At 57.4% G+C, this 216,053-nt stretch overlaps 6 protein-coding genes across 8 annotated transcripts; 4 read left to right on the plus strand and 2 right to left on the minus strand.

Annotated features, from left to right (window-relative positions):
- Nucleotides 1-983: 983 nt before the first annotated feature.
- On the minus strand, nt 984-11,770 carry EIF4A3 (eukaryotic translation initiation factor 4A3). The gene is made up of 12 exons (XM_080826556.1): nt 11,511-11,770; nt 9,300-9,372; nt 8,650-8,716; nt 7,978-8,040; nt 7,225-7,357; nt 6,924-7,004; nt 5,463-5,604; nt 4,915-5,053; nt 4,034-4,149; nt 1,596-1,703; nt 1,375-1,502; nt 984-1,224 (listed from the first exon to the last, which is right to left on the minus strand). Exons 1-12 carry the CDS (start codon nt 11,677-11,679, stop codon nt 1,208-1,210), a joined length of 1,236 nt encoding a protein of 411 aa, XP_080682682.1. The 5' UTR covers nt 11,680-11,770; the 3' UTR covers nt 984-1,207.
- A 9,382-nt stretch (nt 11,771-21,152) lies between these two features.
- On the plus strand, nt 21,153-45,122 carry CARD14 (caspase recruitment domain family member 14; the record flags this gene model as incomplete). The annotated part of the gene is made up of 21 exons (XM_080825742.1): nt 21,153-21,388; nt 23,460-23,689; nt 24,880-25,017; nt 26,370-26,695; nt 28,486-28,653; nt 29,538-29,657; nt 30,194-30,319; nt 30,500-30,646; nt 31,956-32,072; nt 32,515-32,657; nt 32,793-32,887; nt 34,420-34,480; nt 34,716-34,908; nt 38,634-38,760; nt 39,019-39,256; nt 40,096-40,159; nt 40,885-40,999; nt 41,537-41,710; nt 43,491-43,612; nt 44,290-44,405; nt 44,915-45,122. The coding sequence occupies exons 2-21, from the start codon at nt 23,479-23,481 to the stop codon at nt 45,120-45,122; spliced, it is 3,009 nt and encodes a 1,002-aa protein (XP_080681868.1). The 5' UTR covers nt 21,153-21,388; nt 23,460-23,478.
- An 842-nt stretch (nt 45,123-45,964) lies between these two features.
- On the minus strand, nt 45,965-53,652 carry SGSH (N-sulfoglucosamine sulfohydrolase). Its single transcript, XM_080825743.1, has 8 exons — nt 53,529-53,652; nt 52,469-52,629; nt 50,956-51,061; nt 50,549-50,699; nt 50,066-50,222; nt 49,614-49,695; nt 48,211-48,414; nt 45,965-47,431 (listed from the first exon to the last, which is right to left on the minus strand). The coding sequence occupies exons 1-8, from the start codon at nt 53,623-53,625 to the stop codon at nt 46,872-46,874; spliced, it is 1,518 nt and encodes a 505-aa protein (XP_080681869.1). The 5' UTR covers nt 53,626-53,652; the 3' UTR covers nt 45,965-46,871.
- Nucleotides 53,653-53,755: 103 nt separating this feature from the next.
- Nucleotides 53,756-71,038, plus strand: SLC26A11 (solute carrier family 26 member 11). The gene is made up of 17 exons (XM_080825745.1): nt 53,756-53,822; nt 55,234-55,469; nt 55,983-56,175; nt 56,523-56,608; nt 58,830-58,909; nt 59,960-60,102; nt 61,220-61,395; nt 61,830-61,902; nt 63,590-63,640; nt 65,454-65,514; nt 66,364-66,419; nt 66,495-66,635; nt 67,912-68,039; nt 68,264-68,363; nt 68,781-68,914; nt 69,384-69,456; nt 70,211-71,038. The coding sequence occupies exons 2-17, from the start codon at nt 55,236-55,238 to the stop codon at nt 70,300-70,302; spliced, it is 1,821 nt and encodes a 606-aa protein (XP_080681871.1). The 5' UTR covers nt 53,756-53,822; nt 55,234-55,235; the 3' UTR covers nt 70,303-71,038.
- Nucleotides 71,039-78,183: 7,145 nt separating this feature from the next.
- RNF213 (ring finger protein 213) lies at nt 78,184-185,421 on the plus strand. 3 transcript variants are annotated; one of them, XM_080825748.1, is made up of 68 exons: nt 78,184-78,377; nt 79,600-79,741; nt 88,172-88,413; nt 94,273-94,788; nt 95,013-95,135; nt 95,733-95,908; nt 96,481-96,639; nt 96,979-97,175; nt 100,080-100,363; nt 101,041-101,297; nt 103,014-103,211; nt 106,548-106,770; nt 107,368-107,423; nt 108,550-108,703; nt 111,430-111,600; nt 115,603-115,692; nt 116,389-116,511; nt 117,370-117,556; nt 127,607-127,780; nt 128,151-128,300; nt 130,789-131,378; nt 132,249-132,414; nt 133,385-133,602; nt 134,661-134,801; nt 134,920-135,084; nt 135,785-136,940; nt 138,339-138,532; nt 138,745-138,900; nt 139,462-143,070; nt 144,625-144,761; nt 145,152-145,247; nt 146,499-146,617; nt 147,402-147,521; nt 148,023-148,153; nt 148,351-148,492; nt 148,583-148,721; nt 150,866-151,057; nt 152,045-152,190; nt 153,555-153,709; nt 155,860-156,078; nt 156,397-156,578; nt 157,214-157,334; nt 162,191-162,291; nt 162,405-162,587; nt 163,348-163,517; nt 163,617-163,716; nt 164,699-164,810; nt 165,361-165,571; nt 165,809-165,999; nt 166,886-167,008; nt 167,762-167,872; nt 168,474-168,716; nt 168,971-169,052; nt 170,114-170,148; nt 171,373-171,467; nt 172,593-172,752; nt 173,965-174,145; nt 174,899-174,990; nt 175,598-175,849; nt 176,874-177,006; nt 177,326-177,409; nt 177,724-177,904; nt 178,028-178,229; nt 179,333-179,410; nt 179,943-180,137; nt 180,538-180,627; nt 180,712-180,890; nt 183,377-185,421. In XM_080825748.1, the coding sequence occupies exons 2-68, from the start codon at nt 79,645-79,647 to the stop codon at nt 183,528-183,530; spliced, it is 15,609 nt and encodes a 5,202-aa protein (XP_080681874.1). In that variant the 5' UTR covers nt 78,184-78,377; nt 79,600-79,644; the 3' UTR covers nt 183,531-185,421. The 3 variants fall into 3 exon arrangements, with proteins under 3 accessions (XP_080681874.1, XP_080681873.1, XP_080681872.1); XM_080825747.1 differs by lacking the exon at nt 78,184-78,377 and having other exon boundaries at nt 79,127-79,741; nt 173,965-174,139; XM_080825746.1 differs by lacking the exon at nt 78,184-78,377 and having other exon boundaries at nt 79,127-79,741; nt 111,433-111,600.
- A 2,560-nt stretch (nt 185,422-187,981) lies between these two features.
- On the plus strand, nt 187,982-201,328 carry ENDOV (endonuclease V). The gene is made up of 9 exons (XM_080826087.1): nt 187,982-188,060; nt 188,574-188,745; nt 193,605-193,739; nt 194,001-194,040; nt 194,917-195,029; nt 196,149-196,217; nt 196,474-196,602; nt 198,221-198,294; nt 199,044-201,328. Exons 1-9 carry the CDS (start codon nt 188,005-188,007, stop codon nt 199,132-199,134), a joined length of 879 nt encoding a protein of 292 aa, XP_080682213.1. The 5' UTR covers nt 187,982-188,004; the 3' UTR covers nt 199,135-201,328.
- Nucleotides 201,329-216,053: the final 14,725 nt, after the last annotated feature.

The raw sequence follows: 216,053 nt of genomic DNA on the forward strand, positions 1-216,053 counted from the left end.
AATTGCTCCCACTGCTCAGAGCCAGACTGCTTTCCAGAAAACCTGTACCTATCGACACCACCAACATAAAGAGTTTCCACACCCCTGCAACACTCAGGGTGGTTATGAAACCTTTGATAGCCACGGATCACATCCCAGTCACCTGCAAGGGTGAACGGCTTTCGTGCTTTTTCTAACTGCTCTCTTTCCTGGACAGCATTTGAGTTCAGCTCCCCAAGCGTCTTACCTTGCGGCTGGGTTGGCTTCCTGCCGTCTCCTCCCCGTGGGCACCCGTTCCTCCTCCACCCTAACATGCGGTGCTTCTGAAGCCAGAACAGCTCAAGGCCGGTGACCAGTCCTTCTAGGGATTCACCCAGGGTTCCCATCTTGTCTCTCGGCACGTGCCGCACAAACCCAAGGCCAAGCTGGGGACAAGTATTGGCGGCCTCCGCTCTTCCACCTCCAAATTCCCTCCCTCCCATCCATAGGAAACGGGGGCCGGCACCGGGGCTGGCTGCCGCGTCCTGGCTGGAGACAGTGCGGGTGCACGCGGCCGGGGCTGTGGCGTTACAGTCTCTGCTGCCAGTGCGGAGGTGCCCGCACTGCCTCTGGGCCCCTGTGCCGCCTCTCCGGGACGGGAGTTCACACAGGACGTCCCCTTCACAAACTGGACCGGCGCAAACACCTTCAGTCAGAATCACCGGTGAACGGTGCGCGGCACTACCATCCTGACCAGTGTGGGCCGTCCGCAGAGGCAGGCAGATCTACCACTTCCGTTTACTGCTCGAGACCAGAGAACGGGGTGAAGGGCCTGACCGGGTGCCTGGATCACACTGCACGTTACCAAAAAAGCCAAGGGCACCTTAAGAAACCTAAATTACAGGGGCGCCTGACTGGCTCAGTCAGTGGAGCAGGCGGCTCTTGATCTCAGGGTCGCGAGTTCAAGACCCACGCTGGGTAGAAATTACTCAAGTAAATGTTTAAAAAAAGAAAAGAAACATAAATTAGAGTTTATAGTAAAAGTTTCAAACATTTAATGAAAAAAACCTCAGAGCAATGCATTATTTACATGTAGGTAAGAAAGAACACCAGCGCTCCTCCTGGGGGCTGTCGGAGAGTTCACACAAACCCCATCACCTGGAACCCGCCCCCAAGCGCTTCCCCACTGGAGCACGGGGCGGGCAGGTGGGCAGGCGGCCACCGGCTCCTCGTCGGCATGGGGGGCTCCTCAGATCAGGTCAGCCACTAAGAGACAGAAAGGAATGTTAATGAATAATATGAAGAAAACACACAGCTCTACCTGGAGGCTCACAACAGACTTCCCCCCAAAACAGCCAGAACGAGAACAGGAAAAGGACCCCAGGACCGCCACAGCGGGGCCCGGCAGCCGCTCACCGTTCATGGGCATCTCGTCGATCTGGGTGGAGTAGTACTGCTCGATGTCCCTCAGGATGCGGATGTCATCGTTCTTCACAAAGTTGATGGCCACCCCCTTGCGTCCGTAGCGGCCCGACCGCCCGATTCTTCAAGAGCAGAACAAACCGTTTCAGAGGACGCGGCAGGGAAGGCGCCAGTAAGCCCCCCGGCCGGCAGACCCCCGAGAAGCCCGCCCATACCTGTGGATGTACAGTTCTCTGTTGTTGGGCAGGTCGTAGTTAATGATGAGGGACACCTGAGGGACGTCCAGCCCCCGGGCCCACACGTCCGTGGAGATGAGCACCCGGCTGCAAAAAGAGAAGGAATATGAGGCGGTCACCTCAGTCGCACAAGTTTCAGGCTGCCGGGGCGCCGTCCTTGACTTCGGCTCAGCTCGCTATCTCAGGGTCCTGGGATGGGGGCGCCACATTGGGCTCCCTGCTCAGCGCACCGTCTGCTTGTCCTCCTCTCTCTGCCCCCCCACCCCACGATAAGTAAAATGTTAAAAAGAAAGGTTCTGGGCTGGCTATAAGTTGAAAACACGCCGGGTCACCGTCACCCGGCTCCCTGCAGTCGTGAGGGGTCGCGGACAGCAGCGACCCGTGCAGAGGGCACTCTGCGTCCCCAGCTGCGCTGGCCTCCTGCGCGCTCAAACTGACAGAGACCGGGACCTCTCCCTGCACTGCGCTCAACGTGTGGAAAGCCGGTCCCGTCAATCACTGGGAAACACGTCCTACTCCTGCCTCGCAAGGAGCGGGGGACGGCAGCGTCACTGACTTCGATGCAGGCTCCACCGTTGTGTTCCAACTTGAACTGCGACTCGCACCATCCTGCCCTTCAGCCAGGACAGGATCCGACAAAGCCCCGGCCTGCGCCGTCTAACACGGAGGCCGCCCGCGCGCCCGCCTGCCGAGCACCCACCGGCCGAGCACCCCCCATGTGCCCAGCCTGGAATGGGGGCTGTGGACGTGTCACACACACACCTGGTTCTTTTTATCTGTGTTACTGTGGCTGCCGGGAAATCCCAGGTTACAACTATGGCTCCAATCGTAGCTTAGGGGACGTGACTGTGGGGACGCGCTCAGAATGCGAGGGCACAGCGGCGCGGGAGAACAGAGTTCAGGACGGAACAGGAAGGCATCCCAGCCACATCATCACCCACGTGCGCAGCCCCAAGGGGAGGAGAGAACAGGACCCCGGGCACGCAGGGAGGGGAGGCCAGGCTCGGCAGGTCACACGCCCGCCAGACACGAGCAAAGACGAGAGCCACACCGAGACCCGTCAGAAGAAACGGGGAGACGCAAACACACGAGCGGGGCAGCAGGACTTCCCAACGGCAACAACTGTAACCCCAGGGTTCTCTCAGCAAACCCCTCCCTCAAGACGTCGGAAGGGGGCGTTCCACAGTGAAGCAAACACTGCCCAACAAACTAAAACCCGCACCCTGTCCCCGGTAGCCCCAAAGTAAACCCATAAAGACACTCCTCAGGGAGGAGGAAACCCAACCCAGACAGGTCAGAGACAAAGGAAAAGAGAAGCGAACGGCGACCACGAGTCTCGATGTAAACACATTCTGTCACACGAAGATGCCGTGTGGTTTCCACGGAAGGGCAGGGCCACTGAAGTCCTGCTTTCAGCCTCTGCGGGGAGCGACGATGGCCCCAGTGCGCATCACGACAGGTGCCGATATGCTAAGGAGGCTGCTCAACTCACGAAGGGAGAAACGCTTTCCAAAACCAGAACTGGGGAGAAAGAATCACACTGAGAAAAAAACCCAAAAGAAAGAAACAAAGGAGAAGAAACGTGAGAAGTAAAGTGCACCTATGACGCGCGCGGTCAGTTTAAACCACACACGCCAGTGTCAGCACGAACGGAACCGGACCGGCGGCTCCATAAAGACAGGATCACCATCAGACTACAGGAAAACCACCCGAGACACACCGCGAGCCGCGTGCACCAGGGACACCACAGCCTGTGGCCGCGAACAGGAGACAGAGAGTGTGCGGGGGCCTGGAGGGGACAGCCACCCGGAAAGGACAGCCACCGGATGCAGCCACCGTGGCGGCTTCACAGCAGGACCGGGGACACAGGTGCTTCGGTGACGAAAGCCGCTCCTCCGGAAACAGAGGGAGCCCGAAGGTGCAGACCCGGCCTTAGGACACACCCGCGGGAGCACAGCAAGCCTCCCAGAACGGCGCCCGCGGCGCTCTCAATGCCGACGGGACGGTTCGGGAAACAAAGGCCAGGACGCAGGGCACCCGCACCTCCAGGCCCGCCCAGGACGCGATGCGCGGCCACCCCACAGCGCTCTGCCTGCGCACGCACACACACGTGCACCAGCATCTGAAGGGCGAACGAACACTGGGCCACCGAGCGCATCTCAGTACGAGTCAACAGGGCGTGTTCTCTGACCACAGGGGGATTTAAAGACCCACCACGGAAAGATGAACAGAAAATCTCCTTATCCGGCAACGAAGAAACACACTTCCAGTAAGGCGACCGGCCTACCCAGCGAAGGCGCCCTCACGGTGGCCCCCACCACAGCCGGGAGCACGAGGGGAACCCGGCACAGCCCGCGGACAGAGAGCCCAGGGAACACCACCGGCAGGACCGGGTGCGGAGAGAGGAGCTCGCCCACCTGGCACCGGACCGGAACTCCTTCATGATGGACTCGCGCTCCTTCTGCGGCATGTCCCCGTGCATGGACGACACCGTGAAGTTGGCTTCCCTCATCTTCTCCGTCAGCCAGTCGACCTGCACGTCAAACCAACAGACGCGCTGTGAGCTCGGAAACCAAACCAGACAGTACGTTCTAGATTTACCACAACAGCCTATGGCACAACCGATGCGTGTGCACAGCCCAAGCGCTATTAAAACTCAGACCAGTCGGGGCGTCCAGGGGGCCCCGTCATTAAGTCTCTGCCTTCGACACAGGTCCTGATCCCGAGATCGGGATCAAGCCCCGAGTCAGGCTCCCTGCTCGGCGGGAGGCCTGCTTCTCCCTCTCCCATCCCCCGGCTTGTGCTCTCTCTCTCACAGTCTGTCAAGTGAATAAATAAAATCTTAATAAGAACTCAGACCAATCTCCACTGGATATGCAGGAACTGCACTTTCCCCAGCAGGTATCAGGGCAAAACTCCTCTTGTTTGTTCCACGTAAATTTCTCAAGAGGAAAAAAAAAAGACCGTATCTCACTGTTCTTGTTTGAAATCCAAGTTCGCATCTTTTTTGGACGGCGGCCCAACTCCTTTCCCTGTTTCCAGGGAGCCGCCAGGGGCTCTCCACTGAGACAGCCCAATCACTTGGGGGCCTACAAGACGCAGGCCCAGGTCCCACCTAAAACCAGCGACTCCCGAGCCTTCTCCGGCAGGACCAGCACCGACACGTCTGCACAGTCCACGGGACACGCCCGCCTATTCGCTTCGGAGCCGTTTCAGAGAAGGGCTGACCGGCGTTCCTCAGAGAACCAACCTTCCGTTCGGGCCAGAAGGACACCGAATGGCTCGGGTGACTGCGTACCTTCCTTTTGGTGTTACAGAAGATGACCGCCTGAGTGATGGTCAGCGTGTCGTACAGGTCACACAGAGTGTCAAATTTCCACTCCTCCCTCTCCACCGCCACAAAAAACTGCTTGATGCCTTCTAGAGTCAACTCATCACTAGAAGACAAAGACAAGTCCTGGGAACACATTCTTCCGCCAAGATCTGCGGGCGGACACAAGCCAAGCTCTGTTCCCGGCGCCTGCCTGCCCCCACGGCGGCGCCCGCCCCTCCCGCAGCCCTCCCCGCAGTCAGCACTTCCAGCGCACGGGCCACATGCCGGCCGGTCTCAGCCCTCAGCAGCCGCTAACCCTCGTATCGTGTACTTTACTGCCACGACACTGATGGACAAACGCCATCAGCTAACTGATGAATTTGGAAATTACTGGGCCAGAGGGGAACGCACACACAAGAGCTGGCTTTTCAAAACAGAAAATAAAATGAAGTTAAAAATTCTTCCCATTTTAAGCCCCAGATACAAGCTATGTGGCTGTGCTCTCGCACCACCCGGAAGCAGGGCGTTCCTACCGCTTCACCAAGATGCGGATGGGGTCGGTCATGAACTTGTTGGTCATCTCCAGGATCTCGTGAGGCAGCGTGGCGCTGATGAGCACCACCTGAGTGGCCGGGGGCAAGTACCTGTACACGTCGTAAATCTGCTCTTTGAAACCTGTGACAAACGGTGATGCGGGCTGAGTTCTGAAGGCTGCGCGCTCCGACCCAGAGCTGGCGACCGTGGGGTCTGAGGCTATACGAGGAATCTCCCCCGCGGAGCCAGGAAATCGACACACCCTGCTCCCCGCATCCCCCTGGTGGGCTCTGGGGGTCTCAGCCCCACAGTTAAGAGCAGCAGAGACCCAGCCCTGGGCTGCCCACAACCTCAGTCCTAGCCGCAGCCGCCCCGTGCCACCACCCGCCCAGCCCCGCAACACAGCGTCAGCAGGCGAGCGTGACAATGCTCAGCCTCCCAGGGCCCCGACAGACTGCGAGGCTGTGACCACACGAACGACAGAGCCCAAGATCCTCCTTTCCAACCAATTCCCAGAGAACGCGCTGCTGCTGGTCTGGAGGCCTCACCCTGAGAAGCGCTGCCCACGGGACCAGAGCACACGGAGCCGCCGGCAGCTTCGTCAGACACGGAGGAAGCCCCAAGTGCCCCAGCGCCACTGTGCGTCCCACTCGGCTCAAGAGTAGCCCCTCAGGACAGCATCAGCCCCCAGGGACCTGGCCGCCAGGGGAACCCCAAGAACCCCACCTGCACTGCTGGACACGGCCTGCTCCACCCACGTGACCCCGACATCTGGGCAACATCCCATAAACCCCGCGGTACGAGGTGGAGACTGAGGCAGGGGGTGTGTGCAGGCAGCGCAAGCGGGAAGACAATGGAGCGAGGCCCTGGCTCAAGCTGACATTTTCATGACCTGCCTCCACATCGTGCACTAAGGCCACAGCTGTCATCACTGAGGACCAGCACGTATCTGTCATCAGATGTGTTTTGGTAGAAACACGTGAAAAGCCAAAAATTACACAAGTCTAGAAATTCATCTTATTAACTGGTAAGAAAAAAATCAGCCTAGACAACCCGTAAGACAACCAGTTAAATAAATGACAGAATACCGTTGCCACAAAACCAGCTTCCCTGACACACCGCTATGCCCCGCAATCCGCGGCAAGCACGTCTACACGCCCCATCTCAAGCACACGCCTCCCCGTCTGTGCCAACCCCCAGACGCACGGGGCAACGCCATGACAGGCTGGGCAGAGGTGCCGCAGTCCTGGCTGCCACCGGCCTCACGCCCACCCTCTAGGCCCCCCACCTGTCCCCAGTAAGAGCAAGGTGCAGGTTCACTTCCGCGGCCGCCCCCGGGGCACGAGGCTTTCCGCAGACACCAGGAACGCTTGCGCTTGCGTTCGCTCCATGTTTCACCTCTGACGTGAGAGCGCGCTAACAGTAAGGTCAGGAGGAAATCCGGCTTCTGTGACTCGTACCTTTATTCAGCATCTCATCCGCCTCGTCCAACACCAACATCTTGATGGCACGCGTCCTCAAACTCCTGCGCCGAATCATGTCTGCACGGCCAGTTTGAAATCGTCAGATCCCAGGCTTCGGGGAAGCAGCCAGCCTTTCCACGGGGTTCCAGAGCATTTCGGGAACCTTCCGTCCACATCTTACGCATCACCCCCACACACACTCCAGCACGCAGCCCGGCAAACGGAGAACAATGCTGGGTTGTCGGAGCGTGTCTTCCAAACGCTCCCCACCCCACGACTTTTAGAGAAAGGCGCTTACCAAAGACACGCCCGGGTGTGCCGGCCACCACGTGCTGCCCATAGTCCAGCTTCCTGATGTCCTCCCCCACGTTGGTGCCCCCGATGCAGGCGTGGCACTGCACGTTCATGTAGTCCCCCAGAGCGAGCAGGCCCTGGATGGAAACCGGGCTCGAGTCTGGGGCCCGCCCTCAGGTCCACGCTGAAGCCAGAGACCTCGGCGTTTCCGCAAAGGGAAGGGAACCTCTACTCCAATATAAGATGACCCCCAAGTATCACTGATTCCATGATTTATATCATAAAACAACAAAAAGACCCACCCTCCTCCTCTAGGCTTTTCTGTGCCAAGACGAAGTTCGTTTTACTGGCTTCTTACTACAGAAACAGTACATTTTAATTACAAAAAACCCGGACCTACAAAAAATGTGTAATCCCAGCCCCCCAGAGACAATATTAACGTTTTAATATACATTATGTCTTTATGCTGTTAAGTACAAAATAACAATTATTTTATTAAAACCGATTTTCTACTGAAAAAAGTTACACTTCTGAGACTGCAAAAAGCTCCTGGAATCACACCAGCTACACTGAAAGTAACTGAGTATAAACCAGCAACTCCTGCAGATGATTTATGACAAAATGTCAGGAATCAGGAAACGAAATTTGAGGGAGCCGGAAAACAGGATTAGATTAAGTCAACCCACTGGCCCACGGGCCTTTTCCAACTGAATTAGAAAGCAGGTGCAAAGAGCCCCCCCCCCCCCCAGTGGCTCACCTTCTGGATCTGCACAGCTAACTCTCTCGTTGGGGCCAAGATCAAAGCCTGGGTTTCTCGAACCTGGCGAAATAACGTGTCAGGAAACAGACAAGCCTCAGTATCTTCAAGGCAGACTGCGCTAATTCAGGTGAAATTTATCCTGAACATTGCTGTGGGGTAGCCACACATCTTATTTCTTTCCTTTTCTTTTTAGATTTATTTATTTGACAGACAGAGATCTGAAGTAGGGGGAGAGGCAGGCACAGAGAGAGAGAGGAGGAAGCAGGCTCCCCGTTGAGCAGAGAGCCCGATGCAGGGCTTGATCCCAGGACCCCGGGATCATGACCTGAGCCGAAGGCAGAGGCTTTAACCCACTGAGTCACCCAGGAGCCCCAGACATCTCATTTCTAATGGAGGTAAACGAACCCAGACAGAAGTTCGAGTCTGAACCAGCAGGATTCTGGCTTTCAGACAAGAATGTCCACTAAAATCTCTCCACATTTAAACAAGGAATTTATGACAGAGTTAGTTAGCTCTCATAATGGTGTAGTTAAAAGTATCTTAAAAAATCTGAGTTATGATGACTGAACAGACATTTTCAAAAACTGTCCTTTCAGAACACCACAGTTACAGGAAAAAAGAAGTATTTCTTAGGGTCAAAGGAAGGTTCACTTGAAGAGTGTAAGTTACCTGGATATCCAAACACTGGAGGACAGAAATGCTGAAGGTGGCGGTTTTGCCTGTGCCAGACTGCGATCTGTTAAAGGAAACACAGACACAGGGGTGAAGAAGGACGGGCTGCCTGGTCCCACTCACAGCCCCCTCCCACAGCAACACTCCGAGGGGCAGGCTGCAGAGGCCCAAGAGGACCCACCCCTTCAGGGCAAGGGGCAAGACTCTGTGGGGTCACGGGAGGTGAGATCAGCAGGTGCACCAGGGGTACTCAGCGTCGCATCTATAACCCTGACATGCATTACAAATGGCAAAAAAAGAGATTCCCTTTTCTACCAATGTAATTCTTCTCTACAATTTGGGACTAAAACCATCCTCCATAAAAAATTTTCCTTTATAAACAAGTTCTTTAAAATTAAGGCAAATCAGGAATAAAGCCCTTGAGAGAGCATTATAAACCGTGCCACGTGCCAACTGGTAAGTAAAACTGCCTAAAAATATGACAGCTTTCTAGAGTAAAGGACACAAAAACCAAAAAAACGAGACACCCTGTGGCTGAAGTCAAGAGACAGGCTGATGGCGAGCCTGTGCAGAAGGAGAAAAGCGGTCCTTCCAACGCACACAGCTGACTGACTAGCGCCTAACCCCGATCGGCGCCAGGGACGTACTGAGCAATGACGTCTCTCCCTTTAATTATCTGCTTGATGGCTCGCTGCTGGATGGCTGACGGTTTCTCAAAACCTGTGAAAAGCAACAGAGAAAGTTGGAAAGTTAGTTCTAACCACGAGGACGCTGGAAGCTCCTTGAGGCGCAGAAGGTATCTTTTTTTAAGCCCCACCTCACCCCTCCTAACCCAAAGTCCAACACACCCAAGTGCTCAAGAAACAGCTGCTGAATGAATTGGGCTGAACTGTATTTTTATACTAACATGCATCTTATCCGTACAGACCAAATCTATAAAACGAACATCGTCACACAGAGACCCCAGTTAGATTACCAAAGAAACCCCAACGTGTTAATGGTGGTACTCCCGAGAGTGGGTGGAGAGGCCCGCCGTTTACTGTAATTCCTCCTGTACCGACGTTACAACAGCCTGTACTGTTCCGCCACTTTTTAAACTACGAGAGTGGAAAATGAACCCAGCAGCACTGTCGCCACCCCTTTCTCTCTGGATCAGCGTGCATGAGGTTCATGCCGTCTCTACTGGCTCCAACTCCACGGCTCGGGGGTTCTGCCGGGGCCCACGCTGTGCTCCCCCCACGACTGATGCAGCCTCCTGAACTACGACACCACACCCTCCAACACAAAGCCACTACCGAAGAATAAGGCCGCTCTGAGGAACGAAATGCTATCTTCCAAGTAAACAAAACCTTATGTACAAAAGATGTATTTTACTTACTTCTGCGTAGTCTTTAAAACGTAGGACGGATTTCCCGTCTAACAATAAAACCGTTAACAGATGATTTAAAACCCTTGTGATGACCAAGCACACGGACGGGAAACTAAATACAGCATTTGGGGAAGGGGTGTCCTGGATGCCAAGAGGTGGCAGGACTGTCAGCCTCACTACCAGCCTCGGCTGCAGTGGCCCTTCTCACCTTCCATCCCCTTGCCCTGTCTAAACTACGGTACTATCAAGGGCTGTTGGGTAAAACGCGGCCTAGCCCCACGGGTTAGGCAAAGATGCTGATGGCTCCCATCCGCATCCCAACCCCACCTCTTCCCAGGCTCCCGACATCTCCAGCGAGACGGCTCACAGGCCCCTCAGACTCACCTGCCTCCCTCAAGTGCTCCCCACCTATGCAAATGGCAGTACCCCCCACCAGCTGCTCACAACACCCAGGAATCCTCTTCCCTCTGCTGCTTACATTAAACCCATCTCCACCTCAACACCATCAACACTCCTTAACCCAGGCCCCTCACTCCTCCCCTGCCTCACCTCTCACCTCCCTTCATGTCCACACACTCCCAGAAAAACCCCCAAAAGTGCAAATCTGACCCCGTCATTCCCCTGCTTAAAACCCTCCAATGGCTGGGGTGCCCGGGTGGCTCAGTCGTTGGGAGTCTGCTTTCAGCTCGGGTCATGACCCCGAGGTCCCGGGATAGAGCCCCGCATCGGGTTCCCTGCTTGGTGGGAAGCCTGCTTCCCCCTCTCCCGCTCCCCCTGCTTGTGTTCCCTCTCTCACTGTCTCTCTGTCAATTAAATAAATAAACCCTTAAAAAAAGAAAAAATTATCTTTGAGAAAAAAAAAAAAAAACAACCTTCCAATGGCATCCCACTGCACTGAAAAAGAAAACTCAACCTCTTCACCACCTCAGAGGATGCTCTGCAAGATCTGGCCCTGCCGGCCCGTCCCAAGTCCTCCCTGGGCTCCCACCACGGAGGGCACCCGACTCCGAGCTGTAGGGTCCTGGCACCAGCTGCTCCCTAATCCAGACCTCAGTTCAAACGTCAGCCCGTCCTGGGAGCCCTTATCGACCAGCCCCGCTGGACTAAGGACTCCCCTCACCCTGCCCCTTCGTAGCCATCGCCACTGCCCGAAGCAAGCTCGGCTCCAGGCTGCGCTTCTCCCCGAAGCCACTCAAGCTCCCTTAGGGCACGAGCCTGCCGGGGTCAGTGGTAAACCCTCAGGGCCCAGACAGCGCGGGTCCTGCCAGCTACAAGCCCGTTCCCGCGGCAGGAGTGACCCCCCCCCGGCGCCCGAAGACTTCAGAGCCCTCGCCGGGCCCGGCGCCGAGCTGTGCACCCAGAACGCCGCGCCGAACGACAGCGACGCGGGGAGGGCGCTGCGTGCCGGCGGGGGTCGCCCGTCGTTGGCCCCGCGACTCCCTCCTGGCCGCGCCCCCGCCCTCCTCGCCCGCGCCCCACGGCCCCGGACCGTAGGCGTAGATGCCGCGCAGAAGGTCCTCCCGCAGGCCCATGGTGTCGAACGTGGGCGTCACGTCCACCTCCTCGCTGGTCTCGAATTCCACTTTGGTCATGTCTTCCTCTTTGAGCAGCCGCTTCCGCGCCGACCCCGAGGTCGCCATCGTGGCCGTGGCCGCCATGATGCCGAGTCGGCTGAGAGCGGAGCGCGCGCCGCAGCGGAAGGCGGAAGCAGGGCCGCGCGCCGCCGGCGCCAGGAACTGACGCCACCGCGCGTGCGTACGAGTGTGCGTCGGGGCCGCGAGCTTCCCTCCCCGTGAAAGGGGAAACGGGGCTGGCTTCAGGGAGAGGGGCGGTGCTGCTACCGCTCTCGCGCGATTTAAGCTCCCGCGGGATCGCACCAGGGGCGGGGCCCCGCCCAGACCCTATAAGTACAGCGGAGCCAGGCGGGAGCCGGAGTTGAGGGGGTTGCTCCGTCGCGGAGTGTGTGTGTCTGAGTCCCTGGGCTGGCGGGCCCGGAGCGCGCTGCCGACGGCCGCCGCCGCGTGAGACGCCCCGTCCGCACCCTCACCCCGCCGAGGTTAGGGTTAGGGTAACGCAGCGCTGGCTCCGGTGCAAAACCTCACGCCAGCGTCCGCCTTTGGAAAGCCTCGTGCAGGCTCTGACCCGTTGGCCAGGCGCGCAGCCCCCGTGCGGGCGAGGGGGGGTGGCGCCCCAGGCCGGGGGTGCGGGCGGGGGGCGCAGACACGCCGGCCCCGGAGGGCTTGGCTTTCCCCCGGGCACGGGAGCCGCTCCCGCGTCTGGCCCCAGACGTCCCTGAGTGCGCCTGGCGGCGGGCTGCCCCGCTCGCCCCGCGCCGGTCTGGGTTGGGGATGGAGAGTGGCGCTTGTCACCTCGCTTCGTCCCCGATGGCTGGGCCCGCGCGCCCGGGCGTGTCTTTGCTCCGCGGCCTCTCGGGGTGTTGGCGCGCTCCCCGGCTGCGAAGGTTAGTGTCGCGCAGGGGGGCGGCCGTCTCCGCCGGGAAGCCGCACCCAGCCGGGGGGCAGCGTCGGCCGCGAGCGAGCGGACGGGGCGACTCCTCCCGACGCTCCGGCCCGAAGGCGGGGTCTGTCCGAGCGGCACGCGACGGCTGACCCGGGAAACGCGCCCAGGTCGCTGGTGTTGGGGAGATAGTCCGCGTTCCTGAGGCCGACCTCCTCTCTTGGACTTGAACGTGTGGGTTGTGATACCGAGGGCTCCCCGGGCCTCTGCGAGGGCGTCCGGCCGCGTGGCCAAGCGCACGCGGGTTCCCAAGACGCGAGCGTCTCGTGCGTAACCTTCCACGGACCGTGCGTTGCAATGACCGCATTTTGGGTACGCCGAGTTACATGACACTCGGGCTGTTTCCCTACCACACCGCTCCTGGTCCCGCTGTACGGCAGAGTCCCACGGGGCAGTGCTGCGCTAGGCCCCCAGCGCGCAGGAACCTGCCCGGAGCCGGGGCGCGCCGAGGGAAGATGACTGACGTGGCGTCGTGGGTCAACGAGGAGAGAGAAGATCCTTGCGTTCCCACTAAGTGCGGCGTGGGCGGCTGCCTCGGCACTGTGGAGGGGTTTCCCGTCGTAGTCACATCCCCCCGGGCTCGGCTTTGGCCTCCCGCTTTCGTGCCGTTTTCCTGCCCAGGTCCGTGCCCCGTGTTGGAAACACACATCCAAAAAGCTTCTTCCTTTTGTTTGGGGCCAGTGACTTTTTGACAATGCAGGGCCAGAGCCCATGCAAGGACAAGAGCTTTGGGGATAGGGGCGTGGTCATCCATGCAAGTGTCTCCTGAACAGGGCTCACCGGCAACAGCGGGGAGCAAGGCTGGCCTGGTCTTTGTCCCTGAGGTCACTGTAATCCGGTGGGATGACACCCTCCCCCCAAAATACAGTGTGTGAAGTGTGGGGCGGGACACGCGGGGGCTGCACCCAAACCTAGTGGGCAAGTCCCCTTTGGTGACCGCGAGGCCTCTGGGAGGATAAAGAGGGGACATCCACCCTAGGGAGCTTGGGGCTGGATGTGGGTTCAGTCGATGGGGATGGGTGGCCCCTGGCGATGGCAGCCGGGAGAGTCCCTCTAAGGAGAGGTGTCCCCCTGCCCCGGTCCTGCACCAGTTTCCACAAAGCCTGTGCAACGCACTGCAGGGTCCGTAGCTCGGGAGCAGGTTTTGCTTTACCACCGGAGAGAAGTATAATCTGGTCAATTGTATATTGAGAACAGACTTTTGTTTCCTGCTTTTTAAAGTACTTGCGCCCATGGCTGTGTGGTGGTGGTGGGCATGAGCATCTGCCTGCAACGCGGGAATTGAGGCCGTAACCAGCCCACTGCTCCAGCGTCCCCAGTAATGTCTCCATTAACCTCCATAATGTCTCCGGAAACCTCAATTCCAATTCCAGCTAGAAGGTGCAGACTAGAAACGGCCCCACTCTGAGAACCCTAACCTAAAAGATGGATTTGGAGGGCTCGTCACCCCTGGGCTCCCCATCCCGAGGCTTTCAGTCTCTGCAGGGGACCCCCCATTTCTGTTGGTGCCTGTGCCTCCTGCACTCCCTTCCCACTCCATTTATGTTTGGGGGAAGGTGGTTGCCTTATTACCTGATTAGACTAATCTCAGAGAGGGCAGGGCCCCGACTGCTTTTTCCCCCATGGCCATCCAGCACATAGTAGGTGTGCCTGGATGTGTGGAGCAGGAGGGCAGGAGGAACGCGGGATGCGTCCTGCTGTCTGAGAGCTCCCCAAGTTCACCCCCGAGTAATGGGGAAGAGAGGAACAGAACTGTGGGCCGCGCCATGGGAGGCCGCCTCCTTTTCCCCGTGTCTGGGTTGGACTCGGGGTGGAGACAAAGTGGCTGGTCTTGTCCAGGGCGGGAGGTTTGGGTGCAAGGCTGCTGGGCTGGGCTCCCGTGAATCATCACCACAGGAGCTGATGCCCTGAATCTGAGGGGCTGTCCCCAGAGATGGACTTCCTGCCGGAGGTCCCTGCCCATCACCAGGTATTAGAGGGTAAACACTGTCCCTTTGTAGGCATGGACCTCTCTAGCCCCACCTAGTCAGGGCAGCAGCTTGCTAAGCTCCCGAACCCACTGGCTGGGCCCGAGACTACACACTGCCGGCATCCGGCATTTGGGCGGCAGAAGTACACCCATCTCTCAGGTGCAGGCAGTGTTCCAGGTGCTGGAAGGGGCGGTGGACAGGACAGATGGCGCTGCCTCGCACAGCTTGTGTTCCGCAGGAGGGCACAAGCCCTACAAAACTTGCAGACCAATAAGATAATTGCAGGTTTTATAACTGCATGATGCAAAACGGAAAAAAAGCAAAGTGGAAGAGAGTTCGTGGGTTTGCTGATTTACAGGGTGACTGGAGGACGGTGCCCTGCAAGTTATTAAAGGAGGTGGCCAGGGCAGCACCCCAGGGAGGAGTCTTCCAGGAAGAAGGGACCATGAGTGTGACGACTCCCGGACAGGCAGGGGATTGGTGCAGTCGATAGACAGCCGAGGTGGTTGTGGCATCGTGAACGTGGGCAAGTGTGGGGGTGGGAGAAGTGGTGAGCCAGGCCAGATCATAAAAGGTCTCACGGGCTGTGAGCGGCGTTTAAATGCATTTGGGTGGGGGCACCTGGGTGGCTCAGTGGGTTAAAGCCTCTGCCTTCGGCTCAGGTCCTGATCCCAGGGTCCTGGGATCGAGCCCCACATCGGGCTCTCTGCTCGGTGGGGAGCCTGCTTCCTCCTCTCTCTCTTTCTGCCTCTCTGCCTACTTGTGATTTCTGTCTGTCAAATAAATAAATAAAATCTTTAAAAAAATAAATAAATAAATGCATTTGGGTGGTCATGGGAGCCGCTTCAGGGTGGTCTTTCTTTGAGAAGAGAGGATCGTGCTCATAAAAGCAGTTTAGAGAGTTGACCTGGCTGAGGCGAGGTCATGGGGCCGGCCCGAGGTGGACGTACGGATAGTCGGGCTGTCAAGGCTTGACGGGACGAAGGTGGACTCCTGGGCGTCCGGTGCAAGCATGTGAGTGGCCGCAGGGTGAGACGGGGAGGCCATAGGACAGCAGTGTGGGGTAGCTCGGGGGCAAAGCTGATAGATGAGTAGCCCCCAGGAGTGCAGGTGCACAGTCAAAGCAGCACGACTCGTGATCGCCGGGAGGCGGGGACGGCCCCGTGTCCGTGGAGGGATAAGTGGGTAAAGACAGTGTGGTCTGTCCGCACAACGGGGGGAATCATTCGGCCACTATGCTGAGCGAAAGAAGCCGGACACAGGTCACACATGTACGATTCTACGAGATGTCCAGAAGAGGCAGATCCATAGACAAGAAGGAGATGAGTGGTTCCAGGGAACGGGGGAAGAGCTGCTCAATGGGCCTGTATAGGGCTTCTTGTTGGAGTGGCAAAAATGTGCTGATTAGAGGTGATGTTTGCACAGCACTGTGAAGGGTTCATGTTCAAAAGGTTAATTTTAGGGGCACCTGGCTGGCTTGGTAGAGCATGTGGCTCTTGAGCTCAGGGTTGTGAGTTCAGGCCCCACACGGGGCATGAAGCCTACTCAAAAACATAAATAAATAGAGAAGAAAGTGACTGATGTTGTGCTGTGTGAATTTTGCCCCATTTAGCCGGGTTAGATCTGAGACGCCTAGACGGGCAAGTGGGGTTGCAGGCAGGTGTTTGCGTGTCTGGATATGGAAAGTAACAGAGAGCGACTGGTCTGACCTGCTCCTGTGGGAATGGCTGCTTCCTGCCTCCTCAGCCCACTCTGCGTTGGCGCGGGCCACAGATGGGGGTGGGGGCCACACTGACCAGTCTGTGCCCCAGAAGCCAAGCTCACAGCCACACCCAGCCCCGCCCCAGGGACGCGCACTCCGTCTTCTCCACCGTCTTCTCCACCGTGGGGTTGAGAACCTGCCTAGAAATTCTGGAATCCTCCCCCAGCATTCGTCGGAAGAGCGAAGGCGTAGTCCTCATTCACGGCGTGTCAGCCTCTACCTGAAAGCTGCCCTTGCAGGGCAGTGGGGCCCGTCGCCGCCGCCTCCACCTGCACTCCACGTCTCTGGCCCTTTGTGTGCCTAGCCCCGCCTCTCCACCTGCTGACCTGATCGCAAGGCAGGCCCAAAGGCCCCCCACGCCAGCTCCCTACGTTTTATGGAGAATGGAGAAGGCCTCACCCTCAGGTGCTCTGTGGCTGGCCCCAGGCAGCTCACGGGGTCTACCGATCACTGCTATGGGATGTGGTCACCAGGTGGTGCTGTCCCCATGCCGCCTGGACCCCCCACCCCAGCCCCACTCCTCCGAGTACCCCCAGAAGATACTCTTTCAACCAAGCCACGGTTACCAGAAACACCGCTTTCTCGACCTTGGATATATGCAGACATGGTCAGTTGGGGTCCCCCTGATGATGCCGTGGGGGACGATGCCTGTGCTCACGGCCCTTCGGGAACTGGAGGCTTCCTCAACTCTGTTCTGCAGCTCTCGGTACTGCTGTTCCTTACAGCAGAGCCACCGGCCTCCTCTCTGACTTAGAATGATGCCATTTCTTTGAGTTTTTTAGAGCTATCTAGAACTTTCCACGCACCAGGCGCAGTGAGAAATGCTTTCCCACCCCGATGATACAGGCGCCCCATGAACCCCACCGCCGAGGAAAGAAAGCCAAGGCCTAGGAGTTTAAATGTCCTACCTTAGAGGAGAACAGGGCCGCGACTCTGGGCTGAGAGCCTGCGTCTGTGTCTGACCTCCGATCTGTGCTCTGGCCGCTTCCCCCCGAACCCCCGCTCAGCCCCGGGCAGCCTCAGCCTCCTCCTCCTCCTCACCAGGCAGGTGGTTTGAGTTCTGGTTGCTGTTCTGCCATCGACTGGCTGTGTGACCCTGGGGACCGGCCCTTGTCTGTTGGGATGAAAATCCTTAAGTCCTTCCTGCTCAGTCCATGAACTTCTTCCTTGACTAGTCTCTGCCTCGGTGGGAACCAGGCACCCACCCCATGTGTATGGGGCATCGCTGCTCTGGGGTGCGGATGCAGCAGAGAACGGGAGAAACAAGAATCCTCATCGTCTGGAGGCTACGGGCTCATGGTGGGGAGGCAGGCAAGAAACCAGCAAGTAACCGGAACGTATCACGTATTAAGAAGCAATGGGGTGTGCCTGGGTGGCTCAGTGGCTTAAAGCCTCTGCCTTCAGCTCAGGTCATGATCTCAGGGTCCTGGGATCGAGCCCCGCATCGGGCTCTCTGCTCGGCGGGGAGCCTGCTTCCTCCTCTCTCTCTCTGCCTGCCTCTCTACTTGTGATCTCTCTGTCAAATAAATAAATACAATCTTAAAAAAAAAAACAATGAGTCCGACAGATACAAACGAAACAGGGTAAAGGGGAGGGTGAGCCAGGGTGGGGAGTCCATGATTTTAAGTAGAATGGCCTGGAAAGGCCTCTCTGAGAAGATGGCTCTTGCTTGGACTTCAGAAGGAGGCAAAGGAAAGAGGGTTTTAGGCAGAACGAACCACAAGTGCAAAGGCCCTGGGGCTGGAGTGTGCCTGGAGCTTTCAAGCATCCCTTGTGTGCGGGGCAGGTAAGTGGTATGAGAGCAGCAAGTACGAGGTAAGCAGGGCCCTCTGGGTCACAGTGAGGACGGAGGGAATGACATACCCTGGCTCATCCTTGGATGGTATCCCTCTGTCTGCAGCACCAAGAATTGGCTTTGGGGGGTGTGGCAGAGGTCAGGGGACACCGGCGCCAGTGCTGAGCAGTGACCAGATTCTGGATCTATCCTAACACAGAACGGCCAAGACTTTCGCCTCCCCGCAAACAGTGACTATCGAATGTTAACTTTGGGCGGGTTCATTGAAGTAGCTTAGATACTGGCACAGAGGGTCGTGAGAACCAAATAAAAGCTCCAGCTGAATCCTGATCTTTCCGGATTTTTCCGAGGGGTTCACGCTAAGCCGGGCTGACTGCTCCCAGAGGAGAGAAGATTCCCTGCGCCCCAAGATTCTCCATCATCCTCTGGGTCACCGCCACCCGAGGTTTCCTAGGGTTCTCACAAAAGCAAAACAGACTTTTGCACGTGTCCTCCACGCGGCGAGAACGGATTGGCTCCCGAGGGACACGCGGAGACCCAGCGTAAGGCGCAGGCTGTGGGCCGGGCCGGGAAGGACGGACCTGCCAGACCTGCTCATCTGCCTGCCGTTCAGTCTCGGGTCAGCCGTCGCTTCTCCGCGACAAGGACGGCCAGGGCATGGAGTCTTTCCCCGGGAGAACAGGTCAGCCTACCAGGGGAGGGCGGGAGGGAGGCTGGGATGGGGTCCCAGAGCCGTCCTCGGGGGGAATGAGGGGTTTCTGCCTCATTACGGGTGGAGGTGCCTGTTTTGTGGGTGAGAGGAGGAAGCAGTTTGTCCCCGTTGGCTTGGTCAAAGGACTCGAACGTTCTCTGGCTGGTGAGTGCCGCCTACCTTGGCAGCACGGGTGGTGATGGATGAAAGACGGCTCTGATGTGGGCTCTTATCTCTACCTTGTTCTCCGGTGAAAGGAGGGAAGGAGGGTTCTTCCAAGCGCAGCTGCCTCTACCGGTGGGGTCGGGACACAGCCAGACATTTCCAGTGGAGCGCTGGGCTGGGCTCTTCGCTGAGCGGTTGCTTAGCTGATGCCTGGTGGCCGTGCGTCTCACCCGTCATGTTTCTGGGTTTATACCGATTTTTCTAAGCTCTCCCGTACTCACTCCCTCCCATTCTGGAGCCCTGCGTGTGCACATGTGCGTGCACATGTGCTTTCTCCTTCCCTCTGCTGCAGGCGAGGGAAGACTGAGCCCTGAGCTATGAGGAGGCACGGGCAGGTCCAGCAGGAGGACGCCCGACTCAGATGCTCAGGGCTCCTATGACCTTGGGTTCCCTCTGGAATGGCTGCAGGGTTAGAGAAGATTTTAGAGTTCAAACTGTGCTGAGAGATCTCTGGGGTAAGTTTCCTTCACTGGTAGGACTAGCCCCTGTTTAAATCAGGACTGAGTTGCAAACCCCCAAAAAACATTTGGGGGAGCTCCTGGGTGGCTCAGTGGGTTGGGCCTCTGCCTTCGGCTCAGGTCATGATCTCAGGATCCTGGGATCGAGTTCCACATCGGGCTCTCTGCTCAGCAGGGAGCCTGCTTCTCCCTCTCTCTGCCTGCCTCTCTGCCTGCTTGTGATCTCTGTCTGTCAAATAAATAAATAAAATCTTAAACAACAACAACAACAAAAACCATTTGGGGTTTTGCCGGAAGCCGCTTCGGTGCACAAAGAACAGCCTGGAGCGGCTGCTGCTCGGTTTCGCCACTGACGCCCGACCCCAGCGTGGCCAGGGGTCCCGGGAGCCGGCCCAGTTGGTTGGGGTGTAGAAAGCCCCCAAGAGACCCCTGTCTTCGGCTGCCCCGGTGAGACAGCGGGTAGCAGGGGCTGACCTGACTGTCTGCGTTCACCGCGATGGGGCGGGAGTCTATGAAAAGTCAGGTGTTCTCGGACCTGCTGCGGGAGTCCTGCGGAGATGGGGGCCAGATCGGAAATGCAGCGGACCCAGGGCTCACCACGCAGTGAGGAGTGCAGCCTGGGCATCTGCTTTTTCCCACCCCAGCGTGGTCCCCCCCTCCTCTGCTGAGCTTTCTCTAGTGCAAGTCCTCGGGAGTTCTGGGTGCTTTCTTCAGCTCTGCGGACGTCCGAGGTTTCTCTCTCTCGAGATGAGCAACTAGTGGGGCAAGTCCTCGAGACCCTCCCCCTGGTTCTGTGATGGGGGCTGGGGAGTCGCTGGGTCCTGCGCCCCCTGTACCAGCCCATCGGCCTCAGGGTTCATTTACTATTTTTCAGAGTGTTTGGCAGAAAGTGTTTACTTTTCCACCTTTCCTCATTTTGTGGCTGTTTATTATTTATGTGTTTGTTTACAATCTGTACTTCGGGAGGGGCGGGGGCAGAGATTCTGCTCCATTGGGTACCTTTACCATCTGGACTGATTTTATATGTGGAATTGGACCCAGAGTCTGAGCCGGACGCGGTGGGAGGCAGCTGTCCCCGTGCCAAATGTCACCAGTTCATCAAAGACACCTTCACGCATGTGGAGGAGTGCTCCTGGGGCGCAGGGCCGCGGAGGGGTACACGGATGCCGGAATGAGCGAGAGCAGGGGATGGAAAGGCAGAGGCCAGGAGGCAAGGTCGGGGGCGAGGGCGGAGCTTGGCTGGAGGCCCCAGATGGCCAGGACACCTGCAGGCCCAGCTCAGACTACCAGAAAGCAGGCCAGCTCCCCAGGAGACTCCACACCACCCACCCTCCTCTGCATCCTAGCTGGGAGGGGGCCAGAGGGAAGCAGGGTGTGGTTACCAGCAGCTTTGGGAACTTTTCGTTAAAAAAAAAAAAACCAAAATAATATTAAACGTAATTCGTGTACCACACAATTCACTGATTTAAGGGGTGCGGTTTATGGCTTTTAGTAGATTCGAGGGTATGAGCAACCATCGCAGTCCGGTGGGCCCACGACGTGGTGGGTAGCTATGCCACGGTTCACCACCCGGTTCCTTCTAGGAACCTGCTTCTAAGCCCTGAGGAAGTGTCTGTAGTTACTGAGCAAACCAGAGGTCAAAGATCTGTCAAGTGATTTCCTGGATCGGAACTTGCCTTATTATTTTTTTTTTTTTCCTCCTCATTGCATTAGTCTTTAGGGCCTGAACTTTGAATTCTGGAGCAGCTCGGGGCTGGAGAGGGCAGGAAGCCCACCTTGGCGCTGGTTTGGCTGGCTATTCCCGCCCGGCCCGACCCTGCCCTGCAGCCTACAGGGAAAGGAACGGGAGGCGGCAGCAGAGCCACAGCTGGCCACAGAGGGGCACCACAGCTGGCCACGGAAGGGGCTCCAGATCCCAACCCACCGTGAGGAGCTGCTGGAACACAAGAGTGAGCATTTCTCAGTGAGCACTTTCTGTAGCCTGGGTTCCTCGGACGGATTGGGGGGGTGGGTGCGTTCGTGGAGATGAGATCTTCCCACCACCGTTTCCCATTTTCCTGAATTTACACCGGTTGGTTTGCTCTGGCTTTCCAGCATTTTTAGTGGACAGACCTCTTCCGGAGGCATTTGACTCCAGCCACTCCAGCTTGTTATTCCAAAGGAAAAGAACCAAATGCCAGGAATTCAGGGGTCTGAGAGAAATGTCCCCATCTGTGCCCAAAGACCTCACCACAGCACCGAGGGGGTTGGAGGAAAAGTATGCTAATGCTGGCCACGGGGGCATCAGCAGAAGTCAACTGTGGCTTGTTCGTATCATTGAATCAAGCACGAGTTAAAAAAGGGAGGAGAGTTTGTAAGCGGCTAAACCTCGGGGGGACACGTGGAGTGTAGAGCAGTGCCCAGCATGACACTGTTATAGAAAGTTGGAGTCAACAGGAAAAACACCATTTATGTTCACCTGCTCTTTGCACAAGGAATCATGTAAAAGTGGGTGTCTGTTTGCAGACACACCCACACGTGGGACATGGCCCGGCAGCTCCCTCTGGGCACAGGGCGAGGGCCAGGCTGCAGCTAGCAGGACTGAGCCCACTCTAACGATGCATTCCCTTAATGAGGAACCTTCTGCTGAGTCTGAATGATGGGCACACAGATATGTTGCCTGTTTGTGGGACTTTTTAAATAGCTTGAACTAGGGGCGTCTGTGTGGCTCGGTGGGTTAAGCCTCCCGCTCTTGATTTCAGCTCAGGTCGTGATCTCAGGATTGCGAGATCGAGCCCGGAGTCAGGCTCCGCGCTGGGCTCTCTCTTGATGCCTTAAAATAAACAAAACCAAAACAGAAACAAGAAAAATATGCTCAAACCAGCCCAGGATTTAAAAGCATTTTAGAACTGTTCAGATGGAAAATGTTCTAATGACCCTGTGCCAGGGCCGGGAGGGAAGAGAGAGACTTAGCGAGGGGCTCGTTGCAAAGCTGGAGGCACCGGGGTGAGCTCTGTGGGCGGCAGGCTGGGTGGTGCCCTCCCAGGTCCTCCCGACAGAAGGTCTTGGATTTTAGGTCAGTTGCATCAACACCCCCTGCCCCAGAGCGGCTGGTCAGGTACTTGGAGGGTGAGCTGCTCCGTGATCTCTACCCAGACAGACCAAGAGCCTGTGGCCCCAGCCAGAGAGTCCGCCCAGGCCCACTGCAGCCGAGCCCCTCCGGAGACCTGCCAGCCGAGAGGTGGCGGCCCGTATTACTTACTCGGAGTCCTTGGTTTTTGTTCTAAATTGTTTTCTAGTACACTCTTGCCAAGTGTCACTCCCTAGCACGTGCCCTGAGCGTCTCAGGACGGGTGTCCTGGAATCACGTCAAATAAAAGCAGTGGACTTTCCGTGCACACACGCCTCCCCCCAGCCCGCTTCCCTCCTGTCCCCCCCACTCCCTCACCGTGGCCTGTGGGCGCCTCCTCTGGTTGCCGGGGGGCTGGATGAGCCATCCAAACCCCCACGTTTGTTCCAGGCAGTGGCCCTGAAGCTTCTGCTGTCCTCAGCCCTAAGGAGCCGTTGTAGACGTTTCCTCCCTCGCCGTGCTCCCGTGAGCTCGTCATATCACAGGTGTGCTGAATGTGTTCTTGCACAGCTGAGCTTTGTACGTGTAAGGGTAAGAGTTTCGGGGGGCTCTATCACCCCAGTTGAGAATGGTTGTTCTGGACCAAGCTTGTAAATCAGCTCCCCAAGGCCAAGGGCAGTTTCCCAGGCTTCAAAGGCAAATTCAGTGTCCCAACGCCCAGAGAAACAAGTTCTTGTTCTTCTCCGGAGAAAGGAATTGATGTGAAATCAGCAAGAGGGAGGGCTAATCAGCGCCCCGGCTCAGGTCACAGGGCACCAGGGCCAGGAAGGCATCACCGTCCTCTCCAGACCGGTCACTACCCTCCCCGCCCGCCGGTGACCTGGGGCGAGGGGGTTGGATTGGAAAGGCCCCCGGGGGCCTGGAGGCCGTGGCGCCGGGTCCAGCCGTCCACAGCCGCCCTCTCCTTCCAGCGTTCCTGGCCTTGGGGCCATGGCGGTGCTGCGCCGGACGGAGTCCACGCTGACCGCGCTGGACGAGGACGCGCTGTGGGAGCTACTGGAGAGCCACCGCCACAAGATCGTGCGCAGCATCTGCCCCAGCCGCCTCACCCCCTACCTGCGCCAGGCCAAGGTGCTGGACCAGCTGGACGAGGAGGAGGTGCTCCACGGCCCCAGGTTCACCAACACCGTCATGAGAGTCGGTGAGGACCCCCGGGCTCACACCGCCCCCTCGGCCCCTCCCCGCCACGCCAGCTCCACACGGGCTGTGCCACGAAGCCTGGGGCCCGGCAGGGAGTGCAGGACTTTAAGGACCCACGTTCCAGGCATGGGGACCCTGTAGGGCCTTCCCAGAGCTGCCGTAACAGGCGACCAGCCCGGGGTGGCTTAGACCAGCGGAGACGTATTGGCTCATAGTTTGGGATCCAGGTGTGGGCTCTAGGGGCATGTCCCTGCCTGTGCCTTCCTGGTGGCCCGAGCTGGCCCTCGGCTTGTGGTCATGTCCCTCGAGGGTCTGCCTCTGTCCTCACATGGTCTTCTCTGTGTCTCCTCTTCTGTCTCATGGGTGCACTTGCTATTGGATTCAGTGGATTCAGGACCCCCCCACCCCGATAATCCAGGATGATCTCATCCGCAAAGACCCTTTTCCAGATTAGCTGCCATTGGCAGGTTCCAGGTGGAGGTTCCTTTGTGGTGGGGGGGGGGGGCACAACTCAACCCACTCCAGATGTCTTCGGAGCCCGTTCTGAGAGTCTGACTAGCTATGTTCATTCATTGAAAACCAAGGAAGCTGATAGCCTCACCCTGTCGGAATCGTAGGAGACTGGATGCGACAGTTGATACGTTGATAAGACGCTCACCTCCAAGCCGCGGCCGTAGGAAGCAGGCAGTGAAGTGGTCGCTATGAACATGATTCTGTTTCTGCCTGATGTGTAGGAATCTCAGATCCAGGAGAAAGGAATCCAAGCCGCCAAGCTGGGCTGAGAGCCCTGGGATCCGGGAGGTGGGCTCGCTGGGCCTCGGCCCCTGGGGCACTGTCCTTTGCCTCTTTCGTCCCATGGGATTTGTACACAGTGTTCGCGCATGTCCACCAACGCGGCTGGGAGGTCTTCAGAGCAAAGATCACCTTTTTCCTTCTTTTATGGCCAGCTCTTGGCACTTGGGTTATAGTAGCTTCTCAAGGACTCCGAGCCTGGCCCTTCTGGAGACCGGCTGCGACACGTCCGTTAAAGGACCCAGAAGAGCGATGAGGGCACCCGCCCTCGGGGATCCCGGAAAACTGCTGTCACCTCCTGATCCCTGGATGTGCGAGGATTTCCTCCCCCACCGCATCCTGCATCCCAAGGGAAACCCACCCAGAGCCTCATGACCTGACACCATTCTCTCACCCAAGGGCACTTGCTGGATTTGCTGAAGACGCGAGGGAAGAACGGAGCCATTGCCTTCCTGGAGAGCCTGAAGTTCCACAACCCGGACATCTACACCCTGGTCACCGGGCTGCAGCCCAAGGTGGACTTCAGCAACTTCAGTGGTGAGGGCTGGGTCGTGGGGGTGGGGGTCCTGGGCACAGGCTTCTTTGGAGCCTCTGGGTCCTAGTGCCCGCATGCTCTTGCTTCTCCTGCTAACCCCCCAGCCCTCCGGGGGTGAGGACACCCCCAATAACCATGTGTGGGTGGCAGGAGAAGGAACCCGTGGCCTCTGGATCTAAAAGAAAAGCTCTTGGGGTGCCTGGGTGGCTCAATTGCTTAAGCATCTGCTTTCGGCTCAAGTCATGGTCTTAGGGTCCTGGGGTCGAGCCCTGCATCAGGATCCCATTCAGTGAGGAGTCTGCTTCTCCCTCTCCCCACTGCGCACTCGCTCTCTCTCTCTCATAAAATAAATAAAATCTTGAAAAGGAAAGATCTGTCCCTACTTATGCAGTAGCAACAGGAACTCCGCTTGGGGCAGAGAGTCTGTCCCCAGGAGATGCAGGGAGAGGGCAAGGACGGCCTTTCCCTAGAAACGCTCCTGAGAGGGCCTTCGCCTCGGCTGTGTGCTTATGTGGAGGGGACAGCCAGGTCCTGGGGTGGCTTCTGCTGGGAGAGGCCCCTGCCGAAGGGGAGAGGAGTGGAGAACGCAGCCCTCCGCACCTTTGATCAGCTGGAGGAGCGAAGATCGAGCCGACCTGAAGGGAAACGAGGCCATTTCTGTTCACTGAGTGATTTCAGGCTTCCGTGCAGGAGTTATAGAAAGACTTTGGTGTGCAAAGGGCAGGACCAGCATCACTCAAAACTGGAGGAGAAAACCTTTCTGCCTGTTTGGTACCGTAGACCATGGTGACGTTAGTTAGAGTTCTGTTGTATGGATTTTTATCCCTTGTTATGTCTCTCGTAGTGTGACACAGAGAACATCTGGCAGGAGCACACCTTAGCTGACGGGGAGCTGGGTCTACACAGCAGGGTCCCCTGGGGAGGCTCAAGGGGGTAATCCTGGTTCCACAGTCCCCAGTCATGCTATTTATATAACCAAAATTGAGCCCAGTTGAGCCCGGAAGTTTCTTTTCTTTTTTTTTTTTTTTAAGATTTTATTTATTTATTTGACAGACAGAGATCACAAGTAGGCAGAGAGGCAGGCAGAGAGAGAGGAGGAAGAAGGCTCCCTGCTGAGCAGATGTGGGTGATGTGCCTGATGCGGGGCTCGATCCCAGGACCCTGGGATCATGACCTGAGCCGAAGGCAGAGGCTTTAACCCACTGAGCCACCCAGGCGCCCTGAGCCCAGAAGTTCCTAAGGAGACCCACAGATTAGGGTCGGGGGGCTCCTGCTTGAGGGTCTGGGCAGAGGTAGCAAAGCCCCTGGTGGCCGAGGAGGGAGGCTCGATGGCCCACCCGCCCCTTGTCCGCAGGGCTCATGGAGACGTCCAAGCTGACCGAGTGCCTGGCCGGGGCCATCAGCAGCCTGCAGGAGGAGCTGAGCCAGGAGAAGGGGCAGAAGGAGGCCCTGCTGCGGCGTTGCCAGCAGCTCCAGGAGCACCTGGGCCAGGCCGAGGCCCGCGTCCAGAGCCTGGGCCAGATGGAGGCCGACCACGACCGCATGAAGCGCGAGGTCAGCGCCCACTTCCACGAGGTGCTAAAGCTCAAGGACGAGATGCTCGGTCTGTCCCTGCACTACAGCAACGCGCTGCGGGAGAAGGAGCTGGCCGCCACGCGCTGCCGAAGCCTGCAGGAGGAGGTGCGGGCGCGGCCCCTCTCCCCGCCCCCCTGCGGCCCCCACCCCTGCTGGGGGGAGGAGCCTTTAATCTGCCCCCCTCCTCCGCTCGTGTGTCTGTCGTGGCACGGGCACGTGGAATCCCATTTCCAGTAGTCTGTAACACTACTGTCCCGAAGGGGTTTCCTCAGATGGTCCCAGATTTGGCCAGGGGGAGTCCCTTGAATGTCCTCTGTGTCCTGTGGCACGGCCCCTCGTTTTCTGAGCGCAGACTCCCTTGCGGTATGGCGAGAGTTCCCAGGATCGTCTTGTCCCCACCCTGCCCCAGTGCTGGGCTCAGCCGTTTCCCTGAAGGGCCCTGGATTCTTGCAGAGACCAAGATCGGGGCCCTGGGGGTGCTCACTGCTCCTGGGGTGTCTTTGCTCCTTGGCCCTTTCAGCAGACGGAGCTAGGAAACGTGCACGTAAACACGCCCGTGCACAGACACGCACAGATATGCATACAGACTTACGCGTGCAAGGATGCGTGTCCACAGACACACGTGTATCTTAGAAACCGTGCGGTCACACCCACCTCTAATTCCGGCCCGTCCCCAGGGTGTGTCCCTGCCTCCCCCATTCCATCCTTGGGAGCCTTCCACAGTGAGAATCCCCCCACCCACACGAGCGCTCACCTGCTCCATCCACGGAAAACACGTCCGGCATCAAACAGAGCTTCGGAGAGGAGCCGAGGGTTTGTCGTTCAGGACCTGCTATGGCTGGAGGCTCTCCGTCCCTCTGCCTCCCTCTCCCTCCCATCGCTGTGGCCCCAGTGTTTGAAATAAGGTTCATTTGCTCGGTTTATTTTCAGTTTTAGCCCCGCACCCAGCCCCGCGCCGGTCCCAATGAGTTAGTTAGTATATGGAGTCTAACTCGCTCTGACGCAGACGGCCCCCAGCAGCAGCTGTGCAGTTGCTTATGGAAAATTTGCTACGGCGATGTCGGGAGGGAAAAAGCCCAAGTGGAAAGGTTCTTCCTTCTCCTCTTGACCCCAGAGCGAGCGCTGCCTCCACCCTGACACCCAGACTTTCTGGGTTTGTCTCTTGGGGAAAGTCCCCTCCCCCCCAGGGGCACCACACCCTCCTGGGGGCGCGAGAGGCCAGGCCCTGGGTTCCAGGTCTGAGTTTCTCTTGGGGCGCTATCCTGCAGGGTGGCAGGGTGGAGGCCCTCAGGCCCTGGCCACGTAGCTTCCAGGGGACCCCAGCCCTGGACACACCGCCCGCGGGGCTGGGGGTGGCCCACATTTGCTCGGGATTGCAAGTGCGTCTGCATAGACCAGGCATCTCTGCTCCGTCTGACTCGATTTCCTCTTTCTTCTCACGTCCTGCTTTCCACGAATCCCGAGTCCCTTCATGCCACGTACTCAGCAGAATGTGGGAAGGCGGGGAAGCCAGGGAACGTGCTGGAAGAGGCTCGCTCACTGGTCACTCACCACCCACCGGCTGCTGGGACTCGAAGTTTCGAGAGAGGGATTTCCCGGGCTGATTTCCAGAGAGCTGATTTCCGGGGCTCCTTCCTCTGTCCCCGGGGCCCCACCCCTGTGATTAAATGGCTTGCCTCATCTAAAAAATAAAGCTAGAAATGCCTTTCTCCCCCGCAGGAGCTGGAACTATTCACCAGGTAGAACTCCTTCATGGAGTTTGAAATCCGGGGGAGGGGCCCCCTGAGGGATGAAAAGCGTCCTCCCGGGGGAGAAAGGCTGAGAGACGCACAGGCCCCCCGGGCGGGTGGAGAACCAGCCTTGACGCTGCCCTCCCTCCGGCCTCCTCCCGGCAGCTCTACCTGACCAAGCAGGAGCTGCAGCGCGAGAAGATGTCTTCCTGCCACGCGCGGGAATTGCACGAGCGGTCCCTGCAGATGGCGGGGGACCCGGAGCCCGGGGACAAGGAGCTGAGCCGCCTGAAGGAGGAGAATGAGAAACTCCGGTCGCTGACGTTCAGTCTGGTGGGTCTCACGCCTTTCCCTGGCCACTGGCGGGGGCTCCCGCAGGCTGGGACGGGGGGGGCGGGTGGTTCTCACAGGTGGTCCCTGGAGGGGTGGCTGAGGCCGGGAGGCCGTCCTGGGACACCGTACATGTCCCTTCCTGTGCCTGCCCGGCCCCGAGCGTGGGCAGGGTGAACAGCCATGGGGCTGCCTAGCAATGCCCCCCTCGGCCCAGCTGCTGGAGGGAATTAGGCTGATTGTAAATGGCGGGATCTGGGGGTGGGGGGGCACCGTTCTGCCTGCAGAATAGTCTGTCCCGTGCCGTCCCGCCCACGCACGCTGGGGAAGGAAGTGGCGGAACTGGGTGACACCAACTTCTGGAATTACGCAAACTCCCGCCTCCCCTCGCGGATTCCCTTCGATCAAGACAACGTCTATAGAGCTGTTCCGTCCAGTGAACAGACATTCCCTGGGTGCGGGGTGGGCCTCGGCAGCTGGTCACGGAGCCTGGACGGTGCCACCGTTCCTAAGCCCTTTCCTGAGAAGCGGGCAAGAGAGGGAATGGCCTGTCCCCTGGTGGGTCCTCCGTGGGAGACCGTGCTGGTGGCTTTGTGGACAGAGCACCCTGACGCGGCCCAGCGGGGGGGCCCCCCGCCGACAGACTTCCAGTTCACTTTCTGTCCCCAGCCCAGAGAAACAGAAGCAAAACACACATTTCCCATTTCGATTGTCGACCCTGCGTCTTGTCCTGCCTCGTGTGCGTGTGCGGGGATGAGCCTGAATCCATTCGTGCGCCCACCCCGAAATTTCCTGCTGCCTATTCTCAGGGCAGAATGAAGGGGCGCTTCCCAGGGGCGGGGCCTTCAGGAGGCCGGGGCCCCTGGGCCGACCTCCCTTTGTCGCAGGTGGAGAAGGACATCCTGGAGCAGGACCTGGATGCGGCCCTGGAGAGCAGGCAGGAGCTGGTGGACCGCATCCACTCTCTGAGGGAGCGGGCCGTGGCCGCCGAGAGGCAGCGCAAGCAGGTGACGCCGGCAGGTGGCCGCGACAGGGCAGGGCAGGGGCGGGGAGGTCAGGCTCTCGCGAACGCTCATCCCTCGTGAGAGCTTTGTGGAGCGCGGACTCACGGCCCCAGGCTAGCGGTCCCATCTGGTTTGTGGGTGCTTAGGAAAGGATCAGACCCACGAGCAACAAAACTCAGGGTGCTTTCCAGTGGGGCGGGTGTTACTTCATGGCTACGACAGGCCAGGGGAGGATCGGGAGGAAGGAGACGGTGGGAGAGAGTGAGGCAGCAATGAGACGTGATTCACGCCTTTTGGGACATGGGATGGACAACACGTGGTTCTACCTGCCGCGTCCACGTGCGTTCTGATAACTGAGTCCAGGTGTAACCAGCATGGCAAGCCCGCAGAGGCACCCTGAGATTTAGCACTTAAGGAACGAGCAGGAAGTCACCCATATCAGCTCCCGAACCACCCCCTCTGCCCCGACCACCCCCACCCCCCTGCACCCCCCCCTCCCCCACCGCTGGCCTGCATGGGCTGTGTTTGTCCCCGGCCAGTACTGGGAAGAGAAGGAGCAGACCCTGCTTCAGTTCCAGAGGACGAAGGTGGACTGTGACATCTACAAGGAGAAGGTGAACGCCCTGCAGGGCCAGCTCCAGCAGCTGCAGAAGGAGAGAGACCAGGTGCCTGGCTGGGGGAGGGCCCTGGGGCACTGCCGGGCGGGGACAGGATGTGCCACCCGGCCCAGGCTCCTCGAGGAGCTGGCTGGGGTCATGGGGCGCCCCGCACCCACCCATGGCAGCCGGTTCCAGATTCCCAGCTCCCTCGGTGCCATCCTCCCTCCTTTCCTGTCGGGCTCGCAGGCCTACTCCGCCCGGGACGCCGCCCAGATGGAGATTTCTCAGAACCTGACGGAGAAGGACGCCCTCCGCAGGGAAGTGTTTGAGCTGACGGACCAGGTCTGTGAACTGCGCCAGCAGCTCCGCAGGCCTGCCGAGTCCCCACAGGGGGTGAGTGCTTCCCTCCCACCCCACGGGGAGACCGGGCTGGGTGGGAGACGGGTCCCCGGCCACGTGCGCCCCGGCTGGGACATCGGGCACGCTGGCTCTCATGGGCGAACCTCGTTACCAAATCACTGAAGACACAACTGGGTGAGTTGAGCCTGTGTCTGCCTCCGGTGGTGGTCTACACACGCCATGGGACCGGTAGCTGGTGGAAGATTCTGGAACCTGTAACATATGGTGTTCCACGAAGAAAGAGAGCATATGAAACTGGGCCAGGCGGCAGCCACTCGCTTTTGTAGCTGATGCTTTCCCGAGATGTTTGCAAGTCCGATGGCCATTGCAAGTCCAATGGTTAAGAGCTGACACCAGGCACGAAGGGAGCTATGTTCCCCAAGAGCTAAAACGATTACAAAACCTCCAGTTACGGTCTGTCAGCAGCTCCAGCTCCAGGCACCGGGGTGGGGGGGGTGTGTGTGTGAGAGACCCTGCAGGGGGTTGGGACCTCCCTGAGGCGGAGCCACACCCCCCTCTTCCTGGGTGGGGAACCCCCACCCGATGCTTTTACCTCCAGAAATTAGTTTCCAAGGATTTGCATGCTACTTCTAAGAAGACCATGTATTTCACATTGTAATACATGTGGTCATACGGGGTTCTTCAAAGTTGCAAAATCTTATATTTATACAAGCTGTAGGACTTCATCTTCCCCTGCCCATGAGCAGTAGGTACTTTAAATTTTCTTCCTCCACCCTCCTCACATCTACCGTGTCCCCCAAAATATATATGGATGGATGGATGTATTACATCCATCCATCCATATATATATAATCCATATACATGTACGAAATAGAAACACGTATGTATTATATATAAGTATAAAAATGTGTATGTATCATATATATAAATTATATATATTTATGTACGTGTTAAAACAAGGTCGACAGCAAGGTGCCAACTGCCCCGTCTTTGGGTGCGGAGGACGGGAGAGTTTTCCTTCCCTCTCGGCTCAGTTCTGTTTGCCCCCAGTGTTCCGTGTGGTTAAGTCTGTGATACGCGTCCTGGCCATTACTTGTATAATCTGTAAGAAGCAACATATAATCTGCAACAGAGACCAAAGAGCATTCACCAGGCTGGTGGCTGTCCTCGGGGCTTGGCTCCTGCAGGGCTGGGGGTCCCGTGCTCCGAGGAGGGGACATGAGCAGGGGAGGCTGCCTGGAGCGGGGAGGGGGGAGGTGGAGGCAAGAGGGAGGTAGCTTTGCTGGAAACCCCTGAGAGGAAACTTGCCTGAACTGAGCAGCCGGGGCCCGGTCTCGGGCAGCCTAAGCAGGAAGCCGGCGCCAGGGAGCCAGGTCCGAAGGCGAAGCAGCCGCTTGTGCGCATGTTCGCCATCTGCCCGCGGGACGACAGTGACGACAGCGGTCCCAGCTCCACTGAGGTAGGGCGGGTGCCTCCTCCTCTCCTGGGTCAAGCCAGCTGCGCCCTCCCCTAGCGGGATAGACGGAGGCCTGGCACACAGCAGGGGCTGAAGGCGTCCTTGTGACGTGGCCGCAGGCCTGTGTTCAGATGTGCGCTGCGCACCCGACTCGCTCCACACGTGGCCCTCGCCAGCCGGGGACTGGGCCTCTCTGGGCCTCGGTGGCTTTGCACGTGGAGTGGGACCATGCTACCCACCGCATAGATTTGTGCATCCGCACTGAGCAAAATGCAGGAGGGGTCCAGCTAGTGTGACCCAGCTCCGTGCTACGTCCTTCTCACATCCTCTGCCCTGACAGGGACCATGGTTTATTAAGGTTTTGCCCCTCACCCAGTGGAGCAGCAGGGAGGGGGTGAGCAGGGTCCCCCGGGAGCCCCGTGCTGACCTCTGCCCTGTCCTCCAGTCTCAGCTCTGCTCTGACCTGAACGCCACGTGCACCCGTGAGCTGGTGGACAGCTTCCGCTCCAGCAGCCCCCTGCCTCCCAGTGCGCAGTCCCTGTACAAGCGGGTGGCAGAGGACTTCCGGGAAGACCCCTGGTCTCTCAGGTAATGGATTGGCCACGGGGTTCAGACGGCACGGGCCCCGGCGGCTCCCCGGGATATGGGCTGAGGGCAGGTCAGGGGCGTCTGAGCCGGGAGCCAGCGGCACCGCCTGAGCTGTCGTTTTCCCGTGCTTTCCAGTGGTTTCCTGGAAATCCGGCAGGTGGACCGGGGACCCTCCCGGGGGGTGAAGGCAGGGGATGCCGACCTGGATTATGAGATTGTAGACGGAGCAGGTGAGTGCACCCCACCCGGGCCTCCGCAGCCATACCCTCGCCCCCGGGCTGGGCCGGCTGAGCAGGAGGAGGAGTGAGAACAGGGGTCTCCAGGGAGGCCAGTGAGACAAGCCAGTGCCTCTCCAGAGGCTGGGCTGAGGAAACGAGCTTCCCTGCTGCCCTGCCCTGGGCCTCTGGGAAATCCCGAGTACCTGGTCATTCAAGCCCATGCCCGGTTTTACCGGACGTCCTTTCTCTCTCTCACCTGGAAGCCAAGGGAGCTGTGCTCATCTTCCCATCCCGCTCAGCAATAAAGGCTCAGACAGCCCCGGACACACGTTCCTTCTTTCGGTCCCTCTATCTCTCGGTCCCTCTCTGCTCTGGTCTGGGGACACTCGGGTTTCCCAGGGACATCAGAAGGCAGCGGGATTTCATACCCCCACCCCCACCCCGGAAGAGGCACCTGTTGGGAGCATCTCTCTTCCCAGCGGTGGCACCTGAGACCCCCCCCCCACTTCTCCCGCGGCTCATTTCTCGTATTTGTGACTTGACCGATCTCCTCTCCTTCTCTACCATGGGCCCCACTCGGACAGCCTCTCCCCTTTTCCACCCTGCACACTTGCCCCCCGCCGTCGGCCTGGGGCACCGCAGGCGCTTAGCACCCGGTCCTAATTCCCTGCGATGGCCACCAAGGGGCGCACAGGCGTCCTGCGGTTCCGAGCGGCCGCTCCTCGGGGCAGGCGGGGTCCGGGGCTCCCCGCGGGTCACGTGGCCAGAATCCCCGCCCAAGCGGCATGGTTGGGGTCTGTGGAACCGCGGGCAGCGGGCGGCACCCCCCGGGCGTCTGCGTCCTGGATGCGCCGCTCCTTGCGTCCCTCTGCCGCAGCTCCGGGTAGCGTCCCGGTTTCCCCCGTGCAGTGGCGTCCGCCCCGCGGGAGGGTCCGTTTTCCGGGGACTCGGGGTGGGACTCGGTGTGACCGGAGCGGTCCCGCCGTGCGCTCGGTCCCGCCGGTGCGCTCGGTCCCGCCGGTGCGCTCCGTCCCGCCGGTGCGCTCGGTCCCGCCGGTGCGCTCGGTCCCGGCGTGCGCTCGGTCCCGCCGTACGCGGGGCGCAAGGAGCCGGCAGAAACGCGCCCCGTTATGCCGGGTTTGATCCTTTCACGTTTTGTTCTAAGCACCCAGCGCTCGTCACAAGCCACCCTCAGTCCCCGTCCCCTGTGTCCCACACCCCCGCACCCAGAGCGGAGTCTTAATGGAGCCAGAAAGCCAGACCCGAGGTGCCCTACCCTGTAAACGCGGGGGAGTCACTCCGCTGTCGCGTGAGGACACACTAGGCCACACCCCACTCCTGTCCGAGGGGAAGATGACATCAGGGTTCCCAGCAGTGAGGAAGGGGAGAGGCGGGGCGGTCCGGCCTCAGCAGGAGACGGGCCCGCGGGGTGCCGCCCAGGGCCGGGGTGCGGGACCAGGTTGCCCCAGTAAGCAAAGCTCCGTCGGGAGGGGTGAGCCCGGGGGCGGGCCTGGCCTGTGTCTGAGCCCGGCCCTTCCGTACAGACCTTCCTGAGTGTGAGAGCAGCCTGCAGCCCAGCGCCGGGGCTCTCCCCGCCTCATCCAGGTGAGCGGTGGGAGGGGCCGGGCCGGCGGGTGGGAGGGGCCCGGGCTGGCAGGTGGCGGAGCAGAGTGAGGGCTGTGTCCTACCACCACTGGGAGGTGACAGCCCCTCCGAGGATGAGGTCATGGCTGTGGGTGTGTGTATGTGAGAATTCAGAAGGCTGGGGCCAGCGGCGTTGGGGCCTGGCCCGACCGACCCCTCCGGTGACTGGTGGGCCCTGTCACCTCCCGTCCTGCAGCAGCGTCCCGGTGCGGAGGAGGCCTGCCCGCAAGATCCTGAGCCAGGTCACCGTGCTGGCCTTCCAGGGGGACGCGTTGCTGGAGCAGATAAGCGTCATTGGTGGCAACCACAAGGGCATCTTCATTCACCGGGTCACCCCTGGCTCTCCAGCAGATGAGATGGCCTTGCGCCCGGGCACCCAGATCATGATGGTGAGTGTGTCCCTCCACCCCCCGCGAACCCCCCCCTCGCCCCCTCTGGGGGGGGGCGGGTCAGAAGCTGCAGCTCTGCCTTGACAAGGACACGTTGTCTGCGGGCTGAGGTCACACTCACTCAGAAGCTAGCTCCAGCTGACTCCCACCGCATCCCTGCCCCGTCTGGATCCCCAACGTTCTCAAACTGGGGTGGGTGAGCCCGAGAGCTGCTGTGGGGCTGGGCCAGCGGCCATCAGAGAAGGTTTCTGGCTGCCGCAGCACTGACCAGGGATCTTTTGATACAGCTACAGCCCTGTTCTTTCTTTCTGGGCCGACCATGCCGTGTGTATGTCGTAAAACACACAGCCATCATGCACACTTCATCTCGTTGGGGGCATTTAAAAAAAATTCTTTATTGCGAAATATTCACTAAACTGCAAAACCCAAAAATGTACTGTTTGACTAATGATTATCAAGTGAATGTGTGAGCAGGGAGGTGACTTCGATGTGGCCCAAAAGCAGAGAACAGTGTTCCTGAGGCTGGCTCCCCCCGGAGGAGCCTGGGCTGCAGCAGGGACGGCATGGGGTGGAGACGAGCACTGAGAAGGGCGGGCGGCAGGCACCTTTGCTCTTGGGCCCTGGGCCCCCGGCTTCTCCCTCACCGCTAACAGGCTACGTTGTGGCTAAAGCAGCCTTTAGGATGTCTGGCGAGACAGTCTTGATACCTTAATATATTTTATTATTATTTACTTTAAAGTTTTTAATTCCAGTTAGTGAACATATAGAGTTATATTGGTCTCCAGTGTACAACAGAGCAGCTCAACACTTCCCGTAATCACCCGCTGCGCTTCCCAAGTCCCGAATCCCCATCACCTGTTTCATCCAACCCCCACCACCTCCCCTCTGTAACGATCAGTGGGTTCTCTAGAGTTAAGGGTTGGTTTCACTCTCTCTCTCCTTTTTTCCCTTTGCTGCTCTGTTTTGTTTCTTAAAGTCCACATATGAGTGAGATCATATAATTGTCTTTCTCTGAGTGACTTATCTCACTCAGCATAATACCCTCTAGTTCCAGCCACGTTGTTGCAAATGGCAAGATTTCATTCTTTTTGATGTCTGCGTAGTATTCCATCGTGTGTGTGTGTGTGTGTATGTGTGTGTGTGTGTGTGTGTGTAAACTGTATCTTCTTTATCCACTCATCTGTCCATGGACATCTCAGCTCTTTCTGTAGTTCGGCTGTTGCAGACATTGCTGCTATGAACATTCGGGTGCACGTGCCCCTTCGGATCACTACGTTTATATCTTTAGGGTAAATACCCAGTAGTGTGATTGCTGGGTTGTAGGGCAGCTCTATTTTCAGCTTTCCGAGGACCCTCCATGCTGCTTTCCAGAGTGGCTGCCCCAGCTTGCATTCCCACCAGCAGTGGAGGAGGGTTCCCCTTTCTCCGCATCCTCGCCAGCATCTGTCGTTTCCTGACTTGTTAATTTTAGCCGTTCTGACTGGCGTGAGGTGGTATCTCATTGTGGTTTTGATTTGTATTTCCCTGATGCCGAGTGATGCTGAGCACTTTCTCATGTGTCTGTTGGCCATCTGGATGTCTTCATTGGAGGGATGTCTGTTCATGTCTTCTGCCCATTTCTTTCCTTCTGTCCATTTTTAACTTGATTATTTGTTTTTTGGGTGTCGGGTTCTGTAACTTCTTTATGTATTTTGGACAATGACCCTTATCAGCCATGTCATTCGCGAGTATCTTCTCCCACTCCAAAGGCTGCCTTTTAGTTTTGTTGACTGTTTCTTTCACTGTGCAGAAGCTTTTTGTTTTGATGAAGTCCCTTGTCTCTGGCTACGTGTCCAGTAGGTTGCTGGAGCCAAGGTCAAAGAAATTACGGCCTGTGTTCTCCTCTGGGATTTTTATGGTCTCAGGTCTCACATTTAGGTCTTTCATCCATTTTGAGTTTGCTTTTCTGTATGGTGTAAGAAACTGGTCTAGTTTCAGTCTTTTGCACATAATAATATCTCTCCAGTTTTCCCAACACCATTTGTTGAAGAGGCTGTCTTTTTTCCATCGGACATTCTTTCCTGCTTTGTCGAAGATTAGTTGAGCATAGAGTTGAGGGTCGATTTCTGGGCTCTCTGTTCTGTTCCATTGATCTATGTTTTTGTGCTGGTGCCATGCTGTCTTGACAATGACAGCTTTGTAACAGAGCTTGACGTCTGGAATTGTGATGCCGCCAACTTTGGTCTTCTTTTTCAACATTCCTCTGGCTATCGGGGTCTTCTGTGGTTCCATACAACCTTAGGACTGTTTGTTCCAGCTCTGTGAAAAATGCTGGTGTTATTTTGATAGGGATTGCATTAAATGTGTAGATTGCTCTGGGAAGTAGAGACATTTTAACAATATTTGTTCTATTAATCCGTGTACTTAACATGTCTTTCCATATTTCTGTGTCGTCTTCAGTATCTTTCATCAGTGTTTTTCTTTTGTTGTTGTTGTTGTTTTTTAAGATTTTATTTATTCATTCAACAGAGAGAGAGAGACTGAGCATAAACAGGGAAAGCAGCAGGCAGAGAGGGAGGGGGAAGCAGACTCCCCGCTGAGCAGAGAGCCCGATGCAGGGCTCGATCCCAGGACCCTGGGATCATGACCTGAGCCAAAGGCAGACGCTTCACCCACTGAGCCACCCAGGTGCCCCTCATGTTTTGTAGTTTTCAGAGGACAGATCTCTTTACTTCTTTGGTTAGGTTTATTCTTAGGTATCTTGTGGTTTTTGGTGTAGTTGTAAATGGGATTGTTTCCTTGATTTCTCGCTTTACTGCTTCATTATTGGTGTATCGAAGTGCAGCAGATACCTGTACGTTGATCTTGGGTCCTGCAACATTACTGAATCCGTAGATCAGTTCTAGCAGGTTTTTGGTGGCGTCTTTTGGGTTTTCTGTATAGAGTATCACGTCATCTGCAAATAATGAAAGTTTTATTGCTTTCTTAACAATCTGGATGCCGTTTACTTCTTTTTGCTGTCTGATTGCGGTAGCTGAAGTATTTTTTTTCATTATAAAAGTATATACTCTTCTTTTTTTTTTAAGGTTTTTTAAAAAATTTATTTATTTGACAGAGGTCACAAGTAGGCAGAGAGGCAGGCAGGGCAGGGCGGGTGGGGGGGGAAGCAGGCTCCCTGCTGAGCAGAGAGCCCGATGCAGGGCTCAATCCCAGGACCCTGGGATCGTGACCTGAGCTGAAGGCAGACGCTTTAACCCACTGAGCCACCCATGCGCCCTGAAAAATATATACTCTTCTAAACTTGAAACAACCCAGGGTTGGGAGAACGAGTGGGGTGGACAGCAAGAACCCTATGCCCGTGGGCTTTCACCACTAGGGCAGTGGGGGTAGGGCGGGGGGAGGGATGTTGCTCACCGTCCTGCAGGGCCCAGGGCCAACCCCACAGCACAGAACAGTGACCTCACATGTCAATAGTCCCAAGCTGAGAGCCCCTGACCTGAAATGCTCTAGGCTTGACTCTGTCTTGAGAAGCGGAAACTCAGCCCTCGTGGTTGTCTGTTGATGGAAGGGGCTGGTGCTTGACTCTCGGGACGGGAATGAGTGTCGCTGGAGGAGTCCGAGGTCTTGAAGCAGGGCCTGTGGCAAGGGCTCTGGTGGGTGCCAGCGGCTGGCCGGGAAGGGTGAGCGGGTCCTACTGCAGAGTACAGAATCTGGGTCGAAAGAGGCCGACACTGGTTTGCTCTCAGGTGGATTACGAAGCAACAGAGCCCTCGTTCAAGGCCACCTTGGAGGACACCACTCTGGAGCAGGCTGTCGGACTCCTGCAGAGGGTCAACGGCTTCTGCTGCCTGTCTGTGAAGGTCAACATGGAGGGTACACACTCCCCCCCGCGCCCAGCCCGCGAGGCCACCACCTGAGACCCGAGCCCCCGGCAGCGTGCACCCCAGAACTAGACTGTGCCCCAAGTGTGCAGAGGGCTGCGGGGCAGCTGGGGGTCCCCTTCCTGCCCACTGGCTGCTGCACCGGGGATGGCTCCCAAGACTCTGGGGGAGGCTCCTTCCTTCTCTCCTGCTTTCAGATTCCAGAACTTTCCCCAAGGGGGATCATGGCCCTGGGGTTATCTCTGACCAGGTTATAGGAGGTTGGTCCAGGACCTGGAGGCCAACGTGGTGACCTCGGGGGACTCGTTCTACATCCGGGTGAACCTGGCCATGGAGGCGCGTGCGGAGGGGGAGCTACAGGTGCGATGCAGCGACGTCCTGCACGTCAGCGACACCCTGTTCCAGGGCCGCGGCTGCTGGCACGCCCACCGCGTGGGGCCCTACAGCACGAAGGGTGTGGAGCACGGCACCATCCCCAACTACGCCCGGTGAGCCGCGGTGGCGCGCCCCAACACCTCCCCCTCCCCAGGTAGTGCCAGGGGTGCGGCCACTGGCTCCCTGTGGGTGACCCCTCCTGCCCAAGAGGAGAGGGTGGGCACGACCAGACACCCTGAAGAGGGATCCCCGGTGGGTCACCCCCAATATCACCGTGTAGGTGGGATTTCTTTGTGCAAAGGGATGCCCCTTGGTCCTAGACCGTTCTAGAGCATCGGGGACCAGCATGACATCTGGGGCTGGCTCGCTCGGACACGGGGGCCCATCTGGGCACAGCAGGACGTTGAGCTGCATCAACCTGCTAAACAAGCAGCCCCTCTGCCCCCTAGACAATTCAAAACGTCTCCAGACGTTGCACAGCATCCCGTAAGGGTTGGGTGACCACCATCCTGCTGTGTCCGGGACTATTTTGGTTACAGCCGGGAAAGTCCCATGTCCTGGGAGCCTCTGTGTCCAGAGCCAGCCGGGACAGTGGGCCGCCCTCCCTGGGAGCAGCAGCAGCCCTGTGGAGAACTGTGCTCCCGATCCCCCCCAGCGCACAGAGCAGGGCAGGGCGCCCTGCCCAGCTCCCCGAAGCCACGTCCCTCTCGGTGGCGGCAGGCTGGCTGCTTCGAGGTTCCAAAGCGTGGCCCACACCCACGCTCCCACGGAGTCAGCTGGGTCCTAACCAGAGCAATTCCATTGGCAGCTGGAGTTTTCTAAACGCCCCAGGGGATCCTAGTGGGCTCCCCGCCCCCAGGGTGCAGACAGGGGCCGGGGCCGCAGGGGTGTGTTTGGGGGTGCTGGGCGGGGCCCTCCTTGCCCTGGGTCAGGGCTGGCCTCCTCTGCGCAGGGCTCAGCAGCTGCTCATCGCCCTCATCCAGGACATGGCTCAGCAAAGCAGCGCCGGCCGCAAGGTGCGCTGGGAGACCCGGCAGCCTGGATCCCGGACACAGGGCCGCGCCACGGGGGGGCTGCCTCTCTATCCTGGCCTCCTTCCTCCTGGCTCACATCATCTGGGGGGCGGGGGGGCTCCTGCCTGGTGGGTCCTGACCCTGTCTGGGGTCAGCTGGAAGAGGGGCAAGTGATGGCCTGGGGGCCCAGGGCCAGGGCCTATAAGCTGCTGACCCCACGGGTGCGACCTGGTGTGTCTGTCCCCGGTGGTCCCTCCAGGCTTTCACTGGGGCCACACACCACACCCGGCCTGCAGGCTCCTCTGTGGGCACAGATCCGTCCTCTGGGCTGTCTGTGTCCCACTCCCAGGTCGCCCCGTTTACCCGTCCATCTGCACCCCATCCCAGTCCCTCTGAAGTCCCGACACGGAACATTCAGCCGTCCCCGAGCAGGACGCTAGGGCAGCTTCCCTGGATGGGGGCAGGGCTAGGCCGGGGGGGCCCCTGGTGTTCCCTCCCGCTTTATGCAGCCTGCCCTCTTTGGATGCCGTGCTCAGGGGGTGCCCTGCTCGGGGGCTCTGCCTGAGGACCCCATCCTGCCTCCCTTTAGCTCCCACCCTCCGGCATGGGGCTGAGCCTCCTGGCTGTTCAGTGAGCACAGCCTGGTGGTCCAGGGACCAGCCTGGATTTGGCAGTGGGCCAGGATGCGGATGGCTTGGACGCCTGCTTGTCTCTCTTCCCTCCTCCAGCAGTCTTCCGGGGGACCCCAGAAGCTGGTCCGCATCGTCAGCGTGGACAGAACCAAGGCCAGCCCTCTGCGCTCATCCTTCGATGGGGCCCTGTGGGAGCCCAGCAAGCTGGAAGGTGAGGCCAGTGGTGCAGGCCAAGGGGGCCCTGGATGGCCTCGGTGTGATGGGTGTGGGTATGAGGTCACGACAGGGGTCAGCATGGCATGCACCCCATCGGGTCAAACCCCACAGTGAAGGCAGCGGGAGTGGACCGAGAGTAAGGTGAATTATTTTGAGTTAATTTTCCTCTTTTTGGCAAGTGTTTTGGGTGCATATGACTGATGAAAAGAGAAGTAAACCCTAGAAGAGCAGCCAGCCAGAGTGAGGGAAGGCCTGGGCCTGCAGGGCCGGTGAGGGCGGGGGCCCCGCGGCCGGGGTCTCGCGGCGTGCTGGGAAGGCGGAGAACTGCTTCTCTCTCTCCCCACTGTGGGCCCAGGGAGCTGAGCCTGGAGAGACCTCCACAGTCAGCCACGGGGTGTGGGACGTGCATGTCCCTGGGGGGAGCTGAGCCTCTGTTACTGCCCCAAACACACACAGTCCGGCCTGCGGCCTGCGGGGCTGGCAGACAGCATGGTCTGGCACCCGGCCCACTCATGCCTCCTCTCCCCCACAGAGCCCTCCACTGCGTGCTTCTGGGCCGAGAGCTGCTTCACCCTGGTGCCCTACACCCTGGTGCACCCCCACAGGCCCAGCCAGCCCCGGCCCGTGATCTTGGTGCCCAGGGTGGTCGGGAAGATCCTCAGCGAGAAGCTGTGCCTCCTCCAAGGGTTTAAGAAATGCCCAGCAGGTACGGTGTCACCTGGGAGCCCTGCCCGCCCATCGGGTGGCCGGGTAAGGCCTTGGCACAATGCTTGCTTTCTCGGGAGAACAGTGTGGAGGTTCCTGTGCAAGTGTCCTGGGGCTGCCACAGCAAAGAACAGCGGCCTGGGCCACTTGGAACAGCAGAAATCTAGTCCCGAGTGGTGACAGAGCCCAGAAGGCTAAGATCCGGGCATGTCTGTGCTGCCCTCCAGCCCCTCCGCCCCGAGGCTCTCCGGGGGAGTCGCTCCTTTCCTCTTCTGGCTTCCGGTGGTGCCGACAGTCTGGGGGTCCTTGGCTTGTATCCGCATCACTTCTGTCTCGGCCTCCATGTCGCCTGGCCTCCTCCCGTGTCTCTGTGTCTTCACACCGTCTTCTTATAGGGAACCCGTCACGGAATCAGGGTCCGTCTTACTCCCGATGACCTCATCTTCACTCACCACATTCGCAATGACCCTATTTCCAAATACGTCACACTCCAAGGTTCTGGATGGTCATGTGTCTTGGGGGGATGCTATTCAATCCGGGGCAGATCCTGCCGGCAGATGGGGCTTGCATTCAGCTGGGGTAGGACCCCCCAAAGGGCTCCTCACCCGCTCTGCCCCAGAGCTGCTTGTGGAGAGTCACAGAGAGGAACTGGCCATCTGGACTCCTGGATGCCAGGGGACAGGGTCTGAGTGTCTGCACGCAGGAGAGGCGGTTCCGGGGTTGGCGAGCGGGAGCCACTTTGTGGGAGTTTTTGTTCATCAGCTCACACTGGCCAGCCAATGGCGATGGGAGGCCTTGGGTTACCAGCGGAGGGGGAGTGGGGCTCTGTCCAGACCCCACTGGGGTTCACAGAGGGCACAGGGCTGAGTGAGTCCGGCTTGTCTACCATGTGCCAGGTTCCCTGCGGGGAGCTGAAGAGAGGCAGCCGCCTGGAGACGAGACAGGCTGCTGGTTGTTGGCTCCACAAGTGGCCCGCGGAGGGAGACAGGTGCTTTGGAGAAGGCGGGGCAGAGCTCGGCTCTGATGGGCAGGCAGGAGCGGGTGAGGCCGCAGACCAGGCAGCAGTGCGGTGGGCTGCGGCCCCCGGGCCTGGGCTGCTGTGGGTACAGCACAACGGGAGGAAAGGCCTCGGAGAGGAGCTGTCGTGGGCTGGAGTCCCCATGACGGTGGGCGCGGGTCTGACCTAGGAGAACGCGTGCTCAGAACAGAGGCTATCCAGGAAGAAAGGCAAAAGCAGGGTGTGTTTTGACTGTTTTTCTCAGCCTTGGCCCTGACAGTCGCGTGGGGCTGCCTTCCCCTCTGTGGGGGGCCGTCCCGGGCGTTGCAGGACACAGGGCGGCACACTTGGCCTCCACCTAGTAGATACAGCAGCATGCCCCCCAAGTGGTGACAGCCACAAATGTCCCCAGACGTTGTCAAGCGTCCCCTGGGGACATAGCTGCCCGCAGCTGGGAAGCACTGATGTGCGGGCTCATTGCTAGGTGTGAGAAGCTGGATGCGAGCACACCCCGGGAGTGTGCGGGGCTGGGGGTGACAGGGAGGGCTTTTTATCTGTGTCGCTGCTCCCCTCCTTCCTCCCCCGTCCCCCCACGCCCTGGCGTCGACCGAGCTCCTGCTGTGTCTGCTGGTGTGGGGGGCGTGCAGGGCACAGACCCCTCTGAGGGTGAAGGTCCGTCCTGGGAGGCGCGTCGCCTGGAGCTGGCAGGGCCCGTGGGGGTGGGCGCGTTCAGCTTGGGGTTCCCTCACCTCACCTCAGTGTCCCCGTCCACTGTCCCCTTCAGAGTACTTGAGCCAGGAGGAATACAATGCTTCCAGCGAGAGAGGGGACATCATCCAGGAGAGGGGGGCGTCTGGTGGCCGCTACTGGGTGACCCGCCAGGCTGTCGAGTCCCTCATGGAAAAGGTAAGGGGCGGGGCGGGGGCTGCTCTGGGGGTGTGGGACCTCCATCCCCAGAGGACCGTACTGGGATAGGGCAGGAAGGACTGGCCTTGAGATCTGGGGGACGCTGGTCACCAACCTGCTGGCCAGGGACACCCGGTGCTGGTGCTCAGCTCGTCTCTGGCTCGGTGTTCAGAGGGAGGGGTGCAGAAGGGTCCAGCCCCGACCCTGCCCTCTCAGATCCGGGGGACTTGGGGCCAGCCTCTTAATGTCCCCAGGCCTGGCTCCTCGATACAGGAAATGCTGAATAGTATTTGTCAGGTAACGAGTAAGATGAGGGAACAGTCCGTGATTCGAGGCCCACACGAACATGAAAGCTCACTGTGAACCATGCAGCTTTCTGGGACCTAAGAGGGCCAGGCCCAGCTGGGCACCAGAGGCAGACGCCCCCTTCCCAGCCCCCGCCCCAGCAGAGGCTGACAGAGCCTTCTGACCCTGCGGGTTCCGGCCCCTCTCAGTCTCCGTCCACCCCAATGGCTCACAGATGACAAACCAAAGGCACAGACTCTTGGTAGAGCAAGCGCCCTTGGACCCCACAGAGCATCCCTGGGTTATCTCCCCACCGCCCCTCCCGGGTGTGGGCTCCCTTCAAGACCACCGAGACCGAGGACCTTGGCCCATTTCCCCACCGTCCCCCCCAGAACACCCACGCCCTCTTGGACGTCCGGCTGGACAGCATCTGTGCCCTGCACAGGATGGAGATCTTCCCCATCATCATCCACATCCCCATCAACGAGAGAGCAGCAAAGAAACTCAAGTAGGTGTGGCCCCGGGGACTGGCCTGGGGTCTGCACCCGGCGCCACGTGGGGGTGGGGGACTCCAGGAACTCCTGGAGGCATGACAGGGCGGTTCCCCCACATCTTCTGGGACAAAGGACCTACTGCTCTCCCCTCCGGGGACAGCTTGGGGGACGGTGAGGCAAGACGTGGAACCTGCCTTGACTCAGGGCACGTGTCCAGTGGGCTACACGCAGCTGACAGCCCGGCCGCGTGAGGCGAGGACAGGGGCTGGAAACCAGTACTCGGTTTACGACGTCCTGTCGCCCCCTTAAGATTTGTCGATTTGTCGCCTGAGCATGTAAACTAGACCCCGCCCCCCATCACTGCAAGTCACCTGGGGCCGGACTCGTGTCTCCTCTGTGGGGCACTCGGCCCCCAGGAAGGAGGGGTCTGCACGCCGGTCCCCTGGAATTCCGAGCTGGGTCCGCTCCGGGCAGCCAGTGCGCGGCTCTCCCTGAGCGTGTCCCCCGTGTCCGGCCTGTGCAGGAAGGCCCTGCAGCGGCTCGGCACGTCGGAGGAGCAGCTCCTGGAGGCGGGCAGGCAGGAGGAGGCCGCGCTGGACAGAGCGCCCTGTCTGTACCGCAGCCTGGCCCCCGACGGCTGGAGTGACCTGGAGACGCTGCTCGGTTGCGTCCGCTTCGCCATCGGGGACGAGCAGAAGAAGGTCGTGTGGACGGAGCAGAGCCCCCGCTGACGGGGCCGAAGCCCCTTCCAGGGACCGCGGGGACCTCTGAGTCCCTGTGATTTGAGCTCAGCCTCACGGACACAGCCTCGGGCGAGTCTGGGCATCTGGTCCCCTCTCTCGCTGGGGCCCAACCTTGAACCCCACTCTGTGCAGGTCACAGGCATTCGAACCGTCTTCCCACTTTTCTGCCGTCTCCTCCTCCAAGGCTCGGTTGCCGCGTCCGAACCCGAGGCCCCGAGAACACGTCTCCTGCAGACGTGTCCAGAAAACCACCTGTCCGACCCCGATCTCCCCTCTTGCATTTCAGGGCGCCGAAGGGCTCGTTCCCAAGCCACTGAGGCAGGAGGCTGGTAGCCCTGGTGCCCCCGAAGTCACTGGCACCCCTGCCCAGAGCGGAGGCACAGACCCCTGGGGAGGTAATCCCGCTGACTGCCTCAGCGGCCAGAGACCTGCTTCGGGGGCTCAAGTTTGGAGAGTCGTGTCTACCAACTGGGAGATACGGTTTCCCAGTCACGGAAACAGTGTTTTCAGTGGGTTTCTGCCTGGTGGCCACCAGACCCGGTGCGCCCACGGGGGCGTCCCGGAGAAGCCTCCCACAGACACGCTCGCACATGGGCCGGGCTGCCCCGAGCCCCACATCTGCCCCCCTCTACGGGGCAGTAAAGAGCCTTTACTCTACCTCCAGAGCTCAGGAGACACGTGGGCCTGGCTGGGCCAAGCACTCCTGGGCCCCCCGCCACCTGGCCTTGCCCCCCCACTGTAGCAGACTGACCGCCATTTCGGCAGCGGCGCCCCTGAACCCGAGTGCCCCAGAAGCTGCTCTGGGATTGAGGCAGGCATGACCGTAAACAAGCCAGAAAACGACCTTGTGTGTGTTTTACTGAAATACAAAGCTTTACAGCGCCGGGCACTGTGGCTCTCCGTCCGTGTCCCCAGGGTGGATTTGTGGGGGAGGGGAGGGCGGGAGCGCACCCACTCGAGGGAAAAAGCCCCCGTGCTCTAGGCTCTCCAGGGAGAGCTTCTGCGTCCGGGGACAGCAGGGGGACGCCGGGCAGGGCTGGAGCATCTATGGGCAACATCCGTGCCACAGCCCCACGTCCAACCAGACAGAGCCGGCCCGAGCCAGAGGACGGGCTCTTCCTCCTCGGACATCCAAAAAAAAGGATGAGCTCGCCCCTACAGACCACAGACTGAAACCGGGCGTGCAGGGAGCCCGCCAGGAATCAGGCCTCACGGAAACCCACCCAGGGTCAGGAACTTGACCGAGGGGCAAAGCGAAACAAGCCCCAGGCTTGGTCACAGATTTTTTCAAAACCAGAGATTGATAAAAGGCAGATACTGTGTCCCTACACGGAGTGTAGTCTGAACCCTCCTGCCACCCACGCGGTACCCAGATGCCCCATCTCCTCTCAGGCGAAGGATACGGAACATCTGGGGGCTCCGAGGAGGGAAGAGGACCTCAAGCCCCAGGTCCCAGCCCCTTCCCTCTGCCGGTTCCCAACCCGATCACGACCATCCTCACCTGTCACAGACTGGGGGCCCCGCCCTGTTCCCGGATCCCCTGGAATTCCCATGCTGAGACCCGGCTCAGACACAAGGACAGCAGTGTCCCCTATCACAGGGGGACGAACGGCCAGGGCACACAGCTTCTCTCCTCCAGGCAGTGGCTGAATGACACCGGCCTCAGGGAGAGCCCTCCTCACATGGCCCGCGTGGGGACCCGGTCTGGGACAGCCACCCATGTGCCCCCAGGGACGCTCATAGCTCGTTGTGGAGTGGCCGGCACTCGGGGGAGAGCCTCTCCTCCAGGACCCCGTCAGGTGCGCACACCCAGGGGTCATGGGTCTCCCACTGCCACTTGGCCAGCTGGGTCCGCAGCCGTTCAAGGACCTGCGTGTAGCGGGGATCGGCAGCCAGGTTCCGGGTCTCGTGGGGGTCCTGGCTCCTGTCATACAGCTCCCAGCGCTCCCGGTAGTAGTAACGGTGGAGATCCTTATACCAGCCCGTGGGGCGGCCGGCCACAGTGCGATTCAGGAGGTCCTGAAACGTGGGCGACACGTAGAAGTCCTGGTCGATGGGAAAGGGCATCTTGAAGTGGAGGTTGTGAACGAGGCGGAAGGTCTGGTGGTGCACGGAGCGCATGGGGTAGGCCATGGTGACCTCGTGGTGGCTCTGGCTGCCGAAAACGGTGTTCCAGAGCGGCTCTGCGTCCAGCGCCGGCAGGAGGGACCGGCCAGTGAGCCGGACAGGCTTTGATCCAAAGATGGCATAGCTCGGGTAAGGGATGGAGAACCAGTCCAAGACGGTGGGCGTGAGATCTGGAGAGAAGATTGTGTCTCAGCGCGGTGGTCCTCCAGCCACCAGGCCGCTCTGACTCCAAGCCATTCTGTAATGCCGGGGGGCCGCCTCGCACACGGGATCACCAACGGGGAGGAGCTGCAGTGGGTCCCACACCTGGCACAGTCATCTTGGCCCTCTAGGACACAGTGCCTTTAACAAGAGGCCCCCGCTTGGCCATATTCAGGATCCTACCAGAATTCTCCAGATCAGTAAGGAAGCCCCCACAGAGGGTGCTCACAGATTCCTGCCCTGTGCTGTGGCCATAGTGCTCCCCGACTTGTACTTTGGAGACAAAGGGAGATGTGGGCCTCAAGCCGCAGGGGCCCTGTTGCCCTGACCCCTCAAAGCGGGGGTGGCCCGGGGCCTGCAGCATCAGTACCACCTGGAACTCGTCAGAAATGTGAATTCTCAGGCCTCACCCTAGATCTACGGTGTCCACGGTGTCAGACACTCTGGGGGCGGGGCCTGCCGTGTGGGGAGTGTGATGCCTGTGGGCCAGTGGGAGGAGCAACAGCCTCAAAGACCGAGACCCAAGCTAGAATCCTAGCTCGGTGCTCACAAGCTGTGTGACCGTGGGCAACTGCCCTGCCCTCTCTGATCCTCCGCACTGCATCTGTAGAATGGGGTGGCCGTCCCTTCCTTGCCCAGGTGGTGTGGGAACATGTAAGGCAGTGGTGTGAGCACTGTCCCGACTAGGTGGTGCCCCTGAATTTTCACCTCCACCTCCGCTGCCCCTGCGTGAGCTACAGAGCCGTACCTAAGAGGCTCACGTAGGCCTCGCTGACCTGGCCCCAGCGTTTCGTGTGCTCTGGGGATGACACCAGCAAGGGTTCAGCTGTGCCCGGCCAGTACAGGTTGGTCCTGCCGCTGGGGAAGGGGATCCCGTTGTCGGACGTGAAGATCACAAGGGTGTCATTCAGGACACCTGCCGTGCGCAGCTCCTGGAGCACGAGTCCAACCCCTGGGGGTGCAGAGGGGACAGCAGAGCTCAGCCGCAGCCGGGCATGCGGGGGCAGGCATGTGCGTGCGCTCACACATTTCCTCCTCCAGCTGCTGGGCCCTGCACCCTTGCTGTCCCACCCAGCACCGTGTCCTGCACCAGGTCAGGGACGCCGGCCATCCGTCAGCACGTCCACGCGACCCCGTGCAGCCACTCCCAGCCAGACACTGGCTTTGTTTTGTTTTCTGGTATTTCATGCCTGTCCCATGGGGATAACAGGGGCAGTATTGGTGGTGGCTGGAAGACAGGACTCCCTCAACACCTGCCCCCTCTCCAGGTCACCATCCACTCATGGCACTAACAGGGACGCTACAAAGGTTCCAACCTCTTGTGGGGGCGGAATGGTGGTTCCCGCAAAGATAAACCCTCAGGAATCTGTGAACATGACCCCGTTTGAAGAAGGGATCTTTGCAGATGCAGTGATCAGAGATCTCAAGGAGACTGTCTTGACATGGCCAGGAGGGCCCTAGATCCCATGACAAGTGTCTTTATAGAAGAAGCACTGAGATCGGGGCGCCTGGGTGGCTCAGTGGGTTGAAGCCTCTGCCTTCGGCTCAGGTCATGATCCCAGAGTCCTGGGATCGAGCCCCACATCGGGCTCTCTGCTCTGCAGGGAGCCTGCTTCTCCCTCTCTCTCTGCCTGTCTCTCTGCCTACTTGTGATCTCTGTCAAATAAATAAATAAAATTTTTTTTTTTAAGATTTTCATTTTATTTATTTGACAGAGAGAGATCACAAGTAGGCAGAGAGGCAGGAAGAGAGAGAGAGAGACAGAAGCAGGCTCCCCGCTGAACAAAGAGCCCAACGCAGGGCTTGATTCCAGGACCCTGAGATCATGACCTGAGCCGAAGGCAGCAGCTTAACCCACTGAGCCACCCAGGTACCCCAAAAAATAAAATCTTAAAAAAAAAAAAAAATAAAGCAGCAGCACTGAGAGACGCGCGAGAGGCTCTGTGAAGACGGGCAGAGATGGGAGGGGTGCAGCAAGGAGCCAAGGAATGCCTGGGGCCACCTGACGCTGGAAAGAGGCAGGAAGGACTGTCCTGTCCCCTAGGGCCTGCGGGGGGACACGGTCCTGTTGACACCGTGACTTCAGAGCTCTGGTCTGGGACGGGGGCCCACGCTGCGGCATACCCCACTGCCCGGGCTCCTTGAACCCACCTTGGTCCATGCGGCCGATTGTGGTGTACTGAGCAGCCAGGTCGACTCGAGCTGCAGGAGTGTCCGGGACGAAGTAAGGCACCTGCAGAGGTGTGTGGGTGCGAGGTCAGGGCTAGAAACAGGCAGACGGGCTGGGGGGAGGGGTGGCCAGTCCTTGAACTGGGGCAGGACACCAGGGAGCCAGCCTTCCTCCCAGGGCCTGGGACCACCCTCCACCAATGCACGCTTGAGCCCAGGACCTCCCTGCTCCTGGACACGTCACTTCACATCCCAATGCCTCTCTCTCCCGGCCCTGCACACGGGAACCCGGATCCAGGGAGTCACGGAGTCTCCTCTTAAACGTGCTCAAAATCACACACACGGGGCCCGGGCTGCCAAGCCCTTCGGTTCATGAGACGGAGAAGGAAGGGCACACGAGCATCTTAGAAATATTGCAAAGGGCTCTCTCCTACCATCACCTCCTGTGGGTCATAGGTCCGCGGGGTCCAGTCTGGGATCCGCCCCATGCCGCGCTCCCCGTTGCCAAACTTCTCACAGAAGGCCCCGTACTGGGGCTGGGAGTGCCCACAGCGGTGGGGGTCATGGAAGGCGACGTAGAGGAAGAAGGGCCTGCCCAGAGAGGGGTGCTTGAGTCCCGAGGTCAGCCAATAGACATGCCACCTGGCTTTCTACTCTGGAGAGCCCCGACCTTTAGGAGACAACACCCCACAGCACCGCTCACTCCTCTGGAACTTTTGAAAGTCTCCCTGGGATCATCCGCCTCAGGTTCCCTGTGCCTCCTTTCCTTTTAACTTGAGTTTCTGGAACCTTCTCCCCCTCCCTCGCTCCTCTACCTGGGGCCTCGAAGGATCCCAACTAAAGACTCCGGGATGTGCATCACAGGTTAACTGCCCAAGGTCTGGCCGTGCGAGGGAGGGGACGGGGCCTCCTCACACCTGTCATCCCGAGTCTGCAGGAACTTCCGGACCAGCAGCTTAATTCTGGTGATGTTCCGTCCCACCTGGAGAACGGAGCCATTCTCCTCCGTGTACGCAAACTCGAAAGGGTACACCGTCTCGGGCCCTACATGCTTCTTCCCAATGATGCCTGCAGGTGGGGACACAGGCCTGCCAGAGTCCCCGAGGTATCCCACTGCCCTCCTCTCCCTTCTCCGCCCCCCAAACCCCGTGCCCTGGAATGGCCTCTATGAGGTCAGCCCAGGCCCTTGTTCGCACAGACCCAGGGCCCAGGGAGAAGGCCCCGGCCGTGGGGTGCTCTGAGCACGTGACACGGGGCGGAGGGTGGCTCAGGACCAGGTCTCGCCCACCGGGGCCCATTCCCACTGTGGCATGAGGCCGCTCACCCGTGCGAATGCCGGCTCGGCCGAGCAGCTGCGGCAGGCTCTGCACCTCGTCGAAGGAGTTGAAGTGGTGGGCGTCCTGGTGCAGGCCGTACATCCCGTTCTGATGCTGCGGGGGGGACGCCCGTGAGGCTGGGCCCGCCCCGCCCGCTCCCGCGCTCTCAGACCACCCCTTCCCAGGCCCCCTTGGAGCCCCAGCAGCCGGCACCCCCAGACAGTCCATCGCCTCCCCCGGCCCCACCCCCTTCACGGGACAGCAGCAGGAAACACAGACCAGGAAAGCGCACCCATGATAACGGGGGGGGGGGGGGCTTTAATTTCGTGCCGTCCACCTGTACTTGGCCAACTCTTTTGTCATGAACGCGCACCACAGCGGGAAGAAAAAGCACCAGACCTCGATTAACTGGATTTTTTACAGCGCCAAAAAAATAGCCAACACATCACAAAGTCAGACTAGGTAAAGAGTTAAGGTGAGATGGGGCAGCCCTGTCCTCACTCCTGTGGCCCACGGAGGCCTGAGGAGCCTTCAGGGGGCTGGGGGGTGCTGGGCACTGGTCACAGCTTGCCTCTCCATGTGGGCGTCGGACTCGGATGGGGACATACAGGACACAGCAGCTTGCCATGAGATGATGTCATGAGACAACGTGACCGGAGGAAGTGCCTGTGTTCCCCACGCCCCCCCCCCCCCGGTCACAGCAACACTATTCATCATCGTCACGGGCAGGAACAACCTAAGTGTCCAGGGACAGATGGACAGGTGCACGACACGGGCTATACCCATACGACAGTATGCAGTCAGCCCTTTTAGCTGCGAGAAGGCAGGCTGTTCTGTGTTACAGTGGGGGGACCTGGAGGGCACCACGCTCAGGGCGGTAAGGCCATCACAAAAGGACACATACTGCAGGACTTCCCTTACATGAGATACTGGAGTGACCAAGTTCAGAGACACGGACAGGGGAGGAGCGGCCGCCAGGGCTGGGGGAGGGGGTGGGGAGCAGTGTTGACGGGCACAGCGCTTTCGTTTGGGAAGATGGAGAAGTTCTGGAGATGGACGGATGGACCACGGCTACACGACAGCGTGAAGGGACACACCACAGAGGGAGACGCTCACGGATGAATAAAAGGGTGAGTTCTGCACTGTGCGTGTCTTAGCACAACACACATGGGGGAAGTGCAGCTCTTCCCGGCACTCGGGCTCCTGAGCGGTATCGTAACACGAGTTAATGCTGGGCGAGAGCGTGTCGGACACCTTCCTGCCTTCCTGGGCACTTTATGTATGAAGTAGGAGCTTGACCCACCCGTAACGATCCCACGAACAAGGTATTATCATGACCCCACCTAACAGGTGAGACCATCGAGGTGTACAAATAGTGCTCTGCTCACAGTCATACGGAACAGGAGAGCCAGGGCTCAGGTGGGCAGGGGGCGGGGAAGAGAACGTGGGCACGTCCCAGCAGAGGTCAGGGAGGGGTGCTCCCTCTCCCATGCTGTCCTCCTGCATCCCTGCGGCCCTCACCTGGGGCAGGCCGGTGAGCAGACTGGCGCGGCTGGGGGAGCAGCTGCTGACGGAGGTGAAGGCATTGCGGAAGGTCAGGCTGCGGCGGGCCAAGGCGTCCAGGTGCGGGGTGCTGATGGCACTGTTGTTGTAGGCGCCACTCTCGAAGCCTCCGTCGTCCGCTGAGGAAGGCAGAGACACTGAGGCTGTGCCGGCCTGGGCCAGTGAAGCCCATGCAAGTGGCATACCCAGGTGGGCATGACCCAAGGCGGCATGACAGCTGCTCGGGATGGATGCCCCGGGGGGGACGTGGCACGCAGAGGACACGTACTCAGGCAGCCCTCTTAGGAAGTGGGCAGGACCGGGTGGTCCCGGCTCGGCAGCGGCCACAGGAGGACGGGTTTCTGCACCAGCGTCCCCAGCAAGGAGGAGCCGATGGGAGCTGGGGAGAACCGTTTTATGCTACAATCAGCGGAAAGGCCTGCTTGGAGACCACAAAGTTAATCAGAAAGAGTGAGTCTGGCAGAACGCCCGACCTCAAAAGAGGAAAGAACAGGGCCGTCTTGTGACAGCCGGACCCTGGGCACCAAGTCTCGTGAACAGCAGGGCACCGGAGGAACTTGTGATTTGGGGCAAGGGCTGCGGTTAGGGGAGCGGGGGAGGGGGCCGCGCTTTTCGGCCAGAAGATCGGAGCCACAGCGCTCCCGGGTCTGGAAACAAACCTGCAGGGCTCCCCCGGCGGCAGGGGAGGGGAGCGGGGCGCCCCGCACGCAGCCGTCCCCGCGGACTTGGGCACCCGCCCCTCGCCGGCAGCCCCTCTAGGGATGGACCCCGCTGAGCTCCGGAGAGCCGCCCATGCTCCCGCGCCGGAGGCCCCGCTGAGCTGGGCAGCGTGGGGTGGGGGTCAGGGCGGCGGCCGGACCGGGGTGCTGGAGGCTGGCCGGACCCGCGGTGGCGGAGGCCGCCCCTGCCTCCCTCCCCAAGCCGGCCGCGAACGGGCTGGGTCAGCGAGGGGCGCCGGCGCAGACGCAGGCGCGAAGGGGCGCAGGGCTCGCCGGACGGGCGGCGGCGGCGCACTCACCGAGGAGCAGCAGCACGTTCCGGGGACGCGCCGGGTGCGAGCAGCAGAGGACCAGGGTCAGCACCAGCAGCCCGCAGGCCGGCCCTCGGCGGCGCATGGCGGCGGCTCCGGCCCCGCCCCGCCCGCGGTCACGTGCGCGCTCGCCACGCCCCCCGGTGGTCACGCTCGCGCCAGGTCCCTCCCCGGGTGGTCACGTGTGCTCCAGGCTCCGCCCCCCTCCTCCCTCCCCCTCCCTCTGCGGTTCCTGCGGACCCCGCTGCGGCGGCGCCCGGAGACCCCGAGCCACGGCGCCGGGTGAGACCGCGGCGGGCGGGGAGCGGCGCCCGGGCCCCGGGGCGGAGAGGGCGAGCTTCGGGGGACGGGCCGGGGTCGCCGGGGCGGCGCGGGGCCCGAGGGGGCGGGCTCCTCCTGCGGGACCCTTCCCGCCGCGTCCCCGCCGCGTCCCCGCCGCGTCCCCGCCGTCCTCGGCCTTGCCGGAGCGGTCAGGCGGCGCGGGGTCCCCACCGAAGACCGCGGGTCCGGGGCAAGCGTCTTCGTGGGTGGGAGGGGGGTGCGTCCAGCGCCGGGGCGGGGTGCGGGGCGGTCTGGGGCCGGCTCCGCGCGCGGCTGTGGGCCGGGACCCCAGAGGCTGTGGCGCGTCCTGAATTCCCGGCCTCGGACGCTGTCCCCGCGCCCGCTCAGTCCCGGGACGCTCCTGCGGGCACGAGAAAGCCACAGGTGGGGGGTGGGGTGGGGCGCGGCCTCGGGCTGGGAGACCCGCACCCCCGCGCCGCGGCCCGCCGTGGAGCGTGGAGCCGGCCCTGCTGCGGGGGAAAGCCTGGGGGGGGGGCGCCCGAGGCCGCGGCAGCCCCCACCCCGCCGGGCGAGGGAGCCCCCGTGGACCTGCCGCCCCTCGCACTGCTCCCCCTTAAATTCCGTGGGGAGGAGAAAAAGATAAATTATCTCGGGGGGGGGGGCGCCTGGGTGGTTCAGTGGGTTAAAGCTTCTGCCTCCAGCTCAGGTCATGATCTCAGGGTCCTGGGATCGAGCCCCGTATCGGGCTCTCTGCTCAGCGGGGAGCCTGCTTTCCCCTCTCCCTCTGCCTGCTTCTTTGCCTACTTGTGATCTCTGTCTGTCCAATAAATAAATAAAATCTTTAAAAAAAGAAAATTATCTCGGGGGGAGGAACGGTGTCTAATTAGCGATTGCGTTTCCCACTGAGAAATCCCATATCGCCTTTTTCTGGCCAAGGTCCGTGGACAGCTGCCAGCCGGGGCTGGGGCAGGTGGGATTCAGGGGGAGCAGTGAGCAGGCGCCAGCGTGGGGGACCACACCTATTCTTTTTTTTTTTTTTAAGATTTTACTTATTTACCTGACAGGCAGATCACAAGCAGGCAGAGAGGCAGGCAGTGGGGGGGGGAGCAGGCTCCCCACTGAGCAGAGAGCCCAGGGCGGGGCTCGATCCCAGGACCCTGGGATCATGACCTGAGCCGAAGGCAGAGGCTTAATTAACCCACTGGGCCACCCGGGCGCCCCGGACGACACCTATTCTTGAGGTCCCTTCGTGCCCAGGTGTGGGTGCCTTTCAGAGCAGCAAAAGGGCGTGTTTATCCCTGTGGCTCAGACCCCTGGGGAGACCCCTGCGCCTCTCCCAGGGTCCCCGACCCCCCTCTGTTGCTGCGTCCTCCCAAGCCCAGACCCTGACCGCTGGTCCTGTTGCCCCCAGGCATGCCCTCCTCTGTGAAGGCATTGGGTCAGGCCCGGCCGTCAGGTGCCAGCATGGCCCCCCAGGCCCGCTGCTGCTCCCCGGCCGCCGTGCAGAGGCGGCTGCCCATCCTGGCCTGGCTGCCCAACTACTCGCTGCAGTGGCTGAAGATGGACTTGGTCGCGGGCCTCTCGGTCGGGCTCACAGTCGTTCCCCAGGCGCTGGCCTACGCCGAGGTGGCTGGACTCCCGCCCCAGGTGAGACCTCTGCCCCCGCCCCACCCCCACTGCAGCCGCTGCCCGGAAGCAGGGTGGGAATGCATCCTCTCCGCTGCAGACAAGCAGACAAGCAGGCCACCAGGACGCCAGCCCCGTGGGGCCCCAGAACAATCTATAGCACGTGATGGCCTTTGGGCATGTGCACGCCCCCGTCACTGCTCTTATCATATTTGTCACCGAGCTAGTTCTGGGGTGTCCATCGGGGCCGGCAGGACGACTCACTGTGGTCTCAAGAACGCTTTCTTAGGCTCACAGACTGACAAGCACCCCAGCCCTTGTGTCCCTGCTGACACCCAGCTGGGGTGCGGGTGGAAAAGAGGCCCCAGTCGCTGCGGGTCCACACCATGCTCACGGAGAGCGAGCGCTTTGCCCTGTGTGCGTTGCTGTGCCCGCCGTCAGGACAGACACAGACCCTGTGCTCAGACATCTCCCCCCGGGACACTGGGGGCCCCCTGTGCGCCACCTCGATGCTTAGTGCTGTCTCCCCACCAGTACGGCCTCTACTCTGCCTTCATGGGATGCTTCGTGTATTTCTTCTTGGGCACCTCCCGGGATGTGACACTGGGCCCCACGGCCATCATGTCCCTTCTGGTCTCCTTCTACACTTTCCACGAGCCCGCCTATGCTGTGTTGCTCGCCTTCCTGTCTGGCTGCATCCAGTTAGCCATGGGTTTCCTGCACTTGGGTAAGACTCTCAGGCCTTCCTGCCAGGGGCTACCCAGGCACCTGCCTCCTGGGGAGGCCCTGGCTCTTGGCCTTCCCTTCTTTGCCTGTCCTGCACATGTGTGAAGGGAGGGGTCCCCTCAGCCCTCCGCTACTCTGCTTGGAGGCCAGGACACTTGGAGAAGTGCCCAGGGCCTCAGACCCTAGCGTCCCTTCCCCACCGTCGAGACCAGTCCAAACAGGGTGTGTGGCCCACCTGTCCTCTACCGCACTCCCACCAAACCACCTCTCCCAGCCCACACCCACCCACGTCCACTGGGACTGGGCGGAGCTGGGGCCACCAGCTCAGTATCCCCTCTCGGCCGCCAGGCTTCCTGCTGGACTTCATCTCCTACCCCGTCATCAAAGGTTTCACCTCCGCTGCCACTGTCACCATCGGCTTCGGGCAGATCAAGGTAGGCACGCTGGTTGGCAGCCAGGCCCCTCCTGGGTCGCGGGACGGAGGCTGGCTTCCCTCTGTGCAGGCCAGTTGACATCTTGCTCTTCCAAACCTCAGACCACAAGGTGTTCCCGTGGGTCTCCACGGATCCCGGCAGCCCTCGGGGGAGATGCTGCGTGTGGTGGGACAGTATGACGGGTTATTGGGGTGACCGGCAGCGACAGCCTCGCCCCTGTTGGGGTTTTGGGGCCAGTGTGCTTGGTTTGCCTCACGGGGCGATTCCGTTCTGCTGCCTTCCCTACCCACCCGCCAGCACGGCCTCAGGCCGTCCACATACTGCCGACACGTTGATGATCAAGTTGATCCTCCCATGCTCGTGCTCGGTAGCTAGATTTCAGTTTAATGTTTTTTCTCTAATTCTCTTTGATATTTTTCCTTTAAGATTTTATTTATTTGAGAGAGCGAGCAAGCACAAGCAGAGGGAGAGAGAGAAGCAGACTCCCCAGTGGGCGTGGAGCTTGATGTGGGACTTGATCCCAAGACCCTGAGACCACGACCTGAGCAGAAGGCAGATGCTTGACAACTGAGCCAGCCAGGTGCCCTCTTTCAGGTGGTGTTAGAAACAGAAACGTAAAGAGACGTGGCATCCGAGAAATACCGAACGGGGGCGCCTGGGTGGCTCAGTCGGTGAAGCGTGCGACTCCTGATTTCAGCTCAGCTTGTGATCTCAGGGTCCTGGGATCGAGCCGCGTCGGGCTCCGTGCTAAGCAGAGTCTGCCTGGGGTTCTCTCTCCATCTCCCTTTGCCTCTCCCCCAACTTGCTCTTTTTCTCTCTGTCTCTCTCTTTCTCTGAATAAATAAGTAAAATCCTTAAAGAGAATTTGTAAGAAATCTCGGAACCAGTTATCACCGGCGACTGTCCCCTTTTCACCGGGGGTTAAGGTCCCAAAGCGCAGGGATGGTTTTGCTTTGTGGCGGCGGCTGGCCAGCCCCGTGCTTTGTGCAGAAGTAGGTGAGTGCTCAGTGGGGTGTATAGAACGGAGAGGAGCCAGATTGTGCAGGCGAAGGCCCGCCCCATCTCAGGACCTGCTGTCAGCACCCCTCCTCACTGAGGCATGCCTCGTGTGGTCAGGGCTGGCCCTGCACAGCCTCCCTGGCGAGCCAGAGGAAAGGAGCGGACCTTCTCTGTGTTCCTATGATGCTGGATGCTGGGTTAGACCTTCCCTTGCCTTGGGTTGTCCGGACACCCCTGGGAGGCAGGCTCATCATTACCTGCACGGAGAAAGGAGGGAAGCACTTAGGTGCGGCAGACGGTGTATGTGTGGTCTGCACACGTGTGTTAGGGTAAGCTTGGCAGGTGCTGTTTAATGGGATGATCTTTCATTCTGAAACAGTCTTTCCTTTTTGGTATCAGGAACGTTCTTTCATGCAGTTAGAACACGTAGAAGGTAGCTTTATGTACAGGTGCTCGGCAACGTTAGGTCCCTTAAGTCTTTAACACCTTGACTAAGTCACGACAGCCATCTGAGAGCCCTGGGCCAGGGTGGGGGTCAGAAGTCAGGGGTTCTCCTGACCTGCCCTGGCAGGAGCTCCCTGGGTCCCAGAATCTAGTGTTTCCACCCTGGAGTCTGTCCCCATTCAGGCTGTGTGAATGGGTTTTGGGATCTTGGAATCTGACACTCTGGGGGTCTGGGCCTCAACCACCCTGCTAACACTCTATACCCGTTGTCAAGTGGGATAAAGAATTAAAACACGGGGGAGAGCCCCTTCTCCCCTCCAAGGACCCTCTCCACCATTGTCCCCTTCCCTGGAGGCCCTATGAGCCCCTGGTGGTTCTGCCCAAAGAGTCACCTGATTTTCTCTCTGGGGGAGCAGTACCCGGCGGGTGGGCCTCAGACTAGTGGCAGTGGAGTACAGGGTGTATCAAGGGCAGTGGGGCCCATGGGGCAGGCAGCAGTGACCTGGACCCTGGACCAGGGCAGGTGTGTACTGGTCTCTCCCTTTGAGATCACTTGGACTGATTTTTCTCACAAGGGAGAATTATTCACCAAGAAGTGTCATTGACCCTGAATGTGAAATGCCTCCTCCTTGGAGGATAATTCTGATCTTCCGTCCCTGGGGGCTTTGGGGATGGGCAGATGGTTCCTGGGGAACCTTGGGATGTGCCCCGGAAGGGGGCTGAGATGTGCTGAGATGCTGCAGGGGAAGGTTGTCTAAGTCAGTCTCTGTTTGGACAGAATCTCCTGGGACTGCAGGATATCCCGAGGCAGTTTTTCCTGCAAGTGTATCAGACGTTCCGCAAGGTCGGAGAGATCAGGTACCTGCCGGCGGTGCGGTCCCATGCTTCCCTCCGGAGCCCCTTCCCAGGCCCCACCCCATTCCCCCACCAGCTGCCATGCATTCCAGTCCCCTGGGGCCTGGCCGCCCAGACTGGGTCCCAGAGCAGCACCAGCAGGCGTCCGAGGAGCCGGTTAGAAACACAGAGTTTCAGCCCCGTGCACCCCTGCTGCATCAGTCAGAGGCCGACAGAGCCCCAGGGAGTGGGGGCGCACACCCGAGGTTCAGAAGCTCCGACGGGGCCCGAGAGCCAGTCCGCGGGGCCCCTGCGCACAGCCGCTGTGGGCAGTAGGAGGGGGAGGGCCCCGTGCAGAGGAAGAGCCGGGGTGTCTCTGAAAGTTTGTAGTACAGTGAGGAGAGCACACGGCACGGGGGAGGCAGGTGCAGACAGAACGTGCAGGGAGAGAGGATAAGAGCCGGACCGCCGCTCGTGGGCCTTCTCAGATGAAGGACAGACAGGAGATGCTCCCAGAGGGGCCCAGCCGGAAGCCAGGACACCTCCCTGGCCGGAGAAGCAAGAGGTCGCAGTGGTCCGGGGGGAGCTGCTGGGAGGGAGCGGGGACACCTGTGACCGACTGTCCTCTCCTCCACTTCTGATCAGCTGTGAGGCTTCCCGGGGCCGAATCCAGCTGAACCCGGGGGCTCCCTGGCCCAGGACATGCCGACGAGGTCCTCCTCATCAGGGGGTTGGGGGGTGGGGCAGGGGAATCGGAATCGGAGACTGACGGGCCAGAGAGCCTCCCGGGCTGTGAGACGTGAACCTTCCGGAACAGACGTGGCGCCTGTGGCCACAGGGTTGCGTGGCTGTTAACATGAGCCTCTAGTCCTACCACCGTTGCGCTCGGGGCCTCGACTCCCAGGCCTGCATGTCACTGAGCGTTGAGTAAAGCTGTGAAGTAGAACAGGGACGCGCGTGGCTTAGGAAAGAGCGAGGAGAGCCGTCGGGAGAGGCCTTCTGGCAGAAGGGGCGATGGGAGGACGGAGGTGTGTGCCCGGGGCCGGCCAGGGTGTGACCTGTGTCCGTCCGCAGGGCGGGCGATGCGGTGCTGGGGCTGGTGTGCGTGCTGCTGCTGCTGGTGCTGAAGCTGATGCGGGACCACGTGCCCCCCGTGCACCCCGAGATGCCCCCGGGCGTGCGGCTCAGCCACGGGCTGGTTTGGACGGCCACCACAGGTGAGCGGGGCTCTGACCGCGGCTGTCCTGCGCACCGGGGCCGCACCCGCGAGGTTCTGCCGTCCCTGGTCTGGGTGTGACCCGGGTGCCGGGGTACTGAAGCTTGCCAGCGGGCTCCGAGCCACGGCCCGGGTGGAGAGCGGCGTCCGGTATGCTCAAGCACGGCCGATCTCGACTCCCGGGGACCTTTGGCCGTGTCTGGAGGCATTTCTGGTGAGACTCCCACGTGGAGCTGTCACAGGCACCTGGTGTGGAGAGGCCAGGGAGGCCAGCAAACGCCTCCGGGACGCAGCCTGCCTTGGCGAAGGATGAGCTGGTCCAGAGCCTCCGCGGTGTGAGGCCAGGAAGTCCTGGCCGGTCCCTGACGGAGAAAACACGCGGACCACATGGGTCGGGTTTGCCGTGCGGGGCTGAGCCTGGGTTTCCCATCACACGACGGGCTGTGGGGCCCTGGACTGTTCCTACATCCTGGAAGGTTGTAAGCAGCTGAAGTTGTTGTCCCGACGACAACGTCAGTGATAAGGGTGTGATGTAGCCTCTTGAGAGCTTGCTGGGTAATGGGGTCCGATTCTGGGGAGAGGTATCCCCCCCCCATTTAAGAAGCCAGCATGGGGGCACCTGGGTGGCTCAGTCGGTTAAGCCCCCAACTCTTGGTTTTGGTTCAGGTCCTGCTCTCAGGGTGGTGGGATCAAGCCCCACGTCAGGCCCCGCGCTCAGTGGGGAGTCTCCTTGGGATTCTCTCGCTCTCTCCTTCCACCTCCTCGGCCCCCTTATCCCTGCTCGGTCATGCGCACATACTCTCGCTCAAATAAATAAAATCTTCAAAAAAATAAAAAGGGAAACAGCCAGCACCCCTGGGGCAGGAGCCGAGAGGTGGGGCCCGCGGTGACCCATCGATGACACGGTAGCCATGTGTGTCGCCGTGGACCTGTCCCACCCTCTCACGTTTGCCGGGCCATCCCCTGTTCCTGCCTGCCCCTTGGTCACTGGTGTGTGTGCCATTTCCTGGCTGGTGTCGGGGGTGGTGGTGGGACGGGTATCATGCTTCTTCGCGTGTGTTTACCGCCCCGTCGCCCTGAGGAGCCAGGTCCCACCCGCACGTCTCCTTCTGTCCTAGCCCGCAACGCCCTGGTGGTCGCCTTTGCCGCCCTGGTCGCGTACTCCTTTGAGGTGACCGGATACCAGCCTTTCGTTTTAACGGGGCAGACTGCCGAGGGGCTCCCTCCCGTCCGGATTCCGCCCTTCTCCATGACCACGGCCAACGGGACCGTTTCCTTCACTGAGATGGTGCAGGTGGGTGGAGACGGGGAGCCAGGCCTGCCGGGCGGAGCCGCGGTGGTCTCCGGGCCTGGGTCTGTGCCCCGGAGGCCGCTGCCTTGTAACGAGGAGCTCCGAGCCTAGCTGGGACCACCGAGTCCTTGGGATGGAGCGCCTCTGGGTGCAGCGACGGGCACGAAAGGGTCCAGACTGGGCAGGACCTCGAGGGACACCACGTTTGGTGTTCTAGCCTGAGCCCAGGGTGTTCCTTGTGCTGTGAACCCGGCAGAGCAGGGATGTGGTCCGTGCTCTGCCTCGCGTCCGGCCCAGGGGTGAGCTCCCAGCCCTGTAGCTGAAGCTCGGCTTCTGGTCAGACATGACAAGCCTGTGCCGGCCTTGGCGGGTCACTGCCTGGCCGGCCCCTCCTCGCCTTCCCTGGAGGCTCAGCTGCTGTCCCTCTCCCTTCTTAGGACATGGGGGCTGGGCTGGCGGTGGTGCCCCTCATGGGTCTCCTGGAGAGCATTGCGGTGGCCAAGTCCTTCGGTAAGCTGCCCACCGTCCCGGCCCCCCCGGTGGTGTCCTGGCCTTGCTTGCCTGTCCTCTTGCTTGCTTTTATCTGCTTTGGGTTTTTTTTTTTTTTTTAATTTATTTATCCGACAGACAGAGATCTCAAGTAGGCAGAGAGGCAGGCAGAGAGAGAAGGAGGGGAAGCAGGCTCCCCACCCAGCAGAGAGCCTGACGCGGGGCTCGATCCCAGGACCCTGGGATCACGACCCGAGTTGAAGGCAGAGGCTTCAACCCACTGAGCCACCCAGGCGCCCTTCTGCTTTGGTTTTTAACAGGTTGAGTTTTTAATCGAAGGAACGCATGCTCGTGTATGTAAACAGCGTATAGAAGTGCGTTTATGATGAAAACCCCCATCCAGCCGTGGCTGGTGACGTGTGTGATGGTAACTCTCCTGCCGTCCGGAAGGAGAAGGGCCTGTGTCTCGCTGTTGCCTTTCCTGTGGCGTCAGCGTGTCCCCCCACCTTTCCCCGCCTACAGCGTCCCAGCGGATGGCGGGCCTAGAACAGTCTCATCTCGGGACAGACGCCGCGGCCTCCACCCACCAGACACATGTAGTTGAATAGCTTCATGGGTCGTGGTAAAACGTAGTAGCTCAGGAAGGGACGAATTTTAAGTTTTTCTTAGTTTTTATATAACTTGGGTCCTTGAAAGTTTTCAGCTAATAGGTAGTAAGGGCTGTGTGTGATGACGGGTTCCCAAAATTCCTAAAAACCTAGCGGTGTGTTCTTCCCAGCTGCCGGAGCACGCCTGTGCCCTCCTCGCCCCCAGGGCGCCCAGACGCATTACTCTGCCTAAATGCCCACTGACCCGCAGACCTCGGATTTCTCCGGAGCCTGCGTGTCCCGCACGGCCCCTCCCTCGGGTCTGTGGGGGGTCCGGCTTCGTGTTGTGCACGTGGATGACCCGTTCCTTTGGTGCTGGGATGGTCACGCGCCCGTGGTCCTGGGCTGCGGGTCGGTTCTGAAGATGAACCCAGTGAACGGCGTACACGTGGCTTCAGCGTCCTAGACCGGATCTGCCTGTGCCCACGTGTCGAGCCTCCCGTCCTCCCAGAGACGCGTGCCTGACGCACATTCCGCGGGCTTGTCCCCACTAGCCCCCAGCGGCTGCTCCCCGACCCGCCGCGCGGCCCGATCAGATCTGCCTCGCGCAGTTTCTGTTTTGCCGGTGATTTTCCCCAGGGGGGGCCTCGGGGCCCTCCGGGTTCTGCACCTCACAGCGTTTATGCCACTTGGGGCTTTGAAGCTGTTTTCTTCTGAAGTCACCGGATGTCCCGTCCGAACGTGGAAGCTGCTTGTTCTCCGAAACCGGGGCTGGAGACCCACAGCCCGTGGCCCAAGGACGGTTTTAACGTTTTTAAACATTTGAAAGAATTTCCAAAGAAAATTAGGATTTTGTGACGTGAGAGAAGCGCGTGAATTGGCGTCTTCGTGTTTATAGAAGGAGGTGTCCCTGGAACGTGGTCTTGCTCACACGTTCACGGGTCCCCATGCCGGCTTCCGGTGACGACAGGCGCCGAGTCGTCGGGACAGAGAGTGGCCCGTGACGCCTGCAGCGCTCCCAGCCTTGCCCTTTCCCGGAACGTGAGGGCTTCATCCCATGGATGTTTTCTCAGCGGTGACGTGTGTCTAGTGACAACGTTTTTATTGTCCTTTGTCTGTAGCTTCTCAAGGTGGTTACCGCGTCGACTCCAACCAGGAGCTGCTGGCCATCGGTAAGTGCCCCGCGGCGGCTCTCTGAGGCCGAGTGTGCTTCTCTGTGTCTCGCCTGAGCCGCGCAGGTCCTGGGGGTGGTTGCGGTGAGGTCCAGGGAGCAGAGCTGGCCCCGGGTTGGGCCTTTTGAAAGGCTCACATGGATTCACCCATAAACGATCGCTGGGAGCAGGCAGGTCACCTGCGGTGCCCATGCTGACCGCAGCTTGTCCAGCGCTGGCCCCGTGCCCAACCCCGAGGGCTGTAGCCTTGTTCTGTCAAGGAGCGCTCAGAATGACCCCCCTGGGGTCAGATCGCTGAGGAACGTGGCCACGTGGGACTTGCTGGACTTGGTTGCCCAGGCCCCCCCAGCCCGGGGCCTCCCTCCAGGCCGGCAGGCGGCTCCGTGAAGACTCAGGGAGGCCCCAGTGTGGACGGTCTGTGCCCGGCGTCCCAGTTTAGTTTTCGTGAATCCAGTCTCTCTGGTGATTCGTTGTGAGGCCGTGACATGAGTCTTCATTTCTGTTACCATGACTGTTTTTGGTTTTGTGGACACCGGGCCTCTCTGCCTTTCCTTCCTGGTCCCGGCGAGGTGGGTGCGGTTCGGAGCGGGCAGCGGCACCGGGTGCCTTCCCGGCAGAGTCCAGGGAACCTGCCCCACCCCAGGCCACTCCCTCACGGCAGCAGTTTGGACGTGAGCTGCTGGGTTTCCCGACAGCGGAGGGCATGGAGCCCCAGGATGGGTCACAGGAGCTTTGGGGGGGCTCATCTCTGAGCCCGTGCTGGGGGGTGTCACCTCGGTGGCTGGCGAGGTGCAGTTGGCCAGGACCGGCTTGCCCCCAGGCAGGGGAAGTCCTTGGACCGACCTCCCCACGCTCGGAAGTAGCAGTCCCAGTCGGGGTCCGCGGAGCGCTTCCTCCCTTCCTGCAGGGAGCACGGAGCTGCTCCTCACGGCCTTGACCAGCAGGGCACGGCCACGAAGTGCAGGCTATCAAGGTGGACGTGTGGACCCCAAGGGCAGCTGACCCCGGGGCGTGGGAGAGACCAGGCGGCAAGAGGCCTCCGTGACCCCGCAGAACCCCCCACTGGGAGGGATCCACACGTCCCCACTCTTCAAGCAGTAGGGCCCCGACCCGAGTCTCGAGCAGCCATCGTGAGGAGTCGGGGTGACCACGTGTGTGGTCCGTGTACGGCCTGTGCCACGTCTGCCCTGCTCTCGCTGCGTGTGCTAGGCTGCGTGAGTGGGCCCCACCCTGAGCTGCTGCGAGCAGGTCTTGGACCTGCGACCCCCCGTGGTGTTTGTGAGGGTGTCCGGCTGAGCCACATGCCGGTGGGGCTGCCTGCGCTGAACGTAGGCTAATTCTCTCCGTTCTTGGGGCCCAGCCAGGTTCTGTCAGGTGGGGCGGACCCCTTATTAACCATGACCTTCTGCCCCAGCTGGTCATCTCACAAGAAGAGTGTGGGCCTGAAGGAACTCGTGGGGTACGGCCGGTGGGCAGCCGGCCTCTGGGCAGCCTTAAGTGTGCTCGGCCCCTCCTGGGGAGGTGGGCTCCTCTCCCTGTTACACGTGGGGAAAGGTGTTTAGCTCACCGGGCGGGGCTGGGGCCAAAGTTACGTTAAAGGAAGGGTCAGTGAATTTGGCAAAGATCATGGTTTGTTTTCCCCTTCCCCGAGACAGACACACAGACACAGACACAGGACCCCCCGGTGACTTCCTTGGCCTTCTGTCTTCCGTGTCCTCTCTGGTTTTTGGCCTCCTTTTCTCTACCGCCCCCCCCATCTATTTTAAACCCTTTTTTCTCCTGGATAAACCTCTTCCTTCCGCTTTCTTCCCAGGCCTGACCAACGTGCTGGGCTCCCTCGTCTCCTCCTACCCGGTCACCGGCAGCTTTGGACGGTGAGTGACCATGTCCTTCCTTCTCTGTGCCTCGGGGGGCGGGGGGTCCCAGCCCAGGCCAGAGGGACCGTGTCCACCTCAAAGAGCCTGCCCGGTCCTTGCCCACATCTTGATCCCGCTTTGTTCTTCTCTGGGGCCGAAGTCTGCCCGCCAGCAGCCGCATCTCTAGATCACCGGCACCCGTGGGAGGCAGGAGTGGGTCTCGCTCTGCCGTCCTTCATGATCTCACGTGGTTTTCTCTGATGGCCTTGTGGTTTACTCCTAAAACGTTCCCAGCCCGTGGCAGTGCTCCCTGTGTCGTGGCGGAGTACCTTCCTAAAGGAAGTGGGGGCAGGAACCACCTCCCTCTGCCTGCAGAAGCGGGGGAGGGTCACGCACAAGCGTCCACGCGCAGTGCCGCTGATGGTCCCTCTCGAGGCAGAGGGTGACCTGGGGCCGAGAGGGGGTGGACGCCTCTGCCTGCAGGCCCCAGATCCCCAGAACCGCCTGCCCCACCCTGTCTGAGTACCAGGCCCCCCTGACACCCCCACAGCCCCGCATCCCAGGGGCCCCAGGGTATTCTCAGTGTCCCCCCCTGCAAACAGGCATCACGGCGGGGCCCACGTCGGAGTTACCGGAGGTTACGTGGGGAGTGTGTACAGCAGGGCCAGGGGTCACTTTGTGGGATAAAAGTTCTGTTCCCTTGTCGTAAAACTTTTTACCTGTAACTGCTGCACGAGCGGTGCGCCGAGGCCAGCGCCCGTGTCCGTGGGGCCGCGATGTCCCCTCGCAGGCACTCCTGTCCCGGGAGACCGGCCTCCCTGCTCTTCCAGGCTCCCACAGCTACTAACGGCCTCTGTTGCCTTCCAGGACGGCTGTGAACGCCCAGTCGGGGGTGTGCACCCCAGCGGGGGGCCTGGTGACAGGTGAGCACCCCCCCTTGTGCCCAGACTGCGTGCGGGGGCGGGGCTGGAGGTCATGGGCGCCCCGTGTCCCTGCAGGCGTCCTGGTGCTGCTGTCGCTGGACTACCTAACCTCGTTGTTCTACTACATCCCCAAGTCCGCGCTGGCGGCCGTCATCATCACGGCCGTGGCCCCGCTGTTCGACACCAGAGTCTTTGGGACACTGTGGCGCGTGAAGAGTATGTGTGCCCTCGTCTGCCTCGCACGCACACACACGTCCTGGGTTCTTCCCCCACCACCTTCGCCGACCCAGGCGGTCGGGCTGGAGCTGGGCGTTCTTTGTTCTGGGTGGTGGTCCCGTTGCCGGCCGTGGGTCAGGGCGTCCTTCAGCCCCTCAGGCCACCAGGAGCCCCAGACCAGCTCCATGAGGTGCTGAGCGAGTCTGCAACTAACAGGGTACTCGCTGCTCCTCCTCCTCCCGCACCCCTGCACCCACTCCCTCCTCCCCCAAATCTCTCCTCTCCGCCCTCCTCTCTCCCTCCTCCTCTGCACCTCTTCTCCTCCCCACCCTGTCCTCTCCTCTTGCACTCCTCCCCGCCCTCCTCCACTCTCCCTTCCCCACTTCCCCTTCTCCCCCTCCTCCGCCTCCTGCCTCCTGGCATCTTCCTCCACTCCTCTCTGTCCTCCTCTCCACCTGCATTCCTGTTCTCCTCTCCCGCCGTCCCTTTCCCAGCCCCAAGCCCGGTCCAGTGGGGGACGATGGGAGACTTCCAGGGTGACCAGCCTGTCCCGGCAGAGCAGGCCCCAGCTCCCGGCCAGTCACAGTGGTCAGGACCCCCCGCACCTGCAGGGCCTTTCCTGGAACAAGTGTCTGTTCTGAGGGAGGGATGAGGCTCGTGGGCTTCTCTGCTGTCGGCCCCCCGGAGTCACCAGGTGAGGGTGGTTCTAGGTGGTTTTCAGCCCACACGTGCCTGTTCTTCCCTGAGCCACCGCCCCGTCCCTGGGACAGCCCTGAGACAAGCGCTGCCATGCCTCCGTGGGCGCCTGGGTAGACTCACAGCTGATGCTTCCTGTCTGCACCGAGGCCCTGGGAGGATGGGGGTCTTGTCTGAGTGATGCATGTCAAGGTCGAGTCCTGGGTGAACCCCCAAGCACCCACCCCCAGCCTGCTGCGTCAGGATACCTCGTCCTGCGGCTCAGAGAAGTCACTGGTTGCCCAGGGTCAGCCACGTGGCCTCTGGGAAGTCGCAAGGCCTCCCTGGCCCCCGGCGTCCCAGTCCTGGCCCTGTCCCCAAGTCCCGTCTTCAGGTCCCTGACAAGTGTCCACTGTGGACGGGCTCCCAGAGGGCAGGGGCTTGGGCCAGGCCCTCAGGTCTTGTCCCTCAGGTCTTGGCCCCTCCACCGGGTGAGGCTGACACGCCTCTGAGCCCGTGTGGCCCGTGAGTGGTGTCAGGCCCCAAGTCCCCAGCGGGGGTCTCCCTGGGGGCTTCAGCCAGCTGGACCGCTCTCTCCCAGGGCTGGACTTGCTGCCCCTCTGTGTGACGTTCCTGCTCTGCTTCTGGGAGGTCCAGTACGGCATCCTGGCCGGGACCCTGGTGTCTGTGCTGATCCTGCTGCACTCTGTGGCCAGACCCAAGATGCAGGTACCAGCCCACCTGTTCTCCCCGCGAGAGGGATCCGCGGCCTCAGAGTCCCAGGGGGTGAAGGTGCCGATCTCCTCACGCACCAGCTCGTCTGCCCTGTGCCCCCCCACTCCCAGGGGCGTGGGTTGGGGGCTCCTGCCTGAACAGGCCGCCCTAGCCCTGCTGCCAGCTAGGATGTGCCTCCGGGACGTACAGGCTCCCCTCGCTCTGTCCCCTGTCCCCAGGTGTCGGAGGGGCCGGTGCTGGTCCTGCAGCCGGCCAGCGGTCTGCAGTTCCCCGCCGTGGAGGCCCTCCGGGAGGCGATCATCACCCAGGCCCTGGAAGGTATGCGGGCAGGGTGGGGAGGCTGCGTTCATGCCCAAATCCCGCCACTGTCTCCACACCCCAGTCTGCTGCCGCAGGACCCCAGAGCCCTGTCTCAGCTCTGGGGTGAGCCCCCCGCTCTGCGTCCAGAAGGCTGGCTACCTCTGCACGCAGCAGGGGAGGCTGTTCCCAATCTCGGTTCCTAAAGACCCAGTCCTTCCTCCAGGGAATTGGATTTAGGAGATAAAAGGGACTTCTTTGCCTCCCTAAGGGGAATCATTGTGGTCTCCACACGGCTGTTGTCTGGGGTCCTGCCAACCCTGCCCGCCTGCTCCCCGCTGGCGACGGAGCTCCCTATGGCCTCGCCATGCTCCCGCCCCGGGCCAGGGCCTCCCGCAGCCTTCCCGCCCCGTGTGACTGGCGACCCCGTCTCCGCAGTGTCGCCCCCGCGCTCTGCCATCTTGGAGTGCACGCACGTCTGCAGCATCGACTCCACCGTGGTGCTGGGGCTCGAGGAGCTGGTGGGGGACTTCCACAGGCACGGCGTCACCCTCGCCTTCGTCGGCCTGCAGGTGGGCGTCGTCACAGGGCGCTGGCCGGGCTTCTGTCCACCTCCACGCCTGCCCGTGAGGGCCGTGTGGTTACCATCCCTGCGCCAGGGCCCCGAGAAGCTGCCCGAGGTCCCATGTCCCAGCTGCCCGAGGTCCCACGGCGAGGACGCTGGGCTCCTGGTTCCGGAGCTCACTCCCGAGTGTCACCTTCTCTGTCCGGTTTGCAGAGCTGGTTTTTGTGGCTCCACCGAGTGAGAATTTAGATAGCCTCCCGCTCCTCCCGCTCCTCCCGCTCCTCCCCTCCTAGCGCAGCCGAAAGCCAGTTTCTTCTCTCCGTGCTCCTGGGCGGAGGGGAAGTTGTGTCTGCCGGCAGGCGAGGCGAGGCTGTGACCCGCGGGGCGCTGGGCCTGGCAGCCCGGCCCACCTGTGCCTGCAGGCAGAAGCGGCCCCTTCCCCCACCCCGCCTGGAATTGGAACCTCTGCCCCACAGGTTCCTGTCCTCCGTGTCCTGCTGTCCGCTGACCTGAAGGGTATCCAGTACTTCTCCACCCTGGAAGAGGCAGGTGGGTGTCGGCAGAGTCCCCGGAGAGAGAGCCGTGGCCACGTGGCGTGCCCACCACCCGCGGGATCGGGGGGCAGGACCGCGGGACAGAGACTCTGCTCCGGGAGGGTGGGGCGGCCTAGTGTGGACGTGGGGGCACGGGCACGGTGCGCAAGGCAGAGGGCAGGCCCCCCTGTTCTGGGAGTCATCTCGGGGGTGTTTTAATGACGCATGGCGTGCACCCCGTGGACACACACACCTCGTGTGCGGCTCGAGGTCTGACAGGTGGGTACAGCCAGGTGTGCACCGATGAGATGTGGACCATTTCCCTCGTTCCAGAAAGTGCCGTCAGTCCGTCTTCGTGACCCCCACTGGGGGCAGCCACTGTTCTGGTTCCCTCCCCCCTGGGTCAGCTCTGCCTGTTCTAGAACCTCACGTAACTGGGATCAAAGGACTCGGTCATGTCTGATTTCTGGGGCTTAACGGGGTGTCGTTGCTGGGAGCAGTTTAGGTGCTGACCCACAGGAGATGGGAAGAGACGTGGCCTGACTGTGCCGGGGGACCACTTGGCCCTAAGGAAGGGTCATCTGGGCGTGGACAGTGCTGAGGCACTGACAGGGACTTAGGCGGAGGCTGCCTGGGCTGGGAGTGCCGGCCGGGGGCACCCCAACTCCCTGTGACCCAGGACTCGGAAGCGCCACCTTCCTCCCATCCTGGGACATGGCTCTTCCTCACTTCGGCGTCTTTCGAGCTTGCAAACCTTGTATTTTCTGCAGAGAAAAGCCTGCTGCAAGAACCGGGGACCCAGCCCTACAACGTTGGCGAAGACTCTGTTCCAGAGCACAAGGTCGCCCTGCTGAAGGCCTGAGGGGGCGCTGGCGGGCATCTGATGCCTGGGGGGTCTCACAGAAGGTTCTGGGTGCTGTGATGCCGGATGCCGCCCTGTAAACGCCTCGGTCCCGGGGCTCTGAGCAGGTGCCCCCCGGAGGTGGAAGGAAGCCACGCATCGAGATCCACAGGTGGGACCCGTGCGCTTCATTCCGGGTGACTGAAAAGTCATCTTCCTTCTGTTCTGGGCATGAACCTTTTCCTGAAGAACAGTTTGCAGGGAGCCTTCTGGAACGACTGACCCGGGGAGGGGGGGGCAGGATTTCCACCTGGTCCGGGGACGGGGTCTTCATACCCCAGCCCCTTCCTGGTTCCGGGGCGGCGGGGTTGGGCAGCTCCGAGGCGGGTTCCAGTCTGGGCGGCGGCGTCTGTGCTGTTGTTGGGAAGGAAACCGAGATGTGCCAAATGACTTAACGTGTCTGTGAAAAGTAATTTTGTTGTCGGTGTTTTTTAAATTAAAAAAGCAAGAGCTTTGGTGTTTTTGTAAAAACCGTAAATGCTTATTGTGAAATGTACTGGAATTCACTCCCTCCATCGACTTTGGTGGTCGCCCAGGCCCGTCCCCGCGGTGTGCGCGCCCGTCCGTGTCAGCGTGCGGGCGTGTGTTCCCCGCCGCATGTGGACGGGGTCATTGTGTACACGGTGCTCTGTGACCCACACTTCGGTGCAGTCCTCGCTGTGAATTACTCGTTGTGATAATAAATAGAGAATACGTGATCTGTAGCGTCTCCGATGTGCTTTATTCCGTGTCTGTGTCACAGCGGGCGCCCCGAGCCTCTGCGCGTGAGCTTCTCTCGCCCGGCGGGTACGTACACCTTCTGCCCCCGCCGTCACAGCCAAGGAAGGTTGGGCTCCCGGGGCTTCGAGAGAGAACTCGCCGTGCAGGTGGGCGCCGCGGAGTTCCCCGGCATTCCCACCAGGACATGTTCTGGCCTCTGACCCACCCCTACCCCTGAATCTGGATTTCCTGACCTCGAGCAGCCCCTCTCTCTGCACAAATGAGCATGTCCTGGAGCCCTGTGCTCTGGGCCGCCTCTCCTCAGAGCCCCGTGGAGCAGCCGTCCCGTGGTTCGCGGCCCCCACGCCAAGCGCGCCCCTTCTTGAACCGAGAGACCATCCCAGTGGCAGAGCGGGCAGATCCGGGCGTCCTGGCAGGCCCTGCCCTCTGGGGTCTGCACCCAGAGCCACGGCCGTGAGCAGATCTGAGGATGGTTAGTATAACCTCAGCGATTTCCGGAAGTGAAAGCCAGCGGAATGTCTCCTTGGCCGCAGGGCTGTGTGGCAGGTGAGGGAACCGGGCGGAGCCGTGCGTCTGCCGCTTTTGAGGAAAAAGAGAGGGTTGCGGAGTGATGCTCCTGAAGACACGTTTGTGTGACTGACGCGGCGATGTCTGTCCGAGCTTAAGGAAAGTCCTGGAAAGATACACATCCAACTGACACGAGGAGTTCCGTTAACGTTACACGACTTCTGTTCGTTTTAACTGTCTACGTGTGGTTTAATTTCTCAATGATGCATTCATAGATAGGTAAAAATTAAGTTATGGCTTAAAATTAATTTATATTAAATTTATATTCATATAATGTATAGCTACACATTTGTTAAGTTTAAAATTAACTTACAATTTACTAAATTTTGAACTTGCTAAATTTATAATATTATATATATTATATATTATTATAATTAATAATATAATTATATAATTATTAATTATATAATTATATAATTAAAGCTTCATTTAGGAAAAGAGCGAAGACTGGAATGGACCACGCACGGAAAGACTTTGGAATTTGGTGTCCGAGGATGCCCGCTGGGCCCCACCGATGCCCCTCATTGGCAGACGAGCCCCTCTGGGCCTTGGCCTGTGCCCCGGGGCCGAGCGGTGCTGATGGTACCGTTGGAGCAGGACGGGCCCCCGTCCATACAGCTCAGCTCTTATAAAAAGAGCGGTTTGGTCCAGACACACACATGGGGAGAAGCTGTGTGATCAAGAAGGCAGAAGCCAGGGGGATGCTTCTGGGAGCCAGGAGCAGCAAAGGTGGCCAGTAAGCCACAGCGGCTGGGAGAGGGGCCCGGGACGGAGTCTGCCTCACAGCCTCGGGAGGACCCGCCGCGCCGAGCCTGCGATCCTGGCCTTCGCGCCCCCCTGCCCCTGCCCGGTGTGTGCTGCCGTGTAACAACAGCCCGGGCTAACTAATGAGGTGTTCAGTGCTGGCAGGACAGGACCTCGCCGGTGCCCCAGGAAGCCACATACTGAGAATGGCAGACTGCGGGCCCACGGGCGTGAAAGAGGGCACGTGCCAAGCAGCAGCCCACGGGCACTGCCACCTTTCACAGCCGCTCCCAGAGCCTCAACCATACACTGGACGATGGCCCAGGTCCACGGCCTCGACATGAGCCACGCGAACCGTCTTACCGTTTCCAGTCACCTTAGCAAACAAGGAAGGGTGAAATTAACGTTTCATTTGACCCGTTACACCCGCGGTACTATCGTCTCACCACGTGATCTCTACACAGCTCACCGATGGGACGGTTGGCGTCATTTTGCTCATAGGACATCTTGAAACCCTGTTTCAAGGACGCTGTGGATGGTGCGCCCGCAGCCCACCGTGAATCAGATCAGCAACACTTTGAGTGCTGCGGGCCACATGTCCTATGGCTGCCGGGCCGGATACCCCAGGTTTGAGATGTCCGCATCCGGCGTGGTTCAGAGGCCCCAGCTGCTCTGAGCTCCTGACTCACACCCCTGCTTGTCTCCACTCCAGCCCTGGGGTGGTCGTGGGACTCGCTGACGTGGGGACGCGGGGATGTGGGGACCTGGGGACGTGGGGACAGCAGAGGAGGTGACGTGTGGTGGCCGGCTGGCGGAGAGCTGTGTCGAGTCCAGGCTGCTCTGGTCTCTCACTGCACGACATGGGGTGCATTGTCTAATCTCCCTGACCCTTAATCTGCATGTCCTCCATGTCGCAGGGATGGAGGTGAGAGGCAGGGTGGGGAGGGGCCGGTGTGTATCGGGCTCTGAGGAGACACCGCGGCTGGGAACCGGACCTCCTGGCCCTGCCCTTCCTCGGGCTCGCCCCTCCTCTGCTCTGAGCACGAACCCAACGCCTTCCTCGATGAGCTTGTGTTTGGGGGCTGTTCCCCCGCTAGAGGCGGCTTGAGGCAGGACTCTGAGGGTGGAGGGGAGGGTGGGGGGAGCTTCAGGCCCTGGGCTGCAGCGCTGCGCTCCTCCCCTGCCCCAGGGAAAGGAACCCGGGCAGGGTGGGGGATCCCGTGTGACTCTTCCATCGTGCCTGCAGTCTGAGGCCACCGTGGAGCGGGCCCCCCAGTGCCACCAGCTCTTACGGGGCCAGCCGCATGCTAATGTGGGGGGCAGTGGGTGTCCCCGTGCGTGCCAGAGCAGGCCAGGGACCTCCGTCTTTAGTAGAACATCCTCCTGGAGCCGGGCCGCCCTGCCTGGGCTGACCCAGAGCCAACAGCAAACCTTTTCCTGGCTGTAATGTGGTTACGTGTATAAACCCTGTTCTGCACAGACGTACCTACCCTCTGTAACTCCAGCTACTGACGCCGGCAGAGAGCTTGTCCCCACTTCCTGCTTTAGCATAATTTTAATCCCGTGGAAGGACCCAAGTTTATCCAAATCATAGGAACCCTCTGCGGTACCAGGTGGCTGCGTCTCTCTGAGCAGATCGGGCAAAGCCCACGGGGCTGGTGCCTGCAGCAATTTGAATTCTGTCCCCTGAAGAGTTCTTGACCCTAGAAGCCTGTGACTCTGACCTTCTATGCACACAGGGTTTTTGAGGATGTCATTAGTTGTGCTCAGAGGAGGTCACACTGGATCGGGGTGGCCCTAAATCGGACAGCTGGGGGGACGGAGACCCACAGGTAAGAAGAATGCCATCAAGTCACTTGGCCACTTTCTTCTCGGTTCTGTGTCCCGTGCCCCCAAAACAAGGAACCCCAGCACCTCCATAAGGCTGCCCTTCTGTCTGTGCGGGCCTGCAGCCCCCGTGGGGACTCCGGTGCCGATGGAGGCGGGTTTGGGACCCCACTGTTGCAACCCGAGGGACATCGGACTCTGGGACAGTTCTTACTCCGTGGGGTCGAGTACGATCCCTAATTGAGAATATCCAGGCCCAGAACACTGACTCCCACCAGCCAAACTCAGCCCCGACCCATCTGTACCCCAAGGCCTGTTTCAGGAGCCACGCGACCGCCAAGCCTCGCTCAAACAGACGTGTGGTCTTGCACACGTGGGAAAAACCAGAGCCGGAGAGAAGACCCGAAGGCAGGTTGGTGGGTAGACGCGACCAAGGCCGAGAGCTGTAGGCCCCTCTTGTTTGGCACGGGTTGTAGTTACACGGCTCCGAGGTGAAGGACGGCGCTCTGTTCAGGCCTGCCTGGTCGCACAAGCCCGGCTTTGAGGTGGCTGGAGGCCAGCGGGGGCCGGGGCCACAGAACCACACGCCCCCAGGCCTAGATGCTCCTCATAAGGCCCCCTTGTTCTCAGCCTCCCCCACCCCTGCCTGCACTTACACTCCCTGCAAAGTGTGCCTCCCTCCTGGCTACCCCGAGCAGGAGACCGTCCGTCCTGCAGGCGACCCCAGGACCCTCAGTACCCGCAGGCGAGGAGCAAGGCCGGCCAACCAGATGGGGGTGGGGCCCACTGGATCCCTTCTGCAAACGCGGGTGGCTGCATGGTCGAGATCAAGGACGTTTCAGATGCTCCACCATTGGGGGTCTTGAAGATGCTCTCTGCAGGGTTCGGCCAGGTAGACCAGGTGGCTGAGTCAGCGGGCTCGTCTGCGGGCGGCCTGCAGTGGACACCGGGGGGAATGTGCGGGCAGGCTTTCCGCCAGCAGATGTTCCCAAGAAGGGGTCAGGCTCTTTGTGGACGCTGGGCGGAGAGGAGAGAGTCAAGCCTGCAGCCTCGGCACCACCGTATGTGTGGGGACAAAGCTGAGGGAGGTTGACACCACCTGAAACCTTTCCTCACCTCCTCCTTCCTTCGTCCCACGATCCCATCCTCGTCCTGCACTGACGTCAGTCTCCGGTCCTGGCTCAGCCTCGCGAAGGAAACTGCGCCTGCTGCTGTCCTTGTCTTTTGTTGTTTTTCTGTCTTATTTCCTAAAGGTGTTAGCTCATACATGTCATTTTATGTCATACTATATATGTATTATTTTTTCAAAAATTGCGTGCCCATTGCGACGTGTACGTTTATGGCATGTATCAAGACTAGGGAGCGTAAGGGGTCTTCTCTGCGAGTCCCCACCGTGGGCTCGTAACATCTGGCTTTTCTGTGTGTTCTTTGTTTTGTCTGTATTTGGTGCACTCCGTGAGTTCTGACTTGGTTCTTGGGGTCGCTAACCATCTCATGGTGCAGGTGCCCTGACGACAGGACCACGTACTGCCTGGTTCTCAGCACCAAGAGGCGGAAGTCTCTGGAACTCCTGCTTTCCTTGGAGCCCCCGGTGGCTTGTCTCTGCACCTGTCAGAACAGGATGTCCGCGCCCCCCATGCCGCTCACTGACTTCTCAGAAAGTAGGGAGTCGGAGCCCGGCTCGAAGCAGGCTTCCTCTTCTGGACGTTGCTGTCCCTCAGTCACCCCGCGAATGCAGGTGACAGCCTGCTCCGAGGCAGCCTGGCTAGACAGGCTCCTAGCGGCCAAAGGAGGAGGACGTGACCTGACACGCCAGCTGAAGCTTTGCTGATCTTGAGCCACCAAATAGGCTGGGAGTGCAGGGGCGGACAAGGCAGGACAGCAAGCCCGTCTCTCAAGGTGAGACGGTGCACATCCTTTTACTGTCTGCTTTCTGCTAAGGAGTGGTCAAGAACACAGAGAAGCGGACAAGGAAGATACCCTGGGGACGTTAAAATATGGCCTTAAAATCCAAAGCGCGTCCCCCTTGGTGGGGTGCCCACTGCACTGGAAGCATCTCTCACTGGAAACACCCTCATTCCTAAGGCTGTGTTGGCGTTTTACAACAAACGGGCTACACCACGCGGGTCGGGGGGTTTTCTCAGCCGCTTGACTCGTCCGGGATGTGACCTCCCGACCCTGCCAGGCTGCAGAGCGCTGACTGTGGTGCCCTCTCTGCTGGCCCTTCCACACCCCGCTACTGGGGGCGGGCTCCGGGTTCTGGAGCCCCCGAGCCACGCCTGCCGGTGAGAGCACACGCAGGAGGTGCCCCGCCTGGCCAGGAGGGCTGGCCTGTCACTGGCCTGGAAGGGCGTCTGGGTTTTGCTCTGCTGGCATCTCCCCAAATCTGATGGTGACACGGGACAGTGTAGGGAAGGGCTGGGCTCTCCCTTCACTTGCTGGTCCCAGAGGAACCCCAGATTCCCAGAGCCTTTCCTGGATTCTGACTAAGCCCCCCTCCTGCTAGGACCTGGAAGGGACAGCCAGGTCCAGTCTGCCCAGCCCAGCACCCTGCCTGATGCCTCCTTCTTTCAGAACAAGCTCTCCTGGGCCCCACACAAGGTCAGCTAGGACCTGGAAGGGACAGCCAGGTCCAGTCTGCCCAGCCCAGCACCCTGCCTGATGCCTCCTTCTTTCAGAACAAGCTCTCCTGGGCCCCACACAAGGTCAGCACAAGGTCAAAGGCCACAGCAGCGGACACGGCTCGGATCCTGCCCAGATCCAGACGAACTAGGAAGCAGGGTGGCAGGCCGGGAATTGGAGTTTGTGGCTCTTGAGTCAGTACGAGGTCAATCATGGCAGTCTGGGCTGAGCACCCCGTAAGCACCTCCTGAACTCAGTGTTGCTGGGTTGGAATGAAGAGGCCAGGCTTGCAGGGGGTGGGCACTGCGGGAGGGGAACCCCAAGAAGTGAGCCTGCTGTTCCCGGGCGGGAGGAAAGGCGTTGTGGCTGGAGTGTGTGGAAGGGAGAGGGCTGGAGACACAGGCAGGACAGGAACCATGGCCTTCTGAATTATCATCATCATGCCAGATGGAGTTTGTAGCAGCCCAGGGGCCCCCAAGTGCTCTCAGGGTCGCTGGTTCTGCGGGAGAGGGCAGTGAGGAGTAAGTAACACACATCATGTACTTGGCTTGGGTTCGGGCACACCAGCACTGGGTGTATTGTTATTACCGGTCAATTCTCCAACAGCCCTGGGAAGCCGCACGGTGAGCTCACAGATGAGGACACTGACCGAGGGAGGGGTAGGGGTGCAACGCAGGCCGCGGCGGCCTCTTGGTTATCAGTGACCATCCCACGGCCGAGCGCGGACTGGAAACCCTCTACGACCATCGGCCACTGCGGTCACTAAATCTGTGCAAGACCCCGATGCGATGGGGCTGGTGTCCTATACTTTGCACCAGAGTATCGGCCTGGCGTCCTCTGTGCCCCTCGCTGGCCAGCTGCCGGCCCTCCAGGGAGGTGGGCACTGTCCAGGGTGCTGGGCTCCGGGTGGGGCGGGGGCGGGGGGAGGCTGCTGGGGGACACTCGGGGGCAGACCCCTGCGGGTCCAGAATCTGTGCTCCCCCGCACCCTGCCCCGAGGGCAGCGACAGGCAGCGCCTCCCCCTTGTCCACTGGGCGGCGCCATGAGGGGGCACTGTGGCCGCGCCCGCCCGAACTCTCCCTGCCCGCAGGGGCGGGACCCGGACCGGAGAAACGAAACTGGGCCTCCGCGGAGGCTTGCACGCCGGGTCGGCGCGGGCGCGCGGGTGCGCGGGGGGGGCGGGGGGGGCGCGGGGGCGCGGGCGGGCCGCCGGGTCCCGGGTCTGGGTCGGGGCGCTGCGTGCTGCGGGCCGTCCCCTCCCGGCGGCCTTTTCCCGGGGCGCCCGGTTTCGGTTTCGCCTCGGGCCCCGCCCCGCGCCGCCCCGCCCCGCGCCGTGCGGACCCCAGCCCCGGGCCGCGGGCAGCCGGTGGGCGCGCGGCGTGCGCGGAGGAGCCCCGGGGCTGGCGCGGGGCCCTTCGCTGCCTGTAGTTGCCGGGGGCGCCCCTGCCTGCGTCCCCAGCAGCTCCCCGGAGCGCAGCATCTCCGCCCCGTGGCCGCCCGGGCGCAGCGTCCTTCGCGTTCCCAGCGCTGCCCGCCGCCGGGGTCTCCAGGCCACGGTGGGCCCCGCTGCCGCGACGGCCTTAAGGGCCCCGAGGTGGCGGCGGGGAGGCCGGAGAAGGAGCGAGCGCGGAGATGGGGAGGCGGCCGCCCTCGACCCGCGCGGCTCCCGGCCCGCACGTGACCCGGCCCCGCCGGCGGGCGCGGTGGGGTGGCGGCCGGGGGTGGGCGTTGAGTCCCGCGCTCTTCTGAAGCTGGGGACGTCGGAGGCCGCGGGGCTAGAGCGTTGCCCCGGTGCTCCCACGCCTCAGGCCCCGGGTGGGGGCGGCAAACAGAAGCGCCCTTCAGGGACTTCCGAGCCCTGTGGTGGCCGTTCTGGGGCGCGGGGAAGCAGAGCCTGGCGGAGGGCAGCTGAGGGGTGGAGGCCCCGCCGGCACCGAGAATCGCCGAGAGGCTGGGCCGGGCCGGTGGTCGCGTCCCTGGCCGTGCAGGGGTGAGGGGCGGGGTGGCGGCCGAGGCTTGGAGGGGACGGGTTGAGCCGGGGAACCTGGCCCACACCGTCTAGCTCTCCCCTGCCCCCCGGAGCTCCCAGCTAGTGGACCGCGAGCCAAGTCTGGGGGAGGCAGGGCAGGGCGCAGCCTGCTAGCCTGACCACCAGCCCTGTTGGCCCTGAGCTGCCCCAGCGCAGGCCGGCCCCTGGGGCGCTCTGGCATCTCTGAAGTGCTGTCTGCCCCACTCCGTCCCCATGGCACCTGTGCGCAGGTGCCTCTGTATCTCTGCCCCTCCTCCAGCGCCTAGCGGGCCCTCTCACACGGAGTCCGATCTCAGGGTTCTGCGAGGGCTGTGTCTCTGCGGGAACAGGGACCCCTCCCCCAACACCTGGTTCTCAGTTGTCCCAGCCCCCGGCCCAGCCAACGGGAACAGTTTTAGACTTACTGAGGGATGGAGACCCCAGGAGGGGCCAGCCTGGCCCGGGGAAGGCGATGCAGAAAGAGAACGGGGAAGGCGATGCAGAAAGAGAACGCGGTGCTGGAGCCCCTGGTGGGGGAGGAGGTGGGGGAGGGGGGAGATGCCCGGGTCAGGAGGGGCGGGTACTCATCGTCGGGGTTCAGGGCTGTGAGTGCTGCAGGTGAGGAAGTGCTAGCACTAGGTTTCCGATTCAGCTGGGGACCTGCGGGGCGCTGTAATTTCCCTTTCCCAGAAAATGAAACTGAAGCAGGGCAGGTCACGTGACAGCGGCTCCGTATATAGTCAGCTGCCTGGGGACCCTTTTTCTTCCAGACCTGCAGGAGTGAGCCTGCCTGGAGCAGACCCATCCCCGGAGGAATGGAGTGTCCTTCATGTGGCTATGTCTCCAAAGACGAAGCCCCCAAGTTCTGCAGTCAGTGTGGACAGAAGCTGTGTCCTGCAGCCCCTGTACCAGGTAAGGGCTGAATGGGGGCGGTGGGGTGGGCAGCAGCCCAGACCCGCTTCCCCTCGCCGAAATGAAAACTGGCCAGCGGGCAGCTGGGGCGAGTAGTTGGAGGTCTTCTGTGGCTGCGGAACTCTTACTAGAAGCACTTTTGTGGCAAGAACAGTTTCGTCTGGTTTTTTAATGGGAGCTCTTGTTGCTTTTTAAAAACTTTCAATTTCATTTCCTGGAGAGCACCTAATGGTTCTCCTCTTCCCTGGGACCGGGCAGTGTCGGGCTGAGCCGAGGGGGTCTCTGGATTGCAGAGGATGCTGTGTGGAAGTGGTATCCCAGGTGGTGTGATGGGGTGCGGGGTCCCCACAGCCTGGACAGGACCCTCTCTGGGGATGGGGGGCAGGTCAGTGCCTGAAAGGGAGGCATGTCACCTGCCGGCTCATGTCGGTCCTTAACTCTTGGTGTCCAAGACCTCAGGCTGCCTTCCTTCCTTTCCTAGGTATTCTTGGACTCAGGACCTTTGCATTGCCTGTTCCCTCAGCTTGGAATATACCTTTCCTCCGAGGGCAGCACCATTACCCCCTCACCTCCTTTCTGTCTTTGCTCCTCGGCCTTTCTACCTGGAGGCCCACTCTGACCGCCCCGTTGAGAACAGCACCTGCCTGGCCCCCCAGCTCCCACTCCCACTTGTTCAGGCTGTTTGCCGTTCTACCATTTGGCCCACAGCAGCGCACGGCTTCGGACAAGACGTTTGCTCTCATGTTAGCTGCTTTATTCCAAGTCCCTGGCACGGCGCCTGGCACATAGTAGGTGCTTGACTAATCATTTCCGGACCCAGCAAAGAAAGTCTTCTAGAAGATCGTGTGTGTTTTCTAAATATAGTTTGTGTGCATGTGTGTGCACGAGGGTCAGTAAATGCTGTTCGTACCAGCCCTTCTCGCTCGCTGACCCCTGGGTGGTCTGCGAGGGTGTCCTGTGTGTGAAGGGGAGGCCCTGGTTCGTTACTCTTGTCTCTGCTGCGTGTGTACAAAACACTTACATCCCAGGTGTTTTTACTGGACTGTAAAAGGTCCGAAGAGGCGACTGCTTTTGCTGTCAGGTTTTGTTTGATTTTCTTTGGCCTCTGCCCCTTCAGGGAGGAGCTCCAGCTACAGTCAGACCTGGGGAGTCTGTCTTTTCCTTTGGAACACAGGGGACTTGACTCACACAGTCGAGCTTGAAGCAGCTGGAAGTCCACTGTCCTCATTGGCTCCTGGCTGTCTGGATATGGGACCACGGCCTAGCTGAGCTCTTGGTGGGTCCGGGCGGAATTTCCCACCTGCTAGGGCCCCACATACCTGGTCACTAGAACATCCGCCTGAGTGGGAGACCTTGTGAGGGGGTCTTTGGGACCCCGGAGAGCAAAAAACCCAAATCCGACCAGTTGGTGAAATGGCAGTGAGCCTGACGTTGTGCTAAGTTGTCTCAGAGCACTGCTGGGGGTGGCCCGGGTGTCATGACAGAACTGGGCAGGGGAGGTCTGCGTGCCAGCCTGGGCGTGTGGTGCTTTTACAGGATGCCATGAAGTCTTCCTGTGCTGGCAGCAGGCCAGCGGTCACTGTCCTGGGCCCCCGCTGATCCCTGCGGGTAGGGAGGGAGGGTCGGGTCCCCCCCCCCCACCTCCGCCGGACGACGAGGACGAAAGCCGGGAGAGCCGCCGGGAGTGCTGGCTTCTCACGTCGGGGCCTCCCCTGCTGCTGGTGGGAGCGGGGCGCATGGGATGGGACTCCAAGGGATCCCCGAGGGCCAGGGGTCTCAGGAGCGACGGCGATCTCCCCCAGTGCCCCTGCCCTGCACGGTGCTTTCCCTCCCTCTCCGCTCCCTCGCCCCTCCCTCATTCTCCACCAAGCTTCTGCTTATGGGAAGGGAAACCGAAAGCGAGCTGGGCCCGGTGGGGGGGAGGGGGAGATCTTCCTGCCAGCCCCTCCCAGAGCTGCCTGGCTGCCGCCCCGGGGCCCCCGGGGCCAGGAGCTGGGGCCCAGAGAGGCCGGTGCCGCTGCTGTTCCCAGGTGCTGGGACCTGAAGTGAGCTTCGGGCGTGCACGGCCAAGAAACGTCTTCAGACGTTTCCAGGGCAAAATAAGTGGTTTTATTAAAGCCCGGGGACAGAGTCGGTGCATGAGTGCGGGGAGAGCTGCACTGGGGGTCTGGAGAGCGAGTGCTGATATTCTTTTAGGCGGAGGCCGGGTGGGTAGGGACAGAGGAAGTTTCCCAAAGGATTTTCTTCTGTAAAAGACTTAGAGGAACCCGGAGGCCTGGCCATGGTTGAGCTAAGGTAGTTCTGGGCTCTGGCAAGACTGGGACAGGATGACCCTTGAGAGCTCCAGGAGGAGCTTCATCCTGGCCTCGTTGTTTGTCGGTGGCGGCAGTTACGGGGAAATCCCATCCTTTCTGTCTTCGCGCCTCCTGTGGCTGGACGCCTGGGTCCTGGAGGCTGGGGGCGCGGCGCCGACAGGATAAAGGAGCGGCAAGGGAGTGTGTGGAGAGTCGCAGCCCATCCTGGGCAGAGAGGGGCCAACTTTGCCCAGAGTCATGTTGGGCCAGTCTGATGAAGATCTAGAACCCAGGTGAGGTTCGGTGGGGTGAGGTCTGGAGCCGACGGCTAAGAAAGAATTCTTAAGACGTCTCTGGTGCAAAAAGGTGGTTTATGAAAGCACTTTGTGGGCACACAGAGATGCTGCCCCGCTATCCTGAGGAGTGGCTGATTATGTAGGTGAGGACGGAGGGGGTGTTCAGAAGGGCTATTGGGGTAAAGAGGACTGTCAGGGTATTGGAGGCCTGGTTACTGTCGAGCCAAGACTGTTTTTCCCTCTAATGAGGCACTAGCGTGAAGACAATTGGAGTTTCCTGGTGGAATGTCACATTCCTGCTATCAAGCTTCCTTGTTAGTGAGATTTAGGTTTAGAAGAAATTTCACTTTATTTATATTTTTTTCTACCTCAGCCTCCTTCAGTTTTGTTTATGGAGGGGAGGGCGACATTAGGGCTCGAGGAACTGAGTTATTTGTCTCTGGAAATTGGGCTATTGATAAGATAGCCTCTTCGTTGTAAATCTCTAGGACATTTGTAAACCAAGGGAGACTCCTGTCTTGCAGGATTGTGACCTCTGCAAGTTACTTGTTTTTCTTTTAGGGCAGCCAGGGGTGCCTGAGGAATGTCACACATAGTCCCGAGGGGAGTGGGTGGAGAGGGGGTGCAAGGCGCCAGCTTTTGCTTTGTCCTCAGCCGGCCTCCTGCTCCCTCAGAAAGTCCGATGGTGGAGGGTAGGGCCGGGGGGAAGGTCAGGTTCCCCAGGGGACCCAGTGGGACTCTACCTTGAGTGCTAGAAGCCCATTATCAGGAGGTGAAGTCCCGGCCGACCTCGATACTTTTTCATTTTCTGCTATGTCCCAGTTTCCTTGATGTTTTTCTAAGGGGAAAAGAGGAGAACCTGAGACCCTATTCGCATCCAGGGTAGGGCTGGGGGCCCCTGGGGCAGCTCAGAGGCAGGATAGGTACAGGTGGGGGTGGCCCCAGGCGGGGGGAGGTTTGGGGCAGCAATGGAGGGTCCCCGGTCCGGGACGGAGCCATCCTGCCTGTTCGTGCCTGTGGGGCTGGTGTGGGCACCTCAACTCCACGGCCACCGGCACAGGCCGTGGGTTTGTGCTCACTGAACGGATTCAGGGCAAGTGGGGCCAGTGCACCTGGAGGGTAGTACCGCTCAGTGCCCTGGGTTTTATGATTTCGATCGTGGTAAAACATTTATAACGTGAAATTTACCGTTTTAACGGTGTGTCGCTGTTCGGCGGCCCGAGGCCCATTCTCGTTGTCTTGCGGCCTTCCCCACCATCCCCTCCAGAACGTTCCATCTTCCCAAACTGAACGTCTGTCTGCAATAAACACTGATGCCGCCCACAATCGCTGTCACCCACCGTCTCTTTCTGTCTCTGGGAATGTGACTGCCCTAGGGACTTCTGTGAGAGTGGGAAGCGTGCCTGCTTGCTTTAGCCTTGGGGACCTGCAGGGCTGCGGCCCCTGTTTTCCCCGGACGGCAGGGGGGCCCCGGGCTAGCTGGCGGCCGTCCCAGGGGTGCGTGCGCTGCAGACCCAGGCCTGCTGCTGGGGCTCTCGTCGGAAGCCTGGGTGTCAGAGTCAGCGTGGCTGACCGCGTTGGGTCGAGTTAATTTTCGGTGACATTTTGTAGAAGTGATTTGGAGTTGTCGGTGAGGCCCCTGCCTTCTCCCCTCATTCCTGTGCTAATCAGCCATTGACCTGATTTGGGGAGCTGAAGGGGCGCTCAGACCCGTTGGCTCTCTGGGTACCCCCAGGTCTGCTTACCTGCAGGCATCCCAGCGTGCATGCATGCACGCTTCAGGGCTAGGGGACAGGAACTTGCTCCGATTCACCCAAAATATCCTACGGGCAAGGACCAGGATCCCGACAGCTGTCCCCAGGCCCTGTTGTGGCTTCTGTGAGACCGTGGGAGGCAGCCCAATGCCTGGGTTCAAGCCCTGCTCCCCAATTGTCCTTCCATATTTGTGTCTACCAGGAAAGCCTCTCCCCCGTTGGCTGGCGGTGGGTACTTAGCGGGTTCACACGCCGAGCGCCCACTAAATGCCGCGGCAGGTTTGCTCTTCTGCATCCAGCTAGAACTAACACGTGCTGGTGAGAACGGAGGTGATTGAAGTGGTGTTCGGGAGCAAACGGTCCAGAAAGAATTCTTCAAACATTCTTGGTCCAGAAAGAATTCTTCAAACATTCTTGGTACAAAAAGGGTGGTTTTATTATAACACAGGGGCGGGACCTGTGGGGAGAGAGAGCTGCCCCCGGACTGTGAAGAGCTGCGAAGAGATTATATACTTTAGAGTTGGGGGAAGTAAGGACAATGCAAAGTTTGCAAAAGGATTTTCCTGTCGCGAAGACTCCTGTCGCAAAGGATTCGGGAGGCCTGGCTGGCTATTGTCAACCTAATGTTGCGTTTCCTCTAGCAAGGCATTAACATTAACTCGGGAGACTGGGACTTCCTGGAGGAATGTTATGTTCTGCCCGTCTAGAGTGTTTGTCAATAGGACTGAAGGAAATTCAATTTTATGTACATTTTTTTTGCCTTTGTTCCTCAAGGGCACAAAAGCCATGAGGCCCGACCTCCTCCCAGCCCTGCCCTTTGCATCGCCTGTTAACACAACACTGTTAAGTGTTTGGTGTGTCCCTTTCTGGATGTCTCCTTTGCGTGGAAACATGCGTATGCGTATGTGTTTCTGTAAGCTGGTGGGTCATGCTGACGTAGTTTGGGAATACAGGTGAGGCTTGCTGGGGTAGGGTCCGGAGCCGGCAGCCAAGAACGAATTCTTGAGACGTCTTTGGTGCAAAAAGATGGTTTTATTAAAGCACGGGGACAGGACCCGTGGGCAGAAAGAGCTGCGCTGGGGTCATGAGCAGTGACCCGTGATGTGCTCTCTAGTTGGGGGGCGGTTAGGGAGAACGTGAGTCTCTGAGGAATTTTGGAAGCAAGGTTTGCAGGCCCTTGAGGGGCTAGCTGGTGCTGGGGAAAGGTCATTTACTACCGTCTAGCAAAACCTGAGTCATGAGACTTCCGATGTATATCGGGGGGTCATATGCCTGGGGATAGACATAAAGGGAGCTTCCAGAGGAATTTTTATTTATTTTTATAAATTTTTAAAGATGTCACGTATGTATGTGTGTATTTTAGAGAGGGAGAGAGGGGAGGGGCAGAGGGAGAAGGAGAGAGACTTACCCGGCTCCACACCCAGCATGGAGCCTGATGTCATGACCTGAGCCCAAATCAAGAGTTGGATGCTTAAAACCGACTGAGCTATTCGGGTGCCGCCAAAGAAATTTTTATATTTTAAAGTAGACTTACGGGATCCTAGGGGTCGGGCTAGGACTGCCTTGGGCCCTTGGCAGAGCGTCAACATCCAGGCAGCTGCGTCCCTAGAGGAAGGTCACTCTGCCTGTTTCAAGGACTTGTCAGTGGGCTGTAGGTAGTAAGGACATGTAATTATTTTTCTTCTGCCTTTGTTCCGCACATCGCTGGGCACTTTCCTTGTTCCACCATTTGTCATAAGGGACATGGCGAGGCGGATCTTGCCTCCGGAACAGTCTATCTGGAGGACAGCCTCGTGTGTTTATAAGCATAAGGCTTCTGGCCCCTCTGGCCTCTGGGTTTCCAGGTTTCTCGTCCACCCGCATCCTCTGTAGCACTGGGCGCCACAGATCTTGCTGGTCCAAAGCAAGTGGGTGGGCGCACATGGCGTCTCATCAATTCTTTGCTCGCTTCCTTGATCAGTGGAGAGCCAAGGATGTTTTCGAGGGTCCCGTGTATTTCTTTTTCTTTGAACTGCCTCCTGTTTTCCTCTTGGGAAGGTCATTTTTTACAACAATTCTTACTGATTTTTCATAGGCGTCGAGGCTGTTTATATTGGAGAGGACCGGAACCGCAGCGCCCTGCTTCGTCCGCTGGAGGAATGCGCTGCCTGCGCACTGGGCTCCAGAGCCAGGGGCTTGGGTGTCCGCGGGGCTCGCTCTCCGTCCCGAGTTCCTCTGTCTCTGCCTCTTTCTGTGGTCCCCTGCTTTGTCCTCAGGCTGGCTGTGTTCCTGAAGGCAGACGGGCTCACCGGCTCCGGTGCCTGGGATCTGTTTGTCTGACCAGGGGAGAGAGTCAGTGTGTCTGAAACCCCAGTCACCAGCCCTGGAGGCCGGCTGCACGTCCTGCCAATCACTGGGGCCAGGGGAAATGCCGGGTTCTGATTGGATCAGGCTAATCAGGGATCGCACCGCGAAGAGGCGGGTAGAGGCCAAAATGCTCACAGTTTATCATCAAAGGAGAGTGGCCCTGCGCCGTTGTGTGCCATGATATCCTTGCTGGTTTGGTTCTTCAGCCATCAGGTTGTGGGGGAGGAAGAATTTTTCTCTACCCTTCAAAATGCTTCTGACTGGTCTGAGAATTAAATTGACATGAGACAGACTGACAGGAGAAAAACCAGATTTAATTTCTTTACGACGAGAGATTGCAAAGATAAGTGAAAGGAGGTGTCTATGTCACTCTGAACTCAGGAGAAGGGAGTGGGTAGGGGTCTGGGACGCCAAAGGGAAGACAGCAGGTCTCAGGGGGATGGGAAGGAGTCAGAGGTGAACAGATGTCTGCTGGGCCATCAAGAAACTATGGGACAAGAAGACTCTGGTCCAGCAGGCCTTGCTAAGTTCCTCCTGGCCCGCCATCCCACCATCCCTAGTTCACAGCTTAATGCAGTTATGTGTGGCGGCTCCCAGTTCCTCCTTCTCGATTCTTTCTTTTTTTTTTTTAATTTATTTGACAGACAGAGATCACAAGTAGACAGAGAGGCAGGCAGAGAGAGAGGGGAAGCAGGCTCCCCGCTGAGCAGGGAGCCTGATGTGGGGCTCGATCCCAGGACCCTGAGACCATGACCTGAGCCGAAGGCAGAGACTTAACCCACTGAGCCACCCAGGCGCCCCATCCTTCTCAATTCTTGTAGGCAGTTAGGGGGAAGGTCAGAGTTTCTTCCTGAGGCTTTTCAGCTTGAAATAGTCTTCATGACAAAGTGGCCTATCTTAGGGCAACTCAAAGTTCTGAGTATGTGTATTTAGACATTTGATGTAGTTGTTATTAATTGAGTCTTGTCACAGTCATCCGAAGGATGACTTCTGAGGGCCTTGTATGTTCCAGGTACCAGAGGCTCCAGGGGAAGCAAAGCACTGGTCCCCGCTCTCCAGAATTTACAGAGGGAAGGTTGGGCATAAGACAGGGCCTAGGAGAAGGAAGAGGAAGGGGCTTCAGAAGTGGGGCCCAGCAGGCCTCGGCTTTGGAGGTCAGGCGGAAGGAAGGTTCCAAGTAGAAAGCCATCTGGAGTGGGGGGATGGCATGGGGACCCAGGTTTGAAAATAGGGTCCCTGAAGGACTCAGTTTGGGAGGGGCCCCCCATGGGGATGGTGGCTGTAAACAGGGGCGACTGTGAGAGCAAAGCACCTGGGGTATAAAGGTCAGTGGGGGCAGGGACCAGGGAGGCGCTGGGAGACTCTGGGTCTGGCCAGGAGCCCCAGTGAGAGGGGCTGAGAGTGGGGCGCCTGTCCCTGAGAAGAGAGGAAGAAGCACTTTGGGCAGGGAGGGGAGCGGCTCGTTCTGTTTTAGACCCAGGGCCGGGCCACTCTGCTGGTGCCGACGTCGGGAAGAGCCAGACAGTCAGACTGCACGCACTGTCCCGGGGGTTCGGCCCCTTCCTTGGGGCTGGAGCCGGGCTCCTGGGTCCGTCATGCCCACCCAAGAGCGGAAATTGTACCCAGGGAAAGTGCATGTTGGGGGACAGGGCTGATCTGGCCAGTGTCCTCGCGGGACTTTCCTCCGGGACTCTCCTTGCTTTACCTTGAGACTTGACCCATGCGCATGGACCTTTGCAGATTCTGAGAACAACAACCCTGAGGCAGAGCCGACCCCAGAGGAGAAAATGGAGTGTGGGCAGGAGCCGAAGGAGGACGGTGGCCCCAAGGTGACATCGGACCCCGAGGGAGAGATGGAGAGTGGGCAGGAGCTGAGGGAGGACAGTGGCCCTTTCTTGTCCCCGGACTCAAGTCACCTCCTGCGGGAAGATCAGGATGAGCCTCCTTCCAGTGTCTCCTTGGCTGGCCAAGGAGTGGGCAGAGTGAGTAGTCCCGGGCCCTGGTGGCGGGTGGGGGGGTCTGTGAGGAGCAGCAACGGCCCATTTCCCCCCTGCTTGGCCCGGAAGCCGCTGCTGCTGTGTCGCCCCCGTGGCGGAACAAGGGGCCCCCCCATCCTTACTGTAGGCCCGGTGTGGCCCCCCCCCCCGCCCCCGACGGCTGCACGCGGGGCAGGAGCAGGGCAGCCCCGTCTCTGCGGCTGGTTGGCCGCGGGCTCTGGGTTCCTGCTCCCCCGCCGGGCCCGGCCGCAGAGGGGGGGCTGGTGTGGCCGGGCCCGGCCTGGAAGCCCGAGCTGCTGCCGCGCGCTCTGCCCCTTCCTGGGACCTCTTTGCCGTGACGGGGCTGGCGCCGAGGTGTCTCGAAGCCACAGAGGCAGGGTCGCCGCTCAGGGAGGACACCGGCGGGCCACACGCTCCTCGCCTAGAGTGGGGGTGGGGAGCCGGGGCTCAGCAGTCCGGGTCGCCCGCCAGCGTGTCTTGCCCCGGGCGAGGCTTGCAGGGAGCGCCTGGCCCGGACAGGTTCAGGGGCAGGTTGGGGAGCGCGACGCGCCCGAAGGTCCAGCCTGTGCGGACCCAGCGGCCTGGGCCTGGGCCTCCCGCTGGACACGTGGACGCGACGCTGTCCTTCCGTGTCGGGGTTGGGGCCGGCGTCCCGTCTCTTCTCAGTTGTTCCTTGAAGTGTCAGGCCAGCGGGGCGGACGCGCAGCGGGCGGTGTCGCGGTTAGTGGGGGCACCGTGCGGGGCGCGCGGGGGCTGCGGCAGGGGCGGTGGGTGTGCGTGGTGTGGCGGGGGTGTGATGTGAGGTGAGAGCGGGGATGTGTAAGAGTGTGTGTGTTAGTGTGTAGTACGCGTGTGCGTGGGCGTGGGATTTGTGTCGTGTGGGTGTGAGTGGGATGTGTGGAGGGCGCAGGAGTATGGGTGTGTGGTGTATGTCAGTGTGTGAGGCCGGGTGAGGTTTTGTTAGTGTGTGATGTGTGTGTGGTGTCGGGTATGTGTGGTGTGGGCGTGTTAGTGTGATGTGGATGCGTATGGTGGAGGTACGCACGTGTGGTGGGAGTGTGGGGCGTGTATGTGGTATGTGTGTGAGTGGGGTGTGGGGTGTAGATACGTGTGCGGGAGTAGCTGGTGTGATTGCGGTGCGTGTGGGGGATGTATGTGTGTGGTATGCATGTGAGTGTGCGTGGGCTTTGAGTGAGTGGACGGAGTGTGTGTGTGTGTGAGGTGTGAGTGGGATATAGGGGTGTGAGTGTGATTTGTGAGTGTGTTTGTGTGTGAGTGTGTGTCCTTCCCCTTGGGGTGTTGCTGTCCCAAGCAGGACGTGGGACGGTGAAGGTTCAAGTGAACTCTGGGAGTGGGTGCCGGGGGGTGCACACCCGCAGGAGGGCACGTGGTACCGCAAGTGGACCCGACTCTGAGCCCAGCAGGACTGGGTTTTCTTTTTTTTTTTTAAAGATTTATTTATTTATTTGACAGAGAGAGAGATCACAAGTAGGCAGAGAGGCAGGCGGAGAGAGAGGGTGAAGCAGGCTCCCCGCTGAGCAGAAAGCCCGATGCAGGGCTCGATCTCCGGACCCTGAGATCATGACCTGAGCCAAAGGCAGAGGCTTTAACCCACTGAGCCACCCAGGTGCCCCTGGGTTTTCTTTTTTAACCCTGAAGTAACCAGAGTGAGTTTAAGTCTCTTTTGGAGACAAAAATGGGCAAGAATAACCAAGAATACTATGAAAAAGAAAAGTCTGAGTGGGACTTACTGCACGAAATCAAACAGAAACATGGTACAGAGCCATAGTCAGTGAAACAGTGAATTCTGGGGGCGATCGCTGTACTGGAAGAGACATCCCTGAGTCAGACCCTAGTATGTGCAGGAACCGGGGGGGGGTGCATAAATATGTATCTGATCTCTGAATAGGGAAAGAGTTTCTGGTAATTAAAGCAAAGGAAAAGACTACAAACAAGAGATCAGTGTCTTTGACTTAAGAAAATTAAAAATGTCATAGAATACGATAAGCACAAATGAAGGAAATTTGTGCTAACACAATCTAGGAAAAACATAGAATATTTTCCTAGCACAATCTAGGAAAAACATAGAATATTTTTATTTACATAAAAGTACTTTTAACGAAGAGTGAGTTGCCTCAATATGTCAAAAGCTCTTAGAAATCAAGAAAAAAACAGTAAACAACCCAGTAGGAAAAAGTGGGTCAATAGTAGATTATAGTCTCTAAATGGCCCGTAAATTTATAAAGCTCCCACCTCTGAACTCAAACCTGGAAAATAAAAAGAACTGCGAGCTTTTATGTGAAACTTATAAAATTAAAGAATGGATTTAAAGTCAGCATTTGGGGCGGAGTTCTCGGTGCACCTGTGGGTAGTCTCGTGGGACCCCCAGCGAGACAGGTGCTTTTCTTCTCTGATTTCATTATGAGAAATGAACCCAGAGAGGCATCTGAAGGTTTCAGAGAGGATTTAATCACAGCCCCAGCTTCTGTGGCCCAAAGGCTGGAACCCTCTTGAGTACCCGCCACCCTGGGCAGGGCCCCCTGGGTCGTCCATAGGCTGGAATGCATTGTGGCCTCCAACTGTTAATTTTCTCAAAGATGGAAGCCGTGGGGAAATTCTTGCGATCTAATCACATAAGTAAATAAACAAAAAGAGAAAAGAAAAAAACCCCAAGAATGGGAAAGGGATACCAGTGAAAATGGCAGAGAAGGGGCCTGCAGGGTCCTGTCCCTCCCAGGGAAGCACCAGCCACACTGAGCAAAAGAGCATCAGCTCAGTTGCACGTCTGGAAAGTCTCGGTAGCAGGAGACCTGGCCCTGGTGGCCGAGCTTGGTTTGTGGGGTTTCGGCCTGGCCCCACTCCCTCCCCGCATGGGGGTCTGAAGGTGCCGCCCGTTCTGACGGAGGACGGGAGCCCTGCAGACCGTGTTCTGGGGCTTGACGTCTGGGATGTCTAAGGATGAGAAGCACTAAAGAAGCTGTTCCTAGAACAGCTGCCGGCGCCTGGAGGGGCTCCCTGCCCCCCCCCCAGCGGGAGGGAAGTGGGGAGTCATTGCTCAGAGGGCGTGGGGTTCCTTTCGGGGGGGATGAAAATGTCCAGAACTAGATAGTGAGTGCATGCAGTGGTTCATTATACGTTCTGTGATTTTCACCCCGGTGTCAGAAAGCCGTGTGTGGCACTGTCACAGGAGGGGTTGAAAACAGAAGCCGAAATGCACACATTGCCACCCGAAGGGGAGCCGGAGCGGAGAGCACAGGTGGATGCTGGTGGGGTCGTCCCTGGGGATTTGCTCACAGGGCTTCATGGCCGTTCCCCCGCTCCCTAGTGACCCTGCATAACGCCACGGTCAGACGGCACGTGCGTGTGTGAACAGGCTCGTGTGTGCAGCTGAGGTGTTCCCATGGGGTGGGGGGACTCTGCCAGGGAACCAAGGGCCAGGGCCCCGGGCTAGGACAGCATCCCACCCAGCAACGGAAGGAGCTCCAAAAGGCTGAGTGGAAGGGTTTCGAGAGGCAGAAAGGGGGTGGAAGAGAAAATTATTAGTAAAGAATGCATTGTTTTCAAGCAAGGTTGTACTCCTGTGGGGGTCAGGCAGAGGGAGGGCCAGGGGGGCTTGCTTTCCTACAGAGGGTGTCCAGGAGGGATGGCCTCTGCCCAGGGGCGCGGGGCAGGGGACAGGAGGAAGGAGGTGTCTACAAGAGGGACATCGAAGCAGGAGAGGACAGCAAGGAGGCGTCCTGGCTGCGTCTGGCATTTAACTGATGGACGCGGCTGAGTGACAAGAGGAGGGATCGTGCCTTGGGGGGAAGCCCCCGGGTGGCCGAGAGAAGGAGGGGACAAGGCGAGTGTGGGCAAGTTCAGGATTGGCTGGATTGAGTGATCTTGGTGGGCTCCGGGCTGTCGGGGTGTTGCCAGCCATCGTGTCCCCAGCCCTGGGGTGATTTAGGGCAGAGGAGCAGTGGCTGAGGGAGTTGTGTGGGGTGTGGGCTCTGGGTTGGTTGGTTTGCAAATGGAAGGGAGTCTCCCACAGTCTAGGAGTGAGCTAGCCCTGGGCGGGGCGGGCTCCAGGATTAGCAAGGACCCCAAACTGTCCAAGCGCCGTAAACCGCAGAAAATAAAACCCAGGATTAATACCAGCGGCGGGAGCAGGACAAGTGCAGGGTGAGGTGGGCGGGCCGGGAGCGGGGGTCTTCCGGCCACCATCTGGCTGTCATCCTGGGTGAGCAAGTCTCCGGCCGCTCGCACACAGTACAGGACCAGGGAGTCCTTGTGGAATGGGCGAAACCATCTTATTAGGGCTTCAGTGTCTTGCAGGCTCGGCCTGCACCGTCTCCTCCAGGAAGCCTTCCAGGCTAGAGGCCACCTCTGAGATCCCAGCCCCTTTGCCATTGGCATTCCCCATACACTTAACACCGTCCGTTTGCATAGTCTGCTTCTCTTCCGAAACCACTGGCTTCGTGGGGCTTCGTGGGGCGGGAACAAGGCTGCTCTCTTGCTCCTGGTCCCTGCACAGAGCCCAGTCGGAGCGGAGCTGGCGGGGCTCCCAGGGGTGCGCTCCGGGCTCTGCCCAGGTCCTTCTGGTCTCCAGCGGCCCTGGCAGCAGCTCATTGGAAATGCAGACCCCCAGGTCCGCCACGCCTGCTGAGTTACCGTCTGCATGTTTATTGCTCTGTACCCCCGCAGGTGTTGGACGAGTTACTGCCTTAGATGACCTTCCTTTCTTTTTAAGTTTTATTTATTTAAGTCATCTCCACACCCCATGTGGGGCTCGAACTCACGACCCGGAGATGAAGAGTCGCGTGTTCTTCTGACTGAGCCAGCCACAGCCCTTAGATGACCTTTTCTTTATTATTTAAAGACTTTATTTGTTTATTTATTCATTTATTTATTTTAAGGAGAGGGAGTGACAGAGTGTGGAGCCCGACACGGGGCTCGATCTCTCGACCCTGAGATCATGACCTGAGCCGAAATCAAGAGTCGGCTGCTTAACCATCTGAGCCACCTTAGGCCAAGCCCCCCCACTCCCCACCTTTTAAAGCCTCGTTCCTGCCAGCGTGATGGTAGCAGGTGTCAGTTTACAGGCCAGGAAGTCCCCCTTGAAGGCCGCGGCGCTGGGGCGGCCCCGTGTGTCCTGCTGGTTGCTGCGGGCAGAGCTTGGAGAAGACCCAGGACCTGACCCAGAACCCAGACCAACAGACTCCAGGCCCGGGGTGGGTGGCGAGCCCCAGGGCCATGCTGTGTCTCTGGCACTTACAGGCCGGTGGCACTTAACGCACCGGCCACTCTTCCCTCACCCCGGAGCTGTATCCCAGGCGAGGTAGGGCATCGGGTGCCGGCCGGGTCCGCAGAGGGGCCTCCCCCCGCTGCTCCCCACAAGCTGTTTGTGGTTCCAAAGCCAGGAGCGCTGGCCGCTGAGCGGGGATCTCCAGGCTAGAAAGGGCTGTTCAGACTCTCGTCTGCTTTTGGTCTCCTAACCTCCCTGCCGAAAGGCTTGGATGTCGGAGTGTGGTACGTGGGGGCCCGTGTCCACTTTGGAACTTGCAAGCAGCAGGCTTCAGGATGTCGCGTGGGAAGCAGCCCCGGGGGAGGTTCTTGGCTGTGATTCGCCGGGACGAAGGGTGTGGCCGGCACTGCTCGGCCCCTGTCCTGCAGCTCTGCCCACCCCCCGCCCGGTCGGTTCTCGGTTCTCGTCTTTCCAGGATAAAGGGTCGGCAGAGCTGACAGATGTGAGGGGGTTTGGTCAGGCCAAGCTTGACGTACTCGAGACATTGAAAGGAAATTGGAGGAAAATGTTGGGAGAGTGTAGTGACCCCAGGAATTATAACGAGTGTCTCTTCTGTTCAGAGCAAAAGGAAGAGAGGGCGGAAGAAAAAGAACCAGAATGCCTCCGCTTCTGCAGAGCCGGACTCCTTGCGGGAGGCCTCCTCTGTCCCCGGGGGTGTCGGGGGTGTCGGCTCACTTGCAGACTCCCGCTTCCAGGACCCAGCCCCTCCCCAGAGCGGGGCCCCGCAAGGTGGTCCCACCAGCGAGCCGAGCCAGCCCCCGGGCGCCGCCCCGACGCCGCCCGAGGGTGGTGACCACCCAGGGCCCGTGGGGCACGCCGAGGCTGGTGGCAGCCCTCCGCGGGACCAGACCGAGGGAGATGCCCTCCTGAACGGGAAGGGCCATGACTCCCCCGAGCCGTCCAAGGGCAGGGCCACCCCCCAGGAGGGGGCTGCTCCCACCACCTCTGCCAGCAAAGACCGTTCTGGGAAGGAAGGTGCTGCTCAGGAAGTCCTGCCGCCTGAGTCCAAGCGGGGCTCTGAGCCCCAGATGGAACCGCAGAGCCCCGCGCAGCCGGCCGGGGCTCACGCCTCTGGGGTGAGTTGTCGGGAAGTGATGGACGGGTGCGCTGTGCCCAGACCGCTGGCTGTGGCCAAGCAGCTCTGCCGTCGCCTCCCTGCCCAGGAAGGGCGCCCCTGGGACTTGTCCCCCGGATGGTGCCCCTCCCTGAGCCACTGATCCCCTCTTACTGGGCTGGTGGCAGTGCTGACCCGTCAGGTTGTCCTCTGGGTCCTGATGTCTGGGGCCTTTGTCTCCTCCAGGAAGCTACAGCTGCAGCCCAGCCCGCTAAGCCCGTGGGAGGGGCTGGGGAAAAAGTGAAAGCCAAGACTCAGAAAATGAAACAGCCGCCCACAGGCTCCCCTGCTTCCCCGGAGCACCGCCAGGTAGGGAAGGCATCTTGGAAGCCTCCACGTCCTGCTGTCTGTCCCACCATCTGCTCCTCTGGGCCCTGTTCCTTCTACAGTTCATCCTTCAGTCATTCAGTGATTCCCTTTTGGGGGCTAGGGATGCAGCCACGAAGGAGACCTGACTCCTGCCATCATGGCCCACATTCTATAGGGGGAAAGACAGAAAATGGCATGGGGAGAGCCACATGGGAAAGCAGGGTGGGGGTGGAGGGAGCTGAGGTAGGTGCTGAGAGAGCGTCGCCAGGCAGGGTCTCCTCAAGGAGGTGCCGATGGAGCAGAGATCTGCAAGCATGAGGGGCAAGCCATGCAGTTCTCTGGGGACACGTCCCAGGCAACAATGGCAGGTGCAAAGGCCCTGTGGCAGAGTGTGGCAGACCTGTACTGCGAACAGTAAGGAAACCTGTGACCCCAGGAGCAAGTGAGGGAAAGAGGGTTGCGGAGGGGGTCTTGGAGGCTGTAGCAGGTGGGTCAGAGGGCAATGGAAGGTTCTGAGCAGGGAAGGGACATGACCACTCTGGCTGCTGTGACAAGCATTGACGGGAGGGGGCAAATGGGCTTGGTTACTTGTTCCAGGAAACTGAAACCAAGGAGAAGGTGGCTGTTGCTGGAGACAAAGCAGGTGGAAGTGATAAGGCCAAGCCAGGGGCTCCGAAGAAGCCGGAAGGGAATAACAAGAATTGTGCGGCCGCAGTGAAAAATGAGAAGGAGGAACAGAACCGCAAAGCCGGAGCGTGTGAAGTGAAGGAGAGGTAGGTGTGAGCCCTGGCACCTGGGGGCAAGGACACAACCTGCCCCAGGGACACAGCACAGCCTCCCAGGCTCGCCCACCTCACCCCTGCTGGGGCAGGAGACAGATTCCCAGACTGCCCTTCTTGGTGACTCTTTTTGGGAAATGGGGGAACTGCTGAGGAGGCGGGCGGGGGAGAGCCACGTGTCCCCATTCCTTGCTGGTGATATGCTCCAGCATACAGCCCCCAGGGTCCCCAAGGCCACATGGGCCTTATGGATCTCAGGGGAGAGGCTGGCACGTCCCAGAGTGCTTTCTGTCCCCTCCCGCCAGGGCCCCCTGCCTTTCAGAGCAGGGCAGAGATGGCCCCCCACCCTGTGAGTAGAAGCCCACCCCCCTCCTCCGCCGTGAGGGAGGCCCAGCAGGACCCACATGGCATGGGTCTGTCCGAAGTGTGGACGCTGTTGCACTCCGCCGGGGTGTGTGTGAGCAGTCAGGAAACAGAGGCCCTGTTGTGCACGTATGTGTGTGTGAGTGTGCAGAGGGCAGGCGGATCTAGATCTAATCCGTGTTTCCTTTGATGCTTTCCTCCAGCCCACTGAGTCTCCAGGAAAGGATCACGGTGTTCTTCCACGCAATCATTTCCAAGGACGTCAGCTTCGACCCCAACGTGCACAAAGTGTTTGTCAAGGGGGGAGAAGAGTTTGGGAAGCCCAAGTGGAATCTGAACGTCTGTGAGATGCACTGCACCAAGTGAGTGTGCCGGGGCCGTGCGGAGTCTGTCGGGGAAACGCACAGAATAGCCAGTCTTCGAAATATGTTGAAATCATGATTTTCTCCACGTTGCTAACATTCTCACGGTTTGGAAAACGACGGCTTCAAACAGATACTCCCTCGAATGCGCTTCTGTGCGATATGTCACCGTGGCCCACTTAGTGTTGGTTCCGTCTGCAAACTGTGTCTCATTCTAGAAGCATCCTCTGGTCAGCAGTGATTTCTAGCTCTGGGTTTGCTCGAGGCTGTTTGAGGAGAGCTAAAATGTTCAAACCAGGAACCTGTTTTAGATAACCAGCCGGTGTCTTGTTGATTCAGAGACCTGCACGAGAACGGGTTCCTCGTGGAAGGCAGCGCCGTCCTTTCCCGGCAGCACCTGAATAAAGCCATTCCGTACAAGTACGTTGTCGTGCGTGGCAAGAGCAGCGACTACGAGTACATCTACAAACCTCAGCAGAGCCACGAGCACGTCAACCGCTGTCTACAGGTGAAGGCGGCACTTCTGGGCTCAGGAGGTGAGTCGCCGGCGGGGCCCCTGGGCTGGGCTCAGGCGTGCCGGTGCTGGGCCTCGCAAAGTGGCCGGTCCTCTGCGGAGCGGGGGCCCCCGTGGGTCCTCTGGGCCGGCACTGCCCTTGCCCGTGCCCCTGGGCCCCGGCCCCCGGCCTCCAGCTCTGCGTTGAAGAAACCCAAGTTCCAGGCCCGTTTTTGATCAGTGTAATGGAACCACTCACTGCCCTGGGGAAACCAGGAAAAGGATTTTTACTCACGGGCAGAGAGGGTGAAGCTACTGGGAGTGAGGGGGTGAGAGGCTGGGTGGGGGGGCCACAGGGGGTGAGAGGCTGGGTGGGGGGGCCACAGGGGGTGAGAGGCTGGGTGGAGGGGCCACAGGGGGTGAGAGGCTGGGTGGGGGGCCCACATGGGGTGAGAGGCTGGGTGGGGGGGCCACAGGGCTCTGGCAAGAAGGTTCAGGACGGGAGGACGAGGCTGGAGCTGTGGGCACCCACCCCTTGCCCCGGAGACTGTGGGTCTGACCCCTGCCCGCACCCACACTCCTGCTGCTTGGCGTCCTGGCCACCCTCCACTCCTCTCCTTTCTCCTGTTCGTGTGTAATAGCTTCCTTGTCTCGTCTTTCCTGTTTTTTCTTTGGTCTATTTTCTTCTCATTGTATGTAGTTTGTGTGTGTGTGTGTGTGTGTGAACACGGTATGTGTGTGGAGTGTGTGTGAACATTGTGTGTGTGTAAACATGGTGTGTTTATGAATGTGGTGTGTGTGTGGAGTGTGGTGTGTGTGGGACATGGTGTGTGTGTGGCGTGCACGTGGCACATAGGCGTGTGTGGCCTGTGTGGCGTGTGTGGCGTGTGCGGTGTGTGCGGTGTGTGTTCTACATGATCTCTGTGGCTTCTGCTTTGGGAACGTGCGAGGACCTTCTCTGTGGCCTGGTGCCCGCTACGTGGCAGGTGTCCCCGTCGGCTGAGCCAGACTGGGCAGCGAGCTGGGGGCGCGCGGACCCTCGTGTATCTGGTAGACGAAGCCCTTTGATAGTCAAGTCCTTTCTCGAAAGGCTGGCGTCGCTCCCGAGGCCTCTGTCCGTGTGTAGCCCGGCGCTGACCCCTGCTGCTCGGCCCCGAGCGCCGCGGGCCTTCGACGCAGGGTGGCCGTCCGGGCCTGGGGCCGCAGGGGTGTGGGAGCGGGACGGAGGTAAGGCCTGGTGACGGCTCGCGGGGGGCCTTGGCAGGCTCTCCTCGGAGGTCATTGTCATCGCTACAGACGGCTGGGGATGGGGCGTGGAAGGTGCCGGGAACGGGGTGATGGCAGGGGTTTCGTGTCCGCTCCGTCCCGGGCCGCGGCGGCTCCTCTGTAGCCCTTGAAATAACTGCGGGTCTCCTGGTTCCCGGCGCGGTGCGGGCAGGGGTGGCTGTCCCCCTTCCTCCCTTTACGCATCCCTGCATAGCGTGAACGGCAGTGGCCAGGCCGCCAGAGTGGGGGCTCCCGGCTGCAGCCCCGCGCCCCGAGAGACCCAGACCATGGCCGCCCGCCTGGGGGGGCCTGAGCGTTGTCCTTCTGTGTCCTCTTCCACTGTCCCTCCCCTGTCCCTCTGCGGTCCCTCCACTGTCCGCGGTCCCCCGCTTTCCCTCCATGGTCCCCCTGCAGTCCCTCCACAGTCCTCTGCTGTCCCTCCACAGTCCTCTGCCGTCCCTCCACTGTCCCTCCGCTGTCCCTCTGCCACGTGCCGGTGCCGGTCTGCCTGGAACTGGGGCGTGCGCCTGCTGTCTGCACCGCCGGCTTCTGCTTCTCCATCTCCGCCTTTGTCTCTGCTCGGCCCTCGCTCTGGGGCCTGCCTCTCCGGCCACCTGTCCGTTTCGCTGGGCTTTCGTTTGTTTGTTTTCTGTCGTGGTTTTTCATTCAGTCTGACCGTCCTTAATGGATGCACTTAGCCTGCCCGCATTCATCCCGACTGCTGCTGGAGGACAGACTTTGGCCATCTTGACTTGTCTTTTCTGTTCACCTTGTTTTCATGCCCTCTTTTGGGTATTTTTTCTAAGTTGCAGAATTAGTTTCTCATTCGCTTTCTCTAGTGGGTTAGAAACTTAAACATGCTATTTCTTTTCTTCTGGTAGATTCTGAGAGACTAAAACCTCTGATGGCCCCCTCTCCCCCATCCCAGTGTCAAAGGTGTCTCCTGCCCAGGTGACCCGGGTGGCACTCCCTCCCCCTCTGGGATGGGGGCCTGGCCAGGCCAGCAGCTCACGTGGGCGTCTGGAGGCCGGGCACGGAGAGCAGGAAAAGCAGTAATTCCCAACAGTAATTTCAAGTTCTGGCCAGGCTGGGGCCCTCGGTGCCGACAGCGGGATGCAGAGTACCTGCTCTTCCGGACACGTACCCATCCTGATCTTCGTGGCCGAGTTCGTGTGTTCATGTCGCCTCTGCCAAGAGCAGGGTGGACTCAGCCCTTGCCCCGCATCAAGGGCTCTGTCTTGTCTGTCCCGCGTGGAGTGGGTGTCCCAGCTCCCAGCACAGAGGAAACTGGCCTTTGGGTCCAGTAACTCAGCCAAGTGGGGTGCTCAACTGTTAGTGAGTGCAGTTTCGGGATAGAATTCTTAGCCTCTGTGTGATCATTTTCTAATGATCCCATATACCAAGTGTGCTGGGCCGCCTGGTTTAGTGCAGACACGTTTCGAATATTTTCACGCCAGCCGGATCGTGGGACCTTGGGTCCCCCTCTCATCGCTGCGGGGCGGCAGGGGTCCGTGTCCTAAACACGCTGTGCTTCTCCGCTGGCGGGACCCTGGCCCGGATGAGTTCAGTTCCTTCCCTTCCTCCGCCTCCTGCATTCGGGTCGTCGGCCTCCTGGGGGCGGTGTCTAGGTCGCGGCGTTCGGATGGCCCGCAGCGTGGTGTTTTCCTCTCTTTACTCTTAGACTGGCACCAGTACGATGATCTGGTCCGTATGAAGAGCCCGGGGATGTTTCAGAGGATGGTGAGTTCCTTCACAGACGGGATAAGGAAGGACCTGGTGAAGGGCAAGCAGCTGGCGGCCACCGTCATGCTGGACGGCATCTTCAGCATCCTGCAACCCTGGAGCGCCACCAACCTGAAAAGCTTTTTCACCCAGCTCCAGCAGTTCTACTGTGTCGTGAAAGTGCCCATGATCTACGAGGGCCACGCACAGCCCTGGCACTCTCTGCAGTACGAGGAGAAGGAGGTACTGGGTGTCAGGGTGTACGCCCCCTCCCCTCCCCTTCTGTGCAGTCAGCATCACCCCACTTCCTACCGGCCAGGGGGTCCCTGGGGAGCAGATGGGGGCAGACCTCACGCCCACCATTGTCCAGGCTCTGCTGCTTGTGCAGTCTCTGTCCTCCTGGTTTTCTTTCTTCCTTCCCCGACCGGCACCTCCTTACCTGGGCCCCACCCCGCCCCCCTCCTCTCCTGGCCCCCCCACCCGCCACGTCCTCTCCCGGCCCCACCCCCTCACCCCTCGCGCCTCCACCGGCCCCTGGCAGAGTGGAGGGAGCAGGTGGAGCCTTCCTTTATCACCTTCTCTGCCTACTTTGTGGGACGGCCCTGGCAGTGTGGAGAGGGGCCTGGGGCCATCTCTGAGATGGCAGTTGGGCCCTCGCAATCGTGAAGGGCCCCTCCACCGGGCAGAGTTTCTGGAGCGCACCTTTGGTGGCGTCTCCCAGCAGAGACCTGGGAAGTGTGGGTGCTCGGGGTTGGCCAGGGAGGCAGGGCAGCGGGGCGGCCCCTCCATGGAGCCGTCTCTGCCTCTTGGGGGGCCTTGGTCCCTTGCCCAGCTGACAGGGCACTGAGGGCAGTGAAGGGGCCCCTCCTGCACCCCTGCTGGCCTCAACTCCATGGTTCTGTCTTCTCTCCTGGGATCAGGTGAAGAGAAACCTGTGGGAGTATTTGAAAAAGCAGGCGGCACCCTTTCTGGAAAGAAGTGGGGACCCTCTGCCTGAAGACAGCCCAGTAAAGAGTAAATTGAGAGTGGGCCTGATCCTCCTTTTCGCTGTGGAGAAGTTTGACATTCCCTTACTGGAGAACGACCTGCGGCTCCTCTGTAGGCTTCTTTCCTCCAACGCGCGTTCGCCAGGAGACCTTGACAGCGACCTAAGCCACATCTTTGGAACATGCCAGAGGTATTGTGTGTGTGTCCAATGATTTTATAGCTGTTTAAAAGAGTGATCTGATTCTACAAATGAGCGTTTGTGTTTACAAATGTGCAGGCGTGTCGGCCTCGCCGGCCTCCTTCCTAGCATATGTTTTGTTTTTACTTTTATTACTCTTCTGTCGAACAGCCTGCTTTTGAGAAGCTTTATGCGGTCCCATGCCTTGCCCCTGGCGACCCCAAAATGAACAAACCTCTTTTTATAAAATTAAAAAAAATAAAGAAAGGAAGCGGGGCACCTGGCTGGTTTAGCCGGTGGAGCGGGCGACTCTTGATCTCGGGGCTGTGAGTTGGAGCCCCCCATGGGTGTAGAGATGACTTAAAAATAAAATCCTTAAATTGATTTTTTTATTAGTTTTTTTTTTTTTTTCTTAAGTAGGCTCCACACCCAATGTGGGCCACCAACTCATGACCCTAAGATCAAAGTCCCACGCTCCACCGACCCAACCAGCCAGGCACGCCACATAAAAATGAGATCTTAGAAAAAGAAGAACGGGACAGGAAAAGTTTTTTATTTGAGCCCACGTTAAAGCGGCCAACTGGGACCCACAAAGAGCACACACGCTCCAGGGAGGGAACACGGGGTGCAGGGTGATGTGTGCTCTTTGCGGAAGGAGTTACAGATCATCAAGACAGACATTCAGAAAGTTAGAGACTTTTCCTTATGTGTTTAGTATGTGCAATACTTTAATCTTGTGGGAACTAGGACATGTTTTCTCTTTTCTTATCTTTCTGTTTGGAATGCTCCTTTTTGGTTTTTATTCATTTTTAATGAAGTAGACACACGGTGTGTGCTCCTGGCAGAAATTAGAGCCCATGGTTGAAGTCATTTTCACCTTTGTAAATGTCAAAGTTTTGCTTCCCTGGGAGCCCAGGAGCAGCGCCCACAAGCACGAAAACTTGAAAATGTCCCATATCACCCTGTGTGCGCAAGGTTGCGGGGGTTGGGTTTGAAGATGGACTGTGAGGGCCCAGCGAGGCATGCCCGTGGATGCAAGGGGGGTGCTCTCCTGGGCCTCGGCGGTCACCAGCCTGCCCTGAGGAGCCTCCGTCGTTCGGGTGGAGGGGCCCCGCTCAGCACCCCATGATTTCAGGCCCGTCCTACGCTGTTTTCAGGAGCTGTGTGAACAGAACTGGAGGGCAGTAGGGGGCAGCCTTCCCTGAGCAGTGAGTCTTATTGGGACACCTGTCTCTTGGTTTTACAAACTTGAAACACTGAGTGCAACACTACATTTTTAAAGGGAGAGGAACTGGTAGTAAATGTACGAGGTTTGCGAGAGTGTTTTGAGGGTTTCTGAGAAGCGGCAAGCATTCTCGTCTTGTGACGGAAGGCAGTGTGCCGTGGGTGGTTGGCAGGCTTCCCCTTGCATGGGCAAAGTGGCTTCGTATCTGGGCCTACTATTGCCAGGGGGCCTGGGCTCACAGGTCACATAGCCCCCGAACCTCAGCTGTCAAGGGGATGGACGTTTGCTGTTGGTCTGCACAGAAGGCCTGTCCGGGGCCTGACGCTTCGCAGGGTGGCGAGGGTGCCCCCATGTCCCAGACAACCATGTTTTTCCTGTACTAGTCACTCTTTTCAGCCACCCCTGAGTGCTCCTTACTGCCTCCGTGTGAGGAGCTGTCAGAGCCCCGGGGGGCAGGACACTGGCCATCCCAGCCCAGCTCGGGCTCTCTGCTCCCTTCACAGCTGGCGAGAGTTCCTGGTGAACCTGTGCCAGCGGTGCACGGAGGCAAGAGTGGACCTCTGGGTGCTCACCCTGCCCGTCCTGCACAACTGCCTGGCGCCGGCGCCCCAAGGAAAGGACTCCAGGATGCAGCCTGAGGACACCTGGGCGGCCCTGGAAGGAATTTCCTTCTCGGAGTTTCGGGAAAGACGTCTAGATTGGTAAGTTGCAGATCTGCACTTCCGTCTGTGAATCTTGGAAGCACAGCCGTGCCTCGGGGATCTCCGGTGGCCTCCTGGGTGCACACGTTTCTGCTTCCAGCGATCTTTTCAAATAATTTCTTTAACAAACTTTCAACATACAAGAAATGTAACAAAGAATATTAAAACAAACAAACAAACAAAGCAAGTCTGAATTCCCAGAGATAATCGTTGTTGCTAACACTTTGGCATGCACATTTCTAGGATTTTGTCCAAACACAGCTTTGCAGGTACATGATGTGCTCGATAACCGTGACAAATGATTGGCTCTTTTTTTCTTTTTTTAAAGATTTTATTTATTTATTTGACAGGCAGAGATCACAAGCAGGCAGAGAGGCAGGCAGAGAGAGAGAGGGGGAAGCAGGCTCCCGGCTGAGCAGAGAGCCCGATGCGGGGCTCGATCCCAGGACCCCGGGATCACGACCTGAGCCGAAGGCAGAGGCTTTAACCCACTGAGCCACCCAGGCGCCCCCAAATGATTGGCTCTTTATTCTGTTTTCCAAACGGGCTTTTTTTCACCTCACAGTATTTTGTGAGCGACTTGTCAGTAAGCACCCAGCTACGTTGTCGTAATGACTTCTTACTCATCAGAATTTATTTTTACTTAAGCAAGGACTGGGCACGTAGGTTATTTCTGATTTTGTCAGCACGCATGCTTCCAAGAGCATCCTTGTTGCTTCCCTGTCCAGTTCTTTCCCCGAGCTCAATCCCTGAAGGCAGGCCTGCCGGTCAAAGGCTCAGCCCGTGGTATATGCCAGTCTTGGGGTAGGGAAGGACCAGTCTCCAGGTGAGCCAAGCTTTCTTAGAGGAGACACAGAATGCACAATCCACAAATAAAAAATGGTAAATCGAACCTAAGTACACAAATCAAATAAAAATTTGATAAAAAATTTGAAAAAGAGGAATACTTCTACTCAGTTGCAAGCACAGTGCTCCCCCACCCCCTGGCCCGTTCACGTTGTCTTGGGTCAGAGAAGGGATTCTAGGTCTCACCTGCTCCCACCCCCCCACCAACCCAGTACACTGCTGCCCATAGGTTGTTAGGGATTAAAGTAAATTAAGTTATTGCTCCTTCACTATTATTGGAACCTTTAGAAGTTAAAGCCCAGTTAAGATTACTTATATCAAGGAAAAAAAAGATTTCTTATATCATTGCATACATTTTAAGGACCCTCCAGTGGTGTACAAACCGTCTGGAAGAAATTTAGTTGTTAACAGTGGGGAATGGCAAACACCAGCCTTGGTCTTAAAGATCGAACCTTTCAGGCAGACCTGGCCTTTACTGTGCCGTGAACCTTCATCCATGGGGTCCTCGTACTCCTGGGACTTCTGTGTGCCTTGCTTTATTGATTTTCTTTTTCTTTTTTTAAACTTTTTAAAGATTTTATTTATTTATTTGACACAGAGATCCAAGTAGGTAGAGAGGCAGGCAGAGAGAGAGGGGAAGCAGGCTCCCCGCTGAGCAGAGAGAGAGCCCGATGCGGGGCTCGATCCCAGGACCTGGGATCATGACCTGAGCCAAAGGCAGAGGCTTAACCCACTGAGCCACCCAGGCACCCCAGTTTTATTGGTTTTCCAGTGGTCATCTTCTGGGGTGTCCAGTACAATGTCACAGAATCAGTATTATTTAAAGACCTTCACTGGGCTCCTTTGGACTCTTTGATCTGAAGCATTCACTTAGTAGCTCATCAAAACACTTAATTCATACATCATTGCAGCCAGTATAGAAAACAGTATGGAGGTTCCTCAAAAAGTTAACAGTGCAACCCCCTTTTGGACCAGAGGTCCCTCCCGTGGGCATGTATCCCAAGGAAATGGAATTGGCATCTCAAAGTCATACGTGCAACCCTATGGTCACTGCAGCATTCTTCATAATAGCCAAGACACGGAAACCACCGAGTGCCTGTTGACCGATGAATGGGTAACAGAGATGTGAGACCCGCACACGTACACTTGCACACATGCACACACACGGGAATATGATACATACAATAGCATTTGTGTGGAATCTAAAAAAGTCAAATTCCTAGAAACAGAGTAGGACGGAGGCTGCTGGGGGAAATCGGGAGATGTTGGTCATTGTACAAATTTCCAGCTAGCAGATGACGAAGTTCTGGGACCCCAAGGCACAGTGTGGTGACTCTTGGTAGTGATACTGTATGATAGACTCCCAGGTTGCAGAGAGAGGAGACCTTACATGTTGTTAGCATGAGAGGAGTCCTGGTCACGTGACGTGGCATTAGTGCTCGCTAATCCTTCGGGAAAGTGTATCAAGTCAACACATTGTATGCGTTACGCTTACATGATGTTAGATGTCAGTGGTATCTCAGCGAAGCTGGAAAAAGTGCTTACATCTTCGTGTAGTTTTTTGCTGTGGTAAAATACACACATCCTCTAACTTGCCCTCCTGATCGGTTTCTGTGTGGACTTCAGCGGGATCTGGCCCACTTGCATGGCTGGGTCGCCCCCTTCCGTCCCAGAGGTTTTTCGAGTTGAAACTCTGTCCCCATTAAGCAACATCTGTTTCCCTGACTGCCCGACACTCGGGTAAGCACCATCCTACTGTCTGCTTCCTCGAATTTGCGCAAGCTGGGGACCTCGCGGAAGTAGAGTCAGTGTGTCCGTCCTTGCGCTACCGGCGGGCTTCACTCAGCGTCGCGTCCTCAAGGTTCATCCGCTTTGGTGAATTCTTTTTTTTTTTTTAATTAATTTATTTATTTTAATAAACATATAATGTATTTTTATCCCCAGGGGTACAGGTCTGTGAATCGCCAGGTTTACACGTTTCACAGCACTCATCGTAGCACAGACCCTCCCCAATGTCCATATCCCCACCACCCTGTCCCGTCCCCCCTCCCCCCAGCAACCCTCAGTCTGTTTTTTGAGATTGAGTCTTTTAAGGTTTGTCTCCCTCCCGATCCCATCTTCTTTCATTTTTTCTTCTCCTACCCCCCCAACCCCCCACGTTGCATTTCCACTTCCTCATATCAGGGAGATCATAGGATAGTTGTCTTTCTCCGATTGACTTATTTCGCTCAGCATGATACCCTCTTTGATCCACGTCGTCGCAAATGGCAAGACTTCATTTCTTTTGCTGGCTGCATAGTATTCCATTGTGTATATATACCACCGCTTTGGTGAATTCTTAATATGTTATTGTTTGCTTTTCATTTCATTCAGTTATTTTTAAAGTTTGAACTTGATGGGTCTCTTCTAACAGGACTGTGCTTACCTTCACTCCGTCTGTGTGTGCTGACCCCTACGGCCGCCCTTCTGTTCCCATTGTCCCTTATCCAGGATACGGTTGATTGACCTTATGGGAGAGTGGAGCCATTTGCTGGATGTAGATGTGTGTCTGTTCCGGTCCTGGTTCAGTCTGCTGCCTCTGAGCAACTTAGTCTACTATGTGAAGAACTTCATGGAGTATCTGAGCCGCTCCCCTGCTCGCATCCTGGACTGCCTTCTAGGGACTTGGTACCAGCTTCAAGGGCTTAGAGAAGTCTTCAGCAAAAATCGGGAGGTCTGTTGTCTGTTGTCTATTGTCCGGAACAGGCTCTCAAGTCCTTGCTTATTAGCCAAAGCAGATCAAACTAGACATTCAGGACCCGTGATTCCTTTTTTCTGAAATCCTGGAAGGGTGAAGCACTTTGAAGCCGGAGACGTGGTGGGGCCGCTGTTTCTTAGGGCTGTAGGGCTGCTCTGCTTGCCATTACTCTGGGGCGGGGCAGGGGGGAGGGCCCGCCCCGGAGCGATCAGGCTGTGTGTGCACGCGCGTGTGTGTTGGGGGAGGTCCGGACAGGGTCCACACAGCTGCTCTCTCCTTTCCCATTTTGTGCCGTGCAGAAAACAGTATAATCTTAAATTGTGAATTTTATCTGGGAAAGATGTAAGCTTGGTTCTTGAGCATCTTAAAACTCATTTGTAGAAAGAAAAGAACCCATTGGGTACATCTCTCTACCCATGTAGAAAAAACCCATTGGGCACATTTCTATCCATGTAGAGAAAAAAGAACTTATATTTGCCTTATTTAGGTTGGTTTTGTTTTTTCAGTTCTGTTTTCAGGAAGATGGTGGCATCATGATTAACTCTTTCCTATCTTTTCTCTTCACTGCCCCAGAACATTGAGGAAATTTTTCAAATGCTGCTGCACCTCCTGGATATTTTTCAAGACAAGTAAGTAGAAAAGTGAAATGTAGCCTCTGTCTTGCATGAGGTTACCTCCCTCTCTCCCCTCAACTGCCCGGCCGTGTCCCATATTTACTGTTGAAATCAGAAGGCCCTCAGTATATATCCAACCTTGTTTTTAAGCTATTAACATCCTGGTTTGGTTTGGTTTTGTCTTAAGGGAAAATAATCAATATCAGCTGCTAAGATTTTGGTTTATTTCCATCCGGTCTTTTTTCCTACACATTTGCTTCCATTTATTTTTTTGATGATCACCATATTACATATTCACGCTCATGTTCTGGATTTCTTTAACATTGGTCTTTGTGTGTTTTTTGCAAGTCAGGCCGGTTCAAAGTAAAAATCAAACTTAGCTTTCCATGGTTATCTGAAATCATTTGCTCCTACAGACTTGTATGTCCTCTGACACCCCGAAGGGACACACTATCCAGCGGAACGCAGAACAGCAGAAACCCACACGTGCTGATAGGTGTTTCCTGAGATTCTTGGAGCTCTTTCCCTATCACATCACCTGAATTCTTAGGGTGTTCAGGATGGTGGGGGTGTCAGATCTCTGTTAATGTCAAACCCCACGGCTTCAGGATCTCCCCTGGGTCCCACAGCAGCGCTCCCACGGTGTCTTTCTCCTGCCACTTGCCACACCACGCTCCAGTCAGGTCCCATCAGCTCGGGCCCCGTGCCAGAGGGGAACGTGAGATGTGGTCTCCACGCACAGCGCCCATTCTAGCACTTTTGCCCAGCCCTCCCTCCCTCCCTCCCTCCCTGGATCTTTCTGAAATTTTTTCAAGTTTATCTAGTATCCTGATCTTCAGTAATACACACCCCTAGCGTTTTTTTCTTTCAAATAAGGGACTGCACTTGGAAATAGTTTCACTTGCTTTTGTCTAAAGAGTTCAGACCATGGAGGCAAACCAAAAGGACTTTGTTTCCTTTTTTATCTTGGTCATAAGTTCGGGATCTGTTCAAACGTTCCCAGTGTTAACCTACATGGGATCAGAACCATGCCCTCCTTGTAGGTATTTTGAAGGGAAGGAACCCGTCAGGGAAATTGGGTACTGTTTTCTCACTTCTCCTAAATTACTTCAATGATCTCTCTTGACTCCTTGCGGGGTAGGATTCTTGAGGAACCCTTGATACAGTCCTACTTGACTGTGTGCCTGAAACTTCATGAAACTATCTGCAGAATCACGAAAGACCCAAAGTTTTACGAGCTGCCTGCCTTATCTGCTGAGATTGTTTGCAGAATTATTTCACTTAAGCCTCTAGTGGTAAGTGGAACACACACACCGTGTCGCACCCACGATAAGTATGGAATTCAAAGTGGCCTCACTACAGAACGGAGATCGGCTGGTTTCTAGGATTGCTAGAGGGACACAGAGTGGCTGATTCCCCTCCTCAAATATTTGTTGGGCATCTGCCCCATGCTGGGTTCTGTTCTATACACTGGGGATGTTTTGGTGAGTCAGTCTGCGCCCTTGCCCTCCTAGGGCTTCGGTTGGAGGTGGAGAGGCAGTGCAGGGGTCAACATACAGAACATCAGATGAACGGGTTAACGGAAGAACAGTACAGCTGGCTGGGAAGTCAGGCAAGGTACCCAAAATATGTGCCCAAAGTGCGTATCCATGCATGGTCGTTCCCACGTGACCTCATTTCCTGCACACTGTTCCTTAAATACAGCGGCCGGCTCCACACGTCCCAAGTACACACCTCAGGCCTCGCACAGCCTCCCTTGTGCTGTTTCCCGAATCAAGCTGTAGGGAGACACCAGCGCCCTGTGCCCTCTCCCTCTACTCCCTCCACACACCTCCCAGAGGGAACCACCTTCTGTCTCCTACCACCAAACCTGAGTTTTGGATGTTGTTGAACTTTCTGTGTTTTGTGTCTGCTTGCTTCACCCGACACCATGTCTCTGAGACTCACGCCCGTTGCCGCTCACGAAAACATTTGCTTCTTGTTCTGTACTCTGCATGCTTGAGTTTAAGGGCTTCAATTTGAAAATGATAGGAGATTTTATATTTAGACTAATCAACTTTTTGTCTACTGTATTATGATTCAGAACTGTGATGTTAATGATGGAGAAGAATTCAATGTATGTTTTAACTTTATTCCTTTCACTCTTTCTTCTTTAAAATACCAAAGACACATTTTAAAATAACTATTATTGGTAAGATGATTGCTTTTTATGAATCAGGTACCATTTAAACCATCACAGGCGGGTGCCCACTTCCAAATAAACTATGTTTAGGAAGTCTGTTAGTTTTCTAGGGTCTATTTTCCTGCAGAAAGAAAGTCTTAAATGTGGGTCAGAATACCAGACCAGTGTAATCTACATCATGGTAAAAATCCTCTATCCATGCCATAAAAACAAAAAGTTTTGCAATACTAGAACTCAACAAAAGTGAAGAGTTTTCAACCAGCTTCCCGATGGGTCCTGACACAGAGGGTTCACTGGGTTGGCAGGACACCGGAGTGAGAAAAGCAAGGAGCACACATGTGCGCCTTCCAGCCTAGATTCTCCGGCTTGGGCTGTGCACTTAATTGCCCGTCTCTGCCTGGCCCGGTGCAGAGGACGGGGGGGATGGGAGAGACAAGGGCCCGCCTCCCAGAGAGGTCTCTGGGGGGCCACCCAGTCAACACATAACTGCACCACGAGGGACAGACAGTAAGCCGGAGGGTCGATAAGGTGCCCTGGGCACCAAGGGCAGGGCCTGCATTCCCATGAAGAGGAAACAGCCCTCACGGGGTCAGGGAGGAGGAACGTTGCTGTTCCCCAGGGCCTGCAAGGAACGGACTGTGGCAGGAAAGGAGCCAGGTCCAGGGAAGGCCAGATCGCAGGGAAGGCATGCCATGCTGAAGCTTCTGGATTATTCTAGAAGGTGCTGCTCCGTTTGGGGATTTTAAACAAGGGCTGAGATGTCCAAATTTCAGCTGAGAACCGTTGCCACCTCTTGCCATCCAGTGATCCGGCGTGCTGGCCAGGCACACCTCTACCCACCCTCCCACACATCTGGCACCCTCCTCATTTTTAGGGACAGAGCCCCTTACTGCCCCAGGCTGGGTATCTTCCCGTTCGTATGTCTTGTACTTTCCCTACTTGGCACCCACCATGGTTAACGCCCAGATGTCTGCCTGCCTGTCTGTCTGTCTGTGGATTGTTGCCCTCTCCCCCGCAGCATCAGCTCCCGTGGCGGGAACAGCATCTGCTTGGCCACCAGCTGGGAGGGAGGGCACACAGTGGTTCTCAGGGAGCATCCCGCAGGGAGGAGTAGCAGCAAGTCCTGTGGTGGGACCTGACACTTCTAACTTGTGGAACTCTGCTGAGGAACACAGGCTAGCACAGAGCTGGGGAGACCCTTCCAGGGCCTCAGGGGGTAGCCACTGCAGAGGTGGGGGTTCCGACGCCTGCATTCATACGGCTGTGCTCCTGCTGTGGTGGGGGGACACACCAGAGCCCGCCACCCCACGGAACTCGGATTTTCCAGAGGGAGAGAGGGACTAGGGAAGGCCTCATGGGAGGTGAGCATGGATTTGGGTTTACCTCTGGCCCACCTCGGGCTGTTTCTGTGGCCAAGGATCAGGGGTTTGCATGGTGCCCTGGGGGAAGGGTGTCTCTGAGCTGCTGGTGGCTCTGCATTTGGGGTGCACCCTTACCCAGCCAGTCTGGAGAAGGTGTACCGGCGTGGCCTGGGCTGGCATGATCTGCTCATTGGTAAGGCCAGATCCCCTCTGCTAGGGTGGTTCATGGGGGCGGCGTGCTTGTCCTTCCCGCCCCTCCCCTGCTTTGCCTGAGTTGTCAGCTCTCGGAGTGAATCCAGAGTCCAGGGAAATTGAAGCACCTTAATGTAGCCCCTGGCGAGGCAGGTGTCCCGAAAGCACTCCTGTGACTCAGAGGTTGCTGTTCTCGAGGGGTTGCTGTGGACTGGGAAGTGGTGTCTCCCGAGTAGCTTGAGTCACAGCTCGGGGACCATTACACACCTACTCTCCCCTGCTGCAGCAGGATTCAGCCGAAGGGCCGAGAAAAGAAGCTGGGAAGATTTCCGTGCAAACCGTATTCCAGGGGACAGTCGCTGGGACCAGAGCTTGGCTTCGGGGCGTTTTTCGGGAGAGCATCGTTAGGCACACCTACCCGTCAGCTGTCATGTTCAGATATCAGGAGGAAATCAAGGTAAGCTCTGGTGGGCTGAGACGCTGCCCAAAAGGGTCTGAGCAGGGATGCGATGTGCTGGTCCCGGGCTGGTGCTCCATCCTCAGGACTGGAGAGCCCAGTGCTGGTCATACCACCTGCAGGCCCCCTGTGACAGGCCTCGTGGGAGGTGCGGGGACATGGGGCCTTTGGCGAGGGGCCTTTGGGCTCTACTTGATCGAGGAAGGTGGGAGGTAGTTATGGCTTGAAATGTCAGGAAACAGTGGAGACAAGAGGTACTTGAAGAGGCGATTGGGCAGAAGGGTTTCTGAAGTCAAAGAAGAGGGAAATCAGCCTCAGAAAGGCTAGAAGGGTGGATGAGGCTGGATGAGGTGGGGGAGGACAAGGGCCACTGGGGGGTCTGGCCCATGGAGGGGTCACCCAAGCAGGAGTGGATGCGTTGCTCCGAGATGGAGGGGTACGAAAGGGACGTGCTGAAGGCTGGGGGTGCCTTACTTCCTCTGTTTTTTATCCTAATGCTTTAATGTCTTCTTCCTACTTCCAACAAGTTATAAAGGGTCTACCACTGGAGCTTCCACGGTGCTGAGAAGAACCCACTTAAAATGATCTCCATGCTTGATGTGAGATTTTGGGCAATCCATCAATGTACCGTGTGACACCTCTGGCTTTACGGGACTGGGTTAGGTCCTGCAGGGCTCTCTACACATCCTGTCCGTTTCTTTCTTATTCCCCCCCAAAACTAGAGAGGTGATGGCCACTGAGGAAAATGCCCGAAAGAAAAACCTTGGCCACGAAAAGCTTATAATTCTTAGAGGCTGCAGGTTCTCCTGGCTGGTGGCCAGCGAGCCAGCAGTGTGTATGCCGAGCATCCGGTTCTGGACTCCCATCCTGGAGCGATCTGTGGTTTTCCTTCCCCTGTCTGCCTGGGGTGATGCAACCAGTGTCTGTGGCTCATGGCTCATTTCCAGATTCTTCTCAGCCTCTTAATCAGACCTAGCCTCTATGTCAGTGCCTGTTTCCCATCAAGATAGAAGGTGACTGTACATGTTGGTCCCTCACATAGAATAGACCAGAATATGGACAAAATAAAATGCCTCCCAAACGTTGCAGATTTCAGCTTGTGATTTTTTTTTTTAAGATTTATTTATTTATTTGACAGAGCAAGAGAGATCACAAGCAGGCAGAGAGGCAGGCAGAGAGAGGGGGAAGCAGGCTCCCCGCCGAGCAGAGAGCCCGACGCGGGGCTCGATCCCAGGACCCTGAGATCACGACCCGAGCTGAAGGCGGAGGTTTAACCCACTGAGCCACCCAGGTGCTCCATCAGCTTGTGATTCTTAAGCATCAGGAAAGCCTTCTGTAATTGCTCAGTGAAATTCCAGGCATCTTAAGACCTAAATCCCACCAAAATGATTGGATTATTGAGTTATAATTGCTAACTTATTAAATGTTTCAAGATCTCAAATGGTATAATCCCCCAAACATTAAGAATGACTTCAGGATGGCCTTTGGTCCATTGACATGAGAGGATGATTATCAGCTAAATGCAGTAATAATGGTGAAATAATGTTAATTAGAATGTCATTGAGCATCCCCTCTGACGCTGGTGCCTCACCCCCTTACGGAGGAGGCAGCCATGGTTTGGGGAGATGGGGCAAACCCAGCTCTGTTCTTTAACACTGTCAGCCAGCGCTAGGACACAGCTGTGGAAAGGGAGATGAGCAAGCCAACCAAACGGCTCATTTCACCAGGTTTCGACAGGAAGTCGCCCTACAGGGACACTTTAACAGGGTGGTCATAAAATCACACAGCTGAGACCATACGTGAGCAGGGCTGATGACCCTCGCTGTGTCTCAGACTTGCTACTTCACCGGGAGGGGAAAAGATCATGAATCCAAATACTCAGAGCACAGACCTTCTAGCACTCTCCCTCCGAGGAAACACGTCTGAGGTCAAAGGGAAGGAAATACACAGGAGTTTCGAACTTTATTTAGAAACTTCACGGTTGGTGGTAGAACACACGTAGCACTTCTGGAGCAATCTGTGTCCTGTTAGAAGTGAGCGGACAGCATAGGGGTTGACGCTGTTGGGAGCTGGAGTCCTTTCTCACCGTGGAAAAGGGAGATGCAGTAGAGGACCAGGAGCCACCAGCCGGCATTGGTATGAATTCATGACCCAAAAAGCTGTAGTGGCTCCTAGCTCTCTCCACTGAAAGGCCTAGAAATCAGGATGGCCAGGCCCAGGAGCACAGTGGGAGCCCCAGGCACAGCTGCTAAATACCATCCCCACAAAGAGATTTGTGCTTCTGGAAGGACAAGCGGGTTCCAGAGGCGGCATGAAGAGTGCAGCGCCAGCCTGAGACAAGTGGTGGGGATGGGCCTAATGGCGGGCTGGCATCCTAGCGTAGACCCTGGGATGGAGAAGGGCTGCGTCTGTAGTTCATGTCGCTCTAGCGATGCCTGTTTCCTAGCTTCGATAGCCCTACCGAGGCCAAGGAAGTCATGAACTTTAGGGGAAGCTGGGTTGAGCATACGTGCGAACTCTGTCTTATCTTTGCAGGATTTCTATAAATTGAAAGTCATTCCACATTTTTTAAAAAGGGACCCAGAAGCTAGTCTGAAGGGACGATTAGCCAAATCTAGGTCAATTTCATCATCCAAATGAGTAACACCAGGAATGGATTACAAGTCACTGATACTTGTTTACAGAAAAAAGGCGGGGGGGGGGGGGAAGAGAAAGGTTTTTTTGGTTTTTGTTTTTTAAGCAGGCTCCACGTCCAGTGTGGAGCCTGACTTGGACCTGGATCTCATGACCCTGAGATCATGACCTGAGCCAAAATCAAGGGCCAGGTTCTTAACTGGCTGTCCATTTTTTTTTTTTTTTCTTTCCATGAAGAATGCAGCTGGCTCGCTCAGTCTGTACAGCAAGGGACTCTCTATCTCAGGGTTGTGAATTTAAGCCCCACACTGGGCATGGAGCATGCTTAAAAAAACAAAAGAAGACCCAAAACACCCTTCATCCCGTAACATGGCAGGAGTAATAGACTCGGGCAAAATCCATCCATGGGTGTTGAACTCGGTGCATAGGAGTATGAAGGAGCAGGATATCCAGAGTGGCCTGCCACAGAGGACCATTTAATGCAAAGGAGAAGAGCACTTCATGGAGAAATCTGGCAGACCTGGCCGTCAGCCCTGACAGGACAGGGGGTCTCTTGACCTCCTTCTGCAAGTCTCTGATGCAACAGCAGTCCCGAGATCTCAGGCGAGCCGTGGGAAGGTGCAGACTCTCAACCCTGCCTGACCTACAAAAATACATTTTCAATGTGGCTTGACTCCATAGAGTTCCCACCAAAAAAAAAAAAAAAAAAAAAAAAAAAAATCAAATCTGGATCTCCTGGGAGAATTATGAGTCAGAGCAGGTTGAGAGACAGTCTCCAGGACAGCAGAGTGTGGACAGCACCTCCCACAGAGGACTGGGTCCCGCCAACATGATGTGCCCTGAGTGTGACATGGGCATCATGATCGTGGAGAAGGGCCACCGTGTTTGGAGATTCCTGCCCAAGTATTTCAGGGCCACATGCGTGGTACCTGCGACTTCTCTTCCAAGGGTTCTGCAGAGAAAGTTCTTATAGAGAGAGCATGGAAGACAGAAAGCAGCTGTTGAATATTAACACCTGGGGAATCCAGTTGAAGAAATATGGGTGTCATTGGGCCACTCTTGCAACTTTTTTTTTTTGTATGTCTGAAGGTTTTTGAAATAAGGCAAGCGAGAGAAATACTTTCAGAATAAAAACCAGTTACACTGTGGAAGGACCATCCTGGTGATCTGGTCCTGTCGGGGCCCTTCCTTTTCAAAGTCTCGGGTGGCTCTGACTTGCCGCTGACACAGCTCACCAGGGACAAGGACAGGGTCAAGTCCCAGGTGGCCACTGCTCCTGGAATTGCGATAAAAGTCTTTCCTTTTTCACAGAATTCACCACAGTACTTAGTTGTCACGGTGGTTGTCACTGACACGTGTGCTTTGCAGGTCTGGAGACGCCTGGTGGAAATCAACTTCCCCGTGGAGTACGACTGGAAGGGGTCCTTGATGGGGGACTTGGAAGGGAGAATCAAGCAGGTACCAGAAGTCGGGCTGTTCTTTTCACGGGGCGCGTTGAGGAAGCCAGACGGTTCCCAACAACCTACAGATGACACGGGGCCAGGAGTAAGGCTGATGCAGCCTTACTAGTTTGGCCAGAGGACATCCCCGTGAAGGAGGAGGGGATGGGTTCTTACCACCGGAAACCCCACCGGTGTGGGGAGTAAAGCCCCCCCATACGCAGTAGCTCCAAGGGGCCTGCCGGTGACCGAAGCCTTCCTAAACCGGGTGACAAACAGGGAAACCAAAGTGTGCTCCGTTTTAGCTAAAGCTTGGGGCCCTGGGAACGTCAGGGTGTGTTCCTACATGACAAGAGCGTGGCTCGGTTCCTATTACACGACGCTCCGGGGAAGGAGAAACCCGCGGGAGGTCCCCGATTCTCCCCAGCCTCGCTGTCGTGCACGCGGCCGGCCGGCTGCTTCCTCCGCAGGGCGGGAGGGGGCTGGGGGCGGGAGTCCCGGCGTGTGGCGGCAGCGGTCAGAGGGGCGGGGCACGGGCGGGGCACGGGCGGGGGCGGGGCGGGGGCGGGGCACGGGCGGGGCACGGGCGGGGCGGGGCGGGGGCGGGGCACGGGCGGGGCGGACTCCCCGCGCGCGCCACGGGGCGCGGAGAGCAGGGAAGGGCGTCGCGTTCCCCGAGGCTCGGGCGGCCCCGACGCGCGCGCTGTGGTTGCAGGAGAAGCCGCTGACGCAGATCTGCGCCTTCTGCAGCCCCCACTGGGACGCCACGGGGCGGGGAGACAGCGTGTCCCGATGCTTCGAGAAGTGCGTCGTCGAGGCCGTGAGCTCGGCCTGCCAGGTGGGCAGCCCCCCGGCTCGGCGACCGCGCGCGGCTTCCCCCACGCCGAGCCCCGGCACCGCCTCCCGCCTGGGGCGCGTCCCTGCCCCTCCCCCCCACACCGCGCAGCGTCCCGCCGCCCGCAGGGAACGTGGGGGCGCCGGTCCCTGCCGCCGGCCTGTGTGAGCGCCGGCGGCATGCGGGGGAGCCCGCCACAGGCCCGCCGCCCATTAACGGAGGAAACACGGACGAAGCTGAAAAGATTCTGTCAACTCACTCGCGGTCTCGTCTGCGAGGCGGGAAGAGAGGCCGCCCCGCGGGGCCTCTCAGGAACAGCCTCTGCCTGTCCGCATGTGCGCATGCGCCTGCGTGCGCACGTACGTGCGTGTAGATATCTGCGCGTGCGCATGTGCGTGTATATACGTGCACGCCCTCGCGCTCTCGGCTTTTTCCCGCCGCGAGAGCCCGTCAGGGCTGGGGAGGCAGCTGCGCTGCTGCCCCCGCGCCCCGGCTGCTCTGCATCTTGCTCGCGCTCGTCCGTCTGAGGCGCAGCCGCGGGGCGGGCGTCCTCCCCTGGCTCCCCGTCTCGGGGCCGCCGTCGCCCGTCCCGGCGAGCGCGTGCTTAGCTCGCGGCCGCTTCCCCGGCAGCCTCCCGTCCGGGGGACGACGGCCCGGGGCCTGCCTCCGCGGGGGCTTCCAGCCCGGGGGCGCGGGTGGGGCCCGAGCGGGCCGCCTCCTTCCCGGTCGGCCCGGAGGTGGCGGACCGCGTGGACACGCTCCCGCTCTGCCGGCGGCCTCCGCGCGGGGGCGGGGCGACAGGCGTCCTGCCCGTCCCGAGCCCGCCGGTCTCACCGGCCGCCGCGCCCGTTCGCCCCGCAGTCTGGGACCAGCGTTCTCGAGAAGATCTCGAAGCACGACCTGTGGAAGTTCGGCACCCTGGTGTCGGCCGTGATCACCGAGTCCTGGCCGCGGCGCGACGGCGACGGCGACGCCGCGGACGACCTGGACGCGGTTTTAAAGCACCTGCTCGTGTGGCCGGACGTGAAGCATCTCTTCAGGCTGTGCCGTACGTCTGCGGGCGCGCGGGGAGCGCCTGCTCCGGCCGACCCCGGGCTGGGCGGGGGCGGGGCCCGACTCCCCGCGAGGGTGTTGGGTCGATGTTGGGCGGAGGCAGCGGGCGGGCCGCGGGAGCCCGGGGGAGTCGGGGCATCCGACCCCGCGGGCAGGAACCGACCCCGGAGCCAGCCTGCCCCGCGCGCGGGCCAGGCCGCAGCTGCTGCGCCCCCCGGGCTCCCCGTCGCAGGCTCGTGGGGAGAGGGACTAAGGGCCAGATTTCAAATTCAAACCCACGTGTGTCTGCGGGTGGAAACGCCTCCGTTCTCCCGGGGTCAGCGCCCGTGTCCCGTCCCGCGTTAACAACGTCCGACCACACCCTCGGGCCGTCCGTGCCTTCCACCCTCACCCCACACCCTGAGCACTTTCGGATCAGAGCGCGCGAGACAGGCACTGCCCCATGAACACCGCAGTCCAGGGTGTGAGTCGGCAGGTTCGGATGTAGGGGGAAGCACCGGATTTGGAGCTGAAAGTCCCAGCGAGAAGGTTCGCGCAGTCTCTGTTCCGTCCGAGGACAGGGACGGCCCGAAAAAGCGGAGTTCCTTGTGCGTTGGGGCGTGCGGATAAAATAAGATCAAGGATGTGGGGATTTTTTTTTTTAATCTTTTTTTTAAAATATTTTATTTATTTGACAGACAGAGATCACAAGTAGGCAGAGAAGCAGGCAGAGAGAGAGAGAGAGAGAGGAGGAAGCAGGCTCCCCGCTGAGCAGAGAGCCCGATGCGGGGCTCGATCCCAGGACCCTGGGATCATGACCTGAGCCGAAGGCAGAGGCTTTAACCCACTGAGCCACCCAGGCGCCCCAAGGATGTGGGGATTTTATGGACATTCTTGAAAGCTGCTCACGTGAAAAGATGACATTCGTGGCTTTTTTTTTTTTTAAATTAATAGACATTTTCGGAGTGTCTGCAAGTTTACAGGAAAATTGAGCAGAATGTACCAGATTCACGTATTTCTACTTCCCTGCCCCTGACACGCACAGTTTCTCCTGCTGTTACCGTCTTGCTGTGGATGTTGGTTATAACCGATGATCCGATACTGACGCAGCATTATTAACTAAAGTCCATACCTTGTGGTACGGTTCATGCTTGGTGTGGTACACTCCACTCCATGAGTCTGGATAAATGGACGATGGGTGTCCACCATGATGGTACCCTACAGAATAGTCTCACCACCCTAAAAATGCCTCGTGCTGCACCTGGTCACCCCTTCCCCACACCTCCCTGTAGCTCTGCCTTTTCCAGAATGTCCTCCATTTGGATTCGTACAGTCTGTGGCCTCTTCAGATGGGATTCTTTCAGTTAGTGATGTGCATGTAAAGTTCTTCCGTGTCTTTTTGTGGCTCGAAGCACCTTTGTTTTGTTCTTGTTGTTGTTGTTTTTTAAATTTTTTTTTTAAGATTTTATTTATTTATTAGAGAGAGAGAGAGGGAGCACAGGCAGACGGAGTAGCAGGCAGAGGCAGAGGGTGAAGCAGGCTCCCTGCTGAGCAAGGAGCCCGATGTGGGACTCCATCCCAGGTCGCTGGGATCATGACCTGAGCTGAAGGCAGCCGCTCAACCAACTGAGCCACCCAGGTGTCCCTGTTTTTTAAATTTTTTATAAACATATAATGTATTACTAGCCCCAGGGGTACAGGGCTGTGAATTTCCAGGTTTACACACTTCACAGCACTCACCCTAGCACATACCCTCGCCAATGTCCATAATCCCACCACCCTCTCTCTGCCCCCCTCCTGCCAGCAACCCTCAGTTTGTTTTGTGAGATTAAGAGTCTCTTATGGTTTGTCTCCCTCTCGATCCCATCTTGTTTCATTTATTCTTTTCATACCCCACAAACCCCCTACATTGCATTTCCACTTCCTCATATCAGGGAGATCATAGGATAGTTGTCTTTCTCCGATTGACTTATTTCACTAAGCATGATACCTTCTAGTTCCATCTACGTCGTTGCAAATGGCAAAATTTCATTTCTTTTGATGGCTGCATAGTATTCCATTGTGTATATATACCACATCTTCTTTATCCATTCATCTGTTGATGAACATCTAGGTTCTTTCCATAGTTTGGCTATTGCGGACATTGCTGCTATAAACACTGGGGTACAGATGCCCCTTCAGATCACTGCATTTGTATCTTTGGGGTAAATACACAGTAGTGCGATTGCTGGGTCGTAGGGTAGCTCTATTTTCAACTTTTTGAGGAAACTCCATGCTGTTTTCCAGAGTGGCTGCCCCAGCTTGCATTCCCACCAACAGTGTAGGAGGGTTCCCCTTTCTCCACATCCTCGCCAGCATCTGTCACTTGTTAATTTTAGCCATTCTGACCAGTGTGAGGTGGTATCTCACTGTGGTTTTGATCTGTATTTCACTGATGCTGAGTGAGGTGGAGCACTTTCCCCTGTGTCTGTTGGCCATCTGGATGTCTTCGCAAAAATGTCTGTTCATGTCCTCTGCCTGTTTCTTGATTGGATTATTTCTTCTTTGGGTGTTGAGTTTGATAAGTTCTTTATAGATTTTGGATACTAGCTCTTTATCTGATATGCCATTTGCAAATATCTTCTCCCATTCTGTCAGCTGTCTTTTGGTTTTGTTGATGGTGTCCTTTGCTGTGCAAAAGCTTTTGATCTTGATGAAGTCCCAATAGTTCATTTTTGCCCTTGCTTCCCTTGCCTTTGGCGATGTTCCTAGGAAGAAGTTGCTGCCGCTGAGGTCGAAGAGGTTGCTGCCTGTGTTCTCCTCAAGGATTTTGATGGATTCCTTTCTTACATTGACGTCCTTCATCCATTTTGAGTCTGTTTTCATGTGTGGTGTAAGGAAATGGTCCAGTTTCATTCTTCTGCATGTGGCTATCCAATTTTCTGAACACCATTTGTTGAAGAGACTGTCTTTTTTCCATTGGACGTTCTTTCCTGGTTTGTTGAAGATTAGTTGACCATAGAGTTGAGGGTTTATTTCTGGGGGCTGTTTATTCTGTTCCATTGATCTATATGTCTGTTTTTGTGCCAGTACCATACTGTCTTGATGATGACAGCTTTCTAATAGAGCTTGAAGTCTGGAATTGTGATGCCACCAACTTTGGCTTTCTTTTTCAACATTCCTCTGGCTATTCGAGGTCTTTTCTGGTTCCATATAAATTTTAGGTTTATTTGTTCCATTTCTTTGAAAAAAATTGGTGGGATTTTGATAGGGATTGCATTAAATGTGTAGATAGCTTTAGGTAGCATAGACATTTTCACAATATTTGTTCTTCCAATCCATGAGCATGGAACATTTTTCCATTTCTTTGTGTCTTCCTGAATTTTTTCATGAGTACTTTATAGTTTTCTGAGTACAGATTCTTTGCCTCTTTGTTTAGGTTTATTCCTAGGTGTCTTATGGTTTTGGGCACAATTGTATATGGGATTGACTCCTTAATTTCTGTTTCTTCTGTCTTGTTGTTGGTGTAAAGAAATGCAACTGTTGGGGTGCCTGGGTGGCTCAGTGGGTTAAAGCCTCTGCCTTCGGCTCAGGTCATGATCCCGGGATCCTGGGATTGAGTCCCGCATCGGGCTCTCTGCTCAGCGGGGGGCCTGCTTCCTCCTCTCTCACTGCCTGCTTCTCTGACTACTTGTGATCTCTGTCAAATAAAAAAAAAAAGAAAGAAAAGAAAAGTAACTGATTTCTGTGCATTGATTTTATATCCTGCTATTTCACTGAATTCCTGTACAAGTTCTAGCAGATTTGGTGGGGAGTCTTTTGGGTTTTCCATATAAAGTATCATATCATCTGCAAAGAGTGAGAGTTTGACTTCTTTGCCGATTTGGATGCCTTTTATTTCTTTTTGTTGTGTGATTGCTGAGGCTAGGACTTCTAGTACTATGTTGAATAGCAGTAGTGATAGTGGACATCCCCGCTGTGTTCCTGACCTTAGTGGAAAAGCTCTCAATTTTTCTCCATCGAGAATGATATTCGCTGTGGGTTTTTCATAGATGGCTTTGATGATATTGAGGTATGTACCCTCTATCCCTACACTGTGAAGAGTTTTGATCAAGAAAGGATGCTGTACTTTGTCAAATGCTTTTTCAGCATCTATTGAGAATATCATATGGTTCTTGTTCTTTCTTTTATTAATGTATTGTATCACATTGATTGATTTTGTGGATGTTGAACCAACCTTGCAGTCCTGGAATAAATTCCACTTGGTCGTGGTGAATAATCCTTTTAATGTACTGTTGGATCCTGTTGGCTAGTATCTTGGTGAGAATTTTTGCATCTGTGTTTATCAGGGATATTGGTCTGTAATTCTCTTTTTTGATGGGATCTTTGTCTGGTTTGGGGATCAAGGTAATGCTGGCCTCATAAAATGAGTTTGGAAGTTTTCCTTCCATTTCTATTTTTTGTAACAGTTTCAGGAGAATAGGAATTAATTCTTCTTTAAATGTTTGGTAGAATTCCCCTGGGATGCCATCTGGCCCTGGGCTCTTGTTTGGAGACGTTTGATGACTGCTTAAATCTCCTTACTGGTTATGGGTCTGTTCAGGTTTTCTATTTCTTCCTGGTTGAGGTGTGGTAGTTTATACATCTCTAGGAATGCATCCATTTCTTCCAGATTGTCAAATTTGCTGGCGTATAGTTGCTCATAATATTTTCTTACAATTGTTTGTATTTCTTTGGTGTTGGTTGTGATCTCTCCTCTTTCATTCATGATTTTATTTATTTGGGTCCTTTGTCTTTTCTTTTTGATAAGTCTGGCCAGGGGTTTATCGATCTTATTAATTCTTTCAAAGAACCAGCTCCTAGTTTCTTTGATTTGTTCTATTGGTTTTTTTGGTTTTGGTTTTAGTTTTTGTTTCATTGATTTCTGCTTTGATCTTTATTATTTCTCTTCTCCTGCTGAGTTTAGGCTTTCTTTATTTTTCTTTTTCAGCTCCTTTAGGTGTAGGGTTAGGTTGTGTATTTGAGACCTTTTCTTATTTCTTGAGAAAGGCTTGTATCGCTATATATTTTCCTTTCAGGCCTGCCTTTGCTGTGTCCCACAGATTTTGAACCATTGTGTTTTCATTATCATTCGTTTCCATGAATTTTTTCAATTCTTATTTAATTTCTTGGTTGACCCATTCATTTTTTAGAAGGATGCTCTTTAGTCTCACGTATTTGGGTTCTTTCCAAATTTCCTCTTGTGATTGAGTTCTAGCTTCAGAGCATTGTGGTCTGAAAATATGCAGGGAATGATCCCAATCTTTTGGTACCGGTTGAGACCTCATTTGTGACCCAGGATGTGATTCTGGAGAATGTCCCATGTGCACTAGAGAAGAATGTGTATTGTTGCTTTGGGATGGAATGTTCTGAATATATCTGTGATGTCCATCTGGTCCAGTGTGTCATTTAAGGCCTTTATTTCCTTGTTGATCTTTTGCTGAGATGATCTGTCCATTTCAGTGAGGGGGGTGTTAAAGTCTTCTACTATTATTGTATTTTGTTGATGTGTTTCTGTGATTTTGTTATTAATTGGTTATATAGTTGGCTGCTCCCATGTTCCGGGCATAGATATTTAAAATGGTTAGATTCTTTTGTTGGACAAACCCTTTGAGTATGATATAGTGTCCTTCCTCATCTCTTATTATAGTCTTTGGCTAAAAATCTAGTTGATCTGGTAGAAGGATTGCCACCCCAGCTTTCTTTTGATGTCCATTGGTATGGTACATTGTTTTCCACCCCCTACTTTAAATCTGGAGGTGTCTTCGGGTCTAATATGAGTTTCTTGTAGTCAACATATTGATGGGTTTTGTTTTTTAATCCATTCTCATACCCTGTGTCTTTTGATTGGGGCATTTAAGCCCATTTACATTCAGGGTAACTATTGAAAGATATGAATTTAATGCCATTATATTGCCTGTAAGGTGACTGTTGGACTATATTGTCTTTGTTCCTTTCTGGTCTACTACTTTTAGGCTCTCTCTTTGCTTAGAGGACCCCTTTCAATATTTCCTGTAGAGCTGGTTTGGTGTTTACAAATTCTTTCAGTTTTTGTCCTGGAAGCTTTTTTTTCCCCCCACCCCTGGAAGCTTTTTATCTCTCCTTCTATTTTCAATGATAGCCTAGCGGGATACAGTATTGTTGGCTGCGTGTTTTTCTCATTTAGTGCTCTGAATATATCATGTCATTTTTTTCTGGCCTGCCAGGTCTCTGTGGATAAGTCTGCTGCCAATCTAATATTTTTACCATTGTTTGTTACAGACTTCTTGTCCCAGGCTGCTTTCAGGATTTTCTCTATGTCACTAAGACTTGTAAATTTTACTATTAGATGACGGGGTGTGGACCTATTCTTACTGATTTTCAGGGGGGTTCTCTGGATTATGATGCTTGTTCCCTTTGCCATATTAGGGAAATTCTCTACAATAATTTGCTCCAATATACCTTCTGCTCCCCTCTCTCTTTCTTCTTCTTCTGGAATCCCAATTATTCTAATATTGTTTCATCTTATGGTATCACTTATGTCTCAAATTCTCCCCATGTGGTGCAGTAGTTGTTTGTCTCTCTTTTGCTCAGCTGCTTTATTCCTCATCATTTCATCTCCTATATCACTAATTCTCTCTTCTGCCTTATTTATCCTAGCAGTAAGAGCCTCCATTTTTTAAAAAGATTTTATTTATTTATTTGACAGAGAGAGAGAGATCACAAGTAGGCAGAGAGGCAGGCAGAGAGAGAGGGGGAAGCAGGCTCCCTGCCGAGCAGAGAGCCCGATGCGGGGCTTGATCCCAGGACCCTGAGACCATGACCTGAGCCGAAGGCAGAGGCTTAACCCACTGAGCCACCCAGGCGCCCCGAGAGCCTCCATTTTTTATTGCACCTCATTAATAGCTTTCTTGATTTCAGCTTGCTTAGATTTTAGTTATTTTATTTCTCCAGGAAGGGCTTTTATTTCTCCAGACATGGTTTCTCTAATATCTTCCATGCCCTTTTCAAGCCTAGCTAGCACCTTGAGAATCGTCATTCTGAACTCTAGATCTCACATATTACCAATGTCCGTATTGATTAGGTCCCTAGCCTTCGGTACTGCCTCTTGTTCTTTTTTTTTGTGGTGAGTTTTTCATCTTTGTCATTTTATCTAGATAAGAATATATGAAGGAGAGAATAAAATACTAAAAGGGTAGCAAAGACCCGAGGAAAATGTGAGTTAACCAAATCAGAAGAGACCCCAAATCATGGCGGGAAGAAGGGGGGTAAAAAGAAGTTCGGGAAAAAAAAATAAATAAATAACAAAAAGAAAAAGAATGAAAATAAATTAAAAAAGAAAATGTATATATTAGACAGGTGAATAGAACAGAGCCACCCACTTAATTTTGGTATTTTGGTCTCTTAGAAGAAAGTACCTCCCAAAATTTTAAAGAAAGAAACACACACACACATATATATATGTATGTACGTATGTATGTGTATATATATATGTGTATATATGTATGTATATGTATAAATAAGTTGGTTGGGAAAAGAAAGAAAAAGAAAGTGGTGAGGGGGCGCCTGGGTGGCTCAGTGGGTTGAGCCTCTGCCTTCGGCTCGGGTCATGGTCTCAGGATCCTGGGATCGAGCCCCGCATCGGGCTCTTTGCTCGTCGGGGAACCTGCGTCCCCCTCTCTCTCTGCCTGCCTCTCTGCCTACTTGTGATCTCTGTCTGTCAAATAAATAAATAAAACCTTAAAAAAAAAAAAAAAAGGTGGGGAGAATTTGCTCAGGCTGGAGAGTAGAACAAAGCCCTGTGCTAGATTTAGGGTATATTTTGATCTATTAGAAGAAGTTGTGTACCAAATTTTTTTTAGAAGAAAAAACCTTATGTGTTGTGTATAAAAAGTAAAGTTAGATATAATGAATAATAAAATATGATTATAATAATTAAGTTTCAAAAAGAATTTTTAAATGAAAGTTATTATTTTTTTTTAAGATTTTATTTATTTATTTGTCAGAGAGAGAGAGAGAGAGGGAGAGAGAGTGAGCGAGCACAGGAAGGCAGAGTGGCAGGCAGAGGCAGAGGGAGAAGCAGGCTCCCTGCTGAGCAAGGAGCCCCATGCGGGACTCAATCCCAGGACGCTGGGATCATGACCTGAGCCGAAGGCAGCCGCTTAACCAACTGAGCCACCCAGGCGTCCCCCAATGAAAGTTATTATTGAGATAAACTAGTTAAAAACGTTAAAAGAGGAAAGAGTAACCAAAAGTTTAAAAAGATTAGAATAAGAAAAAAAATTTTTTTAAATTAATTAACTTTGCAAGACTAAAGAATCATGGGGGGAAATCCATGAATTCCATGCTTTGCTGTCTCCTCCTCTGGAATTCCGCTCTTCTTGATAAGTGAACTTGGTCTTGGCTGGATTTCTTGCTGATCTTCTGGGGGAGGGGCCTGTTGTAGTGACTCTCAAGTGTCTTTGCCCGAGGTGGAATTGTGCCACCCTTGCCAGGGGCCGGGCTAAGTAATCCGCTCGGGTTCGCTTTTGTTCCCTGAACGCTTCCTGGCGAGCTCCGGAGGACTGGAATGAAAGTGGAGGCCTCCCAATCTCTGGCCCTGAGGAGCCGAGAGCTCAGGGCCCTACTTCTCCGTGCGCCCCCAGAGAAAAGCACTCAATCACTCCCGTCTCCCTGGCCTCCGGCTGCGCTCCAAGCTCACGCAGCCCGTGACCAAGCGTCTCTGTCTCTGGCACACAGCCCTTCCTGGAGTCTCCATTCCTAGCAGATCCCTGCTGATCTTCCGGGGGGTATCCCCGGATCTGCCACTTGTGGGGTCGGAGCAGTGGCCTGACTGTGCCACAGATCACAGTTTAAGGTAACCCCAAGCTGAGAGCTCACTCCTCGGCTCTGTCTCCGTAGCCGGCTTCCCCACTCTAATACCTGCGAGCTCTGCGGCACTCAGACACCCCTGATCCTTCTGTGACCCTGCGGGACCTGAGACCACACTGTCCCCACGTGGGCTTCCCCTGGCTTAGCCTCTGGAGCGATGTCCCTCCGGGGAGCAGACTTCTACAAGTCCTGATTTTGTGCTCCTTTGCTCTGCCGCTTGCGGGGAGCCAGTCCCTCCTCCTGCGGTCTATCTTCCCGTCACTTTGGATTCATTTCTCCGCCGATCCTACCTTTCAGAAAGTGCCGATTGTCTGTTTCTAGAATTGCTGCTCTTCTTCTCTTCGATCTCCTGTTGGATTTGTAGGTGTTCAGAATGGTTTGATAAACTATGTAGCTCGATTTCCTGCTACCTGATGTCATCTCAGCCTGCTAGTCCTCCACCAGCACCTTTGTTTTTATCACCAAATGATATTGCATAGTATGGATGGACCACAGTTTGTCCATTCATCTACTGAAGGACATCTTGGTGCTGCTTTCAAGAATTTGCAATTATGGACAAAGCTGCTGCATGTGCTTTTAATGGCACAGAGAAATCTGGTATTCTCATCATGCCATACAACCCTAAAATTACTGGGAGAGAAGGCCTCTGGTGTTTGAATTAAATATATTTAAAAATTCTGTTTTCTAGATTGATCTTAAAATTCAAATTCAAAATTTTGCGAGAAAGCCAAGATGTGCATAGAATCAAATTCTCACGTTGATGTATCTCTGTTTCCATATGCTATGAAAACACTCCCTTAAAACCATCTGGGTCACCCTTGCTGGGTGTGAGTACAGCCACCCTTCCCCTGGGATGGATTCTCAAGATGGGGGCACATAGAGGAGACAGTGGTTTCAGAATGATATTTAGCATACTGAAGGGGCCCAGGTTTTAAAACCCAGAGCAACGTGGCTCTCCTGGCTGATCGCCACCATGGGAGGAATCCTTTTCATGAATAAGGTCATTTGGGAAGACTTCCAGGCAGAAGCCGAATTGGGTGAAGGGAGAAGCACGTCTGGAGACACAGAATGACCTTCACTTGTCCCTTGTGGACGTGGGGGCAGGTCAATGAGGAGGCTGTTGGGGAACCCCGTGCTTCGTAGAGTTGGGAGGAGAAGCGGGCGTCCACTGTTTTAACTTTGTTCTCCACCTGATCAGGAACTGATGAGAAGATACTAGCCAGTATTACTGAGGACGGCAAGAGGCTGTTGGCTACTGCCGACTCTGTGTTCACAAAAGTCAGTGAGGACCTCCTGAATGGCACCATTTTAATTGGGCACTTGGAGCTCATCACGCAGCACTCAGATCAGTTTCTGGACATCTGGCAGATAAGTGAGTACCTGGGTGGGGTCTGGGCTTCAGGTTAGTGGGCAATGATAGCACTTGCCCGTTTATTTTTTAGGGGGGCGACCCTCGTCATCTTTATAATGAGTGGCTCTTCCTGTCAGTAAGTGGGGAGGGGATGGTTTCTAAGCCGACGGAAAACAATGGGAAAGTGATAAAATGGTGACTTAGTAAGACCCGCCCTGTCTCTCTGCACGTAGCTGAGCTCATAGCAGTCTTTCCCGTGTGGCTCTGCACACAGCCCCCATGTCCCTCCCTGTGGCCGTGAACGTGGAGCGTCTTCAAAGGGAAGTGGAGCAGGCAGTCGCAAGGAAAAGGCTCTGCTTGTTTGTTCTGTTGAGTTACTTTTTTCTTCCAGAGAGAAAAGATCTTTTACCCCAAGAGAAAAAGCATGACATGAAGGAGGTGCTGGACTGGAGAAAGGATGAGCTGAAATTTCTGAAGAGAGAGAAGAAATACGTGGACAGTCTCCTGAGGTTGTGTGAGCAGGTGAAACATCTGATAAAAGGTGATACTCCTAAGCGTTAACACAAATGACATTGAGGGGGCTCAGGGGGAGAGGGGTCAGAGGGGCGGAGAGTAAACACGAGTCCCACGGCAGCCTCAGGGGAGGCGACTCACACACGCCTCCTTAATTCTTTTTGGGATTTATCCCCGTGCTTCCACATGGCATGCTTAGACACCCCCTTCACCCCCTTCACCATCAGGCTGAGGCATCAGCCCCTGTGGAACAGGAGGACTGGGTCTTTGTGTCTCCAGGCCCTGCACACAGATGCACCCCTTCCAGCCTCCCTCTGTTCCCAGTCCTGTCAGGATTTCAATGAGATCACCACTCAGGGTTCCATGATCACATCTGTGTAAATACACTGTTCACAACCAAGCTGTGAAATAGACCATCGTTGTTTCATATTTCTTGTACCAGCTTTGTTGTCTCTGGAGTTAAAATTCTCATTTTCTCCTGTGCTTTGTTTTCAATGTATTTGTTTTCATTCAACCCTGGGCTCTTTACTAACTGTCTGAATTTCCTCGCAAAATAATCAGTTAGATCTTCTGGAAGGATTCTCCACAGACTGCAGGGCTGTAATTCTAGAATCTCCTTTCGCCACCTTGGGGGTTCCTTTATGTCTCTACCAAGTTAGATCTATTTCCCAGACCCCGTGATTCCCCTGTCTCATGTCTGTGTTTTAGTCGAACGAGTTCTCTGTTCCCTGCTCACCCCCGAGAGAGGAAACACATCTTGAATCCTTACACATTTGAGCATGTCTGCCCTTGCACCAGGGTAACTGCCGGCCAGGTGGAATTACACAGTGGAAATCCTGCAGGATCTCGGATGCATTGCTGCACCATCCTGGTCACTGTTGAGAATTCAGATGTGAATCTCACTACTGATCCTGTGTGTGTGCCATGCATACTCTCTCGAGGCTCTCCGGATCTTTTTGGCCCTACTCTTCTGCAAGTTGGTCAGGGTTGGTTTCCGTCTACCACATTGGGCATAATAGGGTGGGCCTTTCTGGTCCAGAAATCCACATTCTTGACTCCTGGGCAATTCTCCCGAGTTATTTAAGTGGTTAGTTTTTCTCTCAGGAAAATGTGCATCGTTGGGTGCTTGACCTCACAGGGCGGCTGTCAGACTTCCCTGAACTTCCTCTTCTGTTGCCTCTTTGGTTTCCGCCCTGCTTTTGGAGAGATTTCTACAATGTAACCATCAACTTTTGCATTGTGTTTTTCGTTTCACTTCACACGAATATTTGATTTACGGGAACAGCTTTTTCTCTGAATGACCTTTCTTTACACTACCCTGCTCTTGTTCACAATTGCAGGGTCTTGTTTTTCTGAGATTATTGACAGTTTTGGTTTAGAGGTCTTCCTTGTCGTCGCTCTTCTTTTTCTTTTTAAGATTTATTCATTTGTTTGAGGGGGAGCGAGCAGGGGGAGGAGCTGAGGGAGAGAGAGAGGATCCCAAGGCCGCCTGCTGAGTGCAGAGCCGATGGGGGGCTGGATCTCAGGACTCTGAGATCGCGACCGGAGCTGAAACCAAGAGTTGGAACTCGACTGACTGAGCCAGCCAGACCCTCCTAGAGGTTTTCCTTGTCTTTTACTCCCAGAGCTTCCTGTTTCCTCCAAGTCTTCTTTACGTTGCCATGTTTTCACGTTTGTCTTTCACGTGAAAGATTTACCACGTATGTCTGGGAATTACTTTGCTCTCTGGAAGGAAGGGGGGGCCCGGCAAACCCATGGAAGACCCTGAGCGCGGTGCGGCTGGTCCTGTGGTGGACACGTGAGGTCTTCTCTGGGGCTGGCCGGCCCTGTGGTCCCCAGCTTGGTGGCCACAGAGCGCCTTCCACATTAGCAGCTGTCGCTTGCTGGGCTGCAAGGAGCGGCCGGCCTGCTATCTAGAATGGGGTGGGCAAGAAAGTTGGACCTCTTCTCCAGCCTTTCAAGCCAGACCTTCTCACTTCTCACCAGCTCCCCACCTCCAGCGGCCATAAGGCCGGTGTATATGTTGCTGGAAATCCTGTGGCAGGAGCCTGGCTGACTTCTGGCCTCCCCGCTGCGCACTGGGGTTCCATGCCCTGGGGCCCAGCTTGACCTTCACCACTGCTGCACATCTGCTCTACGACTCTTTCCCTGCTCTGGCTGTCAATCTCATTTTCTGCTCCTCCCAGCCCAGCCAGTTTATGACTTTTCCAAGACCATGTCTGTTCTGGCCCTGGAGTGCTGGATGTGGGGAGGGAGTGAAGCAGGCAACGTCCACACTATCATCCCTGCCCAGGAAAGACCATGCTTGCTTTGTTGTGAAGATTCATGAGCAAACTGGGAGTGGGGTGGGGTTTGGCAGGGAGACAAATGGGTTCTTAGTGAGGAAAAATGCAGGCAGATGTCTTTGTGTGAGTTTTCTTAGGAACAGTGAGGAGAACAGTAAATATGGGGAAAACAAAATAAAATGGTGTGGTGAGTAGAGGTTTGACTTCTGCCTTTCCTTTATGATTTCAAAGTGGATTTGGAAGAGATGGCGGAAAGACACTTAGAAGATCTCAGCAGCAAAAGACTGAGTGATGCCGTGACAGTGAGGTTGTCTCTCAGCTCCCCAGATGTGAAGAAGGCAACACATTACGACCTAAGCCCCCAAGTCCAAGAGATGGCCGAAAAGGTGGACCAGCTAAAGAAGAGCCACATCTTCCAGGTCTTCTGGGAAGACGCGGCAGAAATGCTGAGTGAGCCCGAGGAGGAGCTGGAAAGGCAGATTCTTCAGGCTGAGGAGGCATATAAATATCTGTATCTCCCTTGTTTCGAGAAGTTGATGAAACTTTATGAGGATCTGAGGTCAGGCGAGATCACCTTTCAGGAGGTTGACACCATATTCAAGGATTTTGTGAATAGGTATAGCCAACTCACCTTCGAACTCCAGAGTATGTGTGTCCTGGACCCCAACGACCAAGGGGACTGGATCAGGTGTCGTGTTGGGCAGATCAGGGAGTACCATCACCTGCACCAGGCTGTCGGCTCAGCCCAGGTCATTTTGAAGGTCAAGGAGGATTTGGGCCTGACCGGTGACTTCAGTGTTCTGCGCACTTTGTTAAACTTTGTAAGTTATTTACCAGGGACCCATAGGGTGGGGGTGGGAGCTCCCGTGGCTCTCCGGGTCCTGGAAGCCAGACAGGATGGTTTCACAGCCTCCCCCAGGGATTCTTGTTTGCATTTCACCTGATGCCTGATCATGCCAAGGGCTTCGTTCTCACCTGTTTATAAATGGCGTGAGTGCTCCTGGCAAGTGAGCATTTTCTCAGGTTGGCACGAGAGTTGAGAATTTGGGAATGGGCAGTGACCCTCTTTTGGTAGCCAGGCATTTGGAAAGGGTCATCTGGTCTCATCAGGTTAGAGTCTAGAGAGGCAAAAGAAGGGTTTGTTCTGGTCCCTTCTCTGTGCACATCTGCCAGGGCTGGCAAGGGGTGGTGCACGGTGAGCCATCTCTGCTGTGCTGAAGAAGCAGGTGCTTTGTTTTGTATTTCTTTAGGCGGGCATTTACAAGGCACCCCATGATCTGTGGTATGACAGAGACACTTACAAAGATGGTGAAAATTAAACACAAAATTTGGAATTATGCACACTTAACCTTGGCTCCCAGCAGCGTGTTCTCAAATAGGTCACTGCTCTGGGCCTTCATTTCTTTACCCATAAAACGGGAAAAGTAACAGTGTGCACCTGGCAGAGTTCTTGTGTAAGTTGCTTCGTGGAGTGCCAGGTACAGAGGAATAGTAGTTACTATGGATCAATGGGGAGATGGCAGTGAGGGCTCTCGTGTCCCAACTTCCGGTCAGGAGCTTCATGCACCTACCTTTAGCTGCTGCAAGTCCAAGAAGGGCAGATTGGGGTCTTTGGGATGGTCGGCGCCACTGCTTGGACTCTAGGGTTCCAGGTAACCAGGTTCAGCCCACAGTAGAGCTCTGTCTTGCAGACTGACAACTTCGACGACTATTGCCACGAGAAGCTGGACCAGATCAGCGAGCAGCTGATCCATGCCAAAAAGCTGCTGCAGGACATTAGTGAGACCCGGTGCCAGTGTCTGCATGAGCTGTCCCTGAGCAAGGAGTTCATCCGCTGGGTCCAGGAGGCTCTCGGAGGTACAGCTGGTCATTGAGGTTGCTGGGAGAAGGGAGAGAGCGTTGAGATGGCTCATGGGAGGGTTTCATAAATTTACAGGCAGTCCCTTTGCTTGGTCACCTGCTGTGTAAAGAACAGACATGCTGTCTGCAGCCCTTCAGGAGATGTGCCGTGCATGCCTCATCGATTATGCGTCATGGCAGTATTTCATATGTTTTGGCATAAAAACTATTTCCTTCACTGCTTTTTGCCCTTGCTCTGGAGGCTTGCTGTGAATAGTTGGGTATCATTTCCTACAAACTTACCCTCTTTAGTTTTTTCCTGTGGTTCGTTTTAACTAGAAGATAGATAAGCTCTTGTCCACAGAAGAGATTTCATTACATCAGCTTATCAGTGTTATGTGCATTTCTTTTTTTGGCCAAGAGCTTGGAAGCCTTTTTTGCGGTGTGTCTTAGGTGCCTCTGGCGGAGGGGATGCATGTAGGGGGGAAGGAGAGGTGAGGAAGATAGGTGGAGGAAGCAGGAAAGGGGCGGCGGCAGCTCTGGCTTGCAGGACGGGTGCTCATCTGGGTGCTCAGTACTCGCAACGGGGGGCTCCTTGGCCCACTCTACACATCCTTTGATTAGTAAGTAGTCCAAAGAGAATTAGCTTCATTTCTTTATAGTTAACTGGCAACATTGTATTTACCAAGTGAGCCCATTTCTTTTTATATTAAATACTGATGTTGTGTGGATTATACACGACAAAGTGCATGGAGGCCTTGTGCCATGTATGGATGTTGTTGTTTCTCTGTAAGGCCAGGTGTTGACCAGTGGTGTCAACATCAACAGTAAAAGAAACGTGGCCCCAGATTTGTACTAAAAGCAAAAAGTGGATTAAACCCTAAAAACCCATCACTATCCATTTATAGCCTAAGTGCTCTTGTTCGAGGTCTGAGTGTGGGATCGTCCTAGAGCCCTCGGGCACTCACTTGTCTCTCCTCACCCCAAGACATCAACGAACTAAAGGTGTTTGTGGATCTCGCCTCAATCTCTGCGGGGGAGAATGACATCGACGTGGATCGGGTAGCCTGCTTCCACGACGCCGTGCAGGGCTACGCGTCGCTGCTGTATAAGCTGGATGTGAGTGCAGGATTTGAGGAGTTCATGATACATCTTGAAGAACTGTGGAAGGCTCTGGAGAATGACCTGCACCTGCCCCGTAAACTGGTAAGTCTTCTTCCTGGCTTCATCTGAGCACACGAAGCTGTGCACAGGGTCTCATTCGGCATCACAAGGGGCAGGACTACAGGTCACCCCACCTGTGTGGTCCATGTTAAAATGATGTTTGAGACCAGTTTTCCTTCATATGTGGAACTGTTTTCTTTTCCTTGTTATGGTAGATAGAAAGTGGGATTCAAAATTTCATGTAAATAAGAGCAGTTTCCATTGTGCGAAACACACATGGAAAAAAGATTGATCTATGACCCATGTTTTCTTCTGAATGGTGATAACTGTTACTTTTTACTATATATTTCTTAGTTCTTTCCACGCTTCCCACAATTGGCATGAATTAGATTTCTTTAAATAATCTCTCCACCCAACATGGAGTATGACCTCAGGACCCTGAGATCAAGAGTTGCATGCCCCCCGACTGAGCCAGACAGGCTCCCCTGTAAATTAATTTTTTATCAGAGAAACAAATGAACGTGTTAGTGTAAGTAAACCATTTGCACCGGGATCCACACAGACCCATACCATGTCACGTGGCTGGCACACAGAGGTGATGTCCAGCCAGATCCGCCAGAGGGTAAGGGCGGGAAGGAGAAACAGAGAACCAGGTAGAGGGGGGCTCCACTTCTGCTGCTGGAAGCTTACGTCTGAACAGAAGTCTTTTTTCTGTAATCTCTCCCAGGGCTTCCATTTGGACCTGGGGTCCCCAGAAGAACACTTAGAATGTCAGGCCACACTGCCCTGCTCTATCCAGCAGTACCCCCACCTGGGGGCCTGGCAGCATGAAGCCCTCTCACTGTTCTGTCCATTTGCCCCCATGTGCTACCCAGGGCAGTGGCCATTGGTCCCCACCAGACAGCCTATTACATAAAAGGCAACACCATGGGACAGTGACCGAGAGGGCTAAGTGAGAGGGCAGTGGGTGAGGAAGGCCTCCCCTGTGGGCAGGAGATGGGGAGGGAGAACTTGCCCCATGGGGAGCAGAGACGGAGCCACAGGAAGGAGAGAAAGAAGGATGCTCATACCGTGGCCTATTTCCCCTCCTGTTCCAACAGCATGACTCTGCCAGGAACTTGGAGTGGCTGAAAACTGTGAAGGAAAGTCACGGGTCAGTAGAACTTTCCTCCCTGTCATTGGCAACAGCCATCAATGACAGAGGCGTCTATGTGATCAGGGCCCCCAAGGATAGCCAGAAGGTGAGCCACCCTGCGTCCTGGCACAGCTGTCAGTGGTGTGTTCAGGCTGCTGCAAGTTGGGGTGGGGGTGGGGTTCTACTTCCAGAAAAGCGACCTCTAAGCATGCACGGTTCCGTAGATCTCCCCAGACACGGTTCTACAGTTGCTCTTACCCGAGAGCCATGGAGGCCCTGAGGAGGTGCGAGTCTACTCTTTGGAAGACCTCAAGGAGCTTTTGAATAAACTGATGCTGATGTCTGGCAAAAAAGATCAAAGGAATGATCAAGTAGAGGTGTTTTCCAAGGTGAGGACTTGTTATGACGTTGGGACCAAGCAGATGTCATGAGCTCATGCTTGGGCAGAGGACTGTTACTGCCCAGTAGCCAAAGAAAGAAGGGATTGACTTTGGATTAGTTGATAGGAAGCACTCTGCCTTAAATCCATGGAGCGGGGGGCCAGCATGTCTGCAGAATGAAGTCACCCCAATTCCTGACCCCAAGAAATGCCCGAGCTCCAACGGGCCCTTTGTTCGGTACAGACCGAGTTGTCCTTAATTCTCCACATCACAGAGGAGATAACTCCATGGGTAGGTCTTAGAAGGAGACTCGTCTTGCTCTGCTCACTCTAGAAATCAGCAAGAACACACAAAGACTTAAAGGTTTAACTAGTCATTCTTCATTGAAATCAAAAGTAACCATGTTGATAAAGGAATATCTGTGTACGTAACCGTCTCTGGACTTTGTTACGGGTGTTTTCTTTCAAGGTCGTTTGTACTTTATGATGACATGCTTTAGCCTTATCAGAGAGTCCTGTGGGAGGCTGATGATGTAAATCAGGAAATAAGGCCTCTGTGATTACCCGGTGTGCTCAAGGCCACATAGGGAACCAGTGGAAAGACATGAACCCAAGTACTTCAAGTTATATTTCTGTTTGGGTCATTCTGGACGATTGTGTGACCTCTGCCGCACTCTGTGATGTTTGCCTCCTGGTTCCGTTTGCTACAGGTGTTCTGCAACGTGCAGAGGCTTGTCCAGGCCTTCATAGACCTTTACTGTGCTGGAAACATGCTCTTCAGGGCCTGGGATGCTGAGGTGTACTGCTCCCCCCAGCACAGTGTCTCCATTCGAATGGATTTCTGCTTGGAGCCCGTAAGCCAGCTCAAGGGCAGTGGGCCGGTGGCCACACTGTTGGAGGCCATCAGTAGAGAGATGGAGTGTTTCCTGGATTGCTGGAAGAGCTTCGTGGCAGAGAAGCGGGCCAAGTACTTTTATCTCAACTACTACACTGCCGAGCAGCTGGTGTACCTGAGCACAGAGCTCAAGAGACCGATGCCCAGCGATGCTGCTGTCACCATGCTGTCCTTCATCAAAAGTGACTGCACCCGGACAGATGTTGCAAAGGCCCTCGAGGGGCCTGATGGTGAGGCTGCCAGGCACCACGAGAGGATAGTGGTTGAGGAATTGCGGCGGATGCTCCTGAGTGAGTTCAGCCTGGTGCGCAAGCTGAGAGCCGTCCTGAAGCAGTCCGTGGCGTGCATGAGTGCCTTCCTGCCCTACTCTCTGGACCTGGAGACCCTCGGCCGCTGTCTGGCCCATCTGGGCTGGACGAGTGGACGTCCCGTGACACGGTTCCTCCCCAACGGCCTGCACGTCGGCCAGCCCAACCTCATCGTCTGCGGCCACTCTGAGGTGCTGTCGGCAGCACTGGCCATCTACATGCACACCCCGCATCAGCCGCTGCCCACCTTTGACGAGGTACTGCTCTGCACCCCGGAAACCACGTTTGAGGAAGTGGCCCTGCTCCTGCGCCGCTGCCTCACTCCAGGCTCCCGGGAACAGGGGGTCTATAGCCTGCTGTATGCGGACCTGCTGAGCTATGAGGTGGCCTGCCAGGTGGAGGCCCTCTTCCTGACCCTGTGCTCGCAGCCACACCGGGATGACTTCCAGCTGGTGATGATCTGTGACTCTGAGCGGGAGCATTGCCACCTGCCCTCGGCCTTCAGCCAGCACAAGGTCCTTGTCACCCCTCAGAAGCCCCTCCAGGATATCCAGGCCTACCTGGCTCGGCATTTCCAGGTCCCCAGGCACGTGCCATCAGCTGCTGACGTGTTCCGGGACCGGATGTGTGTGGGGATTGTGGCCTCCAAGCGAGCGGGCGTTGGTAATGACAGTTCCTGGGGTGGATGGGCCCCTTGGGTCCCAGGGACCATTTGATGTTCAGTGTTCAATGATTTATAAATGGCACGGGTTCGCATGCTGTATTTTCCCATTTATATCCATTAAGTACCTTAGGATGACGTTCCCTATCCAGCAGGGGCACCTCAGGCGGAGCCCTGTGTAGGAGGAAACTGAGTCTCAGGGAGGCTTTGATTCTTGGAAGCTGTAAATCAGGGCCCATGCTGGAATGCAACACCCCTTCTCCCTGGGTTTCAGGCTCAGGGAACCAAGTCACCTTCCTCTAAACAGGCTTTTCTGAAGCTCCCTCTATTTTATTTTATTTTATTTTATTTTATTTTATTTTATTTTATTTTATTTATTTATTTATTTATTTGACAGAGATCACAAGTATGCAGAGAGGCAGGCAGAGACAGAGAGGAGGAAGCAGGCTCCCTGCTGAGCAGAGAGAGCCCGATGTGGGGCTCGATCCCAGGACCCTGAGATCACGACCTGAGCCGAAGGCAGAGGCTTAACCCACTGAGCCACCCAGATGCCCCGCTCCCTTTCTTTTAAACTCTGTTGGGCACTTCAGGGTTGATGTGGATCTTGAGAGCAGAGGGAGGTGTGATTGCTTTGTCTTGAGAAGAAATAGGTGCCCCTTGACTTCCCTTCTCTTGACTTTATCCCCTTAACAGCACAATCTTCTCTGCATGTTAAACCTGTGCCTCCCCTCCCCCGGACATGGGTGACACAGCCACTGTACTTTGATTCAGATGGCCACCATCCATTCCAGGGGATGGCAAGGATCTTGAGCAGGCAGCAACAGGGAAATTTGAGGATTCCGAAGTGTATTCTTTTTTTTTTTTCCTTTTTTAAAGATTTATTTATTTATTTATTTGACAGAGATCATAAGTAGGCAGAGAGGCAGGCAGAGAGAGAGGAGGAAGCAGGCTTCCCGCTGAGCAGAGAGACCGATGTGAGGCTCGATCTCAGGACCCTGAGATCATGACCTGAGCCAAAGGCAGAGGCTTAACCCACTGAGCCACCCAGCCGCCCTGAAAGTGTATTCTTTACTGTGATGTTACATTGTATTCGTTCTGAATTTCGCACAGAGAAATGACTTGTAATAAATCTGGATTCTCTTATTCCTGGTCCACAGCCCTGGCACCTGATTTCCATACTTTATTTTATTTCATTGTTTTAAGATTTTGTTTATTTGAGAGGGAGCATGGAGGGAGGAGCAGAGGGAGAGGGACAAACAGACTCAGCGCTGACCGAGGAGCCTGATATGGGGCTCCATCCCAAGACCCTGGGATTGTGACCTGAGCAGAAATCAAGAGTCAGACGCTTAACCCACTGAGCAGCCCAGGTGCCCCCTAATTTCCATATTTTAATGTTACAGGAAAGTCACTCTATGTCCGGAGATTACATGGCAAATTGAAAATGAAGCTCAGAGGCAAAAAAGTGCCCCTAAAAGTGATCCGACTAATCGACTCTCAGGTGGATGAGAACCAAGTGCTGCAGTCCCTCCTGCCTTTCTTGAAGGCTGAGCACCAGACAGGACCTGTGATCTTCCACTTTGACGTGACCTCTTCAGTAAGTGCCCCAGGATTTCAGTTGATTGGTTGTGTCAGGAAAGACTCAGTCCCCATGTCTCACGCTCCCTCTTTCCTGTATAAAGAATTTCCTCTTTCTGTGTGATAGTCAGTATCGCTGTGTCCAAGGACAGAGTACAATGGTCCTCAGGGTTGGGAGACTGCATCGTCCTTTGTGTGAGTGCTTACACACTCACGTGATTCTGTCTCTAGGTGCAGACTGGACTTTGGGCGTTCATTTTCAAACTCTTCATCCTACGGTACTTAATGGATATAAATGGGAAAATATGGCATCGGAACCCGTGCCATTTGTACATCATTGAAACCCTGGAAAGGACGCCAGCGCTGCCTAGGACGCCTTCAAGACGGGTATGTGACGGGGCCTTTTCACGTGTCTGTGCCAGCACATCCCACTTCTGCCTTGGTGAAGCCACTTTACAAGTAATTTTTGATAATGTCTGGAATAAAAATACTCTTACTAGTTAGGAGTATCTAGAGTTTAATTTGGGATTGATGCTATTTGTCTGAGTAAACGCTAGAGGTGCTCAGAACCCAGTAAATCCATCTGCTGGGCGCACGCAGTCCGTCCCTAATGCCAGCTAAGATGGGAAGGAGGCTTTTGTCACATATACTTCTTAACAGAACAGGGCCTTGTGCACACATGCACATGCATGTGCTAAGTAGAGATTTTGTTTCAGGAGGTTGGGTGATAAGGACCTGACTGTGGAACAGGTAGCTCCCGTGATGCCCCAGTGATAGCAGCCTGAGCACAAAGGAGTCCGCAGAAATCAGTTTATGGAAAGTGGGATCTCAGAAAGGTCCTATACACTGCATGTGTACAGCCAGTGTAGATCATGTGGAGGGTTAAAATGCAGAAGATTTTTTAGGAAACGTATTGATAACCATTTTATTCATGTCTCCCCTTTGTAGAGTATACACACCCCCCACTTCAGTTTTCTCGATATCTTCCCAAGAGTCACCTGCCGGCCTCCCAAAGAAGTGATCAACATGGAGCTGAATCCCGAAGAGAGCTACAGCGACCCAGGGATGGATCAGAAAGCATTCCGCAGTGAGACTTTCCAGAGGCCTTATCAGTATTTGAAACGGTTCCATGAGAAACAAAACCTAGACATGTTTCAGTACCAGAAAGGCTCTGTGGAAGGCACTCCTGGGGAATGCCTCCAGTATTTCCTGATTTATTGCGGGTTGATAAATCCATCCTGGGCAGAGCTACGGAACTTTGCTGGCTTCCTGAATTATCAGCTCAGAGATTGTGAGGCCTCCCTCTTCTGCAACCTACGCTTGATTGGAGACACACTACAAGGCTTCAAGAACTTTGTGGTCACCTTCATGATCTTCATGGCAAGAGATTTCGCCACACCGACACTTCATACGTCCGATCAGAGCCCTGGGAGGAACACAGTCACCATGGATGGGGTCAAGGAAGAAGACCTAGCCCCTTTCACTCTCAGGAAGAGGTGGGAGTCAGAGCCTCACCCCTACGTGTTCTTCAATGGTGACCACACATCCATGACATTCATGGGCTTCCACATCGAGCCCAATGGGAGTGGTGGCCTTGATGCCATCGACTTCTCCAGTGGGACAGTGATCAAGAAAGATGTCATGGGGATGCAACTGTACCGGGGGCTGTTGCTTCAGAGGGTGCCTTTCAATGTTGACTTTGATAAGCTTCCCAGACATGAAAAACTTGCAAAGCTCTGCCTGGTATTGGGGATCCAGTGGGTCATGGACCCTGATGAAACCTATGAGCTCACAATGGACAATATGCTGAAGATCCTTGCCATCGAGATGCGGTTCCGGTGTGGGATCCCCGTCATCATCATGGGAGAGACTGGCTGTGGGAAAACCAGGCTCATTAAATTCCTCAGTGACCTGCGACGTGGGGGCGCCAAAGCTGAAACCATGAAGCTGGTCAAGGTCCACGGAGGAACCACTGCAGAGATGATCTACTCCAAAGTGCGGGAGGCAGAGAAACTTGCTATGTACAATAAGGACCAACATCAGCTGGACACTATCTTGTTCTTCGATGAAGCCAATACGACAGAAGCCATAAGTTGTATCAAGGAAGTCCTGTGTGATCGTACAGTGGGCGGCCAGCCCCTGGCCAAAGACTCGGGCCTGCATATCATAGCGGCCTGCAACCCTTACCGGAAGCACTCACAGGAGATGATCTGCCGCTTGGAGTCGGCCGGTTTGGGATACAGGGTCAGTGCAGAGGACACGGTGGAGAGGCTCGGCTCCATCCCCCTGAGGCAGCTGGTGTACCGAGTGCACGCTCTGCCGCCCAGCCTGATCCCGCTGGTGTGGGATTTCGGACAGCTGAACAACACCGCCGAAAAGCTCTACATCCTGCAGATTGTACAGAGGCTGGTGGACGCCATCAGGTTAGATGAAGACGAGACTCGCGTGATCACAGAAGTGCTCTCTGCCTCTCAGGCTTTCATGAGGACGAGAGTGAACGAGTGCAGCTTTGTCAGCCTCAGGGACGTGGAGCGCTGTGTCAAAGTGTTCAGATGGTTTTACGACCACAGTGCGATGCTCCTGTCAAAGCTGGAGTCCTTTCTCCAAGAGTCCCACGTCAGCCGAAACAACGTGGAGAGAGATCCTGTCCTCTGGTCCCTGGTGCTGGCCCTCGGGGTGTGCTATCACGCCTCTTTAGAACAGAAGGAATCGTACTGGAGAGCCATTTGCGATCTCTTTCCAGAACCGTATAACGACAGCAAGATTACTCTGGAGGAGATCGCTCAAACACAGAGTCTTTTTCTAAATGGTGTGTCTTTAAGGAAAACCATTGCTAGGAACTTGGCTTTGAAGGAGAATGTCTTCATGATGGTTATCTGCATTGAGCTGAAGATTCCCCTCTTCCTGGTGGGGAAGCCCGGCAGCTCCAAATCTCTTGCCAAGACCATTGTGGCAGATGCCATGCAAGGCCCAGCAGCTCACTCGGACCTCTTCCGGAGCCTGAAGCAGGTCCATCTGGTATCATTCCAGTGCAGCCCACACTCTACTCCTCAAGGCATCATAAGCACCTTCAGGCAGTGTGCCCGCTTCCAGCAGGGAAAGGACCTACAGCAGTACGTCTCTGTGGTGGTGTTGGATGAGGTTGGACTGGCAGAAGATTCGCCTAAAATGCCCTTGAAGACTCTGCACCCGCTGTTGGAATATGGGTGCATTGAAGACGATCCTGCCCCCCACAAAAAGGTTGGCTTCATAGGCATCTCCAATTGGGCCCTCGACCCTGCCAAGATGAACCGGGGTATTTTTGTGTCACGTGGCAGTCCCAACAAGAAAGAGCTCATAGAGAGCGCTAAGGGGATTTGCTCCTCAGAGCCCCTAGTTCAACAAAGAGTCCAAGGCTACTTTGCGCCCTTTGCCAGAGCCTATGAAACAGTGTGTGAGAAGCAAGACAAGGAATTCTTTGGGCTCCGTGACTACTACAGCCTCATCAAAATGGTCTTCGCCAAGGCAAAGTCTTCTAATAATGCGCTCTCCCCGCGGGATATTGCGCAGGCTGTCCTTCGGAACTTCAGTGGCAAAGATGACATCCGCGCTCTGGACATTTTTACGGCGAGTTTGCCTGAGGCGAAGTGCTCGGAAGAAGTCAGCACCATGCAGCTGATCCAGGAGAACCTGTACAGTGACCTTCAGAAGGCGTCAGGCAAGGAGCTGGATGGCTCTGAGTCCCGCTATCTGCTTGTACTGACCAGAAACTACGCGGCCCTGCAGGTCCTGCAGCAGATGTTCTTCAAGGAGGACCAGCAGCCAGAGATCATTTTTGGTTCCAGCTTTCCCAGAGACCAGGAGTACACCCAGGTCTGCAGAAATATCAACCGAGTGAAGATCTGCATGGAAACGGGCAAGATGGTGGTGCTGCTCAACCTGCAGAGCCTGTACGAGAGCCTCTACGACGCGCTCAATCAGTACTACGTCTACCTTGGAGGCCAGAAGTACGTGGACCTTGGTCTGGGGACCCATCGGGTCAAATGTCGGGTTCACCCAGACTTCCGCTTGATAGTCATTGAAGAGAAAGATGTTGTCTACAAACATTTTCCCATCCCTCTCATTAACCGGCTGGAGAAACACTATCTGGATATCAACACTGTTTTGGAGAGATGGCAGAAAAATATTGTGGAAGAGCTTAAGAGCTGGGTGGAGAGATTTGCAGATGTAAAAGTGGAGCAGTTTGTAGCCGGACACAAGTACAGCCCTTCTGAAGTCTTCATCGGCTACCACCCGGACGCGTGTGCCTCTGTGGTGCTCCACGTCACCGAGAGGCTGGGGACCAGCATCTTGACTGATGAACTATACCAGAAGGTGTCTGAGGAGGCCAAGTTGATTCTGCTGGGTTGTGCCACACCAGATGCCGTGATTCGGCTTGGAGCTACCTCCCTGGGCCTGTTCGCTGCACAGTCCCTGTCTCGAGAATACTACCACAGGCAGCAGCATAACTCCTTTGCAGATTTCCTTCAGGCCCAGCTTCGCACAGCGGATCTGGGCCACCATGTCACCTTCACGGAGGTGATTATAATTTTACCTTTGTTTTCTTTCCAAGGCCTTGCATCCCTAGTTTCTAGAATTCAGGATTCTTTTCTAGTCGGTGTACAGGATTTATAAATTGACGTGTTTGGACTTCAGTTTCTCTCCATTAAGTGCAAGGAAACCCAGACACTCACAAAAATTCAGTCAGAGCAAGTTTGGAGTGCCTGTTACTATGCAGAGCTCCGTGGTGATTGTAACATTGTGTCCAGTGTCCACTTCAACTAACGAAGCGACAAGAGGGCACCAAGGATATAAAAATGCGTCGGCACCGTTCTTGGCCTTGGTCCGCATACAGTGTAAGACTCGTGAAGGGGTGCCGCTGGCATCATACCACAGGGCTATCTGTAGGGGCAGAAAGGAGCAATGCACGTCAGGGTATGAGATCAGAGGACCCTCCAGCCGACTGTGAAATGCGGCTGAGGAAGTGTTATGGGCAAAGGTCCCTACTGGAGCAAAGTGTCCAGGTGTGGCACAGTGCCATCCGTGCAGGAAACCAGGAACTGGCCGCTGTGCAGTGTGGAGCTCGAGGGTGCAGGGGCCAAGAGCTGGGGATGACATGGCCCAGCAGAGACTTCGTGGAGGGTCCCCTTCGCAGTGCTGATCAGCCGGGTCTGCTGTCGAGAGGGGAGAGAGAGAGGAATGCCTATGGAGATGTGTCCGGTTGCCCGGGAGAGGGAGAAGGCCTGATAAAAGACTATCACAGGAAGGACAGGTAGGGAGGCTGCTGAACCAGTTCAAAGTAGAGCCGCTAGTAGACGGAGCCGGGAGATAGCACGTGAACTGGCAGAGCTAATGACGGTTGCCGTCTGGGGGTTCTGGAAGACGAAGGGGTCTAGGGATACCTTCCTGCGTCTTCCTTGGATGACTGGAGGTTTGGTTAATTACAAGCCAGGAATGAGCAACAAATATTGGTGGTAAATTCCATTCGGGACAGACTCTGATGCCCCTGTGGGATCCAGGCAGACACGTCTGTCATGCAGGTGGACATGGGAATCAGAAGCTCAGTGGCAGGGCCGGCCTGGAGTTGGGGGTTCAGGAGCTGTGATAGCTGCATGCCCATAAGGAGTGTTCTGGTTTGCTCTGGGCGGGGTGGGGGGGGGTGATCCAGGGTTACAGGAGAATTGCTCATAACTTGGGGGCAGAAAGGGCACCAGCCAGCTGCACTCCATCCGGAAGTATACAAAAGACTAGGAGGGAGGAATGGCATTTGTGTTGAGCCCTGAGGGGTCATCCGAACTTCTAGGAGGGGCCGGACAGGAAGAGACACTGGAGTCCAAGGAGATTTGAAGGCACCTGGTGATAGGTTGAGTCTTCGCTCCGTTACCTTTGGATCCCGTGGGTTCTGTTTGCCTCACCACTGCCTCATTTTTCAAAACTCCTCTGGGTTTGGATGCTTTTCTGTCTGTATACCAACTGCACAGTGATGCTGAGCCCATAGAAGATACTTGCTCAGCATCCTCCTGTTTCTAAACCCAGCAGACCTGCAACCTCCCTTGAATTCTAGCCAATAATTGGCATTTCCTGACTTTGCAGATCACCACTTTCTCCAGGCTGCTCACCAGCCATGACTGTGAAATTTTGGAATCAGAAGTAATGGACGGAGCTCTGAGGCCCACGATCCTGTCCCTGCAGCAGTTTGATACCGAGAGCTCATTCCTCGGAAAAGTCCAGTGAGGCTCCCCCTTCCCTTCCCGTCCCCTCCACTCCCAGCTCCGACTGCTTCGTGCTTCCCGTGCCTGACTGCAGGGGCCACCGGCGCCGTCGCCAGCCCTGGTTAGCGAGCACTGAGGACACGTGATAGAGAAGGACGGTGTCCTGTTCTCCCTGTGTCGCCTTTGTCTCTCCTGCCTTCTGCGTAGGCATCCTTCTCAGAAGCCAGCGCCTTTTGTCTCATTAGGGAAGCATTTACTGGGGTTTCTGCGCTCTCCACTGGCTTCCTTGTCCACATAGAGGAGAACCCCACCTGAGTGATTCCCACCAATAAATTCCTTCATATTTCCCATCACCCCGGGAGTTTTATCACCCACTGTTTAGGACGGGCAATTTCTTTTTCCTTTCAGAAACTGCTTAACTAATGCAGCCAGATGCAAAATCCTTATTATTCAAACGGATTTCGAAGACGGAGTCCGTAGTGCTCAGCTCATCGCTTCAGCTAAGTATGTTTTTGTTGTTTTTCTCAGAAACTACCCAGAAAGCCCAAATTTCATTCAGGAGTTCCTAAAGAGTTTCTTCCCTGAAAACAGTATAGTATTAGAACACACAAAGAAACAAAACTAGAACGGTTCTCGCTTTTCATTCCCCACAGATGTGGGCTAGAGAAAAGACTAAAACAAGGCAAAAATGGTAAAATGCCAAGAGGTGTAAATAATAGATTATTAGCCGGATATAAAAGAATATCCTCAGAACGCATTGTCTGCAGACATGTCTTGGTAGTTATTAAAGTTAAATTATGCCTCTTGAATATACTGCAAGTTCAAGAGCAATCAGTATGTAAAAGTTTCCGTTTGTATTTGTTGGCTGTTTTTATGGTATTAATATAGCAGAAATCGGGTACTGTGTTCTCTTATTACCTAAGTCAGGGGAGAGTGATTTCTGGGTCTTTGAAGGCTCTGGAAGCCGTTTTCGTAGCGTGGTTGTGGGTTCGCAGAATCTTGTTTCTCAGGATAGAAAGCCCAGCCCGCCTCACCCCGAGCAGCCTCAGAGCAGGCCCCTCGAGGGTTGCAGGACAGAACTCCTGGTCCATAGGGACATGGCACTTCAAAGCAGAGGGACACGGGAGTGGGGAAGAAAATGTTCCTGGTGGTACAGAGCTTGCCCTCTTCTCACGAGAGGAAACAGTGAGCTTGAGGGTATGCAATTTACCTAGGGCGCCTGGGTGGCTCAGTTGGTGAAGTGTCTGCCTTCCACTCAGGTCACGATCTCAGGGTTGTGGGATCAAGTCCTGCATCGGGCTCCCTGCTCGGTGGGGAGCCTGCTATTCCCTCTCCCTCTGCTGCTCCCCCTGTCTCTCTGTCAAATAAATAAAATCTTAGAAAGGGGCGCCTGAGTGGCTCAGTGGATTAAGCCTCTGCCTTCGGCTCGGGTCATGATCTCAGGGTCCTGGGATCGAGCCCCACGTCTGGCTCTCTGCTCAGCGGGGAGCCTGCTTCCCCCTGTCTCTCTGACTACTTGTGATCTCTCTGTCTGTCTCTCTCTCTCTGCACCAAATAAATAAATAAAATCTTAAAAAAAATAATAAAATAAAATCTTAGAAAAAAATTTAAAGCTAAAAAGACGCAAGATTGAATGGACCATAGGTAGGACACTCGTCAGCCACTTCACAACTTTGGTTTTGTTTATTTGCTTGTTTTTTGTTTTGTTTTGTTTTGTTTTTTTGAGTTATTTTGTCTTTGTTTGTTTTAAAATAGGTATTCTTCCATAAATGAAATCAACAAGCTACAAGGCAATAAGGACCGGATCTTGGTCTATTTTATCACCAAACTGTCCCGGATGGGAAGTGGAACATCCTACGTGGGATTCCATGGAGGTAGGATGAAAAATGTTACTGAAAATGCTTATTTAGATCTCGTCTGAGTTTTTCCTAATTTGGTCCCATGGTGTACAAGTCTGGAATTAGAACATTGATGTTAGTCTCAGCAATACTCGTTTCGGATTCGATGAGATTTCTTACCAGTGCTTACCGCGGGAAACGCTTGTGTCTGGACTTGCTGCCCCAGCCTCTGGCTGCCCCTTCATAGACCGGTAAGTAGATCAACATTTGCTTAGCCTCTGTGGGTCCTCGCCTTGTGTAACATGGACGAGTCAGAGAAGATCCTCCCAGCTGGCACTGTTTCAGAAGCACTGGCACTTTATGCCTGTTTCTGGAGGGAGCAAAATAGTCTCTTAAACCTCTTTCTCTCTCCCTTATTCCTCTGAGAATCAAACCAACTAATGTTAAGAAAACTGGTATTTAAGAAATTGACAAATAATGACTTGGGAAACGGGAGGCAAGTCTTCCCAGTTTCCCACACTCTTTACTAACTATGATGCAGCAAGTATGATACAAAATGGAAAATATTCAAGAACCTTCAGATATTCTTTACAAAAAGGCAGTTCTCTTCATTCTTATGACCATGTTCATGTTTTGGTCATTGGCATAGATGCAGGGACAGGTGGTTTCTGTGTGGGTTCCGGGCTTTGGGCGTCAGGTACAAATCATTGAGCAGCAGTGTATTGAAACGTCAGGAACCGTGGTGTGTCCCTGCTTGTGGCTGACAAGAGGACACCAGGAAAGGCATGGGGAGACTCTAGATGGCTTTTACCCCCCACAGGTCTGTGGCAGTCTGTGCACATTGACGATCTCCGGAAGTCCACAGTCATGGTTTCAGATGTGACTAAGTTGCAGGATGTGGCCATCAGCCAGCTGTTTAAGCCAGAAGAGAACCCTGAGTGTAAGTTGGGAGAAAGCCTTTGGGGGTGTAGGTAGGGCAGTAGGAGTGGTGGCTAGGGGTGCAGAGGTGCAGGGAGCTGCACTGCTGTCCCGTGAGGGCCAGACTGTGCCCTTGTCCCCATTGCACCTGCCCCTGGTGGGGACAAGTCCACAGGCAACACCTGCTCCTTCCCAGGACCAAGCACTGGTTAGGAGTCCCACGTGAAAAAGCAGGTCTTCATGGACACAGCAGACTGTGAAGCTGGGAGGGGGGTCTCTGCCATGTGTCACACTCTGGTCACCGGGGCCACATGTCACCTATGCTATCGGTGTGGATGGGAACCATGGATGGGAACAGGTGTTGCCACTGGTGGACCGCACAGACAGGGCTGCTTAGAGGCCGGCCTATGTGCTCCGCAGCCTCTCCTATGGGGCCCGCAGTGGGGCGAGGGGCCGGGAGGCCTGTGGGGAGAGTCCGTATGCCACTCCTGTCCCCAGTGGTTTCACTATGCTTCTGTTGCAGCGGAGATAAGATACGGGGCTGGAGACGGCCAGGAGGAGGCCGCCGGGTCGGGGGAGGCAGCAGAGGCAGGCTTGGAAACAAGAGGCTCTGAGACAGTGGGCAGCACGTGTGCTAAGCGCGGCAGGAGTGAGGTGAGTTCGGGCTCTTTGTTCTTGGGCCTCCCAGAAGGCCAGGCTACCCCGCAGGCAGCCTCCTCCTGTTCACCTCTGGAGTCGAGGCCCACAACCAGGGCAGGGTTCCCCATGGCGGAGTCCCCCGCAGTGGCCCTCAGAGGGACGGGGGTGGTGTGGGGCCAGGAGACCTCACCATCTCCGCCACACACACGCAGATCCTGGACACCACCAGTCTGCTGCAGAGCTGCATCCAGGGTGCCGTGGGCATGCTCAGGGACCCGGAGGAGGGCCGCCCGCGCGGCATGCGGAGAGTGGAGATTCTTCTCCAACTGTTGAACGAGGACGACGTGGAGAAAGGTATAGGGTCCTGGGGCCACACACAGGCAGTCTCCCCTCAGGAGTGCCTGTGTGACACACCCAGGACATGGCCCCTCTGCCCTTCTGCAGCTGCTTTCCTGCAGGCATGCAAGGCGCGCCTCTACGCCCTCCTCCAGCAGCAGGAAGAGAATTGCTTCTTGAACATGAAGGAGTGGGTGTCGAGGGAAGCCTCGAATCAGGACGCTCTCCAGGAGGCAGGCACATTCAGGTACTGGGACGAAGGGCATCTGGGGGCCGTGATACAATGCTGGGGCAGGAGCGCCCTGGCCATGATTGGCTTGGCCACCCACTTCTTCCTAGAGCTCTGAGCGGTTCAGAGTGGTCATGTGTTGTCTCCGAAAGATGCAGGATGGTCTGGGTGGTGGTACATGGGGTTTGCTAGACTCTTCTCTACTTCTCCGCATGCTTACATTCTGTCCTAACAACAACAGAACCAGAACACCTGCTCTTGCGGGATGTAAACACTGGCCGGCATGGCCGTCCCATGGAGGTGGCTGCTGTTTTGAGGTTGTGGAAGTGGTGATAGACAGGGAGGGAAGAATATGATTGTCCCAGGCCTGAGGTTTGGTTGAAGTTACGTGATAATCATAGACCTCCGACCCTGGAGTGTTCATTCATTGGCCATGGTCCTTTTTCTGGAAAACCTGACTGTTTTTCAGGACCAAGTGAGACAACCCATGTTGCGGGGAGAGGTGGGATGCTGTGGGTTCCCCCAGGAAAGATTCGGCCCCCACCTTGTCCGCAGAGTCTTTGTAGGCTTGTGACAGTCACACTGCCCTAGTCTCCTCACTCCTGAGAGAATGTTCATCTCACCTGAAGCCTCTCCCATCCGGTCTTCCCTGCCATGATCCGTGTGGTTTCAGGGACACAGCACTCATACACTGATGCAGGAGGACAATGTGGGCGCCCCTAGAGTTGAGTGGAAGGTGTGAGCTTGTCGGTGTTGGTTTTACTGCTGTGGGCGGGGGTTTCTGCTTCAGTTTTCTTCTTTAGTTACTCTTAGTATTTTTCCTACTTATACTTTCTGAGTGAGGAATTGCAGAAGATCACATATGAACGTAGATCCTTTCCCTCGTTCACTCCTTACAGTACTACTAAGTACTTAATTTCGCATTAGTACTCATTGAAATCTGTGTTTTGGGTACACACTTGACGTGTTCAAACAGCGCACACGTGGCCCCACTTCTGACTGCTCTGCTGTTGGCTGTGGCGTTGGGGCTGGCCCAGCCCTTAGCAGGCACCGGTGCTCTCTGAACACACCTTCAGAGTGGAGTGGTCAGGACCACACCCGTAGCTCCCCTATGTCAGCTGTCAGGTGGGCTCCAGAGCCTGCTAGCCCACTCCCACAATCTCTACGCCCATCTCTCTTTACCATCCACGTACTTGGGGCCTATATCATTTGCCCTCTCGGGATTAAAATCCAAGGTGTGATAGTCTTGGTTGTTCCTGATGTCCGGAGTCTGCATGCCTGTCCAGGGACACCTTCCTGCGCGCCCTACAGCCACCTTCCAGCTGTCACCCTGCGGCGTTCTACGCTTCTCTGCTGTGCGCACATTTCCCTTCAAGTCAAGTGCTCTCTGCTCATCGGCATGATTTGTTTCCTCAGTAAATGCTTGTGAATTCTTGCCTGTGAATTCACACTTCAAGAAGGAAATCATCTTTCTTTCTTTTCAAAATGGGCCTGAATTGGTCTCCCTGACCTGAACGAGCCGGTAACAGATGTCTTACACTGGGTTACAGAGTTTGTGATTGTGTATAAACATCATGATAACAGTGAAGGACAGCGTAGCTCATAGAAACGGAGAAGTGTCCCTCTGGACGTAGAAACACTCAGACCCAATGTGCCCAACCATCAGCAAGAGCGACCTTCTAGAGAAACAGCTACTTTCCTGTTTCCCTTGACCTGGAACACATTTATTTAGCCTTGTGCTTTATTATATTCTCTCTATAACTGTTTTTTTTTTTTAGAGTAAAATTTGTTTTTTTTTCCCCAAATGCACATGGACCCTCTTCTTGTAGAGCCTGGACGACTTGCCCTGGGAAATTAGCTGTATGACAGGGTTCAACAAATGCTACTTGGCCTTTTTAGGGAGCCGATGACCACTTATTCCATGTAGGATTAAGGTATATTTTGGTCCTGCCTCCAACCCTAGATGTTTCTGTCTGTGAGTTTTTCTTCGAGTACTTACAGACCATGGCAGTCTGCATTTGCCGCCCTAGCTGTAGTGTCGAATCGGGAGACGAGACGCGTTGTTCCGGCCTAGAAGGAACCGAATGTCCGAAGGAGGCATGCCTCCTGCAGCGGTCTGTGCTCATGGCGCCGGCATGAGATCTCCTCCCCCTGCATTGCAGGCAGACCCTCTGGAAGCGGGTCCAAGGGGTGGTGACCCCTCTTCTGGCGAGCATGGTCTCGATCCTGGACAGAGACAGCAATCTCGAGCTACTGACCAGGCCGCACTCTCCTTCGTGGACAAGAGATCTTTGGATGTTTATTTTCCGGGACATGAAGCTTCTGAACATTCCTCTTGTGACAAATGACACGAGGTAAATAGAGTTTCATTTTGTGGAAAGGGAAAAAAAATCATAATGTGGCAGAAGTCTTCGTGTGTTCTTCCAAGTAATTGACAAAACATGGGTTTCCGTTTTGGAATCACATTTATTTTTTTTTTTTAAGATTTTATTTTTACATACTCTCTATATACAGTGTGGGGCTCGAACTCAAAACCCCAAGATCAAGAGTCGCACAGTCCATCAATGGAACCAGCACAGGTGCCCCTGAATCACATTTATTTTAAATGCGGCCTCCTTTTGCAGCCTGAGGGTGATGGTTTTGCAGTAACAAATGGGAGTTCTGGAAGGTTCTGAGATATCCTGGTTTCATTCTCCTTCCTAATTTCCTCGCTTCCAGAACACCCACCCCAGATAGAATTTCCAGCTTCAGCTTTGTCTACACCGGTGAGGCCGCGCTTCAGAGAGCTGTTTGATGCGTGCGGCGCTGCCTGTCCCTCATTCCACGGCTCGACCCACACGGCCCACCCCGGGCCTGCTCTTACATAGCTCACTCTCAGCGGGCCTCCCAAGAGCTTCCTCTTGGATTTTGGGGGCTTCGATTCTGTAGTATGGGTGAATAAAGAGTCTACGAGTGACTGGGGTTTTGGATCTCCAGTGGGAACGCTTATTTAGAAAACAAGACGCTGTGGCCTGTGATGGAAAGGGTCGCTTCAGACAGGCCATGTTCTCCGTGCATAGGTGGAGGGCGAGGGTAGGTCCAGGCACCGCAGACGTTGGGTAGCCTGCTTGACTCTTCCCGGCCTTGGTGCGTTTCTGTTTGTGAGGCAGAGGTGATCTGTGGACGTCCTGGGTTCCTTTGCAACAGAAGCCCTGAGCTGTGAAATGGACCAGCAGGCTGCCTCTGAGGCCTTGTAGGCACACCTGCCGTCGAGCATGGAGAGGAACTGGCAGCGGTGTGGGTCTCCTGCCTTGAGCAGCTGCTCACTGATCCTGTCCTTTGTCCTCCTCTGCCCGACGCAGGTCTAAAAGTGAGATACCCTACATCACAGTGCAGAACGGTATGAGCCCCCCCGAGGGTGTGTCCAGTGACGTCCCATTCAGCTGGAGGATCAAAGACTATCTGGAGGAGCTGAGGGTCCAGGCTCAGTACGTCACTGGAGCCGAAGGTGAGCCAGGGATGTGGGGAAACAGGACGTGCCGACTCGCCCTCATAAGTGGGTCATCCCCATTTGGAGGCTTCTGGATAACTAGGGTGCCAGCACTCAGGAGATGTCCCTAGGTGAGCCTTTCCCAACAGCATCAGCGACCAGAGTGGAATCAGCTCCTCCAAACTGAGCAGTCGGTGTCCTAAACCACAGGGCTCTTTGCTCTGCCCTCACAGGCCGAGCAGCTTGGCCATAAGTGTCCCAGGAAATCTGGGGACAGTGCATGCTTTTGCAAAAGTCATCTTTCATACATGAGATAGTCTGATTTTCAAAGTTTACTTATGGTATTGCCTTTGAAAAAAACAGGTCAAGGGGCACCTGGGTGGCTCAGTCGGTTAAGTGTCTGCTCTCAGCTTAGATCACGATACCGGGGTGCTGGGATCGAGTCCCACACCAGATTTCCTGCTCACCGGGGAGTCTGCTTCTTTCTCTGTCTCTATCTACCACAACCCGCCCCTCCCCATTGCTCATTCTCTTTCTCTCAAATACGTAAATAAAAACCTTTAAAAAAAAAAAAAAAAAAGGACACCTGGGTGTCTAGTCATAAGCATCTGCCTTAGGCTCAGGTCATGATCCCAGGGTCCTGGGATCAAGTCCTGTGTTGGGCTCCCTGATTCGTGGGGAGCCTCCTTCTCCCTCTGTCTTCTGTTCTTTCTGCTTTTGCTTTCTCTCTCTCTTCCTCTCTTTGACAATAAATAAAAATCCAGAAAATAGCAAATAAAAAAGGGGGGGTTAAATACTTGACCACGTTACTTATCTGGGTACACATTCTGCCACTTGCTCTGAGCAAACTGAAGCAGCCTCTATCCTGAGGAAAGAGTATTTCTTTTTTTTGAGGCCATGTCCTAACTGACCTTGCTTTCCTGTGATAGCAAGTGACCTAGGGGCCAGCGCTCATGCACTAGACGCAGATCTTTCTGGTGTGAGCAGCATGTGACCCCAGCCCCTGAAGAATAGCCCACTTACTCCTGACCCACTTGGGTCCTGGGGTTCCTGAAGCACGTTATGATGCTGCCCACAGAGCCGGGTTGCTTTAGGTCGTTTTATCCACTTGGAGCCAGCTAGGCTGTTTGTGACAAATCTAACCTTTGTTTCTGGTGCTCCGCTGGGAAAACATCTAAAACATCTAAAAACATGTAAAATGAAAGGACCGTCAGATCCTGCCGCTTGCTCCCCGTTGCCAAGAGCGGGCATTCAGCAGAGACTTACCCGCTGCTGCTGTTCACAGCGCTGCCCTTCCCCGGGAGACGCGGCAGTTTCTGAACGCAGGGCCAGAGTCACACCTCGCGTTCTCCCTCCAAACCCTTCTTGGCTCTCCTCCGCAGGAACGTCGAAGAAGTTAGTGGAAATCTTTCAGCAGACCCCGCTGGGCAGGTTTCTTGCTCAGCTCAGTGCGGAGCAGCAGCGGGAACTGTTTCTGTGCTACATGAAGGACTTCCTCCTTTTGACGATGAGAGTGTCCACTCGGGAAGGACTGGAGGTAAGTGCTGGGTCTCGGTGGGGCGACGATGGTGTCACACAGACGGGGCTGAACCATTCCTCCACTGCTGAGTGTGCTTTGACCCTCGGCACCCCTCCGGGGCCCCCAAACCACGGGCTGTTCATTAACACGAAGAAAACCTCCGATTTCCCTTTAACGCCTTGTTTTTAAATGTGGAGTTTCTCTTGAAAAAAATTAGGTGAATTTAACTGACCATTGAACCAGAAAAGACCTCGAATAGCCAAAGGAATATTGAAAAAGAAAGCCAAAGTCGGTGGCATCACAATTCCGGACTTCAAGCTCTATTACAAAGCTGTCATCATCAAGACAGTATGGTACTGGCACAAAAACAGACACACAGATCAATGGAACAGAATAGAGAGCCCAGAAATAGACCCTCAACTCTGTGGTCAACTAATCTTCGACAAAGCAGGAAAGAATATCCAATGGAAAAAAGACAGCCTCTTCAACAAATGGTGCTGGGAAAACTGGACAGCCACATGCAGAATTTAACTGACCATTATAGGCAATAACAGTAACGGAAATTTTAGTGGACATTATGATACGTCTGACAACCGAAGGATTTCAAACTTAAGTACATAAAAAATGAAAGTGACAAATTTGAGGAGAACATATTTACAACCAGCATGATTAAGGGTTAATTAAATATTCTTGGGAATCTTGGGGCATCCGGCCAGCTCAGTCAGTGGAACGCGCAGCTCTCGATCTCAGGGTCGTGAGTTCGAGCCCCATGTTGGGTGTACAGATTACTTAAATGTATGAAATAAAATTGGGGGCCTGGGTGGCTCAGTAGGTTACGTGTCTGACTCTTGATCTCAGCTTAGTTCTTGATCTCGGGGTCCTGAGTTCAGGCCCCACACTATGCTCCAAATCAGGCATACAGCTTACTTAAAAAAATAACGTGAAATAAAATATCCTTAGGAATCAATAAGAAAGTCTCTCTGGGGCACCTGGGTGGCTCAGTCGGTTAAGTGTCTGCCTTTGCCTCATGTCATGATCCTGAAGTTCCAGGGTGGCGGGTGTGGGGGCTTGCGGGGAGGGTCTGAGGGAAATGGAGGGAGTCCTGAGCAGGTTCACCCGAGTGCGGAGCCCGACACAGGGTTTGATCTCATGACCCTGAGATCACGACCTGAGCCAGAATTAGGAGTCAGATGCTTAATCAGCTGAGCCACCCAGGAGCCCCAGAAGGTCTCCTAATTTAAAAAAATCGGTGAAAGTCCTATAAACCAGGAATTAACAGAATAATCATACAGAGATCTAAAAACATTTGAAATACTGGCCAGCCTCACTGGTAAGTCCATAGAACGTGAGTGGCTTTTAGATACTGCTTTTGCCTGCCCACGTGGCAGGACTGGTCTGTGACAAGGCCGGATGCTCCTCCGTTGCTGACAGTGCTGAGAACAAGCATGTGCTTTGGGAAAATCCTGGAGGATGGATCGGGAACCTTAAACTCTGAACTGGTGTTTTTGTCCCAAGAGCGTTACCAGATGAGGACGTACATTTTATCCATAGGAATGTTCCTTCCAGCTTTGTTATTTTCTTTAAAAAAAAAAAAGATTTTATTTATTTATTTGACAGAAAAAGAGACAGCGAGAGAGGGAGCACATGCAGGGGGACTGGGAGAGGGAGAAGCAGGCTCCTCGCTGAGCAGGGAGCCCGAAGCAGGGCTTGATCCCAGGACTTTGGGATCATGACCTGAGCTGAAGACAGACACTTAACAACTGAGCCCATCCTTCTTAAAGGGAAAAAAAATAGAAACAATTTAATTGTCCATCATAAAAGGTCAGGGAAATTCAATTACAGCCATCTCATTGTTTATTGTAATTGGCGCACACATTAACAACGGTCTTTTTCCAGTCTGTTTAATGACAGAAATGTTCATAATGTGATATTAAGTGGGGGAAAATCAGAAATACACCATGGTTGTGATTTGAAGACAAAACAGGGGCAGGATTTGGATATAAAATGCCCAGAAGAGGTGACACCAAAAAGTGCCCAGGGACAGTAACTGTGCGTGGTTTTTAAAGTTCTCTTTTGTCATTTCTGAGTAGTTCAAATTTTCCTCTGTGAAAATATATCTTTTCTTTGCGTTTTACAAATGTACACTAAAAGCTCGTTTCTTGTCCCAGGTTTTGCAGGCGGCACTGGGGTCCTGCATCAATCAAGAGCAAGCAGAGAGGCCAGAGGACGAGGTCTCCTTACCGTGGGTGCACCTCACTTACCAGCGCTTCAGGGGCCGGCTGCAGAACTTGTCCAGAATCTTGACCGTCTGCCCCCAGATTCTACAAGTGCTATTTTACAACACAACAGAAGGCACATGGAATGTGAGATTGGACGGACATGAGCTGGTATGGCCCCTCGTGGGGAAGGTTTGTGCTCAGAGTCAGGGCTTGGCCTTCCTGGAGCAGGTGGGTTGTGTTGCGGGGCTGCCCGGGATGGGAAAGCCTGGGAGCTGTGTTCTGCGCGGTGTGCCCGGGTAAGGTAGAGATGTGAGGAACACATCTGCCTCCTGCCTCCTAGGTCCCAGGATGAGAAAAGTTGAGGCTCCAACCCTAGAACACGAGAACACACTGGGGTCACGGCCTGGACCTCTGGACTTAGCACTTACAGCAGCGACAAGGGGTGGGGGTGCTCCTGCGTCAGGGGCTTGTTCTCTGTCCCCCCAGACTCTGGATGCGTTGGCAGCAGTGGCCTGCACAGAGCTGCTGACGAGGGACATCCTGCAGCCCAGCCCCCAGGCGTGGATACAGATGGTGAAGAATCTGTCCGTGCCACTGGACCTCCTGGGCTCTGATGGGTACCTGCAGAGCTGCGGGAGGCTGGCCACAGATGTCATCAGGGTAGTCAGGTGAGAACAGCAGCCCGGCCCCCACCCAGTCCTTCCCCACATGCTCGCCTGCAACCGGCTGGGTCCCAGGCACGTGGGGTTCTCTTGCCACAAAAAGGGGTCCTCTCGTCACTTACATCACATCACATCTGCTGAACCTTCTTCCGTGCCAGGCATCAGGCTGATGCTGGAGACGCAGAGAGGGAGAACACATCCAGGGAGTACTGGGGGTGCAGGCAGGACAGAAAGGGGAGCAGATGCTTGAGGCTTCACGGGAGAAATGCTGGCAGAAGGGAGCAGTCGGAAGGGGCCCCAGACAGGACAACGGGGACCAGCAGGCAGAGGAGAGGGGCAAGCAGTTAGGCTAGGCTTCCCAGCAGGGTAGGTCCTGTGCTGGCCTTCCAGAGTGAGGCAGTACTCACATGGCACAGACTGTGGATAGGATGTGGCCCCCTGGGGCCCCTCTGCTCTGCAATCTGAGGGAGGGCGTGGGGCACATGGAGGTGGCTGGGGGTCGGGAGCATGCAGCAGAGGGCTCCTCTCTGAGTCTTCCTTCTGCCCTCACCCCACCCCTTTCTCGGATTCCGCCCCGCCCCTCCTCCTGGCATCTCAGATGCTGTTGTCCAAGCCCAGGGAGTGACAGCCATCTCTTACAGAACCCACTGGAACCGCATTTTCCCCGTGGCTCTTTTCGTGGAACATGTGCTGCTGGGGGTCGAGAGCCAGATTCCTGAGCTGCAGGCACTGGTGACTAACTACGTCTTCCTGCTGAACAAGGTGAGTGCTCGGGCCGGGCCAGCTCAGCCGGCAGCACACACGGGCCTCCTTCCAGGATGCAGGACCCCAAGGCGTCATCAGACATTCATCCGCGGGGTGGTACATTCGCTTCCGGCTGAGAGTCGTACCTGGAAGTGCAGAGGAGTGTGATTTCATCACGCCGGCCATGATGTCTGCCGTGTGCAGGTGTCTACCTCTTGTGGGTGTCAGTCAGGTGCCCCCGCAGGAGTGGAAGGGAGTCAGGCTGAGACAGGGAATATGCTCTGGAAGCTGAGACGGCCGAGGGGGGGGGCGCTACCCAGGCCTCCGGTGGCCTTAGACCTGCCCAGCCCAGCAGTCTGGCCCCCTCGAGAGGCCAGGTTTTCACAAGAGGGCCACTGGGCTCTGGGCTTCCAAGCGGTGGGTGAACCGAGGGAACAGGAAGCCCTGGGGCCTCTGCCGCCTGCCACCCTTCATAAAGTTGGCGACTCACAGTTCAGTGCCCTGTGCCCATGCGCTCAGCATCGATGGCCGTTCAGCAAAAGATGGCCTCTGCCTCAGTTACCCCTAGAGCCTTGCACGAATGCATCTAACAGTTGTAGCTGTCCAGGCTCTGACGCGCAGGGGCACACTCCACGGAGGCTGACATGGACACCAGGAGCCAGTCCCCTCCTCGGTGACCAGAGTATCAGTGGCAGAACAAAACGTAAGCCTGCTTCTCATATGGTCCTATGACCCTGAGCAGTCCGGGGTGGTGGCAGGCCCCCCATCAGGCGCCCCCGCCCCTCTGACTTGTCCCCTTGTCCTCACTACCCAACCTCCACCTTGTCATCTGAGAAGGCTCTTCTTGCTGTCGTGTGCTGCAGGACACGACGCACGGCCCATTTTGAGAGCACAGGTCAGAGTACACACCACTGTGGGTCGTAGCTCACCGTCCTAAATGTAGTCACAGCCTCACCTGGCTGCAGAGCAGGTGGGGACACCTCGGGCAGCGTAGTCGTACCCCAGGTAGACCTGGAGGTTCTTTTGACAGAAAAGTGGAGAAAGAACGCTAGAAAAAGCTGGCACTCTGCCACCCGGGGTCCAACTGGGCCAACTTGACCAACTTGGCCGAGGACAGTATCCATGGCCCAGTTGAGACCTTTCTCCTGTGGTAAGAAATGCAGCCCAGCCTATGGTCCGGTCACAGAGCTCAGGGAGAACCCTTCCCATCTCAGCTCTGCCTGAAGGCCACAGCCACAAGAGGGTCTGCCTACAGCCTGACTGCCCCGGAGTTATGCCCAGGAGGAAAGGGCAGGGGCCTCACTCTGCCGAGTGTCTAGGCCTTGACTGGCAGCAGGGCACCCAATTCGATTTGCTTATCTCCCTTCCTTCCTCCCTCTTTCCCAAAAAAAGAAGAAAAAAAATTGGGCGCCTAGGTGGCTCAGTCGTTAAGCGTCTGCCTTCGGCTCAGGTCATGATCCCAGGGTCCTGGGTTCTAGCCCTGTACTGGGCTCCCTGCCCGGCGAGAGGCCTGATTCTCCCTCTCCCACTCCTCCTGCTTGTGTTCCCTCTCTCGCTGTGTCTCTCTCTATCAAATAAATAAAGCCTTTAAAAAACAAAACAAAAAAAAGGCAAGGACTCATGATACTCTTCTTCCCACACAGCGGCCAGCTGTGGCCTCTCTCCGGTCCCCGCCCAGTCCCTGGCCACAACCCCAGGGCTTCCTCCACCCTTCCAGCCAGTGCAGTGTGGCTCCTGATGGCCAGGTGGCCCGTGAGCCGAAAGAGAAGTTGTCAGGTCCCCGCATGCCGGGATGCACACACACGCGCAGGCGTTTGCGGGCTAGGTATGTGGGGAGGTATACAGGGCAATGACGTCACCCCAAGACTTAACTGGGTTTCTGGATTGTTTCTTCCCAGTCAGATCCGGGTGTGAATGATCAGAGCCAGAGGTCTTCTCTCATACATTTTCACACCTGAAGACTCTCGTCTTTATGGCCTCATGCTCTCCTTGTCCCCTCTGAAGCCAGCCTTGAGGCCGCTCACAGCAAGAGGCCGGAGGGGGAAGCATTGCCTGCAAGGCTGGCTCCCATCATTCAGCTAGGAAGGAAGTGTTAACAGGGCAAGGCCTGGGGTCCCAACTCATCTTCCGCTGGGGCCGTCTTTGAGAGCCGCCGCTTAGTTAGCCTGTGCCAGCAGCCAGCGGGGCCTCCCACAGGACTTTGGCAAAAGCTGCGGAAAGATGGATATTCTGTTTTGATCGAAAGGATGGGTGGATGCGTGGATAGATGGATGGACAGATGGACATGTAGGTAGGGAGATAGATTCTCTTGCCCTGTGACCTGCCTCTCACGGAGTCACACGGGACAGTCTTACCAGATGTTGTGTGCTGATCTTAAAGCCATTGGCTTCCTAGTCTGAAACGTCCCTGTCCTTACCAACAACCATCCAACCACTAGACTACTGCTGTTTTTTCACTGTGGCAAGAAATGTATCTTTTTGAGCACCTTTAGGTGCACAGATTAGTGACATCAAGCATATTCACACTGTTGTACAATCGTCACACAGTCTGTCTCCAGAACTCGCTTGTCTTGTGAAACTGAAGCTCTGTCCCCATGAAACACTGATTCCCCATCCCTCCTCCCAGCCTTGGTGCCCACGATCCCACTGTCTGCCTCTGTGATCTAATGACTCTAGGGACCTCACACAAGTGGAATCCCCCAGTGCTTGTCTTTTTGTGAGTGGCTGGCTTCACAGTGGCCTCCAGGTCCGTCCATGTGGCAGGCATCAGGATGTCCTTCCTGTCGACGCCTGAGTAACGTCCGCCGTGCATGCGGACCACGTTCCGTTCATCCGTCCGTCTACCGGTAGACGTTCAGGGTATCTCCACCTTTTGGCAACAGGGAGTACCGTGTACGAGTATCTGAGCCCAGGCTTTCGACTTTTTCGGAGATCTACCTGGAAGTGGAATTGCTGGTCATACGGAAAGTCTGTGTTAACTTTTTGGGGAACCGCAGAACGGTTTTCCCCAGTGGCTGCAGCATTGCACTCCTGCCAGCCGTGCACCAGGTCTCCAGTGTCTGCACATCCTTGCCAGCACTTGCTGTGTTTCCATGGTTTGGTGTGTAATGGCCGTCCTAGTGGTGGGAGGTGGCATCTCATGGTGGCTTTCATTTGCTTCTCCCTGGTGACTGATGACCTCGAGCATGTTCCTATGTGCTTGTGGCCCATTTGTGCGTTGTCTTTGGAGAGAAGTCTGTTTAAATCCTTTGGTCCCTTGTGAATTAGGATATTGCTTAACAAATTAAATTTAGCGGGATATTAAAAACACATCATTTCAGGGCGCCTAGGTGGCTCAGTCAGTTGGGTATCTGCCTTTGGCTTGGGTTGTGGTCCCAGAGTCTGGGGATAGAGCCCTGCATTGGGCTCCCTGCTCAGCGGGGAGTCTGCTTCTCCCTCTGCCACTCCCCTGGCTGGCTCATGCTTTTTCTCGCTCACTCTCAGATAAGTAAATAAAATATTTTTAAAAAACACATTATTATTTCAAAGTGAAATTAATCCTAGGAATTCCAAAAGAGTTCAAAAATCATAAAATCATAAATATTATCAGCTATGTAGCAAATTAAAAGTGAAACCTTACATGCCCATTTCAGAAGGTACAGAAAAAGAATTTAATACAATCTATAATTTGGAAAAAAGTTACTTTTGGCAGACCGGGATAAGAAGGGGAGTCTCTTTATGGCGATAATGCCCAAGGGCATGTAAAATATAAAGATACCTATTGCAAACATCATGCCTGAGCCCAAAATTCCAGAAGCGCATGCAGCACACTCATCGTATTGCGTCATTGGAGATGTGCATTTCCTAGAATCTTTTGCTTCCCCTTCTAAATACATGCCTTAGAGAAACTTCCCACTGGTGTACTCAGGTGGGCACATGGAAGGATACTGGGTGCAGAACTGTAATTGCAGAACAAAGTGAACATTCTAGACGCCCATTAACCAGAAAACAAGTAACTGGCGTGTCCTCCAGTGTGCGCCATACAGCAGCTGACATGAGTCATCTGGACCTACGGACAGCGTGACATCACTGATGCAAAAGCTGCAAACGTTCACAGCAGTACCACGGTCTTTATGCACGTGTGCAAACGCAGTGGATGTGGGGATTTAGGAAGGCGGCCCTCTGTGGGAAGGGGAGGAGGGCCGTGTTTTCAGAACGGGCATATGAACTTACAGCTGTATCTGGGATGTTTTGTTTCTTTAAAAAATAACCTAAAACAAATATGCCAAAAATGACAAGATTTCTTAAAACTAGGTCATGGTTACACAGACGGTCATTATGTTATCATTTAAAGTTTGAAATGTCTCAGAACGCCTGGGTGGCTCTGTCAGTGAAGCGTCTGCCTTCGGCTTAGGTCATAATCTCTGGGTCCGGAGATCAAGCCCTACTTCAGGGTCCCTGCTTGGCAGGGAGCCTGCTTCTCCCTCTCCTTCTGCCTCTCCCCTCTGCCCATGCTCTTGCACTTTCCCTCTGTCTCTGTCTCAAATAATTAAAATTTTTAAAAAATACATTAAATAAATTGAAGTTTGAATGATCTCCTAGTGGGAGAAGTGTGAACCTGAGAGAGAGGAAGAGGGCAGAATCAGAAGTGGCAAATCCCATCCCCCCCCACAAATGCAGCATAATGAAAAAGGGCATTCAAAGCCAAAGAAACTGCTAGAAACAGAAAGGCCTTGCCCTGCAGGCTGACCTGATGGTCCCACAGCCCAGCAGCCCAGGGCACACCACAACCTGAGGCGTGCCCTGGGTTGCCCGGGGAAAGTGGTCTTGCCTGGCTAACCTTTGCCCTTACTCACGGCTTGTCATCCTCCTGGTCATTGCTCCTCTCTCCATCAGTATCTGCAGGATGACTCCGACATCAAGACGTACAGGCCTTTTGTCGCAGTGATGCGTACTCTACGTGAGTGCAAGGACCAGGCCAGCAAGACCCTCGCCAGGTGAGATCTTTGGTTGGAGATCACTGTGGTGGGGAGCACTGCATGAGTGAGGTCTGGAGCTGCCTGTGGCCAGCTTCTCTGCTTCAGAGCTGGTGCCTCTACGTGGATTCTAGGGTTGAGATCCAGCCATGCCCCATCTGCCTGGGGGACGCCCAGGATCCGGTCTGCCTGCCCTGTGACCATGTGTTCTGCTTGAGCTGCGTCAAGTCCTGTCTCACCCTAGGGCAGATGAGATGCCCCTACTGTAAAACAGACTTGCCAGAAGACTACTCTCTAGCTGTGTCCCAGGAGCACAGGTAAATCACCTTTTCTCTTCTATTTCTTCCCTTTTTTGGCAAGTACATAAACTTCAGAAACATAAACTTATTAACGTACTTATTAATATAGTAATATATTAATCATAAGCTTCAGAAACATAAACTTATTAACATACTTATTCATATAAACTGTATTAACCTTAACGAACCTGACTTTGGAGCACCATCCAAGAGAGACTGCCACCTTCATAGCTCCCTAATGTCTCAAAATTATTCCCTCCACAAGACACCCCCAAGCATAGATTTGGGAGACAACACGATTAGAGGAGATAAAGCAGAAAGTCCTCAATGAGGTAAAAGCATCACAGGATACCCAGGGAGTTTAGGACACAGCCAGTTTGGCTCCAGAGACCTGAGGGCAAAGCTAGCTCCCGTCTGGCCACGTTCTTCAGAGCAGGGGAGGAAGCGAGCGGGGACTCTGTGGGCTCAGCGGCCTTCGGCTGCGCTGCAGCAGTGGCTCCCCACCTCCTGAAAGGGGAGCACAAGGCCAGCGCGGAGCACGGGATCTTTGCAGACCAGGATGAAAGGGTATCGGTGGCTGGTCCCAAGGGCCAACGTGCTCCTAGAAAGAGACGAGTCAGCATACCGTCAGATGGCTATGCACCCAGCTCAATCAGTGTAAGGGGATGGTTGCGTCTTTTTACTGAAAAACACAGACCACCATGTCAATCCCGAAGCGCTGCGCGTGCAGGAGCACGCTCGGCAAGCCCGTTCACTGTGTGTTCCAACCATCCCTAAGGGAGGCCGTCCGGAAACACGCCTGCATCCGGCAGCTGTGCAACAGTTTCTTCCTGGACCTGGTCTCCACCGTGTGCTTCAGAGACAACTCTCCACCACAGAAGGAGGTGATCGACGCTCTGCTCAGTTTACTCTTCGTACAGAAGAAGCTCTTAGAAGACACTTACCAAAGTAAGTCGCTTGCTTCGCGTAGACCTGAAAATCCACTTCCTCATTTCGCTTCTTTGTGGTTGATGGGAACACGAGCCTCCTCTCTCCCTCTGGTTTAAGGACACCGCGAGCACACCAAATCTCTGTCTCCGTTCGACGACGTTGTGGACAAGACCCCAGTCATCCGCTCGGTGGTCCTGAAACTGCTTTTGAAGTACAGGTGAGCACAGCTAGCCTGGGCTTGGCTTCTAGAAAGCCTTGCCTCCTGCTTCCCTCCTCTTGGCTGCTGCTTTGCTGCCAAGCATCCTTGCCTGAACTGATAGGTAGTTCACGGTCTTGGGGCAGTGTTTCTAGGAGGGACCGCCTGTTTCTTTGTACTGGTTGTGTGCTTCACCCGTGGGCACGTGAGTTCATCATCCCCACAAGTACCCTGTTAGCAAGGACGAAGCAGATTTCAGAGAGAGGAGTGAGGTAGTGTGACGCGTGCGGGAACGTGGGCAGGAACCGCCAGTTCTGAGCCTCCTCACACCGCTGCCTAGTCCTGTGATCCGGGGGCTGCTGAGAATGTCCCTTTGTCCTCGTGGTCCTGCATGCCACTGACATCTCGTTTCAGTGTTTCAGTTTCTCTGATCCTGTGAATGGACAGAGAAGTCCCTATGGTGCCAGTGCTCAGCAGTCTTGTCAAATTATGCAATTCTAGAAAATTCTTAGGGAGCTGATCTGTGTTCAGAGGCTTCTTTCTGAGGACACTGTGTATACTCGGCCTGTGCTCTGACCTGACAGCATTCTTTGAGGTGATGGCAAAATCAAGATGCTCCAAGAAATGCTCCAAAGGGGGCGCCTCGGTGGCTCAGTCGGTTGAGATCTGCCTTCAGCTCAGGTCACGATCTCCGGATCCTGGGATCCAGCCCCACTTTGAGCTCCCTGCTCAGGGAGCCTGCTTCTCCCTCTGCCTCCTGCTCCCTTTGCTTGTGCTCACACTCTTTTTCTGTCAAATGAATAAATAAAATCTTTAAAAATGAATAAATAATTAAATATTTTCAGTAAGATGTTGTTAGGAACTGGTTGTCCATATTTACGTGGTTATGTGTATATTTATATAGGGAGATGGAGATGGATAGGCAGGTAGGTAGAGAGATTCTCTCTCTCTCTCTCTTTTTGGTACGATGAGACCACCAGGTACCCTATTTTTCTTTCCGTAGCTTCCAAGAAGTGAAAGATTATATCCAGGCTTACTTGTCGCTGTTGGAGGAGAAGGCCCTGCTCGCCGAAGATAAAACCGAGCTGTACATCCTGTTCAGCAGCTGTCTGGAGGTGAGCACGCCGCACCTGCCCAGCATGATGCCCCCAAACTCACTGCACCGTGTGGTTGACCCCGTGGAAAAGAGTCTCTGGAAATTCGCAGATGATTTTCATCAGTGAAAGGAACAGATGTGCTGTGGCGTGCACACACCGGAGGCTTCCGTGGCCTGGCTTCTGTGCCTCACGGTTGTGTGTCCTGCCACGCTTGGGCCTGGGCCAGACAACAGAAACTCGCCCCCCGACTTAACTGTGTTCATCTCCAGCTGGCGAGCCTATGATGGCTTTTCATTTTTATTCTCCCTATTTTGTTACTTCCCAAAATTTTACCAGGTGTGGGAGAAAATTAGATCACAGGACATGTTTTTTTCCATACGTTTTCTCTACCCCTTTTTCTTGCCCCATCCCATAAAAAGGGATGTTCTCTTGCCACGAATCAGTAGTGACCCTCAAACTTTCGGTATTTCTGTCTTGTCCTCCACCGGCACACTGTGGAGATTTGGGAAGGTTGAGGGTGTGCCTGCTAAAAGGAACATCCTTTTTTTCCTGGTTCTTTGTTCCCTAGGACTCGCTGTACGAGAAGGCCAGCGGTCTGTCTGCCAGCGAGGAGCTGGCATACCTGCGGGAGGAGGGGGTCTTCCTGCAGACCTGCTTGTGGCGGCACAGCCTGGAGCCGGCCGTCGAGGCGTCCGTGGAGTACCTGCAGGAGACGGCCAGGGTCCGCCTGTGTCTCGACAGAGCGTCCGATGTGCTCAGCGAGCTTCAGGAGGGCTCAGGCAGGTCTCCTTCAGCCCCTGTCTTTACCCCAGGCTTGGAGACCCCACGATTTGGAAATTCGGGACGTTCTCAGGGTGACCCGGGTCTGTACCATGTCCCCTTTCTCCGCGATTGGTCTGTTCCCTGTGAGCTCCTGGCGACCGGGGTGCCCGCCTTTGGCCTGACTCCGTGTCTTGGGTGGGCGGGCAGCGGGTCTGCTCAGCCAGCGTCGCTCACCTCTCGCTCGGGCTCCGCAGAGCTGGCCGGGGAGAAGCTGCGCTTCCTGCAGCAGGTGGAGCGCTTCTGCAGGCAGGGGAGGAACGACTGGCACCGCGTGTACCTGGTGAGGAAGCTCACCAGCCAGCGGGGGATGGAGTGTGTGCAGCGCCTCTGCGGACAGGGCCAGCCGGCGCAGTGGGTGCTCCCCCAGGAGGCCGTGGTGCAGCAGGTGAGGACACCTGACCTCGCTCCCCGCCCCCGTGGTTGCACTAGCCCCTTGTGTCTCTACTGTGGCACCCCGAGCCGGCCGCCGGGCGTGGGGGACAGGGTGTGCGTGTGCTTCTGGCTTGTCACCTGCGGGCAGAAAGGCATCTTTAAGGCTTCACTTCTGATCTAGTTTGACGTGGGGAAAGCCCAAGAATGATTCTGTGGCTTTTGCTTTTGGCAAATTAAAAGTAACTCAGGTTGAAGCATCTGGGGGGCTCAGTCGGTTGGACGTCTGCCTTCGGCTCAAGTCATGATCCCGGGGTCCTGGGATCGAGCCCTGCATTGGGCTCCCTGGTCAGCAGGGAGTCTGCTTCTCCCTTTTCCTCTGCCTCTGCCCCCTGCCTCTATGCTCTTTCTCTCTCTCTTTCTCTGACAAAATCTTCAAAAAAAAAAAAAAAGTAAAAAGGAATTCAGCTTATAGAAGTCCTTTCTCTCTTCAGCAGACAGGAGGCGCAAGGATGAGGATAATAGAACTGGAGCAGTTTAGGCTTGGGGGCCCCTCTCTAGTCCTTACCTGGGGGTACAACAATTGCACTAAAATCCTGACTTTCTTTCTCCCTCCTGGTGGGAGCTGACAGTCCACATACCAGCAGTCACTTGTGTCTGGTCTCTGCTCTCAGTGGAGACAGGACGCAGCGACAGGATCGCCGCTGCCTCCTCCCCCAGTTTCTCACCTGCTTACCCCTTCACTGGGCAAGGGCGAGGCGCCTCCCAACACAGCAGGGGACTGTCATGCCCAGGGCTAGACCTTTAAGGCTTACCAGTCCTTTACCTTTCCAGATGGTTCTTTGCTTGTGCCGCCCTCGTCCCTCCCCTGTGATTAACCTGTGTGTTCCTGGGCTTTGCAGGAGGATCATCCAAGCCAGGTGGATCCGTACCTGGTGCACGGTGAGGAGTATAAGGCTCTTCGGGACGCGGTGAGCAGAGCTGTGCTCGAGTGCAAGCCCTTGGCTGCTGTGGCTGGTCCGATGGTACGACAGCCCCCAAGTCTCCTTCTGTACCAAACAGCCGCGTTTGTGTCAAATGACCCAGCAGAAGAGGCACCCCCAGGCGACGTGCCATGTTAGGCATCGTGTGTCCACAGCCTCAGCGTGCCTGGCTGAGACAGGAGGCGGTCAGTGACGGAGTTAGGGGACAGATTTGCTCCAATGTGCTGACCTGCCAGGCCACAGCCGTCAGCAGCTCCCTCCTGAGTGCTCTCGGGTGATATTTCCTTTGAGAACCAGCTGGAGCCTCCCTCCCTCCAAGGTCACCCTGAGGGCAGACCCGCCCGCAGCACTGAGAGATTCCTTCCTGTGCACATTCAGGATTCCTGGCCCCCGGGACGGGGGTGTGGATTTTCATAAAGGGCAGGGTTTTTAGTATCTAATCTTCAAGCAGTTCTGGTCTTGCTTCGTCTTTGAGTCCCTGTTTACCCTGGCACTGTGCCAGGAAGCGAGGAAGTAAATAAATAGCCTCTTTTTGCTCAGAAGTTTCAAGGAATGGTGAAGTGGTGGAAAAAATAGATGGTGATACCTGTTACTTTTGTCCTAAGTGATCTGATAAACGTGCACTGCGTTTCGCGGCAGAATGTCTATGAGCCTCGTGGTCTGAGGTGCAGGGTGGTGGGCATCCGGGTCTCGGGAAGGGCTCCCTGCCCTCCGCCTGGCTAAAGCGGGACTCCGGCCCTGAGGCGGACGTGTGGCACGGCTATAAGCCTCACGGGGTCCCCGCTTCTTGTTCAGGTCTCCCGGAACCCCAGCGCGCGGCAGGCGGCCCACTTCCTGCTGGCACTCTACAGAGAGGTTACCAGTCTGTACCGATCCCGAAACACAAACCTTCATCCTAAGCCAGAGGTGAGTGTCCGCGTTCGGGCTGGTGCTCACAGTCTCCGTATCTGGAGGCACTTTTCTGAAGAGGAGTGAAAGCCACAAACACATTTTGCCCACAGTTTTTCTTTTTATCTAGGATGGAGGTTCTCAACTTACTTTTTTCTTTTTCAAGATTTATTTATTTGAGAGTGTGGGGGAGGGGCAGGGGGCGACTCTGAAGCCGACTCTGTGGTGAGCCGGGAGCCCAGTGTAGGACTTGATCTCATGACCCTGAGACCATGACCTGAGCTGAAATCCAGAGTCTGCCGCTCAGCCCGCTGAGTCCCCCGGTGCCCCTTGACTAGCTTATGTGGAGGAACGACTTGCTGTGTCACCCAGAACTTGCAGAATTATGATGAAAAACAAAGTCAAGGACGTGAGAAACTGTCGGAGCTAGTCCTGGAGTGTGTGCGGCTGCACTGGCAGAGGAGGTGCTCTGGTCTGGGCAATTGCCCCCCTCCCCAGCCGCATCCCCCCCACATCCGATCAGTCGTCACGTGTATGCCTAACTTGAAAGCAGCTGTTTGTCTTCACGTCATATTCTTCTTTGATACATTTTTCAATGCTAAAACGTTTTTCCCATCAGCAATGTGAGGCTCTACACAAGTTCATCGAGGAAAGCAAGGTCCTGTCTTCTCCAGACATGAGACATTTTGCAACATCCCTCGTGACCAACACGCTGCCCCTGCTGAGGGCGGGTGCTGGGGACGGCAACCTCGAGGGCCCAGTGGCAGAACTGGCTATTCACACTGCAGTCGTCCTCCTGTGTGGACACGGCCACCTCTTAGAGCCCCTGCAGAATCTGGCCTTCTCCCCCGCGGACATGGTGGTAAGACCAGGGTGTGGTTTCTCCTGCGGCCTGTCCCTGGTGGCCTGTGTGTCTCACGGCTCCTCTCTCTGCCTCTGTCCCTCCTGACGCCCGAGTCCGTGGTGACGGTGCGAGCCCTCGTTCTGCTTTCCCGGTGGAGAACTTGCCGGTGGAGAAGAGGGAGAGTCGGAAGTCCACCTCATCGGCCCAGGGCACTGGCAGCCCACCCAGTCTCTCACCTTCCTGAAGCCTTCTCTGCTTTCTTGCCTTTTCAGAGTGCTTATCTTCCAACGATGCCTGAAGACTTGCTGGCTCAAGCTCGGAACTGGAAGGGTCTGGAAGGACTCTGCTGGTACGGTAAGTGTCGGGTTCTGGCACAGGGTCACCGTCCTCGGTGCTTTGAGCTGGGGTCCCTGTGGTTTGTGCCTCAAGGTCCCAGACTCCTGCCCTGGCCCACCGTCGGGGCTTTTGCAGCACAGGGTGCCCTGCTGACTGCAGAGGGCATGTGTCAGGGCCTTCCCAAGTCCTGTCCCGGGGGAGGGTCTGCATGTGAGCCCAGCCAGCAGCTCAGGCAGGGGTCCGCTCGGCTGTTTGTGACCCAAAGATAATTGTTTTTGAAATAATAGAACTAGGAATCCAAGTAATGTAACGCATACTTTACGTAAACTTTGCTGTTGTCTGAGAAACGATCTTTTTCTTTTTTTTTAATTTTTACTTATGTTTTTAAATAGACAAAGCAAGGCCTTTCCTGGTTCTCTCTCTCTTTTTTGAAATTAGTTTATTTATTTATTTAGTAATCTCTACACCTGACGTGGGGCTGGAACCCACAATTCCAAGATCAAGAGTCACTACTCCTCCCACTGAGCTAGTCAGGTGCCTCTGAGCAAATAATCCTTTTAAACGAATTGTAAAAGTCGTTATAAAACGTGCTCTTGGGGCGCCTGGGTGGCTCCGTCCGTGGAGCGTCCCACTCTTGGTTTCAGCTCAGGTCACGAGCTTAGGATCCCGGGATCCAGTCCCGCGTCAGCCTCCCACTCAGCAGGGGCCTGCTTGAGATTCTCCCTCGGCCTCTGCCCCTCCCTCCACTTGCGCATGCCCACGTGCGCTCTCTTTCTCTCGATGTAATAAATAAGGAAATAAAACCTTTTTTAAAAACCCAGGCTCTTTAAAAACAAAAAGTTAAAGAGAGCATGAAATGGGCCCATGCTGCCTCCCAGGACGGCCCCTTCAGGAGGCTGTGACGGAGTGTTTCCCTGCTCGGTCAGATGAAGCTACACATAGTTTTCTCTAATGTGCTCGGCCCTACTCCGTGTCTTGGTTTGGTTGGGCTAGAGAGGAGGTTGTTGGCTTTTCCTTCGTAACCTCGGGCCGTCAGGGAAAACCTCGGCTGCTGACGCATCTCCTGCTGTTCTTCACAGTGTGTCCCCGTGGCCACCCGTGCTCTGTGGGGGAGGTAAGTCTCGGGATTGAGGGCGGTGGTTGCAGGGCTCAAACGCTTATTCCTCTAGATCTGAGCAGAGGGACATGGGGAAGGGGTTGGTGAGGGTCATGACCTTCTAGAGAACAGAAACTCTTCTCAGGGCCGTGTCCGGCGCTCCACCCACACATCTAGCTGGTGTGGAGGGCCTGCAGACCTCCCTCTGTATCGTGGGGCTGAGCACTGTGGGCTGTGGTAGGCATTCCCGGTCTCAACTCCCAGAGGCCAGTAACTCCACAGGTCACCAGGGGGACAACCAAAAATGTGTCCGGACATGGCCCACGTCCCTCTAGGAGACAAAATGGCCGCTAGCCATCCTTTCCAGCCACAGCCGCATGGGTCAGTGACACATGCAAGGGGTTGACTGGGCCATAGGCTGGATTACAGGTGTGCTCTAGACACCACAGGACAGGAAAAGAGACCCTGGATGATCAGCCCCGTGGAGAGATCTGTGTGTGCCTCCCCTCTGCATCCCGCAGCAGCCGGCAGGGCCCTTGGCGCTGTCTCCTCTGCTAGTCCAGCAGCAGGCTGTGGAATTGAACAAAGTGAACGAGAGACATAGAGAAGGAAGCACGACTACGTACACTGCAGGTTTCTCAGGTTCTCCCACTTCCTCCTCCACGATGTGGGGAGAGCAAAGCACTTTCTTCCCAACATGCGCTCCACTCCGACGGTCTGAGGCCTGGGGCTTGAGGCTGATTTGGCCTGTTACGGGCTGTGATTCACAGTATACAGCAGCCCACAACCAGATTTGGAAAAATGAGGTTTTGGAAGGAGCAAATCATATGGTTACCTTTTTTTCTTTCTTAAATTAAAAAAGTCCGAACTGAGTTCAGGAATTACGTTTGGAGGCTGCGGTCGTCTCCGGGCGCTGGAGGATGAAGCTGTGGGGTGTGGTGGTCGGCGGGGCGGGGAAGAGCAGTGGGCCCGGGAAAGGCAGGCTCGTTCCGTATTTGTCTGCAAAGTGTCTGGGAGTAAAACTCAGGTGGTCTCTCCTGCTTAAAAGTCCACATTTACTCCCATGCGCCATATTTGCACGGAGCATCTGCCCTGTGTTGTGGGGCTCCTGCAGCCACTGGCACGTGCTCGCAGTAGAGCAAGCAATCCATGTGCCACACGTGGATGGGCCTGCAGGGGGGCGTCTGTGCATGAAGCACTCCTCCTCCGAAACTGAGCAGGGCACCTTTGTCTTTGTTCCAGTGTGGCAGGCCAATGGAACAGAGCCACTGTGTTGACTGCGGGGCCCTAATTGGAGGGATTAATCACAAACCCGAGACTGGATTTCAAGTTGTCAAGTATGTAAGAGCGTATTTCTTTTCTAAGTGATCCAACCACGGGTGTTCAGGCTGTCTCGATCCCCGCGGACGCAGTGCTCCTGAGTACAGTGTTAGTTACTACTGTGCATTTGGGCCTGTGTCACGGCGGATCTCAGCGCCGAGGTCCCTGTAGTCATTTCCCGGTGAGGAATCTGATCTGTCGTTGGCCGACTGGGCTCTTAAGTGTAAAGCAGACCACACGTTCACATGTCTTATCCAGATGTCCTCCGAGTGGGCCTGGGCCGTGCCCCTGTAGAAATGTGCTCCACACACCAGTGACCTGATTCAGAGGGACACTGAAGTCCACGAAGGCACAAATTGGGCTTTTGTCTGTCTGAGCTCACACTGTCTCACTTGTAAACTCTCTTAGCTTCCTCCACTATTTGTGGGACGCTAAGGAGACGTGGTCCTTCCCACCAGACACTCCAGAATCCACACGCATAACTGTTGTCCGTATCCCAGCGTTCCCTCGAGATGAGCGTGGCTCCCCGTGCTCCTCCAGATGGCAGGTGGGGCCTACCTCTGGCCATTATACATTGTGGCTCTTCTAGGAGTGTTACAGTTTAAAATACCCTAGCCTGTTGTCTTCACAAACCTTCAGAAAGTTCTAGAACCTCCAATATTTTTGCAACAGAATGTATCTGTCACACTGCACCTCCCTCCTGGATGTGATATGAAATTCTTTGCCAGGCCTTCAGTCGCAGTTCATAGTTTGGGGAAATGAGATCGATACACACACGTCCTGATGTTGATGTCACCCGTCCCGAACTCTGGCCATCCTTAGCCTGCCTGCTCCCCTCCCCATGATGATTTCAGTGGGAAAAGCAGGTGCAGACCTTGGCCTGACACATGGCCCAGGGATCGCACAAATAGGCACTCAGTTCAGCCATTTCACACTGAGGATATTGTGGGCTCTGTTCAGCCAGAAGGGGGAGGCTGGATGGAAGACGAGGCGAGACGTCTGGGTTTATGAGGACAAGTCCTGGAACACCGTTTTCTGCCAAACGGCGAGCCTCGTCTCCAACTCCCAGGAATCTGGGGTGTGCCCCTAGGGCTGAGGAAAGATGACCGCCTTCCATCTCCCCTCTGTCTTCTCTCATCCAGTGACAACACAGACAGAACACAGACGGGCCACGTGCTGGGAGCCCCGCTGTCCAGAGGCGAGGCCGTGGTGTCTGACCGAGAGCTGTCCCCAGTGGTCTTCCTGCTCGTCCGGCTGCTCACTCACCTGGCCCTGCTCCTGGGAGCCGCTCAGAGCCCTCAGGTACAGTACGGCCTGTTCCTGCCAGGCCATGTGTTTCCTCGTTCATTTTGAACAACCACTGTAGATTTTCAGTGAGTCCTTTTGTCTACAGAGTGCTGGCCACCTCCCGTGGTTTAGGACACCTCCTCTGCCACTGTTCCCTAAGCCACAGAACAGCAGAACATTCACACGTCCTCCTTTCCCCACTGTGGCCTATGATGGTGTTGGGGAACTACCCGTCACGTTATATAAAGTCCACTTTATTTATTGATTTGGACAGAGGGCACAGAGGGGAGGGGCAGAGGGAGAGGGAGAACCCCAGGCAGGCTCCACACCGAGCAGACAGCCTGACCTGGGGCTCTATCTCACAGCCCTGAGATCATGACCTGAGCCAAAACCAAGAGACAGACACCGAGTGAGCCACCCAGACACACCTAAAGTCCATCTTAAATGAGCACCCCGGGTCTGTGCGCACCCAGGAGCACAGAGGCTCCCGTAACTGTGACGTTACCTGCGACGTTGCTGTTGCTCTGGGAGGAAACACACTGTCTCCTCTGAGTGGATTAACTGTGATAGCAAACGTTAAGGCTTTGAGATTCATTTATTTTGGGGTTTGTACACAGTGTAGCTTTAATGAGTTAGGGATGCGGCTGTTCGCATGTAAGCCTATGAACATGCTTCTTTTTTTTCTTTTCTCTCTTTTTTAAAATTTTTTCTTTTTTAAATTTCTTCTCAGTGTTCCAGAATTCATTGTTTATGCGCCACACCCAGTGCCCCATGCAATACGTGCCCTCCATAATACCCACCACCAGGCTCACCTAGCCTCGCACCCCGCACCCCTTTAAAACCCTCAGATTGTTTTTCAGAGTCCACAGTCTCTGATGGTTCGACTCCCCCTCCAATTTCCCTCAACTCCCTTCTCTCCAGCTCCTCATGTCCTCCGTGTTATTTCTTATGCATCTTGATGAAGGAAGACGTTATTGAGAGATGGGTTTCGAGGAGTTAAGAACAGGGCTGCGAGACTGGCCCACGCTGACGATGTCACAGGCAGTCGTTCCCAGACTGCGGTCACTCCTGCTGCTCTGCCTCCTCCCGCCTTCTCTGAGCGGTGCTCCTGCCACCACACGAGCCTCCTCTGAGACCCGGCATCTGCCTCGGTGCTGGCTTCCCTGCCTGCGGCCTGCGCGGGTGTGCCGGCTCCCCCCGCGAGCTCGGTGTGTCTCGCCCTCACAGGCTCTCCTGAACATCATCAAGCCCCCAGTGCAGGACCCCAGAAGCTTCCTGCAGCGGCACATTCGCAGCGACCTGCAGCAGCTGACAAGGACGCTGGGGAAGAGTGCTGACGAGACCGTCACTGTGGTGCATCTCATGCTCTGCAGCCTTCTCCCAGGCCAGCCCCCCCTCTCTGGTTGGAGTGAGCCCAAGGGCCGGCCGGGGTGGGAGTGGAGGGCGGCGATGCGGAGTCAGATAAAGGGAGGCCGGGAGAGGCCTGTGGAAGAGAGCACGGAAGGACAGCTCGGCTTGCGTTTCCCCTACTAGTGTAAGACCCATGACACCCGTGTGGTCGTGTGCACAGGGGTGTTACCTGTGCGTGCATGGGGGAGGCTTTGCACTTTCAAAAGCCAGCCTGGCGTTCAGTGCCCCTGCTGCACGGAGGGACATGTATGGTCCAAGACGGGTGATGTGTGAGTCATCACTGTCAAGAGACCAGTGTCTGGTGATCTGTTGGAACTTGTCCTCCTTGGACCCCTGGCTTGTCTGCGGGTCCTTCTGCTTTTCCTAAGGACATGGCTGTCCAGGGCTCCCTGGCCATGTTGACATGTATGCAGTTCGCTGCATGGAAAAGTAGGCTACAAACCATTGTGGTCACTGAGCTAATGTTCCCATTTTAAAAACTGAAATCCATAGAAAGGAAAGGTCCATAACATAACTTAGTAAAATGGTTCTCTGGCACTGAGATTTGACTTGACTTTATTTTTATTTGTATCTTTGCAAAGATCATGGGGTTGGTGGGAGCAGCAAGGAACATTTTTAAGTGTCCAGGTTAATTTAGGAAGACGAGCCCTGCCCATCCCTGAAAAGGAGTGCGACTTGGTCACCTTAAGGTCCTGTTCATGGGGCTGCTGTGCTTTCCGTTCTGTGGGTAACCCATCATGTTTCCTGGCAGAGCCTTTTGGTTTCGATGCAAGGCTGTCAACCACAGAGCAGAGAAAGAGCTGGGAGAAAGCCATGCAGACCCTCATTCTCCCTGAGCTGGAGGTACGTGGCCAGCGGCCCGGTTGGGAGCTTAAGGGCTGGTATCCTGGGTGTCCCCCAGGCACTCGGGCCAGCTTGCCTCACAGAGGTGCTGTCAGGGGCTCTGGCTGAGCCCCAGCCCAAGGGTTGACTGCCCAGCCACTCCACTCTCCCGCTGTCCCCACACCCTCTGCCCCTGAGGCCGGACGGGCAGTTTGGGACGTTATTGTGAGTCCGGAAAGTGCACGGGGCTTTCGCTCCTCCGCCTTTTACAGCAGGACATAAGAGCAACAGGTAGACAGACAAACCCTCCTGCAGACACCCACCAGAAATGCGTACTTTGTCCCTTCTCTCAGATGACAACAGCACTGAGAGTAAATACGCCCAGTGGGGAATAAAAGTCAGTAAAAGACTGGGTGTAGAACATAGGTCTGGGAGTCTCCCGTGTGCGGAGACGAACCCTGCGAACAGTGAACTGTGAGCGGTCTCGAGAGACAAGGGATGTGAGTGCCTGGTCGCGTGCTGGACCCAGTAGGGTGGACTCCCTAAATGGCCCGCTGCTGAAGCCACCGGCTGTCCCCCCCTGCGCGAGTGGTCTTACCTCCAGGCCCTGTGCCGTTCTCTCACCCAGCATCTGGAGAAAACCCTGCTGACAGTGACGACCCTCATCAGCAAAGACGAGCGGATCAGCTCCAACCCTGTGGCCAGAATTGTGTACGGTGACCCGACGGCCTTCCTGCCCCAGCTGCCCCGGAAGAGCGCGGTCCACTGCTCTAAGATGTGGACCTGCAGGAGGAGGGTCACGGTGCAGTACCTCCAGCACGTGGTGGAACAGAAGAACGGCCGGGAAGCCGTGCCCATCCTCTGGAAGTTCCTGCAGAAGGTGAGGCTGCCCCACTGTGAGCGCGTATCCGTGTCCCCTGTGCGCTTGACGGCCCGCCTTTGTCTGGTCAGCGGGGCATCAGACTGACGACGGTAGGGCTTCGCTTTTCTGATGGAGCGCCGGGAGCCCAAGACTCGGGGTCAGGGGGTGGGGGTCTTTGTACACATGAGACCGTGAGGCGGTTTGAAGCGTAAAGTCACAGAGGAAAAGAAAACCATACGCGAGTCAGGGTTAGTGGGAGTCTGTGAAGCCCGGGAGGCCCGGGACCGCATCTCCCCAGGCACTCAGCACGGGGGGGCAGAGTCAGACCTTCCGGGCGGCGTCTGTTCACCTTCACCCCTGACCCCCAGGGCCGGGAGTTGAGTGGAAAGGCTTTCGCCAGCCCAGAATCTCCCCTGTTCCCAACCCGGCCTTGGGAGAGGGGAGTGTGGTAAGTCAGTCCCATCGGTTAAACCATAACCACACCCGTGCCGGCCTTGTTCCGTGCGAAGGCTCCTCTTCCGCAGTCTGCCGGGCCCGTCCCCCTGCACCGGCGTTTCCAGTCCGGCAAGAAGCGTGGGGACTCAGCAGTGTCTGACGGTTGGTGAAGGGCAGGAGGTCCTGTGGGAAGGCTTTCCTGGCTCTCCCAGGAGGCACCCGTCCCACTCGACTGGAGGTTTGGGTCCCGTCCTCAGATGACTCACGGGAGGGATCCCAGGCCTGGTTGCACGTGCCCGGCCTTCCCGCTCCTCACAAGGGCCCGAAGACAGCTTTCTTTCGTGAGTTTCTGGCAAATACGCACGATGCGTCAGCTCCAGGAGGCCAGGGACTGTCCCTGGTGTGCGGGACATTTGGCGTCCAGGCGGCAGGCTCTGGTGAGCGGCGAACAGCCGCTTCCCGTGTCTGAGGAGCCTGACGCGGCATCACGTGACGTGGCACGTGGCCCGGACCCGGCGCAGACGCGAGCCCTGAGCCGGCCCCAGGGTCCGTTTCCCCGGGAACGCGTTCCAGGAGAACGGACGTGTGGCCCGGCTTCCCTCTCCAGGAGGCAGAGCTGAGACTCGTGAGATACTTGCCGGAGATTTTGGCACTGCAGAAGGATCTCGTGAAGCGGTTCCAGAACGTTTCTGAAGCTGAATACCAATCGATCAGATCTTTCGTTAGCGGCCACCACGAAGGTACGGGTCGGCACCACCCGTGTTTGGTGGCTCGAAGGGATCGCTGCCAGGGGGCTGGGAGAGGCGCGGTCGGGCTCTGGGTGCGCCACGCCCTCAGCTTTTAGTGCCCAGCGGTGGGCTCCATGAATCCCAAAAGCCCAGAAGAGGCTTTGCTGCGGCTGCACGCGCCGCCCGGCCTCCGGCCGCTGGAGCTTGGCGTCCGAGCTCACGGTGCGGAGGCCTGAGGTTGGGCTCTTCCCAGAGACCGTGGGATGCTGTCGGTTGGGCCTGGTGGGGCGGGTGTTTGCGTGGGGCTCTGAAGAAGCACTTTGCCTGACAGATGGGGTGAAGCAGCTCCTGCACCGGAGGGTCGGCGTCTTTCTGTCGACGTGGAATAAGCTGAGGAGGTCGCTTCAGACCAGTGGTAGGTGCCGCACTCCCTGCGCCTGCCCGACTCAGCCCTGCACTCGCGGAGCGCAGCCGTGCGCGCGCTTCCTCTGACCCTCTTGAGTGGAGGTGTCCGGGACGCGTGAAATGACGTACCGGGAAGACTGAGTCCCCACTCATCCTAGCGTGTCCATGTGGACTCAGGAAAGGGTTGAGAACGTCGGAGTCAGTCAGTGCAGGGAAAAGGCGGGAGGTGGAACGTCGGAGTGTCCCCGGCTCCGGCCTTGACACCGTGGGAGCAGCGGCAGCGACCGGGGAGGCCTGTCTGCTGAGAACCCCCGTCCTCTCAAGGTGAGATCAAGCTGCCGGAGGACTACTGCGCCACCGACTTAGACGCGGACACCAATTTCGAGGTCCTGCTGCCTCGTCGCCGTGGCCGGGGCCTCTGTTCCACCGCGCTGGTCAGCTACCTGATCGGCCTGCACAACGAGATAGTCTACGCCGTGGAGAAGTTCTCCGGCGGGAGCAGCAGGTGGGTGCGCACTGCAGGGGGCAGCGGCTTCCATGCCTCGGTCAGGCCCTTGGGTCCACAGGCCCCAGCAGTGTGCACGTGTGCGTGGGGGGATGCCTAGTGCCATGCTCCGCTGTCCCACAGCTACTCTATCGACACCTCCGAGGTCACAGACCTGCACGTCATCAGTTACGAGGTCGAGCGGGACCTGATGCCGCTGATTCTGTCCAACTGCCAGTACCGGGTGGAGGAAGGCCAGGAGACCCTGCAGGAGTTCGACCTGGAGAAGATCCAGCGCCAGGTCACCAGCCGCTTTCTGCAGGGCAAACCCAGGCTCACTCTCAAGGTATGGCTGACCCCGGGGTGTTTATTGGGCCAACACTATTCTGTGAAAGTTGACCCAAGTATGGCTTTTATCCAGCAGTTTCAGAGTGAGTCGGGAGCAGGGATGACCGTCCAGCCGCACATCCCCGCAGAGGCCGGGACTCTACTCCTGGCCGTACCTCGCACCCATCAACCCTCTTGAGCTGCCTCTAAGCTTCTACCTCCGGGTCCCTGCAGGTCCCAGCGGACCCGCTGTCACATTTCTCCACCATAGTAATGGCATTGCCTCCTGCCCCAACGGTCCTTGGTGGCTGCCACATTCCGTTTTCTCTCTACACACAGCCTGTCACCCGGCACCACGGGTTACCTGTGTAGCTGCCACAGCCCCAACTTCCACGCCCAGCATGTGTCCCAGGTGTGACTGTTGCACCAGCCCCCACTGCTCCCTGCCTCCCGTGTCTTCAGGCCACATTTCGAAGCCAGATCCGACTCCCATCACTCCCTGGTGATGGCCCGACCATGACCGGCATCCGGTGCGCGTGGGGTAAAACCCATGCGTGTCCCAGCCTGACTCTAGCCGCTTCTCACAGACGGCGTAGACTCCTGTGACCCCACACACCAGACCGCCCTCCCTCCCTAAACACACTGTGTCCCTTCACCTCTCTGTTCCTTCACCTGGGCTGCTCCTCTTCCTTCCAGGTCTGGTCAGAGACCTTGTACTTGGGGGGTGGGGCTGCTCCCTCACTGCCTGTGGTCACGCTCTGAACTGTTGACGCCCAGGGCCACCTGATCTGGCTCTGCCATCCCTGTTGTCTAGCAGAGGGACTGCCTTGTATGAGGCTGTGCCCTGTCGTGTTCAGGGAGGGCGCCATGTTCCTGTGTCCCCAGCGGCTCGCAAGTTCACAGCATCCTACGTGAGGCGTCCACGTGGCCATCGAGGCAGGGCCGGGTCCCTCGTTGTGTTACTGGTTCCGTAGACTGTGGATCAGACGCAGACATCACAGGGCCGCAAAGCTGCGTGCTCTGCCCGGCGGTGTGCTGACGGCGTGGGCCTGCGGCGGGGTTCCCACTCAGGAGACCTCCACGGGCTTCCATTTCCAGAGTCTGTTTTCTTTCTCAATTCAGGGAATACCCACTCTGGTGTACAGACGGGACTGGGACTACGAGCGTCTGTTCATGGACATCAGGAACAAGATGCCACAGGTGATCGCGACACCCCGATCATGTGCTTGGTGCTTTCACCTAGTCACGCGCCCCCTTCCTGCGGGGGCTCCGCAGCCTCACTCTGGGCACCATGGGGGGCCTCCCCGAGTTCCCTGGGCCCGCTGCCCTTTCCAGAGGGCAAGCAGGACGCAAATCAGAAGTGTTCTTGTTGAAACCCTGCTTTCGTTTCTTGGTAACGATGTCATGACCACGTGTGCCGATGCAGAAGTTCCAGAGAACTGATTTGTTCTGCTCTCTGGGTTTCTGTGGTGGGGTGTGTACCTGGCGTGTGTGTGTCCGTATGAGTGTCCTCACGGAGCTGCTTTGAGGCCTCGGTGACTGCACATCTGTTTCTGTGAAGGGTCTGGAATACCGCTGCCACGTAGGAGTCACTAAGTGTTCACTGCCATTATTGTCAGAGGGGTCGTCCCCCCTGTGGCCTGGCAGTGAACAAGGTTTTAAGTGCTCTTGTCAGGTAGCCGTGCCCAGGAAGCCCCAGCCATGGACCCCTGTCCTGCCTTTGATTTCCTAGAAAGCCCTCCCCCACTCAGCCGTCAGCGCCATCTGCGGGCAGCTGCTGTCCTACAGCGAGGTCTGCGAAGCTCTGTCCGTCATCGAAGTTGCCCTGGGGTTTCTGAGCACAGCCGGCGGCAATCCGAACCTGTCCTTGAATGATTACGTCCGAGACATGCTGCGCATGGGCGGCCAGACAGCCCTGGCTCTGCAGGTGGGTCTCGGCTGGGGCTCTCTCGCGGGGCTCTCTCGCGGCTGAAGCCACACTGCCCTCCCCACTTCCTGCCAGGGTTAGCGCCTCTCAGGGCCTCCCCAGAAGGCGCTCTGGCTAGAGCCAGAGATGCGCCTGCAGCGGGAGACTCTGAACCCGGCCGGCCACAGACACCCCCCCGGCATGCCAGCCAGGGCCGCTCCCGCGGTGCGAGTGCAGGCTCTGCGCCGGCGCCGGGGGCGACGACACTCTGGAAGTCGGGCGCACGGCTGGTGCACGCGTGTGGGAGGCGTCTGTGTCCCTGGAGAGGGGTTCCGTTGCGCGGGAGCAGGGCCGCCGCCGCACCCGCCCGCCGGGTCCCGCCTAGCCCCGCGCCCTGCTCAGGAGCCCGTTGCGCTTGCAGGCCTTCCGGAGGTGCCAGCTGAAGCACGCCGTCGCCCTCTGGCAGCTCCTGTCGGCCCGCAGGTCGGAACAGCTGCTCCGGCTGCGGAAGGTGAGTGCAGGCCCGCCGGCCGGGGGCCGCCCGCCTCCTCCCGGCCTCCCGGCCTCCCGCTGCCTCTGTTCTCGTTTGTTCCAGGAGCCCTTCCGGGATATCAGTGCCCGGTACAAAGTGGGTCTCGGCCCAGAAGATGCTAAGTGCCTCAGCATTTTCCTGAATCAGACAGACCTCGACTCCTTCCTCCTGGAGCTTCATGAAATGATGATCTTGAAACTGAAGACCCCCCAGGCCGAGGACGACTTCAAGCCCGAGTGGAGGTACGGAGGGGTTCATGCGCACGCGGGTGTTCTGCCGTCTCTCCCGCGATCGTCTCCATCTTCCACAGACACGGAAGATCCCGCCTCACCTCAGAAGCCCGTGCCCTGCTGTTTTACTCCCCCCAGGCCCCCCACAGGCTGGCCTTCTGGGTTTGGTCTCTGTTGGGTTTCTTAAAATAATTACGGAAGTCCTATAGTTTCATTCTAACAAGTGTACTTATGTCAGAGATGGGCATTTTACTTTTAAGTTTTCCTTCTTTTATTGGCGTGGAATGAACATAGTGTCACGTTAGTTCTCGGTTCGCGGCGTGGCACTTCCGCGGCTCTGAACCGCGCTCCGTGCTCATCGCGGCTTGCGTGCTCTTAACCCCCTTCGCCTGTCCCGCCTGCCCCCCGCCCCGCCTGCCCCTGGTGACCACTGTTGGGTCCCTAGAGCTAAGAGTCTAGTTTTCTTTGTTGTTGTTTGCTTTTTTCCCTTCGTTTATCTGATTTGTTTCTTAAACGCCACAGACGAGTGATAACACGGGCTGTTTGTCTTTCTCTGACTGACCGCTCAGCATAGTGCTCTCTGGCTCCATCCACGTCGTTGCAAATGGCAAAATTTCATTCCTTTTGATGACTAATATTCCATCGTGCACATACATGTACTGTAACTTCTTTTTTAAATTTATTTAAATTCAACTAATTTACACAGAATGAACTATTAGTTTCAGGGACAGAGTTCAGTGACGCGTCAGTTGCTCATGACACCCGGTGCTCATCGCATCCCGTGTCCTCCTTAGTGCCCGTCACCCAGTGCCCCTGGGCCCCCAGGCCCGCCCCTCCAGCCACCCTCAGTCTGTTTCCTGTGGCTAAGGGTCTCTTACGGTTTGTCTCCCTCTGATTCCGTCTTCTTTTATTTTTCTGTCCCTTTCCCTTTGCTCGTTTGTTTTGTTTCTTAAATTCCACATATCACCAGATCTTATGGTAACTGTTTTTCTCTAACTGACTTATTTTGCTCACCGTAATACCCTTGAGTTCCACCTACGTCGTTGCAAATGGCAAGAGTTCGTTTGTTTTGATGGCTGCGTAGTACTCCATTGTGTATATGCACCACCTTTTCCTTATCCATTCATCTGTCCATGGACATCTGGGCTCTTTCCATAGTTTAGCTGCGGACATTGTTGCTATGAACATTGGGGTGCAGGTGCCCCTTCGGATCACTACGTTTGTATCTTCAGGGTAAATACCAGTAGTGCAGAGAACATCAATGTGTGCAGGTATGTGCCAGACAGCGGAATGGAAGAAAACCGCAAATACCAAGTATGCTAGCGAGGGGAACTGGGATTAGATTATCTATTTAGAAAAACAGGAACCAGGGTGCCTGGGGGTCTCGGTCAGTGAAGCGTCTGCCTTCAGCTCAGGTCATGATCTCAGGGTCCTGGGATCGAGCCCCGCATCGGGCTCCCTGCTTCTCTCTCCCTCTGCCTGCTGCTTTTCCTACTTGTGCTCTCTGTGAAATAAGTAAATAAACATCTTCAAAAAAGAAAGGGAGATAGAGGAAGGAAGGAAGAAAGAAAAAAAAGCCACACCAACGTGTTGGATGTGACAATGCCCGACACTGGATATTATCCGTCTTTAACATTTTTACCAATCTAATGGCCAAAAAAAGGCTTCATTTTCACTTGTATTTTCCTACTCCCTCGTGAAGCTGCCAGTTTTGTATCTTCCTCTGAATTATCTGTCACGTTTGCTTTGGGCTGTTTACCTTTTATCGTAATCTTAAAAGATTGAAGATTAACTTTTTGTTTGTTGTGTTATAAATGCTCTACCTTGGTCTTTAATTTAGAAAGCCAGATCTGACCATTTTTCTGTCAGGACTAGGAAAATACAGCCATCCAGGTCCCTTGCCCGGAGGTCGTGAAGTATTCTGCCGTGTTTCCTTCCTGTGGTTTATAGTTTCGTGCTGTGCGTCTGCTGTGTTAACCAGGCTATTTTTTAAGTGTGATGGGAGGGATTTACCATGCCTGTTTTTCTTTCCCTTTTTTTTTTTTTAAAGATTTTATTTATTTGACAGAGAGACAGCGAGAGAGAGAGGGAGTGGGAGAGGGAGAAGCAGGGAGCCCGATGTGGGCTTGACCCCAGGACCCTGGGATCATGACCTGAGCTGAAGGCAGACTCAGCCGACCGAGCCCTCCAGGGGCTTTGAACGGCGAGGCTGTGCGTTCGTGTAGCGGGTCACGTTAGCAGAGCGCTTGCAGGACCGCGATCCGGCCATTCCCAGCGTCAGCTCTCTGCTGTGCTGTTTGTACGGTGCGGTGCGGTAAGCAGCAGGTGCGTCCTGGAGCCCCACACCGCGGGTTCTAGTCCACGCTCAGGAACTCAGTAGTTGGTTGACTTGACTTCGATGGTCTCCACGAGCACTTGGGGACTGTGAGGACCCTGATGTGTCCTTGCATTATATGGGAGACACTTAACCTTCTGCCTCTTGTTCCTTGTTTTTTCAGCCTGAGAGACACTCTGGTAAGTTACATGGAAACCAAAGACAGTGAAATTCCTCCTGAACTAGAATCCCAGTTCCCTGAGAAGATACTGCTGTGCAGTTGTGTCCCCGTGTGGAGCATGGCCGCCGAGCTGAGGCAGGCTCGGCAAGTGAGGTAGACTCCGCTCCGCCAGCCTCTGCCACCGGCCACCCCGGCTGGGGCTTCCTGGGAGGCCACAGGACCCCCGTGTGCTGCACCGCGGACGGCCGGGAGGACCACGCTGCTTCAGGGAATGGGCACATTTCTCCTCGGATTGTGAGTGCTGTGCATGGGGAAGGGAGAACCGGAGACGCCGTGAAACCAGAACCGAGCACCCTTCCGTTCTCTGGGGGCACCAGGCACGTGCTCCTCAGCGTCCCAGGACAGCGGCGGATGGTTCTTCAGCTCGCCGGCTGGAGACTGGCTCGCACCCGCCCCGGCCCCTCTCACTCCCGAAAGGCGGGGGAAACGGGGCTATTGATTTGCTTCTGTTTTCCTTCTCATTTATTCTGCACTCGGAGGAGAACCCGGCTTGTTTCTTCCTTCCAGTCCCTTCAGTCCTGCGTGTGGTACACATATTTGTAGACTTCCGTGAAGGTGTGAAAAAGTGCCAGGCCCTTTTCTGTGTCCTCCCAAAGTACAAGTCAGCATGTTCTGTGAGTGCCTTAAGCCAAACCTCCCAGCCCTCACGCAGCCCTCCCGGAGTCACGGGTCAGAGCTTTCCTCGCGCACGCAATCAAGAGACTGGTGTGGTGGCCAGATTCGCTTTTGATTCTAGGGGTTTTAAATTCTGAATGAAAGTTTACAGTTAACCTTGGGTCAAAGGCACGGTTCTGGCATTTTCCTGGGAACTTTTGGACTGGCCAGCATCATGCTAAATAAACATGTGGTCTTGATGGGACCTCGATGTCCCTGACATGGGACTCTCCGGTTCTTCCTCTGATCTGAGCCACGCCATAAAAACAGACTCAGAGAGGGGCGCCTGGGTGGCTCAGTGGGTTAAGCCTCTGCCTTCGGCTCGGGTCATGATCTCAGAGTCCTGGGATCGAGCCCCGCATCGGACTCTCTGCTCAGCGGGGAGCCTGCTTCCTCCTCTCTCTCTCTCTGCCTACTTGTGATCTCTGTCAAGTAAATAAATAAAAATCTTAAAAAAAAAAGACTCAGAATACAGCACCAGCCACGCTTCTGAAAAAGGAAGAAGAGGGCAGCCATCAGCTCTGACCTTGATCCTCTTTTCTTCCTGGGAGGGTCGTGTCTCTTCTGCACGATGTCCTCGGACACTTGTGGCCTCTGGCCTGACTCCTGCTCCCGGGGGGCTCAGCGCCTTCAGCAGAGATGCCCGCTGTTCATGAGTCAGAGGCGGACGTCTTCTGTATACAATCCCCAGGAGTGAAGGACTGTCAGCTTGAAATCAGGCCATTGGGGTGCGAGCTGCAGGAACAGAGAATGCTGCTGGGCCCGCTGTTAACCCTGAGCCGCGGCGGAGGGAGCGGCAGGCGGAAGAAGCTGCCCCCCCCCACCGCCCTCTTCCGTGTCTGAGGAAGGGGGTGCAGGAATCCGGACCCCTCCGCGGTTCATCTGATACAACAGCCCCTTGCACTGAGGAACCTTCGATTATTCTGTCATTCTATGCTATGCAAAGGCCCCCCCTTCCACCTGGATTGCCCATGTCATGGGGGGGGGGGGTCTTCAACTCCTCAACTTGCACTTGGAATTCCTTTGACACCTCCAAGTTGGGGGGACAGAGCCAGTGTGGCCCTCAGGTGCTGCTCTGGGTCCTCATTGTGCCACGACTTCACGGGCAGAGTCAGGTGTCGATCTTGTGCTGTGAAAATTTCTTTGGCTGGGAGTTTTTCCCCCCACACTTTTACGTAGCATTTTTTAACGAAGGTATTTTGTGTGCTATGCTTTCGAAGCCTTAACTGTCTTATCTAGCATTACCTTGTTTGTACAGAAATACACTGGCTTAGCACAGGCAAGTATAAATTTTCTTGTCATATTTGTTTTAATAAACTTGAGTTTTGCTGCTGAAGAATCGTCTTCTTTGAGGGCGGGGCTTCTGTGTATGGCAAGTAGACCCCAGCTCAGGCTCGGGGGCGGTTTGGGTTTTTTGTAGACCTTCCACTCGGAAGGTTCCGGACAGCAAGTGTTCACTCTGGTGTAGAAGGTGGGAGGTAAATTTTCGTCAGAACCCAACGACCGCAGAGGTGGGGATCTCTAGTTGGCCACCGCTCACCACGCGCCACACTCCGGGGGCAGGACCCGCAGCCTCGGCGCCAGAGGGGCGAACCCGCGCTCCCTGCCCGAGATGCCTTCGCCAGGATACGGCCGCGCTGCCGCCAAGGTGTGAGCACCGGGCCACGGTCGGGCTGCGGGATGGGAACAACAGTTCCTCTGTAAAAGGCAATAAAGATACGCGAGGGATGAGCGGTCAGCGGCCGGCTTCCATTTGGGTGGTGAAACACCGCTCGGGGGAGAACCGCATTTTCTCTTCCAGACGGAAAGGCTCCTCCGGGAGAGAACCTGTGGGCATCCAGAGGAGGGCCTGCCCCTGCTGTCAGACGCCTCTTTCAGCCGCAGTTTGTTTCAAGCCCACGGACCCGTCCCCTGCCCGCTCGTGTCCTCAGTGACCACCACCTCCCCCTCCTCCTTGCCCCCGTCTCTGATGGCCTCCAGCCACCCGCACATTTCCCGGCTGCAGCTCCTACTTTCAGCCCAGGCAGAGACGCCCGCTCGGCTGGTGGTGATTCACCCGAAAACCGTCATGACCGATCGCCGTCTCCTCTTTAAGACCTTGGTGTGTGCGCAAATGATGTACGTGTGGTCCCGGGCTCCTCTGTTAACTGAGACAGCCGTGAGATGTGTCGGGGATTCCTGGGTTCGGGCAACGCTTTCCAAGCCCTTCTCGGTCACTAATTAAGCTTGTGCACAAGCACTGTGGATCCCAGCTCCAACTGGAAAGGCAGCACCAGGAAAGGGCAAGTGCTGACCTCACCTCATCAGGGGCCTGGGGAGAGCAGGACCCTGCTTGCTTCTGACGAGGTGGGAGGATTCGGGGGAGCCATCGAGGCAAGAGCAGAGAGAAGTGGAGGAAAGGGCCCCAGCTGGAGCCCACACGGTGCTGCCCCAAGGCCTGGCACATCCTACACAGACCTGCCCCCGACCCTGCCCCGTTCCTCTACACCCAACCTGATGATGAGTGCACCACCGGCCTAGCGTTCCCCACCCCCCAACTGCCTGTACCCCGAAGTATGGCAGAGCCTCCGCCCAGAGCCACGTTGGCTCCAGCTCCGCAGGCCCACGAATGGCCCCCAGTCACCCAATCCAAGGCCCTCCTCATCCACACCGCGTGTGCCATGACGAGGCCCATGCACAACACGTCCCAGGCGGACCCCAGTGCGAAACTGAGCTTTCCCGTTTACCAGTTCTATGGCCTTGAGCGAGCCCTTGACCTCTTTAAGCCCCGACTTCTCGGTGTGTACAACACCTCAGTGCTGTGGCGAGAGAAGATAGTGCGGGGAGATGACAGGGCGCCATGCCTGGGGTGCAGTGGCGCCCAGAAGTGGCCCTCATCCCTTCTCCCTGCTGGACACTTGCCCGTCCTTCAAGGCCCTGGCAGCTGTGAAATGCTCTGGCACGTCGGAACCTCGGACGCCCACGTCTCCTGTCGCGATCTGTATTCAGACCACGGTCCTACCCACACTCCTCTGATCCCGCCCGTAGGACATATACCGTGGGTCAAATGCCTCCATGTCAGCCCCGCTGGCCGCCTTCCCTGCCTCAGATACACCAACGTCTTGCCTACCACAGGACCCTTGCACGTGCTGTGCCCTTTGCCCGGGCTCCTCTGCGCCCCCAGAGAGGGCTTCCCCACCGCCGCCGTCAAGCGGGCCGGCCCCTCCCGGTCAGCGCCGCAGCCGCGCGAGGACGCCGTGACCCCCGCGCCCAGCACGAGGCTGGCACAAGGGAGCGCGGAGTGAACGTGCGTCCCGCGGAGGAGCTCGGAGGCCGCGCTCCGACGGCTGTCCGCGCCCAGTGTGGCGGTGACCCACGGGTCTGGCCCGGGGACGGCCGCGTCCGGCTCTCAGGACGTTCACCGAGGCCGCTGGGCCGGAAGTCGCAGGGCCGGGGCCGGGGCTGCTGCTCCGTGGTGGGGTCCGAGCCGGAGCGGCGGAGAGCAGAGAAGGCCGGGAGGGACGGTCGGTCCCGCCCCGCGCCCCCGCGCGCACCGCACACCTCCCGGTGCCCGGAGCCTGCGGCCGGCGCCCTCCCCGGCAGCGGGCAGACGGCGCTGTGCCAGCCGCCCTGCTGCCGCCCCGCCCTGCCCGCAGCCAGCCCCGGTCCGCCCGCCCCTCGGCTTCGCGGCCCTCTGCGCGCTGCCCCAGCCTCCGCCCTGACGGAGCCTCCCGCGCACGCGCTCGGACTCCCCCGCTTCGCGGCTCCGCGGAGCCTCCCGCCACTAGGCGGCGGCGTCCGGAAACACAGCGGTCCGACCCCGAGCCCAGTCCGCCGTTCCGAGCCCACGAAGACCGCCGGGCGCCTGCGCGCGGGATTCCGGAAGTGACGCGAGCCGGAAGCGACACCACCGGAAGGGGCGCTTGGGGGGACGCGCCATGGCCGGGGAGGCTGAGGCGCGGCCGCTTGAGGAGACTCTGTCGCTCTGGAAACGGTAATGCGGTTGGCTGGCTGCCATGTTTTGGGGTCTGGAGTGACTTTGGGGCTGCGGGGGCCCGTCCCGCTTCCGGTGCGGAGGCGAAAGCGGCTTCGGGAGTTGTAGTCCGCGAGGTCAGCGGGGCTTGCTTCCGGCGCCGGGTCTCAGTGCGGTGGGAAGAGGAGGTCGAGACCGCGCAGGGGGTGTTCCGGGGCGGGGGGGTCTCCGGGCCGTGGTGTCGGGACCGCGGAGGGGGCGTCTCCGGGCCGGGGGATCGGGACCGCGGAGGGGGCGTCCCCGGGCCGGGGGGTCGGGACCGCGGAGGGGGCGTCTCCGGGCCGTGGGGTCGGGACCGCGGAGGGGGCGTCCCCGGGCCGGGGGGTCGGGACCGCGGAGCGGGGGTCCCCGAGGCCGGGCTCCCCGGGAAGAGGGTGGTGAGACCGGGAGTGCCCCAGGGAAGAGCCTCAAGCCCCCGCGCCCCGGGCCCGGACGTGCGGGGTCCGGAGTCCGCTGGACGTGTGTCGCCCTCAGGGAGCAAGCCCGGCTGAAGGCCCTCGTCGTGGACCGGGACACGGAGGCGTGGCAGCGGGACGCCGCCTTCTCGGGGCTGCGGAGGGTCGGGGGCGTGGACGTGTCCTTCGTGAAGGGCGACAGCGTCCGCGCCTGTGCGTCCCTGGTGGTGCTCAGCTACCCCGAGCTCGAGGTAACCCCGCGCGGCGCCGCGTTTGCTGTCGTGGGTTCCCTGAGCAGGTCGGGAAGCCTTTGCAGAAGGACGGAGCGAAGTAGAAACTGGGGAAGGCTTCGTGACCTGGAGTCTTGAGTCACTCCGGTCTGCTTCGGGTCCACCGCGTCCGGCGTCCCATCCCCGTGACCCACAGCCGTGCGCCGGAGCTGCCCCGGCTGGGCATCCCCGTGTCCCCAGAGCCCCACGCACACCTTCAGCTCCGCCCTGTCGCCCGCTGGCTCGGTTTCGCCCTTCCTGGGTGTTCAGGAATCTGCTCCTGGCTGCACCCCGTCCCCCTTCTTTCAGCCTCTCGGGGTTTCCTGCCTTTGGCTCTGACCACTGCGACCCTCTCCGTGCTGCCAGCAGCGCGGCCGTCCTAAGGGACTGTGGTCGCGCCACTGCCTGGCTCGCTCAGAGCGCGTCGGTGCCCACTCTGACCTCCTGGTCCCTGGGGCTGTGCTTGCTGATCTGTTAAAGACCCTGACGTCAGGCTGGAGGTCTGCCTCTCCCCGTGCCTGTCCCCCACACCGGTGCATCCGGTTCCACAAACGTGCGGGGCTCCACCTGCCTACCTGTCTCCACGCTGATGCTTCCGCTCCTCACCAGCCCCTGCTCACCTCTCAGGTCCCTGTAGGCACCTCCCCTACCCTCCCCTGCCCTGCCAAACCAGGAATTACTCAGTGCCCTCTCGTTCCCCTTTTCTGCGCTGGGGTGGGAGTGGTGGGTCCCTCTGCCCTCCCAGAACGTGAGCTCCGCAGTGATGGGGGCCACATTGCCGTGCCCACCCGCTGTGGTGGCGGGCGCCTAGCTCCGGGCCTGCCCGTGGAGGACACTCGGACCGCGCACGAGTCAGCGGGATGCCCGTGATTCGTTTGGGGTCCACAGTTGAGGAAGCCTTGACTGAAGAAGAGCTTGACCAGCTCTGCAGCTCAGAGGTTCGCCCGCCCTCCTCGGCTGCTCCCGAAGACCGAGTGTTCCCGCTTCCGTGTCTTTCATTTCACGGGGAGGACCTGTTAGCCCAAACATGGCAAAAACGCACTGAGCGCCCGCCGCACGCCAAGAGCTGGCTTTGGGGTGGCCGGGGAGCCTGGCCCCTGGGTCCCCCCGGTCAGTGTGTAGGGTGGCCTCGGGGAAGGGGCACAGCCTCGGGAACCAGACCGCCGGGGTCCTTACCTCCCCTCTGCCACTCCCACTCCACCCCCTAGGCCCCTCACGTCCTGTTTTTTTTTTTTTTTTTTTAAAGATTTATTTATTTATTTATTTGACAGAGTTCACAAGTAGGCAGAGAGGCAGGCAGAGAGAGAGGAGGAAGCAGGCTCCCTGCTGAGCAGAGAGCCCGATGTAGGGCTCGATCCCAGGACCCTGAGATCATGACCTGAGCCGAAGGCAGAGGCTTTAACCCACTGAGCCACCCAGGCGCCCCTCACGTCCTGTTTTCTAACTCGGGAACAGACACAGCCCAGTTGTGAGGGGTAAATGAGAACTCCCGTGGAAGGCGAGGCGTCGGCCCTCAAAAAATAAACATCAGCTAGTCTCTCACTTCGGGGAACCGAGTTCCCGTGGTCCGTCTCTGTTCTTCCCCTCGCTGCGGGGTTCACCGCCTCTCCTCCCCGTCCGTGGTCTCTTTCTCTGTTGTAACCAAGTCACCGCACTAACGGGGTTCTCAAGCGTAGGGTGAGCCCGTCTTCCTCCTGGAACCCCGGCACAGAGCAGAGTGCCTGCTGCTTGGGCGGACCCCGCGTTCATCATCCCATGCTGGGGAGCTTAGACTAGGAGAGGGGCTTGGCCAGAGTCTCGTGCAGAGGCTCCGAAGTGCCTGATGGCAGGTCTACCCGGTCAGCCTCCCACAGGCATACGCAGGCCCCTTAGGCGGATCCGGAGACAGAAAGTAAACGCCTGGTTGCTGAGGGGCAGGGAGAGGCCTGGACGAGGTGTGACTCCTAATGGAGGCAAGATTTATTTGGTGGGGGCGGGGGGTCATGAAAATGTTCTAGGATCAGAAGGTTGTACGACTCCGTAAGTAACGTTGAAGTACATGCTCCAAACAAGGAACTTCATGGTAGTAAATTCTGTTTCAATAAAGCTTTTAAAAATACGTAAATCCCAGAGCCCCAGCTCAGTTCTGGAAAGAAGGAGCACCCCCACATATGATCTGGAAGTCCGCTTCCTTAAACAGGCGTCCCTGTGGCAGCCCACGCAGCCGGGAACCCTTTCCTCAGCATCCCTGACGAATGGGGGCCTCACACCAGGGCCCGGTGGTTGGATGCCTGCTTCGTATTGCCCAAGGGAGCGGAGACGTTCGTGGCTTCTGCTGGTCCGCTGGGCCTCAGGCAGCAGGTCCAGGCCAGACCTTTCCTGCCTTCCTCCACGTCCGCCGTCCCGCTCTCTGAAGGCCGCTCTGTGCTCTCCTCTGCCCCGCTCTGTGCTCAGAGGCTCGCTGGCATGACTTCCAGCTCCCCTGCTGCTGGCCCCCCAGGATGCCCGCACTTAGCGGCGTCCGGCTCTACGTCAGGCCCCAGGACTGAACCGAGTTCCCCCCGAGTCGGGCCGGTCTAAATGCACAGAGACTGAGTGTTCAGGGCTGCGTCACCCACTTAGGCTGAAAGATCCTGCAGATCTTCCCAGGGACTGCGGACCGGATCGTGCTCACACAGCCGTTACACGACTGAGATTTTCCCTTTTTCCAGATTTCTAACTGGGAAATGTGTAAACATTGAAACGCTATAAGAGTGACACCTTGAACCTGCGTGTCCTCTCTGCTCAGACCCAGCCGTTGCCGACTTGAGGTCGCATTTTCCGTGTGCGTCCCAAGGGCTCCGTAGGTATCTCCCTGAGGTGGTGACAGCTCACCGGGGAGCCCCTCAGCAGGCCTGTCCCCAGAGGAACCTCCGTGACAGCAGTCTTCACGGTCCCGTAGCACCGCCTGGATCCCTGTCTGTATCTCTTTTCCCCAGTTGCCTCTCAGGCTAGTATTGCTTTCCCGTCTGCAGGGGTCGGACGTGTCATGGAGCCCCCTGCTGCCCTTGCGCCACGTGGACGTCACGTGGACTCGGGGCGGGGGGTGCCCGTGACCGCGCCTGTTTCCTTTACTCCTCTCACTCACTCACGTACTTCCCGAGCCGGCTGGTGCAGGTCCGTGTCCCCAAGCCGACAGCTGGCTCTTGGAATGTGTGGGGTCAGATTTCCTTTCTTTCTGGAACGATGCTTGGATTGAGGCTTGACGTGCCCGGCCCCATCACCCTGTTTCTCGTCTTCGGCCACGCGCTCTGGCTTTTCTGGCTGTCCTGAGTTGTTAACTTTTGCCTCGTGCTCTCCGTCTGCGTGTAGGAATAGCTCACTGTCCGCCACCACCGCACAGCAGGGCTTACTCACTGCGTCGCGAGTTGGGATCATCGCCGTCTGAGCTGGCGCGGCCCTCCGTGTGCGTGGCGATCCGTGTTTCGACAGGTGTCTGGAGGCCCGGGGCTGTGGGCGGCCGCCTGGGTTTCTCAGATGGCAAGGGACGGTGACGTGTAGTCACTCCAGCGAGTGGTGTCCTTTTCCGAGTCGACGACGGCCGCCATGCCTTCCGCCTCTTGACTCTTGTCTCTGAAGGGCCTCACGCTCCTGGCCTCGTTCTCTACACAGCCCTGCAGGGTTCCCCTGTTTCTCCCCAGAGGCTGCATCTTCCTGCAAGGCCCCTGCTGGTCCCGTGTCCTCCCACGCCGCTTCCCTCAGGTCCCCGCTGGCCAGGACCGCCCACGGGTCTCATTCCCACCAGCCCCCGGCGCCGGCCGGCCGCCCCCAGTCCCCAGCGGTCCTCGCCCAGCCCAGATCGAGAGCTGCCTCTGCTGCTGCGGGCCGCTCGCTTCCGCGTGTAGGTGCGCCCGGACGGTCGTAACGGGCTCATCGCTGGGTCGTGCCGTGGACGAGGTGTCCGCAGAGCTTCCCGTCCTCTCTTTGTGGATCTCCGGTTTCTGGAGCTCGTGCAGATTCAGACATAAGCAGCCGTGAACCTGTGAGGGTTCGGGCCGCGTTTGAGCGTCCTGGGGCTCCGCTCCAGCCGCCGGGCTCACCGCGAAGCCTTTCTCTGCCCTGACTGCGGCCGAGAGCCCCCCGCTTTGTGTCACTGGCAGTTGGATAAGCTTCCGCGAGTCCGCCATGAGGATGCTGGAGGCACAGGCCCCGGCCTCATGCTCGGCGACAGCGGCCCCTTCTCTGGGGCATAGGCACTTCTGGCCCAGCTTCGAGGGGGTTGAAGGTGGGGTTTGGACGGCCCCAGGGCTCTTCCTCTTGCGGCCTCATGGTCTCTCTTTAGACTCCTGTCCCCTGGGACCTGTTTTCTCTTTCAGATTGTCTAGCTCTGAGCCCACCTGTCCTTTTCTGGCTTCTTTGAAATCTCTTTTCACAGAGCCCAGCTGGCCTTGTGCTCGTAACCTCTGTGAAGGCCTGGCCTTTGCTTCTGACGGGGCACAGCGGCCTCCTTCCTCTGTCGGTACTTCACAGACATGCTCTGTCTTCTCTGAGCCTCCTGACGGCCGGCCTCCGGGTGTGGGGCAGACAGCGGGGACCCGAGCAGCAGCCAGGTGTGGGGCGGACAGCGGGGACCCGAGCAGGAGGGCCCGGTGCGGGACGCGTGTGAGCACCTTTGAAAGGCCGCAGGCTGACTCCCCCCCACCCATTTGCAGGATGATCACCTTATCACCGTGCACACCTTGTCACCAGGCACTGTCCCCTCAGATGGGTGGGGCTGGGGGCTTGGGGGCTGGGAGACAGGGAGGGAGCTGGCAGCTCCACGAGGCTCGAAGGACGAAGGGCCGAGGGCCACACCCACTTGTGACCTGGGTGCCCGGTGACAGGTGGTGTATGAGGACTGCTGCATGGTTAGCCTGACGGCTCCCTACGTGTCGGGCTTCCTGGCCTTCCGAGAGGTGCCCTTCCTGGTGGACGCGGTGCGGCGGCTGCGGGAGAAGGAGCCCCGCCTTGTGCCCCAGGCAGGTACCTCGACTCCAGGGAGAAGGGCCCTCGGTTTCCACCCAGGAGGGAAGGCCTGGGCTGGCCGCACTGCCCGCCCCACGGGGAGACCTGGGAGCTCCCTGGAAAGGAGGCACTCTTACCTTGAGGAGAGGGCTCAGGTTTTCTAAAAGCCACCCACCCCCCAGACGTGGCAGTCCCACCCCTCTGGCTCCAGGACGCCCTGGCCTGATGGGTGAGGGGCGGTCCGGCCGTCTGACTGTCACCCGTGGCTCTTGCAGGTCCTCCTCGTGGATGGAAATGGGGTTCTCCACCACCGAGGTAATCCTGCTCCCAAAAGACAGGGCCCAGGAAGGGGCGGTTCTGACCAGCGTCCTTCTGGAGTGCCTGTGCCCTGCCCCGGGCCCTCGGCTGCCAGCCAGGCCCTGGCTGCGCTTTCCTGGGCTTGCTTTGGTTGTCAGGACCCCGCCCAGTAAAGAATTCTGCTTCTTGTCACTCCCGCCTCTTTCCTGCTCGCCCCTGAGGCCTCCCCTAGCGCTCTGTGCTGGCCGATTTCAGCCACGCTGGCCCGTTGGTCCTGGCTGCTGCTCAGCTAGCCTGTCCCACCTTGTTCCACTCGTCCCACCTCAAGTAGTGACAGGCCCTCGACCGAAGCCAGGCAGGAGTGCCCGTTCCCCACTGACGCCCTGGGACGCTGACCCCAGAGTGACCTGGGTGGGGGGTGCACAAGCCCGGGGATGGGGCAGCAGAGGGACCTGGGAAGGCGGGCCCTGGGACCCATGGGTGCCAGCGTGGGACCAGGCCCCCAGTCACTGCATTCCCTGGCAGGAGCCCCAAGAATGTGTTGGGAGGGAAGCTGAGGCCTGACGGCAGCTGCAAAGAGGAGAAGAGAAGGGAAAGTGCCACAGAGTGGGAGGAGAACCAGCGTGAAGTATTGTGAACTAATCAGGCTCCCGACCTCGCCAGGGGCAAGGAGGCATCTTCCACCCCAGCCTGACAACCGTGAACTTGAGGCAGAGGGCCACGTCCCAGGTCAGGCTGGCTCTCCCAGTCCTCTCTCCTCAGTGCTCAGTCTGCCGACAGGCCTCTGCTTACCTGGGGACACTCGGCACATTCTGGTTTGTCCTCTGTCCCTACACCGCCTCCGCACTGCTGGGCTCACCACCCGCCAACCCAGCCTCACCCTCTGCCCCGTAGGCTTCGGAGTAGCCTGCCACCTCGGCGTCCTCACAGACTTGCCCTGCATTGGGGTGGCCAAGAAGCTCCTGCAGGTGGACGGGTTGGAGAATGACGCCCAGCACAAGGAGAAGGTGAGGGCCGGGGTGACGCCCACACAAGGGGAGGACAGGGAGAGGGCCTGTGGGGGGCATGCAGGGGCCTGCCCCGTGGGCACCTCTGATCCGGCTTGGCCTGCCGGCGCGCTGCTCATCCCAGAGCAAGAAAGCCCCGCCGTTCTCCGTGGGAGGCCCGTGTCCCCCATGGGTCGTGGGTCGCGGGTCGCGGCGGCAGTCTGGAGGCGTGCCCTCTGAGCTCTCCCAGCCCTCTGGGCACGTGCTTGCCGCTCCCACCCCTGCTACCTCTGTGTTGCTGTGGTACCCCGCGTAGGGCAAGGGCCTCCAGTCACTGGGGACAGGACTTGGGCGCCCGGGAGGCCCTCTCTGCTTCTCACCAGCCCCAGTCCAGGGCCCGAGGGTTGGTGCTGCCCAGCCTGCCTCGGCCCTTCCTCGCTCCACCTTCTCCCAGCATCCCCCTCCTCTGGCCCCTCAAGGCTGGCACTGGGAACGTGACACCCCACTCCAGAGGGACCCGGTGACACGTCCACCTCTACCGCTGGATGGCAGACTCCGAGAACAGGGATCACATCTGTCTCATTCCTCCGGGCAGACCTGTGTCTGCCCAGAACAGTTGGCGGTGGAGTTGACAGGCCCCAGACCCAGCTGAGGAGGCGCCTGAGTCACTCCGTGGACCAATCCCCGCCCCTAAAAAGACTTTGTTGGGTTGAATCAGACATCCTTAAATTCCTCGCAGGAGAGGGCGTGGCAGGAAGGGCTTCTGGCCCACAAGAAGCGCCAGGCTGGGTGGGCGGGTGCCAGGCCTTCATGGCAGCCTGGCGCCTCCAGGCATCAGTCCTGGGGCCTGGGTGGGCTGCCGCCTCTTCTCCAGGCCCCCGTTCCTTGTCCACAGAACAAGGAAGAGAGAACTGAGTTCCAAGGGCCTCATCAGGGTCGGGCGGTGTAGGGATGGCCTCCTGGATGCCGAGTCCGCTCACGGGACGGGTATGCCCGTGGCCATGAGATCACGTGGCTTCGCAAGGACAGACCACGCGGTGACCTGGGCCCTCCCCCGCCTCACCCAGCGGCTGCTCAGGCCTGCCCTCTGCCTTCCACCAAGAAAAGACTTTTTCCATGTTTTTTCTTCCTGTCTTCCAGATACGACTTCTGCAGGCTGGAGGGGACTCGTTTCCTCTGGTAGGAGGCTCTGGGACCGTCCTGGGCATGGTGAGCAGCCCGGGCCTGCACCCCCAGGCGGGGTGGAACCCACAGACACGCACGCAGTCGCTCCTGCGCCCAAGACCCCGACCGCCTCCCCCCGCCCCTCTGACGGAGCCAGGGCGTGCCCTGAGCCCCCCGCCCCTGGCTGTGTGGAGGGGACTTCCGGGCTGTCCTCGCTGCGGCCTGCCCCCAACCTGTTGCCTGTAGACAAGCCCCCGGGGCTTGTCTCGACTGCGCCGTGACTCTGCCTTCCTCGTGCTAGGCCCTGAAGAGCCACGAGCGCAGCAGCAAGCCCCTCTACGTCTCTGTGGGCCACAAGATAAGCCTGGAGGCCGCCGTGCGTCTGACCCGACGCTGCTGCAGGTTCCGGAGCCCGGAGCCCGTGCGACAGGTGGGTGGGCCGCGTGCGACCACTGCTCCGCCCTCAGCACAAGCTCCAGTGGCAGCGCCTGCTTGGCCCCGCTGGGCCCCGGGGGGAGGCGGGTGCAGAAGAGCTCTTCCTGGCACCCTGGCTGCGTGCAGCGTCAGCCTCCTGCACCGTCCTACACCCCATTCTGGGGTCATCGGGAGCATCAGCTGATGGCGGCCCGGGCGGCAGAGCGGCCTGCCCACCCTCGCCGAGCCCCTCAGTGCCCAGCGTGCCCGGCTGGCCTGGGAGGTGGCTCCCGTCCTCCACGGGGCTGCGGGCGGCGTTCGGCGAGCCTCGTTCTGGACTGGTCGTCGGTCAGGAGATTGTGGGATGCGGCTGGGCCGGGCCCCCAGCACCTAAATCAGGGACGGGGCATGGGGTGGGGCGGAACTTTGGGGAACAGGTTGGCTTGGCTGAGAAGAAACGCAGCCTGTAGGGGCTAGAACTGAGCACAAGCGGGCTGTGGGCCTGCGTTGGTGGCTCGGTGGTGACAGGGCATCACCAGTCTCAGGGAAGTGTGTGTCCCAGGGAAGCCCGGGGCATGAAGACCCATGAGAAGCCGTCCTCGGGAACAGACCAGCCAGAGAAGGGGGAAGGCGGTCTGGGTTCAGGGACCCATGTCTGTCAAGGCCCTGGGGTGGGAATGAATCTGATGCCGGCAGGAAACTCTGAGGAAGGGGCTGCCAGAGCCAGGGTGGCGCGAGCCCTTCAGCAAGGCCCCCCCCACGGGGACCTGGGTGTGAGTCCCAAGCAGCGGCTCTCTGGGCCGCTCAGAGGAGCTGGGGGAGCCCTTCTAGACAAGAGGTGCCGGTTTGTGCCATCCAGCCCTGGAGCCCGGGTTCCTGGCTCAGTGCTGCTGCTGTAGGACAGGAGGGCAAAGCGCCTGGAAACCTCCCTGGTCCCTGTTGCTTCCCCCGTCTCCCCATGACCTGTGCCGGGACATCTCGAGGTGACCCAGGGGCCCCAGCCACACTGCTGAGAGCCGCTCCCCACAGCCCAGCTCCCGGTGACATTCTGGCCGTGCCTCCCGGGGACCTGGCACCTTCCCCGGCTGCTGGTGCGCAGGACGGCCTGCAGGTGGCAGCAGCAGCCCGCACGTGGCTGTGGCTCCCGGCCCCTGGTGCCCCGTGGCTGGTCTGTGAAGATCTGGGCCTCTAGGAGGCGCCTCCGGGGTCCCGCGGTGGCGGCAGCCCCGTCCCTCAGGTGGGCTCGATCACTGTACTTGTGACCCCGCAGACCTTCTGGCGACACTTCCCTGGGCAGGGGCTTGTAGCAGACACGAGCCGGGAGACGGGAGAGCAGGCTGGGGCAGAACCACAAGGTCTAGCAGCACAGGCCACGCAGCCGGCGGGAGCCCAGGAGCGCCACTGGGTCCCAGGGACAGCCCAGGGCCTCCCGCTCAGCCTGTCCCCTCGAGCCCTTCAGGGACCTGCCATTGTGTCACTCACGGGGCTGCGGCTCCTGTTCCCGAAGGCTGGGCCTGAGACAGCCTGGCGTCACCTGTGTGCCTTTCTCCAGGAAGCAAGAGTTTGCACCGGGCTGTCGTGGGGCGGGGGCTTGTGTAGACGCCACCACCTCTCACAGGAGCCCCTCTCCTCAGGCTGACATCCGCTCTCGAGACCACATCCGCAGGACCCTGGGAGCCCCGGGGCCCCCCGCACCAGCACGGGAGAGGTGAGTGCTGCGCACGCTCGGCGGCGGTGGTGACGGTATCGGGTGATCATGCTGGGGCCGCATCCCTGCGGGGCTGGGAGGAGGACGCGGAGTCCCTGGAGGGATGGCAGAGACCAGGGAGCGGGACATGGGGCCTGGGCTGACTCCGGTGGGAATTCCTGAAGCCCACCAGGGCTGCCCCCACCTGTCTTGTCCACTGTTTGTGTGGTGCCGAGGCGTGGGCTCCGCTGGAAGGGTGTGGGGGTCAGATGGACCCGGTTTTCATTCTGGGCCCGCACAAGCTGCCATGGCCGTGACATTCTCCGTGCCTCGGTTTCCTTAACTGCGTGCCAGCCATAGTCATTCTTGTCCTGTAAGTTCTGGTGGGAGAGCCTGGCACGGATGTGTGGCTGGTTATTCAACACTCCCGTGGCACCACACCACAAGACAGACCCGTGGCCCACTGTCCACGCGCAGAACAGGCGTGGCATTGACGAGCCCCAGAGAGGTTACCGTCGGCTTTTCCTCAAGCTCCTTTTTTTTCTATGTCGAAGGCTGTCCTAGGCCCAGCTGAGCTGTTCTGAGAATGGGCCGCCCCCTCCCCTAAGCTCTCCCGGGTGGCCGCTGGCCAACTGGAGTGCACGCGGCCCTTGTCCAGAAGGGTCTGTCCCTTCTCGAATCAGCAGCGGCTTCCAGCACCACCTGGGGAGCCACAGGGCCTCTGGTCTGGCTCTGCTTTTGATGCTGCCCTTTCTCAATGTCATTACCAGGAGCCAGAAGGCACAGGGGCCAAGGGTGTGCCCCGAGGGAGGTTTGGAAGAGCCCGAAGGTGAGGACAGGCCCCCCGAGGCCCACAGCTGAGGCCCCAAGACACACCACAAAGACCAGCAGCAGCTGTGGGGAGGCTGAGCCGGACACGGTGAAGCGCTCCGGCTGCCGGCTTCCCGCTCCTGCCCGGGCCTCGGCACATGCTGGCCACACCGCCCACGGGGACGGCTGCAGGCTTGGCCCTGCTGGGTGGGCCCGGGCGGTGGTCCCTCCTGCTCTAAGATCTTGGGCGTGAGGCTGCCAGGAGCCCCGCAGGAGACAGATCTCCCACCACAGATTGCCGGCCCCAGAACGAGCCCGACAGTGCTCTCCCAGGGCCCAGGAAGGGCATTTAGGGTTCTGGGGGTTCTTTGATGTGTTTTGTTTTTGTTCTTAAAGTGCCCAGGTGGGCCTAGGGCTGCCGGACTGTGTGTCTATCCCGGCTGCTCGTCCGTCCGTCCTTTAGCGCACACTGCTGCTGTGCTTGCTTTTGAGTTTTTTCTTTCTGGAGCTCGTTTCTAAACCAGCGGTTCCCCCCATCTCCACCCCTGGCCAGTCAGCCATACGGAGTGGCCTCTCCCCCGACCCTGGCAGGTGCGGACTGGAGTGGCCAGGCCTGGTCCCTGGCTGCCCTGCCCAGCGCTGGCACGCTCGGAGATCAGGGACCCTGTGGGCTAGCCCGGGTGCCGGAGGCCTGGCGCTGAGATCCAGGGGGAGCGGTGTCGGGCCCTGCCACTCCGGCCAGGGGCTGCAAGGCTGGAAGCCAGCTGAGGCACGTCCCGTCTGGGCCCGAGTGCCCTCCCCGGCCAGCCTCCTTACCCCAAGCCCAACTTTCCCTGCAGGGACGAGGTGCGCCCCTGTCCTGGCTGCTTGTCTGGCTGAGGGCTGCAAGGCCCAGCTTGCGGGGGCCGTGCCCCTCACCCACAGCCCCCAGGCCTCTCCGTGCCTGTTTGCCCTCCAGACTCCCTACACACTATGGCATTTGCGGAGAAGTGTGATTTTAAGAGGCCTTTCTTGTCTTTCATACTATTTCTCAAAGAGCTGGTCGTCACGGTCTGGACGATCCTGGGGCTCAGCACTCCCCACCCCAGCAACTTCCATTTGTGAGAAGTGAGCTCTCCTCTGGGGCCCAGGCCCCGGGGAGAAACGAGGGGGATCGGCAAGTGAGGCAGGCTGCCGGCCCCCTTCCCCTCCTGCTCCGATGGTGCTCCTGAGGCCCCCTTACGAGGCCGGGTGGCTGGGGGGAGGCTGAGTCAGGCGGCCCCACTTGATGGCCGTGGCCCCTGTTTGGGACATCTCAGTAGGAAGCAGCATTGCTCCAGGGCGGGTGGGGCTGTGGAGTGCCACCAAGGTGCCTAGGGGCCCTCCCCCGTGGCGGGTGCAGCACGTTCCACGTGCCTTTCAGGGGACTTCTGCTTGTGGGAAGGAACGCACCAGGTTCCCTCCTCCCGCCCAAGCAGGCCTCCCCCCCACCCCCACCCCCACCTGCAAAGCTCTTGGCCTTACCTGCCCGGCAGTCGACACCAGCCGTCCTGTCCCGGTCTGGGCTTTCCCTGCCCGAGTGCATCAGGACCAGGGGTGGGAGTGCAGGGTCGAGGCCAGGCCCGGACGGCCTGACGGCCCCTTACCAACTGGCCTTGGGCTAAGCTACACACCGCCCCAGACCCCGGTGCACCGTGTGGAGGGGTGTGAACAGAGCCCGCCTCGTCAGTCCTGCACAGAGGAAAGGACAGCGTTTGGGGGTTGGTTCGTGGAGGCCAGGGTTGACGGCCGTCTGCTGCAAGGCCACCCAGCAGCTCCAGTGAGAAGGAAGAAACAGGAAGGAAAGGAGTCCCCATCTGCTCCCAGCCTCTGCTGCCACCCCAGGCCCCCAGAACGCAAGTCCTGCGAGGGCTGGACAGACAAGACCAGGCCTCCCAGGTCCAGACCGTGCCTTATGGATCCCCCCGCAGCCGTGTGGACAGGAGAGCTTCCCTGGGGGGCTGGGAGGCTTGGCACCAGGTCCGAGCAACAACCCCCAGGGCCCCACCCTCTCTAAGGGGTGCAGGCAGATGGCCCTGGCTTCCCACGGGGGGGGGGGGCTCTGCTGAAAGCCATTGGCTCCTCGATGACCGGAGGGGCCGGGTGGGCACGACCTGCCACAGTGGGGTCCCCACCCCCCCTCAGTGAAGACCAGGCCAGAGCCTGGAGAGGAGTTTACAGACAACTCACCTGAGTAGTTTTTGTTTTGATATTAAAGTCACATCACAAAAGCTGCCATTTTTAAGAATTTTTTTTCAAGTGTACGATTCAGTGGTTTTTAGCACGTTCAGAATCTCGCGCCATCAGCCCTAGTGTCCAGTTCCCGAGCCGCTTTGTCACCCTCCAGGGAACCCCCCACCCTGGGAGCCGTCACTGCCCCTGCCCTGACAACTCTGGGCACCCGAGCCCCCAGAGGCACGCGGTGTGCGGCCTTCGTGGCTGGCTGCTCTCTCATCTCTGGGCCCATGTCTGACCACAGGGTGTTCACGGTTCTCCACGGTGTGGTGCCAGGCGGGGCCGCTGCGGACGGCCCGGTGCAACTCCGTTGTCCGGCGAGAGCCTGTGTCGCGGCCGTGCGCACGGGTGGGTGGGGGTTTGTATGGACACGGGCGTCCCGTCCCCCCAGGTGTGTACCGAGGACGGCAGTCTCTAGGTCCTTTGGCGGCCGTGTGTTAACCTTCTGGGGAGGGGCACGCTGTTTTCCTGCTGTTTCCCACAAGCTCCCCAGCAAGCACGGGGCTCCCGGGTCTCCCTCCGCCACTTCCGATTCTGGCTGCTCCCGGGTGTGATGTGCATTTCCCGGAGGACGGGGAGCACCTTTTCATGCAATCATTGGCCATTTGTACATCCTTCTGGGTGAAATGTCTACAGAAATCTTTGCCCTTTTTGAAATGGGGCTGTCGTGTTGTGCGAGTTCTCTCTGTGCTCCGTGTACCAGACCCCTCCGCGTTACGTAACTCACACATGGGCTCCCTCCAGTCTGTGGGCTGGCTTTTCACTCCCCGGGTAGTGTTCTTGTGCCTGAAAGCTGTTGAATTCGATGAAGTCCAATGTGTCTGTTGCTCCTCTGTTGCTGGTGCATTTGGTGTCACATTGAAGAAATCATTGCCTAATCCGGGGTCGTGAGACCTCCCCTAAGAGAGCTGCGGTCCCGGCTCCTGCACGATCTCTGACCCTTCGCGCGACTGTTCACGGCCGGCTCTCCTGGGCCCCAGCAGTTCCGTGTGAGTCGCAGGACCGGCTTGTCCATTTCCATGAAAAGGCAGTTGGGCGTGCGGCGGTCACTGCACTGACCAGCTCTGGAGCGCTGCCCCCTAGCGGTGCTCAGTCCCGCCGGGCTCCAGCGTCTTTTCCTTTCCTTCTCCGTGAACTTCTGTCTGTATCGTTGTGTGGTTTTCGGTATTCGAGACTTTTTTTTTTTTTTTTTTGAGAGGGAGAAAGAGGGATGGGGAGGAGCAGAGGGAGAGAGAGACTCTTCACAGGCTCCACGCCCAGCGCAGAACCCTACACGGGGCTCAGTCCCACGACCCTGAGATCACGACCTGAGCTGAAGCCAGGACTCTGTCGCTGAACCCACTGAGCCCCCCAGATGCCCCTTCAGTGTTCACGTCTTACTCTTGCTTTGGTTAAATTTGTTCCTAAGTATTTTTTTTTCTAAGTATTTTTTTTGATGCAATTATAAATGGAATTGTTTCATTAGCTTCATTTTGGGATTGTTCGTTGCTAGCATACACAAATACCGCGGGGTTTTGTGTCTTGTATTCTGCAACTGTGCTCTAATTTCCTAGCTTTGCGTGTGTGTGCGCCTGCGTGTACCTGTGCGCGCCCGCGTGTGCCTGTGCGCCTGCGTGTGCCTGGGCGCCTGCGTGCACACACAATCTTCAGGGTGTTCTCCATGTGAGGTCCTGTCATGTGCAGACAGAGATCGCTTTACTCTTTCTCCTTCCTTTCCATCTGAATGCCTTTCCTGTCCTTTCCTCGCCTGACTGTCCGGCTAGGACTTCAGTAGGACGTTGAATCCCGGTGGCGAGGGCAGACATCCTTGTCTTGGTCCTGATTTGAGGAAGAGCGCTCTCGGTCCCCGGTGAGGACCATGTGGGCCGCGGGCTCTTCACCAGCGCCCTGTCCGGGTTGAAGGAGCTCCCTGCTCCCGCTCTCTCTGTGTCTCCATCGTGAACGGGGCTTGGGTTTGTGCCGCACTCTCTGTGCCTGTCGAACTGACCGTTTTCTTTCCTTCTGTAATGTGCTGTGTCACCTGGGTGGACTGTTGTATTTTGAGCCACTGTGCATTTCTGGAATGAATTGCACTTGGTCATGATGTATAACCCTTTTACCCTGCTGCTGAATTTGATCTGCTCGTGTTTTGTTGAGGACTTTAGATCGATATTGCTGAGGGTTATTGGTCTGCAGTTCTCTTGTGATATCTTTGTCTGGCTCTGGTAACGGGAACGCTGGCCTCCAGGAAGAGAGCCCACAGCAGTGGGGGGGGGGGGTGCCATGGGCCCCTCAGCCCTTCCAGCGGCCAACCAAGGCACGGGGCGCAGATCGGAGACGCAGTGAAGAGAGAGAGGACTGGGCAGTTTGCTGAGAGCCTGCCCACCCTGGGGATGCGGGCGTGGATACGGCCAGGGCTTCTCAGAGGGGGCGGGGCTGAGGGGTGCAGGGGTCAGACGTGGGCCAGGCTCGGAGTTCAGGTAGAGGGGCTGTGGCAGGGAGGTGTCCGTGGAGGCTGGTGGGCGCGCTGAGGTGGGACCTGCCAGCCAGGGCCATTCGCAGAGACTCAGGAAACCTCAGACGTGTGTGTGGGGAGGGGGCTTCAGGGGGCATGTCCTGCCCACTCCACACCCCCCGCAGGAGCTCTGCTTTCTTGCCTCAGCACAGAAGGGCATGTGGGGGCCCTGAGGGGGTGGTGTCTCAGCTCCTTAAAAATAGGGCCGAGATGATGTCCGTCGTCACAGACCACAGTCTGCCCCAGAGCCAAGAATAAGTCTTGAGCCTCTCAATTATTCAAGTCGGATCCAAATAGACTTTCCTGTTAACCCAGTAGCCTCTGCCTCCCTTCCCTAGGTCCCCTTGCTGCCCAAGGGCTGGGAGTGAGAGGCTCCCATGAGATGGCTTGGCCTGGCCATTGCGGGTCACACTTGGGCCCCTTGGGTCTCCCTACCTTGGGGGCCCCAGCCTGTGCACCGTCCCCTCTCTTGGCCCATTCAGGAATGGGGGACACCCAGGGCTGGGAGTGACCCTTCATGATCAGGCCAAAGACAGGCCTCGGGGGAGGCCTGGCCGTGGTCCTAACTGTCCCAAGGACCACCCCCCCCCCCACTCTCTGGCCACAGGCATTGGCCCATTTGATTCTGGTTTTTAGCCAGGCCCCTCAGCACCTTCGACCATCCCTCACTCTTCCCCCAGGATCCTGGGATCCCAACTCTCCAGGGCCCAAAGGCCACCTGGGCTCTAGTCGCTGGTGTACACGTACCCCTGAGGGTCTGTTTTCCTACTGCTTTCCTGGATGGGTCCTGAAGGGGCTTGACCTAGGCCTTCAGGGCCTGGTGGGAACAGCTGGGGACAAGGAGCCAGAGTCCTGAGTTCCAGCCCGAGGCCTCTGCACTTGCTGGTGGAGGGGGAGCTCCTCACAGACCCGGCCCCCCCCTCCAGGTTTGTCCCATCCCCAGCAGTCCCTGCTGTGCTGCCCTGGCCGGGCACGGCATGAAGTTTTAACCGAATTATTAGTTAAAGGCACAGGCATGCAGCAGCGCTGACATCCAAATGAATAGCACGCTGGGTAATTAGACAAGGTGTCGTGGAGATGATGGAGCACAGCCCGCTCTCCCTGGTTCACCTCCCCGGGAAGCAGGAGCAACTTCCGGCGGCTTCCTACCACCATCGGCGGCGCTGGGGGCAGGGACAGCTGTTGCTTGGGAACAAGCAACCCACTGGAGGGGGTGGGCCGGGTCTGTGAGGAGCCCCCCCTCCACCAGACACCCTGTGCTTCCCCACCCAACAGACAGAAGAATGGGGAAGGGGACGGTGAAGGTGGCTCAGTGTCGGAGGTAGACGGGGAAGCGGACCCAGAGCAAAGCAGAGGGAGGGAACATGGGGGAAGCCAGCGGGGGCCGCTGAGGGCAGGATGCGGGGCAGGAGCCCGCGGCTCCCCTGCCCTCCCCTGGGTCTTCTGGGAGTTTGTTTGCATAGTTCCCGTCCACCCGTCTTCTCTGCTTGCCCGAACCCTAATTCAGTGCGTGCATGTTAGTTCCTCACTCACACTGCTCAGCGCGAGGAACGTGTGCTCCCGTCTTCTTGTACAACCTCTTGTCTTTCCTGGACTTAATAACTGCCCCGTGTTGTGGGTTTGGTTTGTTTTCTGTGTACCTCTTACTATTCATCCCCAAACCCTGCAACAAAGATACGAATCTCTTTATTGATACATGAAAAACGTCAGGCCGTCTCTGCATTTGTTTTTCCTTGGAGCCTGTGGTATAGCCAGCCTCCACGATGGCTCCCAGCAATCCACAGTCCCTGGGGTTTGTGTGACCCTCTGGCCGTGTTGATCGCTGAGACGTTGCTCTGTCCTGCCGTCCTGCACTTGGAGGGAGGTCAGCTGCCATGTCAGAAGCTGCTCTGTGTGGTCCACGTGGCGGGGAAGTGAGATGGGGACCTCCTGAGGGCACCTTCCAGCCCTGGTCAAGCTTCCCGTGTCCACAGTCCTGGCTGTCCTCTTGAGTGCAACCTCATGAGAGACTTTGAAGATTTTACTTATTTATTTTTCCTGAGAGAGAGAGAGCACGAGCAGAGGGAGGGGTAGAGGGAGAGGGACAGGGAGAGGCAGATCCCAGGACCCTGAGGTCATGACCCAAGAGGGCAGATGCTTCACTGACTGAGCCACCCAGGTGCCCCTCGTGAGAAGCTTTGAACCAGACCAGCGAGCCAGCTACCCCCCCGGTTCCAATCCCTCAGAAACCGCGTAGACCATAGATCTTCGTTCTGGGATAATTTATTACACAGCGAAAGACAACTAACTCCGAGCCACTGCTCCGCGCCCACCCTTCGCCGTTGCCCGGTCCACCTGCTGCACATCCATCACCAAGGACCGTTCCCCACCCTCCTCTCTCCTGTGTTGAATCCCTCCCTTCGTGGGTTCCGTGTGGCCCCTTCCCTGGGTCTGCTCCCTGCTGGGAAGGGTTCACAGCGCCCTTCTTGAGAGCGCCACCCCCGCCCTTGCCCTCACCCAGAAACCTGTGCCCCATCTGGTCTTCCGTCAGGGAGACCGGGGGAAGTGGTTGAGTTTCTGTTTCTAAGGCACAAGGATACCATCATGACTTTCGGGTGTCTGTCACTCGCGTGGTCTGCGAACCTCCGGGGCCCAGGAGGGTCCGCCATTCCCTCTTCTGGGCCCCGGAGCTGTGGGCCTGGAGGCCGCCGCTGTCCCTGGTGCTGAAGCCGATGCCGGTGTGTCGCCTGCACGCGGCCCGGGCGCTGAGGGAGCCTTTGCCCTACTTCCACCCCTCTCTCGCCGTGCTGCCCTCCCCAGGGCAGAGGCTGTGCTGTCCTGAAAAGTCCCCTTCTCTGCCAGCCCTGGCCCTCTGTCCGGGCCTCCCCTTCTGGTACCAGGCTGTCTTCCTGCCCTGGCGCTCCTCTGTGCTGTTGTGACCAGACCACACTCAGGTTCTGCAGATGGGCTCACATCCTGGGGCACGAGCCTGTAGGTGCTTGAGCCGAGAACCCTCCAGGTGACATGCGACAGAAACCAAGGTAAAGCACCGTAAACAAAATGGGCTTGTTGGTTCACTCCGGGAGCAGAGCTGGCTGTGCGCGGCCTGCTTTCTCCCTCTGTGTGGGCACTGTTGCGAGGGTGCCTCTCCTCTGGGGGCCCGTTAGCTGGCAGTAACCCCAGGCTTACCTTCTCCCCTGTTATGTTCCCAGGCAAAGTGCAGCCTTACTATCCCAAAGGCTCCCACAAAAGTGCCAGGGCCATGCCCCTCAGTTCTGGCTGACCTGGCCTGACCATGATCACTGTGGTGAGGTCGCAGTCGGGGGGGGCCGTGCCTGGAGCCAGGGAGTGGAGTCAGCCCCAGTTTACCTACGAACGGGGCTCCTCGGTGGACAGAACCCTGCACCAGAAGAAGACACACCAGCTGGGGGAACGGGAGGGGCCGTCTCAGGAAGGTGCAGTGGCTTTGGGATGTCTCGGGACACTCTGTTCCCAAGGCCTTAGAAAGCACTGACGATGCCCAGTGGTGCCCCATCCTGTCTCTGGGTAATTCTCCTCCAATGCCAGCAGGAAACAGCGTGATTAAGCCTCCATTATTAACTTGCCAATCTTGTTTCTGGGGCACAGACGCTGACAGCTTAGGGGACCTAGTTGGCATATAACAAGGTCTCCATGACAAATTACTTGGGTATCAATTAACTATCGAGGGAAATGTCAAGCAGGATCTGTCACGCTGGTGGCGGGGGTGGCCAGTTAACCTGGAGCGGCTAATCCGATCCCCAGCAGTCACCTGCCTCAGCCTCCAGCAGTGCCTGGAATGAAGGAAGGGGCCTGGGGTTCCCAGGGTGGGTGGGGCCTGGCCCCCATCTCCCCAGGAGACACGCCCCTGCCGTCATGTCAGGGGCCCCAGTGCACTGCTCTCCCAGCCTGCCTCTGTCCATCGTTCATTCCTTCTGTGACTACCTGGGGGGTCTGCAGAGTCAGGCCTGACCTGGTCTCTGCTAGTCAGGGGTGGGACAGAGCTGCAAGGGACAAATGTGCGTTTCGGGGATCGTGATCCATGCGGTCTCTGGAGACCCAGGACACATAAGGGCATCCACAGGGCAGGGCGGAGAGTAGGGTTAAGCCTGCAGGGGTCAGGCTGAGGGGCGGGTCGGAGCAGTTGAGGGCTCCCAGGCACAGCACAGGCACCGAGCCTTTGGCAGGGAGCCAGCAGACCGAGCAGAGTGCGGCTCTGCCATCCTGAGCTCCGAGACTTGGAGGGAGCTGCTTAAAACCTTCCCAGCCTCACTTCTCTCACCCGTAAATGGGGCTGATGATCCTGGTTCCCAGGACTGCTGTGAGAGTACACAGTGCCCCCAGCAGACATGCCTAGCGCAGTGCCTGGCCCCCGGGGTGCTGGCTGAGCTCGGCTCCCCTTCTCTGCCCTGCAGGCTCCTCACAGGTCAGGGGGCTTGGGTGGAGTCCAAGCCCAGAAGAGGCGCAGGAATGGGGAACTTGAGGAATGCGGCCTGGGAGGAGGAGAGCATCCTGGAGCAGGTGGTGTGGGCTGGCCAGCGGGCACACGGGCAGACTGGGCATGGGGGCAGTGTTCGGGGACTCTGGCCACCCGATGTCACCATGCCTTCTGGGTTTTGCTTGGCTTTCAGGAACTCCCCCTGTCTGCCTGGGGCTGTGTCCCTCCTGGTCGGGACCAGTGACCATGCCGTGGCCCAGGCTGTCCCCCCACCTGGCCTGCCCCTCTGGTGGAGCTGCCCCCCACCCAGTGACAGCCCCCCCACGTCTCCTCAGCGGTGATTGGCAGCTGCCACTTCCCAGCCCTCCCAGCCACGGAGCCTCGTGCTTATTCATGACACTGACATATGGCACCTCCGTGGAGGGGGTCGGGGGAAGCTGCCAATTGTGAGTGCAGCGTGTCCCCATTCGAGCCGCGCTGAAGCCAAACAAACACAAGATGTGAGGGGAGCAGAGGCGGCCCGGGGGCGTGTGCGTGTGTGTGCGTGTGCGCGCATGTGTGCATGCTCGCCCCACGCTGTGGGGGTGCGGGGGGGGTTAGGAAAGTAGGGTAAATGGCGGGGAGTGCAGGGGTGAGTTTGGGTTTTCATGGCTTCTGGGGTCTTAGCTGATAGGCTCCTCGGAGGTCAAGTTGTCCATCCCTCTGCCCCAGGCGGGCTGGCTCACGCCAGCACTGAGAGCCTTCAGCTCGCTCCCCTCACCCCTCCCGCGGACGCTGCACGGGAGGCCAGCGAGCAAGACAGGCCAGCAGCCCGCAGCCCCGTCTGCAGGTCACGGAAATGTTCTGCTTCTTTCCAGAATCAGGAGATTCCACCTAACGTCCAACCAAAGTCCCCAGAACTCCAGGCTTAGCCAGTTTCCTCCTCAGTCTCCGCTGGGGATGGAAGAATGTGCGCACCGCCCCACCTCAGTGGCCGGGGGCACCGCAGCCCTCCAGCGTCCCCCCCGCCATGTGGGGCTGGCACCCCAGGGCTCGGCTGGGCACCCGCGGGCTACAAAGCTCTGCGCCTGGGGCCGGGGAGCGCAGGGTGGGAGCCAAAGCCTGAGCCGGGGGGTCCTCAGCCCGTCCCTCCTCGCAGACCCAGGGCTAGAGCCTGCTGCCATGGAAACCAGGCTCTTTGCCAATTGGGCACGTGCATCCTGGAAAGGGTTGACAGGTTCAGGGACTATGGCCACCACTTCCCAGGACGCCTGGTCCCAGGGACCCCTGACCCTGCTCTGCCACCTGTCCCCACTGGCGGTAAGGGAGGTCCCTGGAGATAGAGGGAAGGGAGGGAGGCTGGAATCGGCCCCAGGACCCAGCAGACCCAGGCCGGAGGCCAGCGGAGAGTGGAGGGCCTGCCCCACATGCCCCAGCAGAGGGCCCCGGCATCCTGTGGGGTGTGCCCAGGGGGCCACCAGCCTCCTTCTTGGGGAAGGGAATGGCTGGGGGCTTGGGAGCAGTGCCCCACACTCGGGGCCTTTCCCAGGGAGTCCAAGAGCCGCGAGCGCGCAGCGTGCTGAGAGCCGCTCACCCGCCAACTCCCTCCCAGGCGGCTGGAGCCCTGGTGCGGGAGGGTCGGGGGACTGCGAGGGCAGCTCCCATTCCAGCCACAGCCCGGTCCCCGGCCCTGTGGGCCCTCTGGGTGGGTCCCCTGCCTCCGCCAAGTGTGGCTTGAGCCCTCGGGCCTGGCTGGCGGCGCTCCCGTCCGGCAGGCGCTGGGCTGTCTGGCTTCAGACGCCGCTGTGCATGGAGGCATCTGCTGCGAGCTGTCTCGGGGCAGATGGGCTGCCAGTGAGCTAAGTGTGTGCGGGGGAAGGGGTGCCATAGGAACCCCTTCCCGCCGAGCGTGGGGGCGGGAGAGGCAGGCCGGCGCGGGGGGGCCGGGAGTGCTTGGGAGGGAGAGGGGGCTGGGACCGCAGAGGCTCTGGGTGTGGGGTGAGGCATGGGGCGGGGCACTGGGGGCACTGGGCAGGGCACGGACTCCTGTCACCACTGGCTGGGCAAGTCCATCCCCTCCCAGGGCCTCGGTGACCATCTCCGGGTGCCTTCCGGCTCCTAAGCCCGGAGCTTGAGCGGGATAGGGCTGTCCTCCGCAAGCAGATGCCTGCCGTCTGTGGGGCCCCCCTGCCGGGGCGTGAGGGTGGCGGGGACGCCAGCACGATCTGCCAGCACCGGCCAGGGCACACGGGCGGCCCCTCTGCTGTGAGCTTCGAGGCCGGGGCCCGGAGAGGCTGGGTGGCACCGTGTGCTGGGCACCCTGCAGGGCAGAGCCCGAGGCCTGCTTTCACAGCCCCACCTGGCAGCAGCAGGAGCCACACAGCGACACTCGTGCCAGCTCGTGGCGGCCAGGCTGCCGGGCAGGATGCTGGCGACAGAGAACCGCCCTGGCCTGGCTGCCCCAACCCCACTGGACCCTCAGCCCTCAGGGGGACCCTGTGGGAAAGTTAGCAAGGACACAGCCCAAGGCTGTGGATGGCCTGGGGCTGCCCTCGGGGGGCACCGGGAGGGCCTGGGGTGGGGGGAGGCCCACTGGGCAGGTGCCACAGTCCTGCTCTGGGAAGCTCCAGGGCCCATTCCTCAGGACGGCAAACGGACGCTGGGGGCCTGGCTCTGTCCCTGTCACGTGCGGGAGGCTGCCCTGAGCACTGAGCCCCGTGGCCGCTCATCTCCCAGACACGGTGGCAAGGGGAGGCAGCCGTCACCCTGCCGGGCGGAGGAGGCAGCAGAGGCCCGGGGCCCGCTAGGGGTCGATGGAGCGACGGAGGCCAAGTCTCTGCTCCTCCCCGGGGGACGCAGGCCCCACAGCCCCGCTAGAGGGCTGCCCGGCGCCGCCCCCTCCACAGCTCCAGAAGCCCAGGGGAGGGTGCCAGGTGGGCCCCGTGCCCCTCTCGCCTCCCTCCCATCCCCCGGCAGCCCCCACCCACCCCTGCAGCCGCCTCCGCCCGGCCCAGCGTGACTCAGCTCAGCTGTTACTGAGCCTCCCGCTTGTTGGTGGTTGCCTTTTTTTTTTTTTCCCTTTTCTTTTCCAAAGTGTGGCCCTGCTGCTGTGCCGCGGCAGGGTGACAGCCCATGCTGGCCCCGGCTTGAGGAGGCCAACGTGACCCAATGACCAGGCCTCGCCCCTGGCTCTGGTCCCCGGCGGAGAGGTCCTCTCACCTCCACGCCGGTACAGTCCTGGCCTTAGGGCCACCTGACCCGGGCCCCGTGCTGGGGGACACCTGTCCAAAGTCGCCCTCTGCCGCTGTCTCACGGCCCGAGGACCCTGTGTCGCTGGGGTGGTAGATTGGGCCTCAAGAGGCCAGAAACCCTCCTAGGGAGGGTGGTGGGCGGGGAGGGGCAGACCCCCACTTTTCAAGACAGGGAAGAAATGGAGAATTTGTCTAGGGTCACGTTACTCAGACAAGGACGGGCTTTCCCTCCGTGAAGGACGCTTCCCTGACACTTAGGATTGTTGGCAGAATTTGCAGTTTTGTTAGGTGGTGAGTTCCCTGTTCCGAGGAGGATTCAAACGCTGACGTGGATTGAGCCTGGTGTGGTGGAGCGGGTGGGAAGGTGTTACAGGCTGGAGCGGGGTGTTGGGGCTCCAAGTCTCGGGCCTGTCTGTGGGAACCGAGGCCAGTCATCGCACCTCACGGGGCTGTCTCCTCCGTAAAACGGGATCAGCGTCTCCTCGGCAGGCGGTACTGAGGATCTGACCAGACCGCGGAGAGGAAAGTGCTCGCAGACGCTCTTACTCCGCTTCGGACCGCGCATCTGGAAGGTTCTCCGCCTCCGAGAGCGTCGGCTGCCACGGGTGGGAACGCACCCGACCAGAGAAATGGGTCCAACCCCAGCAGGGAGGCTCTGGGGGGACACGGGGAGAGCTCCGGGCAATGGGGAGTCTGGCGGGGGCAGTGGGGGGCCTCCGAGCGTGGCCTGGGAGGGAGGGGCAAGGTAGCTTCTCCCAGCTCCTGGACCCAGACTCCGGGGTTCCCAAGTACAGGGGGGTCCGGGGCCCGTGAGGGAACGGGGTACTCATGGTGCCTGCAGCCGAGACACCCCTGGCCTTGGTGGGAAGACCCGCCTGCACACACACAAGCTGCGCTGGGGGTTAAATAACTAAGTGGAGGTCAGATGGTCCCACAGCCTGGGACGCCGGGCTGGGGACAGCTGGTTTCTCCTGCCCACCCGCCGCCCCCTGCCTTCCCTCGTTCTCGCCTCCGCCCCAGCCCCTGTGCCCGTGTCTCATGCGTCTTGGGGTGGATTAAATGGTGGCCCCCAAAGATGTGCCCACCTAGAACCTCGGAATGTGACCTCACTTAGAGGAAGACTCTGCAGATGTAACCAAGTTACGGAGTTGGAGATGAGCTCATCCTGGATGAGGGTGGGCTAGGGCCGGCCCACCCCGCCTCAGGTGTCAGAAGAGGGAGGGGGAGGCTGAGATTCAGAAAAGGCTTCCAGACGTTGGAGACAGAGGCCGGGGTGGTGCCCGCGAGCCAGCAAGCCCACGGCTGCTGCTGCAGCCTCCCGAGGCCGGGAGAGGGGCCCGGAACCGGTCCTCCCTCGGGGCTCAGTGGCCGCCGGGAAGCTCGGGGTTGCGGGGCAGCCTCGCGGGGCTTCTGTGTCACACAGCCCCGAGCTGGAAGGCTGAGGCCGGTGCCTGCGCTCCCTGACCCCCGGGCAGCTCCAGGGTGGGCTGGTGGCCGGGGCTCCTGCCACCAGACTCCCTCGAGCAGACAGACCCAGAAGGGAGCGACACAGGCCAGGGCCCAGTCACTTCCCCGAATGGTGGCTCTGGGGACAGCCGTGCTGTCTCACGCGTGGGCCGTGGGCTGCCGCAGGGTGTGTGGCACTGAGCAACTCCACGGCTCTCCAGAAGATTCTCGGAGCCGCTGACGGCCTCCGATGTCTTCCTCTCTGGGTGGGCCAGCCGGAGTGGGCTCTGTGGGCCCCGAGGGGTGTGCGGGGGGGCGGGGGGGGCGCCGGGACCGGCTCTCGGCTCTGACCATGGGCCGAGGCCGTGGGCCAGCGAGGAGCCCCTAGAGGCCCTGCCAGGCCCCGGCGGATGCGCTCACCTCTGCCCTGTGGCCTCGTGGGCGCGGAGCTAACTGGGAGGCCCGTGAGGGGTCAGGAGAGGAAAACACCCCGCTCGGGACAGGACGCCCTCTGTCCCCGGGGTAAAGAGGCCTCGGCCCCTCTCTGGGCCCCAGGCGCGCTGCTGCGCTCCCTTCACCCCTGCTCCCGTCCCTCTCGCTTCTCCTGGGGCCCCTGTTCTCCCTCTGTCCTCCTTCTCTCCCCTAAACCCTTCTTAGAAATGAAGTCATCTAGAAAAATAATCAAAAAATAGAAAGGAAAAAAAAAGCTAAGAAAATGGGATTTTTTTCCCTTTCAAACATTTGGTAAGATACTCCCACACGGATGACTGTCCACCGGGCCTGTTTTTGTCCGAGGGAGACTCGGGCCTGCCCCTCTTTGGGTGGCGGAGCCTGGCGGGCCTCCCCACTCCCGCTTCGCGGTCTGCACGTGGCCCGCCCCGCAGCCTGGCACAAGTCAGCTCCCGGGCCTGAGACCCCAGGCGGCCCCTCCGCGGGAGACCCCGAGCCTCTGAGGCCAGGGGCCGGGGGTGGGGCTGCCTGGCAGGAGAGGGCCAGTGGGTTCAAGTTCAGGGCTATTAGGTCCCAGTGAGGTCCCTGCCTCCGGTCTCTCCCCTCTTGCCGCGGGCCCACGCCCTCCTGCAGGCGCGCGTTTGTTTATTTATAATTTATTCTCAGCCTGCTTCCAAGAAAGCTCGAGGCACTTGCTGAAAAGCTGCTTCCCCAAGCTGGGCTGTGCTCCCGGCTGCCTTGGGCTCCAAGCCCACGGGCACTTCCCCGGGGCTCGCAAGTTCCCACGGCTCAGCCGGGCTCCCAGGGCCCACGGATCTGGCCCCCAAAGGCAGCCTTTCCCGCCACCCCCGATGGGAACCCTAGCTTCCAGAGAGACCCTCCCTTGGGGGCAGCCCGCTCAGGGTGAGCCAGCCCTCGGCCCCCCCATGCCTTCTCCTGCTCTGGGGACCACACCCTTCCTCCGTGACGCCTCCTCGAGCCCCAGTGAGAGGGGACCCCACCTCTCTTCTGCCCCTTGGCTGTCGGTCCTGTGCTACAGTTACCCAGTCCAGGCCGCTCCGCCTGCCCCCAGCTGGACCTTGCCCAGCCCTCAAAGGCCTGTGACCGAGTCGCATTACTGTGACCGACGGTGCTGCAGGGGGCTGACTCCCCTCGGTGTCTGGGATGGTGTTCAGGCCTGGCCTTGGCACAGGTTTCCAGGGGTCCACATGGAAGGAGGGAGGAAGCTCTGGCTGGGGAGAGGCTGCGGGGTCACCCTGATGACTTCGCCTAAGCCCCAAGGGAGGGGCCCGGGTGAAGACGTGCAGCTCCCAGCGACCAGCCCGGGGGGGACAGAGCGGCTGCCACTGCTCTGGCTGCCTTCATACCGACCTGCCCCGGCCCGCCGGGGCCTCCAAACCTCTTGCTTCTGGCAGGAGGCTCGTCTCTGACCCTGGGCTTCCCCTACCCTCAGCCTCGATTCTTGGGGCGAAATAAGTGAGCGTGGGCGCTGCTCGGTCTCCGACGCGGATCGGAGCCACTGGGGGCCAGAGAACCAGCTGAAGCAGGAGAACTTGGACGTGGCACTTCCCTTCCCCAATCCCCAGTCCCTCCTTCGGGAGACGGAGCGAACGATGCCCATGACAGCCCTGTGCTGAGGACCAGAGAAAGCCCACAGAGCAACTCCACGCCCCTCACATGGCCTCAGGTTTCCCACCTGCAAAATGGCTTCTCCCTCTGCCAAAGTCTGTAGATCCAACTTCCAAAGAGCAAGCCGGAGGCCCTGCCAGCCGGGAGGACACATGGTGGGCAAGGGGTCAGGGCTGCCCTCTGCCCCCTACGATCCCCAAGCTCAAGAGCCCACTGGCCTGGCCCCACCAATGATGGCCAATGTACTTGCCCCCTTCCTCCCTCCCACCCGGCAGGGGAGCCCTGGCATGGCAGGGCCCTCGGCCCGTCGCCCTCAGGAAGCCTCAGTGGCAAGGGCAGTGCCAGGCAAGCCTTGCCGGGGATGTTCTGCCACTTGGCGGGCACACAGGGAAGCGTGGCCTTTCCCTGGTTCCGGCTGTCCTTGCCACTGAGTTCCGTGGGGCCACAGATGCCCTGGCTGTGGGGGTCGAGGCCGACCAGATGTCCGTTCCAGGCCACAAAGCCCCATGCCAGAAGGACGGTGCAGCATGGCCCCTTGCTGACACAGCCCCGAAACCCTTGACTTTGGAGCTGAGAGGGAGGCAGGGGCGGGAGGGAGGGAGGAGAGGAGCCAGGTGGCTCCGTCTCCTGAAGGAAATGCCTTTGAGCCACGAGCTGGCCCAGGAGCATCTGGCTGCTGGGGTGGCCTGTGCCCTGCTCCCCACGAGGTCGGCAGCAGATGGCTGCCCTGGCTTGCCCAAGCCACAGGGCCTGCAGAGCTCCTCTCCCGGTGCCCGAGCCCAGAGGGAGGCCATTTGCACCAATTCCGGTCAGCCCCGGATGCTTGTCTGGCCTCCAGCCTGAGAAGCCGCTTCATACCCCGGGAAGAGCACGGGCTTCTCAGCCACAAAGAGCTGGACGGGGACCTGGATCCTCCACACGCTAGTGATGTGATCTCGGTCAAAGGGCCCGTTCCCTCGTTCCTAAAAGCATAACCTAAATGGATAAGTGACAGCCAGAACCACACCGAGCCCAGAGACAGCGATCGAGGTTG

Source organism: Martes martes (genome assembly GCF_963455335.1).
Source record: "Martes martes genome assembly, chromosome: 16".
NCBI lineage: Eukaryota > Metazoa > Chordata > Mammalia > Carnivora > Mustelidae > Martes > Martes martes.

Excerpts from the sequence above, each read along its gene's own strand:
- SGSH (XM_080825743.1), bottom strand. The coding sequence starts at position 53,625 with ATGCGCCGCCGAGGGCCGGCCTGCGGGCTGCTGGTGCTGACCCTGGTC. Across the intron at positions 52,630-53,528 it reads GAACGTGCTGCTGCTCCTCG|CGGACGACGGAGGCTTCGAG; the intron begins GTGAGTGCGCCG and ends TGCCTTCCTCAG. Across the intron at positions 50,700-50,955 it reads CCGAGCCGGCATTCGCACGG|GCATCATTGGGAAGAAGCAT; the intron begins GTGAGCGGCCTC and ends CCCCACCTGCAG.
- ENDOV (XM_080826087.1), top strand. The coding sequence starts at position 188,005 with ATGGCCGGGGAGGCTGAGGCGCGGCCGCTTGAGGAGACTCTGTCGCTC. Across the intron at positions 188,061-188,573 it reads ACTCTGTCGCTCTGGAAACG|GGAGCAAGCCCGGCTGAAGG; the intron begins GTAATGCGGTTG and ends TGTCGCCCTCAG. Across the intron at positions 196,218-196,473 it reads CTGGGACCGTCCTGGGCATG|GCCCTGAAGAGCCACGAGCG; the intron begins GTGAGCAGCCCG and ends TCCTCGTGCTAG.
- EIF4A3 (XM_080826556.1), bottom strand. The coding sequence starts at position 11,679 with ATGGCGGCCACGGCCACGATGGCGACCTCGGGGTCGGCGCGGAAGCGG. Across the intron at positions 8,717-9,299 it reads GGGAGAGACGTCATTGCTCA|ATCGCAGTCTGGCACAGGCA; the intron begins GTACGTCCCTGG and ends TTCCTTTAACAG. Across the intron at positions 1,704-4,033 it reads GAGTTCCGGTCCGGTGCCAG|CCGGGTGCTCATCTCCACGG; the intron begins GTGGGCGAGCTC and ends CTCTTTTTGCAG.
- RNF213 (XM_080825748.1), top strand. The coding sequence starts at position 79,645 with ATGGAGTGTCCTTCATGTGGCTATGTCTCCAAAGACGAAGCCCCCAAG. Across the intron at positions 156,079-156,396 it reads GATTGGACGGACATGAGCTG|ACTCTGGATGCGTTGGCAGC; the intron begins GTATGGCCCCTC and ends CTGTCCCCCCAG. Across the intron at positions 156,579-157,213 it reads GATGTCATCAGGGTAGTCAG|AACCCACTGGAACCGCATTT; the intron begins GTGAGAACAGCA and ends CATCTCTTACAG.
- SLC26A11 (XM_080825745.1), top strand. The coding sequence starts at position 55,236 with ATGCCCTCCTCTGTGAAGGCATTGGGTCAGGCCCGGCCGTCAGGTGCC. Across the intron at positions 60,103-61,219 it reads GGTTTGGACGGCCACCACAG|CCCGCAACGCCCTGGTGGTC; the intron begins GTGAGCGGGGCT and ends CTTCTGTCCTAG. Across the intron at positions 66,636-67,911 it reads GACACTGTGGCGCGTGAAGA|GGCTGGACTTGCTGCCCCTC; the intron begins GTATGTGTGCCC and ends GCTCTCTCCCAG.